Source organism: Sus scrofa, chromosome 6 (genome assembly GCF_054392235.1).
Source record: "Sus scrofa isolate SSC_HxYL_T2T_F1_AM1 chromosome 6, Sscrofa_HxYL_maternal_Yorkshire_Landrace_v2.0, whole genome shotgun sequence".
Lineage (NCBI taxonomy): Eukaryota > Metazoa > Chordata > Mammalia > Artiodactyla > Suidae > Sus > Sus scrofa.
In genome coordinates, this window is record NC_139388.1 from 47,948,825 (window position 1) to 48,234,657 (window position 285,833).

The following is a 285,833-nucleotide window of genomic DNA, read 5'->3' on the forward strand; positions in this document are numbered from 1 at the left end:
ATTAAAGAGATGACATGGGAGTTTCCTGGTGGCACAGTGGGTTGGGGATTGGACATTGTCACCAGCTGTGGCTCAGGTAACTGCTGTGGCATGGGTTTGAGCCCAGGAACGTCCACATGCCATGGATGCAGCCCCCTGCCCCCACAAAAAAAAAGAGAGAGAGAGATGACATGAAGTTAACAAATGTCTCAAACCTGTGTAATGGAGACTTGGGTGTTTTTTCTCTTCTCCATATGTATGTGTGTTGGATGATAAAAATAAACAGTTCAGACCTCTAGGAGGTGGGCATGATAGTTAGAGATGCCATCACAAAACAGACTTGATAGGAGTTCCTGTCATAGCACAGTGGTTAACGAATCCGACTAGGAACCATGGGGTTTCAGGTTCGATCCCTGGCCTTGCTCAGTGGGTTAAGAATCCGGTGTTGCCGTGAGCTGTGGTGTAGGTCGCAGACACGGCTTGGATCTGGCATTGCTGTGGCTGTGGTGTAGGCCGGTGGCTACAGCTCCGATTCAACCCCTAGCCTGGGAACCTCCATATGCCGCGGGAAGCGGCCCTAGAAATGGCAAAAAGACAAAAAAAAAAAAAAAAAACCCACCAAACTTGATATATCCACAATATAAATTATCCTCAGGGACGCTTGAAGGATCCAAGACAGCCTGGCGCTCAGGGCACCAGAGAGGCCACCAACAGGGCCCCAAGTTTGGTAGTGTCCATATTGAGTTCCAATAAGAACTACATGCATGGCTGAATGGGACTCGGGAAACTTCTGGCCCTGGATTGAAATCTGTAGAAGGGGCTCAGATGGTGCCAAGCACATCATTCTGGGACCATGAGGTCTGGAGTGAAGTGAGCAATGGTGGTTGGGCAAGTGGGTAGGAGCCTGCCAGGGGGCCTCTTTAAAGCCATCCAGGGAGTTCCCATTGTGGCGCAGCGGAAACTAATCTGACTAGTATCCACGAGGATGCAGGTTCAATCCCTGGCTTCAGTCAGTGGGTCAAAGATCTGGCGTTGCCCTGAGCTGTGGTGTAGGTCACAGACTCGGCTTGAATGTGGTGTTACTGTGGCTGTGAGGCAGGCTGGCTGCTGTAGCTCTGAATCAACCCCTAGCCTGGGAACCTCCATATGCCGCAGATGCGGCCCTTAAAAAAAAAAGAAAGAAAGCAATAAATAAATAAATAAATAAAGCCCCATCCTGTGTTTACCAGGTCCCTCTAGGCATGGCTACTGGAGGCTTTGGGGGCCTGTAGAAGGAACTAAGAGAACCTCGGAATAAGAGATGGGCTTGGAGTGCCCTGGTGGCTCAGTGGGTTAAGGACTTGGCATTGTTACTGCTGTGGCTCGAGTCATTGCTGTGGCAAGGGTTTGATCCCCAGCCTGGGAATTTCCATATGCTGAGGGCGCAGACAAAAAGAGAGAAGAGATAGGCTTGTCCTGAGACTGCAGGAGCCACAGTTGGCCCGCTCAGAAGCCGAGCACCATCATCTCTGGTCCATTTTCCAGCCTACATAGGTAAGATGACACCAGTACCTAGGGACACTTCCTCCAACCCAGCTGTCCTCTTCCATGTCACATCTCTTCTCCAGCAGCTTGGGTTCCACAGCCCATTATATCAGTAACACTCACCCCTCTCTCTGTTATTCAACCTGCAGGTGAATCCTTGCTCCATCTTCTTCACTTTTAGCTGAAAGCTGCTGCAGCAAGTTGCTTAATAGGAAAGACGTGTCTATCAACTTTCTGAAGTAGATCCTCAAGACGATCTGGAAATTCTACCATATTCTCCTCCCTGCTTTCAGGTATTTTTCACTCTTCTCATGCCTCTGTGGCTAAGCTCCCCTCACTCTTTACTGCAGCCTGCGGTATATCTGTTGCTAAGCATTTCAGACCTCCTCCAGCCCTTTCAGAACCTCACGAGCTGAGCCACATCACCTTCCACTTGTATATTCAGCCTCTTGCAACCGGATCATCCTTTCTGCCACTGAAATATACTTAAATCTCTTCTATCTTAAAAAACCAACCACCTCAAGTTCATGTCGCGGTGCAGTGGAAACAAATCTGACTTGTATCCATGAGGAGGTGGGTTCGATCCCTGGCCTCACTCAGTGGGTTGGAGATCCGGCGTTGCTGTGAGCTGTGGTGTAGGTGGTAGACGCAGCTAGGATCTGGTGTTGCTATGGCTGTGGAGTAGGCCAGCAACTATGGCTCCAATTAAACCCCTAGCCTGGGGAGTTCCCGTCGTGGCTCAGTGGTTAACGAATCCGACTAGAACAATGAGGTTGCGGGTTTGATCCCTGGCCTTGCTCAGTGGGTTGAGGATCCAGCGTTGCCGTGAGCTGTGGTGTAGGCTGCAGGCGCGGCTCGGATCCTGTGTTGCTGTGGCTCTGGTGTAGGCCAGTGGCTACAGCTCTGATTAGACCCCTAGCCTGGGAACCTCCATATGCCTCGGGTGTGGCCCTAAAAAGACAAAATAAAGTAAAATAAAAGAAAACTCTCTTTATGTATGTTTCATACTGTGAATCATATAGACATAATTGTAGTGCCTACATATATAGTGTAGTGCATACATATAATTTATAGGTAAAATGAATCTGGACGATATTCAAACTTTTTTTCTGATAAATGTTCAAGAACAAAAAAGTTTGGAGGTCCTGGTCTAAATCAGGATCACCTTTGCTTGGACAGCTGAAATGGCCTCCTAACTAATCTCTACATCTGTCTATAGATAATGTAAAGTATACATAAAATTTACCATTTTAACCATTTTTTTTTTCTTTTTTGGCTGCACGCTAGGCCTATGGAAGTTCCTGGGCCAGGGATCAAATCTGAACTGGAGCTTTGACCTATGCCACACCTGCAGGCATCACCGGATCCTTAGCCTACCAGCACCTCCTCAGAGACAAGCTGGATCATTAACCCACCGCACCACAGTGGGGACTCCCCATTTTAACCGTTTTTAAATGTATAGTTTTGTGACATTAACTACATTCCCCCTGATGTGCAACCAACACCATATCCATCTCCAGGAATTTTTCATCTTCCCAACCTGAAACTTTAGTACCCATTAATTACAAACTTCCCATAGTCTGGTCCTTGAGGCCCCTGGCAATTACCATCTACTTTCTGTCCCTGGGAACTTGACTACTCTCCGTACCTTATATCAGTGGAATTAGGGAATATTCATCCTTTTGTTACTGGCCTACTTCACTCAGCATAACCTCCACACTTCACCCTTCATCCATCTATAGCATGTGTCAGAATTCCCTTCCTCCCCCCCCCTTTTTCTTTTTAGGACCTCACCTGTGGCACATAGAAGTTCCCCAGGTTAGGGGTCAAATTGGAGCTGTAGCTGCCAGCCACAGCCAAGCCTCATTGGAGCCAAGCTGTGTCTGCAGCCTACACTATAGCTCATACCAACGCCAGATCCTTTAACCCACTGAGTGGGGCCAGGGATCGAACGCACATCCTCATGAATGTTAGTTCGGTTCTTGACCTGCTGAGCCACAATGGGAACTCCAGAATTCCCTTCTTTTTAAGGCTGAATAATAGTCCATTGTATGGATAGACCACATTTTGTTTATCTGTTCATACATCAGTGAGCACGAGTTGCTTCACCCTTTTGATTTTTATGAATATTGTTGCTATTGAACAAAGGCATACGAATTTCCATCTTCTTTCTAGTCCTTGCCCACATTGCAGCCCAAGTAAACCCACAGCTTTGGTAAAATCATCCCTTGCTCTCAGTTAAGACTTTCTCACCACCTTAGTTTCTTGAACACAAAGCCACTAAAGACACTTGATGTTATTTTGCCATAATGTCCCTTCACTCCCTGCTTCTTCAAGTTGTTCGTTTTGGTTTTTTGTTTGTTTGTTTGTTTGTTTTTGTCTTTTTGGGGCCACATTCGAGGCATGTGGAAGTTCCCAGGCTAGGGGTTGAATCAGAGCTGCAGTTGCAGGCCTATGCCACAGCCCCCCCAACTGCCAGATCCAATTGGCGGCTGCAACCTACATCGAAGCTCAACACAATGCTGGATCCTTACCCACAGAGGGAGGCCAGGGATTGATCCCACGTCCCCATGGATATTAGTCAGATTCTTAACCCCCTGAGCCACAAAGGAAAGTCCAAGTTAGTTTTTTTTTTTGTTTTTTTTTTTTTCCCTTCTTCTTCTTCTTCTCCCTTTTAGGACCTGCTCTCTTCTGCTCTTTTCCTGAGGGAAGCATTCCCTGAACACCCTCGTTCACTAGGTCAGGGGACTCTCTCCCTCCCTCTTTCACTTTCCCCTCCTACCACTTGTCGCAATTGGCACTATATCATCAAGCGTAGCTATAACAATTTTATTGTGTTTCCACCCCTAGAGGATAAACGTATGAGGGTGAGGGCATTATCTGGTTCCTACAGTGCCTGTCGAGACCTGGCATCTAGCAAGCGCTCAATTTTTCAGTAATCAGTTTCGACAATAAATCTGTGAGAACGCAGCTGATCCCTTCCGCCCAGAGGCCAAGCCGTACTGGAGGACGAGGGTGGCCCTGCAGGCTCTGGCCGCGCGTCCTCAACCCCCACCCTGGCTGTCCCACTTGGAGGTCTTCGGTCCCTAGGGTAGAAGGTGCAGGGCCGCCCCCGCCCCGCTCGCGCAGTGGGTGGGGGAGAGTCGGCTGCCAGCCGCTCAGTGCACAGCCATTCGGCGTCCGCCTGGGGCGGGGGCGGGGCCGGCACAGAGACGTCACTTCCGGTGTACACAGCCGGTCCGGGCGGTGCGCTAGGGGCCGGGGCGCGTCGCAGGTGAGGAGCGGGCGCGAGCGGGCGCTGCCTGGTGCAGGCAGGCGGGCGGGCGGGCTCGGGGTTGGGGGCGGAGGGCGGGTAGGCGGTGGGCCGCAGGTGGGGCTGGCGACTGGACGAGCTCTCGGGGCGCCACTCCGCTCGGGGCCGCAGGGCTGTCGGCTCCCGCCCCTTGCCCGTCCGATGTGGAGGACGCCGGGCTCTGGGGGCGCTGGCCGGGCGGACGGAAGCCTGGAGGGCCCTCCCGGGTCGTGCCTGGGATCGGGGGCGCGGCGGGGAGCCAGCGGACGCGGGGCAGGGGGGCGCTCCCTCGGGCCACCAGGGCCAGGGAGGTCCGGCCAGCGCCGGACCCACTCCCGGAAGCCCGCCGAGCAGTCCAAGGAGAGACGGCGGCCTGTGAGTCCCGGGGTCCGCCGGGACTGCCTGGGGACGCGGCCCTCACGCCGCCCCGCGGCTGTCGGCCAGCTGCGCTCACCTTCCCCGCCGCGCTGGTCCAGGCCGGGCCCCGAGGAACACGATTTTTCCGGCCCTTGTGAGCCCGCTGGCGCAGTCGGGCCGCGGGCGGTTCGGCGGGGACCCTGGGAGGGCCGGGGCTGAGGTTGAAGGACCCACACCCTGGGGGCGAGCGCAGGGTCAGGGGTGTGTCTTCCTGCTCTGCGCGGTGCGAGGAAAGAAGCATGCCTGGTTGGCATGATAAGAATTTTGTTTATACACCGTACAAATTTTGCCAGATAAGTACTCAGCTTTGGGGGGACACCCACTTTGAAAATAGCTTGTTTCCGCCCCTCACCCCCATTATAAAAGCATTCTCCTTCACATTCAAGACAGCATAAAAAGTACAACACTTTTTAAAGTGACAGTCATCCTCCAACCTACCACTCAGTGACAGTAACATTTTGGTGTATCAGTATATACAGAGATATATTATCGCTTTTATGGACTTCATAGTATACCATCGTATTTCAGTTCAACCAAGCCCTACTGATGAACATGTAGATTGTTTCCAGTTCGTCACAAGGTAGACAGTTCTGCCAAAAGGATTTGCCTGATTGTTGTTTTAGGATAAATGTACAAATGAGGTCAGAGGTAACATTCATTTAAAAAATATGTAGTATTATTTTTTCTTTTGTTGCAGTTTCAAAAATTATTCTCCAGCCCAATTATTTGTAACATCCGTCCATATTTGCTTCTCATTTCATGGTTTTATTTGTTTTAACTACTTAATTAAAATTTGCTTTGGGTTTAAGATGTGAAATATTTTCCACATGGGTTAGTTTTCCTAATTTTGATTGAACAAGCTATAACTGCCATTGTATCACATTTTAGACCTGAAGTTCTAAGTATCTGTTTGTGAGGGACTGCTTACACATTTGATACTTAGCTTTTATGTATGCTGTTTTAAAATTCCACTCAGTATTTTTTTTTTTTGAAATCATTTTCCTTTACAAGTCCAGAAGTATTTCATTTCTAAGATTTGCTTTTTGTTTTTTAAAGTAAAAAAGTTTAGTTATTGCTGTTTCATTTGCTTTCTTGCTGACAAGATAACATACTCCATATGAAGAGTTCAGGTTTGTTGTGGCAACTTTTCAGTCTGGCATTTGAGATTCTAATCTTCCTCTATTTTTGCACACGAATACGTAGGTTAGCATTGGAGACCAAGATAGAAAAGTTCTCAGATTCCCTTGGCAAGCCTAGATTTTCAATCTAAAATTATCTCTGGATTTTTGGAAGACGGCATGTTTTAAGCATCCTCTATAAAAATTTTTCAACAAGTTGCACATGATTCTGCTGAAAATTTTACTAAATATTTATTTCCTTGAAAATGCGAAGCCTAATACATCAGAAGGTTTTTATCAAGTGGGTCTAACAAGTTTGTAGGAAAATTATTGTATCTGAGAACTAGTGGATTGGGGCATCACATGAGTTGGGTGTCCACTCTCTCCTTTTCACTCCTGTGACTTTGTACTGAGTGGAAAATGATGACCTTCTAAGGTGGACAGAGAATGTCGCTTTGAATAAGGAATTGCTTTTTTGGAGTAACAGAAAAAGCAGGATGCCATTTACTCTGTAAGTTCACCGAGAGCCTGACTGTGTTTGTCGGGGGTTGTACTTCACATGTCTTTATCTACACTGAAAAGGTCCTCCTGAGGGTCCCCTATTTGATAGATGCAGTAGCCGCTGCTTGCTCATTTCCCTTGACCTTGACCATAAATATTTGGCATGGTGAGCCACACTTTCTTATTGTTGCAAATTTCTTTGTTGGCCCATTTGACTTTTTGTGGTCATTGACGTTTTGACCATGATTGTGGTCATTGTGTTAACTTTATAATTGTGCTGTAGTTTTCTTGTGTGGGTTAAGGACCTAGTGTCACTTACAGTGGCTCAGGTTTCTGCTGTGGTTTGGGTTCCATCCTTGGTCTGGGAATTTTCACATGCTTTGGGCCTGGCCAAAAAAAAGAAAAAAAAAAAGAAAGAAAGATTGTGCCTTTTCACTTGTCTTTGCTGCTTTTCTTCTTCCACCTCTGCCTGGGAGCATCTTCCAATGCTGCTCCTAATACCGCTTCCTCTTTTCCCGTTCATGCTCCTTTCCATTCATCCATTATGTGACTTCTAGGTAGAGATCCATCTCACCCCCAACCCTGTTTCCACTCAGTGACTCCAACCCAGACTTGGCTGCAAGTCATTTCTTTCTCTCCTTTTAACTGATCCCTGGACATGTTCCTGAGGCCCTACTTTCTCCAGGTGATGGAGCCCCTCATTGCTTCCCAAAGTGGCCTTTCCTCCATGACTCTAAAGTTCTTACCTGCTGAGGTATCACTTCTCTTCTTCCTTCTTGATTTGGGTTGTATTTGCTGTTTGCTTTCTATCCCTGCAATTTGATTTAAACTTGTACCTTTGCCTTCAGGAACTTGAGACATAATATGCTTCCACCCTGGATGAGGAATTTAGCTACCTCACATTTATGGAGCAGTTACAGTATAGGCCAGTTACTGTGCTGGAAGATTGGAATACTAAGCTTCAACACACAGCCTAGGGAAGATAACCACATAAGCAATTGCCATCAAGTACTGTATGTGCCTAGAAGCAGGAGACACATAATAAGCACCACCAGGTTTTAGAGATCTTACCTGTTCTTCACTGCTGCTATCTCCAGGAACACAGTGTTCTGGGAACAATTAGGTATTTGTTGACTGAATCACTTCAATGATCATCTGAGAATGGAATCCGAATAAATGTTAAATCAGCTACCTATAGAAAAGATATAAGCCAAGAGACATTTTGTAAATGTAGTTTTGAGAATTTGAGGGAAAACTTTTAAGTTCAACCAAAATGACCCAGCTATAACCTCTGGAAGGCATGATTGGAATGTGTTTGTAGCCAAATGCTTAAACTTCATTTTTTTTATCCTCAGAAGAAAGTCTGATTCTAGAAGGAGAAAGTTGGGATGATGTCTGTAGAAATTGGGGTGGTGGGTCCAAAAGAGGAATTGGTGATATGTCTGTAGCACTGTCTGGAGGACCAAGCCAGAGGAACTGTGTTCAGTCCCCTATGGAGCCTTTGTACTACCAGACAGATGGGTGCATCTCTGTTGATGCCTCTAGTGGGAAGAATTTTCCCTTTGCTTTGCCTTCGTGGTCTTAATATCTTTTGATGAGAACATGGCTTCACAAGGAGATTTCCTGCCAGGAAAATGGGAGTTGAGAGTGGTGTGCTTCCTGACTGCTGGATCAGATCCTGGTCTTGGGTGCTGGCTAACGTCTCTGTTTCCCCATCTGTAGAATGGGGATAATGGTAGCATCTTCCTCTTTGCTGCCTGGCCCCTGGTAAGTGCTCAGTAGGTATTAGCTCTCCCCAGTACTTATAAGCTTAGTAACTGGCCTTCTGGTTACTACATCAGCCATTTTTGAGCTTAGATAGCCTGAGTCAGTCCCCCTGAACGTGCTTGCTCCTGGGTGCACTGACAGAGCTGAGGCCCAGAAGGTGGGCAGTTAGGACAGACAGGCTCTTCCCAAACTGCTTGTTCAGAGACTAGCTGCAGTTGTCAGGGAAGTCTCCCCGGTGAAGGCTGTGCTCGAGCTGAGTGCTGTGGGGAAGAGTGAGTCCAGCATCACAGGAAGGGGAGAGGACTTTTAGGCAGGGCCATGGTGGCTACAAAGGTGTGGAGGTGAACAAAGCTGAGGTATGTGTGTGGCAGGAGATTTAGGGTGAAGGGTGGATAGATATGAATAGGGAATAGAAAAATGAGATTGAGCAGTTAGTGGGGCCAGCTTTTGCAGAAATCATTAATAACAGTCTCTAACTTACTGGGCACTAACAATGTGTCAGGTGCTGTCCATCCCTTAGACCCACTGTGCTAGCCAGGTTTGGAGCGAAGTGCTGTGTGTATGTTACCTTGTTCGGTCCTCATAACAACCCTCTGATGTAGATATTTACTATTTCAGGAGAAGTGACATGTCAATGTCACCTGCTAGGTCTCTGCCTCTGATTCATTTTGCACATTGGCATAAGGCTGACTAAACTTTGATATCTTTTGTACATGTAAAAGCCTTTTGTGACTCTTGTTTCCTGATGACGTCCAAGCCCACCAAGATTCTCTGACTTCATGAAATCATCTTGTGTTAAAGTGTGAAAATATATGTTTTAGAATTGAATAAAACCGGGGCAGGTGCAGATATGCATCGAGCTCAGAGAAATTCATTCAGTGAAAAAGGCAAATTCAGGACAATGTGTGTATGTGTCCATTTGTGTAAAAAAAGAGAGAGAGAGGCATATACACGAAATAGGTTTCTTTCTTTCTTTCATCTTTTTAGGCACCCTCAGCATATGGAGGTTCCCAGGCTAGGGGTCATATCAGAGCTATAGCTGCCGGCCTACACCACAGCCACAGTAACACCAGATCTGAGCCACATCTGCAACGTACACCACAGCTTATGGCAATGCTGGATCCTTAACCCACTGAGTGAGGCCAGGGATCAAACCTGTGTCCTCATGGATGCTAGTCAGATTTGTTTCCGCTGAGCCACGATGGAAACTCCTGAAATAGGTTTCTAAGTGTAGAAATATAATGCTGGAATGATAGAAAAGAAACAGTGATTGCCTTTGGGATGAGGTCCTGGAAATCTAGGTTGTTAGACCTAGCTTTTTCGTGCATATTCTTTTGTATGATACGAATTTTTTCCACTGTATATATGTATTATATTTTCAATTAAAAATTAAAATGTCTGGGCATCCCTGCTGTGGTACAGTGGGTTAAGGATCCAGCATTGGTGCTGCAGTAGCTCAGGTCGCTGCTGAGGCATGGGTTCGATCCCCAGTTAGGTGTAGTGGATTAAGGATGCGGCATTACCGCAGCTGTGGCATAGGTTCCCGTTGTGGCTCGGATTTGACCCAGGAACTTCCATATGCCACCGGTGTGGCCGAAACAGGGGAAAAAAAGTCTGCTATGAACAAATGCAGGGTAGAGGTTAAGAGCAAGGATTCTATCCAGACTGCCTGGGTTCACGTCCTGCCTCTAACTTAACTGTTCCCTAACCTCTAAGTCCTATAACTTCTCTTTACCTCGGTTTACCCTGTCTGAAGATAAGGGACGAAACAGGGCCGACCTCCTGTGGTTATAGCAAATCTTAAAGGAGTTAATATTTGTGAAGTCCTTAGAACAGTTCCTGACAGGTGTGGGTTGTATTGATGGTGATGCCGTCATGGGCCTGTGTTGTGCACCGCAGTGAATGTAAAGACGCGGCCAGCCTCTGTGTCCTTACAGTTCATCTGCAAAGGGAAGACACACAGAGCCAGTGATGGGCAATGGCAGTGGAGGCTAGAGGAGCTCAGAAAAGGCTCCTTGCGAACTGAAAGGGCAATAAGATGGTTTCATTGAAACGAGTAACTTCTTGAAAAAGTAAAAGGAGAGAAAAGCGCACAAAGAGGCATGTTGCAAAGGTGATGTGTGTCCCAGACGGCAGAGGAATGAGACAGGAAAGAGCCTTGAGGGAGCCTGAAACTGGGGTATGTCCTGCGTTGGCAGGTCATCATTAGATGGCAGTTTTTCTTAGCATATATAAAATAATGATAGGATTTATAATGATGACAGCTTAGGCTTGATGGAATGTGGTAGCTTAACCTTGATCTTTCATATGGTTGTGAGATGCTCCTATGTGATTTTTTAAATGAACCCCTTAATGCGGGGCATGTGGATAACTTCCAGGTTGGTGCTTGTAATCAGCATTGCCTGGGCATCCTGGATGCAGGCCTCTACATTTACTGAGTTGGTTTCTAGGATTCGTTCCTAGATGGGTTTTTTTTTGTTGTTGTTTTAAACCATTTTGACTGTATTCCTTATGTTTAGGCCACTGTCAGATAATGTGCTTTTTCAAATTGGTAGTTGCAAAGAATCACCGTGTGAGTTTTTGAATGTGAAATTAGAGCTAGATATTAATTGACAAAAAATTCCAATTTTCTTATTGGGAATGATTTGGGGATTAGGTGCTAGCGAGATGGTGGTCGTGACTGGGGAACCTGGGAATACCTGAGTTTCCGGGTCCCAGAGGTAGACGTGTGTGCCTGAGAACAGAGGCAGAGGACAGCGGGCTTAGCTCCCAGACTTGAGTGCTGCAGGCTGGTAACCTAGGCAGGGAGAGGTGAAAGTGGGCCCTCTCACAAGCTCACAAGGACCTGCCTTTTCTCTGGGTCTCAGGCTAGGAGGGAATGCATCACATTCTTGGCTTAAGTCACTTTGTAGTGTACTTCGTAGTGTGAGGTGATCCCTTCCTTAGCAGTGTCCATGTTCTGCTGGTTTGGGGCTGAAAGAGGAGGGAGCGGTGGGCAGGAAAATGGGAGGGGCCGTGACCTCTTCCGCTTTGGAGAACACAGGCAGCACTCCTTTCAGTTTGTTGCCAGGACTTGAGGCGCTGGGGCCAGAGCTGCAAGAAGGTAAGATTTTTGAGAGTTGTAACTGCGAGGTGTTGGGGGTGGGGTAGAGTCCGTATTTTTACTAATAGGCCCGAATGAAGAATTTCAAAAGACATGAAATACCTGCCTCTTTCAGAGCAGTAGCTGCCATTTACTGAGTGAGACTCGGGATGTGCCACGTGCCATCCCTTATGGATTTAATCCTCACCACAGCGCTGAAGAAACTGAGGCGCAAGCGTTCAAGTAACTCACCTAAGGTCAAAGAATTAGTAAGTGCCATTCATTCAGCTGATAACTACTGAGAGAGCAGGATTTCTTATCTAGGTCAGTCTGTCTCTCAAATCCATATCCATAGCTGCTGCACTTAGACAGTAGCTGTTTCCCTGAAGTAGCTGTTTCTCTTAGTGTTGGAGCATCTTACCTATAAGGTAAGAACATGATGGAGTTCCCATCATGGTTTAGCTATAATGAACCTGAACCGGTATCATGAGGATGCCGGTTCAGTCCCTGGCCTTGCCCAGTGGGTTAAGGATCCAGCCTTGCCGTGAGCTGTGGTGTAGGTTGCAGACGTGGCTTGGATCTGGCATTGCTGCAGCTGTGGTGTAGGCTGGCAGCTGTAGCTCCAATTCCACCTGTAGCCTGGGAGCTTCCATATGCTGCACCTGTAGCCGTAAAAAGACAAGAAAGAAAAGAACCCAAGTCATTCCTGGCCTGCTCTCTAGAGCTTTCTTCCCTGCCTCGGGAAGGGATGCGGGGGATGGGGTTGGGATGGAGAGGAGGCTCCTTGGATGACCTCATCACTAAATGCTTGACCTGCTGGAATGTTTATGGAGAAGAATGGGCTCCCTAGCTGTAACTCTGATTTGCTGTTCTCTTTGAGAGATGGGAAGGCTGGCCGGGTGTGCATGATTGGAGTCAGTGTTCCCGGCCTGGAGGAGAGAGCTTCTATAATATCCATTGATAACATTTTTCATGGTTATGGGAGTTCCCATTGTGGCTCAGCGGGTCTCCATGAGGATGTGTGTTCGATCCTCGGTCTCGCTCAGTAGGCTAAGGATCTAGCATTGCCACAAGCTGCAGCATAGGCCACAGATGCAGCTCAGATCTGGCATTGCTGTGGCATTGGCCAGCAGCTGCAGCTCTGATTCAACCCCTAGCCCAGGAACATCCATATGCTGCAGGTGCAGATGTAAAAAGGAAAAAAAATTTTTTTTTCATCGTTGTGAATCAACTGTACAGTAATTTAAAAAAAATTTTTTTGTAGATACCTAAAGTTTTCAGAATGGTCCTAAGTCTGAAGTGCATTTATCTAAAATTTATATAATTCCTCTGGGTAGTAAGAGAAATAATTTCCACATTAAAGTTTGATTTACCCATTTATATGTAAGCTTCTTGATAAATACTCATTTTCCTCTATTTGAGGTTAATTTTGGATAGGTTCCACAGTGCAGGTTGTTAAGAATGAGCAGCACTATAGAATTTTAAGTTTTCTTTCTTTCTTTTTTTTTTTTTTTTTTTTTTTTTTTGTCTTTTTGCCATTTCTTGGGCCGCTCCAGCGGCATATGGAGGTTCCCAGGCTAGGGGTCGAATTGGAGCTGTAGCCGCCGGCCTACGCCAGAGCCACAGCAACGCAAGATCCGAGCCGTGTCTGCAACCTACACCACAGCTCACGGCAACGCCGGATCATTAACCCACTGAGCAAAGGCAGGGATCGAACCCGCAACCTCATGATTCCTAGTCGGATTTGTTAATCACTGCGCCACGACGGGAACTCCTAGAATTTTAAGTTTTCTTTAAATAACTTTCTAATGGATACATTAGTTTTTACTAGTTCAACTTGCTTTTACAAGTTTAGAAACTTTTTGGATAACTGAGCTGAAACTAGAATGAGTCAGAGCTGAGCAGATCAAGGCCTTTCATGCTGTAGTTCACGGGGACCAAAATAAACTGCAGGTTTTTAGTAGGTGTAGATTAAAAAAAAATTCTGGCAAATTGGATTTGAAAAATTGCTTCAACATTTTGTGATTTTTAAAAATGACATACTTTTTTGGAGTTCCCTTCATGACTCATCGGTTAAAAGAACCTGACTAGGATCCATGAGGTCTCGGGTTTGATCCCTGGCCTCGCTCAGTAGGTTAAGAATCTGGTGTTGCTGTGAGCTGTGGTGTAGGTTGCGGACGTGGCTCGGTTCCCGTGTTGTTGTGGCTGTGGTGTAGGCTAGCAGCTGTAGCTCCAATTCAACCCTTACCCTGGGAATTTCCATGTGCCACAGGTACGGCCCTAAAAAGCAGAATAAATAATAATGACTTTATTTATTTATTTAGTCTTTTGTCTTTTTAGGGCCGCACCTGAGACATATGGAGGTTCCCAGGCTAGGGGTCTAATCAGAGCTGTTGCTGCCAGCCTACGCCAGATCCGAGCCACATCTGCGACCTATGCCGCAGCTCACTGCAGCACTGGATCCTTAACCCACTGAGCGAGGCCAGGGATCGAACCTGCAACCTCATGGTTCCTAGTTGGATTTGTTTCCACTGCACCATGATGGAAGCCCTAAAAATGACTTATTTTAATAGTAAATCAACTATAATAAAAATTTAAGGAGTTCGCATCATGGCTTGGTGGTTAACAAATCCGACTAGGAACCATGAGGTTGTGGGTTCGATCCCTGCCCTTGCTCAGTGGGTTAAGGATCCGGCATTGCCGAGAGCTGTGGTGTAGATTGCAGATGTAGCTCAGATCCCACGTTACTATGGCTCTGGCGTAGGCCAGCAGCTACAACTCTGATTAGACCCCTAGCCTGGGAATCTCCATATGCTTTGGGAACGGCCCTAGAAAAGGCAAAAAGACAACAAAAATAAATAAATAAAAATTTTTAGTCGTTCCCTTTGTGGCTCAGTAGTAATGAACCCAATTAGTATCCATGAGAACATGGGTTCGATCCCTGGCCTCACTCAGTGGATTGAGGATCCAGCATTGCTGTGAGCTTTGGTGCAGGTTGCAGATGCAGCTTGTATCTGGCATTGCTGTGGCTGTAGACTGGCAGCTGCAGCTCTGATTGGACCCCTAGCCTGGGAACTTCCATATGCTGTGGGTGCAGCCCTAAGAAGACCAAAAACAAAAATTTTAGTAATTAGTTACTTTAAATTATTCTCACTCCTTGATTTATACTTGAATTTCCATCAGCAGCACAATTTGTTGTCAAGAATGTTTTTGTAGTGCTTGGGCACATTTTGATGTGCAAATTTTTACTGATCCAAAACTATTTCAATTTATGCATAAAAACTTTGTTTTGAAGTTCCCTGGTGGCCTAGTCATTAACAACTTGGTGTTGTCACTGCCGTGGTTCAGGTTCAGTCCCTGGCCCAGGAACTTTGGCATACTGTGGGCACGACCAAAACAAAAACAAAATCAAAACTTTGTTTCACCTAAGCAGACTTTTTCAGACTTTTAGAAGCCACTTTGTTCACCCTTTGTTGATGTGTGGTAGTTGTTTATAGATAAATCTTTTCTTGGCAAGGCTTTGCCCTCGCCCACCCTTTTCCCCCTTCTTTTGAAGATTTCTGTTTAGCCAAGATTTTTTGGCTCAGAGTGTTCCTCTAATAAAATTCTTTCAAAAGTTCTAATATTTAATTTGTTTTAATGGCAGCAAATTTTGAGTCTTTGACTTCATAAAAAGACTACACATAAGTCTTAGAATACAGCAAGTTGATTTCCCAGAAAATCAAACAGGTCTGTCCTCAGCATGACCAAGTAATAATTGATTTTTTTCATTAAATATGCACCATTTTTTTGGTATGGAATTAAATATATGGTGATTATCATCCATTTAACTTACTTTTTTCCATATTTATGCAGTGACTATTAAAAAATAAACTAGCCTTTCATTTTCTTCTTTTTCCTCCCAAAATGCCCTCAATTGAAACATAATTAAAACTGTCTTTCATCTGTATGACTGTTTAGCACATTTGGCTTATTTTGTTTTTAACCTTGTTATTTTGAAACTAAATTTCAACTCTGTTGACTTTGTGGTTAGAATTTTTTTTTTTTTTCTGGTTGCCCCCACGGCATGTGGAAGTTCCCAGACCAGGGATTGAACCCATGCCACAGCTGCGGCAACACCTGATCCTTAACCTGCTGCACCACAGGGGAACTTCCAGAATATTTTTTTCTTCTGCTTAACTGAAATTATCAGTTGTGTGTAGATTACTAAACATAAAAACTCTTCAGACCTACCACTAACAACTTGCTTTGTTTTATTTTTAATTTTGGGGGGGCTGCCCTGGACATATGGAGTTCCTGGGCCACAGATCAGATCCCAGTCACAGTTGCAACCTATGCTGTAGCTGCAGCAATGCCAGATCCTTAACTCACTGTTTCAGGCCAGGGATTGAACCTGTAACCCAGCATTCTGGAGATGCCACCCATCCCGTTGTGCCACAGCAGGAACTCCTGGTTTTATTTTATTTTTAAAATTTTTAATTATTTTCTTTTTTTCTATCTCCTTTTTTTCATCTTTTTAGGGCTGCACCCACAGCATACGGAAGTTCCCAGGCTAGGGGTCAAATTGGAGCTGTAGCTGCCGGCCTACACCACAGACACAGCAACACCAGATCCAAGCTGTGCCTGTGACCTCTGCTGCAGCTCACGGTGGATCCTTAACCCACTGAGCGAGGCCAGTATAGAACCCACATTCCATGGATGATAATTGGGTTCATTACCACTGAGCCACAGTGGGAACTCCTATTTTTTTCTTTTTTGGCCACCCCATGGCATATGGATATTTCTGGGCCGGGGATCAAATCTGAGTCAGAGCTGCGACCTCTGCCACAGCTGCAGCAGTGCCAGATCCTTAACCCACTGAGCTGGGCAGGGGATCGAACCTGTGTCCCTGCTGCTGCATAGACACTATCGATTCTGTTGTGCCACAGTGGGAACTCCCTTGCTTTGGTTTAGAGGAATGTCATATTTTATGATGATAAATTGTTTTTAGAGCACGTGTCAGTACAAGGGGCAGTCAGGCGTTACCCCGTGGAGGCAGTTTGTAGTCCCACTTAGTACAGAAGCTCCTTGACACCAGCATGGGTAACCTCTGCATCCTGGGTGCCTGGAGCATTCAGGCACAACTTACAGAGTAGAGCCGTGTTGGTGGGCACAGGCGTGGAAGCATCTTTATTTTAACTGTGGTTAATGATAGAGTCTAACTATGATTAGATTTTTAAAGAATTCTATGATTAGAATTTTGTTTAGTAGGGTTTTTTCCTATCTATTTGAGTTTTCATAGTTCAGTATAGCAAAGCATGGCGTTCAGATTTTTAAAAAAAATTTTTTTTGGTTGTGTACACTACATGTGGAAATTCCCGGGCCAAGGATCTATGTGTGCCACAGCAGCTGCTCAAGCCACTGCAGTGACAATGCCGGATACTTAACCCTCTCTGAGCCACGAGGGAACCCCAGATATTGTTAACCAATCAGTTGTTTTGTAACTTTTTTTTGGCACCCCCCTTGCAGCATGTGGAAGTTCCTGAGCCAGGGGTTAAACCTGTGCCACAGCAGTTGCCTGAGCCACAGCAGGGACAACACAGGATCCTTAATCACTAGGTAACCAGGGAACTCCTAGTAACTTTTTGGTTTTTATTATTATTATTATTATTATGGTTGGTTGTTCTTTTTAGCCACAGCATGCAACAGCTCAATGTGGGACCTCAGTTCCCACACCAGGGATTGATCCTGGGCCACAGAGATGAAAGCACCGAATCCTAACCACTGAACTACCCGGGAACTCTCAGTAGCCACATCTTGACTAGGAAAAATATGGTTGAATTACGGCCTCCTTAAAGTTTTTTCCTTGACATTTTTTTACTGTTAGGACTTTAATGTTTCGGAAATTGTTGCATGAGTCTTTAAATTTAACATGGATTAATATTATATTAACTCCCTGGAAACTTTCTATATATACCAGTGTCCAGATTTCCACGTATTTTTCTTTAGGGACATCCTCTCGGGCACACAAATAGTCTAGGCTTGGTGGACCCAGAGGTGCTGCTTCCTTTCCTCTGGCTGTGGCTCTCCCTTTCTCCCTTTCCATTTGGATGTTTTAATGGCACCCTCCCTGCTCAGTGATTTGTGTTCAGGAAGCTAGGCAGTGATTACTTTTGTTTCTGCTCTGTGAACTTCCCCTCCACTTCCTTTTTTTTTTTAACGGAGCAACTACAGGAAGTAAGGCAGCTCTTGGCTGGCTGCTGCTAAGCCCTGATTTTAGGTGGCAGAGGAGAAGGCTTTAGGGCCCAGCCATTTAAAGCATTTTCCACCTTTGTCTTTGCACTACCCCCTTCCTGCAGAAATCGTAGGAACACACTTTTGTGATCTAGTGTGATTGGGGTGAGATGACAGCAGGTCCTCCTGGGCCCGGGAATGGCAGAAGTTGGGTGCTGCCCAGCTGGAGGGCAGAGCTTTGGTGAAGTAGGTGAGGGGTTTTTCCAGTGGCACCAGTAGGATGTAGTGACCCTGTGGCGAAGCTGCTCTTCTGGATGGACAGTGTGGCAGGAGCAGAGGGTGGGTTGAAGGGACCTCTGGGGAGGTGGAGTCTGGATTTGCGTGGGGGCTTTGATGGGCAGGCCTGGAGGGAAGTGAGGAGTCCTGTCTACTCTCTGAGATCTTGGACGAGGCCTCAGCCTCTGTGCTTCCCTCCTTCCAGCTCATGGCATTTGTTTTCTAAGTCAGGTATTTAGCATTTACCTGCCTCTTGTCCAGTGATACCTCCAGTGGACCTGTTGTAGCTTAACTTATAGGAGAAGTTTGTATCATCTTCCCAGAAAGAAGTACCTTTTTATACATTAGGTACTGGAACATGGAAGGAATTTGTTTAGCTGCGAGTTGCTCAATAGTGGTGCTGTCGACCTTTGGGGTGGATAATTCTTTGACTTCAGGTGGACAGAGGGCTGGTCCTGTGCGTCGCAGGATATTTAGCAGTATTTTTGGCCTTATCCACTGACACACTCCAAGTTGTGACATACAGAAAATGCTTCCAGTCATTGCTAAATGTCTCCTGGGTGGTGGGGGCGTGTGTGTGTGTGTGTGTGTGTGTGTGTGTGTGTGTGTGTAGCTCATCTTTTCCACTTTTTGAGAACCGCTGTGTTAAAAGATTGAGTGCTAACTTACTAATATTGTGAAATGGAATAAAATAGAATGTTTGGTTCCTTGGAGATTGGAGCTTTTTGTTAGTTTCTCTTCCAGCATCTGACATTCTTACATATTTTTAGTTTGCTACTTAGAGTTTGCTGTTGTCTCTCTGTTGTGCTTTGATTGAAAGAGCTGGAGCCTGAGCATCTGGAGGCTTGATTTCTGGTCCTCATAGAAAGTGTTCTCTTTCAGCCTTCAATGCTTGTTCCTGAAAGCTGGTTCTTTGGAAGCTGAACGGTGCTGGTGTAAAGGAGAGAGTGAGAAGCATTTAGGATGTAGCAGTAACAACAGCTAACGCTCATGGAGCAGTCGTGGTAGACCAGGTGAACAGGATGGAAATTTGAACTGTGGTGAGCAGGACTGGCAGGATTGAATGTAAGGGACTGCAGGGAAAGGGAACAGGACAGGGACCATCTGGGCCAACACCTTAGGTTTAGGTGCACAGTTCATAGTGCTTTTAACTGACGCAGTAAATATAGCAGGATGAGCAGAGAATGGAAGGATGACTAGGTAAAATTTAAAGGACCTGAGGAGATATGAGTCTAGTCCCAGGAGAGAGGGGTCTTCCCTGGAGAGCTGAATTTGGGTCATCAGCAGGGACATGGCTGTCTTTGCCTACAGAGAGATTCCTTTCTTTTCATTGCTCTACCTCAACTTCCTGCCAATTCGAAGAGGACTGCGGCTTGAAACCATCTCCTAAGGGTGATAAACAGAATGTCCTGGTCTAGGTAGTTGACAGAGATGGTGTAACACAGTGATGGATAGCTCTGCTCCTGGGGGCCAACTCCCAGGCCCCAAGCTCTGTTGGTGACTACTACCTCAGCCATGTGCCCGGAACTTGAAGAACTCACTCAGCCTCCTTACACGCCTCACCTACCTCAGAGAGCCCTTGGAAGCATTAAATTAGGTAACAAACAAATACAAAATGTATAGCTCAGTGCCTGGCACTTAGTACCCCTTCAGTTAACATTAGCTGTTTTTCTTTTACAGTTCTAGTGAGCATTAAATGGGATTATGTTTCTAAAGGTATAATGCTTGACACATTGCAGTCACTGAATGTTCAGTTTTGTTGAGGAGGACTTTCGAGCATGGTATGTTGTCAGCTTTTTATTATTATTTTGTCTCTCTTTTTTTTTTTTTAGGGCCACACCCTTGGCATATAGAGGTTCCCAGGCTAGGGGTTGAATCGGAGCTGTAGCCACCGGCCTACACCACAGCCACAGCAATGCGAGATCTGAGCCGTGTCTGCGACCTACACCACAGCTCACAACAGTGCTGGAGCCTTAACCCACTGAGCGAGGCTAGGGATCCAGCCTGTGTCCTCATGGATACTTGTCAGATTCATTTCTGCTGAGCCATGACGGTAATTCCTTGTCAGCTTTTAAAAAAAATTTTTAAGCAGAACCTTTTACCTAGCACTTAGCTACTGCCTCTGGATAGCAAGACTGACAGCATGAATGCTCTATGGAAATAACCATTAGGAGTTCCCACTGTGGCACAGTGGGTTAAAGATATGGTGTTGCCCCAGGTGTAGTATAGGTTGCAGCTGTGGCTCACATTCAGTCCTTGGCCTGGGAACTTCCGTATGTTGAAAGTGCAGCCATTTAAAAAAAAAGAATCATTAAATAAATACTGAGGATGAACTAATCATTCAGCAAATATCTGTTGAATGTTTTACAATGTGCTTATCACTCTTTTTTTTTTTTTTTTTTTTTTTCTTTGCTTTTTAAGGGCCACACTTGCAGCATATGGGAGTTCCCAGGGTAGGGGTCAAATCAGAGCTATGGCTGCCAGCCTACTCATGGCAACACCGGACCCTTAACCCACTGAGCAAGGCCAGGGATCAAACCCGTGTCTTCATGTATATTTGTCAGATTCATTTCTGCTGAGCCATAATGGGAATTCCATAGCACTCTCGAATATCTGCAGTGAGCTTGGTGATCTTGGCGTTTGGAAGTGACAGGGAAACCCGGGAAGCTGACAGTTGTGATGCAGTACATTACAATACAGTAAAGATAATGCTAAGACTGGCTACAAACAGGATGTTATGTTTATATACAGAGGCACTCCTACCTCAGTCTTCGTCAGGGTGGCTTCGCAGAGGAGGTGACGTCTAGGTTAGACATCCGGGAGGAGTGAGAGGAAGCCAGGAGAACTTTCCAGGCAGAGGGAGCTAAATGTGTAGATGGTGAGAGGAAGGATGGCACAAGCAAGAACTAGGCAGAAATGGGGCGGGGTATGGCGGGAGAAAGTTGGGAAGGAGAGTGGCATGGTTGATCACTCAGCAACCAGAGGGGAGCAGTCCAGGCATTTGGAAGATCACTCAGGGGTCCTTTGTAATTCAAGCAGGATGTAAAGATGGTTTGAACTTTGAATTGGCAGTGAGGATAGAAGGGAAAAGACTTGCGGGATGTTAAGGAAGCAGAAAGGATATGCGTAAGTGATTAATTGGATATAAAGGAGAGTGAGGAGTAGAGGGTTACTCCAGGTTTTTGGCTCCTTCAGGTAGGTAAATGGTGATACCGTTCACCAAGGCAGGGAAGGACTATGGAAAAGACTGAGGAACGTTGGTTTTGAGCATTTGTTTGACTTGGGGACCTATCCAATAGATGGTTGACTCTTTGGAGTCTGGAGCACGGGAGAAAGATCTGGGTTAGAGAGATGGATTTGGGGATCCTCCCACTGAGAATATGTTGATCTTGGAAATAGAATTTAGGGCATGGCATAGGAACCACAGCACTTCAGGTCTGTCAGGGGAGTGGCTCAAAGTGACAACTAAGGGGCAGGAGGAAAGCAAGGAGAACTTTTTCCTATTGTTCTTTTTCTTTTTTTTTTTTTTTCCTGTTTTTCTTTTTTTGGCCACCTGGAGGCATATGGAGTTCCCTGGCCATGGATCAGGTCCAAGCTTTAGCTGCAACCTAAGCCACAGCTGTGGCAACACTGGATCCTTAACCCACTGTGCCTGGCCAGGGATTGAACATGCGTTCCAGGGTTCCCAAGATATCCCCAATCCCGTTGTGCCACAGTGAGAACTCCACTATCACTCTTTTTAATGTGGTAACTTATAAGGAGAGCCAAAAAAGGTAGTCCTAAGTAGAGAGAGAACTAAGAACTGAATCTTTCAGGCATTTTCTCGTGTCTGGATGGATATTTTAAATTCGTGAATGTTGAGAATAAAATTCTTCAAAGCATTTTTCTGGAGTGCATTTCTAAATATGGCCTGTGTCATTCTGAACTAACCCCCAAAAAAAAAAAAAAAAAAAAACCCTATGGAAATAGTTGGGCTTTGAACTCCATGGATAATAACTTCACTAATCTCTCTAATTTCCTGCAGTGCCTCCACATTATCAAGGGTGGATATTTAGATTTACATCGTTGTGGACTGGGGAGGACAGAGAATGTTCTGTATTTTTTTCTCTGAAGAGGGAATTGTTTGTGGAGTGGCTCATCTTTATTTTTTTTTTTAAATAACAGTTTTATTAAAATATAACTCATTTGAAGCATATAGTTCAATGGTTTTTAGTGTATCCACAGTTGTGCAACTACCGCCGCAATTTCGGGACATTTTCATCACTCCAAAAAGAAACCCTGTACCCATTAGCAGTCATTTCTCATTCTTCCCATTCACCCCGGTCCTAGGCAGCCATTAATCTACTTTCTGGATATTACATGCTAATGGAATCCTACAATCTGTGACCTTTTATGCCTGGCTTCTTTCACTTAGTATGATGTTTTCAAGGCTCATCTGCATTGTGGTATGTATCAGTGCTTCATTCCTTTTATGCCTGAAGAATGGTATTCCATTGTATGGCTATACCACTGAGTTGTTAGATATTTGTATTGCTTTAAACTTTCATATGCAGGTTTTTGTGTAGACGTATGTTTTTCATTTTTCTTGTGTATATACGTAGTTGTGGGATTGCTTGGTTGTATGGTGATTCTATGTTTAACCTTTGAGGTGCTGCTAAACTGTTTTCCTAAGTATCTGCACCATTTTTACATTCCCAGGAATTCCAGTTTCTCTTCATCTTTGCCAACACCTGTTATTGTGTGTCTTTTTTATTATAGTCATCCTGGTGGTAGCGAAGTGGTATATCATGGTTTTGATTTGCAGTTCCCTGATAGTGAATGTTGCGGAGCATCTGTTCATGTGCTTATTGACCATTTGTATATCATCTTCAAAGGGTTCATCTATATTTGATCATTAGTTTGGGCAATGTGGATTAAGTGCAAAACTAATACTGCAAAAGAACAGATGGGGAGTTCCTGTTGTGGCTCAGCGGGTTAAGAACCTGACTAGTATTCATGAGGATGCAGGTTTGATCCCTGGCTTCCCTCAGTGGGTTAAGGATCCAGCATTGCCACGAGTTGTGGTGTAGGTCACAGACTCAGCTCGGATCTGGTGTCGCTGTGGCTGTGGTGTAGGCCAGCAGCTGCGGTTCTTATTAGACCCCTAACCCGGGAACTTCTATATGCCACAGGTACAGCCCTAAAAAGAAAGAAATAAATAAGAGCAGATGAACATGTTTGACTAGAGAAATGAGGGAAAGTTGTGGGAGAGGGGTGGTGTGTGAAAGATGCTATGAACAGATGGTAAAAGGTAAAGAACAGACTCCCCAGAGAAATAGTCAGTGCTCCTCACCCATATCAGGCCTGAGCTTGAGAACCAGGGTGCTTGATGATCCTGTTGTTCAACTGTGATTTTTGGAAGTCGAGACGACGTCTCTGCCTTCTTTCCCACAGCACCTGTCTTAAGGCCACATGTGTTGCAACCTCTGCCAGGTTTCTGTAGACCCGTGGCCTGGCAAGTGGAGAGGTAGCTTGCCACATGGATGAACATAGGTTTATCTATACTGAAGCATGTATCAGAATTTCCTTCCTTTTTAGGCTGAGTAATATTCTATTAAATGGTTATACCACATTTTGTTATTTGACTCCTGAATCATGTGGTAATTAATGATATGATTTTTTGAGGAATTGCCATGCTATTTTCCATAGCAACTATGTCATTTTACATTTCCACCAGAAATGAACAGGGTTCCATTTCTCCACATTCTTGCCAACATGTTGTTTTCTGTGTTTTTTTTTTATAATAGTAATTCTAATATATATGAAATGGTATCTCATTGTGGTTTTCCTTTGCATTTCCCTAAGGATCGGTGATGTTGAGCGTTATCTTATGTGCTTACTGGCCATTTGTCTCTTTGGATAAATGTCTATTCAACTCCTTTGCCCATTTGACAATTGAATTGTTTGGTTTTATGTTTTTGAGTTATATGAGTTCTTTTTAGTTTTTTGGGGTTTTTTTTTTTTGTCTTTTTGCCATTTCTTGGGCTGCTCCCGTGGCATATGGAGGTTCCCAGGCTAGGGGTCCAAGCGGAGCTGTAGCCACCAGCCTACACCAGAGCCACAGCAACGCAGGATCCGAGCCGCATCTGCAACCTACACCACAGCTCACGGCAACGCCGGATCGTTAACCCACTGAGCAAGGCCATGGATCAAACCCACAACCTCATGGTTTCTAGTCGGATTTGTTAACCACTGAGCCACTACGGGAACTCCTGTGAGTTCTTTTTATTTTAATTTTCTTTATTTTATTTTATGGCTGCATCTGTGGCATATGGAAGTTCCTGGGCCAGGGATTGAATCCAAGCCACAGGTATGACCTACGCCACAGCTTTTGGCAACAGAGGATCCTTTAACCCATTGCGCCAGGCTGGGGATCGAACCCTCACCTCCACAGCCAGCTCAGTCACTGCAGTCAGATTCTTAACCAATTGTGCTGTGGCAGGAACTCCTATGTGAGTTCTTTATATATTCTGGATGTTAATTCCTCTTCAGGTATATGATTTAAAAATACTTTCTGCCATTCTTTTTTTTTCCTTTTTAGGGCCGAACCTGTGGCATATGGAAGTTCCCAGGTGAGAGGTCAAATCAGAGCTGCAGCTGCCAGCCTACACCACAGCCACAGCAACACCAGATCTGAGCTGCGTCTGTAACCTACACCATGCTTCACAGCAACACTGGATCCTTAACCCACTGAGTGAGGCCAGGGATAGAACCTGCATCCTCATGGGTACTGGTCGGGTTCGTAACCTGCTGAACCACAATGGGAACTCCAGTTTTCTCCCTTTCTTTAGGTTGTCATTTCACTCTTATCAGTTGTGTCCTATGATGTACAGAAGTTTTACATTTTTATTTTCCTATTGCATCTGGCTTATTTTTTTTAAGTTTTATTGAAGTATAGTTAATTTACAATGTTGTGAAAATTTCCACTGTGCCCACAAAGTGGCTTAGTCACACATACGCACACCCATTTTTTTTCAGATTCCCTTCCCACAAAGACTATCAAAGAATATTGGGCAAAGCTCCCTGTGCTATACAGCAAATCCCTTTTAACCAGTCATTTCATATACCACAGTGTGCATATGCCAATCCCAAACCCCCAGTCCATGCTGCCCCCATCTGTCCCCTTTGGTAACCATAAATTTGTTTTCAAAGTCTATGAGTCTTTCTTTCTTTCTTTCTTTGTTTTTTTGTCTTTTGTCTTTTTGGGGCCACACCTGAGGCACATGGAGGTTCCCAGGCTAGGGGTCTAATCAGAGCTGTTGCTGCCAGCCTACGCCACAGCCACCGCAACGCCAGATCCGAGCCACATCTGCGACCTACACCACAGCTCACGGCAACACTGGATCCTTAACCCACTGAGCAAGGCCAGGGATCAAACCCACAACCTCCTGGTTCCTAGTCGGATTCGTTTCCGCTGCGCCACGATGGGAACTTCTATGAGTCTTTCTATTCTGCAAATAAGTTCATTTGTATCCTTTTTTTATTTTTATTTTTATTACTCAAAGGAATTTATCCCATCTGTAGTTGTATAATGATCATAACAATCCAATTTCACAGGATTTCCATCCCACAGCCCAGGCACATCCCCCCACCCCCCAAACTGTCTCCTCTGGAGACCATTAAGTTTTTCAGTGTCTGTGAGTCAGCATCTGTTCTGTCCTTTTTTCAGATTCCACATGTCAGTGAAAGCATTTGATGTTGATGTCTTATTGTATGGCCGACTTCACTTAGCATGATAATTTCTAGGTCCATCCATGTTGCAAAAATTGCTGGTATTTCACTCTTTTTAATGGCTCCGTAATATTCCATTGTGTATATGTACCACATCTCTGGATCCACTCCTCTGTCAATGGGCATTTAGGTTGTTTCCATGTCTTGGCCATTGTAAATAGTGCTGCAATGAACATTGGAGTACATGTGTCTTTGCGAAAAAATATGGAATGCTTCACGAATTTGCATGTCATCCTTGTGCAGGGACCATGCTAATCTTCTCTGTATCGTTCCAATTTTAGTATATGTGCTGCCGAAGCGAGCACTGTATCCTTTTTTTAGATTCCACATGTAAGCGATATTATATGATGTTTGTCTTTCTCTGACTTACTTCACTTAGTATGATAATCTCTGGGTCCGTGTTGCTGCACATGGAATTATTTCATTCTTTTTTATGGCTAAGTAATACTCCATTGCATATATGTACCATATCTTTATCCATTCCTCTGTTGATGGACATTTAGGTTGCTTCCATGTCTTTGCTATTGTGAATAAGGCTGCAGTGAACATGGGGATGCATATATCTTTTTTAATCGTGGTTTTCTCTGGATAGACACCCAGGAGTGCAATTGCTGGATCGTATAGTAGTTCTATTTTTAGTTTTCTGAGGAACTTCCATACTGTTTTCCATAGTGGTTATACCAATTTACATTCCCACCAACAGTATAAGAGGGTTCCCTTTTCTCTGCACCCTCTCCAGCATTTATTTATGTATAGACTTTTTTCTTTTGCTTTTTAGGGCTGCACTCAGAGCATATGGAAGTTTATGGATCCTTAACCAACTGAGTAAGGCCAGGGATCAAACCCAAAACCTGATGGTTCCTAGTCAGATTCGTTAACCACTGTGCCACGATGGGAACTCCTGCGTTTCTTTAATAGTTAGCAATGTTGAGCGTCTTTTCTTCTGTTTTTTGGCCTTCTGTTGGTCTCTGGAGAAATATCTATTTAGATCTTCTGCCCATTTTTTGATTGGGTTTTTTTTTTTTGATACTGAGCTGCGTGAGTTGTTTGTATATTTTGGAGATTAATCCCTTGTCGTCACTTCATTTGCAAATATTTTCTCCCACTCTTGTGTGTTGGCTTTTCATCTTATTTATGGTTTCCTTTGCTGTGCCAAAAGTTTTAATTTTGATGAAATGAAATTTGTCCTTTTTTGTTATTGTTGCCTGTGCTTTTGGTGTCATATGGAAGAAATCATCACCAAGTCCAAACGCATTAATTTATATATTTAATGGATTTTGCTCCAGAAGAGTTATTCTTTTGATGCTTAAATTCTCTTATTGTTGGCCTATAAATAGAGCTTGTTCTTTAGCTTAAGTCTGGGTCCTTTGATATGGGCTGAGTAGTATTAGATGGGTTCCCTGATTTCTGGCCTGATAAGAGTTCCTGGGGTTGGAGTTCCCTGTTGGCTCATCAGGTTAAGAATCTGGTATTGTCACTGCTGTGGCTCTAGTGCAGGTTCAGCCCCTGGCCTGGGAACTTCCTCTGCATACCACAGGAGCAGCCAAAAAAAAAAAAAAAAAAGAATTCCAGGGATTTTTTTGTTTGTTTCTGACCCCAGAGCTAGAATCAGCCATTTCTCTAAGGAGTTCTCATTCTATTTGGTGGGAGGAAATAGTATTAAAGGCATTAATTGCAACTAGGATGTGAATTTAGATCTTTTCAGTGAAGTAAGTATGTGCTTTTTAGAAAGAAAAAGATAATTACATAAAATATTTCCAAGGTTCTAAAGATAAAACTATTTAAAGCAAGGTAGATTGAGAGATGTAGGCCTTCCTTCCTTGCCTCTGTTCTTCTCTGTACTGCATAGGTAAGCATTTTTATTGGTTTTTGCTTTATTCTTTCATTGCTTATTTTAAAAAATATAAGCAACTGGTGTGTGTGTGTGTGTGTGTGTGTGTGTGTGTGTGTGTGTCCCCTCCTACAGCTACTCTACTCCGATTTTACTTCTTCCCTTATTTTTTGTCTTATTTCTGATTTCCAAGGCTTTGATTTCTGCTTTCTTTATGATTTGCTTGTTTTTATTTTAAGGATGTATTATCTTCTCAAATGTATCTGAGAATACCATTTAGAATTTCTTTTCAGGTGTTTTTCTGGGACCTAAAATACATGTTTCTTCTGGGGTCTGATCTGCTTTTCATCTTAGTTTTCCTTTTTGTCCTCTTGGTTTTCTTTCACTATCTGGTGATCCTTATCAGTGAAGAACCAGGTTGATTATCTAGGTTATTGACGAGAGGTTCCTATTTTTCAGAAAGTCCTCTCATCTTCATAGGAGTTGGCTGATTGAGTGACCAAGAGTGAGAAGTGTGGAGGAGATCAGGTAGATGAATCTAATTCCCACTCCTGATTTCTGTACCTGCTGACTCAGAGCTGGGCATCTCTGCAGCTCCTCCAGGAAAAGAGGCTCTGCTTCTCCACTCATCTCTGGCTTTACTGGTTCTGAGAAGTGTCTAGCTCCACTCTGATCTGTCTGGTAATACAATTTCCTCTGCTTCCTCTCTCTGTTCTAGAACGTGGCCAGCACTTAAATAGATTATATCTCTCAGCTCTTCTCATTACTGTTATGTTGTGATTCCCTTGTGAATATCTTTACTGTTATATCTTTGGGGTTTGGGGATGATGGGGAGGTAAGTCCATGTGCCTGTCATCTTGGAATGAAGCTACTTGGTGCCATACCATTTGTGACAACAGGACTGCTTTGCACTCCTTCTCTGTAGCTTAATGACTGAAATGGATTTAAAGTTGTTCTCTGTGTTCACAAATAACTATCATATCACTGAAACATGGGGCACTGACCACCCTAGAATACATAGATTTCAACTCAGTTCAGGGATTGGCTTACTTGAAAAGACCTTTCTTGTTTTTAAGTAACTTTTTTCCAGACAAGCGAGATAGTAAGGCCGCTTACTTTTGCGTATTAATAACAAATTTGGAGTTCCTATCATGGCTCAGTGGAAACAAATCTAACGTCTAGCATCTATGACAATGCAAATTCGATCCCTGGCCTCACTCGGTGGGTTAAGGATCTGCTGTTGTCATGAGCTGTAGTGTGGGTTGCAGACAAGGCTCAGATCTGACATTTCTGTGGCTGTGGCGTAGGCTAGTGGCTACAGCTCCGATTTGACCCTTAGCCTGGAAACTTTCGCATACCACAGGTGTGGTCCTTAAAAGACAAAAAAAAAAAAAAAAAAAAAAAAAAAAATCACCATTTAGTGCTTAATATGTGCCAGGCATTATTCTTCATGCTTTATTATCCCTATTTTACAGACGATGAAACTGAGGCACAGAGAGGTTAAAGAACTTGCCCAAAGTCACATAGCTGGTAAGTGGCAGAGCCAGGATCTTACCCAGTTAGTTGGTCCCCAGGGCCACTCTTTTCCACTGCACTGTCTAAAGGGAAGCTCTTCAAATTTTCTCAAGATGTCCACATTTTTTTTTCCTTCTTTTACGGCTGCACCTGCTGCATATGGAAGCTCCTGGGCCAGGGGTTGAATCAGAGCTATAGCTGTGACCTGTGCCACAGCCACAGCAACACCAGATCCAAGTTGCCTCTGTGACCTTCACTGGAGCTTGCGGCAACACTGGATCCTTAACCCACTGAGTGAGGCCAGGGATTGAACCAGCATGCTCAGAGTTGGGTCCTTAACCCACTGAGCTACAATGGAACTGCAGGATGTCCATTAAAAAAAAAAAACAAAAAAAAAAACTTATCAGTTATGGGTATAAAAAAAAACCTTTTATACTTAACTTTGGCCTAGTTTCAAGCATGTTCTTTGTAATTTAAAATACAAATTGCTGATTGACATTGGTTGATGAGAGGGATATTTTAAATGATACCAAGTCTGAGTTCAGTTTTAATCTATTAAGAACTTTTGTGAATTATTGAATAGATGACATCTGTTCAAATATCCTTTTCTGCTATGTGTTTGAGAATCTTAGGCAGTATTAAAACTTATGAATATAGTTCTTAAATAGTACCAGTCTGGGCCACAACTAACTTCTGAGGTCTTTCACAATGCATATTTGTTTCCATGTAGCATGAATAGTGAATTCATAAATGGTGAATATTTTTCCCAGTGAAAATTCTTTTTAAGAAAATACAGAAGAGAAATGTCCTTAAATGGATAGAACATATTTTAGCCCTTCAGGGAGATGCATATGGGGGGAAAGCTTTAAAAAAATACAGTAAGACAAGCATTGAGAAGAATTTTATTTAAAAAAATTAAAAGGACATATCCAGGTGCTTATATACATGTGTGTGCACATTTTAAACCTTTTATTACAGAAATTTTCAATCATATATGCAACAGTAGAGTGAATAATATGATGAGCCTCTGGCCAAAAAAAGAAAAACAATTTTCAAAGGGAGTTCCCTGGTGTCCTAGTGATTAGGACTCAGTGCTTTCACCACTGTGGCCTGGTTTCAGTCCCTGGTCTGGGAACTGAGATCCCACATTAAGTTGCCGCACTCAGTGCCCCCCTCCAAAAAAAAAAAAAAAAAAAAAAAGCATCAAAACAATATGAGGTGCTTCATGTGTACCCATCACCAAGCTTCCAACAGTATTTTGTCAGAGGATATTGTCACTGCCATGAAGCTGCCTCCTTAGATGGATGTCACCACCTTCTCTGCATATTGTTTCTGGGCAGAATCCCATTTGAAAATAATAGAACTTGAATGGTGTTTCAATTCCATGATATTTCCTTGAATTCAACACTGTCTAGTTTTGATTACAACAAAGATCAGCACAGGGGCACCAGATGTATTTAGAATAAGTAAAAACCAAGTATTATTTTCCTAAGGGGCTTGTTTGTTCATTCTGCCTGGAGAAGAACCCAAGGCTTGACTTTGGACTTAAGTGGTCTTGTTAGAAGCAATTATGATACAAATAGAAGTTTTCATTGAATTGTCCAACCAGCCCCTTTGTTCTAAGAAATAGAGTCATTTATCACATTGTAGGTGGAGGTCCCTTTCTGGATTCTTAAATAAATAAGAATATTGATGAAATACTTTAGTTGCCTTTAAGTGATATTTGTATGGTTAGCATCTTCAGATGTCCTTGCTCAAGTGTTCTCATCCTTGTGACTTTCAGGAGGTTTTCAGCTGACCAGTTTGGTTCTCAAATTGTAGCACACATTTGGAGTTACCTGAGGATCTTATAAAAACACATGTTCTCTGCTCCTACTCTGAAGATTGATTCATTAGTTTTGGATTGTACCCCAGGAATCAGCATTTAATAGTCATTCCATTGAGAGGGTTGTTCTGATTCTAATGTCAGAGAAGGAAGTCCTTAAGCTGTGATTGGCTGTTACTTCCTTTTCACCCTAGTGTGACAAGGTTAAATGTTAATATGGTATCTCATTTTTAAAAACTGCCTAAAAAGTTTTCATTCTTGGAAATTCCCTTGTGGCACAGTGGGTTAAGAATCCAGTCTTGTCACTGCCACAGCTCAGGTCGTTGCTGTGGTGTGGGTTCGATCCCTGGCCTGGGAACTTCTGCATGCCCTGGGTGTGGCCAAAAAAAGTTTTCATTCTTAATAACATGTTCACTGGGTGTTATGACTACTTGTTCACTGATATGACCTATAGACAGATTTATCCTAATACAGGTGCACCTTTGGTCTTGGGCAATTCAATTCTTTTTTTTTTTTTTTTTTCCTGTCTTTTTGCCTTTTCTAAGGCTGCTCCCATGGCATATGGAGGTTCCCAGGTTAGGGGTCTAATCAGAGCTACAGCTGCCAGCCTACACCACAGCCACAACAACATGGGATCCGAGCCACGTCTTCGACCTACACCACAGCTTACGGCAATGCTGGATCCTTAACCCACTGAGCAAGGCCAGGGATCAAACCCGCAACCTACGGTTCCTAGTTGGATTCGTTAACCACTGAGCCAAGACGCGAACTCCTAGAATATTTTTTTCATCAGTTTTTCAAAGGAATCTGTGACCTTTCCCTCCCCACCTCTTTCAACTCCCCCACTCTACATACATACAAAGAACCATGTCCTAGAGCAGCATAAGTGAGAGTCATCTGGCCTCTGAAAAGCAACTGTAGGGACTCTGAATTACAAAACAACCTCTCCTGTGTGGAGTTAGAAGTGCTTTCACCATCTGTTATAAACTATGCAACCCACAGCTGGGCTGGGTGGACAGCTATGGTCAACTGTATTTCTTACCTAATAGTCCATATGTCCTCATGCATCTCCCAGTTTATCTTGTAGTTACATTAGCATATGTGACTAATTTTGGCCAAAGGGCTGTGATGGGAGATAATTGTGTCACTTACAGTGGGAAGCAGTGAAGAGTAGGTATGAGTTTCTTTTTTTGTGCTAAGGTGACTCTAGAAAACACAAGTTCTAATGATGTCCCTACAGGTTGAAAGGCTACCAGACCTTCATTGAACTTTACGAGAGCAAGAAATAAATCTTCTGGAGTTACTGTAATGGCTCAGTGGTAAGGAACCTGACTAGTATCCATGAGGACACAGGTTCGATCCCTGACCTTGCCAGAGGGTTAAGAATCCGGCGTTGCCATGAGCTGTGGTATAGGTCGAAGAGGCGGCGCCTTGGATCCCGCCTTGCTGTGGTTGTGACATAGGCTAGCAGCTACAGCTCTGATTTGACGCCTGGGAACTTCCATATGCTGTGGTTTCGGCCCTAAAAAGATGAAAAGAAAGAAAGAAATCTTCTCAGGTTAGGCCATTCCTTTCAGTATTTGTTACTGTAGCAGATTTGTTACTGTAATCTCTCAGCCTGGCTAGTTCTGAACAGACTTTTATATATGGTTTTAGAGTCAAGATACTGGCACTGTGCAGTCTAGTGCAAGATACTTAGTATCCTGGGATTTTTTTTTTTCCCCTTCATTTGTAAATTGAAGGGCTTAAATTAGATGATCTTTAAGGGCCTTTCTGGCACTCACGTTCCCAGATTTGAAATAACAGCATTTAAATCCAGATTTCTAATTGAAGTGTGAAAAGGAAGCTAAGTCTGGCGTTAAAGGTATCCTTGTAAAACTTACTTTTTATTATGTACCTTTTGCAGTTAAACGAGTTACATAAAGAAAATGGCAAGGAGAGATGAAATATTTTTTAAAATAACAGCTTTGTCGAGATATAATTCACATACCATATATGTTTTAGTATATTCAGAGTTATGCAGCAGTCACCACTATCTAACTTCAGAATCTTGTCATCACCCTGTACCCATTAGCAATGACTCTCTATTCCACAAATCTACTTCCTGTTTCTGTTTGCCTCTTCTGGGCATTTCTTATCAATGGGATCATATAATTTGTAGCTTCTTGTGTCTGGCTTCTTTCACACTTAGCACAGTATTTTCAAAGTTCATCCATGTTTTATTTTTTATTTTATTTTATTTTATTTCATTTTATTTTTTTGGTCTTTTGTCTTTTTAGGGTCACACCTGTGGCATATGGAGGTTCCCAGGCCAGGGGTCTAATCGGAGCTGTTGCTGCTGGCGTACACCAGAGCCACAGCAACACAGGATCCAAGCTGCATCTGTGACCTACACCACAGCTCATGGCAATGCTGGATCCCCAACCCACTGAGTAAGGCCAGGAATCAAACCCGCAACCTCATGGTTCCTAGTCAGAATCGTCTCCGCTGTGTCACCACGGGAACTCCCATCCATGTTTTAGATTATGTCAGTATTTCATTCTTCTGTGTATATAATGTGTATGTATATACAGTTTCATTGTATAACTATACCACATTTTGTTTATTCATTCATCAAATGATAGACATTTATGCTGTTTCTATTTTTTTTACTATTATAAATAATTCTGCTATGAACATTGATGCACAGGTTTTAGTGTGGGTATATATTTTTCATTTCTCTTATATATATATATATATATATACATATATATATATATATATATATTGGAGTGGAATCCTGAGTCATATGGTAACCCATAGAGCTAGGCCAGGGATTGAACTCAAAACCTCATGGTTCCTAGTCAGATTCGTTTCTGCTGTGCCACGATGGGAACTCCTATTTTTTATTTTTAAAATAAATCATTCTTGGAGTTCCCGTCGTGGCACAGCAGAAATGAATCTGACTAAGAACCATGAGGTCTCGGTTTTGATCCCTGGCCTCGCTCAGTGGGTTAAGGATTCCAGCATTGCCACGAGCTGTGGTGTGGGTTGCAGACATGGTTCAGATCTGGCATTACTGTGGCTCTGGTGTAGGCTGGCAGCAACAGCTCTGATTGGACCCCTGGCCTGGGAACCTCCATAGGCCAAGAGTGCTGCCCTCAAAAGACAAAAAAATAAAATAAAATAAATCATTCTTGAAAGAGAAGAAAGGATTAAGTAATTCACTAGACGTAATTGTTCTCTTACGGCATAAATTTTTCTTTATAAATTATATACTTCTAAATTGTCATAGATTGTACCTTAAATATATTGGCTTAAGCCTTTAAAAAAGTTGTAATGAAATCCTGAAAGGTTGTGCATAATGAAATTGTTGAATTGTTATATTAAATATACCCTGAGTTCACTACTTAAAGGAACCTGTCTATCTTTTAAGATGGTCAGTAGCCCTATGATAATTTGTTTCATAGGTTGATGTTTTTGTATATTTTATACACACACACACACACACACACACACACACACATATATATTTTGTCTTTTATCTTTTTAGAGCTGCACCCGAGGCATATGGAAGTTCCCAGGCCAGGTGTCGAATCTGGGCTGTTGCCGCTGGCCTATGCCAGAGCCACAGCAGTGCCAGATCTGAGCCATGTCTGTGACCCACACCATAGCTCATGGCAGTGCTGGATCCTTAACCCACTGAGCGAGGCCAGGGATCGAACCCACAACCTCATGGTTCCTAGTTGGATTAGTTTCCGCTGCACCACAATGGGAACTCCAGTATATTATATTTTGAAGAAGAGGAGTACCCCATTGTGTTGGGAATTCAAGTATTTTAAGTAGTGTTATATATAGTTGATCCTCATGATTCTCAGATTCTGCATTTGCAGGCAGTCTTACTGGCTAAAATTTATTTGCAATACAAATCAGTACTTGTGGAGCCCTTGTGGTTAGTTGTAGACATGTGCAGAGTGGCAAAATTTTCAGTTGCCCAACATGCATACCCCCAGCTGAGGTCGAACAAGGTGATTCTCTGCCTTCTTGTTTCAGCTCTCAGACTATAAACAAGTATTCTTTTCATAGTCTACTTAGTGCCACGTTTTTTGAAATTTTAAATGCTTTTTGTTGGCAGATTCACTGTTTAAAATGGCCCTAAGTACATTGCTGAAGTGCTGTCTGGTTTTCCTAAGCCCAAGAAGGCTGTGATGTACCTAACAGAGAAAATCCATGTGTTAGATGAGCTTCATTCAGGCATGAGTTATGTAAAGTGCTACTGGTTGTGAGTTCATTGTTAATGATTTAACAACTTATGCATATACACACACATAAATATATGTGTGGTGTGTGTATATATTAAGAGTTCCCATTGTTGCTCAGCGGGTTATGAACATTACTAGTATCCATGAGGAGGCAGGTTCAATCCCTGGCCTTGCTCAATGGGTTAAGGATCCGGCATTGCCTTGAGCTGTGATGAAGGTCGGAGATGCAGCCCAGATCCCACGTTGCTGTGGCTATGGTGTAGGCTGGCAGCTGCAGCTCGAATTCAACCCCTAGCCTGGGAATTTTCATTGTGGCCCTAAAGATAAAAATTTAATATATATATATATATTAAATAAGGTATCTTGAACCCGAAACACTCATAAAATAATGTTATATATTGACTGGTTTGTGAAAATGTTTTGACCAGAGGCTCATATCCTAACTCTGCCTGTCTTCTAGGGGTACTGATTCAGTATTTGCTAATTCAGTGTTCATGGCAACTTTATATACTACCTGTAAATATTAAGAATCAACTGTACATGATAAGTTTCTTTTCTCTTGTTTGTTTTGAGATTCTCTCTTTGGCTTTGGCTTTAGGCAGTTTGATTATAGTGCGTCTAGTTTGATTTCTTTGTGTTTATCCTACTTGGAGTTTGTTGAGCTTCATGGATGTGTAGATTCATGTGCTTTTCATCAAATATGAGAAATTTAGGGACTTTATTTCTTCAATTTTTTTTTTTTTTCCTGTGTCTTTCCTCTCCTTCTGAGGATCCCATTATGTGATGCTGGAATGCTTGATGCTATCCTTCAGATCTCTAAGAATCTTTTCTTTTTTCTTCCTATTCCTTGAACTGGATTATCTCAATAGATTAATCTTCAGTTTGCTGATTCCTGTTCAAATCCACTGTTGAGCCCTTAGTGTATTTTTTGGCATTTTTTTGGTCATTTTCTTTTCTTTCTTTTTTTTCTTTTTTGGCCACACCCTTGGCATATGGAAGTTCTCAGGCCAGGGGTCGAATCCAAGACATAGCTGCAACCTGTCCCACAGCTGCAGCAACACTGGATCCTTAACCCACTGCACCACAGCAGGAACTCCAGTTATTATATTTTCAACTTCAGAATTTCTGTTTGGTTCTATTTTTGAAATATAATTTCTTTTATTAGTATTCTGGATTTGCTGAGATTCTAGTCTTACATTTTTCTTCAGTTCTTTTTAATGATTTCACTTTTTAAAATTGAAGTAAACTGACCTCCTTTAGTTCTTCGAACATACTGAAAATAGCTGATTTTTGTCTTATTTTCCTATGTGCGGCCCATACTTTTATTGCTTTGCATGACTTGTAACTTTTAATTGGAAACTGAACATTTGTATGATATAATATGTTAACTTGAAATCAGATTCTCTTCCCTCTCCAAGTAGTTCCACGTCAGATCAAATAGAGACCTTTGCAAATGGGATCTTCCAGGGAACTACCAGATAGATCAGATAATGATAATTTCTTGGAAATGAAACTCTGAAGGAGTTTTAGCCCAGTTCTGCTCCCTCCGATGATTGCCTGCCTTCTTGTTTTTATTGCAAATGTGGCTATTTTCAAGGTTACCATAGAGTTAGAGAGCAAGGAATGAAACTTAAGTTAAAATGCTACAGAGCTGACTACAGTAGTCCCCCCCTTATTCATAGATTCACTCTCAGCAGTTTTAGTTACCTGCTGTTAAGCAATATCTGAAAACATTAAATGGGAAATTCCAGAAATAAGTTTTAAATTGCATGCCATTCTAAGTTGCATGTTGAAATCTCATGCTGTCTTGCTCCATCCCACCTGACACGTGAATCATCCCTTTGTCCCACATATTCATGCTGTATATGCTACCTACCCATTAGTGCAGGAAAAAAATCTAGTATATATAAGGTTTGGTACTATCCTAGCTTTCAGGTATCCACTGGAGTCTTGGAATATACCCCCCTAATAAGGGGGAACTACTGTATTCTCAGGGATTCAGCCATTTTTCCTGAGTAAGTGCTTCCCAGTTTGGTACAAAGCCCATTAATTTCAAGCATTTTTTTAAAAAGTTGATTCTGACCATTTTGGCTAGTTTTTGCTTTTTTATCATTTTTTTTTATAGAGGAGATAATTTTTTTTAATGATTTTTATTTTTTATTTTTATTTTTTTAAATTTGATGTTTTTTGTATTACATTTTTGCAACCTGCTTTCTTTTCCTTGAAAATATATCATGGACAGCCCTATGAATCGCCTCAGATTTACTCATTCATACACACATATACGGTTTCACATGACAGAGATCATGGCAAGTGTACTAGGTTTTGTTTGTTTGTTTTGCTTTTTTAAGGTCTGCACCCACAGCATATGGAGGTTCCCAGGCTAGGGGTCTAATCGGAGCTATAGCTGCCGGCCTACACCACAGCCTCAGCAACGCCAGATCTGAGCTGCGTCTGCAGCCTATACCATGGCTCACAGCAATGCTGGATCCTTAAACCACTGAGTGAGGCCAGGGACTGAACCTGCAACTTCACAGTTCCTAGTCGGATTCATTTCTGCTGCACCATGACGGGATCTTCGATTTCGATTTTTTTTTTTTTTTTTTTTTTGTCTTTTTGCTATTTCTTTGGGCCGCTCCCACAGCATATGGAGGTTCCCAGGCTAGGGGTCGAATCGGAGTTGTAGCCGCCAGCCTACGCCAGAGCCACAGCAACTTGGGATCCGAGCTGCGTCTGCAGCCTACACCACAGCTCATGGCAACGCCGGATCGTTAACCCACTGAGCAAGGGCAAGGATCAAACCCGCAACCTCATGGTTCCTAGTCGGCTTCATTAACCACTGTGCCACAACGGGAACTCCCCGATTTTTATTTTTTTACATTATAGCTGGTTTATGGAGGAGAGAATTTTTGAAGGTCCTTACTCTGCCGTATTTTTATGACATCACTTCCCTCCCCTTTCTTTTTAGGTTTTTATTTTCATGACTCTGCTGTTCTCTTCTTAATAGTGAAATTGTAGTTTGGATTAGATCTGAATCTTGAAGTTTGCCAAGGCTTTTTCTTCTGAGATTTTTTCTTAGACTCAAGTTAGTCATGTAAGCACATTTCAGAGTAGTGGGGTACACGTATTCTTGGCCCACTGGTTTGTTGTAAAGGAGAAAGGAGATTTGACTGAAACCAGCTATTTGGTAGTCTCTGGGATACTCCCTTCTAGGTTTCCCCTCTCATGCTGTTCTACTTGCAATGAAAGTATCTTTACTCAAACTTCCCCGATTTCTGTGCTAGTTAACCTTTTGTTATCCTTAAACTTCTATTGAAAAATAACACATAGAGGAGTTCCCGTCGTGGCTCAGTGGTTAACGAATCCGACTAGGAACCATGAGGTTTCAGGTTCGATCCCTGGCCTTGCTCAGTGGGTTAAGGATCCAGCGTTGCTGTGAGCTATTGTGTAGGTTGCAGACACATCTCGGATCCCGAGTTGCTGTGGCTGTGGTGTAGGCTGGTGGCTACAGCTCTGATTCGACCCCTAGCTTGGGAACCTCCATGTGCCATGGGAGCGACATAAGAAATGGCAAAAAGACCAAAAAAACAAAAAACAAAAACAAAAAAAAACATATATATATATATTTTTATATATATATAGGGAAGTGCACAAATTATAGTAACAATGCTTGATATATTATCTCCAAGTAAACACCTAGATAATCACCACTATGGTTAGTGGATAGCCACCCATAGAGCTGACCATCTACCTAATAAATCATTTTATCAGATACAGCTTATGAGACCTTCTTAATAGACATCTATTCTTTTTTGTTTTGTTTTTGTCTTTTTAGAGCCTCACCTGTGGCATATGGAGGTTCCCAGGCTAGGGGTCAAATTGGAGCTGTAGCTGCTGGCCTACGCCACAGCCACAGCAACACAGGATCCGAGCTGCGTCTGTGTCCCACACCACAGCTCACAGCAGCACCAGATCCATAACCCACTGATCGAGGCCAGGAGTCGAACCTGCGTCCTCATGGATGCTAGTAAATAGACATCTATTCTAAATAGGCATTTCTGGAGGCCAGTAGTATATCTTTTTCCCCATTTCTCTGTTATTTATTTATTATTTATTTTTTAATTATTTTTTAGGGCTGTACCCTCAGCATACGGAGGTTTCCAGGCTAGGGGTTGAATCAGGGCTGTAGCCGCTGGCCTACGCCACAGCAACACCAGATCCGAGCCACATCTCAACCTAAACCACAGCTCACAGCAATGCTGGATCCTTAACCCACTGAGTGAGGCCAGGGATTGTACCTGCGTCCTCATACTAGTCAGATTCATTTTCACTGAGCCACGACGGGAACTCCCCACTTTTCTCTTTTTAAATTGATATATTATTCTCATACCATAAAATTCACCATTTTAAATTGTGAAATTCGGAGTTGCCATTGTGGCGCAGTGGTAACAAACCCGACTAGCATCCATGAGGATGCAGGTTCGATCCCTGGCCCTACTCAGTAGGGTAAGGATCTGGCATTGATGTGAGCTTCGGTGTAGGTCAAAGACATGGCTTGTATCTGGCGTGGCTGTGGCATAGATTGGCAACAGCAGCTCTGATCTGGCCCCTACCCTGGGACTTCCATATGCTGTAGGTGCAGCCTTAAAAAGATAAAATAAGATGTGAAATTCAGTGGGTTTTAGTATATAACAAAATTATACAATTATTATTATTGTCTAATTCCAGAACATCTTCATTATCTCAAAAAGAAACTCTATTAATTGTCACTTCCCATTCCCTTCCTCTCTTCAATTCCTGGCAACCACTAATCTACTTTTTTTTGTCTTTATGGATTTGCCTTATCTGGATATTTCATATCAGTGGAATCTCACAGTATATGACCTCTGTTTTTGGCTTCTTTCTCATATACCACAGTGTTTTCAAGGTCCAGGCATGCTGTAGTATTTATCAATACTTCATTCTTTTTTGGCTGTGCCCACGGCATGTGGAGGTTCCTGGGCCAGGGATTGAACTTGCACTCACAGCAGTGACGCCAGATCCTTAACCAGTGGGCCACCAGGGAACTCCACTACATTCTTTTTTTTTTCTTTTTATGACTGCATCTGTGGCATGTGGAAGTTCCTGAGCTAAGGGTCAAATAGGAGCTGCAGCTGCCTGCTTTGCTACAGCCACAGCAATGCCAGATCCTTAATCCACTGGAGGAAGGCCAAAGATTGAACCTGCATCCTCACGGACACTATGTCTGATTCTTAACCCGCTGAGCCACAGTGGGTACCCCACACTTCATTCTTTTTGATAGGTGAATAATATTCTTTTTATGGTATGCCGTTTTGTTTATTCATCAGTTGATTGTCCTGAGTTGTTCCACTTTGGGGCTATTATGAATAATGATACTATGGACATTCATGTGCACGTTTTTATATAAACTTTTGTTTTCAGTCTTCTGAAAACTGAAGTTAAGAGACTTAAGAAGAAATTGCTTGGTCTGTGGCACCTCTTTGTTTAACATTTTGAGGAACTGCCAAACTGCCTTTCACAGTAGCATCATCATTTCACATTCTCACCAGCAATTTGTGAGGGTTCCAGTTTCTCCACATTCTCACCCACACTTGTTTTCTGTTTTGTTTTGTGTTTGTTTTTCCTGTAGTCATGCTAGCATGTGTGAAATGGTAACTTACTGTGATTTATTTGTATTTCCCTAGTGACTATCCATGTTGGGCCTCATTTCATTTGCTTGTTGGCCAGTTGTATATCTTTTGAGAAATGTTTGTATCATTTGCCTGTCTTTTAATAGGTTATTTGTCATTTTGTTGTTGACTTTTAAGAGTAATTTTATATTCTAGATACTAGACCCTTAATAGCTATATGAATTTTCAGTATTTCTGCCCAGACTGTGGGTTGTCCCTCCACCTTGATAGTGACCTTTGATGCACAAATGTTTTTAATTTTGATGAAGTCCAGTTTATCTCTTTTTTCTTTTGTTTTTTTGTGCTTTAAAATTTCATGTCTAAGGTGATCACAAAGATTTACATTTTCTTCTATGAGCTTTATAGTTATATATATATTTAAAACTATATGTATGTCAGTACTCTACTGTCCTTATTACTTTATTTCTTTGGTCATCTTGGGTCCCTTTCATCTCCACTTGCATTTTAGGATCAGCTTGTCTCTTTCTATAAATAAAGGTAGTTCAAATTTCGATAGAGACTGCACTGAATTTGTAGACGAATTTGGTAAAGTAGCATATTTTTAGGCATTACAAGTTTAACGTTTATGACTTTTTTTTTTTAATATGTAAGTGTATGAGTCTTGCTTCACCTTCTAGAATCATCTGGTAAAGGAATGGGGGTGGCCTTTCAGAACCAGAGATACTAGTGTGCAACACAGAACAAAGAAAGTTGCCTCTCAGGGCTGCTCAAGACCCTCACTGCGGCCACCTGCAGGTGATGGTTTTCCTTTACAGACACACAGCGTCTCTGTGAGCAGCCTTCCATCCTGCAGCCCTCCTGTCGAGGCCGTCTTTGCTACACTGGAATTTGTACAGTCACATTGGTTATAATGAAACATTTTAGATGTGATTGCCTTATTGTAATGACTTTGAGAAAGGAAGATTTGGTAGATTTCTTACACATAGCTGTTTGATATCTTAATTTCTTTTTTATTGTTGTTTTTTTTGTTTGTTTGTTTGTTTTGTCTTTTTGCCAATTCTTCGGCCACTCCCGTGGCACATGGAGGTTCCCAGGCTAGGGGTCGAATCGGAGCTATAGCTGCCGGCCTACGTCAGAGCCACAGCAACACAGGATCCGAGCCACGTCTGTGACCCATACCACAGCTCATGGCAACGCCGGATCCTTAACCCACTGAGCAAGGCCAGGGATCGAACCCGCAACCTCATGGTTCCTAGTCGGATTCGTTAACCACTGCGCCACAACGGGAACTCCAATATCTTATTTCTTAAGAAGCTTATTAGAGTTTTTTTTGAGTCAAGATTCTCTTGAACCCAGAGTTACAAATTGTGGCCAGTGAGTTGGATTTATATACTAGCTGGGTTAGGGTTGCTGCAGTTTTATCAGAGTATGTGTTTGTATCCACACTCTTCTCATCTCTTGTTCTTGTAACCTGCTTACCCTCCTGGGTTCCTTATGCAATTGTAGAACCTTAAAGGAGGCATGGTAGTTGACTGTGAAGAGTGACAAGGTATGACTTGTATTTATTTTTATCTACCGAAAAAAAGGAAAATGGAAAGAAAGAAAGCCTAGGAGTTCCCGTCGTGGCTCAGTGGTTAATGAATCCGACTAGGAACCATGAGGTTGCGGGTTCGATCCCTGGCCTTGCTCAGTGGGTTAAGGATCTGATGTTGCCATGGGCTGTGGTGTAGGTCACAGATGCAGCTCAGATCCTGTGTTGCTGTGGCTCTGGCGTAAGCCGGCAGCAACAGTTCTGACTAGACCCCTAGCCTAGGAACCTCCATAAGCCATGGGAATGGCCCTAGAAAAGGCATAAAGACCAAAAAAAAGTAAGCCTACCAATAAATAGACCAAACTATATACAGACATTGTATAGATTTTTTTTTTTTTTTTTTTTTTGTCTTTTTGGCATTTCTTGGGCCGCTCCCACGGCATATGGAGGTTCCCAGGCTAGGGGTCCAATCAGAGCTGCAGCCACCAGCCTATGCCAGAGCCACAGCAACGCAGGATCCGAGCCGTGTCTGCAACCTACACCACAGCTCACGGCAACACCGGATCGTTAACCCACTGAGCAAGGGCAGGAATCGAGCCCGCAACCTCATGGTTCCTAGTTGGATTCGTTAACCACTGCGCCACGACGGGAACTCCTGACATTGTATAGATTGAAGTTTAATATAGCCTGCATGTAACACACAATAAAAGATACTTGAACTCTTGTTATGTTTGGGAACACAGATAGTTCAGGCAAATGTAAACCTGATGTTACCTATGTGGGAAGAATCACAGTACTCCACTGTTGTAGGAATGACAACCAGAGATGTCCAGACCTTGCTGTTTGCAGCTATCCAGAGCCAGGGGTTCTATAGAAGCCACCCCAGGGTATAAGAACCAGCACACCCTGCCAGGCTACCCTTCGAACATCTGGAGGGCAATTTGACATAGAAGAATCCTATCAGCAATCTGACCAGCCACTTACTCTGTCTTTCTGTATGCTGCCCTTCAGCCCAGCTGGGTATCCTGAATAGAACATAAACTATCCTGCTTCAGGGCCTTTGCTGTGGTGGTCCTTTCACGTGGTGAGCTCCAGCCATCCCTTTTGCACCTGTCAAAACCTGCCTACCTCAGAGTAACATTTTCTTCATAACAGTCTTCCTGGTTTCTCTCAGTCTGGACTCATGACTCCGCTTTCCAGTCCCCCTTAAGGTTTTGTGAGTGCTCTGCTTGTCAACAGCCCTCCCCTGATCTGGGTACTCTTCCCGTCCTCTTAGAGGCTTGTGAATTCTTTGAGGAGGAAACAAGGGAATGCGAAACACGAATATGAGTCCAGGCCCCGCTTGATGTCAGCCTTAGCTTTGGAGTGGTTAGTGTGGAATCAGACTTTTCTTTTGCATTATTTTTATACAAAAACTTGAGGAGTTTTCTAGCAGTCATCATATCATAGTTCCACTCTCACTGTTGGACCTGCTTTTATAAGGTTTTTGTATCGCTTATTTAGTTGGAGCCCACCTTTGTGGATAATGGCGTTTCAGGAGTTAATGTTCCAGAATTACTCACTGTCCTGTAACTTTCCTAACTCTGTCTTATTTTTCCCCCTTACAGGAAATGACTTAGAAGCCTTACAAATATATCTGTGCATTCTTGCTTCAGACTTTACAGTTGAGGGCCAACCCAGCCTGGAAGCACCTCTTATTAATGTTACAAGGAAACCGCTACCTCAGCAAACAAAAGGAAAGAAGGAGAAGACGTATAGTAACAAATGCCATTTTTAAAAGAAAACAAAACTTGTTTTCAGAAAATACTAAAGGAAATTTGGAAATCTTTCACATAGGGAAGAATGGTAAATGGATTTGGCAGGCAGGCTCTGTCAAAATTCTGCAGAGATTTGATCTTCCTTCCTAAGGACTTAGTGTGAAGTAATTCTGTACTGCTTTTTAAATTGCTGTTGATCAGCTTGTGGGTTTGGGGGTTCTAACTTTTCTGGTATATTGAAGATACATTATATTACATTTTTTAAAGTTAAGTTATTTTTCTGCCATTGTAAATACAAGTATCAAAGTATTCTTGCAAAGGTAAACATTTTTCTCAGCAAGCATATCTTTTTATTAAGAGAGTGGAATGCTAACAGTTCTTATATAGCATTTTGGACACACTTTTATTTTTTGTCAGAGGTCCTGCCTAAACTGAAAATATTAATGATATAAACCTGTTGTCCTTTTCTCATCTGCGTTGGATCACATGGTCACCTGCCTCATGGAAATGCCTTTTTTAAAACTTCTATTTGCAGAACTCCACTATTTTTATACCTAGCTACAGTTTTAGGGGAGAAAGAAAGGAATCAGAACACTGACCCTCTCACGGTCGCCAGGACAGTTCCCCTTCCCGCATGTATTGCTGCAGTGCCCAGGACAGTAAAATGGACTACAAGCGGCGCTTCCTGCTTGGCGGGTCCAAGCAGAAGGTGCAGCAGCACCAGCAGTACCCGATGCCCGAGCTGGGCCGAGCATTGAGTGCTCCTCTGGCATCTGCTGCCACCACCACCTCCCTGGGCAGTCTGACTGCTGCAGGCAGCTGCCACCATGCCATGCCCCACTCCACCCCCATCGCTGACATCCAGCAGGGCATCTCCAAGTACCTGGACGCCCTCAACGTCTTCTGCCGTGCCAGTACTTTCCTCACAGATCTCTTCAGCACTGTGTTCAGGAACTCTCACTACTCCAAGGCAGCCATGCAACTCAAAGATGTGCAGGAGCACGTCATGGAAGCAGCCAGTCGGCTGACCTCGGCTATAAAGCCGGAGATCGCCAAGATGCTGATGGAGCTGAGTGCCGGGGCTGCAAACTTCACAGATCAGAAGGAATTCAGTCTCCAGGACATTGAGGTAGAGTATCTTCCGTGTGTCATACTTGGGTAGGAAAATGTACTCCAGAGGCAAGTGAGAATGTTGTCTTAGTTCTTTCCCAAATCACTGAAATGATGGTCTTCGCCCTCTTTCTACTGATACTCTGTCCTTGTAGGGGGAAAAAAAAAAATTGCATGCCAGGTTCAGAACTACTTTAATTTCAAATAAAGTAGGATAAAAGATGATTAAACAAACAAATCAGCCTATAGTTTATGCTCTTTAAATTTTTAAGTTGAAACTTAATTTCTAAATAACCTATTGTTAAAGTACATAGTAGGGGCTGAGAAGTCTAAATGTGATTTTTTTTTTTTTTTTGGTCAATTGTCATTATATAGGACCATTGATTTAATGTAGAATGTTCTACACATGTTTACAGGATAAACTATATTTCCAGATTTACAGCTGTTCACATTTGGTTGCATTTGATTCTTAGTTAATGCATTTCTTAGGGTCTTTGATACTCAAAATGAAATGTTCTTCCTTTTTCAGGGCTCTTGATTAGAGGTGTGAGATTGGAATACAAATTTAATTCAGAATAAAGACACTTTCCCTTCCTTCATTTAGGAAATCATTTAATAATCTGTCATCTGTTAAATTAGCATCACTGCTAGATTATTTAAATTATTTTTAGCTGCTCAGAGAGTTCTTCTGAGTTTGATTTTTCTGTGTGTCCTTGTCCATTTTAGCAGCACATCAGAGGTTGGGTTTCTGGATGCTAAAAGGGAGAAAATTCCTTTCCCATCCTGGGTTATGTTTGATTTTAGGAAATCACCAACCTTCTGAGCCAAATCTGATGATTGAGGTGGCTGAATAAGCTAAACTTATATTGTTGTGGGTTTAGGGAGAAAAAAAAATGTTAGACTGTTAAGTATTATGATTCATTTTTATTGTGTTTAAAAGTGATTTGGGGAGTTCCCATTGTGGCTCAGCGGGTTACTAACCCAGCTGGTATCCATGAGGACACAGGTTCCATCCCTGGCCTTGCTCAGCTGGTTTAGGATCCAGTGTTGCCATGAGCTATATTATAGGTCACAGACACGGTTCAGATCCTGTGGCGGTGGCGCAGGCTGGCAGCTGTAGCTCTGATTCTACCCCTAGCCTGGGCATTTCCATACACTGCAGGTATAGCCCTTAAAAAAAAAAATAAAAACAAAAACAAAAACCCTGATTTTTGAAGGCATTTCCAAGAGGCAGTTGAAACTATTTTTGATAAGACACAGTAGTCTTGGTGTAAATCAGGCTTCATCAGACTTTTTCTATAGAGGGCAAATAGTAAGTAAATTTTCAGCTTCATGGGCCACAAGTGCCTCTGTCACATATTCTTTGTTTTTTTGTTTGTTTGTTTGTTTTTTTTTTTTTGGCTGCACCAGCAGCATGTGGAAGTTCCCAGACCAGGGATCGAACCTGTGCCACTGCAGTGAACAGAGCCTAGCGGTGACAGTGCCAGATCCTTAACCCACTGAGCCACAAGGGAACTCTACTTTGTTTTTTTTTTTAATAACCTTTTCAGAATTTGAGAACCAGTTTTGCCTTGTAGACCTGTCTGTTCGTCTGTATTTGGCCTGTGGGCTATAGTTTGCTGAATCTGCTGTGTTAATATTTAATATCTTCCTTGTGTCATTCTGTTTTTTTTTTTTTTGTTTTTTTGTGGGGGTTTTTTTTGTCTTTTTGCTATTTCTTTGGGCCACTCCCGTGGCATATGGAGGTTCCCAGGCTAGGGGTCGAATTGGAGCTGTAGCCACTGGCCTATGCCAGAGCCACAGCAATGCGGGATCCGAGCCGCGTCTGCAACCTACACCACAGCTCACGGCAACGCCGGATCGTTAACCCACTGAGCAAGGGCAGGAATCGAGCCCGCAACCTCATGGTTCCTAGTTGGATTCTTAACCACTGCGCCACAACGGGAACTCCTGTTTTAAACTTATACAAGTATATTTTAATTTCTATGATCATATTATATATTCAGAGAAATTATGATTTTGAAGTGTTTTTAAAATGGCTTGTCACAATTTAAAGTATTTTTTAAATTACACATGTAGGAGTTCCTGTCATGGCTCAGTGGAAACGAATCTGACTCGCATCCACGGGGACACAGGTTCAATCCCTGGCCTTGCTCAGTGGGTTAAGGATCCGGAGTTGCCATAAGTTGTGGTGTAGATTGCAGACACAGCTTGGATCCGGAGTTGCTATAGCTGTGGTGTAGGCCATCAGCTACAGCTCCAATTCGACCTGGGAACCTCCATATGCCATGGGTGGAGCCCTAAAAAGACACACACACACAAAATTACGCATGTAAATCGTACTTAGAGCATATTTTTTTTTAAATGTACTTCTCAAAAGAAATTCATGCAATGAAACTTTAAGCAACTGCTCTACTCTCCCATCTCATTCCTTTTCCCAGAAAAGACCACTGTTAACTGGTTGGTGTGTGCTGTTCCAGGCTACTGTGTGTACATGCACAGCTGCGTATTCGTGTATGTGTAGATGTACAACTTTGGCTTTTGTTTGTTACATAAAGAACCATGTTGTTCAGCCCCCAGTGTGCCTGGTTTCTGCTTTGCAGAGATGTGGCAAGAGAGCGGTTAGGGACTCTGACCTCTCAGAAAGTGTTGACCAGTATTAGACCCGGACTGTTACAGCTCTCACCGTATAATGACACAGGACTTTTAACTTTATTTAGAATTTCAGGCAAGAGTCGTTTGAAAAATGAGGCCAAAGCCTTTTTACCTGAACATTATTGAGCTTTTCTTCAGGCCATGCCACCAGGTGCTGGAGGAGGCAGAGCTAGGCCTCCAAGGGCATTTGCTCTCCCACCACACAGGTCACGTGCCCTTGCTCCCCAATTGAGGACAGCTGGAGAAGGCTGAACCAGCCCTGAGGAGTTGGGGACCTACCTTGTCCCTTCTGCTTTCCTGGGACCAGCACGGACCACTTGAGCTGAGAAGGAGAAATACTTCTTATTGTCGTGGTCTGGAATTTTGGCTTGACTCTCTTTCCCTGTGAAATGTGATTAGGATAGCTGGAATACAACCAGATTTTTGTTCATAATGGGCTAAACAGACTTTCAGAGGCTAGATTGGAAATTAAGTACTGTTGATGGGTTTTAGAATCTATGCACATATTCTACATTTCAAACTGCTGACTTATAAGTAAATCCCAAGATGTGACCACCAAATGTAGGCCTGCAGACTTAACATGTTGGTCTTTCCACAAAGCAGTATTTATTGTTTCTGGAATTTATGTACTACTGCCATGGTCCAAAAAGGGTTGCTCTCCCAAGATAGTCATCAACTCAGATGGAATGGCTAGGCATTTGGGGTCTTTTTCCTGTTGGTCTTTTAAAGGTTTTATCAACAAGGCCCAGAGAGGCTCTTTAACATTCATTCTTGGGAAGGGAGTTCTCATCGTGGCGTAGCGGAATCGAATCCGACTAGTATCCATGAGGATGCGAGTTTGATCCCTGGCCTTGCTCAGTGGGTCGGGGATCCCATGTTGCTGTGGCTGTGGGGCAGGCCGGCAGCTGTAGCTCTGATTTGACCCCTAGCCTGAGAACTTCCTTATGCCACAGGTGCAGCCCTAAATAAATAAATAAATAAATAAATAAATAAATAAATAAATAAATTCCTGGGGAAAGAAATCTCTTGGCCTAACATTGCTGAACTTGACTGGCTAGGCAAGGACCTTTGCTCAGGCACTTAGCCCAGGACTAAGGAAAGCCCTGAATTCAGTATTCAAAGGCTTGGACACTTTTAATCTATGACAGAGCACCCATTCCACTGCCCTAGCCCTGAAGATGGTCAAAACATGCTTCTAATGCTCCCTTACGTACTGCCAGGTTGGGGATATGCTCGTTGATGCTGGTGCCTCTATCTAGGAGCGGCAATTGCTGACTGTGTGCTCTTGGGCAAGCAGGGTATACATGAGTCCTGTCCAGTCTGTACTCATCAGTAACTCTGCCCCTTACCCAGGTTTCACCCTCGTAATCTCACTGTTAAGAGAAATAAATTGTGACTGTGGTGCTTCATTAGTTAACGAGTGCTTGTGACACTGTTTATTATGGGGCACGGAGTCAGAACATGTGGGTTTAGAAAATGACTCTGCTTCTTACTGTCTGTATGGCCTTGAGCAAATCATCTGACATCTCTACGCTTCAGTTTGCCATCTATAAAATGGAATTACCACCCGCCTCCCAGAGTTCTTTTGAGGATCAGAAGCGATTCATGTGTGTGAACCACTGTACCCAGTTAATTGTCATCATCACTCTTATTATTATTGCTTCCACCTGGCTTGAAAGGTGCCATTAGCCCTTCTCTGAAGTACAGAGCACAATTATATACAAAACCAATACCTGAGAGAAATGTACAGCAGACTGTTCTTCTCACTGGAACCCTTTTAGGTGGAAAAAGTTGCCACTCCTGAAACATTTGCTCTGCTCATTTCTTTCCTGGTTCTTGAGGTAGACACCTCCCTCTCTTCTCTGTTGTCTCCTCTTGCGGTGTTACAGGGTGACTGCAGTATGACCTTGCCTGATGTAGAAACTGCCAGGACCTTTTCAGCATAGAAGCCCTGTGGGACCTCTTCTGCTAACAGTCGCTGCTCTGTTTGCCTTGCACTTGGAGTGGGGGTACATAGGGAGCAAGTGCAGGAGGAGGTGGGGACATCTTGGAATATACTTGCAGCAGCTAGGAACCTTTGAACAAGCCAGTCGACAGTTTAGGTAGGATTTTTCCACCTCTAGACTTATAGACAGTGTACACTTTACACTGTATATGAACTGAAATGTTGTCTAAAATAAGAAATATGATCTTAATCAAGTGCTTCATGGGGCTTCCTTTGTCTAAGTCTCAAACTATCCATCCAGCCAAAAGGTGAACTTGGGAAAAATATGGTTTCCCATGTTGAATTTGTTCTTTGTACAAAGCTTTGACATCCCAGAGCATTTTTGAGACTGCACAGGTCTCTAGCTCTCTCTTTGAGGCATCTCCACTGGGTGGTTTTTATGACTGGTTGATTCCAGTGTTCCTGTAAAATGCCAGCCTGCATGAGTTGAGTAGCTGTGAGTTCTCTTGGACTTTATCTACCTCAGTCTCCTTTGTCCTAGGAACCTCTTATCCCAACTGAAGATCATTTGCAAATAAAACATGTACTTCACATTAAAGAAGTATAGACAACCCCATAACTTGGTTTTTTTGTTAGAAAGTTGCACATGTCAACTTTTTACAAACGTCTATCACTTGTCTTAAACAAAATTACTTTTTCAGTGCAAATATAAATAAAAGAAACAAATTGACTTGTGGTTCGTGCATTCATTCCACAAATACTTATTGGACACTTTGTACCAGGGACTGTTCCAGATACAGAGGGCACAGCTGTGAACAAGAAGAAATTCCTCCCTTTACATAGATAGTTGAGGTCTGTGATCTTATTAGAGAAGGCAGTTAGAAAGGACATCACTGAGGAGTTCCCACTGTGGCTCAGCAGTAACAAACCCGACTGGTATCCATGAGGACTCAGGTTCAATCCCTGGCCCTGCTAAGTGGGTTAAAGATCTGGTGTTGCTGTGAGCTGTGGTGTAGGTCAAAGATGCGGCTCGGATCCCCAGTGTTGCTGTGACTGTGTAGGCTGGCAGCTACAGCTCCAATTCGACCCCTAGCCTGGGAAGTTCCATATGCCTCAGGTGTGGCTTTAAAAAAAAAAAGAAGAGGAGTTCCCGTCGTGGCGCAGTGGTTGACGAATCCGACTAGGAACCATGAGGTTGCGGGTTCAGTCCCTGCCCTTGCTCAGTGGGTTAGCGATCCGGCGTTGCCGTGAGCTGTGGTGTAGGTTGCAGATGCGGCTCGGATCCTGTGTTGCTGTGGCTCTGGCATAGGCCAGTGGCTACAGCTCCAATTCGACCCCTAGCCTGGGAACCTCCATATGCCGCGGGAGCGGCCCAAGAAATAGCAAAAAGACAAAATAAAAAATTTAAAAAATTAAAAAATAAAAATAAAAATAAATAAATAAATAAATAAATAAATAAAAGAAGAGAGAAAAGGCATCACTCAGAATGTGATATTTGAGTAAAGAACCGAAGGTGAAGGAGTGAGCCCCAATGATAACCAGGAAAGGGGATTCCAGGCAGAGGGAACAGCAAGTGCAGAGTTCCTGAGGCAGGAGCAAACTTGAATGTTTGAAGAGCAGTGAGGGCCTGTTGTGGCTGAAACATTGAGCAAAAGGGAGACACTAGGGGTGAGGTCAGAAAGGTAAAGAGGTCAGCCTCTGGAGGGAAGGCGAAAGGAGGACAGAAAGACAAAGTGATGCCATTTGGCCCTTGACTGCGCTGGGGCTCTGGTTTCAACTTGGAGCCTCAGTGTTGATACAGGGTTCTCAGGAGTTGTATGTTTTTCAAGGGACTGTGTTTTATATCTTCCAGCATTTTTAGTGACTTCAAGTACAGTCGTCCCTTAATGTCCACTGGGGGTACCAAAATCTGAAGGTTCTCAAGTCCTTTATGTAAAATATCATAGTCTTTGCATATAACCCACGCACATCCTCCAGTATACTTTAAATCATCTCTGGGTTACTTATAATACCTAATACAGTATAAATGCTATGTAAATAGTTGTAAATACAATGTAAATGCTATGTAAATAGTTGTAAATACAATGAAAATGCTATGTAAATAGTTGCCTGTGTGCCAACTTCAAGTTTTGCTTTTTGGAACTTTCTGGAATATTTTTCCCTCAAATATTTCTGATCTGCAGTTGGTTGCACATGCAGATGTGGGACTTGTTCATACAGAGGGCCACTCTATCACCGCTTTGTAAATAGGCAGACATACTTTAAATTAAGTCTTTATGTAACTGAACCTTGGCTTTCAGTTTGGTGCACTGACAAACATCTTTGATGTACTATGTACCTGTGAATCTGAAATAATTTGTCAGCACTGACTGCCTTCGAAGGGCTTAAATTCAAGCATATTAACATTTATTTTGGATAGATATAAGCCAAAAAATACTACAGCGCAACAGTAATGGAAAATATAAGAAGCTAGTTTCAAAATGTGATTTTCATTAACCCTAATGGAATTAAATTTACATACTTTTTTTTTCTTTGCCTAAAGGTAAAATCCAATGTTATTTACTTCCTTCTTGTTTTGGCTAGTTAATCTTCCATAATGGATTATGGAGTAAATATTTCCTAACTATATGTGCGAGATGATGATCCAAACTGCTGCTATTAATCAGAAACTGAAGTTCACTTCATAAAAAAACTTGTATAAATCCAACTTTCAGGCTGTTGTCAATTTCTAGTCACTCTTTTTGGCTTTTCTGTTTTCGAGGTGAATCTTTTTATCTAAATTGTCTTCATATTTTACTTTTAGAGGAAGCTACAATTAATTAGGCAGTTGGATTCTGCAAAACTTCATTGGGAACAATAAATAAGATTTATTGGAGTTCCTGTTGTGGCTCAGTGGTTAATGAACCAGACTAGCATCCATGAGGATGCAGGTTCGATTCCTGGCCTCACTCAGTGGGTTAAGGATATGGTGTTGCTATGAGCTGTGGTGTAGGTCACAGATACGGCTCAGATCCCGAGTTGCTGTGGCTGTTGTTTAGGCTGGCAACTGTAGCTCCAATTGAACCCCTAGCCTGGGAACCTCCATGTGCCGTGAATGCAGCCCTAAAAAGACAAAAGACAAAATAATAACAAGATTTACTGTCTGCCTAGCCTGTTCTGTGTAGGTGGAAGCCACTGGGGCCAGAGGGCATCAGCCACTCTGGAGAGACTGGACTCTTTGATTTGTTAGGCAATGCTGTGCACCCAACTCATTCTGAAAATTGTCAATTTTTAATAATAAAAGGAGAAAAATGAGAAATTAAGCACATTTCCTACTTCTCCAGTACAGGTTTTTTTCAGGGCAACCAAATAGCCCTACTGAATGAGGAAGGGTTCTTTTATTTGGAAGAATCTCAGTATTCTTCTGTGTACAAAGGAGGATATGATTATAAAAAAAAAAAATCACTGTTTTGCAGACCATAATGAACTGACTGACTCACATGGGGATCAGTAATGGAGGATAAAATCATTTGGTGAAAGGCTGTTGGGGAACTTCAGAAAAAAGGAATCAGGTCTTCCTACCCAAATCCATTTGTCAGCCTCAGCATCAGTGAATATGAGACAACTATATGATCATGTCTCCTGATAAGAACTACACAGCACTGGGAGTTCCCATCATGACTCAGTGGAAATGAATCCAACCAGGAGCCATGAGGTTGTGGGTTCGATCCCTGGCCTGGCTTAGTGGGTAAAGGAGCTGGCGTTACCATGAGCTGTGGTACAGGTCGAAGATGCGGCTTGCATCCGATGTTGCTGTGGCAGTGGTATAGGCCGGCCCCTGTAGCTCTCATTAGACCCCTAGCCTGGGAATCTCCATATGCTGCTGGTGCGGCCCTAAAAAAAAAACCAAAAAACAAAAAAAAAGGAACTACACAGCACTCGCATCATGTATTCTTGCACTTATCCCTCTCCCTCCATACCCTGGGGTGGGGGTTGGGGTGGAGGAGACCCTAAAATAACCTGATCAAGCCTCTAGAACAAATTCCCAATCTACAAGAAATATGGAGTATGGTAGGACAAGTTATAAAGCACCATGAGGAAATAATCCAGAATGTGGCATAAGCAGTTGATCCAATTTGTTCAACAACTCTAGCAGCATGAAGAAAAGTTAGGTAGAATGTTAAGAGGTATAAATTAAAAGAGAGCTGAAAGGTAAAAGAACCAAGTAAGATGAGCTTTTTGGGAGTCCTGTCGTGGCTCAGTAGTTAGCAAACATGACTAGTATCCATGAGGACTTGCATTCCATCCCTGGCCTCGCTCAGTGGATTAAAGATCAGGCTTTGCCTTGAGCTTCGGTGTATGTCATAGACAAGGCTTGGATCTAGCGTTGCTGTGGCTCTGGCATAGGCTGGCAGCTACAGCTCCGATTCGACCCCTAGCTTGGGAACTTCCATATGCCATGGGTGTGGCCCTAAGAAGACACAAACACACAGAAAAAATGAGCGTTTTGGAGTTGAGAGTCAAACAAAAAAAAGAGACATTTTAAAAGATAATTTGGGAACTTTGAACATGTACTGGGTCCTAGTTGATTGGGGTTTGCTTCAAAACATTCCAGCAAGAAAAAGTGGAGTTGGGGGGAAGGATGAAAAATACATGACAAAATGTTGTTGGTTATTGAAGTTTTTTGGTAGGTACACAGGGATTTTGTTACACTCTGTTGTTGTGTTTGGACATTGTCCAAGTCTAAAAAAGAGAGAGAAAATTAGGACCACACGATAGGAGTAATGTGTCAGGGACACCCAACAAATGATTCCCTTTCGTGGAATGATTTGTGCACGTGAAGTGGTCTTCTAACAGAAAGGCGAATATTTAGGAAAACTCTTCTGTTTTCTGTCTACTCACAGAACACTGTGGTTCACTTCTGGCACTCTGGTTATAAGTTGTCGGCACAGGGTTTCCCACATGAAGCAATTCTGGATCACTCCCGACACTCTTCACCTGGAGGTAGCATCCATCTCACTGTTAAGGGCTTAGTCCCACAAGACTGCCCCCCTCCTTTTTCAACACCAGTTACAAGTCCAGTGTTACCCATGTTTCTGACTATATACTAGCTACGGATGAGAGGTTCTCCTTACCCCCTCCCCCTCCACAGGTTCGATAAATTTGCTAGAGCAGCACACAGAACTCAGAAAAACATTTTACTTACTAAATTATAGAAGGATATGACTCAGGAACAGCCAGATGAGGCAAGGTATGTGGGAAGTGCCGTGAGCGTCCATGCCCTCTCCAGGCGTGCCACCCTCTCAGCACCTCCACGTTCTGTAACCCAGAAGCTTTCTTCTTCCTTTTTTTTTTTTTTTTTTTTTTTTTTGCTTTCTAGGGCCACACCCACAGCATGTGGAGGTTCCCAGGCTAGGGGTCCAACTGGAACTACAGCTGCCAGCCTACACCACAGCCACAGCAATGCCAAATCCTTAACCCACTGAGCGAGGCCAGGGATTGAACCTGTAACCTCATGGTACCTAGTCGGATTCATTTCTGCTGAGCCACAATGGGAACTCCAACCCAGAAGCTTTCTGAAACCCATCCTTTGGGCTCTTTCCAAGCCTTCATTACACAGGTGTGGCTGGTTAAATTCGTTGGCCGTTGGTGATCAAGGCTCTCTCCAGCCTCTTCCCCTCCCCAGGGGGGTGGTTAAGCTGAAAGTTTCAAATTTGGTTCCCCTGGCAACTGATCCCATCCCTAGGGACTTTCCAAAAGCCACCTCATTAACATAAACTCAGATATTGTTGAAAGAGGCTTGTTATGAGTAGCAAAACATACTTTATCTCTCTTATCACTTAGAAAATTCCAAGGCTTGTAGGAGCTATGTGCCAGGAACTTTGGTAGAAGGCCAAAATATATATTTCTTAAAAATCACAGGTATCACGGGGAGTATTATTGAGTAAGGTATAGCAATGAGAAGAAAGGCAGGTGCTTTTCTGAAAAATGAAGAAAGTAAAAGTGAATCAGGGAAGAAAATGAGAACAGAAAAGTCACCTCTGGAGTTCCCGTCGTGGCGCAGTGGTTAACGAATCCGACTAGGAACCATGAGGTTGCGGGTTCAGTCCCTGCCCTTGCTCAGTGGGTTAGTGATCCGGCGTTGCCGTGAGCTGTGGTGTAGGTTGCAGACGCGGCTCGGATCCCGCGTTGCTGTGGCTCTGGCGTAGGCCGGTGGCTACAGCTCCGATTGGACCCCTAGCCTGGGAACCTCCATATGCCGCGGGCGTGGCCCAAGAAATAGCAAAAAAAAAAAAGAAAAGACACCTCTGAAGGCAGGACCCCGGCAGCAGGTAGGAGTCAAGGAAGGAATGCTGTGCTCATCACTTTGGTGACTAAAACAGCAACGTTGCTGTCTTTCAGGAGAATATGATTTAACATTTCATAGTTGCAAAAAGTCTTGAGTGAACGTAAGAGAAAAATGAGGTGAGATGGGCAAGTTAGAAAGAACAGACATAAAAACAGTTCATGGACTGTAATTTTACATAAGAACTAGCTCTCCTGAATCACAATCTGTTCTAAATGCTCACGACTGCTGGTCAGCTTCTGAGGTTTCACAGAATTGGAGAATAGCCTGTTGTGACAGCCTTCATCATCTTTACAGATCCGGAATCTGATTGTGTAAAGATGACCCCTTGCCTAATCCATCAGGGCCAGCATGTACAGGGCTTATGTCCTGTACCTCTCCAGTGCCTCAGGCCAGTGCTGTCTTCATGTGGAGGGACTTGTTTGCAGTGCCCATCCCTCCATGAGACAAGCTTTCTGACCTGGTTAATGCTGCAGTGTCCAGGCACGGGAAAGTAAAGGAACCCCTGTGAGTCCTTGCTCACTCCTGACCCCTCCTGAGGCCCTGCTAGCTGCTGGAGGAGGCCCCAGTCACCTGGCCTGCTTTCTTCTTCACCTAGCTGCTGCCATCCACCCTCCAAGATAAAATACAGATGAGCTGGCTGCTAGCTGGCAGAGATGAGTGAGAACTATCAGTTGTGCTCCAGGCCTGATGGGCAAGACAGATAAATAAGCAGACTGTGACAGGAGGAGTGAGGAGTTCAGTGATGCAGGTGGAAAATAGCCTCAAGCCTGCTTCTGGATTGGTCAGCATCCCCACCCAGCTCACTGATAAGGGGACCCAGCCTCCAGATCAGAACCTCCTGCCTCACCTGGGAGAGAATGTTGTAGGCCCTGGTAACAGTTTAGATTTTATACAAAATGAGATAGGATTTATTTATTTATCTATTTATTTATTTTTCTTTTTGGCCTCGCCTGTGGCATTCAGAAGTTCCCCGGGCCAAAGTTCGAACCTGCACCACAATGATGACCTGAGCCATGGTGGTGACAACACAGGATCCTTGACCTGCTGCACCACCAGGGAACTCCAAGATGGAATTTTCTCTTTTAATTTTTAAATTTTTTTATGGTACACCCACGGCATATGGAAGTTGCCGGGCCAGGGATAGAATCCAACCACAGCTGTGACCTACGCTGCAGCTGCAGTCATGCCGAATCCTTTAACTCACTGCACCGGGTTGGGGCTCAAATCCGTGCCTCCACAGCAACCTGAGCCACTGTGGTTGGATTCTTAACCCACTGCACTACAGCAGGAACTCCTGAGATAGGATTTTTAAAAGGGGGGTTTTGAGCAAGAGACTGATTTGAATTGCTTTTTTTGTTTGTTTTTGTCTTTTTAGGGCCACACCCGTGGCATATGGAGGTTCCCAGGCTAGGGGCCCAGTCGGAGCTGTTCCTCCCAGCCTACGCCAGGGCCACTGCAACGCCAGATACAAGCCGCATCTGCGACCTACACCACAGCTCACGGCAATGCTGGATCCTTAACCCACTGAGCAAGGGCAGGGACCGAACCCGCAACCTCATGGTTCCTAGTCAGATTCATTTCCATTGCGCCATGACGGGAACTCCCTGAATTGCTTTTTAAAAAATGCTATGGCTGCAAGTAACAGAAACCAAACTCAAAATAGCTTAAATAACAAAACAAAAAGAAGCTAAGAGTTATATAGTACTTACTTATGCCATGTGCCGTTCTGAGACCTTAACTCACTGAATTCTGTTAATAACCTTGTGAGTTAGGTGCTATTCATATTCTCATTTTACTGATGATGAGACAGGTGTGGAGAGGTTTAACAATTTGTCAGAAGTTTCATGGCAAAAAATTAAAATCTTAAATAATAATTAAAAAAAAAAAAAAGTCTCTTGGCAGATGCAGACTTGAGACCCAGGCAGTCTGATCCTATAGAGTACAAATTCTTGGCTGTAGCACTGTACTGCCTCTCAACAAAACAATATATTGACTCCATGAAACTGAAGAAAGTTCGTTCTCTGGGCATGGCTGGATCCAGGGGCTCACACATTGCTGAACAGACCCCGACTGTCTCCATGCCAGAGTCTCCAACAACCCAGCAGAAAGAGCACCTCTTTCTCTCAGGCTCATTGGTTTGGCTTGGACCACTCACTCGCCTGTCCTTGGACCCTGTGGTCAGAAAGGTTAAACTCACGCACCTTCTGGTCAGGCCTGTCTTGTGTGCCTACTCCTGGGGCTGAGGTGCAGACAGAGTTCCCCCTCACCCGTGCCACATGACTGAGCGTGCAGGGCGAGTGGCTCCCTGGGGGCTGCTGCTTCCAGTGTGGGGAGGCCTCACTGCAGACGCCAGCTGCGGCGGGCAGAGGATGTGAAGGGGAGCATGTTTATGACCCTGGATACACCTGCTAAATTGTTTTGTCTTCCGGATTTTAGCAGTTTATTATGTCTTCTGTGAAGCCTTCTGTTATGTCTCTTAGTAAAGTTCCATAATTTCCTTTCTAGTGGCTGTGGATAGTCTTTAAATTCTTAAGGAATTTTTATTTTAGTTGCTATCATGAGTAAGATAATATTTAAAAGTTTTTTCTTCTATAACATAGAAGTACCATTGCTGTTTATATTTTTGTCTTATCTCCTGCCATGTGACTAAACTCAATAATGCTAATGACTCAATTGATTGATTTGGGTTTTTTGTATATGTGGTCATGTCTTCTACATGTGTCTCCTTGCTTCCAGTAGTTATATATCTTGTTGCATTGACCAGAGGTTTTTAATGTATAAAACCATCAGCTTTAGAGTTCCCGTTGTGGCTCAGCAGAAATGAATCTGACTAGCATCCATGAGGATGCAGGTTCAGTCCCTAACGTCGCTCAGTGAGTTAAGGATCCCGCATTGCTGTGAGCTGTGGTATAGGTCCCAGACATGACTCAGATCCTGTGTTGCTGTGGCTGTGGCGTAGGCCAGAGGCTACAGCTCCGATCTGACACCTAGCCTGGGAACCTCCCTATGCCACAAGTGAGCCCTAAAAAGATTTAAAAAAAAAAAAAAAAAAAAAGCTTTAAGAATGAGCATCTTTGGAGTTCCCGTCGTGGCGCAGTGGTTAACGAATCCGACTAGGAACCATGAGGTTGCGGGTTCGGTCCCTGCCCTTGCTCAGTGGGTTAACAATCCGGCGTTGCCGTGAGCTGTGGTGTAGGTTGCAGACGCGGCTCGGATCCCGCGTTGCTGTGGCTCTGGCGTAGGCCGGTGGCTACAGCTCCGATTCAACCCCTAGCCTGGGAACCTCCATATGCCGCGGAGCGGCCCAAGAAATAGCAACAACAACAACAACAAAAGACAAAAAAAAAAAAAAAAGAATGAGCATCTTTGTTTTGGTCCTAATTTTAATGGAATTGCTTTGGATGTGATACCACTGATTATTAATTTATCAAGCTAGTTTTTCTTATATATGATGCATGCTTATGGTAAAAAATACAAACATTTCTGAATGATGTAAGTCCCCTTCTCTGAAATGCTTCTCTCTTCCAGTTCCATCCCAGTCCCAGATAGAAGTACTATCAATTGTTTTATGTATCTGTGCAGATAGCAGCACAAACATATACGGAAGATACATCTTTTTATTCCCTTATACATACCCTTTATTCCCTGAACAGCATACCACTAATTATAATTCTCAGTTTGAAAGAATAAATTCTCAGAGGTTCCTATTGTGGCTCAGCAGGTTAAGGACCCGAGTAGTATCCATGAGGATGTGGATTCCATCCCTGGCCTTGCTCAGTGGGTTAAGGATCCAGCATTGCCGCAACCTGCAGCATAGGTTGCAGGTGCAGCTCAGATCTGGTGTTGCTGTGGCTGTGGTATAGACTGGTAGCTGCAGCTCCAATTCAACTCCTAGCCCAGGAACTTCCATGTGCCACAGGTGCAGCCCTGAAAAAAAAAGAAAAGAAAGAATAATTCTCAGTTTGAAAGGATAGCATATAATTCCAAGGCATAACCACCTGACTCTTCATTCATGGACAAGTGTGTCATGTGAAGGAAACACTTGCATGGTTTATGCCTTTCTTTCTCCAGAAGAGTGGTGATCTCCCCTGTGCCTGTTGGTGATGTCACCCTCAGCGTAAGCTCTAGGTTGTCATTGGTCTCTGTGGGCTGGCTGCAGAAGAGCTGTGCAGGGAAGGAAAATAGGAAGAGTTCTGGGGGTAGTGATTTCATGTAAGATGCCATTATCATGATATCCCGCCCACAGCTATACAGTCGCTATACTGCTCTTGGCCTAGTTTGGTGCTGTTATATGGAGAAGAGAATAGCAACTGCTTTCTTTTCTTCTTTCAACCAGGATTGTTTGGAAGGATTGTCTAAGTTGTTCCAGGCAATGAGAAGGCAACAGAGAGTGAAACCAAAACCCTGTCCACATCCAGCTCAACTCCTAGTTTGGGAAATAGACAAAAAAATAAATGGCACATAATGTCAGGTAGTGAGAGGTGCTGTGAGGAGAAATAAAGAAGGATGAGTTAGGAGAGGGAGAGGAAAGGTCTCTCTGAGGACGGGACATTTGAGCAGTGCCTGTCAGAACATCAGCATGTTGCTCTAGAAAGGGTAGTGGTTCATTTGCAAATGGGGTTGGGGAGCCCTCCCCCAGAGGACACACTCGGCAATGTCTAGAAGTATTTTTGTTTCTCACAAAAATGACATTCCCCTCCCCGCCTTTTTTCATCCTAGGGCTAAAGCAAGAGGAATCTTACTCATTTAGAAGAGCTTGACTCTTACACTAGAGAACCCAGAATGGTTTGAAGGAAGAGGAACAATAGAGTGAATCATACTGGACTTGCATGTTAGGGCATCCGAAATTCACTGACTCACTGTGTATTTCAGGGACAATTTTTTGTCATCTTTTAGTATCTCAGTTTCTCTTTCTTCCTGTGACCAATATCCTATCCCCCGACCCGACGCATAAACACCCATGACCGGATGATGTTAATGCATGAAGTATGGCACATTGGGTGACCACACTTAGGCCCCAGATCATGAAAGGCAGAAGTTTGCAGGAGCGCAAAGCTCTTAGATTTCTGATTTTTTAATTCAGATTTATTTGGGGAAAGTAGGGTCTTCATATATCTCTTTCTTGTGTGGCCTTTTAGGTTATGTTTTAGTACTGCAGCAAAACAGATGCCTGGATACTCAAACGCTCCCCTCTGCTGCCTCATTTGAGCTCTGTCGCAGCTATCAGCATCTTAGATGTCACCCTAGGAGGACCGGGTTTCTCTCTGTTGTTTATTCCTTTTAACAGTAAGGATTTGAGGAGTTCCCGTCATGGCTCAGTGGTTAACGAATCCAACTAGGAACCATGAGGTTGCGGGTTCGATCCCTGGCCTTGCTCAGTGGGTTAAGGATCCGGCATTGCCATAAGCTGTGCTGTAGGTTGCAGATGCGGCTCAGATCTGGTGTGGCTGTGGCTGTGGCTGTGGCCGGCAGCAACAGTTCCAACTAGACCCCTAGCCTGGAAACCTTCACATGCCATTGGCAGGGCCCTCAAAAGCCAAAAGACAAAAAAATAAATAAATAAAACAGGATTTGAAAATTTATTCAAAACAGTATGATCTGAGGGGTTGTGGTGGCTGCATCTCCCAGCCAGTGCTGCTGGTATCTGGTGAGTAGAGGCTTGGGATGCTGCTAACATCCCACACTGCGTAGGACGGTCCCCTACAACAGAGAAGTCTCTGGCCCCAACATCAGTGGTGATGATGTTGAAAAACCGGGAGCTAGTGGGAACTGGCTTGTGCAAAACATGAGACAGGAGCTGTGCTCGACATTTTTGAGGAGCTAGGAGTTCTTGTTGTGGCTCAGCAGGTTAAAATCCAACCTCTCAGTGAGGATATGGGTTCAATCCCTGGCCTCACTCAGTGGGGTAAGGATCCGGAGTTGCCACAAGTTGTGGCGTAGGTCACAGGTTCAGCTTGGATCTGGTGTTGCTGTGGCTGTGGTGTAGGCTGGCACCTGCAGCTCTGATTCGACCCCTAGCCTGGGAACTTCCATATGCCACAGGTGTGGCCCTAAAAAGAAAAAAAAAAAAAAAAGTTTTTTGAAGAGCAAAAAGAAGGCCGGAATAGTAAGAGCAGAGAAATGTGGGATAGGAAATAATAAGTTCAGAGACTAGTCAGGGGCAAGATCCTGTAGGGTATTGTAGGACAGAATGAGGAGTTTGGATTTTCTCCTGATTGTAATGGCAAGCCATTGGAAGACTTTGCGCAGGGGAGTGAAATAATCCGACATTGGTTTTATAAGGTGTCCTGTGTGGAAAGTAGCCTCTAGGAGAGAGAGGAGACTCTGCTGGTTGCCTCCCAATATCCAGTCTCCCCTTCTTTAACAGCAAAGTTCTGGGGAGTTGTTTGTTTGCTTCCCCCCCCCCCAGGAATATTGTAGCTAAGGAAGGCTGGAACAAGGACTATACTTTGCAGCCTCCCCTGGCTAGCTCAGAATAGTCACTTGAATAAGTTCTCTGGTTCATGGAAATGGAACTAGAGGTTTTGGATGAGAGTACTAGGAAGTTTCCTTAGAGAAAAAAAGGGTACTCCTCCCCCCAATTTTTTACTATTTTGAATGCAGACAGAATAGCTGAAGATCAACTAACCGTTTAGAACTATGAGGTAACTTAAGTATGTAAGCCTTGTGTGAGGATGAAGAGCAGAAAGATGGGAACTGGATTTCTTGTGATACCCAAGAGCCTCCATCCCAGCTCTGGACTGCCTAATTCTAGATTTATTTTTACATTAGGAAGAAGTGAACATTGCTTTCATTTAAGCCCCTGCATTTGTTGTTTTGTGTAGATAAAACTAATCCTAATTGAAAAGAAGCAGGAAGGGAGTTCCCGTTGTGGCGCAGTGGTTAACGAATCCGACTAGGAACCATGAGGTTGCGGGTTCGATCCCTGGCCTTGCTCAGTGGGTTAGCGATCCAGCGTTGCCGTGAGCTGTGGTGTAGGTCGCAGACGTGGCTCGGATCCTGCGTTGCTGTGGCTCTGGTGTAGGCTGGCGGCTACAGCTCCGATTAGACCCCTAGACCGGGAACCTCCATATGCCGCAGGAGTGGTTCAAGAAATGGCAAAAAGACAAAAACAAAAACAAAAAAAAAAAGAAAAGAAGCAGGAAGATCTATTAAGAGGCTAGTACAGTAATCAGGCAAGAGATGATCATAGCTTGGAATGGAAGGATAGAAAAGGTGATTAGAAGCAACTGTCCTTTTTTTTTTTTTTTTGGATTGAGGCAAATTACGCACAACATAAATTTTGCCATCTTAACAGTTTTTAAGTATACAATCCAGTGGCATTTTTGTGCATCCATTACTACTGTCCATCTCCAGAACTTTTTCATCTTCCCAAACTGAAACCCTGCACCCACCGAACAAGTAATTCCCATTCCTTTTTCCCTCCAGTCCCTGGAAACCACCCTTCCACCTTCTATCTCTGTGAATTTGACTCTTCTCAGTACCTCATATAAATGGAATCCTAATATTTGTCTTCCTGTAACTGGTCATTTCACTGGACATAATGTCTTTAAGGCTCATCCATGTTCTAGCATGTATCAGAATTTCCCTCCTTTTTAAGGCTGATTAATATTCCAGCAGTTATATCTTGAATACACTGTGGGGAGCGTGGCAGAGGAGGAAAGAAGGAGGGGGTGGGGGAGAAGGGGAGAGGGAGAGGTCAAAGTTGACTCCAGCGTTTCTAACATGAGAAAGTAGTAGTGCTACTTACTGAGATGGGGAGCAGTGGGGGAAGAATATGCCAGAATAATTGGTCTGCAGTGGCTATTAGACATCTAAGGAGCAATATCAAATAGATAGAAAATGGAGTTCCTACTGTGGCCCGACAGGATTGGTGGTTCCAGGAGACAGGTTCGATCCCTGGCCTGGCACAGTGGAGCACAGTGGGTTAACGGATCCATTGTTGCCACAGCTGCCACATAGGTTGCAACTGCTGCTCAGATCTACTCCCTGGCCCAGGAACTCCATATGCTTTGGGGCAGCCAAAAAAGAAAAAAAAAAAAAGGTAGAAGGATAAACATATTTGGAGTTCAGGGCCGAGATCTAGAAGGGCGATGTGAATTTCGGAACCATCAGTCAGTAGATGGTATTTAAGCTTACAGACTGGACAAGGTCATCAAGGAAGTGAACGTCGCTAGAGAACCAAAGGGGGAAATCCAAGGACGAGTGAGCCCTGGGGCAGTGACCAAGGAGCACACCAAAGGAGCAGCCAGAGAGTGAGGAAGAAAATGGAGCAGGTGCAGTGTCCTGGAGGCCAAGGGAAGCAGGTGTTTCAAGGAGCGGGGAGGGGCCCACCACCTCATTACTACCCAGAGGAGAGACCCCCTTCCCCACCTCAGCCAAGACTTGCCACAGAGATCACTGGTTGGACTCCCATGTGAATCAAGGCGGCAGGAAGTACCCCTGTCCATCACACGGGGTTGGCGATCCCTATCTCTGTGAGGTAACACCTGTAAGGCAGCTAGTGCCCTATCACCCAGGACACAGAGGGACTCTCCCTAAGTGATGTGTGATGAAGATAAAGTCAGGGAGACGGAATTTCCACTGGTGAGTTCCTTTTGCCTTTTTTTTTTTTTTTTTATCAGTTTATCAGTTTATCAGTTGAGATAGTTTGGTATTTCCTTCCTCTACTTTTTTTTTTTTTTTTTTTTTTTTTTTTGGCCCATGCTGCAGCTTGATGTGGGATCACAGGTCCCAGACCAGGGATTGAATCCAGGCTGTAGCAGTGAAAGTGCCAAATCCTAACCACTAGACCACCAAAGAACTCCTAGTATTTGCTTCTTGATTGAAATGGCAACTTTTAGGGAGTTCCCATCATGGCTCAGAGGTTAACAAACCCAGCTAGGATCCATGAGAACGCGAGTTCGATCCCTTGCCCTGCTCAGTGGGTTAAGGATCCGGTGTTGCCATGAGCTGTGGTACAGGCCGCAGACGAGGCTTGGATCCTGCATTGCTGTGGTGTAGGCCAGCAGCTATAGCTCTGATTCTACCCCTAGCCTGGGAACTCCCATATGCTGTGGGTGCGGCCCTAAAAAGCAAAAAAAGAAAAAGAAACAAAAACAAAAACAAAGTGACAACTTTTAATAAAAAATACACTCAAATCAACAAAAAGAATTTATTGAACTCTACTAGGTTTCTAGGCCACATGCTATGTGGGTGACTGAAATATATTTTTATCTCTGCCCGTTGTAAACCCACAATATTAATTTGCTTGTTTATGAGAAAACTTGCTTTTTTTTTCTTTTTTAGGGCCAAACCTATGGCATATGGAGGTTCCTAGGCTGGGGGTCCAGTTGGAGCTGTAGCTGCTGGCCTACGCCACAGCCACAGCAACATTGGATCCTTAACCCACTGAGTGAGGCCAGGGATCGAACCTGCGTCCTCATGGATACTAGTTGGGTTCATTACCCCTGAGCCACAACAGGAACTCCGGAAACTTGAATTTTGAATGGGGAAGATTAAGAACAGGGTCCTTTGTCTACCATAATTAACGTGAACTGACTTACCCTCAGTGGCCTTTCACTTTTTCATCTCCTGGATGATTGTTTATGATTATGCTTGTTAGTTATGTTAAGCTGTATAGCAATGTAGCTGAAATGCAAAACTTTCTGTGTTTGTCACTTGGTAATAAACTCTTGGTATATTTTATTTTGGAAAAAAGGCTGTAAAACAATATACAACATGATCTAGTTTTTGCAAAAAAAGAATCTACAAATATTAGACAGTATAGGAAACATGTAATCAGTGGTTAAGTTTGTTTAGTAATATTTGATATTATTTCTTTGTTTAGCTGATCTTTTTTCCCCCAGTTTATTTTCAGTGAACATGTATTACTGAGGTAAAAGGTTTTGTGTGTACACCTCAGTGCTTAGCCCGTGAGGGAGGAGTTCAGAAGCTGCCTCTGTTGATATATATTGTCTTTTGAGGGCCACACCCACGGCATATGGAAGTTCCCAGGCTAGGGGCCAAATCAGAGCTGTAGCTGCTGGCGCACACCACAGGTACATGGGATCTGAGCCATGTCTGCGACCTACACCACAGCTCACAGCAACGCTGGATCCTTAACCCACTGAGCAAGGCCAGGGATTGAACTCATGTCCTCGTGGGTGCTAGTCGGGTTCGTTACCGCTGAGCAACAACAGGAACTTCTGTTGATATTTTTACCAGCAGTAAAGCAGCATATCCAGAGACAGAATACAACCCTGTCTGAATAATTAGCATTTGGTGTTGGCTCATCCACCCTTGGGCATGTGTTCGCTTTCTTTCCTTCACTAGTTCTTTCTTCTTTGTGCTCTAGGTTCATACTGAGTGCAAAGAGATTTTTGTTGTTTTGTTAGTTGCTTTTCAATTTTTAAATATTTAAACACTCACTGTTATCAGCTTTTAGGTCAGACTATATATGTTAGTTTCAGTGAGCTTGATTTTTACATTTTTGTACTATAGTTTAATCTCCATAATGCATTTTCCATAGCCCAGGCATGATCTACTGAATTCTCCATTTCTCTGGAGACATATTTAGGTCTTTATGTCACATTCTGGTCATTATGTAATAACTCTGGAATTGTCATGAGAACAAAAGAGCAAGATTGAGAACACTTGGAGCCAACTGTAATGTTTAAGGTATAAGTAAGTATTGAAAAGAAAGAAATGATTGAATGGCCTTGGAATTTCTGATACAAGCCAATCTGGATCAACTTCATTTCATTCACTCTAGACTTTTAAACTGATCAGAAATAAATGCTAGAGCCCTGGCAGTGTTTAACAGCCATGGTATATGTGACAGTTTGACTTATTTTCCAATCTGTAGGCATGTGAGAAAGATGAATTGTTCGGTGAGGTTGAGCAGAAGATGAATTTAGTGAGACCCTGTGTATATTGATGTGAAAATCACAAGGTGTGTGGGAGATGGGTTGGACTTGGGCCCCACATAATTTCAACACGTGCAGGTATAGTAAGGGCTGAGTCAAGCCCTGGCCCTAGAAGAGGAATAACTAAAGTTTTGAAAATATTTGAGGAAGGTAAAGTTGACTATGGTGGTAGAAAGGGTGGCATTTGGGGGCTCAAAATAGGATGACCTTCAACTAAAATCTGTCTTGATTAGTAAAATATTAAAAAAAAATCACTGCGAAGAAAAGGTTTCCTGGTTATATCCATGAACATAACATCCTTAAGAGCGCGTGTACATTTACAGGGGAATGGGAAAATGAACATGTACCCTTTTCTTCTACTGGGGCAAAGCCAGGGATTCCCAGAAAACAAGGTTTCACTTCACCACTGTTATAATCCAGAATGCTTTGTAGACATTTGGAGGCAGAAGTGGTTCCCAGGCTAGGGGTTGAATCAGAGCTATAGCCACTGGCCTACACCACAGCCACAGCAACTCGGGATCTGAACCGTGTCTGTGACTACACCACAACTCACGGCAACGCTGGATCCTTAACCCACTGAGCAAGGCCAGGGATCGAACCCACATCCTCATAGATACCAGTCAGATTCATTTCCACTGAGCCATGATGGGAACTCCCAGAAAATTTCTCTTAATGCAAAAGTCTGATAACAGCCTCATATTGCCCCAGACTCCATCAACTTGAGATGCCTCGGGGTGAATGGATTTTTTTTTAATACAAATGCTAAGGGTAAAAGAAAGAAATGATTGAATTAAATCTGATTGCTTTCTTCATAATTCTTAAATGAGATTGATGTGCTTAAGGCCAGAACAGATGTTTGGGGGGTTGTAATTCCTCAAGATGTAAGAGAAGCTGCTCCTTTTCCCGGGCCCCGTGTGCCCTCTCCCAGGTTATCATTGCTGGCTGCAGCCGTCCTCAGCAGCTGCTCTCTGCTGTGCAGATCCTAAGCTTTGAGGCTCATGCCACACTGAAGTGCCTCAGGCTGCTGCACGCACTGCTCTTGTCCCAGTCTCTTTTCCTGCTGTCAGAGACAACTGAGCCATGCCTCTCGGTCTCCGTTCCCACCCCAGGACCTGACTGTATGGGTACCTGCACAGGGCTCCTCTCTCCTTCTCGGTATCCTTGGTCACCACTGTGACTACGTCCTGGATCTCGTCACGTGAAGATAGAGCAGCCTGGTGGTTAGAACAGTTTCTGGAGTCAAACAGACTTGGCACCAGATCTCTACCGCATCACTTATTACCTGCTTGACGTTGGAGCAAGTGTCTTTCTCTCTCTAGGCCTCAGTGTTGTCATCTGTAAAATGGATGAATTGCTCTCACCCCAGAGTCACTTCATGTAAAGTGTGTAGTATGGGTCCAGCACTCAATAAATGGTAGCTGTTGGTGGGCCTGGAAATGTAAGCTCCATTGATTTTTTTTTTTTTTTTTTTTGGTCTTTTTAGGGCCGCACCTGTGGCATATGGAGGTTCCCAGGCTAGGGGTTGAATCGGAGCTGTAGCCACCGGCCTACGCCAGAGCCACAGCAACGTGAGATCCGAGCCGCGTCTGCAACCTACACCACAGCTCATGGCAACGCCGGATCGTTAACCCACTGAGCAAGGGCAGGGATCGAACCCGCAACCTCATGGTTCCTAGTCGGATTCGTTAACCACTGCGCCACGACGGGAACTCCAAGATTGACTTTTGAGGAGTCATTTACAGCACATATTTTGTCAGGACCATCATTCGTGCCCTGTACATCATGGGTGGGAGGAGGGAGATGCTGAGATCTTGTTCTCATGTCTTGTGTATAGGGAAGAAGTTTAGATTAAATAACTCATCCAAGGTCAAGCACGTAATAAGTGGTGGGAAAAAAACCTTCCAGATGTCCACCTTCTCTCCCCCATTTATTCCTGCAGCAGCAGCAGCACCCTTCCCGTTCTGTCTCTCAACAACGAGAGGACCCTCCCAACCCCCAGCCTACTGCCCACCAGCATCATCCGAGAATGCCCTGTTCTAGGTCCAGAACCCTTCAGAGGCCTTTCCCAGAATTGTCCTTTAGAAGGGGGAGGCTTTGCTCCCTCTGTTCCCTTGGTCTTTTGCTCAAAGAGCCTTTTCCTTCTCACGTTGCCCCTTAGTGCTCCTTCTCCAGTAGCCTCTGATTCTGCATGTCTGCTCACTGGTTTGTTCCCCACCAGCAGAAGGTAACCCTCATGAGACAGTGAGTTGCTCACTTCTTATTTGTAGTATCAGGCATTTTTTTTGTGCTTTGTATGTATCAGGCATTCACACATTACACATTTATTGAAGGAATGAATGACTCAGTTGTATCTGACAGAAGCTGTAAGAATGTGAGCCCAGAGCAAATGGTGTGTGGTAGCTCTTCTCCCTTATCCTCCCTCTTTGCCAAGCCTGCCAAGAGGCTCAAGGAGAAAGAGAAAGAGTTTGTGTGCCTAGGGATCCCGCTTCACTCCTCCTGGGTCTGCACTGCGCGGAGCCTCGGGACACCACACCATTCTGGCCTAAGCCAGTGAAGGTTGAGTTTCTGCCATGCACCTGGTCTCAGTGCTGCAGGCCACAGCTGTCTCTGGGTGTGTAGAGCCTCTTGAAGGCAGTGGGGCACACTGGCTAAGGGCGTAGACCCTTGAGTCAGGTGACCACTTGGCCACCTTCCGTTTGTATCCCTTTGACAAAGTTTCATCACCTTTCTGTGCCGCAGTGTTACTGTTTGTGAAATGAGAGTGACATCATACGGTTGTTCCCAGGGTTAAATGAGATAATCCATGTGAAATGTTTAGACAGGTGATGTAACATGCTTAGCGTTTCATCATGTCAGGCTGTTCTTGTGTACTAGTGCTAAATAAATACTGTTTTTTCTATTCATGTCACAAGTCTCTAGGTTGCTAGGTTGCTTCCTCTTTGTGGCTCACTCTGCCCCATCTGGCCCAGATCATTGATGGGGAGGAGCTTTGCCAACGGTGTAAGTGGAAACTCAGGAGGTTTGTAGGGGGCGGGGTGGGGGGTGGTCAGCATGTAATTCTGATTGTTCACTCTAGAGAGAGGATGCTTTGTTATGAGATTTGTGTGAGTTTGTTTGTTTTAGTTTTGTCCTGGTGATTTCCACAGGGGAAAATAAATGAGAGAGTGCATGTCACCGCTGGGAACTTGCCTGACTCTCTGTCTCCAGGAAGAAGAGCTCTGCTCAGTGTGGGCGGAAAAGGGTGGCATCTGCAGTGTGTGCTGGGGGGTGTGAGGTCCAAGGTGGAGTCTTACTTTTGGCTGCTACAAAGGACTGGATTGTGCCAGAGTGTGGGCACTGGGGTCCGACTTTAGTTCCTTATAAAAGGCTGGGGAAACCTTTACCACCTCCCCAAGGCAGTGCACTGCGGGCGCTCTTAGCTGTGCTCCTACCCGTTGGATAAATTACAAACTCAATAAATAATTTTTTGTGAATAAGTCATCCACTGTGTAAGCCAATGAAATATGAAACACCTTCCACTGAAATTTTTTGAATGTTATGGAACATGATAAAAGAGTTACAAAAAGGTTTTGTTACTATTGTCAGATTTGGTATGGACACAACAACTGTAAAAGATTAGGGGAAAATAAATAATCTGAAAGGTCTCTGCTCAAGTTACTTTGCAAGTGGCAAATTCTCCCTCTCCTTTAAAGAAAAAAGAACTAGGAGGAGTTCCTGTCGTGGCTCAGTGGTTAACAAATCCGACTAGGAACCATGAGATTGCGGGTTCGATCCCTGGCCTCGCTCAGTGGGTTAAAGATCTGGCATTGCCTTGAGCTGTGGTGTAGGTCGCAGACGCGGCTCGGATCTGGTGTTGCTGTGGCTCTGGTGTAGGCCGGCAGCTGAAGCTCTGATTCAGCCCCTGGCCTGGGAATCTCCATATGCCGCAAGAGCGGCCGTAGAAAAGGCAAAAAGACCAAAATAAATAAATAAATAAAAGAACTAGGAAAGCATAGAGAACACCCTGTAGCTGGAATTAACACAAGAAAGTGAAAGGGAAACAACAATGTCAGAGAACAGCTTTAGCCAATGCCAGGTAAAGGCGTGTTTGTATCCTAAAATGTTTATGGTAAGTGGTATTTTTCAGTGTATATCTATTATTACATTACATGTTAATAGCATATATTGACAGTGTTACTAGGTATATAGTAATTTTTTAAATGAATTTTCTACTTTAATAGACTATTGTATCAACCAGCCAGCTAATAGGTATCAGGTGAATAGGTTTCTACTGTTCTGACAAATAGGCTTATCCAGTATGTCTGTTGACTCCTAGAAGACAGGTCTGTCAGCTTTGTTTTGTAAGGTTGGAAACAGAACATATAGCTATGTTAATAACTGTGTTAATAACACTGTTACCAAAATAACCTGTATGTTTGGATTCTATTTCCAATGCAATGTCTTTTTATAGTCAGATTGACCTTCCAGATTTTTAATCATGTGGCTTTTACCCTGCCTTCTGAATGCTGTGTGGACATAATTGGAATCGCGAGTTGCACTGGTTCAACAGGAGCTCAAAGACAGGGCTCACCCGGGGTTGGTGTGGGCCAGAGTCCAGATGAAGGAAGTGGAGAACAGACTAGGGGAGGCCAGAGAGGCTAGGTGGAAGTGGGGAGGACCCACTGGAACCTTGAGGCTTGCTATTCAGTTGAAACCTTTTTTGACTTGTAGCCACTCAGATCCAAACATGAGAACAAAGATCCTTCTAATGCTTGGTGACTTTTTCACTTCACACGATTTCAGATTTCCAGTTAATTTGTTAGCTCTACTCAAAAATTTTTTTTATTGAAGTGTAGCTGATTTACGGTGTTGTGTTAGTTTCAGGTATACCGCACAGTACACCTTTTATTTTTTTTTTGGTCTTTTTATGGCCACACCCGCAGCATATGGAAGTTCCCAGGCTAGGCATTGAAGCGGAGCTACAGCTGCCGGCCTACACCACAGCCACAGCCATGCAGGATCCATGCCGCATCTGCAACCTACACCACAGCTCACAGGAATGGTGATTCCCAACCCACTGAGCAAGGCCAGGGATCAAACCTGCATCCTCATGGATGCTAGTCAGATTTGTTTCCACTGAGCCATGACAGTAACTCCCCCTCTATTCAGACTGATTGTTGAGAATTTATTACACTAAGGTAGTAGCAACCCTCAACCTAAAAATCCATGGCTCTCTTGTTTTCACAGGTGTTGGGGCGATGTTTCTTGACAGTGGTGCAGGTCCACTTCCAGTTCTTAACCCAGGCGTTACAGAAGGTCCAGCCGGTGGCTCACACTTGCTTTGCCGAGGTTGTCGTGCCAGAAAAAAAGAACAGCAGCAGTGGCGGCGGTGGCAGCAGCAGCTTATCTGGCATGGGCCACACACCAGAACTAGAGGAAGCTGTGCGTTCCTGGCGGGGAGCTGCCGAGGTAACCCTGACTTGGGAGAGATTGATGCCCTTTGTTCAAATAGGAGAGGTTCCAAGTGGCCTTTGCCCTTTGGTTCTTAAAAGAGCCAGATTTTTTTAGAAGTGTGAATTTTAAACTGCTATCATCAGCTTGTTCATTCATTTAACAGTGAATGTCTCTGCAAATGTCTGTTTTGTGACAGGCACAAGCCAGGCACTGGGGTGACAGCCTCTGCTCACAGCCTCCTAGGAGAAAAGGCTTACAAAAACAGGGTTGAGGGGTTGTAATGAAGGTGTGCAGGAGCCCGGGGGAAGGGCCCTGCCTCCAATGTAGAGAGGACAGCAAAGCTTCTAGGAAGAGGGGCCAGGGAGAAGAGGCTGGAGCCTGTCTGGAGAGCCAGGCTGCGGAGGGTAAATGGTCAGCCAGGCAGCCAGAGGGAGGTGTGGTTGGTGACGACACATTTATTGTTGGCATTTTAATACTCCTTTGTTTCCAAGGGCGAGGAGAAAAGCCTTTCAAGTCAAGACTTTAACTAGGATTTACTGTTCCATTTTACAGAGTAAAAAAGAATTATAGTTAAGGAGTAGTATATTGATTTATTATAGTAAGTTTAGTTTGAAGCATTCCTTAATTAAATTGGCAAACTGTTTCATTTTGTCTTAGAAATCTCTTTTCATCAATTCTTGGGGGGCTGCGCCCACGGCATACAGATGTTCCCAAGCCAGGACTCGAGCTTGTGCCATGTCAGTGACCCCAGCCACAGCAGCCACAATGCCAGATCCATAACCCACTGCCCCTCTCCAGGGAACTCTCTTTAATCAGATTTTTAAACATGTTTTTTCAATATTTTAACATTATACCTTTTCTCATTTTCTTATTTCAATTTTACGCTGTTCTACCGCATTGTTGTTATTTCTTTTGAATTTCTTTTTCCTGTTTGCTTGTTTGTTTCCATCTCTTTCCAGTGTTTATCACCGCAGCCCTGAAAGGCTAATTGGGGGTTGAGTGCGGGATTGGGACCTGTTGACTTCACAGCAGGTGGCTGCGCAGCGGGGCTCACCTTTATCTTCTCATGAAGAAGATCTACAGTCCTGCTGCCTTCCTGACTGCCGGGCCGCAGGCTCCCGATCACACAGCTCACATTCATACCCTTCCTACGTGACTCAGGGTCTTCTCCACGCCCCCTCTCGGCGTCATTCATGCTGAGAATCCAGCTCAAGTGAGGCCTCCTGCCCTCCCTTGACCTCCGCACCTTGACCTTTTCCTTCACCCACTGCTGTCTGCCTGGCCCTTCCTGCCTTCCTTACTTTGCTTCTCACCTGTGACCCTTCTCCCCACTCACTGTGGAAAGAGACCCCACTGGCAGCAGCCCTGCTTCACATCCTCCAGAACGACAGCCCTCCCCCATTCAGACCTTGTGCTCTTCCTTTCAGCACAGGAAGTCCCCTCTCCTCCTGTGCGGGGTCTGCGCTGCCCCCACCCTGCCCCCACCCTCAGGGCTTCTGGTAGGACTCTGCTTCCTCTCCCTCCTCCTCAGTGTGCTCCCACCAGTACATAGATGAGCTTACAGACAAAAATCCGCCCTGCCCTGCCCTGCCCTGCTTCTGTGCTCTTTTCATAGCCCACTTCTAGAAAGACTTGCTCGGGGCACCTTTGATTCACTCTGAAGGAGATTATTATTATTATGAAACATTACAAGCATATAGGAAATGTAATACATACCCTCTGTCTTCCTTTTAGCTTTGTCAAATGAATCTTCCCTTTTTGCTGCATGTGCTTCATACCTGTTTATTTTTAACAGAAAAACATTATTACAAATGCAGTTGAATTCCTTTTGTACCTCTCTACTATCTTATTCCTTTCTCTCCAGAGATAACCTCTTTTCGATTTTGGAGTTTGTGATTCCTATGCATGTTTATATATTTTTATTCTCTATGCATATATCCATAAATAATGTATTATTTTGCATAACATGAGAGTTTATGTAAATGGCATCCTTCAGCTCATTAAAATATGGCTTCCACTCCTACACAAGAACATGCCTTCTCTTGTCAAGGTCACTGGTGCTTTCCATGTTGCCAAAAAATTTGGCAGAAGTCCAAGGAGCCAGCACCTCGCAGCATTGCGGGTCCTGGAAACCCTCTCTCCTTGTGGAGGATGCGGTTCTTACCCTCTTACCTCTTAGGCTCTCCTCTTCATCCACTTTGCTGGCTTCTCTTCAGTACAACTTATGAATGTCCATTTCTCAAGGCTCAGTCCTAGGTGCCCTTTTCCCTTGGGCATCTCCGTCTAGTCTTGGAACTTTATGTATTTATTTGGCCCCACCCATGGCATGCGGGAGTTCCTGGGCCAGGGATCAAACCCACACCACACCAGTAACCAGAGCCACTGCAGTGACAATGCTGGATCCTTAACCCACTGCACCATGAGGGAACTCCTAGTCTTGGAACTTTAAAAACTGCTTGTGTGCTGGGGACATCAAATGTGTGTGCCGAGTCCACTTCCCCTGTGGGCTCAGGCCGCAGTGTTCAGCTGCTGCCCTCCTCACTTCTTCAGGTGGCTCAGCCCTTAGCTTTTCCACATAGACCCGTCCCTCCCCAGATCGTCCCCGGGGCTAGCGAGTGGTGCCATCCCACACTGGGTCCCTCATGTAAGAAACCCGAAATTTATCCTCCAGTCTTTTTGTCACGTCTACATCCAATCCATAAGAAAGCCCTGCAGGTCCCACCTCCAGATATTGCAAGTCTGTCCCTTTCTTTCTGTGTCCACTGTCACTACCCTGGTTCAGGGAATCATTCCTCTCCCCTGACTGCAGTAGTTGGACTTGCTTCTCTCCTTCCTGTCTTGCCATCCTTTATCCCTCCATTTCCTCTAGGGTAAACTGTGGACCTGTCCCCATGCCCTGCCTCGTCCCACATAGGCTCCTGCCTCCTCACCGGCCTCATCTGTGGCCACTCTCCTCCACTCAGTGGGTTCTGATTCATTTGTCAACATCTTTGCTTTTCCTACCTCCACCCCAACCCTGCACTTCCATTGCCTGCCTCCTCCTCTTCCTTAAACTCTCAGCCTAAATGATGATTTCTTAGTGCTTTGGGTGCTCTCTGTTACAGTTCTCTACTTCCCTTGGGGTAATTTTTTTCCATTTTTAACTTTTCAACTGTTTCATTTGTTTGCCTTTTCTTTTTTTGCTTTTTACGGCCGCACCTGCAGCATATGGAAGTTCCCAGGCCCAGGGGTTGAATCCTAGCTGCAGCTGTCGGCCTACAATGGCAGATCTGAGTCATGTCTTCGACCTACACCACAGCTCACAGCAATGCCAGATCTTTAACCCACTGAGCAAGGCCAAGGATCGAACCCACATCCTCATGGATACTTTTCAGGTTTGTTACCACTGAGCCACAATGGGAACTCTGTGTTTGCCTTTTAGCTCATGAGGCTGTCAGCTCCAAGATGATAGGGACCAGGATTTATGCTCCACTGTCTATCCAGTGACACCTAACATAAGACCTTGTGGCCTAAGTATTGAACTAAATGGAGGATTCTTAGAAAGAGAGCCAAATGGTTTTAAACTGTGAGATGATAGGGTTCAGGAAATGGTTGGTATTTGTGAAGCTTTGGAAATGTATAGCATCATAGCTGCAAATTACTTTCCTGTTAGTCCTGCAATTTTGGTAAATTAAAAAATGTTATTTATGGAGTTCCCACTGTGGTACAGTGGGTTAAAGATCCGGCATTGCTGCAAGCTGCAGCACTGGTTGCAGATTCGGCTCAGATCCCATGTTGCTGGTGGCTGTGGTTAGACTGCAGCTATTGGACCCATAGCCCAGGAACTTCCATATGCCACAGGTGCATAAAAAAGAAAAAAAGGAAAAAACAAAGACAGTTCATCCTGAATCCCTCTTTCCTTCTAAGAAATATCTATTTTTGGAGTTCCCGTCGTGGCACAGTGGTTAACAAATCCGACTAGGAACCATGAGGTTTCGGGTTCGGTCCCTGCCCTTGCTCAGTGGGTTAACGATCCGGCGTTGCCGTGAGCTGTGGTGTAGGTTGCAGACGCGGCTCGGATCCCGCGTTGCTGTGGCTCTGGCTTAGGCCAATGGCTACAGCTCTTGATTCAACCCCTAGCCTGGGAACCTCCATATGCCGCGGGAGCGGCCCAAGAAATAGCAAACAACAACAACAAAAACAACAACAAAAAAAGACAAAAAGACAAAAAAAAAAAAGAAATATCTATTTTTCTATATTCTCTAGTCCTGACCGTATATATAACTTGCATTTCGTCGCAACAAGACATAGTTTCTTCTTGTTTTTCTGTCTTAGGTGTTCTTCGTAAGCACACATTTATTGACTAAACGATAAGTATTTTGTTTCTCTGTGCGGATCTCAAAAGCTCTGTTTTTCCTTTAATGCTCCAACGTATGTTTTTTTTTCCTATTCTGTCTCTATTGGTGAGGTTTTTCACTTTGATATATAGGATCACCCAGCCATATATGTATTTTTTTAACTCTGGAAACTCTTGAGTGCCAATATTCTAGGGTATCTGTCTTTTTAAAGCAGAGAAATTTTAAAATGTGAATGTTTTATATACATGTATTTAAGTACTTTTCCCAGAGTTTCTTAAATAAGGTAGCGCTGTGTCAGGTTTGCTTTCTCTTCAGTGCTTGATTTAATCTTTCAGAATTTCTGGCCACTCGCTTTGTTGTACAAACAATCCAGGATGTCTGGTTTATATATAATGGTTAGTCTCTTGCTTTAGTTTAGCTGGGGTTTTTTGTTTGTTTCTTTCTTTTTTAGTTCTGCTAGTATCTGTAACATCTTCTTTTACCTACCAGTCACTATTTCTGTTGCAGGCAACATCTAGACTAAGAGAAAGAGGCTGTGATGGCCGCCTGGCAGGAATTGAAGTTCAACAGCTCTTCTGTTCTCAAAGTGCCACGATTCCTGAGCACCAGCTAAAAGAACTGAACTTAAAAATTGACAGCGCTTTGCAAGTGAGTTTTTCAGAATCGGCACATTAGTATCTGAGGTTGATGTTGAACCAGTTGGAAGGAATAATAAGATAGTAGTTGAGCTCATGTCTCTGAATAACTATAGACATTGTAAATTTCTATTTCCATTGCACCTTGTCAGTTTATAATCTGCTCTATGATCTTGATTCTTGAAAACAATTTCTTTGCAGGCATATAAAATAGCTCTAGAAAGCTTAGGTCACTGTGAATACGCGATGAAAGCTGGTTTCCACCTGAATCCAAAGGCGATTGAAGCCAGTTTGCAGGTACGATTTTCTTTCTGGTGGCTCCTGGGAGCTAGGGTGTGGCAGTTATGCCATAGCGCGTGAGCCAGGTGTCTAAAGAGACGAGCTGTGGGTCACCTGCCCTCTTCCCAACCCTTTTCCAGGGCTGCTGCAGTGAGGCAGAAGCGCAGCAGACAGGGCGGAGGCAGACCCCCCCGCAGCCCATGCAGTGCGAGCTTCCCACCGTCCCCGTGCAGATTGGATCCAGCTTCCTGAAGGGCGTCTCCTTCAACGAGTCCGCCGCCGACAATCTGAAACTTAAGACGGTAGCTTTCCATGGGGTTCCAACAACCTGGGTGTGAACCTGAATATAGGGTTTTTAAGGAAACCTGAGAGCTTGTAAAGAATCTGGATTAAAAAGCAAAACTAAAGTGAAGGCAGGAGGCGTTGACCTTCCTCAGTAAACTGGCGTCTAAAAGCAGATTAGAGTGACTTTTTTAATGAGACATTTGCCAAGTTAATTTTGTTTATAATTTTGTTCAAAATATTTAACATAAAGAGTTTTGAAAGTACACTATAAAATCTGTGTATGGTTAGTATTTTCAGTGGGCTTTCATAGATTAAGTAAGAGAAGTGTGGTCCTAATTCTGTATTATGACCATTTGTGGAGCATCATGTGAGCCAGGCATTATATCGAATGCTTCCCATGCAGTGTCTCAGTTAATGCTCCCCCACGAGGTGGGTGCTGCCCTTTTCTCCACTTGACAGAGAGAGGAACTGAGTCCTAGGTCACACGGCTAGAAAGCTGTGGACTAGATAGAGTCTGAGCGTGTGCAATCTGTTTTCAGACCCTGCATACCTGACCACTTGGTCATCCAAAATAAAGATGAGATTTTCAGTGGTATTTGCTTTTACCAGAGGATTTTGTTTCCTTATTCAGAGGGGTTCAGAATTTCAAAATTCCTCATCCAGTTTGCAGCAGCAGATTGCTAAATAATGTCGTATCTTGTGCTGGTATAGATATTACTTATGTGTGTTAATGCACATGTATCCACAGCTAGTCCTTCACTCTTCAGGGCTGAGAAAATCCTTGAAGGTATCTGATAATAATTACTTAAGAAATTAAAATGACATGATGTGGGAGTGCATACAATGCTTTTCTCTTGAGGACCGTATAACTGTAAGTGCATGTCGACGAATTGCAGACCCTTGTATGGCTTTATTTTGAGGTGTGAACTCTCTTTTTTCCATCTGTAGCATACGATGTTACAGCTGATCAAGGAGGCAGGCTGCTATAATGGAATCACACCCAGGGAGGACTTTCCGGTGACTGAAGTCCTGAACCAGGTGTGCCCGTCCACATGGCGGGGCGCCTGCAAGACGGCCGTGCAGCTGCTGTTTGGTCAAGCTGGCCTGGTGCGTGAACACGTGTGGTGGGTGGGAGAGAGAGGAGAGAGGAACGTGAGGATGTGGTGTGGGCACATATGTGAAAATGTTGGATAATTTTAAAAATACTTTAGTTGCTACAGAGTTTGGACCAGATAGAAAAGGTAAATAAAGGAAGCATTTAAAGTCTTTTTTTTCCCTTCAATAGATTAATAATATGTTTTTGCAGGAAACCCAGTTGCAAAATGATGTCTCAGGCTTTCCTGATTTTTTTTGGCCGCACTGGTGGCACATGGACGTTCCCAAGCCAGGGATCAAACCAGCGCCACTGCAGTGACAATGCCAGATCCTTAACCCACTGTGCCAAAAGGGAACTCAAAACTTTCCTAATTTTAAGGAAACCATTACAGAAATAATGATTTGATAGGGCCCCTTCACCTGGCCTGACTACTCTGGAGCTACAGTGAATGTCTTCACTGTCTGACACACCAAGCTTCGTCCTGTCTCAGGCTTTTGCCCATGATGCTCCTCTTACTGGAGAATACTCTCGTCCTTTGAGCTCCTCGTTTTCCCGATGTCAGGCCGTGGTATCACCAGATATCATGATATAAGTAATGCTCCCATCTAATCACTTTGTGGCCCAGCTCTCTGTATATCTCCTTTTATGCAATAAAATAACAATATCAACTCAGAAGTAGGTTTTTTTTTTTTTTTTTTTTTTTTGCCTTTTGTGAGAGGAATAACTTTTGCCAAAGTTGAGTGGGGTCAGGAAATCAACATCTAGCTTTTTGATCTGTGTAACCTTATGTACTTGATCCCACTTTTGAGATTAAATGACTGCTTTTTGAAAAGTTGTAGCATTTTTGAGATTATGGGAAGCTAATCAGAGATTAAGAAAACTGAAGAACTGCTTCTTTAATTCCTGCTTTATTCATAAAGGGAGCTTTTGGGAGGATGCTGTCCTTTTGTTTGGTATGAGGAAGGGCTCAGGTGATGCAGCTCAGGGTGGTGCTGCCTTCTAGAGGGCCAGGTGGGGGCCTGGCCACAGTGGTGACTTACCCTTGATCTGTCCCTTAGTATAGGAACCCCTAAGAAAAAGGGTAAACTGGAGACCCCCTCCTGAAATGTGGAGGCACCCACTGCCTTGAGGAGACTGATCCATCTTCCCGAAGACCATTTTAGCTGAAACCAGGAGAATCATGGCAAATATATTCTCCAGAAAGGAGTGGTAAAATGAAGCAGGAGGACCCAAAGGCCGTTTCGAGAAAACATCCGTTTTTTAAAACAGTCGCATGTTATTCAGAGAGCAGAAACCTCTTCCCAGTTCCCTACCCCTTGTTCCCGGGGCACCTTTGTGTGTGACTGACGGAGAACCTTTAGATGATTGTTCTGAGGGTGGGAGGAGAGAGGAAACACCTGCCTGTCCCAACAATGGCGATTACTTGGACAGGAAGTCTTTTCCAAAGGACATTTCGGACCAGCTGTGGGAACTCTCTTTACAGCCAGGGAAATCAGCTCCATTAGAGCCTGAATTTGCAGTCGTAATAAACAGCTCTGCACGGCTTTGTCTCTGATGAAATGTTGCAGATTTTGGTTTTTAAAGTTGTTTTTTTGTTTTTCTTTTTCAGCTGCACACGTGGCATATGGAAGTTCCTGGGCCAGGGATCGAATCTGAGCCACATCTGTGACCACGGCATGGCTGTAGCAACGCTGGATCCTCAACCCTCTGTGCTGGGCCAGGGATCAAACCAGCAATGCCACAGGGACCACATGGATCATTAACCCACTGTGCCACTGCAGGAACTCCTAAAGTGTTTTATGATTATTTTCTTAAAACTTTTTTTTAGTTATTTAGTGACTTCCCATTGTGGCTCAGCAGGTTACGAACCTGATTAGGATCCATAAGGATGTGGATTTAATCCCTGACCTTGCTCAGTGGGTTAAGGATCCAGCGTTGCTGTGAGCCGTGGAGTAGATTGGCAGCTGCAGCTCCAATTCATCCCCTAGCCTGAAAACTTCCATATGCCGCAGGTGCGGCCCTAAAATAGCAAAAAAAAAAAAAAAAATTTAGTTATTTAAAATATATTCATCGTTTTGTCAAACTTTTTATTTAAATTACAGATCTTTTTATATCATCTGTGTAGTATTAAAGACTCCCCTAGTTAAGAAATCATTGAGAAAAGGGTTGTTTCTTCATTTTTCCTGAAGTCGTTATCTTTTTATTGATGGTTGAGGATAAAATAATCTTTAGGAAAAGCTTCATCCACTTATGGCTTGTATCTCACTCAGTACAGATAGATTTTTCCAAAGTATTGGTTTGATTTTTTTTTCTTTCTTTTCTTTTTTTTTTTTTTTTTTTTTTGGCTGTGCCTGCAGCATATAGAAGTTCCCAGGCCAGGGATCAAACCAGAGACATAGCAGCCACATGAGCCACTGCACTGACAACACCAGATCCTTAACCTACTGCACCACCAGGAAACTCCAGCATTGGTTTGATTTTTTTTTTTTTTTTTTTTTGTCTTTCCTAGGGCCGCACCCACAGCATATGGAGGTTCCCAGGCTAAGAGTCTAATGGGAGCGGTAGCCACCGGACTGCACCACAGCCACAGCAACTTGAGTCCTAGCCGCGTCTGCGACCTACACCACAGCTCACGGCAACACTGGATCCTTAACCCACTGAGCTAGGCCAGGGATCGAACCCACAACCTCATGGTTCCTAGTCGGATTTGTTAACCACTGAGCCACTGACAGGAACTCCTGGTGATTTTTAATGATATTTTAACTTCTTTCAAGTGCATAAAGTTAAAAAAAAAATACTAAGGAGTTCCCTCGTGGCTCAGTGGGTTAAAGATCCGATGTTGCCACTACACAGCTTGGGTCACTGCTGTGGTGTGGCCCAGGAACTTCCACATGCTGCAGGCACAGCCAAAAAAAATATATAGAGATACTAAGATAAGGAGAACAAAGCAATTCCTGATGAACCTATTTCCAGTTTGGAAGAAGTACTGACAATGAGTGCCAAGTTCAGTACCTCCTGCACCTTGAATTTGGTTTCTGTGCATTGACGTATTACTGATTTCAGTTATCTTTCTTACTTGCTGTTGTCCCCATGGGGGTCCCGACCGGCCTCTGTATAACCACCTTGCTGGGGGACTAGTTCTTAACCAGAGTCACTCAGCATTGATAGGCTCGAGGATTGGATTTGTTCATGATCCATTTTCCTTCTCTGAAAGCCAATTGTTGTTTTTGTTTCTCTCTTAGGTGGTAGTTGACACGGCACAAATTGAAAATAAAGAAGCCTATGCCCCCCAGATCAGTTTAGAAGGCTCCAGAATCGTGGTTCAAGTCCCGTCCACATGGTAACGTGAAGTCTTATGTTAACACAAGCCTAAGCTCTGACTGAGGTTTGCACATCTTTGAAAGGATTGTATTGTTTTGGACTAGCGCCACACTAGTGCCATGGCAGGTCTTACTACCTCTGCAGTTTTATGGTCGGTGGTGGTATGTCAGTGCCATGTGTCATGATTGTCAGTACAGAGTAAGAGAAGCCAAGATGTCTGAAGAAATAGTCTTATTGACCAATAATGTATTTAAAATGTTATATACTCATGGGTCATATTATCTTTTTATGCTTTTTAGGGCTGCACCTGCAGCATATGGAAATTCCCGGGCTAGGGGTTGAATTGGAGCTTCAGCTGCTGTCCTACACCACAGCCTTAGCAACTCAGAATCTGAGCCACATCTTCGACCGACACTACAGCTCACGGCAAAGCCAGATCCTTAACTCACTGATCAGGGCCAGAGATCGAACCTGCATCCTCATGAGTACTAGTCAGGTTCGTAACCTGCTGAGCCACAGTGGGAACTCCCATATTATCTTCTTTTGTTACCAAGTCTACAGCTTTTGACAGGTTGTATCATTTTCTCTAAGTCCCCAGCATTTCTCTAAAGCTGAGCACAGAACATAGAATTCCTTCTTTCCTTTTGTCCAACAGCAACCCTGACCCGGAGCTCATATTACCACATAGCCAGTGTCATTTCGAATCTGGAGGCAGACTGAGCCATTTCTGTTTTTAATTATTTGATTATATTTATAAACTTAGTGTTTTTCTTATTTATTAAAAAAAAAAAGCTGCTCTTACAAATCAATAAGAAATGGGCGGAGTTCCCATCGTGGCTCAGTGGTTAACGAATCCGACTAGGAACCATGAGGTTGCGGGTTCGGTCCCTGCCCTTGCTCAGTGGGTTAAGGATCCGGCGTTGCCGTGAGCTGTGGTGTAGGTTGCAGACGCGGCTCGGATCCTGCGTTGCTGTGGCTCTGGCGTAGGCTGGTGGCTACAGCTCCGATTGGACCCCTAGCCTGGGAACCTCCATATGCCGCGGGAGCGGCCCAAGAAATAGCAACAACAACAACAACAACAACAACAACAAAAAGACAAAAGACAAAAAAAAAAAAAAAAAAAAAAAAAAGAAATGGGCAAGGTACATGACAGGAAAACCAGAAGAGACATGGTCAACAAAGAGATGAAGAACACGTGTGACCTCCCCTAATGAAAAAAGGCAGGCGAAGTAGGAGAACAACACAGGAGTTCCCATTTGGGCACAGCAGAACCAAATCCGACCAGTATCCATGAAGATATGGGTTCAATCCTTGGCCTCGCTCAGTGGGTCGGGAATCCAGCATTGCCGTGAACTGTGGTGTAGATCACAGACGTGGCTCAGATCCCGCGTCGCTGTAGCTGTGGCATAGGCCGGCAGCTATAGCTCCGAATTGACCCCTAGCCTGGGAACTTCCATGTGCCACAGGCGCAGCCCTAAAAAGAAAAAAAAAATGTCATTTTGCTCATCATGTTGTTAAATTGTTATAGAATAACAGTACTAGGTTTGGGCCAGACTGTACAAAAACAGGCACAGACGCTGTTGAATAAATCACACAGCCTTTCTGGAGGGCAGTTTCATTTGTCAGAAGCCTAAAATAAGGGCTCTGACCTCAGCAGTTCCACCCCTAGGGATTTATGCTTGTGATGTGCACACAGACTCAGCTGAAGGATCAGCAGCGCAGCTTTATGAGTAAACAGCAAAAATTAAGCATTTATTGGAAGACTTTCGTGGTTAAAATTATGAACAGAGTGAATATTTAACTATATAGAAAAGGTTTAAAGCATTGAGTAGGAAGAGATAGAGATAGTAACTAAAGTGGTAGCTAGGTAATACATTCCAATTTTGAGGGACTGGAGGGGTTTTTTGTTTTTTTGGTGGGGGGAGGTTGGCCGCACCTGAGGCACATGGCAGTTCTTGGGCCAGGGATCAAATCCATGCCAGAGCAGTGATCTGAGCCACCGCAGTGACAACACCAGGTCCTTAATCCACTGAACCACAAGGAAACTCCTCAAATTGTGTTTAAACCACTTCTTTTTGAAAGGTGATGGTCCAATGGAGAGTCTGCCAAAACTGTTAGAATTTGTTGATATATCAAGTAAAGGTCAGTAGTTCACGTCCCAAGATCTCCCTTCTATGAGTTTCCTCCACAAATTTTTTGGATTATTGGTGTGGTACAATGTTAATTTATATACATATCTTCATTCCTATCAAACAGTAGATTAAAAGCTTTCTTTTTTTGGTAAGACTTTTGTGTTACTGAATTCTGTTTTTATTTTTATTTTTTTATTTTTTTAGGGCCGCTCCTGAGATATATGGAGGTTCCCAGGCTAGGGGTCCAATCAGAGCTACAGCTGCCAGTCTATACACCACAGCCACAGCAACGTGGGATCCGAGCCGCATCTGTGACCTACACCACAGCTCACGGCAACACCGGATCCTTAACCCACTGATCCAGGCCAAGGATTGAACCCACATCCTCATGGATACTATCTGGGGTTGTTACCACTGAACCACAATGGGAACTCCGTGTTCCTCAGTTCTTCATTTGTTTTCTAATTCAGGTTCTTATTGAAAAGTATTCAACTTAACCAGGATTCTCATTTTAAAGATGATATTTTGAACTCTTGGATAACTGAGTGACTATAAACAGCTAGTTCTAAACGGTTAACACTGCAGACTTCCGAAACTCTCCCTATGTGATTGATTTCCTTTGTCATTTCTTGCACCTCCTTGAAAAGACTTCATAGACTGTGATTACTTGGAGTGGCTCCCTCTGCTGGCTACTTTTGATAAAAAATACAAAGTTTTCATGTTTTATGTTTCACATTACAAAATATGTGCTTATTGAGAAGAACTCAAAAAGAAATGATTGCTTTACTCCATTTTGGAAAAAATGAAATTATTAGCAAAGCTAGTCAAGAATTTATTATATGCTTTGCTTTTAATAAAATGAAGTGACTAGCTGCCAGATGTTTTTTGTTTTTTGGTTTCTTTTTTGGCCACACTCATGGCATGCAGAAGTTCCTGGACCAGGGATTGAACCTGCACCACAGCCACAGCTGTAACCAGAACCTGCGCCACAGCCACAGCTGTAACCAGAGCCACAGCAGTGATAATGCCAGATCCTTAACCCACTGAGCCATGAAGGAATTCCCAGATGTTTTATTTTTTTCCCCAAAGAGAGTAATACTTTATCTAGATTTTTTTTTTTTTTTTTTTACCTGTCGTATTTAAGCTGTTTACCCATTCTTTCTTTCAGCAAATATTTACTGAGTACCTACTATGTGGCAGGCACAGTTCTAGGCTCTGGGAATTTAACCATGAGTAGGACAGACAGGGTCCCTGTCCCTAACAGAGCTGGCTTCACAATGGCATGGGGGTCGGGGAGGGGACAGCTGATAAGCTATATGAGTTAAGTTCAAACACTGGCAAGCGGCTGAGGGGAGTGAGAGTAGAATGACATCATGTGATAGAGAATAACTGGGGTAGAGCTGGCAGGAGGAGGCTATTTTGGATGAGGAGGTCAGTCACGAAGGGTCTCTTTGACGATGTGACATTTGAGAGGAGCCAGCCATGCAGAGAGCAGGTGCTTTCCCCAAAGCATTCCAGGTAGAAGGAACAGCAAATGCAAAGGCCTGCGGAGTAAAGCCGCATGGCTGGAGATACACTAGGTGGTGGTGGAGACTGAAAGAGAAGCTGGGACTTGCAGTGTCCCTGAGGGACTTGGCTTTTATCTAAGAAAGGATAAAGGCTTTCAAACCAGTCCCGGCGATTTGTCAAAAGAAGGGATTTAGTCTCTTAAGGGGATTTTATTGATCAACTCTCAAGACTGATGAATAAAATAAAAATGCCGATTTGTTGATTTTTAGAAAGAAAAATGATTGCCAGGAATTATAGTACTCCTTTCTGCATGACCAGAAGATGCTCTCCTAGTGGGCAAACCTGTAACCAGCCAGATCACAAACAGAAGTTGAGTTGGGAACATATAGCAAGTGTGTCCAGGTGACCGTTGATTCCAGGTTGAGAGAATTGGGTGCATGAACCTCGGCCAGGTCCGCTGGCCAGGAGTCCCTCACAGGTGACCAGGGTCTGGTTGGGCACTGGCAGAGCTTACCTTGTTTGTTTGTTTGTTTTTAAATAAATTTCATTTGAGTATAGTTGACTTAGAAAATTGTGTTAGTTTCAGGTGTACAGCAAAGTAAATCATTCTTTTTCAGATTCTTTTCCCACATGGGTTATCATCCAGTATTGAGTAGATTACCCTGTGCTATATAGTAGGTTCTGGTTACCCATATGTTTTGTTTGTTTGTTTGTTTGGTTGGTTTTTATAAGCAAGCTTTTTTTTTTATTAGAGTAAGTTGACTTATAGTGTTGTGACAATTTCTGCTGTACAGCATAGTGACCCAGTCATACATATATATACATTGTTTTTCCCATCCTGTCTTCCATCATGTTCTGCCCCAAGAGATTGGCTATAGTTCCCTGTGTTATGCAGTAGGACCTCACTGCTTATCCATGCTAAGTGTAATAGTTTGCATCTACCAACCCCACACTCCCTGTCCTTCCCACTTCCTCCAGAGCTTGCCTTGTTGCTCACTTTTTCCAGTGTTTCTGAGGTTGGCCACCTCACATTCTCATGGCTCTCTTTCTTCACCAGCCAAAATCATGTTGCGAGGGCTTGCTGCCTCCTTAGGAAGGCTTTACAAGTATCAGTTTCACCATTTAACTCTCTGCCAGGTTCCCCCTCTCAGAAAAGGCCTCTTGGTGGAGGTGCCCTGGATGGGCAGTGGAGACCCGAATGGTAGGAAGCAGCTCAGTGGGGAGTAGTCTGGGCAAAGGTGACGAGAGCTAAGGTCCTGAGATGTGGGTGGGCCCAACATATTCAGCACGTGTGAGAAGGCCTCGAAGCTGGAATAAGGTGACGGCACAGAGAGGTGTGACCAGAGAACAGGAGGGCCAGGCCACAAAGAGCCTTTAAGGGCTGTGGTGAGGGGTTTTATTTCAGTCGCGACAGGATGCCACTTGAGGCATTTTATTTTTGTTTTCGGCCATGCCTGCAGCATATGGAAGTTCCCAGGCCAGGGATTGAACCCATACCCAAGCAGTGACAATGCCAGATCCTTAACCTGCTGAGCCACCAGGGAACTCTTTTTTTTGGCTTTTCTTTTTCTTTCTTTCTTTCTTTTCTTTTTTTTTTTTTTTTTTTTTGCCACTGGAGAATTTTGGACAGGGGAGTGGTGTGTTCTGATTTGTGCTACAGAAGGCTCACTCTGCTGATATGTGGAGGATGGGCCTTGGAGGGATAGGAGTGAAAAAAGGGAGACTGAATGGAGCCAGTCCTGAGACCCATGTGCTGGTGGTGTTTTAGAGTAGAACAGTAATGAGAGAGGTAGTGGAGGTGCCTGGATTCAGATTGTTTTAGAGGAAGAGCTATCAGGATTTGCTGATAGATTGGATGTAGAAAGTTAGGGAGCTAGAGATGACTCGTGTTGTTTACTTGCAGAGGAGGGCATAGGAATTGGAGTGGGTTTTGCAGTAAGAGAGGGATCAAAAATTGTGCTGACCAGGCTCTCTCTCTCTCTCTCTCTCTTTTTTTTTTTTTTTTTTTTTTCTTTGCTTTTTAGGGCTGCACCCGAAGCATGTGGAAGTTCCCAGGCTAGGGGTTGATTTGGAGCTACAGCTGCCAGCCTACACCACATAGCAATGCCAGATCTGAGCCGTCTGCGACCTACACCGCAGCTCACGGCAATGCTGGATCCTTAACCCACTGAACAAGGCAAGGGATTGAACCCGCATCCTCACGGATCCTAGTCGGGTTCATTAGCCACTGAGCCACGAAGGGAACTCCTTGACCAGGCTGTCTTTGAGCTGCCTGGTAGGTGTGTAAGGACTGTCAAGCACGCAGTGGGATGAGGGTGGAAAAGTGGAGGAAGGTCTACACTGATGAAGACGTTTGAGAGTCTTCAGCGCAGGCAGGGTCTGTAAGCCCCGGGAAGTCCTCCAGGAAGAGAGGACGAAGCCTGGAATGCACCACCATGCAGAGGTAGGGGAAGGAGAAGCAGGAGGACACCAAGAAGGAGCTGCCAGCCAGGTAGGAAGAAAATTGAGCAGATTTGGAGTCACCAAGACTGCAGAAGGCTGTAATCGAGAAGGAAAGAGATATTGCTCAATACTGCTGAGAGACTGAGTAAAGTGGGGACGGGTAACTGACCCATGACTTTGGCATGGTCTAAGTTGTCTAATAAAAGCTATTTTAGTGGAGTTATGGGGATGAATGCTCAGTCAGAATGGGATGAGGGGAGAATAGGAGGTAAGGAAGAGGAGACTGTGTTTTTGTTAAAATGGGGAACAGAGGAGTTCCCTTGTGGCTCAGCATGTTAAGGATCCAGCACTGCCACTGCTGTGTGTCTGGTTACAGCTGTGGCTCAAGTTCAGTCTCCGGCCCAGGAACTTTTGCATGCCACAGCATGGCCAAAAAAAAAAAAAAAAAAAGGTGGGGGAGGAGCTCCCCCTGTGGCTCAGTGGGCTAAGAATCCGACTGCAGCAGCTCAGGTCACCATGGAGGGCACAGGTTCAATCCCCAACCTGGTGCAGTGGATTAAAGGATCTGGCGTTGCCACATCTGCAGCACAGTTTGCAGCTGCTGGCTCAGATTCAATCTCTGGCTCAGGAATTTTGCTGTGTTGTAGGTGCAAACATAAAAAAAAAAAAAAAAAAAAAAAGAGCAGAGAAGTAGGGTAGTATCTGGAGTCGAATGTGGGGTTAGGAGGTCTTTGGTGAGACTGCTTTATTTGCCAGAGGGAATATCCCGGGGGGAATAGGATGATTACTTGAGTGAGATCCTTGGGAAAGCAAGAGGGTACGTGGCATGCAGTGCTCAGGTGGAGGGTCAGCCCATGGCAAGAGCAGGGTATGACTCTGGCTCTGACAGCAGGGCCAGGCAGGTTGTGTGCACAGACACTGGCCACCTGGGGGGGATTTGTGGTCAGGGTAGTTGAAACAGATCTCATCTGTGTCTGTGTTTTCTCAGTTAAGAGTTGAGAGAGGAAAGAAGGGGAGATGGTAGGCATAGCAGAGCTTTGCAGGGGCAGGGTGTGTGTGAAATAGTCATCCTGGAAAGGGAAGAATTTAATTTACAGAAAGACCATGTTTGTTACTTACCTGAAATTTGTAGTGAGTCCTGGTTGGCAGGCTGAGATTTTTTTTTTTTTTTTTTCCTTCCACTGACCTTTGGTTTCTCAGGTACCAGTATGAAATGCTGTAGAGGAAGGGAGGGGTGGGGCGTTAGGGGAAAAGTTTGCAAAGAAGGAGGTGCTATGCCAGGCCACGGAGTCTCAGCAGGGTAGAGGGGAATGTCAGGGTGGAAGCTGGTGTTGGGCCGTGAGAGGGCACTAGGGCCCCTGGAAGGCACCCTCTGCCCTGAACTTCTTTCCTCCCAAGCAGACTCCAGACAGTTAGAAATCCATGGAGACCCCAGATGCTATTGCTTCTTCTGGGTTTTGCAGAGCCACAATTACTGAATTTTTCTTTGGTGCCAAAGTACGTAAAAGTTGAGGCCTTCTTTGTAAGACCTGCTCGAAACCCCTTTGCAGAGAAGTGCAGCCCAGACTCACAAGGCCCGGTTCATGCCTAGGTGCCTGAAAGAAGACCCTGCTACTATGTCCCTGCTGCAGAGAAGCCTTGATCCCGAGAAGACCCTGGGCCTGGTGGACGTGCTCTACACAGCTGTGCTGGACCTCACCCGCTGGAGGGCAGGGAGGTTGGTGTCCCCGCCTGTCGCTTGAATTAGTTTATGTTCAGTTCCTCCCCTAGGGACAGTGTGACCAACACAGGGTCCTATGAGCTCGTGTCACTGATAGTACGTGAATATACAAGGTACGAAAGGGAGCTTTTTTGGCAGTCTTTCATTTTGGAATAATTTCACACTTAACAGAAAAATTACAGGAATGATACAAAGAATCGCTTTCTGCCCTTTATGCAGATCCCCCAGTTTGTTTTATCATTTCAGAGTTAAGTCTGTCAAGAGGATTTTAACCCAACTCACATTCTCCTTATGAAGTAAAAGAAGGAAAATGTTTTTAAAATGAACTTATACCTTGCATGAACTTTATTTATATCTGAAAATAGTTGACAGCTGTCAGATTACTTCTTTGTGAATTAACTTTCGAACTAGTAGGGACCATAACTATCTAGCCATGGGCCCTCCACAGATCCCTCATGAGCACACAGAGGCCCAGACATGCCCTTTCTATCTCTAGGGCCTTCTTTCAGTGCTGGAAAGAAGTATTCGGAAAACTTTGGAAGTAAAAACCACCTCTTTTTGACACTGTCTGTAAATTACTTCCAAGGATGACAGTGCTGCATAGTATCCCTGAGGCCTGGCCGCTCACCCCTCTCTGCTGTGTGGGTTTGTCCATTGACCCTCTGCTGTATCTGCCAGGCCCCCAGTCCCATCGTCCAGGTGCAGAGGTGGCCTACTGCCTCTCCCACTCTAGCCATGATCTACTCTCCTGTGCTACAGTCAGAAGGTTTTATTCAAACTCCTTAGGCCAGAATCCTAATGTAATTTAGGTGTTAGACATGGTAAAAATAAAATAATAATAAATGTAGATAGTAAGTGCTTAAATTATGTACTCTTTAAAACTCTTGGGTGTTTTTTTATTTATCTATAAAAATAAATGAACCTGATACCAAACAGAGAGGTCTTTTTATTCTTAAAGTCTTTCTTAAATACCAAGGAGATCCATTTAGTTGTATAATTTGTATATTTGTCTTTTTTTTTCTTTAATGCATTTCTTTTTAAATAGGGAACAAGCTTTACCCTGCATACAAATCCAGCTTCAAAGGGAGATCTGTGATTTTGGAAATCAGACTGACTTGCCTTCTGGAAATGGAAACAAATCTTCAGGTGGCCTGCAGAAGACGTTCTCCAAACTGACATCCCGGTTCACCAAGAAAGCTTCATGTACCAGCTCTAGCAGCAGCACAAATTATTCCATTCCAAATACTCCTTCCAAAAATATCTTCATAGCTGGGTGTTCAGAAGAGAAGGCCAAAATGCCCAGTAATATTGATTCAAGGTTACAAAGCATCTTGAACATTGGTAATTTCCCTAGGACTGCAGACCCTTCACAGTCAGCTCATAATTCTGGTAATCAAATGGCCAATGGTTTTCTCATGGAGAGACGTGACAGCTTCCTGCAAGGGGATGATGGCAAGGACGAGAAGGGTATGAACTTACCAACCGATCAGGAAATGCAGGAAGTGATAGATTTTCTCTCGGGTTTTAACATGGGCCAGTCACATCAGGGCTCCCCATTGGTGACAAGACGTAACTCTGCTGCCACAGCCATGGTGACTGAGCAGAAGGCAGGAGCCATGCAGCCACAGCAGCCATCACTGCCGGTGCCCGCTCCATCACGGCCACCCCAGGCTGGGGCACACACACCTCTGACACCCCAGCCGGGCCTGGCACCTCAGCAGCAGTCCCCAAAGCAACAACAACCCCAGGTCCTGTACTATCAACACCTGCTCCAGCCCGTGGGACCGCAGCAGCCCCCACCCCAGTCTCGGGCCCCTGGAAAATGGGTGCACGGCTCAGCCCAGCAGCCAGCACAGCCTGTTGGAGCAGGTCTGTCTCCCCTTGGCCAGTGGCCTGGCATAACTGATCTCAGTTCCGACTTGTACAGTTTGGGTCTAGTGAGCAGCTATATGGATAATGTGATGTCAGAAGTTTTGGGGCAGAAGCCACAGGGACCTAGAAATAACACCTGGCCAAACCGTGACCAAAGCGACGGAGTCTTTGGGATGTTGGGAGAGATTCTGCCTTTTGATCCAGCAGGTATGTGAGCCCCACCTCCCTACCTTGGGGTTTTAATATAAATATTCGCACTGAGGACCTCATAGGGCCCTCTGCTGTAGCAGGGTAAGTCACTGGGAGGCCTTGACTTAATCCGCCTTTAGAGATCCTTTCTCACTCTCTGTTGGCAAGTATGGGGCAGCTCCACAGAGGAAGGAAACAGTAGTGAGAGTGAGTCTGAGAAGGTAAGTGGAACTAATTTTCTCACTCTACAGAGGATAGGATTGAGGCTGAGAGAAGCTGACTGGCTCAAAGTCCCATTGTTCAAGAGGGCTCCAATCTAGGCCCTCCCAGTGTTGGAAGCCCTTTGTACGCTGCTATTTTCCTGCTTACGTAACCTGTTCTATGATTCTTTTTTGCCTAAACTCTAGAACCTGTGAAAGTGGTAAGTCACCCTCCTGCCTTCAGGAATATACCTTCTCCTGGCCTACAGACTATGAAAATACACCAGAGTCATCTTAGGAAATTAGAAAAATGTAGAAACAAAACAAAAATAAACTAGGAGGGGCAATTAAGAACGAGTTGTTGTACACCTGAAACTAACATAATATTTTAAATCAACTACAGTTTTTTTAAATGATGAAATTAATTAAATGTAAAACTATAGTAGACATTACAATGTCTACTGTAAGTCTCAATAAAGAAGTCTGAAAGAAGGGTCTTTAGAAGACCAATAAAATAGAGAAACCAATGTATCGTGATCCTGATTAAAAGAGAGCAAAGAGAAACAAGATTAGGAAAGAGAAGACATAACTACAGGTATAGGAAAGATTAAATATTTTAAAGTTAGATAGTACCACATATTATGTGATGACAGCATATTTGAAGACTGAATGAAAAATGGATTCTTTGGTGTTCCTGGTGTGGCTCAGTGCGTTAAGAACCTGACATGGTATCTGTGAGGATGCCGGTTTGATCCCTGGCCCTGCTAAGTAGGTTAAGGATCCCACGTTGCTCTGGCTGTGGTGTAGGCTGGCAGCTATGGCTCTGATTCAACCCCTAGCCTGGGAACTGCTATATGCCACAGGTGCGACCCTAAAAAGAAAAAGGAAGAAAGAAAAAAAAAAAAAAACCTTTAAAAAAAGAGAGAAAATGTGGATTCTTTTCTAATAAAGCATACATTACCAAAATTGCATCAAGACTTGGAAAACCTGCCCAGATATATTCTAGGAGAAGAGATTGGAAAGGGAATTATGAAGACAATGTGATTTTACCATGAAAACTTTTTATGAGTGTTGATAGATGCGAGAAAACAGCAGTGTATAGAAGGAGTTGGATCTCGTTCATTACTTCAGTAGTGTAAGGTAGTTCGGCATAAGGAGCTCTGCTACTGTATAGTAATCTGTCATTTCACCAATAAGTGAGGACAAGTCCTACAGCAATAGATGTTATAAAGACAGTTGGTAAAAGACATCAGCAATTCTTAAGTAAACCCCTCAAAGTAAAACACTAGTAGAAAGAAATGTCTTTTTTTTTTTTTTTTTTTTTTTTTTTTTTTGTCTTTTTGTCTTTTCTGGGGCCGCACCCGCAGCACATGGAGGTTCCCAGGCTAGGGGTCTAATTGGAGCGGTAGCTGCCGGCCTACACCAGAGCCACAGCAACGCAGGATCCAAGCCTCATCTGCAACCTACACCACAGCTCACAGCAATGGCAACGCCAGATCCTTAACCCACTGAGCAAGGCCAGGGATCGAACCCGAAACCTCATGGTTCCTAGTCAGATTTGTTAACCACTGAGCCACAATGGGAACTCCAGAAAGAAATGTCTTGAATTTCAAAAAAAAAAAAAAAAATTCTTATCTACCAAAAGCCAATAGCAAAGTCATTCCAGTTAAAATCAAGACCCAGGCAGTGTGGCAGTTGCTACTACCAATAGCATGTAACATTGTCTTGAACATACCAGCAAGTGCAACAAGACAAAAACAAAGGAAAAAATAAAATAAGGAGTTCCCGTTATGGCGCAGTGGAAATGAATCCGACTAGGAACCCTGAGGTTGTAGGTTCAATCCCTGGCCTCGCTTAGTGAGTTAAGAATCTGGCATTATTGTGAGCTGCGGTGTGGGTAGCAGATGCAGCTCAGATCCCACGTTGCTGTGGCTGTGGTGTAGGCTGGCAACTGTACCTCCAATTTGACTCCTAGCCTGGGAACTTCCATATGCCTCAGGTGTGGCCCTAAAAAAGCAATAAAAAAAAAAATCTAGAATTAGTAAGGGAACCTCATAGGTGGTAGAAATGGATTACCTTTTTCCTTCTAATTTAGCAAATGATATACATAAGTGGGAAATATGTTTCATTCACAAGGGCTGTGAAATATTGGAAATAAATATAGCAAATATTTCTATAAATAACCACCAGAAGAGGAAATTCTCTACTAAATGAACAAGCATTAACTATTAAAGGAAAGAAGTGGTTTTGTATGTCTTCTCAGAATTCCTCATACATGCTCCCTTGTTCTTGCTCTCCTTGCGGGGCGTGGTGTGGGGACCCCTGGTGATGTGGGGAAGGCAAACAGTTTCACCCGGCGGTGGAAGAGCAAGCCCACCTGGCCGACACCAGCTGAGGTGGACGCGGCACATTTTCTCAATTGCTAGTAAACAGTCTCTACACTTTCCGACAGTCCTGAAATTAAATCCAGAGTATAAATGGTGTTTGGAAGAATTTTATCATCTTTGATCTCTATCAAGGCCCAAATAGCCTTTATGTAGGAGTTTATGTAGTGTTTCTTTCTGGATATTGCTTTCTGACCTTCGAGGCCTTAATGTAGCTTTCTGCAGATGTCACCCCAAGGGCATAAGGTGTACATAGCCCTTTTTGCAAATTAAGGTAGGGCATTTCAGACGGGTGAACTCCAGAAGGCACCCTCTCAGGCAGGGCCGGCCCGCAGAGGGCCCCCTCTGGACGGGCACACAGCCCGTGCTCTCCCCCATGTGGACGTCTTTGTGCAGTGCACAAACGGCTCAGTCTCACGCAGCGCAGCTCTCTGGAGGCAGTGCCCGGGAGAACAAGCCAAGAGTGGGATTGAGCCCTGTTATCTTCCCCAACGTAAAGCTGAAAAGCATAACTGCTGGGTCATATTCAGCTTGTGACCTGTAGATATTTTCTTTCCACTCTTTTTGTTCCACTCTTTCTCGAAATGCCTCCTGAGTTGTTTTTTTCTCCTACTTGTACTGCCCTGCCTGTCCTTACTTCGTTCTATCCAGCATGTGTCCATCCCCTTTGTAATGCATTTTGGGGCGGCGACGGAGCAGGGCGGTGGGGGGCATGACTGAGGCATGTAGAAGTTCCCAGGCCAGGGATCAAACCCACACCACACCAATGACAACACCAGATCCTTAACCTACTGAGCCACCCGGGAACTCCTCCTTAATGCATTCTTAAATTTCATCTTATTCATTACAGTCTTACTATCTTCAAATTGAATGAGCAAGTCTGCCATCGGTAACCAGGAAAATACTGGATCAGAACTGAGCCCCAGGGGGAAGAGCGTGTATTCTCTATATGGCTGACCTTGATGCTTTCATAACTTCCAGGTTATCACTTGGAAAATCATCTGGTTTTCTAAGTTATTAAGTATGTAGCACCAGACATTGGAAAATTTTAAAGTAACTGGTCTTTAAAATGCTGTGTTTTGGAGTTCCCACTGTGGCTCAGCAGGTTAAGAATATGACAAGTGGGGAGTTCCCTTCAGCAGTTAACAAACCCAGCTAGGATCCATGAGTATGCAGGTTCGCTCCCTGGCCTTGCTTATTGAGTTAAGGATCCTGCGTTGCTGTGAGCTGTGGTGTAGGTCGCAGACATGGCTCGGATCCCACATTGCTGTGGCTGTGGTGTAGGCTGGCAGCTATAGCTCCAATTCACCCCCCAGCCTGGGAACCTCCAAATGCCACGGGTATTGCCCTAAAAAGCAAAAAAAAAAAAAAAAAAAGTGTGGCTGTGGCGTACAGAACCCTGTGCCGAAAGCCCCATCTCACCACATACAGCTGCTGAGTAAACCCCGTGGCCCACTCTGGGCCACAAGCTTGGCACACCCTTTCCTTCCTTCCTTTCTTTCTTTCTTTCTGGCCACACCTGAAGCATACAGAAGTTCCCAGGCCAGGGATCAAACCCACGCCACACAGTGACAATCTGTGGATCCTAACTGTTCGACCACCAGGGAACTCACCTCTTTTCATTGTGTGTGTCACCAGCACATCCTCAGAAAGTAGGGAAAGAAACAAGAAGCCAGTCTGGCTCTAAACCCTCCTTATACCTTTGTCTTAACACAGTGGGTTCAGACCCTGAATTTGCACGCTATGTGGCAGGAGTGAGCCAGGCAATGCAGCAGAAGCGACAAGTTCAACACGGTCGTCGCCCAGGCAACCCCCGGGGCCACTGGCCACCCATGGATGATACCCATCGGACCTGGCCTTTCCCAGAGTTCTTCGCAGAAGGGTGAGTGCTGAGTGTGGGAGGGAGGCTGAGTTTGGGACCCAGGTGTTCCCAAAGGGGCCTTTGTGCACTGTCATCAGGCAGTTCATTTCTAAGCCCCCATGTGAGAAGGGGGCACACGGTCAGATCTTCAGGGAGTCAGTTTTGTAACTGACTGTAGGGTGCCGAGTGGCATGTTGTGTCCTTGTGAACACAGCACTGGTATAAATTGAAGACTTCTGAGACAGACTGTTCTACCCTAGTAGACAGGATCTTATTTGAGGCTGTTTATAAAGTAATCACATGATGAACGCGGTCTTTATGTTGAAATGAGCATGGCTATGAAACCTGTATGACTTAGGAAATGTGATCATTTCGTATTGAAGCAAAGGTATATACTTCAGATCCCAGGGTACTGAGAGCGCTGTGCATTTTCATCATAACGGAAGCTGGGGAGTGCTTCTTTTATATCCCCTATTGCTCCCTAGCGAATAAACCCAGACAGCTCTAGAATGAATGTAGGGACTTCCTGCTGTGGCTCCATGGGTTGAGAATCTGACTGCAGCCGCATGGGTCGCTGCAGAGGTTCGGGTTCGATCTCCAGCCCAGGTGGTGGGTTGAAGGATCCAGCGTTGCCACAGCTGCAGCATAGGTCACAACGATTGCTCAGAATCAGTCCCTGGCCCGGGAACCATATACCATGGGTGCAGCCATTAAAAAATAAAGAAGTAAAGAAAAGAATTTCACATATAAACCACAGGCTTATGAGGAGTTTTTAGAGGAAAGAGAGGGACGGGAGACCACTGCTGGGTCATGAGACGAGTGCAGGGTAAAGACAGCTCTTTTAGCGTTAGCATGGGGGTGGGGGCTGGCCTTGGGCTGTCCAGCCAGTGTTCAGGCAGGGGGCCCGAGACCAGCGCCTCTCTTTGGCTTTCAGGGATGGCCTGCACAGCGGCTGGTCGGGTGCCCAGGGAGACTCCGCCAGCTCAAGTGACGAGACGTCCTCCGCCAACGGAGATAGCCTGTTCTCCATGTTTTCAGGGCCTGACCTCGTTGCTGCTGTGAAGCAGAGAAGGTATGAAGACATTTTTTAACCAAAGGACAGAGGGGCACATGAATGTGATCCATAGCTTATTCCCCTGAAAGCTCAGGAGCCCCGTCGCTCCCGGTCAAGCGTGTACGAGACAGGCAGCAGGCCTCTTCCACCACTGTCATCTAGTCTGCGTCTGTTGAGTAAATTAACAAAAGGCCAGAGCTGGTGGACTCAGAGAACAGCTGGAACAACCAGCTCCTCGCCTCATGCCCGCCACCCTCACCCTGGGGTTCCATGGCGACCGCCTTAGCTGCCTTCACGCAGCAGACCCAAGGCCTCCCCACCTAGAATCAGTGCCTGGAGACACTGAGGCAGGCGGCTAGCATGTCCCCTGGAGGGAAGCTAGGCAGGAACCCAGGCAGCCACTGCCCTGAGCTCTTGTTCTTTCAGGAAGCACAGCAGTGGAGAGCAGGAGACCAGCACGCTGCCCTCACCGCCCCTTCTGACCACAGTGGAGGATGTGAACCAGGTATTGCAGGCCCTGCTCTGACCTCGGGGGCTGGCTTTACGGACCATGAGCAAGGTTCCAAAGCTTAACTTTTAAGAGGGCCTGGGAGTTCCTATTGTGGCCCAGTGGTAATGAACCTGACTAGCATAAATGAGGACACAGGTTCAATCCCTGGCCTCGCTCAGTGGGTTAAGGATCTGGTGTTGCCGTGAGCTGTGGTGAAGGTCACAGACATGGCTCAGATCCCGCCTTGCTGTGGCTGTGGCCTAGGCCAGCAGCTGCAGCTCCAATGCAACCCCTAGCCTGGGAACCTCCATATGCTGAGAGTGTGGCCCTAAAAAGACGAAAAAAAAGAGGGCCTCAAAGCAATGAGGGGTTTTTTTGTAGTGAACAACTTTTTTCCTATGATTTTGTCTGAATGATTAGCCATCTCAGCTGACTCAAAGCCACATGTAGAGGAAGCTCAGGGGCTGTGCTGTCCAATAGGACAACCATTTGCCACTTGTAGCTACTTAACTTGAAATTAATTAAGTGGAAATAAAGTTTGAGGTCCTCAGTTGCACTAGCCACACACAGCGAGTGGCAGCTGCACTGGGCAGGGCAGCTAGAGAACATTTCCATCCCTGCAAATTCTATTGGCTGGAGCAGCTCCAAGACTGTGGAGAGGACTGGGGCTCTCACCCTGTTTCCTCAGTGGGAATAAGGACCAGAGACCCGAGGAGGTGGGAAAAGATGGTACATTGTCATAAATGCCACTAAGAACCCTCTTCTGTCTCTCAGGATAACAAAACCAAAACGTGGCCACCCAAAGCCCCCTGGCAACACCCTTCCCCGCTGCCAAGCACCCTGCCTGGCCCAAGCGCACCACTCTATGGGGTCGCCAGCCCTGGCAGCCAGTGGAACGACACCATGCAGATGCTGCAGTCCCCAGTGTGGGCCGCCACCAGCGACTGCAGCGCCGCCTCCTTCACCTACGTGCAGACCCCGCCGCAGCCCCCGCCCCCACCAGCACACAAGGCAGCACCCAAGGGCTTCAAGGCCTTCCCCGGGAAGGCTGAGCGCAGGCCGGCCTACTTGCCCCAGTACTAACCCAGGCTGGCCGGCCCACTTGCCCAGAGCTGTTGAGGCCAACGTCCCCACCTTAGGGCTGACTAGCTGGCACCAGCCCCCCAGAGGACCAGTGCACCCCTGTCCAAGGGATCCTTGGGATGGAGGTGCTTGGCAGCTCCAAGCCTTTAAGGCCTGGCCTCTCAAAACTGCAGAGGCATCAGATCCCTGGAGGGCCTGCTGAAGACAGCGTTTTCTGATCCTCCTCAGGAAGATGCTGGGGGATCTTCAAGCTTCATAAGCACCTCCAGTGATTCCGATGCAAGTGGGTCGCAGGCCACACTTTGAGAAACACAGCTCTCAAGTTTGTAGTCCCACTGTGTGTGGGAAAGGCATCAGGCCTGAAGGCTGAGAGCAAAACTGACCATTCTTCAGAAACCTTCCCCTGACCCCTCCTTAACATGTTGAGTGATGACCACACCAATCACTGTATCTTACAGATATTTTTCATATAGGTTTTTAGTTAAAACATCTCCTGCCTAAAATGCATTGAATATTTTAAGATAACAAATATAGCAGCTGGAGGTTTGTTCAACACTATTTTTATTTAAGCTTATACAAACTGAGCGAAGAATAGATTATTTGTGATCAGATGCAGTCACCTGGGTTTTCTGTGGGTGGACAGCCCCTCACCACCCCAGCAGCACCCAAGGGGTGCAGCCTTTACTGGATTTACAAAAGCAGGATGATAAAACTGATGTTGGAGCATAATCCTGATGGTGTGTGGAGATGAGCCAGCTGGCTGCTGTCCGTGTGCAGGATAAAGCTATACCTTCCACCCTCAGATCCTTCCGCCCATGGCCAGAGGCTTCGACAGTCTTGAAGCATGAGGGTGTGGTAAGGGGCTGCAAAGAGACACCTGCACTTGAAATTGCAGTAACTTTGTGAGCTGGCTCCAGACAAACCAATTAAGATGTAGATAGGGATTAATTTAAAAGTTTGTTCTTTAAAAACAAAAACGAGAAACCACCTCATTTTCAGTTTAACATGTGCTATTAAATAGATAACATCCTGTGGATTTAGGGATATTTTCCAGCCAGAATGGATCCAGAAGAATTGAATGGTGCTTAAATTGAGAAATAATAAATATATCTATATAGACTAGACATATCCCCACTGTATATTAATTGAGGTTACAGAAGTTCTTTATATAAAACTTATTTAAATTTTTCATATTTCATCTTTGAAAAAAGTCTAATTGAGAAAAATCCATAATATTTTCTGGTATGAAAGTTTGACAGTATTAATATTTTTTTTATATTTTCTTAAATCATTAAACCATTTTAATATATGTTAAGTACTAATAAATGGTTTATTCTTTCTAACTCCATGTAAGCTTTTCCAGCAAAGATTGTAATAACAGTTATGTTCTCATTTTTCTATGGATATAAGTAAATTTATATTTAAAATACCAAAAAGAATATATATATGTGTGTGTGTGTGTGTGTGTGTATATATATATACACACACACACATATATATGTATATGTATGTATGTATACACACTAATTCTAGAGGCCCCCTCGGGTGTCTGAGCCCAGCCATCAGAGTTTTTAGTACTGTGTTGCCAGGCTGTCGCCAGGCCTCGGGCGTTGTCTTTTGTGCTGTGTGGGGACGCCAGTGCTGCCTGTATTCATGATCCTCTCACCGTGGGTTCTGAACATTCACCTCACCATGTTTACAGAGAACTATTTTGTACATAGACTTCTTCAGGCACGTGCTTTGCACCAACCCTGCGTGGCTCTCGTCTGTGTTAGCTGTCACAGTGTGTGCACTAATCTCTGTTGACGTTGCCCGTGGCTGTTTTACTTGTAAGATGGTTTTTCTATTTCCTTCAGTAATGTGTCTACAGTACGCCGTATTTCGAGTTCTGTTATACTGAAGTACTCTTGTTTTAATAGTGCCTCCCTAAAGACCTCATCCCGGACAGAGGTCAGTCCTTGATGCTCCAGCGCAGGTGACATCGACATTGCTAGCCGTCACTTCCCAGTCTGTTTTTCTCGATAAGGAAAGACATTTTATAATGGCATTTCCATGGGCTGTGAGACCGTGTGCAGCTGTTTGTGTGGGCTCCTTGTAGGTGCTGTGTTCTCAGCACCGCCTTGCTCTGAACACTGGTAATTCCAGGTGCTGCGCTCGGCAGAGGGGTCTCGCCAAAGCGCATGTGTGTGCGTGTGTGAGTGTGTGTGTCCTTTGCGTAGCTGGGCGTGGCTGCCTTGCTCGGGCATCAGCAGGACATCGTGTGATTAGTTACAACGCTTCCAAACTGGAACGCTACATTTTGTATCTTACTTTTAAAGCTCCTATAAGTAAAATAACTATTGGCTTTATTAAAAATATACATTTAATACTTATTTGTATCTCTGTTTAAAATGAACAACAGTAGATGCCATATCAGAAGCCCTGTCTGATTCATTACTTTGAAGAGCTGCATCCAAGTTGGTTTTCAGGTCAGCCTGTTCTGAGTCTGAGCCCTTGCAAGGGTAGTGGCACTGGGGGTATTAGGATGAGCTGAGGTGGGTGGGCAGAAAGCAGGACAACTACCGTACCTCTCCTGTTGGCTTCCCTAAGGCCACAACGAGAGGAGGCCTCTGTGGACAGAGCTGATGTCATGGTGAAGGAGGCTGCCTGGAAGGAGGAAAGCTCTCTCCCTGGGTTGTGGTCTGCCAGTGTGCACAGCCCACCAAGCCCGGGTGCTTGTGCCCAGCCAGCCCTTCCCAGGAGCAGACCCAGGGATGTGGTTTCCCCCATCTCTGCCAGGGACCCAGTCTCAGGGACAAGAAGGACTAGTCTCACTAGGTGATGCCGTCCTACTATGGAGAAGGAAAGATTGTAACATAGGACCCACAAGGCGGGGTGGGTTGCAGGAGTTTTTCACCATATTTTCATTTACAGCAAGAAGCATTGGATTGAAACTTTTTTCATGAACTTAGGCAAATGGAGTAAGGAGGCATTAATATATAACCTACCAGTATAAGTACCACGCAGGCTTCTTTCTGCTGAGATGCCCAGAAGCCGACTATAAGGACTAAGTCCCAGAGCCTTCTTAGTACACCTCAGGACAAGGCTGCTTAGTAAAGCCGTGTTGCATGAGTATGCTAAGGAATACGCTGGAAGTTCATATTAAAATGCTCACAGAGGAGTTTCCAGGTGGCACAGTTGGTTAAGGATCCCGCAATGTCACTGCTGTGGCACTGGTTCAGTCCTTGTCCTGGAAACTTCCACATGCTGCAGGTGCGGCCAAAAAAAGATTTTTTAAATAAAAACTAACATTCTAGACAGAAAAATACATTTTATTCAAACTATTTAAAACTAGTACCTTAAAAAAAAAAAAAAAAGGAGTTCCCGTCGTGGCGCAGTGGTTAACGAATCCGACTAGGAATCATGAGGTTGCAGGTTCGGTCCCTGCCTTTGCTCAGTGGGTTAACGATCCGGCGTTGCCGTGAGCTGTGGTGTAGGTTGCAGACGCGGCTCGGATCCCATGTTGCTGTGGCTCTGGGGTAGGCCGGCGGCTACAGCCCCGATTCGACCCCTAGCCTAGGAACCTCCATGTGCCGCGGGAGCGGCCCAAGAAATGGCAAAAAGACAAAAACAAATAAAAAAAACTAGTACATGATGGTTCTTCACCAATTTCTGATTCACCACAGTGGTGGGGACAGAAGAGAAGTCCCATAGCCTCAGCTCCATGCCAGGTGGGTGGGGATGGAAGCAGGACAGATGTTCACCTGAACCTCAGGAGAGTCCTTGGGGGCTTTGGCTTAGCTGAGAAATAAAGCAGAACACACAGGCAGGGGAGGTCCTTATTAAGCCGCTGACCTTACTTTTCCACCTGGGGGATCCTGGGACAGTGGGGTTTCCAGCTCTCGGACTAGCTGAAACACTGCATCCCAACCGTGGTGCTGTGAAAGGATGGCCCTCTGTGAACTGTGTGACCCCTCTTGTGATCTACTTCCTGATCTGGAGACAAAGAAGAAACATACCCTTCCAAAGGCCAGCTCCTCGACTGCCAAAAAGCCATGTATGTGAACAATGTGACTTGTCAGGCTCCCATTTGTTTGAGCAGACAAATACTACGACGCAGTACGCGCTGCGAGCCTCCAGGGGGCGCTCGCTTCCTCGTCCCCGGTGCTCCTCGCCCGCGCACGCGCAGACCGCCCCACCCGGACTATGCGCACATGCGCGCACACGTCCATCCCAGACGTGCGGGTAAAGGCGTCTGCTAGTCTCCGGTCAGCTGCCCTCGCCCCTCCCGGCGCGGAGACATGCGCATACGTGCGCCCTTGGACGTGCAAGCCCGCACGCACACGCGTGCGCACCCCCTTCCCCCCACTACCTGTTAGGATCCCGCCTTCCCTGCGTAGACACGTGCGCGCCGCCCCTCGGGAGAGCAGGGGACAGCGCCGGAAGATCCGCGGAGTTCTCGCGAACCGCGATTCTTCGCGCTTTCCTGGTAACTCTGACTCAGCACCCTCTGTGGGTGCGCCTCCCTGGAACAGCTCGCGAAAATCCGTCAGCGTGTATCGCCCCACACATAACCTCCTTCAAATTTGGGCCTCAGAACTTCTGCCGCCCTGTCCCTGAACCTCCTTTGCCCTTGTCCCGGTGTTATCCCTTAGTCTCCAGGTCCTGCCTAACCCCTGTCCAGCCGCCCCGATTTAAGCCCTGACTTAAGTTTACCCTTCGATCCATTTCTCTCTCCCAGGTGATGCCATCTTAATGAGGCACTTGAAGGTGCCTGCCACTGGAGCAGTCTCTTGAATTTTCTGAGCCAGATTTATTTTTGATTGTGGTTGTCAGCCTCTTGAAGCCTCCAAGCTTCCCTTCCCTCGGATTATGACCCCTAAAATGTGCGGTTTGCACGCAGGGCTTGATATAGCATATGGTGCTGAGTATGGTGATGGTGGTAGAAATACAGGTGTAGCTTTTGTCAGAATATAAAATTACCTTAATATTTTTCCAAACCACAGACCCCACACACACCCCATACTCCAATGTCCGATCACACTGCCACCAGTGCACCTTTCCTGGTGGCTTCCTCCCCACTGCCCTACATAGATCCTTAGATCTAGTCAAGGACGCCAGTGTTAATCCCGTGGTTGAATTCTCCTGCCTCTGCCTTTGCCCTTGCTGCTGTCCTGTTAGAGGTGCCATTCTTGGCCAATTCCACTTGTAAAATTCTACCCAAACATCAGATGCAATATCATTAAGGCCCAATTGATGTTAAAACAGGGCTGGGATGGTGGGGAGGGAAAGGAGGGACTGCCCACACTTTGCTGCACATTTTTCCTAAAGCTGAAGAGTCAGAAAGTGGCAGGCAGGACAGGGTTGTGATTAAGAACAAGGCTCAAGGGAGTTCCTGTTGTGGTTCGGCGGTAACACACCCGACTAGTATCCATGAGGACTCGGGTTCAATCCTGGCCCCCACTCAGTGGTTAAGGATCAGGTGTTGCCCGGTCACAGATATAGCTTGGATCTGATGTGGCAATGGCAATGGCTGTGGCATAGGCCAGCAGCTCTGATTTGACCCCTAGCCTGGGAATTTACATGTGTCGCAGGTTCACCGACACCCCCCCCCCCCAAATCCAAAATCCAAATCCAACTGCAGTGGCTGGGGTCGCTGCGGAGTGGGTTCGATCCCCAGCCCCGGTGCTGTGAGTTAAAGGATCCAGTATTGCCGCAGCCTCAGCTTAAATTCGATCCCTGGGCCAGGAACACCCCCATGCGGCCATTAAAAAGAAAAATCCTCAGGTGATTCTCTACTTAGTAGCAAAGTGGCTATTTTCGGATTTCTTAACCTGTCTGTCAAATGGGGAGGACAAGAGGATGTCCCTCCCGGGGCTGCTAGGAGGGTTGTGAGGGAGAGAATTTAGCATAAGGCTCTACACACAGTCATTTGGCAGGAGTAATGGTGTTAAAGTAATGGTTACTTTCTTAGTAGTTGGATGATGAATGGCTTTCAATTAATAACAGTCCTTCTTTGTGCTACCCCTTCTTGCATTTTCTCTCCATAGCTACTGTGAGTTGTGGCCCTCCAGAGAGGAATCTAGTTTTCTGCTAATATGAAAAAATCCAGGAGTTCCCATCCTGGCTCCGCAGAAACAAATCTGACTAGCATCCATGAGGACACTGGTTCGATCCATGGCCTCTCTCAGGGGGGTCAAGGATCCAGCGTTTCTGCGAGCTGTGGTGTGGGTCACAGACACGGCTCGGATCTCACGTTGCTGTGGCTGTGGTGTAGGCTGGCAGCTGCAGCTCCGATTTGACCCCCTAGCCTGGGAGCCTCCATGTGCCACGGGTATGGCCCTCAAAAGACCAAAAAAAAAAAAAAAAAATCCACGTAACTTTGGAGTTTCAAAATACAATGTTAAACTTAAAATATTGGGGCGATCTGGGATTATCGGGGAAAATCTGGAGTAACTGAATCTGCTGCGAATCACAGAGGTCAAACCACTGGAGGTGTACTTTTTAACTGAATGTTAAAAAGAAGATGAAACCCTCATGGGGTTCCCTTCATGGCTCAGCGATAACGAACCCGACTAGGATCCATGAGGACCAGGGTTCAATCCCTGGCCTCGCTCAGTGGCTTAAAGGATCTGAGTTTTTCCTGCTGGCATCAGGTCCCAGGAAAGGACTTCATTTGGCTGGCTTAGGTCATGTGTTCATCTCTGATGCAATCATAGAAGCAGAGGAGGAAAGCCAAGACTGGGAGGCACTGGTTTTGGACAAAGACAACAGACAAAGAGACATCCCTGCGGTAACCAAAAAGAGCCTGCTAGAAAAAGGGAGATAGTGGCTACTCTTGGGCTAGAGTCATGGGAGGACTCATGGGGCAAGTGGATGATGGGACAGTGGCTGCTCAGACTGGCTTCCTTATTGGATGAAGTTTGTTCTGAAACACAGGATTGAGGGTGTGAGAATGCTGTTCTGGGCAGACAGGTAACTTGCTTGGATGGGAGACTCTGGTTGGAGTGCTTCCCAGGAACTCTAGTAAGAACAGATGCTGTTTAGCACAAGTCATGATTGTGCCAGGTCTGGGAAACCCAGTTAAATCTCAGAGGTGAAGAGGATCAAAGCTCTGGGTAAATAAGGGCCATGTGGACAGGACTGTTCCCTGCAAAATCCTGTAACCATTCATTTCTTCAGTCTTTGGCCCCTCTTTTTTTCCCTTCTTCTTTTTAAAATTATTGTATTTGGAGTTCTCTTTGTGGCACAGCGGAAATGAATCCAACTAGGAACCATGAGGTTGCAGGTTCGATTCCCGGCCTCACTTAGTGTGTGAAGGATCTGGCATTGTGTGAGCTGTGGTGTAGGCCGGCAGCTGTAGCTCCAATTAGACCCCTAGCCTGGGAACCTCCATATGCCAAGGGTGCAGCCCTAAAAAAAAAAAAGAAGAAGAAGAATAAAAAATTATTTTATTTTTTTTATTTTTAGGGCCGTACCCTTGGCATATGGAAGTTCCCGGTCTAGGGGTCAAATCGGAGCTACAGCTGCCGGCCTACACCACAGCCACAGCAACTGGGGATCTGAGCCGCATCTGCAACCTACACCACACTGAGCAAGGCCAGGGATCAAACCCGAATCCTAGTGGATACTAGTCAGATTCGTTTCCGCTGTGCCTTGACAGGAACTCTTTTTTTTTTTTTTTTTTTTTAATTGCCGCACCCACAGCATGCAGAAATTCCAGAGCCAAGGATCAAACCTGCACCACAGCAGTGACCCAGGCCACAGCAGTGACAATGCTGGATACTTAACCCACTGAACCACCATGGAACTCCTCCTTCTTTATCTTTAAAAACTCAAATAATTCTGGGCAGAGAGAGAATAGGCACTTGCAGAGGCCAGAGGTGGCAGTGACTGTGTGGAGCTGGGAGATGGGCCAGAGGAAGCCCTGGGGAGGCCTGGGACTGCAGAGGAGGGAGCACACTCCTGAATGCATATGGATGGCCTTCCTGGGGGAACTGGGTGATGGAGAATCTCAGTTTGAGTGCCCAGTTCTTGGACCTCTTCTCTCTGACTGTATTTACTCCCTCTCACCCAGACTTCCATCTAGGCTTTTAAGTTCAAATGCTATCTTTTGGAGTTCCCGTCATGGCTCAGTGGTTAACGAGTGCAACTAGGAACCATGAGGTTGCGGGTCCAATCCCTGGCCTTGCTCAGTGGGTTAAGGATCCAGTGTTGCCATGAGCTGTGGTGTAGGTTGCAGACTCGGCTCGGATCCTGCGTTGCTGTGTCTGTGGTGTAGGCCAGCAGCTACAGCTCCTACTGGACCCCTAGCCTGGGAACCGCCATAGGCCGTGGGAGCGGCCCAAAGAAATAGGCAAAAAGGCAAAAGGCAAAAAACAAAAAACAAAAAAAAAAAAAACGCAAATTCTATCTATTCACCATGACTCCCAAGTTTTTCCTCCTGCTTGAACCATCTCTCTTCATACTCCAGTTGTAAACACCCAGCTCAACACCTCCACTAAGATGTCTAATATGTTTTGAAAACTTAACATGTCAAAAAAGCAAGATCATGGGAGTTCCCATCATGGCACTACAGAAATGAATCCAAATAGGAACCATGAGGTTTAGGGTTCAATCCCTGGCCTCGCTCAGTGGGTTAAGGATCTGGTGTTGCCACAGCTGTGGAGTAGGTGGCAGAATTCAGCTTAGATTCAAACCCTGGCCAAAAGGGGAAACAAACAAACAAAAAAAAAAACCTTGATCTTTCCCCTAAAACTTGCATTTCTCCAAGATGCAATGGTGATTCCATTTTCCCAGGAACTCGGGTAAAAAACTGGATGTCGGTTATTGACTGTTCTTTTTCTTTCTCTTATTCTTCACTCAATATATCTAGGTCACCACACCCAACTTCTCCTACCCTGACACCTTCATTCCTGGGTTAAATTATTGTTTCACTGTCCCATCTGTTGTCCGTACTTCCATGTCTACTGAATTGTGGATCTGATCCTTTGTAAAACATGTCAGATGATGTCCCGCCTTTCCTTAAACCCTTCAATGGCTTCCCATCTCTCTTAGAATAAAAACCAAAGTTCTCACAATGACTTGTTGCCTTCCTTCCCTCTCTGACCTCATCTTCTATTGCTTGCCCTTCATTCACTCCAGCCACACTTGCCTCCTTCTGTGGCTGAGCCATCTAAGCATGCTCTCTGTGGGAATTTTGCAGTTGCTCTTCCCATTGTCTGAATACTTCTCCCCCAGTTAGCCAGCTGGCTTGCCTCCTCACCTTCTTTAGGCTTTGGCTCAAATGCCACTTTTTTTTTTTTTTTTTTTGTCTTTTGGGTTTGTTTTTCCTTTGTTTGTTTGTTTGTTTTGTTTTGTTTTTTTGTCTTTGCCATTTCTTGGGCTGCTCCCGTGGCACATGGAGGTTCCCAGGCTAGGGGTCGAATTGGAGCTGTAGCCACCGGCCTACGCCAGAGCCACAGCAACAAGGGATCCGAGCCGCGTCTGTGACCCACACCACAGCTCACGGCAACACCGGATCCTTAACCCACTGAGCAAGGCCAGGGATCGAACCCCAAACGTCATGGTTCCTAGCCGGATTCGTTTCCGCTGCGGGACGACGGGAACTCCCTCAAATGCCACTTCACTAGTGAATTTTCCATTGACCATTCTATTCAATATTGCAACCTCTATTCCCAGCTTTCCTTTTCTCAGTAGCACTTACCAGCATCTGACATGCCATACGTCTTACTTGTCACACATGTATCTGCAACACCTATAACACTGCCTGGAACATGGAAGGTGTTGCGTGAGTGAATGAATGAACTAATGAAGCAGGCCGGGGCCAAGGGGGCTCGGCCTCTGTTCCCCAGTCACTTCCAGGCAGAGGTCGGCAGAGAGGCAGCGCAAGTGGCCGCCTGGTGTCAAGAAGGACGAGACGTCCCGAGCCACTGCTGCTGACCAAGTCTTCCCCGCGCCGGCGCCGACAGAAGGGCAGAGGGCCGGGCCGGGGCGGGGCCGGGGCGGGGCCGGGCGCCTGCGCCATAAAGTCCGCTGGGCGCCTCCCGCCTCCGCCTGCAGCGCGCCGCCCGCCCCGCTTCCTCGTTCGCGTCCGCAGGGGTCCGTGTTTCCAGCCGCTTTCGCCATGGCTGCACTCACCCAGAACCCGCAGTTCAAGAAGCTGCAGACCTGGTACCACGAGCACCGCTCTGACCTCAACTTGCGCCGCCTTTTCGAAGGGGACAAGGACCGCTTCAACCACTTCAGGTGCGCGCTCGCGGCCAGGGGCGGGATGCGGCTCGCGGGGTCCCGCTGTGCAGGACCAGGGCCGGGTTGGCGGGGTGGCGGTCCCCGGGGGGCCCCCCGGCGACGAATCCCGGTCCAGGCCCAGGCCGCACTTCGTCCTTGACGCCTCCTTGAAGCAGGTTTCCGGGTGCTCGCCGGAGGTCTCGGGCCCGGCTGCTTAGTCATGAGGAGTGGGCCCCTGCGCCGCTTCCCCTCCTCTGTGGCATCTTTCTCCCGTTCTCCCCTCACCCCATCCCCCGCCAGTCCCTCTAGGCCATTGAAGCAGGCCATCCTTCCCCGTCGTGAGCAAGGGCCCTCGCTGACGCAGCACGGGCGGAAGGGCTGCCCACTTCCACCCGGTCCTGGACTGGGAACCATCTGCGGGGTGCACAGGGTGGGGCGGGGGGAGGTTGTGGGGAGCCGCGGTGGAAGGGTGGAGAGGCGGGGGGGGTGATTCCTGTCCATGAGGCTAGGGTCAGATGCCCACGAAGGACCCAGGAAAGGAAGAAATCTTGAGGGGCAGGAATGGTCACTGGTGCAGGTGTTGGGGGAGGGGAGGTCTGTGGCTCCAGGCTGGAAGTCCCTGATGGCCAGCCCTGTTATCTAGGTCCTTCGCTGAGTAAGCTCAGTTGCAGAGTGGAAGCTCTGGGAGGGAATGGTCACTCCCTGGCCTAGGCAGGGGGGCACACGCAGCTCTGCCTTCCCATCCCCCAGCTCAGTTTTAGCAGAGGGAAGGTGCCTCGGGGGTCTGCATCTTGTTCTGTGGGGCTGGCCCCTTGCAGTGTGCTGCTGCTGCAGCAGGTCAGCTTGGTGGGTGTGCAGGTGACAGTTGACACCACTTGCGCTGGCCAGCTGAGGCATGTTTGGATTTGGCACAGGGAGGATGTTTTTTTTGGAAGCATCTCTGGTCAGGGAGCAGGCTGGGGTGGTGTCAGCAGCTTCTGCCATCTTTCTGCAGCTTGAACCTCAACACCAACCATGGCCGTATTCTGTTGGATTACTCCAAGAATCTTGTGACGGAGGCTGTGATGCAGATGCTGGTGGACCTGGTAATATTCGGCTGATGGAGGCTTGACCTGCGAGCCACAGTGTGGTGGGCTCCTGGAGCCCCCAGGTCCTTGAGCATGTTTACGTCTTTCTCAGTGGACCTCAGCAATTGCCTCTGTGCCCCTCCCCCGGCTCAGGTTCTGACCAGCAGGGGACCTAGTGCCTGATGTCTGAGCAGACTCTTCCCAGGCAGGGGTGGAGGTGGGGGTGGGGGGAAGACACCCAGACTGTAGCCATCTGTCAGCCCCACTGGGGGCTGCACCAAGCCTTGCACTTGGGGGCTTGGACTCTCGGGGGCCAGCGTGGGTGGGACCAGGCCTCAGTGTCTTCTCTTCTCAGGCCAAGTCCAGGGGTGTGGAGGCTGCCCGGGAGCGCATGTTCAATGGTGAGAAGATCAACTTCACCGAGGTAAGTAGGCTGATAGACGGCAGACGCTGCATACCCTCTATAGCCTCTTCCGTCCCTTTGGGGTTCATCTGACTGTTAGCAACATCACCCTGTGTCTACACCCCTCCTCTTAGGCAATACTTTTGCTTAATGAGAGGCCCCAAAGGCCTGTTTCCTCAAGTGAGTTGCAGGGCCTTGGTGAGCATGGGATAGCTCTCGGTGTGGGCTGGGAACAGCAGTTCTCAAGCCTGCAGGGAGAGGGCTTCTCAAGGCATGCTCAGAGAAGTTAACTGGATCTGTCCCTTTTTTAAATTTTATTTCAGAGTATACTTGATTTAAAACGTTAGTCTCAGGTGTACAGCAAAGTGATTCAGTTATACATTTACATATATCCATTCTTTTTCAGATTCTTTACCCATGTTGGTATTACAGAATATTGATTAGCGTTCCCTGTGCTATACAGTAGCTCCTCGTTGATCATCTGTTTTAGTAGCATATAGTAGCATGTATATGCTAATCCTAAAGTCCTAATTTATCCCACGCCCCATGTTTCCCCTTCGTAACCATAAGTTTGTTATCAACTCTGTTTTGTCCTTGTTGCAAGTTTTATAAATGAAAAGAAGGTCTGTATTAAAAGATCAGCCTCCTCAGTGAGAAGAGTCAACAGGAAGCTACCGCAGGGCTGGGCCTTGGCCACCCTGTGCTGTGAAAGCCTGGAGGCATAAGAATCACTGAGCTCTCAGTGTCAGCCTCATGAGGTTTTTAATCCTCCTTATACACAGGAGGAACCTGAGACTCAGAGGTCAAGTCACTTATCCAGTGTCATTCTGTAAGTGGCAGGGCCACAATTCAAACACACCCTGTCTTTCATTGCTGGGCTAGGCTGAGGGAGGCAATCAAGGAGGGCTTCCTGGAGGGGTACATTTGCTATGGACTGTGGCACAGGAGTGAGGTCGGGCAGTGAGCAGCGAGCCTCTCCCTGGATTGGAGTCCCAAGAGCATCTCTTCCTATCCACCTGGAGTGCCAGACCTGTTTCTTTCAAGGACTCCTCTGCTGCCTCCAATTGGATGGGACCATTGTTGCACTCTCATGACAAGGCCAGCTGCCTGGCACCTGTCACAGACTTCGGGTTTGTTTTTTGATGGTGGGTGGGATGGGACCCTTGGTGAGGGAAGCTTGAGTTGCCTGCTTTGCTCCCCTCCCAAGGGGTGAGGACACATTTCAAAAGGTGCCAACAAGCATGCACCTTCAGCAGGAAGGTGAGACTGGGGTTTGTGAGCCTGGGTCCTCTAGCCATTTATCGCTTGTCTCTGACCTGTGTGGTCACCATTCTGCCTTGTCTCACTCTGCTCAGCTTTCCTTGACTTTTCCCACCATGCACATCTGTGGGTCCTTGACCTCTCTCTGTGGGACATGAGGGGACAGCACATGCCTTGCCTCCGCCTCAGTCCTGGGATGGTCGCTCCTTCCATGAGCACACGATGGGTTCTCAGTCTGAAACCATGGTACTGACAGAGACCTTAGGACCTGCGTGTCCGGCGGCGAAGGGACAGAGCTGACCTTTGGGGCCACACAGCATCATGCCCAGCTGGGAGCACAGCTGCCCGGGGGTGGAAGGGCCTTTCACACGCTGACTCTCGCCCCCAGGATCGGGCAGTGTTGCACGTGGCCCTGAGGAACCGGTCAAACACACCCATTCTAGTGGACGGCAAGGATGTGATGCCAGAGGTCAACAGGGTCCTGGAGAAGATGAAGTCTTTCTGCAAGGTACGCAGCTGTGGGCTGGGCTTCCCCTGGGCCGTGTGTGTGCTTGTATTTTGGAATCCGGGCCCCTGATGGGCCGCCACGCCACTCTCCTTGGCGAGAGGACTCAAGCCGTAGCTGCAGCCTGACAGGGGGGCGGTCCGTGTGATTGCTGGTCGTGGGGGCTCTGCCGAGGCATGGGTTTCCCTAGGGAATCCACCACTGGCAGCAGTGGAGCAGCCTCCTTCCTGACCTGTAATGCCCGTGGGCTCCTGGTGACCTTCTGGCGAGCTCAGAGATCTGAACAGAAAAGTGAGGCCCCTGAGGGGGTGGGATTGTGGGGAAGGGTCTTGCTTTTTCTGACCTCTTTAAGTCATGTGCCCATATTGCCTAGTCTAGAACTAGACAAAATTTAAAACTTAAAACATTGTCTTTTTTTTCTTTTTTAATTTTTCTTTTTTTTTTTTTTTTTTTTTTTTTGTCTTTTTTTGCTATTTCTTTGGGCCGCTCCCGCGGCATATGGAGGTTCCCAGGCTGGGGGTCGAATCGGAGCGGGATCCGAGCCGCGTCTGCAACCTACACCACAGCTCACGGCAACGCCGGATCGTTAACCCACTGAGCAAGGGCAGGGACCTCATGGTTCCTAGTCGGATTCGTTAACCACTGCGCCACGACGGGAACTCCTCTTTTTTAATTTTTCTAACAAGGATTCCTGGGCCCTGCTCTGGAGATTCTGATTTGTAGGAATGAAGTGGGGCTCAGGAATCTTTTGTTTTTGGCCATGCCAGGGATTGAACCCGTGCCACAGCATTGACAGGGCTGATTCTTAACCCAATGAACCACCAGGGAACTCCTAAATCTTAAAATTTTCTTGACTGCACCCCAGCCAATTCTCCAGAAGCAGTCTTTATAATATTTACTTAAAATAGTCCAGAAGTTACCTGTGCGGGTACCAGCATATATGTACATCTGTATATATCTGTTGTCTTTTCTTTGAAACACAAAGCACACGTATGTACACACACATACACATACAGGTTCATTTTCACTAACTCTTCTGCAGCTTTTCCCTGTGTCAGTGTTAATGCACATAACTATGCCTCCTTTCCCTGCACGGGGGTGGAGGGGTTACCTCAGACAGCTAGAGATTTCCCCACATCAACCACTGTTGCCTCAGTGTCTACCTCAGGAGCAGTTCTGCAAGAGTCGGTTGATGTCTTCTAGCCTGGACTGCAAGGGTGACATCTGCGGGCTGGCCTGGGTGTGTGGGCGTGGGTGTGCCTATATTCGTGGGCTATGCGTGCTCTGGGAGTGATCATTTAGGCGCTGGTTCGTTTTTCCCAGAGAGCAGTGGCCGCCACACGTGGCTGGTCAAAGTCCGATTGCTTTGGTTGAGAGCCATGTTCAGACCTGAAATGCCAGGAGGTGATCAGGGCAGCTGGCAGCTGAGTCAGTGGGCCTTCCCAGGGTGAGGAAGGCTTGGGATCCTGATGGGATGCTGGATTCCCTCATGTCCTTGAACCGCGGTTGGTGCGTGTGATGGGCTTTGGGTAGAGGGAAGGAAGGAGCATTTCCAGCTGTTTGCTGTGAGCGGCAGAGCTGATGTGCCTCAGAGGCCTGGTGCTCTTGTGGTCCACCCCGGTGTGCCCAGGCCTGCCATGTGCAGTGTGTGTGGCACTGGCCTTCTGGGGAGCCGATTTCATGAAAGCCTTCCCTTGTGGCTGGCTGCTGGAGTACCTGACTCAGACCCATGGGGTATTTATAGTTCAAAAAAGCTGCTGAATAGCCGAAATTCCTTGGTAAGCAACTCTCTCCGTGGCTGTGCTCTCAAAAGTTCACCAGGATTGGATGAGGATGTTCATGGGGACATCGATTGTGGTGGCAAAAACTGAAAACAGCCTGAGCTCTTTATCAGAGGACTGCTCAGTGAAATCCATGTGTGTTCATCTGCTGTATCCTGGGCACTGTTAGGAATTAAGGAGCTGCAATTGCATTGACCTGCTCTGCTGTTCAGGATATACTATGAAGCTGAAAAAGGAAGTTGCAGAACTAGTGTGTGTCACAAGACCCTATGTGGTCAAATAAAGGGTGTGTGCAGTTATAATAGAGAGAAACAAAATTTCCCCTCTAGGATGCTTTATAACAAAATCAGTGGTGAGATTGAGGCTTGAGAAGCTGAGCAACTTTTTTCTCTGTATTGACAGAAAATTACTCATGGCAATTGATTACTTTTTTTTTTTTTAGTCTTTTTGGCTGCACCTGAGGCATGTGGAAGTTCCCAGGCCAGGGATGGAACCCACACCACAGCAGCGAATGGAGCCACAGCAGTGACAATGCCAGGTCCTTAACCTGCTGAGCCACAGGGGAACTCAGCGATTGATTACTTTATTATTGAAAGAAATAAAAGTTACTGGGTGTTGTTAGTTTGAGCAAAGCCATGTTTACTAGTTTTCTATTGATGTGTAACAAATTACTCAAAAATTTAGCAGCCAAGGAGTTCCCGTTTTGTCTTAGTGATTAACAAATCTGACTAGGAACCATGGGGTTGCGGGTTCGATCCCTGGCCTCATTCAATGGGTTAAGGATCCGGCGTTGCCATGAGCTGTGGTGCAGATTGCAGATACGGCTAGGATCCTGCATTTCTGTGGCCCTGGCGTAGGCCGGCAGCTACAGCTCCGATTCGACCCCTAGCCTGGGAACCTCCATATGCCGGGGGAGCGGCCCTAGAAAAGGCAAAAAGACAAAAAAAAGAAAGAAAAGAGGAGTTCCCGTCGTGGCGCAGTGGTTAACGAATCTGACTAGGAACCATGAGGTTGCGGGTTCGGTCCCTGCCCTTGCTCAGTGGGTTAACGATCCGGCGTTGCCGTGAGCTGTGGTGTAGGTTGCAGACACGGCTCGGATCCCTCGTTGCTGTGGCTCTGGCATAGGCCGGTGGCTACAGCTCCGATTCGGCCCCTAGCCTGGGAACCTCCATATGCCGCGGGTGCGGCCCAAGAAATAGCAACAACAACAACAACAACAAAAAAGACAAAAAGAAAAAAAGAAAAAAAAGAAAAAAGAAAAGAAAAGAAAAATTAGCAGCTGGAAACAGCAGCCATCATTTCTATTGACAGGTTGTGGTACAGGTTTCATGATGTATTCATCTGAAGGCTTGATGGGGGCTGGAGGATCTGTTTTCAGGAGAGCTCACTAGAAATTAGTGCTGACTTTGGGGAGGCTTTAGTCCCTCACCTTGTGGACCCCTCCACAGGTTATTTGAGTGTCCTCATGACAAGGTAGCTGATTTCTCCCAGAGCAATTAATCCAAGAGAAGGTAAGGCATGGTGCCTCAAAGTTTTTTATTACCTTGAACTAGCACGAAAAACTACTCTTTGTCTCTGTAATACCCTGTTGGTTGTACAGCTCAGCCCTGATCAGGGTGGGAAGGGACCACACAAGGACACGAAAGCAGTGCCAGGATGGGAGGTTCGTTGGGAACCCTCTTGGAAGTTGGTTATTGTAGTCTGCTTTCTGGCTCCCAGGGATTCATCATTTTCCATACATGTGCAAAACACCCCATACACCTTCTCTTAAGGCCATATCCTACAACATCAGCTAGAAGTCAAGAACCTCATAATCTAGGAGTTCCCCTAGTGGCGCAGTGGAAACAAATCCGACTAGGAACCATGAGGTTGCGGGTTCGATCCCTGGCCTCACTCAGCGGGTTAAGGATCCGGCATTGCTGTGAGCTGTGGTGTAGGTCGCAGACATGGCTCGAATCTGACTGTTGCTGTGGCTGTGGCATAGGCCAGCAACTGTAGCTCCAGTCAAACCCCTAGCCTGGGAACCTCCATATGATGTGGGTGTGGCCCTAAAAAGCAAAAAAAAGAAGAAGCTCATAATCTAAATTAGGTAGAGATGTATCTATTTTATTTTTCTTTTCTTTTCTTTTCTTTTTTTTTTTTTTTTTTTGTCTTTAGAGTCTGCAGCCTACGCCACAGCTCACAACGACGCCAAATCCTTAATCCACTGAGCAAGGCCAGGGATCAAATCTGCATCCTCATGGATGCTAGTTGGGTTCATTAACTGCTGAGCCATGACAGGAACTCCTATATTTTCTTTAGTACAACTCAAATACAGTTCCTTTTGATCTGAAGATCTGTGAATTAAGTAAACAAGTTAGTTACCCTGACACACCCACCATACAGTGGTGAGATAGGCATAGGATAACTGACGCAGAATAATTCCTTGTCACAAAAGGAGGAGAGCAGGTGGCTCACAGGAATCCTTGGTCCAAAGCAATTCCACAAACCAGCAGAACACATGTAGGCAGCTGCTTGTTTAGGACTCAAGGCCTAAGAATCATTCCTTGAGGCTTTTGGCTTTGCCTTTATTTATCCTTTTTTTTTTGTTTGTTTTTTTTAGGGCTGCTCCCAAGGTATATGGAGGTTCCCAGGCTAGGGATTGAATTGGAGCTACAGCTGCCGGCCTACACCACAGCCATAGCAGTACGGGATCTGAGCCAGCTCTGCGACCTACACCACAGCTCATGGCAGCTTCAGATCCTTGACCCACTGAGTGAGGCCAGAGAGCGAACCCGAAACCTCATGGTTCCTAGTCGGGTTTGTTTCCACTGTGCCACATCAGGAACTCCTTATTTATACTTTTTGCATAAAATGTTGTCTGTATTTGCAACTGCATAGCTTTTTCAGCCTGCTTACTGCCTGTAGAAATGTGGGTTTTTAAAGTCCTCTTTTCCTTCTCTACTTTCTCTGTCCCTTTCAGTCTCAGCTGGTAGTGTTTCTGACAATTCAGGTTTCTTAGAAACTGTGTGGGTCTCTCATGAAGCTTTCTTGGGGGAAGGGGTTCACTGCAGTAGACAAAAGCCATACCCACAAATTTCTTCAAGATAAGTCCCTGTCTACCATTGTTTTCTGAGACCACAGAGATAGTATTCTCAAGCTTTTCAGAAGCCTTATCTTTGGCCAAAATGTTCTCTATCTTGGTGTTTTTTTTTTTTTCCTTTTTGGCTGCTCCGTGGCACATGGAGTTCCTGGGCCAGGGATCAGATCTAAGGTACAGCCAGATCCTTTAACCCAATGTGCTGGGCTGGGGATTGAACCTGCACCCTCGCGCTGCAGAGATGCCACCAATCCCATTGCACCACAGCAGGAATTCCATTACCTTAGTTCATTCTGGAGTCTCAACAAAGGGTTTTAGAGCTACACGTTTTACCTTTTGAAACTTTTTTTTTTTTTTTTTTTTTTGTCTTTTTGCTATTTCTTGGGCCACACCTGCGGCATATGGAGGTTCCCAGGCTAGGGGTCCAATAGGAGCTGTAGCCACCGGCCTACGCCAGAGCCACAGCAACGTGGGATCCGAGCCACTTCTGCAACCTATACCACAGCTCACAGCAACGCCGGATCGTTAACCCACTGAGCAAGGGCAGGGACCGAACCCACAACCTCATGGTTCCTATTCGGACTCATTAATTACTGCGCCACAACGGGAACTCCCCTTTTGAAACTTTTCTTGGCCCTGGATTTGAACTTGACCAAGGATCCACCTCTTAATTTTAGCTTCAGTTGTTGCCTGGAGTGTCTGGGAATTCTGAATTCCTGGCTTCTTTTTGTTTAAAAGTTCTTCCTTAAGCTTATTTCCCTCCTCCTACATTTTTATTGTAACCACTAAGAAGCCAAGCAGTTCTTATAACACAGCCTGAAAAATCTCTGTAGATCATCCAGATCATGATTAGATACGTCTTTTACTTTCCCCAGGAATTCCAGGCAACTGTATTATTAAACTGGGCCATCACTACATAACAAGAATTCTCTTTGCTACAGTTCCCAGTAATGCTTTCCTCCTGTTTCTTTAAATCCGCACCAGCAGCCCCCTCAAGGACTATTACACTTCTGCTAACAGTCTCTTCCAATGTTTTTCAGGCTTTCACTAACTCTCTCAAGGTCCTTTGAGTTTATACCCACATTTTTAGCTTTTTGTTAGGGTAATACCCTACTTCTTATACCAAAATCTGTACTAGGTATTTATTGTTCTATAACAAATTTCGCCAAAACTTAAATAGCAGTTAAATTTTCTGTCTTGAAGAGTTTCTGTGGGTCAGAAATTCAGGCTTAACTGGTTGGTCTTGGTGTGGGGGCGGGGGGGAGGGCTCTCTTAAGGTTGTACTCAAGATGTTGGCCAGGGTTGGGAGTTCCCCTTACAGTTCAGTGGGTTAAGAACCCAGCTAGCATCCATGAGGATGCGGGGTCGATCCCTGTTCCCGCTCAGTGGGCTAAGGATCCAGCGTTACTGAGAGCTGTGGTGTAGGTTACAGACGCAGCTTAGATCCCGCATTGCTGTGGCTGTGGTGTAGGCCTGCAGTTGCAGCTCCAATTCGACCCCTAGCCTGGAAACTTCCATAGGCCTCAGGTGTGGCCCTAAAAAGACACACACACACACACACACACAAAGTTGGCCAGGGTTGTAGTAATCTGAAGGTCTGATGGATTCTGGAAGATTCCCTTCCAAGATGGTTCCTATTCATGGATGGTGAGTTGGAAGAAGGCAACCACACAGGCTTGTTCATATGACTAAGTCTCCTCACAACACAGCAGATGACTTCCCCCAAAGTGAGCAATCCAAGAGAGCCAGGTGGAAGCAGCGTGGTCTTTTACAACCAGCTTCTGAAGTCACACTCCCTGGTTTTCACAGTATCCTAGTGGATGCACACGTCAGCCCTCTACAGCGTGGGGGACTCGACAGTGGTGAGAACACCAGGAGGCAAGAATCCCTGGGGTCCATGTGGAGGTTGGCTGTATGTCTGGCATGCTTGTCTCTGGTACAGAGCAGTCACGGTGGTTGGCATTTCACATCTCTGGGCCTCTGTCATGTTAGGTTCTGGTGAAAGATCACTCTTGTTTTACACATTCTGGCAGTGTTGCTGTGAGGGGGGGCTGTCCCTCCCACCTTCTAATGATGAAAAAGGGGAGTTCCCACGACTCCGTAAATCAACTATGATTTTAAATAGATAAATAAATAAATAAATAAAATCCATTTAAAAAAAGAAAAAGGGGCAGTTGGAGTTCCCGTTGTGGCTCAGTGGAAAGGAACCTGACTAGTATCCGTGAGGATGTGAGTTCGATCCCTGGCCTCTCTCAGTGGGTTAAGGATCCGGCATTGCCATGAGCTGTGGTTTAGGTTGCAGATGTGGCTCAGGTCCCGCGTTGCTGTGGCTCTGGTGTAGGCCAGCAGCTGCAGCTCCGATTCAACCCCTAGGCTGGGAACTTCCATATGCCATGGGTGTGGCCCTAAAAAAACCAAAAAAAAAAAAAAAGGAAGAAGAAAGTAAAAGGGGAGTTTCCTGGTGGTCTAGTGGTTAGGACCTGGCACTTTCACTGCTGCAGCCCAGGTTCAATCCCTGATCTGGGAACTGAGATCCCACAGGAAGCCTCTGTTCGTTGTGGGGAAAGGAAGAAAGGAGGAAAGGGAGGAAGGGAGAGACAGAGAGAGAGAGGAACTCATTGGGGCTGAGAATGGCAGGGATCTAACTGACACCAGGGTCTCAGTAGGCCCCTGCCAGGGCCCGGAAATTGGGCCTGGGGCATAAGGATAGGGAAGTGAGATGTTCGTGAGCAGCACTTTATACTCGGGGGTTTGGGCTGATCACATGTCCCTGCTCTGTGCCAGCGTGTCCGGAGTGGCGAATGGAAAGGGTACTCGGGCAAGTCCATCACGGACGTCATCAACATCGGCATCGGCGGCTCTGACCTGGTAAGGAGAGGGCTGCCTTGGCGCGGGGGCGGGGGCAGGCCATCCAGAGCCTTGTTTCTCCATGGATGGCCCCTGGCTGTCCTTGCCTCTTGTGGGCTCTGGGATCTTATTTCCTGATGCTTCATCTCCCTCCCCACAGGGACCCCTCATGGTGACGGAAGCCCTCAAGCCGTACTCTGCAGAAGGCCCCCGGGTCTGGTTCGTCTCCAACATTGATGGGACCCACATTGCCAAAACGCTGGCCACCCTGAACCCCGAGTCGTCCCTGTTCATCATTGCCTCCAAGGTATGGGCCTCAGACCCAGCCTGGCTCCCTGTCCTGTGTGTGTTGGGGGGGTGGGGGCAGGGCGCATGGGTGCTTTGCCCCTGCCCTGAGCCAGCCGTGCTTTTTGGATGAGGTCAGCACAGCTGCCCTCAGACTGTTCCTTATCTGGTGGCAGACAGTTTCCCTAGTGACAGTTCAAACTGGTCCATACGAGCCTTCATCTTGAGCTCTATTCACTCACTTTGTTGAATCTGTGCTCCCTCTGGGACCATTCCCGTCTTTCCCAGAGATCTGTGCCTAATATCTGCTCCTTTCTGATCCCAGAGCCGTGTCCAGATAGTGTAAGCATTTTGGTTTTTGTCCTTTACGCCTCATTCACTCATATCCGTGTGTATCCAATATTAAGAACTCCGTCAATTCCCATTGTGTCTCAGTGGAAATAAATCTGACTAGTATCCATGAGGATGTAGGGTCAATCCCTGGCCTTGCTCAGTGGGTAAAGGATCTGGCATTGCTGTGGCTGTGGTGTAGGCCAGAGGCTACAGCTCCGATTCATCCTCTAGCCTGGGAACCTCCATGTGCCACAGGTGCGGCCCCAAGAAGAAAAAGAAAAAAATTATTCCATCAATTCTGAGATACAGCCTAGTCTGGGCTGAAGAGAGCCCAGGCATGGCCGCAGCCCCTCTCCTGAAAGAGGCTCTGGCCTTTGACCACTAGCAGGTTTGCTGGGGGCAGGTGGGGTTATGGCTCTTACTAGCCTTCCCCTTCCTCTGTGTGTGAAGTCCTGGAATCACAGAGCAGAGTGACACTGTTACTTCCAGGCCCCTGCCCCAGACACAGCCACTGGGTGAGTCTTTGTGGACACGTGAGGGGACGTCGTGTGGGGATGTAACACTGACCTGAACGTACAGCTCCGTGTGATAACTGGTCACCCACTCAGCCTCCATGGCTGAGCTCAGGCTCAAGGACACAGCGACCTTGGCGAGGGACCAACTGCTGTGCTTTCTGCCTGCAGACCTTCACCACCCAGGAGACCATCACAAATGCAGAGACGGCGAAGGAGTGGTTTCTTCAGTCAGCCAAGGATGTGAGTCCTGGGTGGGCAGTGCCCGGACTGGGAGGGGCAGGGTGGGTCTGCCCATCCCCTTTCGAGGCCACGCCTAGCCCTGTAGCCCTCTTTCTCCTGAAGTTGGCACCAAGAGGTAGCCCTTCTGGTTAAGATATTTGGCTTTGGAGTTCCCGTCCGCGAAGCAGCAGAAATGAATCCAACTATGATCCATGTGGTTGCTGGTTCAATCCCTGGCCTCATTCAGTGGGTTAAGGATCCAGCGTTGCCGTGAGCTATGGTGTAGGTTAGACTTGGCTCGGATCTGGCGTGGCTGTGGCTGTGGCATAGGCCGGCAGCTGTAGCTCCAATTGGACCCCTAGACTGGGAACCTCCATATCCTGCAAGTGCAACCGTAAAAAGAAAAAAATAAAAAGGTACTTGGCTTTGCCAGCCCAGACAAGCCAAATGTGGCAGACCCTGCTCGCACTACTGAGGACCCTTTCTTTAGGGCCACCGGTCCTGTGGGATCCTCTCCACCCCTGGCCACATCAGCTTTACAGGGGAGGCACGTGGGTAGGATGGGCTGGCCGGCCTCTGACCACCCCTGTCCTCTCTGCCTTGACACGGGGCTCCTCTAGCAGCCTCGGAAACGAGGACTAGGCGCAGTGGGGTCATCCCCCACCTCAGGACCTTGGTTTCTCCAGAGGCAGGAGGGTCACTACGCTTGGGGGGCCCGCAGGATGGCTGTGGTGTAACTCATCTCCTCTCTTGCAGCCCTCTGCAGTCGCAAAGCACTTTGTCGCCCTGTCTACCAACACTGTAAGTGCCATGGGGGTTCCCGTACTGCTCCCTGGGAGGCCCCAGGCCAGGTCAGGGTCATGGCCTTCCAAAATCCACAAGCTGAGATGCACTTCACAGGTGCAGGATCTTGGCTCAGCTGATGGGGTAGAAGGGTTGGGTGCCTCTGGAGGATGTGAGCTGCAAAGCATCCTTGCCTTTTCTGTGAGGCAGACAAATCTCTGCCGCTACAAGGGACTTGGCGTTGGTGAGATCACGTTATCCTCTCCCTTCTCCCAGGCCTGGCTGATACCCAGAACATTCCACGCACGGGACTCCCTTGTGCTCGGCCTCCCTGCCGCTGGCCTCTCCTCACATGGGATTTGCTGAGCCATGGGGGGCTGCATCCCATTTCTCACTTGAGGGTGTTAGTTAAGCCCCACTGAAGGGGGATGACTTTGCCCAGTGATTGCGTGAGTCAGTGATGCCAGGATTAGAACATGGGATTAGAACGTGGTTACCCATCTGCCAGTTCCTCCTGGCCCAGCTTGTGCCTGGTAGGGTGGAGTGCAGGGCAGGCAGGGGCTGCATTCCATGAGTCACAAGGAAGGCAGACCTTGCTGAGAGCTTACTGTGTGATGGGCTTTGTGCTGGAACCACACTCAGGTCCTCCCGACGCCCACCCCTTCCGTGCCACCCTCCCCTACCCCCACCCATGCCTCCATTGCTCACCTGCCTGGGGAGGACACACGAGGACGCCTTAAGGGTGGCCAGCCACAGACCACTGTCTGCCTCCTGCAGGTAGAGCTCAGCCTGGCCGGTACCATGTCTCCTTGGGGCCTAGGGAGGGGTTGCTGACTCTGTCTGCCCAGGGATGGAACAGGACCGGTCATCCCCTGAAGGCTTCCTGGGCTGGAGACGCCATCCCAGTACTGGAAGGGCTGGGCCGGGCTCCGGGCTGTGTGTTTCCTGTCCTGGGAGGCAGCCCCTGCCCACACTAGGGTTCCAGCTCTAGGATCTCGGTTTCCCAGAAGTCTTGGGGGGGTCGCACCCAGAAGGCGGCTCTTGCAGTGCAGCGTATGGGCCAGGTCCTTGCGCTGGGTGAGCAGCCCCCCTTCAATGAGAGGGCCCCACGGGTGCCACAGGTGCGCCAGAGGCGAGCTGGCCTGGTATCCAGCTCCGGGGGTGGGCAGGTCCCGGTCCCGCCCTGGACTCCCAGGTCAACCAGCCCAGCCCAGTGGGGGCTCTGTGGAAGGTGGGGATGCTGCTGCGGCGGCTCGCGCGATGCGCCTTCTCGTTCCCCAGAACTCCCTAACCCAGGCTTCCTTCCCCCTCTCTCCCTTTGCCCTTTTTTAGACCAAAGTGAAGGAATTTGGAATTGATCCTCAAAACATGTTCGAGTTCTGGGATGTAAGTAAAAGCACTTCCCTGTGGTGGGTGAATTACATGTCCTTTGCCAAGGCAAGCTGCAGAGGAGGGGCTGTGAGGTCAGGTCAGCGTGTAATTGAGCACCTGCTGCATGCCTGGTCTTGGGAGAAGCCAGGAGGTCCTCAGAGAGGCTTGTGGGGCAGAAGCAGCTCAGAAGCAGGATCAGGCTTCCACTCCCTCCAAGGGAAGGGCCAAGCTTGCCAGGCCAGGTGACACTCCCCTGGGTGCCTGCCGGCAGCCCCCACCATGGAGTAACCAGAGCCACCCTGTCCCCCTCGCTAAGCTGAGGTTTTGAGTTATTCTCAGTGATGACCTTTCCCTGAACAGCAGCCGCAGTCATTAAAGGCCAAGGGGCAGGGTGAGGCCGGAGGTGTGACTGGGCAGGCCTGGAAAGGAGCTGCAGGAGCAGCTGGAGGGCTGCGGAGACGAGGTGCCAGGCCCCAGGGAGAGGTCCTGCGGGGCAGCTTGCAGAGCAAATATTGCCTGAGTGGCAGCACTGCAGGCTACTCCAGTGACAGGCGTCACAGGGACTCAGGTCTGCTAGAGCCAGAGCCAGTGCCAAGCAGTGTGCAGGTGCTTTCCTTGCAGCTTGCTTGAGTGCGGCCGAGGGGTGAGAAGGGCTCCAGCTGCAGGGTGCAGGGAAGGCTTGGGGGTGCAGAGAGGCAGTGCAGGGTGTGGCGTGGGTGCTGTGAATGCAATGAGTGTGGCTCTAACACGTGACCGCGGCAGGTGTACCTAAGAGAGCATCATCCACTTGGGATTTCCCCACTGGGGCTGTTGCCAGGGCTTTATACTGGAAGCTCTGTGCTGGGCGGCAGCATCTGGAGCTGTCCTCTCTTTTGAATGTCCCAAAGGCCTTGGAGCCTGGAAGAGAATTCAGCCCTGAAGCTCTAAGGCATCTGTTGTGTGTAATGAGTTACCTTCTTTCTAGAATGGGCCTAGTTAATGTACCATCCTTGGAAGGATTGAGAAGAGTCACTCAGATCCTTTTCTGCATCCTGTGGCTCAGATGAGGAACCCCGGTCAAGAGAGACTGTGCAGAGTCTAACAAATGTTGCATGCCTGACACAGGAGGGGAGGCGCCTTCCACCTCCTCCCCAGGATCTGGAGCCTGAGCAGGCGGTGGTCAGGGATGTGGGGGTGCTCCCGCGAGCCAAGGAGCCCAGCACAGCAGGGCTGTGTCCCAGCCTGGGTTTTCATTGCCTGTAACCACCCAGCCTGCAGAGCTGAGTTGGGGGTGTGGCTTAGGGAGAGACCTGAGTCTCCCAGGTAAGACCTAGGAATGCGAATTGGGCACAGGAACGTGGGGCAGGGGCTGGCCAGTGAGGCCCAAGTGGCCAGGGTAGGCGCACTGGAGGCCTCCTGGGCCAGGCCAGACATGGAGGAACTTGCCCAGGTCACTAAGGGTGTATATTGCTAAATTGAGAAAGTGACATCTGAAGATCCAGGGATAGGTGAAATTTCTGGATCTAGGGCCTCTCAGGTGAGATAGAGGAGTCAGGATAGACTTAAGGATATTGTGCTGGCTCTGAGGTACCATCAGAAGAGTCTGGTCTGGCATAGGTACATGTAAGTGGTGAGGCCCCATCAGCTGGGCTCAGTCATGGGGCAGCCTCGTGCGTCGGGATCAGGCAGAGGTGTGGTAAACTGTGGGGTCCTTCAGGGCCCAGCCCGAGTCAGCACATGTTGGAGAGCTCATTTGGGCTGCTGAGGTCTGAAGAGGAGCCAGGACAGGCACAGGTGAGTTCTGAGGAGGCACCAGTACAGGTAAAGGTACAGGTGGGGTCTGTGAATTCTGGAGGAATTCAGATATTTGGAGATGGTTCTCTCGAGTGGAGTGTGAGGAGCCAAAGTCATGTACAGGTACTTAAACCCAGATCCATGAATCTGATTTAAGATGTATTCGCTGGAGTCTCTCTGGTTCTGAAAAGAGAGCTTCAGGCCGTGGGTGGCTCATCCCTCAAGTGAGGTGATTAGAACTCAGGCTTAGGCAAACATAGGTAAGTCCCCTCCACCAGGTCAACCACCAGGTTTTCAGCATCCTGACCAGGTGTGATGGGCAGAGCTCAGAGTATTGTAGGGGCCTCTGAGGATCCATAGCCAGCATGAGGCATGCTAGGTGGCATTGGGGTCTGACTGGATGGCGTTTGAGGAACCAGATGACGGGGAGGTCAGGATGCACCTGCTTCTAAAAGGTGAGGACTAGGGAGTTGGGGCAGGTGAAGAACAGACCGGTGAGCTGACTGAGGAGCCATGTCGGTAAGACTCAGAATAAGAGGCTCGTGTTAGATAACTATCCAGAGACTCTGTCTCTAGAAGGGTCGGAGGCCCATGTCACTCAGACACTGGCACCCGTGGGCTCTTCTGAGGTTTCCCCCAGGCCGAGGTAAGCAGCTGGGAATCTGTCAGTTCCCAGGGAAGAGTCTTTTCAGGTTAGGTTTGCACAGTGGAGTCTGCCAGGGGTCATCTCTAGACCATGTCTGTCGGAGGTCTCAGGAGCTGGAATCAGACAGGTGTGTTTAACTAGGGGAGGCCTAGAAGCCAGATTAGGTCCATCCAGGCAGAAATGGGTAAGGATGCGGGAGCCGAAGGTAAGCACAGACTCAGTAAGAGCTGAGTATGACAGATGGAAACTGGAAATCCACTATCAGGTCCAGGTCAGACTGTGTCCTCAGGTGTTGTTTGAGGAGCTCTGGTGATGCTCAGGTTGATGGTTCTGGAGATGGTCCTCGGTTCCCTGGGGAAAAGACTGAAAAACCAGAGTCAGGCAAAGAGGTGGAGCACTGCATCCATCCACCTGGAAGGTTCACGAATTCTGGGTCTGTCTCAGGTACACAAAACAGGTCTGTTGGGTGAGGTTTGAGGTTTGTGAGATCCAGGTATGTCCGTTTGGTTCTTAAAACAGGTAAGGTCAGAGCTGCTGAGGTCAGTCCCTGGTTTGCATTCCAAATCTGCGGAGCTAGGGTCCACCACAGGGGAATAGAACTGATTGTTTTAGGGAACATCTATAAAACCAAGAGCAAGCCAGAGGTAGGTTGAAAAGCTGTGTTAGGTTCATTAAAGTCCATCCCACAGTTGAAGTCAGGCACAGGTAGGTAGAGCAGATCTGTCAGGTGAGGCCTGAGGAGCAAGCCAGGGTTAGGCTCATCTCGAAAGAACTGGACCTCTTAGGTGACCTTTGAGGATCTGGAGTGAATACAGGTGGATAGAGGTAGGTATCTCAGGTGAGATCTGAGGAGCTGGCAGTGGGCATGGTTGAGACTGTCTGGATCTCCCAGGTAAGGTCGAGGTAGGTAGGTGGAACTGCATCCCTATCTGTCTTGTAGAGGTTTCTTGAGGATTTGCAGCCAGGCACAGGTATGTGCAGTTGAATTTCTCAGGTAAGGTCTATGGATCAGCATCTTGCACAAGTTTTATCCATGGGTCTGTCAGTTTGAGTTAAGCACAGGTGGGTAGAGTAGGGTTTGTCTGTGGAGTCAGGATTAGGGCAAGTTCACAAAACTAGGTCTGTCCAGTGCAATCTCAGAGTCACAGCCAAGTCCAGGTAAGAAGAACCAAATGTCTTCGATGAGCTGTGACCTGCCGTGATGAGGTAAAGGTAGTCAGAGCTAGCCTGCCAGGGGCAGCCTCAGGAGCCGAGAGCAAGCACAGGTAGGTAGAACTGACCTGCCAGGTGTGGCCCAAGGAGCCAGAGTCAAGCACACAGGTAGGCAGAGCTGGTTTGTTAGATACAATGTAAGGAGCCAAGGTCATCAATAGGTAGGTAGCACTGGTCTGCTGGGTATGGTCTGAGGAGTGAGGGTCAAGCACAGGTAGGCAGAGCTGGTCTACTAGGTATGGTCTGAAGAGCCAGGGTCAAGATGCAGGTAGGCCCATCAGGTATTGTTGGAGGAGCCCAGGTCAGACAGGTAGGTAGAACTGGTCCAATAAGCCTGCTCTGAGGATCCAAGATTATGTACAGGTAGGTAGAGCTGGTCTACTAAGTACAGCCTAAGGAGTCAGAATCACTCCTGTACAGGTAGACAGAGCTGGTCTACTGGTACAGCATTAGGACCCAGGATTCTGTACAGGTAGGCAGACCTGACCATGAGATATGGCTGGAGGGGCCAGGGTCAGAGACAGGTAGGCAGACTTGGTCCATTAAGTATGGTCTAAAGAGCCAGGGTCAAGCCATTCAGGTAGGTGGAGTTGGCCCATCAGCTCTGGCTGGAGGAGCCAGTGTCAAGAGAGAGGTAGGTAGAGCTAGTCTCCTTTGAATGAGCTGAGGACTCAGCGTCATGGACAGGTATACAGAGTTGGTCTGCCAGCTGTGGTCTGAGGACCCAGGGTCATGTACAGGTAGGCAGACCTGACCATCAGGTATGTGGAAGGAACCAGAGTTAGATACAGGTAGGTAGAGATGGTTCACTAGGTACAGCATGAGGACCCAGGGTTGTGAACAGGTAAGCAAGCTGGTTCACTAAGTATGGTCTGAAGAGCCATGGTCAAGCCATACAGGTAGGTAGAGCTAGCCCATCAAGAACAGCTGGAGGAACCAGGGTTAGAGACAGGTAGGTGGAACTGGTCTGCTTTGTATGCTCCAAGGACCCAGGGTCATGTACAGGTAGGCAGAGCTGGTCTGAGGACCCAGGGTCTTGTACAGGTAGGCAGAGCTGGTCTGAGGACCCAGGGTCATGTACAGGTAGGCAGAGCTGGTCTGAGGACCCAGGGTCTTGTACAGGTAGGCAGAGCTGGTCTGAGGACCCAGGGTCTTGTACAGGTAGGCAGAGCTGGTCTGAGGACCCAGGGTCATGTACAGGTAGGCAGAGCTGGTCTGAGGACCCAGGGTCTTGTACAGGTAGGCAGAGCTGGTCTGAGGACCCAGGGTCTTGTACAGGTAGGCAGAGCTGGTCTGAGGACCCAGGGTCATGTACAGGTAGGCAGAGCTGGTCTGAGGACCCAGGGTCATGTACAGGTAGGCAGAGCTGGTCTGAGGACCCAGGGTCTTGTACAGGTAGGCAGAGCTGGTCTGAGGACCCAGGGTCTTGTACAGGTAGGCAGAGCTGGTCTGAGGACCCAGGGTCTTGTACAGGTAGGCAGAGCTGGTCTGAGGACCCAGGGTCTTGTACAGGTAGGCAGAGCTGGTCTGAGGACCCAGGGTCTTGTACAGGTAGGCAGAGCTGGTCTGAGGACCCAGGGTCGTGTACAGGTTGGTAGAGTTCTCCCATCAGGTGTGGTCTGAAGACCCAGGGTCAAGCCACACAGGTAGGTAGGGTTGGCCCCTGAGGTATGGTTGGAGGAGCCAGGGTCAGAGACAGGTAGGCAGAGCTGGTCTGCTAGGAATGGTCTGAAGAGCCAAGGGTCATGTACAGGTAGGTGGAGCTGCTCTACCAGGTATGGTCTGAGGACCCAGGATCATGTACAGGTAGGCAGAGCTTGTTTTCTAATTATGGTCTGATCTCCCAGGGTCATGTACAGGTAGGTAAGAGTGGGCCTATCAGGGATGGTCTGAAGAGCCAGGGTCAAGCCACGCAGGTAGGTGGGCTTGGCCCATCAGGTATGGTTGGAGGAGCCAGGGTCAGAGATAGGTAGGTAGAGCTGGTCTGCTTTGTATGATCCGAGTACCCAGGATCTTGTCCAGGTAGATAGAGCTGGTCTGCCAGGTATGGTCTGAAGAGCCAAGGGTCATGTACAGGTAGGCAGAGCTGGTCCTCTAAGTATGGTCTGAAGAGCCAGGGTCAAGTCATATGGGTAGGTAGAGTTGGCCCATCAGCTATGGTCTGAAGAGCCAAGGGTCATGTACAGGTAGGTGGAGCTGGTCTATCAGGTACGGTCTGAGGACCCAGGATCACGTACAGGTAGGCAGAGCTTGTTTTCTAATTATGGTCTGATCTCCCAAGGTCATGTACAGGTAGGTAGAGTTGGCCCATCAGCTATGGTCTGAAGAGCCAAGGGTCATGTACAGGTAGGTAGAACTGGTCTCCTGGGTATGGTCTGAGGACCCAAGGTCAAGTTCAGGTAGGCAGAGCTTGTTTTCTAATTACGGTCTGAGGACCCAGGGTCATGTATAGGTAGGTAGAGTTGGCCCATCAGGTATGGTCTGAAGAGCCAGGCTCAGAGACAGGTAGGCAGAGCTGATCCACTAGGTGCAGTCTGAGGACCCAGGGTCATATACAGACTGGTCCTCTAGGTATGGTCTGAAGAGCCAGGGTCAAGTCACACAGGTAGGTAGAATTGGTCCATCGGGCCAAGCCTGTCTGCCAGGTGTAGTCTTTTTTTTTTTTTTTTTGTCTTTTTGCCATTTCTTGGGCCACTCCTACAGCATATAGAGGTTCCCAGGCTAGGGGTCGAATCGGAGCTGTAGTCACCGGCCTACGCCAGAGCCACAGCAACGCAGGATCCGAGCCACGTTTGCAACTACACCACAGCTCACGGCAACACTGGATCCTTAACCCGCAACCTCATGGTTCCTAGTCGGATTCGTTAACCACTAAGCTACAACGGGAACTCCTGCCAAGTGTAGTCTTGAGGAGGCCTAAGGCGTAAGGGTTGAATGCAGGTGGGTAGAGTTGGCTCTTTCAGGTGTTGGATTCAGGCAGAGGTATGTACCCCTGGTCTTTTTGTGAGGCCTGAAGAACCATAGTAAAGCCCTGGTGGGTAGAGCAGCCCCAGTTCAGGCCTGTGCCATGGGGTCTTCTGTAGGTAGGCAGAATACTGGGCTTATAGGAGATCTGGGGGCCCTAAGTTAGCTGGGGTCGGTAGATGCGGCTGTCAAGGAAATACTTTGAGGCCAGACCTATGTACACTTGAGTCTTACAGACGAAGTCCTTGGAGCATGGATCTGACTCGGGTGTTGACCCAGGTCCTAGAGGTTAGGCCTGGGGGGCATGGGTTAGTCACAGGTAGTAGAACCACATCTCTCAGGTGGGGTCTGCTGAGCACAGATATGCAGAGATACTTGTGTCTGATGAGGTCTGAGGCTCCTTGGTGAGGTGTTGGTGCCGCGGTTAAGCAGAGGTTGGTAGTTTAGGTTCTGTTTGCGAGACATGAAAAGCCGAGTCCAACATAGACGATAGACCTGGGTCTTTCATGTTAGGCCTGGAGCAGAAATCAGGCCCATGGAGACAGAGCCAGATCTCTCAGGAAGATGGGAGGAGTCTTGAGTTGGGCTCAGGGAGGTGGACTTGGGTCTGTTGGTTGAGATGTGAGGAGTCAGGGTTAAGCACAGAAAGGTAAGTGAAGCCTGGCTTATTAGCTGAGCTGTCTGGAGCCTGCCTCTGACAGGTGTGGAACCCTGTAGTGTGAGGTACCGGAGTGGGAGCCTGCCTCCCAGGTGAAGCCACTGCGTCTGTACCCAGTGCTGCGATGTTGACCTGGCTTTGTCACTGAGTTTCTGGATCGAGGTCACATGGACAGCAGTTCCCATCGTGGCTCAGCAGTAACAAACCCAACTAGCATCCATGAGGACATGGGTTCGACCCCTGGCCTCACTCAGTGGGTTAAGGACCCAGCGTTGCCATGAGCTGTGGTGTAGGCCGGCAACTGCAGCTCTGATTCGACCCCTTTGCCTGGGAACTTCCATATGCCTCGGGTGCAGCCATAAAAAGCAAAAAAAAAAAAAAAAAAAAAAAAAAAGAAGAAGAAAAATAAATTCATAATCATTGTGGCTGGTAAGGCCTGAAGAGGTAGGTCAGGTGCAGGGGCGGCCCTTGGTGGTCAGGATCAGGCACAGTTAGGTGAGTAGCATGGACTCTAATCGAGGGAAGGCTGGGGTCATCACAGGTATGTACATCTGGGACTGCCTGGGGAGGTCTTGTGTTCAGGTAGGAGAGGTAGAATGCACTGAGCCAGTCAGCCACCTGTTCTTAGCACCCCACTCAGGTGTGATGGGCAGAGCTTAGGGTGTTGCAGAGGCCTGAGGACTTGAAACCAGTCCAAGGAGCGGTCTGTTGCATTGGAGTCTGGTTGGCAGGATCTGGATTAACCAAGTGAGGAAAAAGGTTAGATTATACCTGGTGAGACAGGGTGAGGTCTGAGGCTCTGGAGCAGGTGAGGCATAGAATATAGAACTGACCGAGGAGGTCCATGGATAAGGTGTGGTCTGAGAGACTGACTGCAGGTAAGAGGGAGGTCTAGAGATCCCTGGTGCTGATTTGAGGTCTCAGAGGCTCAAATCAGACGCCCGCTTTGCTGGGCTCTGCAGGGCTTTGGGCTCTCCCAAAACAAAAGTGAAGTCGGAGAACCTGAACGTAGCAGCCTGGAATCTCTCAGTCTGAGGGCTGGCCATCCGTTCAGTCCATTTTCTGGAATTGAGTGTGTTAGGTGAGATCTGAGAGCCTGTGTCAGGCATGGTATGGTCTGTGGGACTATGACTGTCAGGTAAGGTTCCTCCAAACCCAGACCCCTTCCAGGTAAAGAGCCCCGTCATTCATTACCCAAGACAGAACCTCTGGGCCACACTTGATCCTCTCATTCTTCCAGTTCATCCTATTGAGTTGAACGTCCTGAATCAGCATTCTGCACCCCTCTATTCAGGGTAGCATCATTTTTCGAATGACCACTGGGGCTCCTATGTGGTGTCCTGCTTCCATTCTCATCTCACCCACAGACTTTTTTGTTCTCCAGCCTTGCCTCTCAGCTTCTACCCTCCAGTTCTCACTCCTTCCTTCACCTTCCAGATTGTACCATGCTTCTTCCTGCCCAGCCTATCTCAGTGGGCTCTCAGAAGAGAATTAAGCACTAATGGGGAGTTCCTGTTGTGGCTCGGTGGTAACTAGTATCCATGAGGACATGGGTTCAATCCCTCACCCAGTGGGTTGGGGATCTGGCATTGCCGTGAGCTGTGGTGTAGGTCAAAGACTCGGCTCGGATCCCTTGTTGCTGTGGCTCTGGCGCAGGCTGGTGGCTACAGCTCTGATTGGACTCCTAGCCTGGAAACCTCCATATGCTGTGGGAGCGGCCCTAAAAATAAAAAAATAAAAAAATAAAAAATTTAAGCACTAGTGCACCAAGGCACCCATTGGATACAATGAATTAGCATCTCTCCTTTGCATCTGGAAACTAACCTTGGACCAACCTTGGGAGTATCGTAAATAAAGCCACTCAAAGTATTGTCTGTGGGGCTTAATTCTCTCACTCTTGAGAAAGCCTGCTCTTGCCACAGCACCTTCACATGTGCTGTTCTGGCTTCTGGAATGCTTCTCCTCCCTCAGTGCTTCTCTGGGTAATGCTTGTTCTTGCTTCAGCTCTAGGCTCATGCACCCGCAGGGTCCTTTATAATTGGTTTCAGTACTGTATTTCCTTTCTCCCAAGCACTTGTATCTCAGTTTCACATTTATTGGCATGATTGTTTCATTTGTAACTCCCCCCCACCCCGTGGATTGTTTCCATTGCCTATGCTGGGCACATAGTCGGTGCCCCTCAATAGTTTTCAGGAAGATGTGAATGGAGTTCTTAGGACTCTGACGATACAAAGTAGAGTCTGCACTGTGGCAGAAGCTGGCACAGTGTCAGTGGTCAACCTCAGTGTGTCTCCGGCTAAGGCTGAAGATCAGTCAAGCCAGGTATGAGCCCTTAGGCCTGTAAGTGTCCTGGGAGGCAGGGCTGCATCTGTCAATACAGCCTGAGGAGTCGGGAATGAGCACAGGTATGAGGCTCGGGATCCGTCATCAGAAGAGGCAATTCCAGGCCCAGGTATGAGGCATTGGGTCTGTCGGTATCGGAGGAGGTGGGGGCCAAGGCCGGGCAGGAGATCTTTGGTTGTTCAAAGGGAGTGTGTGTAGGCACAGGTATGAGGCGCTGGGTCTGTTAGGGTTTGACACAGGCATGGGTCCTGAGGTCTCTTGGTGTCCTAGGAGGCACGGCCAGACGCAGGTATGGGATTCAGATTTGTTACTGTCCAAGGAGGTGGGTCCAAGGAGGTGGGTCTGTCGGTGTCCGAAGAGGCCGGAGGTGGCCCAGGAATGAGGCGCTGGTTCTGTCAGTGTCTGAGGAGGCTGGACTTGGCTCAGGTATGAGGCGCTGGGTCTGTTGGTGTCTGAGGAGGCCGGATCTGGCTGCTCAGGTATGAGGTGCTGTGGGGTCTGTCGGTGGCTGAGGTGGCCCGATCTGGCTCAGGTATGAGGCGCTGGGTCTGTCGGTGGCTGAGGAGGTGGGGCCTGCCACGGTAAGGTCTTGGGTTGAGTCTTGTGGTTCTGGTCAGTCCCATGTGTAGTCTGCCCTGTCGGTCAGCTCAGCGCCAGCGCCTGGCCTGCTGTCTTGCTTCCCAAAGGTGGGTTGGGCCCAGGCCCTCCAAGCTGCACCTCAAGCGTGGCTCTCAGGGGACAGGTTTCACGGCAGGAGGGAGGGGGGGCGGGGTGCGCCAACCCTTCCTCAGCACCTTTTCCTGTCTCTCCTAGTGGGTGGGAGGCCGCTACTCGCTCTGGTCAGCCATCGGACTCTCCATTGCCCTGCACGTGGGTGAGTGTGTGTGCTCCTGTCTTGGGAGACAGTGCCGCAGTCTAAGGTCAGGGTGGGGGCTTGTGTCCCTGAACACCTCCCAGTCCCCACAAAATGCTGGCCACTCTGCCTTGGGCTGGCACCATTCTTCCGGGTCAGGGGGGCAGGGCCGAGTTTTCTTTCAGGTTTGCAGGCTGGCCTGTCTCCCTGCCCCTCACAGCCGTGGTCCTGTTCATTCCCATGCCAGGTGGCGTTAGAGCCGCCTGTGTGCACAGAGCTGACTGATTAGAGAGGCTTTCTGCCGGCCCAGGTTCTCCCGGATCCTGTTTCTTCTGGCTCCACCGCCAGACTCTCCCTGATTCCAGAAGAAGCTGCGTCTGTGGCCAGGAGGCATAGGGCATGGCCATTTCTGTTGACGCTGCTTTTGTGTCATAGGGTTTGACAACTTCGAGCAGCTGCTCTCGGGGGCTCACTGGATGGTAAGTGACGAGAGGTGTGTCCTCTGCCAGGCACTGGCCGGAGGCACACGGCTGGTCCAGCTCGCCCCACCTCACCCCGCCTCCGTCCCTCTGGGGCAGCTCCTTGGCGCCCCTCAGTGCCCTGGCCCCCTTCTCATTTCAGGACCAGCACTTCCGCACGACACCCCTGGAGAAGAACGCCCCCGTCCTGCTGGCTCTGCTGGGTATCTGGTACATCAACTTCTTTGGGTGTGAGACGCACGCCATGCTGCCATATGACCAGTACCTGCACCGCTTTGCTGCCTACTTCCAGCAGGTATCAGCTGCCAGGCCAGGCCAGGCCCCGGGTCAGGGGGCCCAGGTTCTGGAGCTCCTCCAAGGGCCGTTTTCCCGATACCCCTGGCCATGTCCAAAGCCCACCTGTGCTCCCCATCTCGTGGTGAATCTTTGTCAGGCGAGTTTGGCTCCCAGAAGAGGGCATGACCAGTTATCATGGGCCCTGACCAGTCAGGCCGTGGCTTGGCTCAGGGCATGAGCCTCAGCTGGGCCACTTCCTTCTTGGAGTCCCCCAGTAGGGACCTGGGACCCCTACGGGTCCCTCCAGAAAAGCGGATTTGCACCCAGTCTGTGGTGCATCTTTGGCCCTCACAGCCCTCTGCCCCTGGCATCTCCCTGCTGGAGCAGCCCCTCTCCTGGGCCAGATTCAGCTGTGGACAGCCCATCCGTGTCTGTCTCTGCTTTTGTTGAGCACAGTCCTGTCCCTGCTCTGCAGCCCTTGGGTAGAAACAGCAGACTCACCAACACTGGAAGGTGGGTCCTGGGGTGGGAGGAGGGGCCAAGGCCCCCCAGGCCCAGAGTCTAGTTGAGGTGACGATCCTCAAAGGCTGTAGCCTCTGGACCCCAGCCTGCCTCTCCCTTAAGTTAGCTGAAGATTTTGTGACCAATTTCTACTCTGAGGGAGGGTCTCCCTGGACCTCCGTACCCACCTTCTCCTGCTCATGGGTCCTTCAGAGCAGCCTACACCAGCAAGCTTGTGGGCTGTGCGCTCACAGATGAGGGGGATACCAGGATGGTGCCCGTGGACATCTCGCAGGGGCAGGGCAGGGCAGGGCAGGTGAGCCCGGTGCATCCAGACAGGCGTGGGGTGTGGGGCACAAAGGAGCAAGACTTGCAGATCGAGGGCTGGGTTTCTGGCCCCGTTCCAGGGTGACATGGAGTCCAACGGGAAGTACATCACCAAGTCCGGCACCCGTGTGGACCACCAGACGGGCCCCATTGTGTGGGGGGAGCCAGGGACCAATGGCCAGCATGCCTTCTACCAGCTCATCCACCAAGGTAGGGCCCATCTGGCCTGGGCAGGAGTACCGCTGGGCAGCAGAGACTCCTCCGTGAGGTCAGCGTTCTCCCGTAGGCCAGAGGGGTGGCTCCTGTGGGTGGAGGTAGATGCCTGAGTGACCATGGTGCCCTTCACAGGTACCAAGATGATACCCTGTGACTTCCTTATCCCGGTCCAGACACAGCACCCGATACGGAAGGGTTTGCATCACAAGGTAAGAGCCCTCATTTGGACTGTCTTCATGTTGGCTTAGGATCACATCACACCCAGACCTTTTTTTTTTTTTTTTTTTGTCTTTTTTTTTGCTATTTCCTGGGCCGCTCCCGCAGCATATGGAGGTTCCCAGGCTAGGGGTCCAACTGGAGCAGTAGCCACTGGCCTACACCTCAGCCACAGCAACGCGAGATCCGAGCCACGTCTGCCACCTACACCACAGCTCACAGCAACACCAGATCCTTAATCCACTGAGCAAGGCCGGGGATCCAAACCCGCAACCTTATGGTTCCTAGTCAGATTCGTTAACCACTGAGCCACAACGGGAACTCCACCCAGACTTCTTAATATTCATATGTTAATCAGCAGTTATACTAATTTTCTGTCCCTGCCACCGCAAGCTTGGTGGCTTAAAAACCACACCCATTTATTATCTCGGTTTTTGTGGGTCTGAAGTCCGGCAGGCTCTGCTGGGTCTCTGCTCAGGTTCTTACAGGCTCAAGTCGAGGTACCGCCAGGACGTGTCCTTTCTGGAGACTCTGGACGGGGGCAGGGAATCTTTTTCCTTGTTCATCGAGATTGTCGGCAGGATACAGTTCCATATGGTTGCAGGACCAACGTCTGGTTTCTTTGCTGGCAGCTGGGGGTCATTCTCACCTTCTAGAGGTCCCCTTGGCTGTTAATCTCAGAACCAATGAGGGCAGGTTGCCTCTCCTCTGCCTCTTCTTCTGTTGCATCTCTCTGGCTGACTCACTTGCCTTCTGCTTGTGTTACTTTTTTTTTTTTTTTTCCTTTTTAGGACCACACCCGCGGCACATGGAGGTTCCCAGGCTATGGGTACAATTGGAGCTACAGCTGCCAGCCTACGTCACAGCTACAGCAATGCCAGATCCAAGCCGCAACACCACAGCTCACAGCAACACCATATCCTTAACCCACTGAGCGAGGCCAGGGATTGAACCCGCAATCTCATGGTTCTAGTCAGATTCGTTTCCACTGCACCATGATGGGAACTCCCTATCTTCTGTTACTTTTAAGGGCCATATGATTACAATGGGCCGCCTGGATAACTCCTATCTTAAGGTCTGTAACCTTAGCACCTTCTGCACAATCCAATCTGCCTGGCCATGCCATGGAATATACACAAGCATTAACAGCAGGGGGGTGGGGGGTGAGGTGAAGCTCTTGGAGCCAAGATCTTGCCTACCACAGCAGCAAAGGGGAACCCGCCCAACTCCTGACCTGACAAAGTCCTCAAAAAGGACTGATCATGCCTTATCTCGGGTGTGCAGAGTAGCATGGGTTACTGTGGGCACAGGCTTTGGACTCAGAGTCCCAGGTTTGAATTCTGATTCTTCTGTCCAGAAGGACAGAGGTTTTGGTGCTGTCGACCTGAGGAAACTGAGGCTCAGCTAGAAGAGAGATGATGCCCTCTCCCCCTCAGGATCTGAAAGGTAGCTCTTGGTAAATTTCTTAACAGGGCCCTTGGCAAGCAGTACATAGTCATTAAAGGGTAGTTCTTTTTTTTTTTTTTTTGCCTTTTTAGGGCCACACCCACAGCATATGGAGGTTCCTAGGCTGGTCCAACTGGAGCTACAGCTGCTGGCCTACAATGCCACCACAGCCAGGCCTGATCCGAGCCACGAGTGCAACCTACACCACAGCTCACAGCAACGCCAGATCCCTACCCCACTGAGGGAGGCCAGGGATCAAACCCGCAACCTCGTGGTTCCTAGTCGGATTCATTTCTGCTGCGCCACGACAGGAACTCCATTAAAGGGTAGTTCTGGTTGTTACCTGCTCTCCGGTGTCATCAGATGTGCTGCCATTCCACCCCTCGCTCCAAATAAGCTCTAGAGTAGGGGTGAGCAGCCTGACCCAGACTGAGACTAACCCTGACTAGATAGTGCCAGATGATCTTGTTCCTCTGCCTGAAGCTCAGATAGTACTTCTGAAGGGTACTGGAGACATTCCCTCATGGTACAATGGGTTAAGAACCCAGCATTGTCAATGGTGTGGTGCAGTTTGCAGCCATGGTGCAGGTTCAGTCCCTGACCCAGGAACTTCCTCATATCATGGGCATGGCCAAAAAAATTTTTTTAAATATATTCAGGAGTTCCCGTTGTGGCACAGTGGAAACAAATCCGATTAGGGACCATGAGGTTGCGGGTTCGATCCCTGGCCTCGCTCAGTGGGTTAAGGAACCGGCATTGCCGTGAGCTGTGGTGTAGATCGCAGATACGGCTCAGGTCCTGCGTTGCTGTGGCTGTGGTGTAGTAGGCTGGTAACTGCAGCTCCGATTGGACCCCTAGCCTGGGAACCTCCATATGCCGCAGGTATGGCCCTACAACACACAAAAAATAATAATAAAAAATAAATAAATAAAATAATCGTACTAGAGGAGTTCCCATTGTGGCTCAGTGGGTTAAGAACCTGACTAGCATCCATGAGGATGCGGGTTCAATTCCTGGCCTCACTCAGTAGGTTAAGGATCCAGTGTTGCTGTGGCTGTGGTGTAGTAGGCTGGTAACTGCAGCTCCGATTGGACCCCTAGCCTGGGAACCTCCATATGCCGCAGGTATGGCCCTACAACACACAAAAAATAATAATAATAAATAAATAAATAAAATAATCATACTAGAGGAGTTCCCATTGTGGCTCAGTGGGTTAAGAACCTGACTAGCATCCATGAGGATGCGGGTTCAATTCCTGGCCTCACTCAGTAGGTTAAGGATCCAGTGTTGCTGTGAGCTGTGGTGTAGTCACACTTGCAGTTGGAATCTGGCGTGGCTGTGGCTGTGGTGTAGGCCGGCAGCTGCAGCTCTAATTCGACTCCTAGCCTGGGAACTTCCATATGCTGCAGAGGCGGCCCTAAAAAGAAAAAAAAAATCATTTTAAAAATTTAAAAAGATGGTACTTGATGTCTCTCTTGTCAGATCCTCCTGGCGAACTTCTTGGCCCAGACTGAGGCCCTAATGAAGGGGAAGTCGACGGAAGAGGCCCGGAAGGAGCTGCAGGCCGCTGGGAAGAGTCCAGAGGACTTTGAGAAACTGCTGCCCCACAAGGTCAGCACTTCTCTTCAAGTGGGCTTTGGGGGCGCACGCTGGCATTGGATGGATAACGTCATGTCGCCAGGCCAGGGGCTGGGGGTGGCTTGTCCCACACGGTAAGCGGGACTGTCCTCACAGACCTGCCTGCCCCAGCCTCTGGGGCAGGGTGTGCTTCCCTTCCGAGGATTTGGAGATCATGACTAACTGGGGGACATTCCTGGGTGTTTTCTGAAGGTCTTTGAAGGAAATCGCCCCACCAACTCTATTGTGTTCACCAAGCTCACGCCGTTCATCCTTGGAGCCTTGATTGGTGAGTGAGCGGGGAAGGTCCTGGCTTGGGGGAGGTCAGACTGGACTGCTAGAGCCCCAACCTGTGCCCTCTGCCGCCTCTGCAGCCATGTACGAGCACAAGATCTTCGTCCAGGGCGTCATCTGGGACATCAACAGCTTTGACCAGTGGGGGTGAGTTGCTGACTCAAGGGGAGGGTGGGAAAGGCCTGCACGTTGGCGGGTAGATTTGACGAGCAGTGCCGGAAGCTTGCTCATACCATTCCCCTCTCCCTGGCAGAGTGGAGCTGGGAAAGCAGCTGGCTAAGAAAATTGAACCGGAGCTTGATGGCAGCAGCCCAGTGACTTCTCATGATTCTTCCACCAATGGGCTGATCAACTTCATCAAGCAGGAGCGTGAGGCCAGAAGCCAATAAACTGGTGCCCCACTGCAGTCCCCACTGTGACTGGTCCTTCTTGTCCCTTCTGCCCAGAGTCTGCACTGCATGGTCCTGCCCTCTGGTTTTGGGTTTGGACCATAAGACCTTTGGGGGAAGCTGGTCTGGAATTGCCACCCCTGCCCTCTCCATGTTCATGCCCCCTCTGTTTTAAAGTTGGCTGAAGTGTTTCGGTGCAGCTGAATTTTCTGACCCATGTTCACTGTTCATATACCAGGTAGAAAAATAAAGATGCCATAAAGGAGGATGTAGGCTTAGCTGCTTCTTTGTCCTGAGGTGGGGTTCTCTGCAGGAGTCAGAGTGCTCAGTAGGAGCAGTGGTTGCCTTGATTGAGGCTTGACTGTAATTGGTGAGCAGATCCAGAATGGAGGATGGTCCCTTTCAAAGAGAGAGGTGGGGCAGGGCACGGTCAAATCGGGAGGGCACCGTGGCCTCTGCAAGATCTTTTCTCCATCCACACTTCTCACCCCTGGGACTTTGGAGGGTTGTACATTTTTGTTTGCTGGATGGTTTTTATTTATTTATTTATTTTTTGTCTTTTTGCTATTTCCTGGGCCGCTCCCACGGCATATGGAGGTTCCCAGGCTAGAGGTCGAATCGGAGCTGTAGCCACCGGCCTACGCCAGAGCCACAGTAACACGGGATCCAAGCCGAGTCTGCGACCTACACCGCAGCTCACGGCAACGCCGGATCATTAACCCACTGAGCAAGGGCAGGGATCGAACCCGCAACCTCATGGTTCCTAGTTGGATTCGTTAACCACTGCGCCACGACGGGAACTCCCCTGCTGGATGGTTTTTAAAAGGCATGCTGGAGTTCCCGTCATGGCTCAGTGGTTAACAAACCTGACTAGGATCTGTGGGGAGGCAGGTTCAATCCCAGTGTGTTAAGGATCCGGTGTTGCCATGAGCTGTTGTGTAGGTCACAGATGAGGCTCAGATCCGATGTAGCTGTGGCTGTGATTTGACCCCTAGCCTGGGCACTTCCATATTCCACGAGTGTGCCCCTGAAAAGCAAAAAAAAAAAGAAAAGAAAAAAAGAAAAGGCAGGTTGAGGTTTTGTCTTTGGGTGAATTCCTAACCCAGATCAAGGGTGATTACTAACTCCTGGTCAAAGGCTTGGGTAATTCTTTTATAAGGTAGATACCGAAAAACAGGATTTTTGAACAAACTACCTTTGTATCTTCTACTTAAAGTAGTTCCATTGAAGATATTTATTTCTGGAGTTCCCATCATGGCACAGCAGAAACGAATCCAACTAGGAACCATGGGGTTGCGGGTTCTATACCTGGCCTCACTCAGTGGGTCAGGGATCTGGCATTGCCGTGAGCTGTGGTGTAGGTCGCAAACGTGGCTCGGATCAGGCGTTGTTGTGGCTGTGGTGTAGGCTGGTGGCTACAGCTCCGATTGGACCCCTAGCCTGGGAACCTCCATGTGCCATGGGTGCGGCCCTAAAAAGACCAAAAAAAAAAAAAAAAGGAGTTGATGTGCAGAATTGATGCACATGGTGGTAGCTGAGCTTTCTAGACCTATGTCCTATTCTATGACAGAATGATCTGGGCCAGGAACCTGCTGCCCCTTTCACAAGGCCCTGCTCCTCTCAATGCTGTCCTCAGTTTTGGCCCCATCTCCTGGGCTGTCTACATGGAGTTGTCCTCTGGCTTGGTCACATGCTTTCCTTAAGACAGGGAAGCCAGGACCTGTGTGTATTTTCTGCTCCTGTAAAGAGAAGGCAAACTGCACACATGAATGCTCAAAGGCATACTCTAATTGTAGAAAGTGACCATACAGGTGCAAATGGCCCCTTAAAATAGATAATACTCAGAAATTGTCGGCACGTCTTATCTTCCTGCTGGTGAAGTGCTTTGTTTTTTGTTTTAATTCCAAAAGTGAATGCCCACTTCTCCCCACTTTTGTAGCAGTGATGGAAAGATGCTCTAACAGTCAAACCTGTTGAAGCCCCTGTTGACCCACCCCCTTTCTTCACATAGCTGATGAAAAGTGAAGGCCTTTTCTCATCAGAAGCACCTTCTCTATTACAAGGGAGCAAGCACACAAAAAAGTCTCTAGTGGAGTTCTCCTGTGGCCTATTGGTTAAGGACTTGGCATTGTCACTGCTGTGGCACAGGTTCAATCCCTGGCCTGGGGACTTCTGCATGCCCTGGGTGAGGCCAAAAAAAAAGTCTGTAGAGAGGAAAATTCTAGATGGTGAACCCTCTCAGGCTAACTTGGCTTCACACAAAAGATCTCGTAGCAACAGGACCAGAGTTCCTCTAGGCCAGCTTCCAAGTCTCATATCTTCACTTAGGCAGGAGGAATTAGCACATGCCAACTGGCCACATGTCCCTGGTCCCTGTCTTGTTCCTCTCAGCACCACTGCTGTTGTCACTTGCAGCTTCCACTTATCCTACAGCTGCTGGTTGTTGTCTTTTTTTTTTTTTTTTTTTTTGCTTTTTAGGGCCACACCCAAGGCATATGGAAGTTCTCAGGGTAGGGGTTCCCAGCTGCTGGCCTACACCACAGCCACAGCAACACAGGATCCGAGCCACATCTGCAAGGCCAGGGGTCAAACCTGCATCCTCATGGATGCTAGTCAGATTCGTTTCCGCTGTGCCACAACAGGAACTCTCTGTTAAGTCTTGAATGGTGTATTAGACTTCTCCAGAGGAGCAGAGACAATAGGATGTGTTTGTATGTCTCTATATGGACACATCAGGAGATTTATTATTGAGAACTAGCTCATGAGATTAAGGAAGCTGAGAAATCCCACAATGTTTCCCACAATCCCCTGCTGTCTACAAACTGGAGACCCAGGGAAGCCAGGGGTGTAAGCCAGTTTGAGTCTGAAGACCTGAAAACTAGGAGGCCACTGGTGTCAGTCCCACATTCTGAAGGCCTGAGCTCCAAGAGCTCCAGTGTCCTAAGACAGGAGAAGATCCATGTCCCAGCAGAAGAGAATTTGCCCTTTCTCCACCTTGTCCTCTTCTGGCCTTCAACAGATTGGACCATACCTGCCCACATTGCTGAGGGCAGATTTTTACTCAGTCTACTGATTCAAATGCTATTCTCATCTGGAAACACCATCACAGGCAATGCCAGAAAAAATATTTTACCAGGAGTTCCCACTGTGGCACAGAGGGTTAAGAATCTGACTGCAGCACCTTGGGTCACTGTGGAGATGCAGGTTCCATCCCCTGCAGTGGGTTACAGGATCTGGCATGACTGCATTGGTGGCACAGGTCAAAGCTGTGGCTCAGAGTCAATCCCTGACCTGGGAACTTCCATATATCATGGTTGCAGCCATAAAATTAAAAAACAGGAGTTCCCATCGTGGCGCAGTGGTTAACGAATCCGACTAGGAACCATGAGGTTGCGGGTTCGGTCCCTGCCCTTGCTCAGTGGGTTAACGATCCGGCGTTGCCGTGAGCTGTGGTGTAGGTTGCAGACGTGGCTCGGATCCCGAGTGGCTGTGGCTCTGACGTAGGCCGGCGGCTATAGCTCCGATTCGACCCCTAGCCTGGGAACCTCCATATGCCGTGGGAGCGGCCCAAGAAATAGCAACAACAACAACAACAAAAAGACAAAAACAAAACAAAACAAAAACAAAAACAAAAAAACATGTTTTACCAGCCCTCTGGGCATCCCTTAGCCCAGTTAAGTTGACACATAAAGTTAACCATCACAAATAGTTCTTCAGGAGTTCCCTCATGGCTCAGCAGTTAATGAGGATATGGGTTCGATCCCTGACCTTGCTCAGTGGGCTAAGGATCTGGGGTTGCTGTGAGCTGTGGTGTAGGTAGCAGACACGGCTCAGATCTGACTGGGCTCTGGCATAGGCCAGCAGCTGTAGCTTCCATTCAACCCCTAGCCTGGGAACTCCCGTATGCCTGGAGTGCAGCCCAGAAAACAAAAACAAACAAAAAAATTGGTTTAGAGCTTCTTGTGGCTCAGTGGTCACTGCAGTGACTTGGGTTGCTGCTGTGTCGTAGGTTCGATCCCTGACCCAGGAACTTCTGCATGTGCTGGGTGGGGACATAAATAAAAATTTTAAAAAATAGGGAGTTCCCATTGTGACTCAACGGGTTACGAATCCGGCTAATATCCATGAGAATATAGGTTTGATCCCTGACCTCACTCAGTGGGTTAAGGATCCTGCATTGCCATAAACTGTGTTGTAGGTTGCAGTCTCTGCTGGGATCCTGCATTCCTGTGACTTGTAGTGTAGCTTTGATTCCACCTGGGTACTTCCATACGCCTCAGGTGCAGCCCTAAAAGGCAAAAAAAAAAAAAAAAAAAAAAAAAAGTAAAATACCAATAATGGACCACTCTGTGCCTAACACCAAATTTGAACAATCATCAACCCAGGGCCCATCTTAATTCATCTATGCCCCCTCCCATCACATAGCAAATCTCAGATATACCATTTCATCTATAGGCATTTTGATGTGTCTTCTCTAAAAATTTAGGATTGGAGTTCCCATCATGGAGCAAGGGAAACGAATCCGACTAAGAACCATGAGGTTGTGGGTTCGATCCCTGGCCTCGCTCAATGAGTTAATGCTCTGGCGTTGCCATGATCTGTGGCATAGGTGCCGGCCGCGGCTCAGCTCTGTCATTGCTGTGGCTGTGGCGAAGGCTGGGAGCTGTTGCTCCGATTGGACCCTAGCCTGGGAACCTCCATATGCCGAGGATGCGGCCCTAAAAAGCAAAATAAATACATAAAGTAAGTTTAAAAAAATAAAAATTTAGGACTTTCTTGCCGGCTTCTCTGGGAGTAGGGTGGGGTGGTAGTTGTTAATAATAGCACTATTATCCCACGTGTTTCAGATAAAACTTTTTGGCAGGACGACTTTGCAGTAGATGGTGCGTTCCTCCTCTCTCCGCGCACCACGAGGTACAGAACCTTTGTCGCTCGCGAATTTTGACCTTCAGGCCCAGAACAGCATCCCCCGGAGCCAACGTGAAGGGGGCGGGGCCGTGTAGCGGCCGAGGCGGTGCGCGTGCGCAGAGAGCTGCACCATCTCGGCCGCCGTAGTTCGCCTCTGCACCTGAGCGCCGCCCGTCATGGCGGCCTGTCGGAAGCCGGTTCTTCTGGGACTTCGAGATGCTGCTGTGCAGGGCCACCCGACGGGGCCGGGGGCCTGGACTGCAAGCAAGCTAGGCGGCGTTCCGGTGAGGTGGGGTGCCGGAGCCGGTATCGGGGGGTGCTGGTGAGGGCTACCGGGTGAGGGAGTGGGCGAGGTCCCGGGACAGAGTCAGGGTCTGAGCGCCTCCCTTGCCCTCAGGACTCCCTGCCGGCCGTGGCAGCGCCGAGGCCAGTGTGTGAAGTGTGCGGACAGCCGCTTGCCCTGGTCGTGCAGGTGTACTGCCCGCTGGAAGGCTCCCCGTTTCATCGGCTCCTGCACGTGTTCGCTTGTTCCCTCCCTGAGTGCCGTAGAGGCGGGGCGCGCAGGTAGGCGGGGAAGCTGCCCACGGGATTTTATACCGAGTGGGCGGGAGTGGAGGGCCGCTAAGGGGCACACCTGTAGGGGACTGGCCAGCCGGCTGGCAGTCGGCGATGGAACTCTCACCGAAATTTTTCTTTACTTTGAAGTTGGAAGGTGTTCCGCTCCCAGTGCCTGCAGAAGCGAGAGGAAGAGCCACAGGACATTCAGGTAAAGCGGTTGTGACTGTCTTATAATTTGCTGTAATTTTACAGTATTTTCCAGAATGTCCGTTAAGACAGACTTTAAGCCATGGTCTTTGGAGTAGGTTGGAATGGTTTTTGCTCGTTTTTGAACCATAAAATACTATCTCCTTAAGATTTTGTTAGTTGTTTTAATGATACATTGAAGACATGGAGGCACACAGCTTACTGATTTTTCTATTTGGGGAAAAAGTATCTGTATATATATATGTGATTGTCGCATATGGTTGTTTATAGTAAGCACATTGACTGAAATAGGGGTATGTGTATATAACAAGCATACTTAATAAGACAAAACTTGATCTGAGCCACGTCTTCAACCTACACCACAGCTTACAGCAATGCGGGATCCTTAACCCACTGAGGCCAGGGATTGAACCCTCATCCTCATGGATAGTAGTCGGCGTTTGTAACCTGCTGAGCCACAATCGGAACTTCTTGAATTTCTTGCAGGCAGATTGGTAGCTGCAGAACAAAATGCAACTTCCCTCTGCCTGTACATGTCACTTTATATATGCACTGACTTTTTTTTTTTTTTTTTTTTGTCTTTTTGTCTTTTTGCCTTTTCTGGGGCTGCTCCATCAGCACATGGAGGTTCCCGGGCTAGAGGTCTAATCAGAGCTGTAGCTGCTGGCCTTCGCCACAGCCACAGCAACTCAGGATCCGAGCTGCATCTGCAATCTACACCACAGCTCATGGCGATGCCGGATCCTTAACCCACTGAGCAAGGTCAGGGATCGAACCAAAACCTCATAATTCCTAGTCAGATTCGTTAACCACTGAGCCTCGATGGGAACTCCTGCACTGTCTTCTTAATGTGTGCCAAGGATAGTACTGGGAATAAAAACATGGGTATCTGCCTGTATTTATCAGGGTTCAGTTGCAGATAATAGAAAACACTTTGAGTTTTTAATTACTTTAAAAAGAATTTAGTTATTTATTTTTAGGGCCACACTGGCATGTAGAAGTTCCTGGGCTAAGGATTAAATCAGAGCTTGCAGCTATTTGGCCTGCACCACAGCCACAGCAATGCCAGATCCGTGCTGCATCTGCATCCTACGCCTCACCTTTAGGCAACGCAGGATCCTTAACACACTGAGCAAGCCAGGGATCAAACCCGAATCCTCATGGATTCTGGTTGCGTTTTTAACCGTCTGAGCCACAATGGAAACTGCCACTTTGACATTTTCAAGCTGAGACAGGTTTAAAATAGGGCTTTTACCAACTTACTGGATAGGCTGGAGGAGGTGCCTGCAGGAATGACCTCCAGAACCACATCTCAGAACCGATCTGTCAAGGAGCTGCTCGGCTACATCTCTTACAGTCAGGATACTGAGATGTGTTCTGGTAAAGTGAAGCTGCCCTTGTCAGAAGCGCCAACTCCAAAGCCTTGTTCCTGTCTCCATCTACAGACTGACTACCTTTTGCTTCATGGCCGCTCTTTCCACGTCACTCCATCTCACGTTTGTTTCTAGTGGACCTGATTAGCAGGCTCCCTGATCATACCTGCAGCTGTAGCTGCTTAGGAGACTGGGAAATGTAATTCTTTCCTATCAGCTTCTGCAAAGAGGTGTTGAAGAAATCGCTGTTTCACATCTGCCACAGTGCCCCTGAAAAGGAAACACAGTATGTTTCACCTTCACCATGCTTTTGAGTACATGGGGTCCAGGAAGTTGAATCTGAATGTGCCACACAGGGAGGCTGGTGTTAGGGCTCCCGCAGAAAGCTGAAGGGATGGGTAGCTGAAGCCAAGGGAATAGGTGAGATCATCCAGGTGTGCTTGAACCTCATTCACTGGGTGTTTTTCCAGAAACAGGAAAACGGCCTCACAGCTGAGGATTGGTGTGAAGGTGCAGATGACTGGGGAAGTGACGGTGAGGGGACACCTTCGCCACAGCTTACCTCGGGTTTTGGAAATGATTCCAACATTGCCAGAGACAAAGACTGGACCGCCCAGCTCCAAGACCTCTGCCTGCAGGACTCTGTCCCGGGTGCTGTGCCTCCTGCGCCTTCGGGGGAAGGGCTGGCCTTGCCTCCTGTGGTGCCGCAGTTCCTGCCCTACTACATCTGTGTTGTAGATGAGGACGATTACAGGGACGTTGTCAGTCTAGATCATGCTCAGAGCCTTCTGAGGGAGTATCAGCAGAGAGAAGGCGTGGATATGCAACAGTTGCTTTCCCAGAGGTGAGCGTGTGTGCTGCGGAGGTTGAGTGGTGATTTGATCAGGACGCTGCCACAGAAGGTACCCTTTGGTTTTACCTACATATCTCGGGAAACTTTTTCAGGCATAGCTTGTGTGTGTAGGACCTTTCTGCTTCACTCTTCATGGATGAGAAAGGAAGACAGAGACAAGGAGATCTTATCAGCCACCCCAGGGGTTAGCTTGAAAACACTTTTTTCTCTTATAAGGATTCTCCAGAGAACGAACTGACACAAGTTGGGGATAGCAAGTATTTATAGAAGATGTGTTTACTATCACTCAGACTTTTCTGTCTTTAAATGTGGAGTAGAGCAGTTCCTGTCATGGTACAGTGGGTTAAGGATCCGGTGTTGCTGCAGCTGCAGCTTCCGTCTTGACTGTGGCTTGGAACTGATCCTTGGCCTGGGAACTTATATGCTATGGGGCAGCCAAAAAAGAAAAAAATAAAAAGAATTCGACTGCAGTGGCTTGGGTCTCTGCAAGGTGTAGGTTCAACCCTCCGCCAGCATTGCCACAACTCCCTGGCCCAGGAACTTCCATAGGCCATGAATGTGGCCGCAAAATTTTAAAAATTAAAAGAAAAATGTATAGTAAAGGAGTTCCCACTGTGGCACAAATGGGATCAGTGGCATCTCTGCAGTGCCAGGATGTAGGTTCGATCCCCAGCCTGGCACAGTGGGTTAGAGAATCTATCACGCGGCTCAGATCTGATCCCTAGCTTGGGAACTCCATATGCCAAAAAAAGAAAAGAAAAAAAAAGTATATTAGAGGCAGGCAAGTTAAAAAAATGCCATTTGTTTATTGACTCTTGACTGTGGCTCACAAACTGGCCTAGGACCTCAGAGACCCTCCCAGGGCCTCAGTTCTCCCCTGTAAAATGGGAGTGATTCTGATATCTGGTATGTATCTCTTTTGATGGATTTTGGAGTTAAATGAGTGAATGGGTCTTGAAAGGCATTATAAATCAAAGCCCTCAAGAGAAGCAAGAAAAGAGAGTTAAGTAGCTTATCACGTTAAGTAGCCAACTAGTATCCATGAGTGGGTTAAGGATCTAGCATTGATGCAGCTGTGGTGTAGGTTGCAGACATGGCTTGGATCCCGAGTTGCTGTGGCTGTGGTGTAGGCCAGCAGCTATGGCTCCAGTGGACCCTTAGCCTGGGAACCTCCATATGCCCCAGGTGCAGCCCTAGAAAAGACCTAAATAAATAAAAATAAATAAATAAAGTGGAGAGGTGAGAATAATCCCTTTGCTATTACAGCAGAATTACAACAGGATATTTGGAGAGATGTTGACCTGGTTTTTGACCAGAGCTGCCTCATTTATAAATGTTTTCAGAAGAGTGTTGGAGTGTATGAAGACGTAATGGTATTTGAAAATAATCCATAGTGGAGAAAGAAGTGGAGAACGTCAATGGGCATAATGACTTTTTAAATGGCAAATAATTGTCCAGAGTTGAATAGGAATCAGGGTGTGGCAGAAGGGTGGGCAGGGCATTACCGTTATTCATTATAAAGTCATAAATTTATGATCTTTAGATTATGTGCACATATTACTTTGGTAAAGCTTTAAAAAAACTGTCTTGTGTACTGTTCTAAATACTGTAATTCTCTGGATATAGACATGCCAAAGTTTTTCTGTTTCTCTTTTTTAGTCTTTCTAGTGATAGTGATGAAAAATATGAGAAGACTGTAATTAAAAGTGGAGATAAGATGTTTTACAAATTCATGAAGAGAATTGCTGCTTGTCAGGAGCAGATTTTGAGGTAAAGACACATTTTCTTTTATTGTTTTTCTTTTTTTTTTTTGTCTTTTGTCTTTTTAGGGCCACACCCAAGGCATATGGAGATTCCCAGGCTAGGGGTCAGATCAGAGTTACAGCTCCCGGCCTATGCCACAGCCACAGCAGGATCCAAGCCGCATCTGCGACCTACACCACAGCTCACAGCCACGCCAGATCCTTAACCCACTGAGCAAGGCCAGGAATTGAACCCACATCCTCATGAATCCTAGTTGGGTTCGTTAACTGCTGAGCCACGAAGGGAACTTAGTTTTTATGTGAACATTAGGATGCGCGTATGTAAGTAGGTATTGTGTATTTAAAAAGTAATAATTGGGGTCATGGAGTATTTATAATTTATCTCTTTTCAGTAAACAGTCATTGGTATTGAGGGTTTCCCTATGTATAAAAAATTCTTCAAAATGATTTTTTCTTTTTTTTAACTAAAATTTTCAGTAGTAATACATTTATAAGGGTCAAAAACATTAAAAAATATAAACACACACACACACACACACATATATATATAAATATAATGAAATAATTCTTTCCCTACCATTCAAACCTACTGAGGTGATCACTGTTGATAGTTTCCTTAGTGTGCTTATACAGTTTCTTTATGTAGGTCAAAGCAAATATGATTACACATTACTTCCCTTTTTCTTTTTTTAAACACAAGGAAGCATTCTAGAAACATTTTGTGTCCTTTTTTTTTTGGTCTTTTTGCCTTTTCTAGGGCCGCTTCCCATGGCATTTGGAGGTTCCCAGGCTAGGGGTCCAATCGGAGCTGTAGCTGCCGACCTACACCAGAGCCACAGCAACACGGGATCCAAGCCGATGTGTGACCTACACCACAGCTCATCGCGGTGCCAGATCCTTAACCACTGAGTGAGGCCAGGGATCAAACCTGCAACCTCATGGCTCCTAGTCGGATTCATTAACCATTGCACCACGACTGTGTCCTGCTTTTTAAACTACACTCTATCTAGTGGTAATGTATCTTTTTAGTACATTGAGAACTAAAAAAAAAAAAAAAGCTTTATAATGCTGTAATCCATTTTACTTATTGATGGATATTTAGTATTGTTTCCAAACTTTTGCTGTTACAGATTATACTAACCAGCAGTCTTATACCTGTGTCAGTTTGCATTCATACAGATTTATCTGTAGGATACAGATTGTCTCCCATTGGACTTTAATTTCTGCTGGCAGTATATGGTCTTTTTTGTCTTTTTAGGGCCTCACCCACAGCATATGGATGTCTCCCAGGCTAGGGGTCGAATCGGAGCTGTAGCTGTTAACATACATCACAGCCACAGCAATGCGGGATCCAAGCCACGTCTGCAACCTACACCGAAGCTCATGGCAATGCTGGATCCTTAACCCACTGAGCGAGGCCAGGGATCAAACCTGCCTGCTCCCCAATGCTAGTCAGATTCATTTCCACTGAGCCACAACGGGAACTCCTGGAATGTTTGTTTTTTGATTTTGCTTGCGGCTCTGTTGTTGAGTATTTAATTGCTTCCATTTGGTTTCTTTTAGTTTTGCACAGTTGTAGTGCTGCAGTACATATCTCCTTCACAAATCTTCACTGTTTTAGTGATTTCCCCTTAATCTAGTTCTAGGAGTGAAGTTCAGAATTGGAAGGTTTGAGGTTTAAAGTTTCTTGATGTGTGTTGTTTGACTGTGTTTTTTTTGTTTGTTTTGTTTTTTTGCCTTTTCTAGGGCTACACTCATGGCATATGTAGGTTCCCAGGCTAGGGGTCTAATTGGAGCTGTAGACGCTGGCCTACACCACACCAAAGCAACACGGGATCCGAGCCGCATTTGCAACCCACACCACAACTCACTGCAGCGCCGGATCCTTAACCCACTGAATAAGGCCAGGGATCGAACTGCAACCTCATGGGTCGTAGTCAGATTCATTAACCACTGAACCACAACGGGAACTCCCTGACTGTTGTTTTTACTCCTTAGTACAAAGTCAGACTTTACTCTTTATTTCTGCATCGAGATTTTATTGATGAAAACAATTTATCTTGTTTCTCCTTGTTTTAATTAGGCATGGCAACTAGAGATGCCGTCATGAAAACATGCCCAGATTATGATACCTTCAACAGAATTTTTCACATCGAACACGTATATTTAAGCATGTGGTCCCTCAGTGGTGGCAGTGACTCTCAGCTAGAGACCATCCCTTGGGAGGGCTCTTCACCAGTGAGACTCATGGCTCACGGTGACCCCCTGCTACTACAAGCGTGGTGGGCAATGGCACAGGGAGTTAGGAATGGCCTATTACATGCAAAAGTGCCTGGGTTCCATGATGGGTTACAGTAATGATAGGGAAGTCAAGGCCATTTCTCCTCGGTTAGAGTGACATCTCTCCCATCATGTAAGATGTTTTTCACTATCTCAAAAGTAGAAGTACAAGCAAAAAGAACTTTTCAGATAGTGACTTTTGACTGTCTCAAAAGTAAAGGATATCTTTTACTTTTCTCAAAAGAAAAAGATAGTGACATTTTTCACCATCTCAAAAGTTCTAGTGTGGAGTTCCCATCGTGGCACAGCGGAAACAAATCCGACTGGAACCATGAGGTTGCAGGTCGATCCCATTGTTGCCGTGAGCTGTGGTGTAGGCCAGCAGCTGCAGCTCTCATTCGCTCCCTAGCCTGGGCACTTCCACATGCCACAGTTTGGCCCTTAAAAAAATGGCAAAGTTTGTAAACTAAGTTTATTAAGTTTATGGCATGGTGAGTGTTTCCTGTTCATGAAGTGGAAGTGGGTCATCGTAAAGGTTTTCGTCCTCATCATCTGCATGTCGGGTGGGCTGAGGGGAGGAAGTGGAGGGGTTTTTCTGGCTGCATCTGGGTGGCAGAGGCAGAAGAGGTGGAGGAGGTGGGAGGGGAGCAGGCAAGGCAGGCACTTGGTGTACCTTTACAGAAACACATCATAATTTCTCTGACTTTTTTGCTTTTTCATTTCTCTATAAATGTTTACATATGGTACCAATTCTCCTTCCACTGTTTGTTTTAGTTTCACTGCCCCTATCATAGAAGGGTCCATGTCGTAAAAAAGTTAAAAGCAGCCTCAAATCATTAGAAGCCTTCTGCCAGATTGTGTAGTGTCGGTTTGTTTTCTGGCACTGCTTCTTCTGCATCTTCTTCATTGTTTGGCACTGCCACTGGCTCTCGAGTTTCTCCATGATCCGTACCTTAAAACCCTTCACCCCCCACCTTTTTTACCTTTCCCACAATCTCTTTCATGATTTCCTTGATTGGCTCTGTTGTAAATCCTGTGAAGTCAGCTCAACATCTGGACGCAGTTTTCTCCAGCAGGAATTTATTATTTCGAGCTTAATGGCTTTTACGGCTTTTTCTCTAACAACGGCATCGTCAACGGTCTGATCTTTCCAGACTTTCACAGCGCTCTGTCTGGGTTCTCTTCCAGAACATTAACAGTCCTTTCCATGGAGAACTGCGTATAATGAGCATTAAAGGTGCTTATGACCCCCTGGTTTAGAGGCTGAATTAGAGATGTTGTATTTGGGGGCACGTAGACCATTTTGACACCTTTGGTGTTGAATTCGTGGGGTTCTGGGTGGCCCGGGGCATTGTCTGGTGCCAAAAGAACTTTAAAAGACAGTCCCTTTTTGACAAAGTACTTCTGACTTCAAGGACAAAGCGTTGATGGAACCAGTCCATAAAAAGTGTTCTTGTTGTCCAGGCCTCCTTGTATAACCAAGAGACTGGCAGCTGGCATTTATCTTTTCTCTTCAAGGCTTGGGGGTTAACAGCTTTATAGACTAGGGTTGTCCTTACCATAAACCAGCCACATTTCCACAAAACCGTAGTTAGCCTGGTCCTTTCCGCTTTACATCCTGATGTTTGCTTCTCTTCCTCACTGATGAATGTCCTTTGTGTCATTTTTTTCACCAGAGTAGGGTACTTTAATCTGCATCAAAGCCCTGTTCAGGCAGATATCCTTTCTGCACAGTGACTTTTTTCTTCTTTCTCTGTTTTTGTTTTTGTTTTGTTTTGTTTTTTTTGGCTGCACCGAGGCATGTAGAAGTTCCTGGGCTAGGAACTGTGTGACCTGTGCCTCAGCTGCCCCAATGCCAGATCCTTAACCCACTGTGCCAGGCTGGGGATCGAACCTGAGCCACTGCAGAGACAACATAGGATACTTTACCCACTGTGCCACAGTGGGAACTCCATCTTGACTTTTTTATTCCTTTTTACAAGCCACACCTGTGGCATATGAAAGTCCCCAGGCTAGGGGTCAAATTGGAGCTGCAGCTGCCAGCCTACACCACAGCACAGCAACGGCAGATCTAAGCTGTGTCTGTGACCTCTGCCACAATTTGCAGAAGCACCATATCTTTTTTTTTTTTTTTTTTTTTTTTTTTTTTGTCTTTTGTCTTTTTGTTGTTGTTGTTGTTGCTATTTCTTGGTTCTTGGGCCGCTCCCGCGGCATATGGAGGTTCCCAGGCTAGGGGTTGAATCAGAGCTGTAGCCACCGGCCTACGCCAGAGCCACAGCAACGCGGGATCCGAGCCGCGTCTGCAACCTACACCACAGCTCACGGCAACGCCGGATCGTTAACCCACTGAGCAAGGGCAGGGACCGAACCCGCAACCTCATGGTTCCTGGTCGGATTCATTAACCACTGCGCCACGACGGGAACTCCCCAGAAGCACCATATCTTTAACCCACTGAGCAAGGCCAGATATCTAACCCGCATCTTCACAGACACTGTGTCAAGTTCTTAACCTGCTGAGCTACAATAGGAATCCCATCTTGACATTTTTAAAGCCAGACCTCTTTCTAAAATTATCAAACCACCCTTTACTAGCTTTAAATTTTCCAGCTTTAGACATTCCTTTAGCTTTAAGTCATATAATGACTTTGCTTTTTCTTTTTTCTTTTTTTTTTTTTTTTCTTTGTCTTTTTAGGGCCACACCTGTAGCACATGGAGGTTCCCAGGCTGGGGTCCAATCAGAGCTGTAGCTGCTGACCTATACCACAGCCACAGCAACACTGGATCCTTAACCTGCTGAGCAAGGCCAGGGATCGAACCTGTGTCCTCATGGATGCTAGTCAGATTTATTTCCACTGAGCCACAACAGGAACCCCTATATTCCTTTTTACATTCTTTTCCATTAGGATTTATCTCAGGATATTGAATACAGTTCTCTGTGCTATACAGTAGGACCTTGTTGTTTATAGATGTAGTTCTTATTATTCTGTTTATGCTGTATGTGTGTATGTATATATGTATTTAATTGTAATATACTTTAGCATGTGTGTTTTAATTTATCCTGCTTGGGATGTGCTTAGCTTTTTAGATTTGTGGGTTGGTATCTTCTTGTCAGTTAAAAAAAAATTTGGCCATATCTCTTTAAAATTTCTTCTGTCTTCTTTCCTTCTTCTAGAACTCCAGTTACTTTATGTTAAACCATTTGAAATCCCATGGTTTTAAAAATGTTCTGTTTCTTTTTTTAAATTTTTCATGTTTTGTTTCACTTTGGTATTTGTTTTCCTTAAATTCATAGCTTTTTCTTTGTTATTTCCAGCTGCTGTTAACTTTTGTCTTTTTTAGGGTTGCCCCCGCGGCACATGGAGGTTCCCAGGCTAGGGGTTGAATTGGAGCTGTAGCCGCCAGCCTGTGCCACAAGTTGCTGTTAATTTTTATTGAATGGAGTTCTTTTATTTCAGAAATAGGGCTTTTCCTTTCCATCATTTCTGTCTTGATCTCTTTTAGTTTCCACATCTCTGCTAAATTCGTCATATGTTTATGCATGTCTACCTTTTCCACATGATTCTTTTTTAAAAATTTTAATGGGGTATAGTTGATTTACAGTGTTGTGTTTAGCTTCAAGTTTATAGCAAAGTGAACCAGGTAAACATACACGTGTCCATTCTTTTTTCTCATGTAGGTTATTAAGAACATTGAGTAGACCTCCTTGTGCTGTACAGTAGGTCCTTGTTAGTTATCTATTTTATATGTAATAGTGCCTATGTGTTCATCCCATCCTCCCAATTTATCCCTCGCCCCATCCAAGTGATTCTTTTACATGGGTTTTTTTTGTTTTTTTTTGTTTTTGGTATTTTATATTTTATTTTGTTGTGTTGTGTTGTTGTTATCGTTGAGTTTTCTTGGCTGTGCTCAAGGCATGCGGAAGTTCAGGGCTCAGGGTTGAACCTGTGCCATACCAGTGACCAGAGCCACAGCAGTGACACAGTTAGATACTTAACCACTAGGCCAGCAAGGAACTTCTGTTATTGGTATTTTAAAGGTCTGTCTGATAATTCCTTCACCTTAGCTATGGGTTTCCTTGTATTCACTTTCCTTATATGTCAGTGTTTTTTCCTGCTTCTTTGCACATCTCATAGCCTAAAATAATTACTTACTGGAAATTGTATGTTAGTCTTCTTCTATAAGGCTAATACTGTGAAGGGCTGAGTCTTTTTAATCTGCAGTTGAGCTGAGTCTGGGCTTTGTTGCAGTTTTAGTTAGATTCAATTCAGCACTGACTTTAGTACCTTCATCTAGACTTTAAATCAAGCACTGATAAAAATTCAGAGATCTAGCTATGATTTACATCCTTGCGTCTCATTTTCTGGGCCTTTGGATTTTCTTTGCTCTCTGGTTTTGCTCTCTGGTTTTGCTCTGGTTTTGCAAGAAAGAAGCAAAATTTGCCAAGTGTGGTATTGGATGTTGGAATGTGACTTGTATGTGGCTCTGATTCAGGGTTCTTTGTTTCCTTGCCCTAGGTATTCCTGGAGTGGAGAACCACTTTTTTTGACTTGTCCTACATCAGAAGTCACTGAGATCCCAGCCTGTAGCCACTGTGGTGTTCGAAGGATATTTGAGTTTCAGCTTATGCCAGCGCTGGTCAGCATGCTCAGAAGTGCTAATTTAGGTAATAAGCCCTTTATTTATTAGAGCTTGCGGTTTTCTGGCATGAATTTGGAATTATTTTATTTTATTTTAGCTATGCCTGTAGCGTGCAGAAGTCCCCAGGCCAGCGGTAACCATAGCCACAATAGTGACAATGCCAAATCCTTTATCTCCTGAGCTACTAGGGAACTCTCTGGAATAATTTATTTTATTTTTTTTTTATGGCCACTCTTGCGGCATATGGAAGATCCTGGACTAGGAATTGAATCTGAGCTACAGCTGCAATGCAGGAGGATCCTTTAACCCACTGCTCCAAGCCAGGGATCGAACCCATGCCTCAGCAGTGACCCAGGCCACTGTAGTCAGATCCTTAGCCCATTGTTCCACAATGGGAATCTTTTTTTTTTTTTTTTTTTTTAGGGCCACACCCATAGCATATGGAAGTTCCCAGGTAAGGATCAAAATTGGAGCTACAGCTGCTGGCTTACACCATAGCCACAGCAATGTGGGATCTAAGCCAGGTCTGCGACCTATACTAGAGATCACAGCAACATGGGGTCCCCAACTCACTGAGCAAGGCCAGGGATCAAACCCCCCCTCATGGATACTATTCACATTCGTTTCTGCTGCACTAAAATGGCCTTAAAAAAATTGGAGTTCTTATTGTGGCTCAGTGGCTAACGAATCCGACTAGGAACCATGAGGTTGAGGTTCGATCCCTGGCTTTGCTCAGTGGGTTAAGGAACTGGCTTTGCCGTGAGCTGTGGTGTAGGTTGCCAGTGCAGCTCAGATCCTGAGTTGCTGTGGCTGTGGTGTAGGCCAGCAGCTGTAGCTCTGACTGGACCCCTAGTCTAGGAACCTACATGTACTGCAGGTGCAGCCCTAAAAGAAGCAAAAAAATAAAGTAAAATAAAATGAAAACCTATCATTTTGGATTTGTTTACTTATAAAATAGAAGCATATTATTGGAAATTTGGGATAGTAAAATTATTTTAAGGATATTTATAATACAATGTATTTAATACATACAGGATACTTTTGGTTGATTGAAGACCAGTCTATTTTCTGCCTTAAAATTATTTTCATCACATTATCATATAATCAAAATGTATTCTTTAACAAATGACTATTACTATTACAATTTTATACTATTTATTTTTAGAATTTTTGAAAGAAAAATTCAGCGTTCTTACAATAAAAATAATGCATGTCGTGGTGCAAAATTCAAGAAGTACAGAAGTATATGCAATAAGAAGTGAAGGCCTTTCAGAGTTCTCTCATGGCACAACAGGTTAATGATCTGGTATAGTCACTGAAGCAGTTTGGGTCGCTTCTATGGCATGGGTTCAGTCCCTGACCCAGGAACTTCCATATGCTCTGGGCATCTCCAAAAAAAAAAAAAGAAAAGCCTTTCTAATTTCAGTTACTAGAGGAAATTTTTTTTTTTGTCTTTTTTAGGGCCACACCCTCAGCATTTGAAGGTTCCCAGGCTAGGGGTCCAATTGGAGCTACAGCTGCTGGCCTACACCACAACCACAGCAACTTGAGATCTGAGCCACATCTGTGACCTACACCACAGCTCATGGCAACACCAGATCCTCAGCCCACTGAGCAAGGCTAGGAATTGAACCTACATCTTCATGGATGCTAGTCATACTCGTTTCTGCTGAGCCACAACGGGAACTCCTCTAGACGGAACTTTTCATGGTGAGTTTATTTTTCTGTACTTCGCTCTAACATACTCTATGCAAACACACACACACACACACACACACACACACACACACACGAATATACTTGTAAAAATTTTTTTTGGATAAAAATATGCATAGTTTTATACTCTTTCTTATATTGGGGAATTTTTCTTATGGTAATATATTAGAATTTTTTGCGGATAGCTTTACGGAGATGTAATTAACATAAGAACTATGTATATTTAAAATGTACACTCTCATAAGTACTGACATATGAATACACATGAAATAATCACCAAAGTAATGAATATGTCTCTCACTCTCAGAAGTTTCCTCAAGTCCCTTTGTGTTCGATTTTCCCCCTTCTACTAACCCCAGATCTAATTTGTCATTATAGATTAGTTTTCACAGAGTTAACATATAACACTTGTTATATGTTCTGTGAACATGAGTTTTCTGGAAGTTTTATAAATACTTCTGTTTGCTTTTTTCATTAGTAATTATTTAGAGATACACCCATGTCCTTAGTATCAATAGTTCATATCTTATTATTGCTGAACATTATTGCATCACTTTTATCGCTGGACATTTTGGTGGACATTATGTGTCATTTCCATTAAGGGCTATTATAAATACAGTTTGCCCTGAATATTTGTGTTCAAGTCTGGACATAGGCTTTTATTACTCTTGGGTAAACATCTAGGAGAAAAAATTGTTGAATCATAAAGTAGATATGTGTTTAACTTTTTTTTTTTTTTTCCTTTTTTGACCACCCTGCATCATATGGAGTTCCCAGGCCAGGGAATAGGTTGGAGCCGCAATTACAACCTAAGCCACAGATCCTTAACCCACTGTGCTGGACTGGGGTTCCAGCCTGAGTCTCAGCACTCCCAAGATTCTGCCTATCACATTGTGCCACAGCAGGAACTTCTTAAGACACTGCCAAATTGTTTTCAAAAAGGTTGTGTCACTCACCCTTCAATACTTGGTATGCTCTGTCGTGTTCATTTTAGCTAGTTGTATAGGTGTGTAGTGATGTCTCATGGTTTTAATGTGCATTTTTCTAATGACTAATGATTTTGAGCATCTTTTTCTTTTTCTTTTTTTCTTTTTTGGTCTTTTTAGGGCCACACCCTCGGCATATGGAGGTTCTCAGACTAGGGGTCGAATCAGAGCTGTAGCCACCAGCCTACGCCACAGCAACGACAGGTCTGAACCGTGTCTTCGACCTACACCACAGCTCACGGCAACGCGGGATCCTTAACCCACTGAGCAAGGCCAGGGGACGAACCCATGTCCTCATGGATGCTAGTCAGATTCCTTCTTGCTGTGCCACAACAGGAACTCTGAGTCTTCTTTTTTTTCTTAGTCTTTCTAGCAAAAGAGTTGTCAATTTTGTTGAGTACAAACTTTTGGCTTTGTAGAGTTTTCTCTATTGTTTTTGTATTCTCCCTTTTAAAAATCTTCACTGTAGCCTTTATTTCTTCCTTTCTTCTGCCAGCTTTGATTGATTAGTCTTTTTCTAGTTCCTTGAGGTATACAGTTAAGGTCATTGATTTGAGTTCTTCGTTTTTAATATATGAGTTTATATATGTCAATTTTCCTCTTAGCACTGCTTTCACTGCATCTCATAAGGTTTGGTATGTTGTGTTTTTGTTCTCATTTGTCTCAAGGAATTGTAAAATTTCCCTTGTGATTTCTTTTTTGTGTTTTGTTTAATTCCACGTATTCGTGAATTTTCTAGTTTTACTTCTGTTACTGATATTTGTGTTTTGTTTAATTTCCACGTATTCGTGAATTTTCTAGTTTTACTTCTGTTACTGATATTTTTCTTTCTGTCTGTCTGTCTTTCTTTGGTCTTTTTAGGGCCGCACCTGTGGCATATGGAAGTTCCTAAGCCAGTGGTCAAATCGGAGCTACAGCTGCCAACTTATGCCACAGCAACTTGAGATCCACAACTCACCTGCCACACAGATCTTTGACCCACTGAGCGAGGCCAGGGATTAAACCCACGTCCTCATGGATACTAGTTGCATTCGTTACCGCTGAGCCAAGATGAGAACTCCCCCATAACTGATTTCTAATTTCATTTCATTGTGATCAGAAAAGATACTTTGCATGAGTTCAGTCTTTTTCAATTTATTGAAACTTACCTTTTTTTTTGTCTTTTTAGGGCCACACCCGTGACATATGCAGGTTCCCACGCCAGGGGTCTAATTGGAGCTATAGCCGCCAGCCTATTTCACAGATATGGCAGATCTGAGCCGTATCTGCCGCCTACACCACAGCTTCTGGCAATGCCGGATCCTTTACCCACTGATGGAGGCCAGGGATCAAACCTGCATCCTCATGGATGCCAGTCAGATTCGTTTCTGCTGCTCCACAACAGGAGCTCCTGTTGAAACTTACTTGTTTCTTACTGTATGGTATACCTGAGAGATGTTCCATGTGTACTTGAAAAAAACGTGTGTACTCCTGTTGATAAGTGGAGTGTTCCATATGTGTCTGTAAGTTCTAATTGATTAATAGCATTGTCAAATCCTCTGTTTCCTTATTGATCTTCTGTCCGGTTGTTTTAATTATTACTGTAAATGAGTTATTGAAGTCAGCTATTATTGTTGCATTGTCTGTTTCTCCCTTTAAATCCGTCAGTTTTTGCTTCATATATTTTGGGTCTCTGTAGATAAAGGCTTCGATGTTTATAATTATTTTATCTTCTTATTAAACCTTTTGACAACATACTATATATCCCTCTTTGTCTCTTACAACTATTTTTCGATTTAAGTTTTTTGGTCTGACAATAAGATAGTAACTCCAATTCTGTTTTGGTTACTGTTTTCCTATAATATCTTTTCTGTTTTTTTGTTTTAATCCTCTTTGTGTTCCTATATCTAAAGAGAATTTCTAATATATATAGATGGATCTAGTTTTATTTTATTATTTTGTTTTTGCCTGCACCTGCAGTGTTCGGAAGTTCCTGGGCCAGGAATCAAACCCACACCACAGCAGCAATCTGAGCCACTGCAGTTTGACAGCTTGAAATCTTTAATCCATTGTGCCACCAGGGAACTCGTGTTTTATATTTTTTAATATCCAATCTGCCAATGCTTGTTTTTAAATGGAGAATTTAGGGAATTCCATTGTGGCTCAGCGGTAATGAACCTGACTAGTATCGACGAGGACGCCAGTTTGATCCCTGGCCTCTATCAGTGGGTTAAGGATCTGGCATTGCCACGAGCTACAGACACAACTCGAATTTGGCATTGCTGTGGCTGTGGTGTAGGCCTGCAGCTACCACTCTGATTTGACCCCTAGCCTGGGGACTTCCATGTACTGCAGGTTTGCCCCTAAAAAGACAAAAAATAATAAAGTAGGAGAATTTAATCATTTTACATTTAATGTCATTACTGATAAAGGATTTACTTCTGCCATTTTGCTATTTTCTGTATGCCTTATAATGTTTTTGTTTCTCAATTCCTTCATTATTGCCCCTTTTTTGTATTTAGATAGTTTTTTGTAATATACCCGTTTAGATTCTCTTCTTTCATTTTCTGTATATTTTTTTGTTTAAAAAATTTTTTGAAAGTTTTATTGAAGTATAGTTGATTTATAAGGTTGCAGTAATTTCTCCTGACCAACAAAGTGATTCATATCCATTCTCTTTCACATTCTTTTCCCACATAGATTATCACAGAATGTTGGGTAGAGTTCTCTTAATTATTTACTTAGTTGTTTCTTTGTGAATTACAGTTGGCAATTTAACATTTTAGCAGTATAGTTTGAATAATACCAACTTTCCTTTGCTAGTAAACCAAATACTTCTGCTATGTACATCTCTGTTCTTTTCCTTGTGTGTGTGTGTGTGTGTGTACAGTGTCCGCTGAGCCAAGACGGGAGCTCCTTCCTTTATATTGTTATTGTCACAAATTATATTTCTATACTTGGTACATCTGTTAACGTAGATTCACAGTTTTTATGCATTCACTTTTTCAGTCATATAGGAGAAAGAAGTTAAAAACTGGAGTTCCCGTCATGGCTCAGTGGTAATGAACCCTACTAGTATCCATGAGGACACAGATTCCATCCCTGGCCTGGCTCAGTGGGTTAAGGTTCTGGTGTTGCCATGAGCTGTGGATGTAGGTTACAGACATGCCTCGGATCCCACGTTGCTGTGGCTGTGGTGTAGGCCAGGCAGCTACAGCTCCAATTGGACCCCTATCCTGGGAACTTCCATATGCCGCTGGTATGGCCCTAAAAAGCAGAAGAAAAAAAAAGTTAAAAACTAAACCGAAAAGTTCAATAAAGCTGTCTTTTGTGAAATTACCTTCAATAATATTTTGTGAAATTACCTTCAATAATATTTCTTATTTGCTTGTCTTTGAGTTACTGTCTAATGTCCTTTAGTTTCAATGTCAAGAACTCCTTTTTCTGGACTTGCTGTTGGCCTCTCTGTTAAGGATTCGGCGTTGTCACTGCTGTGGTGCAGGTTCAACCCCTGGCCCATGAACTTACACATGTTCTCGTGCAGCCAAAAAAAGAACTCCTTTTACTATTTCTTGTAGGACTGCTCTACTGGTAGTAAACTCCCTCACCTTTTTTTTTTTTTTTTTTGGCCATGCCCACGGCATTTGGAATTTCCTGGGCCAGGAATCAAACCCAGGGCCACAACAGTGACCCAGGTTGCTGCAGTGACAACATCAGGTCCTAATCCACTGCACCACAAGGGAATTCCAAAATCTCTCATCTTTAAAAAAAAAAATCTGATAATATCTTAATTCTCATTCAGTTTCAAAAGACGGTTTTGTCAGATATACAGTTCTTAGTTATAGTCTTTTCAGGACTTTAAATGTATCATCTCACTGCCCACTGCTTTCATGGTTTCTGAGAAATCAGCTGTTAAATCTTATTGAGGATGTCTTGTATGTAACTAGTTCCTTCTGTTTTGCTGCTTGAAAGTTACCTTTTGTCTTTGAGTTTTAACTGTGTCCATTTAACATTTGACTATACTATGTCTGGTGTGGATGCCTTTGAGTTTTTCCTGCCTGAAGTTTATTGAGCTTCTTGGATGAGGAGTGGGAGCTAGTTGCTTAATGAAACAAGGAAAATCTCTGAATATATATGTGTATATATATTTTTTTTAATTAAAAAAATTTTTTTTTTTTTTGCCACACTTACAGCATATGGAAGTTCCTGGGCCAGGGATCGAATACAAACCACAGCTATGACCTGTGCCTCAGCTGAGATAACTCCAGATCCTTAGCCCAGTGCACCAGGCCGGGGATTGAACCCGTGCCTGGGCAGCATCTCAAGCCACTGCAGAGACAATGCTGGACCCTTAAACTGCTGTGCTACAGCAGGAACTTTGAATCTCTAAAATTTACCAGTATCTTAATCAAGCTATTACCTAGATGATGAAGTATTTGAATAAACTCCAGGGGTCCAAAATAGATAGTTTTCAGATAGTTCTGCCAGCTCAGTGTTTGCTTTAGTGGATGGTCAGAGTAGGAGCTTCTTACTCTGCCATCTTCCTTGGCATTATGGCCAGTTGACTTTTGTGTACTGATCTGTGCCCTGCAACTGTTCTATTTACTGTTTTGTTGATTATATCAGATTTTGAACATAGACAATCATGTCATGATGATAGTTTTATATTTCTTCTTTCCTTAGCTAGCCATCTTTTTTTTTTTCCTTAATTGGAGTTCTCATCAAGGCTTAGCAGTAATGAACCCTGTTAGTATCCATGAGGACTCGGGTTCAATCCCTGTTCTTGCTCAGTGGGTTAAAGATCTGGCATTACTGTGAGCTGTAGCATAGGTCGCAGATGCTGCTTGGATCTGGTGTTGCTGTGGCTGTGGTGTAGGCTGACAGCTGTTGCTCCGATCTGACCCCTAGCCTGGAAACTTCCATATGCCACGGGTCTGGCCCTAAAAAGCAAAAGATTAAAAGAGTGTTCCATTTTTGAAGTTTTCACTTCTTACTTGCCTTGTCTATTTCTTGTGGTTCATCTTTTTTTCTCTGCTTATTTTGATTCCTGAATTTTCTCTTTCTTTTTTTTTTTTTAATTGAGTTTAGCTGACTGGCAATTTTTTTTTTTTTTTTTTTGGTCTTTTTGCCATTTTCTTGGGCCACTCTCCCGGCACATGGAGGTTCCCAGGCTAGGGGTCGAATCGGAGCTGTAGCCACCAGCCTACGCCAGAGCCACAGCAACGCGGGATCCGAGCCACATCTGCAACCTACACCACACACAGCTCACGGCAATGCTGAATCCTTAACCCACTGAGCAAGGCCAGGGATCAAACCCGCAACCTCATGGTTCCTAGTCGGGTTCGTTAACCACTGCGCCACAACGGGAACTCCTGACTGGCAATATTTTATTCATTTCTGGTGTGCAGGAAAGTGACGCAGACATACATACACACACACACACACACACACACACACACACACACATGTTCTTTTTTGGTCTCTTTTCCATCATAGGTTATTATAAGGTTTGCATATAGTTCCCTGTACTGTACAGTAGGCCTTTGTTGTTTATCTACTTTATATATAGTAGTGTGCATCTATTAATCCCATGCTCCTGATTTATGCCTCTCCCCTACTATAAGGCTTTTTTTTTCTATGTCTGTGAGTCTGTGTTTTGTAAATGAAATTCATTTGTATCATTTTTGTAGATTCCACATCTGAGTGATACCATATGATATCTTTCTCTGATCCTTGAATTTTATGTTGGAGATTTTCTGTAAATATCTAGCAAACCTTGGAAATCACCATTACTAACACATTAGTAAGGATCATTCCAGTCTTCATTCTTTTTTTTTTTTAATTCTTTAATTTTTTTTTTTTTTGTCTTTTTAGGGCTGCACCCGTAGCATATGGAGGTTCCCAGGCTAGAGGCTGAATTGGAGCTGTAGCTGCTGGCCTATGCCACAAGCTCAGCAATGCCACGTCTGAGCGGAGCCACAGCTCACGGCAACTCGGGATCCTTAGCCCACTCAGTGAGACCAGGGATCGAACCTGCATGCTCATGGATGCTAATCAGATTTGTTTCCCCTGAACCACTGTGGGAACCCCCCAGTCTTCATTCTTAGCATAAATACAGATAGAAAGTTACATAGATAGATGAATGGCTAGAAGAAAATTTTTTGAAAATGGGAAAAATTTAGTAATACTAATTTAAAATGTTAGAATAAATTTATGCATATTTAACGTAAAAAAATTAAGTGTAAGCAGAGCAGTTGCTGGACTGAGATAATGGGTTCTTCACTCACAAGGCCCTCGTTTCTAAAAGGTCCTCTGTTTGGGGTATTTTTTTCATTTGTTTGTTTTCTCATGGCCATATTTGCAGCATATGGAAAATCCTGGGCCAGGGACTGAATCTGAGCCACAGCTATGACCTGTGTCACTCCGCTGGCTGGGTGTCAACCCTGAGCCTCTACAGCAACCCAAGCTGTTGCAGTCGGATTCTTTTTTTTCTTTCTAGGGCCTCACCTGCGTCATGTGGAAGTTCAAAGGCTAGGAGTCAAATCAGAGCTACAGCTGCCAATCTGCACCATAGCCACAGCAACACCAGATCTGAGCTGCCCCTGCAACCTATTGCAGCTTACGGCAGCGCCGGATCCCTTAACCCCCTGAGTGAGACCAGGGATTGAACCCGAGTCCCCATGAACACTAGTTGGGTTCGTTACCACTGAGTCATGAGGGGAACTCCCCTGCCTACATTTTTAAAAAAGTATTTTTCCTTTGTTGCTCCAAACCAGCTGTCCAGATCATCCTGTTGACTCCTATTTTCTGATCATGATTTCAGCAGGAGTTCTTGCTGTTCATGTTTTTGTAGTGCCTTTCTTCATGACATTATCCACTGATAAATTTCTGTAAATTCTTTGGATTTATTTTCTCCTTTTTGCCTTCACCCTGTCTTGAACGTCTTGTGTTCTATTAGTGTGACATATTTTATTTTATTTATTTATTTGCTTTTTAGGGCCACACTGGCGGCATATAGAAGTTCCCAGGCTAGGGGTAGAATCAGAGCTACAGCTCCACAGCCACAGCAACACAGGATCTGAGCCACGTCTGTGACCTACACCACAGCTTTTGGCAACGCCAGATCTTTAACCCACTGAGCAAGGCCAGGGATCAAACCCTCAACCTCACGGTTCCTAATCAGATTTGTTTCCCCTGTGCCAGAATGGGAACTTCGAGATTTTTGTTTATTTTTAAAGTATAATTCCTGGAGTTCCCGTCATGGCTCAGTGGTTAATGAATCTGACTAGGAACCATGAGGTTGTGGGTTCAGTCCCTGGCCTTGCTCAGTGGGTTAAGGATCCGGCGTTGCCATGAGCTGTGGTGTAGGTTGCAGATGTGGCTCGGATCCTGTGTTGCTGTGGCTCTGGCGGAGGCTGGCGGCTGCAGCTCCGATTCGACCCCTAGCCTGGGAACCTCCATATGCCATGGGTGCGGTCCTAGAAAAGTCAAAAAGACAAAATAAATAAATATAGTTCCTAGTAAGTTTGTTTTTGGCTGTCAATGTTCACTTTGTAGGAAATACTATGACTGTGTTGTGACTATAAACTACTGAATGAGCACTGTTTTGGCGGTGGGGGGGTTATTATTATTTTTTTACCTTTTTGCTTTTTAGGGCTGCACCTGTGGCATATAGAGTTTCCCAGGCTAGGGGTTGAATCAGAGCTACAGCTGCTGGCCTACACCACAGCTCACAGCAACGCCAGGTCCTTGATCCACTGAGTGAGGCCAGGGATCGAACCTGAATCCTCATGGATCCTAGTTGGATTCGTTTCCATTGTGCCACAACGGGAATTCCCGAGTGAGCACTGTTGTTTTTGTTTTTTTTGTTTGTGGCTTTTGGGTTTTTTTTTGTCTTTTTGCCTTTTCTAGGGCCGCCTCCGCAGCACATGGAGGTTCCCAGGCTAGGGGTCTAATCGGAGCTGTAGCCTCTGGCCTACACCACAGCCACAGCAACGCCAGATCCAAGCCGTGTCTGCGACCTACACCAGAGCTCACAGCAACACCAGATCCTTAACCCACTGAGCGAGGCCAGGGATGGAACCCTCAACCTCATGGTTCCTAGTCAGATTCGTTAACCACTGATCCACGACGGGAACTCCCCAAGTGAGCACTGTTTTGCTTTATGTAGTTATTTTTTTCAGCTTGTAACATAAAATCATTCTGCGTAGCAACACCAGTTATCCTGGTGTTGAGTCATCTTTCTCCTTCCGGAATTTCTATTATCTTCTAACTGCTTAACTTTCTGTTTCACAGTGAACATCTTAAGATATGCCAGGCTCTGTTCTAAGCCTCTTACCTATATCAGCTCATTTACTCTCCTTACAACAATCTTAGCATCGTGATAAATACAGTCATTATTACATAGAAGTGAAATTGCTTGCTCGAGGTGATTAGAGCCAGGTTTGGAATTCACGCAGTCTTTTTCCAGTCTGCTCTCTATCCGCTAAGCAAACTTTAGATATTGGTGTATATCTCTTAATACTTTCTCTTTGCTGTAATCCCGAATGTATTGTATTTTTCAGGTCTTTCTGTGGAATTTGGAACCATTCTAATTTACACATGTGAGAAGAGTTGCTGGCCTCAAAACCATCAGACTCCCATGGAAGAATTTTGTATTATACAAGAAGACCCAGATGAATTATTATTTAAGTAGTGCATTTTCTTTTATTTATATAAATTAAAACAAATTTTAATGTTCAAATTGTGTTTTTACCTCATTTTGACTCACAGCTTATTAGCTCTTGTTTTTAAGTGTGGCCCTTTTTGCTTTTGGCACCCATAATGGGACTAGAGCCAGGACTTAGAACCTCCTGGCTGGGGACTGGTTTACCCTTGCAGGGTCAGTGGCCAGTCTCCACAGTGGCAGTTCGGAATGTCCCTCCACTGTAGCCCAGAGGGCAGGTGATCCCATGTATGCAGCCTGGAGGACATTCTAGAAGGGAGGGCATCTAAAGAGCCATGAGCAGCAGCCAGCCATGTTGCCTTGGCACTTCACTGCACTTTTGCTGTCCCTGGATGCTGACACAGCAAACTCCTGGACCTGCTCCAGCTGCTTGAGGCTCCTGCCCTGTGACGTGAGCTGTTCAGGCATGCCCCATGTTCCCCCACCCCAGGCTCCCGCCCTCACTCGCTTGAACCTTCTGCCTCTGAAGCATCACAGGAAGGGGACTCATTCTCTGTTCTGGATTGTCCCTCCATACCTGTAAACGTGTCCAGTCTCCCCTTTCTGTATTTAGTTTTTATGTTACCAGCTGCTTCCTTTCCACTGCCCCTTGACAGCAGCATGAAAACACCCACCCACTGCGTACAGACCTGCGTAGATGAGGACACTGAGTAGTAATATAAACAACCTGGGGCGTTCCCATCGGGGCTGTGGAAACAAATCCTATTAGGAACCATGAGGTCGTGGGTTCGATTCCTGGCCTCACCCATTGGGTTGAGGCTCTGGCGTTGCTGTGAGCTGTGGTGTCATTTGCACACGTAGCTTGGATCTGATGTGACTGTGGCTGTGGGTGTGGTGTAGGCTGGCAGCTGCAGCTCTGATTCGACCCCTAGCTTGGGAACCTCCATATGCTGCAGGTGCAGCCCTAAAAAGACCAAAAAAACCCCATTAACAGGTAAATAACACACATGGCCCATGTTATTCTGAGAGGTGGTTCTCCTGGGCAGTGTGTGGCTCGTGAGAATTCTGTGTGATGCTTCCCTGCCCCCTCCCCTCTTCCCGGACGGTGCAAGGCACCTGAGGGAAAAAGGCTGGCTGTGTAGGAGGGAGTGAAGGGGTCGATCAGTGATATTTCAGGAACACTGGATTTGCAGGGCTGAGGATGAGCATGGACCTCAGAGAGAGTTTGGTTCCCTCTTCTCTCTGTCATGCTGGAGAAGTGACCAGTTTCCCTGTGGCACTTCTGTTGTGGGTGGAGCATTCACCAATCAGACCACTCACTCCAGCTAGAGCAGAAAACAGACTGCTTAGGAGTTCTCGTCCTGGCTCAGCAGAAATGAACCTGACTAGTATCCATGAAGATGTAGGTTCAATCCCTGGTCTTGCTCAGTGGGTTAAGGATCCAGCATTGCCGTGAGCTGTGGTGTAGGTCACAGTCGTGGCTTGGATCTGGCATTTCTGTGACTGTGGCATAGGACAGCGGCTACAGCTCCAATTTGACCCCCAGCCTGGGAACCTCCATATGCCATGGGCGAGGCCCTAAAAAGACCAAAAAGAAAGAAACAAAAAACAGACTGCTCAGATTTGCAGGTACACATCACTTTCGATATATTTAAATGGCCAGAACATCTTCTCCTTTGATGAGAGGATGAGGTAGAACCATTGCTTTAAACTGTTGATAGATTTTCAGATATCTGAACTGAGTGTAGGTTTCTGACTTTTAGGTGGAGACAACTTCCTGTGCTTCCAATCAAACACCTAGTTATACCTGTTTATATCGGGTCTTGCCTAAATAGAGTACAGATTAGCAGGCGCATGGCCGTGATCCAATAGAAATATGTTTGTAGAGACATATTGTTAAGGAAGCAAGATAGGAGAAAAGTCCAGTGTGAACCCATTTAACTGTAAAACTGCACAGTGTTGTGTGAAAGAGCTAGATCTGGAAATAGAAACACCCGCAAGGCCTTGCATTGCATTAAATGTGCACTGTGGGTGGGACCTTTCAGGTTTTATTTCCTGCATTTGTGTCCTATTTGAATTTGTTAAGGTGGGCAAGCAATTTACCCTTTATACACACTGTTAAAAGATAAACTGAGGCATAAGAGTTCGAGTGAAAATCAACTGGAACCAGGCAGCACCCAATCTAGCAGAGAGAAAGGAGTTCCAAGGAGCTGAAGAAAATGACTTTTATAGGCAGAAAGGGGCAGAGACAAGAAAGTTATACTAAAGCAAAAAAAGGGGGTTGTTTATTGCACAGTTACTTTCCTGTAGCGGTGACAGGGGTCTGTCAGGCAGATGACCTAACTAGTGCTGATCAGACGATTCCTGATTGATAGTTTAAGATTCCATTTCTGGGAAAGCTGAAACTGTAATGGTCTCAGTTTGGTGATGTGGAGCTTAGCACAAGCGACTCCATTTTGAGCTTGTGTCTTATTTTTTAACACGTACCCACAAAGAAAAGCAAAGTCTCAGGGTCAGGTGCCTAGTCCAACCCAGGCAAAGTGAAGAGGAAGGAGGCAGGAGAGAAGCAAAGGAAGGTAGCTCTATTCACTGAGTGTCTAGAGGGAAGAGGAAGGCTGCCACTCTGTGGAGAGCCTCTGTTAGCTTTAGCTGGTGAATGGAGCCTTTGTGAGAGCTGAGCCAAGAGTAAAGAAGCAACATCAGCACCCTATTATGTTAAGGGTGTCCCCCACCCCCCATATGATTGGGTACTCTGACCCTTTCACTTCACCACCTCAAGGATCAGGGCAACAGCCTGAGTACGCCTCACAGACAAGGCTTGGTGTGTGGGTGGTGAGCCAAGCAATGGATGAGAAAGACCACAGAAGTCAAAGCATTTTCCTGTTTTCCACTGTCAACCAAAACAACAAGGCTGCAAATAAGAGTGTATATGGGAGGAGTTCCCGTCAAGGCGCAGCAAAAATGAATCCGACGAGGAACCATGAGGTTGTGGGTTCGATCCCTGGCCTCAGTGGGTTAAAGATCTGGTGTTGCTGTGAGGTATAGTGTAGGTCACAGACGCTGTTCAGATCTGACATTGCTGTGGCTGTGGCATAGGCCGGCAGCTGTAGCTCCAATTACACTCCTAGCCTGGGAACCTCCACATGCTGCGGGTGCAGCCTTAAAAAGACAAAAAGACAAAAAGGCAAAAAAAAAAAAAAAGTGTATATGGGGACTTGAATTGCAATTCTGGAGACATGGATTTGAGTAAAACAGAGCGTTATAGGGAAGAGAAAGGGGCTTACAAAGGCAAACACCATGAGGCCGTATTTTGACACAAGAAAGGAAATATGTGTCCTTAAGGAATGGTTGTAATGAATTGTTTTAGGGTAAGGGTGTGATAAATAGGCTATCATGAGTTATATTAGGATAAATGCAATAAGTATCTTGAATTTCTGGCAAATATCTGGATACCTTCATTAGACAAGTAAGCAGTTAAAAGCTCAGATTTCATCCCCCACAAAATCAAGTCCCCTTATGGAGTTTATGATCAATCTCTCTGTCCGAAACTTTATTCCCTTTCTTATCTCCTCTGACCTCAATCCTGTGCTCACTAAACGCTAATCAATCACAGCTGGATGATTAAAATTGCTGTTGTTGATAATACCATTAATGTCCTAAAATTGCTATTATATATATAATCAACATACAAACTCATGTGGTTTCTTGGGGGCAAGATGAACTAATAGACCCCTGAACCATGGACCACCAGGCAAAAGAATTGTAAGCTATACCTACTCCCAAAACTATGATTAAGAAATGTTAGAAATGGAGTTCCCGTCGTGGCGCAGTGGTTAACGAATCCGACTAGGAACCATGAGGTTGCGGGTTCGGTCCCTGCCCTTGCTCAGTGGGTTATCGATCCGGCGTTGCCGTGAGCTGTGGTGTAGGTTGCAGACGCGGCTCGGATCCCGTGTTGCTGTGGCTCTGGCATAGGCCGGTGGCTACAGCTCCGATTTGACCCCTAGCCTGGGAACCTCCATATGCCGCAGGAGCGGCCCAAGAAATAGCAACAACAACAACAACAAAAAAAAGACACTCAGACAAAAAAAAAAAAAAAAAAAAGAAAAAAAAAGAAATGTTAGAAATGGGGAGTTCCCAACCTGGCTCAGCAGAAATGAATCCAACTAGCATCAATGAGGATGCAGGTTCAATCCCTGGCCTTGCTCAGTGGGTTAAGGATCTGGCATTGCCGTGAGAGGTGGTGTAGGTCACAGATGTGGCTTGGATCCCGAGTTGCTGTGTCTGCGGCATAGGCAAGCAGCTGTAGCTCTGATTCAACACTTAGTCTGGGAACTTCCATATGCCCAGAGTGCAGCCCTAAAAAGACAGGAGTTCCCGTCGTGGCTCAGCAGTTAACAAACCTGACCAGTATCCATGAGGATGCTGGTTTGATCCCTGGCCTTGCTCAGTGGGTTAAGGATCTGGCATTGCCATGAGCTGTGGTGTAGGTTGCAGATGTGGCTCGGATCCCACGTTGTTGTGGCTGTGGTGTAGGCTGGCGGCTACAGCTCTGATTTGACCTCTAGCCTGGGAACCTCCATATATCTCAGGAAAAAAGAAAAAAAGAAAAAAAAAAAAAGCTACACACAGAGTTCCCTTGTGGTGCAGTGGATTAAGGCTCTGGCAGTTGTCACTGCAGCAGCTCTGGCTGCTTCTGTGGCCTGGGAACTTTCAAATGCTGCAGGTGCAGCAAAAAAAAAGCTATGCACAATTTTAGGTTTTTTTTTTGTCTTTTGTCTTTTAAGGGCCACACCCATGACATATGGAGGTTCCCAGGCTAGGGGTCTAATTGGTGCTACAGCTGCTGGCCACAGCCACAGCCACACCAATGCAGGATCCAAGCTATGTCTTCGACCTACACCACAGCTCACAGCAACGCTAGATCCTTAACCCACTGAGCGAGGCCAGGGATCAAAACCACAATTTCATGGTTTCTAGTCAGATTCATTTCTGCTGCGCCAGGATGGGAACTCCTTGTTTGTTTGTTTTTTATGGATGCACCCACAGCATGTGGAAGTTCCTGGGCCAGGGATTGAATCTGAGCCTTTGCAGTTGTATTCTTAACCTAGTATACCACATTGAGAATTCCAACCCTCCTTCTCCCACTTTTGGCTACAATGTGCAGGGGCTTCATGTGGGATTTCAATTCCCAAACCAGGGACCGAACCTAGGTCACAGGGGTGAAAGTGCAGAGTCCTAACCATTATACCACCAGGGAACTCCTACTTGGGTTTTTGTAATCGTACTGCTGCTTTAGTCTCTAGGAAGCTTTGCTTTAGTATTCTTATCTGCAGTGCTCAAAAACAGTGTTATAAATTTTCTTTTTGCCAGTTTAATAGGTGAAAAGAATTTGAATACTATTTTGCATGTCTTTGATGAAATTTTTTTCTTTTTTGTCTTTTTACGGCTGCACTGTTGGCATATGGAAGATGCCAGCCTAGGGGTCTAATAGGAGCTGCAGCATGGCCTACACCACAGCTCACAGTGGGTCCTTAATCCACTGAGCAAGACCAGGGATGGAAACCGAGTCCTCATGGATACTAGTCAGGTTTGTTACTGCTGAGCCAGGATAGGTACTCCTTGATTAAATTTCAATATTGAGCATATCATCCATTGTCTGAGTGCTTTTTCCCATCCTTTGCCTATATATTTTATCTAGGTGACATCTGTTTTCTTTTTTCTTTCTTCCCTTTTTTTTTTGGCCACACCCGCAGCATGTGGAAGTTCTGGGCCTGGGATCAAACCAAGCCACAGCAGTGACAACACGGGATCCTTAACCTGCTGAGCCACCAGGAACTCCGACATTTGTCATCTTGTTAATATGTAAGAGCTCTTTACATAGAAGGACCTCTGTTTTCTAACCTGTAACAAGCCTTGGCTGGGAGTCCAAACCTCAGGCTACAGGACGACCCTTAGGCGTCTTAAGCCGGAAGCCGGATAGAGGAGTACACACGTCCCTGAAAGGCTCCCAGTCTCTAGCACGCCCAGAGGTGTGAACACTCCGCTTAAACTGAAGCCTGAGCTGGAGCCACCAGCCCAGGGACTCCCAAGGCCCCGCCCACTCGGCGCCCACTGGCGGCCGCAGTGCGCAGGAACGGAAGCTGAGGCGCCCCTCCCCCACCTGCTTCCGGCCGCGGCTCATTTCTCCCGCCTCCGCCTCCGCCGCGGCTCGTGGTCCTCCCGCCATGGCACTGTCGCGGGGGCTGCCCCGGGAGCTGGCCGAGGCCGTGGCCGGCGGCCGGGTCCTGGTGGTGGGCGCGGGAGGCATCGGCTGCGAGCTCCTTAAAAACCTTGTGCTCACCGGCTTCTCACACATCGACCTGGTGAGGGCCAGGCGTGCGCGCGGGCTGAATGGCGGGCCGTGGAGACGGGGCCGGGGGTTCGTGGCCCGGGGGTCGGGACCGGAGTTGGGGCGCGGGGCTGGGCCAAGAGGCCCCGGGGTCGTGGCTGCCTGCGTAGAGGAAGCTCTTCGACGGGGACGGGGCCGGCCTCGCCGCATCCCGGGCCGGCTCCGCACGCCGAGGAGGCCGAGGGGGCTGAGGGCCCGGGTCTTCCGGGCGTCCCGCGGCGGGCCGCCCCCCGCTTCCCGGGAAGCGCCAATTTGTGGCGGCTATAGGGTGTGGAAGCGGACTGGTGTCCCCGCTTCAGAACAGTTCCCCAGCTTTAACCCGAGGCAGAAGGTGATTGTCTTGTGTCCCTTATGGATGTTGAGAATGTTCAATTCGGAAGTCCCCCATAACTCAGAAATAATGATCCAGAGCAGAGTATGGCGGTAATAGCAACCTGGACCTACTGAGCGCTTGTCTGGAGCCCCCGTGCTGCCCTGAGTGGTTTACTCGCCTTAACGCATTTACTCTTCACTACTCTCATAGGCTTGTAAACGCTGCTTTCATTCCAGTTTATTTTCAACAGATAAGAGGAAAAAGGAGATGCAGTGGAGTTTAGTAACTTACCTTGGATCGCTAAGCAAGTTGTAGAACTCCTTTGGCACTCGCGCTCCTCTGTTCTGGGGGCACATAATCTGCGTTACAATCATTGTTGTCACCTTAGATCGTATGCTCGCTTATTTCGTTAAAGATGGATGTTTAGGATTTTAACTTTTGCAATGACAGGAAGTTACTGTAGTTAGAATCAAGTTATTTCTATTACTGTGAACTTTGTAATTGGAGTTGTAACCTGGAGTTTGGATGTGAGTTTACAGTGTCTTAAGGCGTAGTGAAGACATGGAATTTAAAAAAAAAAAAAAAAAAAAGTGGCTGACTGAACTAATAAATGAGTGACTAGGGGAAAAGACTATGCATTTTTGTTTGGTTCTTATAGAGTTAGTCTTTCCATTCAGTTCTGTATCACATATCCCAAATATGATTGTTGCATTGCTAATAACTCCTGGTACTTCTTTAAAAGGACCATTTTGTAATAGACAAGACAGTGAATTTGGGCACCTGAAAAATGAATGCTGATCCTTTTTTATTTGGTTTAATTTCAATATAAACTTAGGAAGTACAAATAAAAAATGTTAGGTGAGTATATGTTTTGGTGATTTCACAAATATTTCATTTCTCATATTTTATTGAGATGGAATGAAAGTGGTATTAGTTATTATTATATCTTATATTTCCATATAAATATATATATATATATTTTTTTTTTTTTTTTTTGGTTGGAGGTGGGGCAGGCAATGCCCTTGGCATGTGGGAGTTCCTGGGCTAGGGATCGTACCTTCAACACAACAGTGACCTGAGCCACTGTAGTGACAACCTGTTGCTCCACAAGAGAACTCTCTGCTTATATTGACTTTTAAGCAGCAATTAGTTAAGACTTAAAACCTGACACTTTTTCTTCTTCCTTGCTTTTTCTTTTTTGGTCATCCTTTGGCATATGGAGTTCGTGGGCCAGGGATCAGATCCAGGCTGCAGTCGCAACCTATGTTGCACCACCCATCCTCTTGTGCCACAGTGGGAACTCCAAAGTGTAACACTTTTAACCTTGTGTAGAATTTTACTTCTATAGCCCTCAGGTAATAATTGTAAATGAAATTATGTCATAGGTAAAGACTTTTGAATTAAAGCAGCAAAAATTCAGTAATCTGTTTGCCAGGTGTCATGTGAGAAAAAAAACAGGGCACAGTTAAATCTATTATGTTTTATTTGAGAGAGTAACTAGATTGATGAAGAAATGATGGCAGTATAACACATTTTCAACTAATTTTATGGCATATAAGGGCATAGAAGGAATTTCCAGAGTTCTGGTCATGGCTCAGTGGTTAAGAAACCCAACTAGGAACGATGAGGTTGCAGGTTCGATCCCTGGCCTCACTTAGTGGGTTAAGGATCTGGTGTTGCCATGAGCTGTGGTGTAGGTTGCATATATGGCTCAGATCCCACGTTGCTGTGGCCATGGTGTAGGCCAGCAGCTACAGCTCCTATTCGACCCCTAGCCTGAGAATCTCCGTATGCCATGGGTGTAGCCCAAAAAAAAAAAAAAGGAATTTCTTAATTTTTTTGTCAGGATGATTAAAGAGCAAAATGTATCCTAAAATATTTTTGATTCCACAGAAAAGAGACTCATAGAATTTGGGAACAGACTTGTGGTTGCCAAGGGGAAGGGGGTGGGATGGACTGGGAGTCTGGGGTTAATGGGTGCAAACTATTTCATTTGGAGTAGAGAAACAAATGAGATCCTGCTGTATAGATGTAGGGGACTATATCTAGTCACTTGTGATGGAACATGATGGAGGATAATGTGAGAAAAAGAGTGTGTGTGTATGACTGGGTCACTTTGCTGTACAGTAGAAATTGACAAAACACTAAATCAACTATAATGGAAAAAATGAAAATCACAAAATAAATAACATTTTTGAAAAAGTTATCTCTGAAATTAAATCCTGGGTTTTTCTTAAAAAACATACATTAAATTATTTACTTATTTATACATGCATCATACTGTGCCTGTGGCATATGGAAGTTGCCAGATCGGGGATTGAGCCTGAGCCACAGCAGCAACTCAAAAGCCACTGCAGTGGCAACACCAGAGTCTTAACCTCCTGTGCCACAAGAGAACGCCTGCATGAAATTATTTTTATCAACTTAGCAACTTTGGTATTACTGGTTGAAAAGCATTTTCTCCACTAATGTAGAAAATATCAGAAGTTCTGGGTTATGGATGCTGAGGTAGTGATACTTATTGTTCAGACATAGAGGAAATTTGTGATTTATTTGGAGTTTATGCATTTGTAGATTGATCTGGATACTATTGATGTCAGCAACCTCAACAGACAGTTTTTGTTTCAAAAGAAACATGTTGGAAGATCAAAGGCTCAGGTAACTTTGTATTTCTCCTATCGTTTTCTGTTTAGCCGTTTATATTTCTGCCCTTTGGTGGCTCTTCTATTTATGGACTCTGGTATGAGGGAGATCATGGGGAAGCCATCTCCTTGTACCTGAGGGATTGTGACAAGTAAGATCTGTCCAGTAAAGGACTGAAGACTGTCCTCATTTTTCGGTCTGCAGGGGAAATAAAAGTACTCTACCCAAACCTGTAAATGGTGTCCCTCTCTTACTTAAATTTCTGATTATTTACTTGGCACGAGCTTTGTGTTCCTATATTCCCTGGAGGTTGGTTGGCTGCTCCTGTACTTGGGAGCTTGAGAAGCTACACCCTGTGCTGTTGTTCTCTTTAAAAGACAGTCTCCCCGACTTATCTTTAGTTCCTTGAATGTCCATCTTGATTCAGGTTTTTAAACATTTTTTCCCTTTTCTTCTCTTCTAGGCTTTTGGGCAAACTTCCACTCTTCTTTACACATTTCAAATTTTCTCTAGGAGTGCTTTCCTAAACCTCTTAGACTGAGTCAGATCTTTCTCTCATAACTACCTCTACTTTTATTTTTTGTCTTTTTAGGGCCACACCAGCGGCATATGGGGGCTCCCAGGCTAGGGGTCCAATTGGAGCTACAGCTCCCAGCCTACACCACAGCCACAGAAACAACAGATCCGAGCCACATCTGTGACCTACACCACAGCTCACTGGCAATGCCAGATCTTTAGCCCACTGATCGGGGCTAGGGATCGAACCTGTGTCCTCATGGATACTAGTCAGATTGGTTTCCATTGAGCCATGACAGGAACTCCAACAACTTCTACTTTTTCTGTGTATCATTTATCATAGTTTGTAATTAAATTTATCTAGGTGATTATTTGATTAATGTCACTTTTGCTCACCAAGTGCCTTATGCAGATTCTCTTATATGGAAGATGCTTAGTAGATATTCTTTGGGTAAATGACTACTTGGTTACTGCATTTGATACTTTTGCTGAAGCTTGCCATTCATGAACAGGTGTGTATGAGAGGGGCAGCTCTCTGGTTATTTTCTAAGTATGTGTAATAGCTTAATCTTAATAAAATTTTCTGTTAACATTTTTATATTTCTTTAGGTTTTAATAAGGTAGTGTTATGTAAGTAGGTGAAACAACTGTTGTGCACCATAAATATATTTCACATACAGAGAGAAATGTTGTAGTAACTTAGTAAATTAGTAATTTAGTGTTGTTTGTTTTTCCAGGTTGCCAAAGAAAGTGTACTGCAGTTTTACCCGAAAGCTAATATCATAGCCTACCATGACAGCATCATGAAGTATGCTCTGATTATTATGTTGCAAAATTATGTTTGCTGTGAATTTTTAATTAAACCTTTGGAAGATATTTTTATTAGCTAAATGTATGAACTCAAAAGTCATTCTGCTTTTTAAGATTTTTTTTTTTGGGGGGGGGGATAATTTGTGTGATAGGTTGTGCCCACATAAGTGGCATTCATTTAAGTTTATACATATTTTTATATATTTATATGATTTGAATGATTTAGGTAAGAGGTGAGTTACTTTAATACTTTCAATAAATAAGTTACTTGGAAACCTAAAAGGAACTTATAGTCTTATTTTAAATAAAAAGATATTCTAAACTATGAGAAATTATATGTGGTGATTTGGGCTTTTTAAATATATCGCTCTCGTTCTGTTGGATTTTAGCTGTGCCCTTTTTCAGTTTAAAAGATTCTCTCCCGAAATAATTTACTGGGATTGTCACTTCTGTAATATAACAGTGAGAATTGTGATGGGGCAGTAGTTTGGATGGTACTTAAATATGCTCTGATCTCAGTAAAGATAGAGTGGATATATAGCTTTGGAGGTGTTGGGTCAAAGGAACTCTGGGTCTAAAATATCCTTTATCTGTCGTTGTTCTCCAGCTGACAAGTAAATGGTGTTAAAAATAATATGTTCTTGTTTGAGGCCTGGAATTAGAAAAAGTCTTATGCTTTTTCAGGGAGTTTGTGCCTATATCTTCCTTTTTATTCTCTGCTAGTTTGCTCTATAAGATTGCCTATAGCCCTACAACCTGCTTAGCCTGTGTTGCTTTCCCAGTGCTGCTAAAAGCAGGGACCCTAGGGGCCTGACCCCTGCCTGATCCTGACCATGTGAGGTGAAGCCAGAGGCCAGGCTGATCCTGGGAATGTATTCTTTGCATGTTCCCAGGCACTTGCTGCCCCAAGAAGGCCTGGTGGGACTAGTAGAAGTCATGCCAGTTTGAGATTCTACTCTTGTGCCTGAGGTAACTGGCCAAAAAGGATATGTAATCACTCATAGGAATTAGGGGGAAATAATTTCTTTTAAATTTTTTATGGTGTTTGGAAAAAGGCAAACCTTTCTATATGGTTGAGACCCCTAATATCTGTTATTTTTGCACTCTTATTACTTTAATATGCTTTTTAGGACCCTGTATTGTATTATGAAGCTCATGTGTAAGGCCAGTTATTTTGGTGACCATTTTTTCTTTTTCTTTTCTTTTTTTTTTTCTTTTTCTTTTCTTTTTTTTTACTTTGTAGCCCTGACTATAATGTGGAATTTTTTCGACAATTTATATTGGTTATGAATGCTTTAGATAACAGAGGTGAGATTATTTTAATATTTTTAAGTATTTTCCCCTTCCTCCATAACAAGGTTATTTACACATTTAGTATTAACAAAAATATTTCCTTATGAGTTAGACCCTCAAAGACCTAAAGGGAAGTAAGATCAGATTTAAAGCTAACCGGTTGATTATAATTTTAACTAGAACTAATGTGAATGTAGGGGAAGTTAAAATCGTTGAAGAGCATGACTGCATAGGGCTGCATGCATGTGTATGTTTCATATTATCCCAGCACTTAAACACAGTGTGACATCCTTCATTTATGTGGAGATCTAAGAAATATCAGTGCCCATTTTTTTTTACCCAAGACTAATTAAATTAGACTCTGGATGGGATGTAAAGATCATATTTTTTCACAGTTCCCCAAATGATCTAAAGGGTAATTAGGGCCAAAAACTACTATTTTGACAATAAGGCAACAGGATGCCAAAGTTAGCGTTGGAGTCATGGCTCTTGAATTATTTTCAGTATATCTGGTGCTGTAAGGTATCAGATGGGATCCTATGGCATGCACACATTGTAGATTATTTAAATTTTACACAGTAGTGGTGATGTTTCATATAATCAATATTGTATAGCCAGTTATTTTTATAAAATCTGTATGTCTGGAATGTGGAGTAAAAATACTTAATAACACTCTTTTTCTATAATTATTTCCACATGTAAAATACATCTGTCAAATAATATATGAGTTTCTAACAATTTTTGGGCCAGAAATAATCAAGTGAGAAAACAGACAAATTAGCATGAGAGTCAGGATAACACTTAACTAGACTCATCTTTTTTCCCCTAACCTTAAACTGCCTTAATATTTCCAAGTTGATATTCCACATTCTCCATTCACGTATGTATATTAGCTGATAATGATAGCAGAATAAGAGCAAGTTCAGGACTTGGAGAACATTGAAACATTGTTTTAGCCAAGGTTAATAGAAGTAGGCACAGCAGTAGAAGAGGCAGATCACACTTTGGAATTTAAAAATAATATGTATGCAGTGCTTTTCCTGGAGTAAATTTGTGATCTGAATTTCTTAAGTTTAAAATTTTGCTGGTAAATAACTTTTTTTGGTAAATATCTTAGATATACGTAACATCTGTATTACTTTGGTCATAGCTATAAGGAAATCGTATATGAAGTAAACATGAAAAAAATTTAGTTTGGGTGAATTTCATCCTACTTAAAGGTAACTGTAACTTTTTTCTTTGTTTTTTTCCTGTAAACTGTTAATTAGTATCTTTCTTCCAGCTGCCCGCAACCATGTTAATAGAATGTGTCTAGCAGCTGATGTCCCTCTTATTGAGAGTGGAACTGCTGGTTATCTTGGGCAAGTAACCACTATCAAAAAGGTAAAGAACTTTTTTTTTCTTTATTTGGGACCTTAAGGAGGGAAAAAGTAAACTTTGGATATATGTGATATGGTAGGATGCTATAAAGGTACCCCAAAAGAGTACAGGCAGAGGTGTTTGAGCTCTTTGCTACTTTGTGTCATGTAGCTTGTGATTAAAATCCTTAGGTTGGCAATCATAATAAGCTTGCCTTTTAAAATTCTTAGTAGACATGTCATGCTGTAGTTGATATATGGTAAACCAGTCTGGTAAAAAGTTACTTTAAAAAAGTATGGATATAGGAGTTCCCGTCTTGGCGCAGTAGTTAATGAATCCGACTAGAAACCATGAGGTTGCGGGTTCGATCCCTGGCCTTGCTCAGTGGGTTACGGATCCCGAGTTACTCTGAGCTGTGGTGTAGGCCAGAGGCTACAGGTCCGATTCGACCCCCTAGCCTGGGAACCTCCATATGCCGCGGGAGCCGCCCTAGAAAAGGCAAAAAGACAAAAAAAAAAAAAAAAAAAAGTATGGATATATAGATGTGAAGAGTACTATGAAAACAATTTTCGATGAGGTTGTGAAATGGTTCAAATATTTAGATAGAACTAGAGAGTGAGTATACCTGTGTGTTCATAACCCTGTTTGTACAGTCTCAGCATTTGGGTTTTTTTTGTTTGTTTGTTTTTTGTCTTTTTGCTATTTCTTGGGCTGCTCCCCTGGCATATGGAGGTACCCAGGCTAGGGGTCGAATCGGAGCTGTAGCTGCCAGCCTACGCCAGAGCCACAGCAACTCAGGACCCAAGCCACGTCTGCAACCTACACCACAGCTCACAGCAGCGCTGGATCCTTAACCCACTGAGCAAGGGCAGGGACCGAACCTGCAAGCTCATGGTTCCTAGTCGGATTCGTTAACCACTGTGCCATGATGGGAACTCCAGTCTCAGCATTGTTATTCATTCACTGCTCAGATCTTTTTTCTTGTAAGAAATTAAACATAGATACATTTGAAGAATCATTTTGCAGATTTTGAAACTAAACAGAATTAAATCCTACTTTAAATTTGTGGGGTTTTTTGTTTTTGTTTTTTTTGGTCTGCTTTTTGGTGGTTTACCCATGTTAAAAATTCTGGCTCTGCTTCAGTTGTTTCTACTGTTTAATATTACTCTTTGGAAGCTTATATCATTCAACAAAGTCATGTAAATATCAGTGTAAGAGGGATGACTGCTTGCCATATGGCTGCCCCAAGAGAGCATATTGGAAGGACACCAGAAATGGCATCATGGAGAAAACCCTGGATCTGCTGCAGTGTATATTAAAACAAGATTGCAGGTTTGGGGTCTTTAAGCATTGTTAGAAAGACGTTGCTCATTAGCATGATTCTGAGACACTAGTATGTATTAAGACTGAGATTGAGGATGTTTCCTGGTGGCTCCAGTGGTTTAAGGGCCTGGCATTGTCACTGGTGTGGCTTGTGTTCAGTTTGGCGTTACCATGAGCTGTGGTGTTGGTCGCAGACTCGGCTTGGATCCTGAGTTGCTGTGGCTCTGGTTTCGGCCGGTGGCTACAGTTCCGATTGGACCCCTAGCCTGGGAACTTCCATATGCCATGGGAAGCGGCCCTAGAAAAGTCAAAAAGACAAAAAAAAAAAAAAAGAAAAAAAGAAAAGAAAATCGTCTCAGGTGCTGTAAGGTTCTTTCTGGGATTCCTTAAAGTGTAGCTTTAGAAATAACCCTTTATGAGAACTATATCCAGTCACTTGTGATGGAACATGATGAAGGATAACGTGAGAAAAGGATAACTGGGTCATTTTGCTGTACGGTAGAAATTGACAGAACACTGTAAATCAACTAAAATGGAAGAAAGTAAAACCCAGTTTAAAAAAAGAAAGAGAAAAAGAAAAAACCCTTTAGCAACAAAACGAAGAGTATTTGGTTAACAATACGCAGGATTTTTCCATGTATCTGGATAGCTCTAGAAATTTTTTTTAAATGGAGGTATAGTTGATTTACAATGTTGTGTTAGTTTCAAGTGTACAGCACAGTGATTCAGTTTATACTATAAATCTATCTTTTTTTTTTTTTTTTTTTTTTTTTTTTTGTCTTTTGTCTTTTTTGTTGTTGTTGTTGTTGCTGCTATTTCTTGGGCCGCTCCCGCGGCATATGGAGGTTCCCAGGCAAGGGGTTGAATCGGAGCTGTAGCCACTGGCCTACGCCAGAGCCACAGCAACACAGGATCCGAGCCACGTCTGCAACCTACACCACAGCTCACGGCAACGCCGGATCGTCAACCCACTGAGCGAGGGCAAGGACCGAACCTGCAACCTCATGGTTCCTAGTCGGATTCGTTAACCACTGCGCCACGACGGGAACTCCTATCTATTTTATTTTATATATAGTAGTGTGTATATGTTAATCCTAACCTTCCAGTTTATTCTACTCCTGCTCCTAAATTAATGCTGTTTTTGTTGTTCTTGTTGTTAGTTTTTTGTGGATGTTGTTGTTTTTTCTGTTTTTTTTCTAGGGCTGCACTTAGAGCATATGGAAGTTCCCAGGTTAGGGGTCGAATCAGAGCTTCAGCTGCTGACCTAAGCCACAGCCACAGCAACACCAGATCTGAGTCGTGTCTGTGACCTGCACCACAGGTTACAGCAATGCTGGATCCTTAACCCACTGAGTGAGGCCAGGGATCGAACCTGTGGACTCACAGATACTAATCAGGTTTGTTACTGCTGAGCCACAACAGGAACTCCCTCCAAATTAATACTTTTTAAGTTCACTTAATCTTTAGGAACTTAGAAGGATAAAGCTATACAAAATATTTAAATAATTGGGTTTCACAACTTTGAGAGGTAATTGGTTGGAAAACTTATTTGTCTTTCTAATCTGTTGGTGTGATCAAGGTAAACTTGTGCTTAATATTCAGGTACAGTAATTTTTTTTTTAGGGCTACACCTACAGCATATGGAAGTTCCTAGGCTAGGGGTCAAATAGGAGCTACAGCTACAGCCTATGCCACAGTCACAGCAATGCCAAATCTGAATGGTTATCTGCAACGTATACCACAGTTCACAACAACACCGGATCCTTAACCCACTGAGCAGGGCCAAGGATTGAACCTTCGTCCTCATGGATACTAGTAGGGTTTATTACTGCCAAGCCACAATGGGAACTCCTCAGGTGTAGTAATTTTTATTTGGCTTATTGTAATGGTGTTCACAGGGCCAGTAGTCAGAGTAGTCCTGGCTGAACCTTAGCTGTGACTATGACAATTATAGTTCCTTATCTACAGAGTAAGGATTTTGGAGTCACTATATTTTTAAATTTTCTTGACAGTTGGTATGTAGATGAATGAATAAAATGTTTATGATTATATTACCTTACAATATTAGGTACCATCATGGGATAAATGTTTTTCTCATATCCTGACTTTGCAGGGTGTGACTGAGTGTTACGAATGTCATCCCAAACCAACCCAGAGAACTTTTCCCGGCTGTACAATTCGTAACACACCTTCAGAACCTATTCATTGCATCGTTTGGGCGAAATATTTGTTCAAGTAAGAGTATATATATATTTATGGGCATACTTTTAAGACTGATGATGGACAGTGGGATCATTTTTATTTTAATACCTTGGGGAAATTGTAATTGTGATGAAGCTTAGTCTGATTAGACAGGCATGTAACTAATGAATACAAATCTGTATTTGGAAATATAAAAGCACACTTAGGAATTCCTGTTGTGGCTCAGCGGAAACGAATCTGAGTAGTATCCATGAGGATGTGGGTTCGACCTCTGGCCTCACTCAGTGGGTCAGGGGTCCCTCCTTTCCATGAGCTGTGGTATAGGTCACAGATGCGGCTCAAATCCCAAGTTGCTGTGGCGTAGGCTGGCAGCTGTAGCTCTCTGATTTGACCCTTAGCCTGGCAACTTCCATGTGCTGAGGGTGCGGCCCTAAAAAGCAAAATAAAGCAAAGCATGCTTAGAAGTAATTCATTGGAGTTTTTCTTGTGGCACAGCCAGTTAAGAACCCAGTAAGAGAAGCAACTCATTGTTTAAAAAAAATGGAAGTTAAAAGTACTTTTGAGTTTCTGGTAGCTTAATGGTTTAGGACTTGGCATCATTACTGCTGTTTCAGTCCCTGGCCCAGGAACTTCGATGTCACAGGTGTGACCAAAAAAAACTCCACAAAACTTTGTAATGATACTGAAAATACCACGTGTGGAACTTGTAGGATACATTGAATGTGGTAGTTGGAAGAAAAGTGAGAGGCTTACACACATGAAGAAAGGTGAACATTAATAGAGAGCAAAGGTTTCAACTTATGTTAGAAAAAGAACAACGTCGTAAGCAAAAAAATTAGAAAGAAGGTGTAATAGAGTTATGAGCAAAAAATAAAAATTGGCAGGTTGAGAGGAAAGATAGATAACTAAGTGGGGAGTGTAATCTCAGCATAGATTACAATGATAATAAGGAAAAGAATGGATGATAATAAGAGAAGATTATGCCAGGATATTTAAAAATTTAATGATTGGATAAACTCATTTAAAATACTTCAAAATTTCCTGACTTTAAAGGAAATAAAAACCTGAAATCGTACTGTCCCTTGGGGAAACTTAATCAGTGGTTTAAATTCTTCTGAATAATGTGCCAAATCTACGTGAGTTTACAGGTGATTTCCAGTAAATTTGCTAGGAATTTATCATTCTAATGTTACATGAATTCAGTGTTTTTTTTCTTTTCTTTTCTTTGCTTTTTTTTGCTTTTTAGGGCCACACCTACAGCATATGGAGGTTCCCAGGCTAGGGGTCGAATCAGAGCTGTAGCTGCTGGCCTACACCACAGCCGTAGCAACGCAGGATCCAAGTTGCGTCTTCGACCTACGCCACAGTTCATGGCAACAATCCACGGAGCAAGGCCAGGGATTGAACCTGCGTCCTCATGGATGCTAGTCGGATTCGTTAACTGCTGAGCCATGACAGGAACTCCAAAATTCACATAATTTCTTTTAAAAGGAATATATCATGTTATGGGGTTATCATGTCTTTGACAGCAAATTCAGTTAAGGCCATTCATTATGAGATAAAAGGAAAATTGTGAGACATTCTTACTCATAAATGTTGATGAAAAAATCCTATACAAAACATTAGCATATGAATCTAAAATGGTATAAAACAAAAAGTATATCATGACCAAGGTGCATTTATTCCAGGAATGCAAGTATGGTTTAACAATAAAAAAATTTATAGGAGTTCCCGTCATGGTGCAGCGGAAATGAATCCCACTAAGGTTGCAGGTTCCATTCCTGGCCTTGCTCAGTGGGTTTAGAATCCGGCATTGCTTTGAGCTGTGGTATACGTTGCAGATGCAGCTCAGATCCCTTGTTGCTGTGGCTGTGGCTTAGGCCAGCAGCTGTAGCTCGGATTCGACCCCTAGCCTGGAAACCTCCATATGTTGTGGGTGTGGCCCTAAAAAGCAAAAAATAAAATTTATAAATTTTATTTACTTCATTAGAAAATTAAAGGGAAACTAAATAATCTTCATAGATGTAGAAAAAGCATTTGGTAAAATTTAGTGAACACCCTTTCATGACAAAAATTCTCAGTAAATTAGGAAGAGACCTTTATCAACCTGATACCTTCTAGAAATCTATAGCAGACCTTGGCTTTCTTTATTTTTTGACTAAGGTATGATATACTCACTTAGAAAAGTACATATAGAATGGTATAATGACAGAATTTCACAAGAGATAAACTTACAAGCTTTATTTCCTGGCAGGCATTTTTTTCCTGTTTAATAGACTTGACTTTTTAGAACAATTGAAGATTTACAGAACAATTAGAAGGTAGCGCAGGGATCCCAGTGCTCAGTTTCTTCTGTTGTAACCATATTATGTTACCATGATACACACACAACAATTAAGGAACCAATGTTGATACATTATTTACATATTTACCCAGTGTCTTTTTTTTTGTTGTTGTTATTTCTTGGGCCGCTCCCACGGCATATGGAGGTTCCCAGGCTAGGGGTCTAATCGGAGCTGTAGCCACCGGCCTACACCAGGGCCACAGCAACGCGGGATCCGAGCCATGTCTGCAGCCTACACCACAGCTCACGACAACGCCTGATCCTTAACCCACTGAGCAAGGGCAGGGACGGAACCTGCAACCTTATGGTTCCTAGTCGGATTCATTAACCACTGTGCTACGACGGGAACTCCCCCAGTGTCTTTTATAATTAGTTATCATGTCTCTTTTAGGCCCTCTTTTAAGAGGGCCGTGACAGTTTCTCAGTCTTATTTTTTTCTTGTTTTTCTCTCTCCTTTTTTGGCCACACCTGCAGCATATGGAACTTTGCCATGCCAGGGATCAAACCAGCACTGCCACAGAGCCAAGCTGGATCATTAACCCACTGTGCTGCAATGGGAACTTGACTCGTTTTTGATGAGTACTGACCAGGCATTTTATAGGATGTCCCGCTAATGGAATCTGATGTTTTTCTCATGATAATACAGTGGTGTTACGGGTTATTGAGAGGAAGACCACAGAGGTAGTGTGCCATTTTCATCATATCATATGATGGGTACATGTTATCAACATGATTTATGACTATTAATGTAGGCCTTGGTCACTCAAGGTGTTTGGTTTCTCCAGCTGTGATTATTCCCTCTTCCTCTCTGTATATTGTCCTGTCTCTTCTCACCCATTTGCTGTTATCAGTGTGGACTCGTTGATACTGAATTTTTTCCTTTTTTGACCATGCACACAGCATGTGAATCAAACCCATGTCACAGCAGTGACCTGAGCTGCTGCAGTGACAACAGCGGGTCCTCAGCCCACTTTGCCACAAGGGAACTCCCTGTATATATTTTATAGCTTGGGTTATAATCTAATGCTACTTTATTTTTTCCAGCTTGGGCCATTGGGAGCTCTCCAGTTGCCTTTGCGCTCTTTAATATGTTACCGTTGATGTGTAATTTTGGGGGGAAGCAGTTGTTTATTTTCTGGTACTTCAGGATACTCCAGGCTCATCTTGTATATTTCCTGCTCTAGCACTACAATTAGACATCTCTCCAAGCAGCCCTGGTTCTGTTTATTGAAGAGTGATATTAGGAACCAAGATATGAATGCTTAGGCATGTTACTGTGGTGCCCTCATAGCTGACGGAGCAAAAAGTATATTTATACTAATTTGTGTATATTCAGTATAATATGATTCAGTGCAATTCTAATTAAAACTGGGAATCTTATTGGAACTTTTTCAGCTGATTCTAAAATTTATATGGAAGAATAAAGACTAAGTGGAACCAAAACATTCCTGGAAAAAAGTTGAGGTGACTTGCTCTAACAGATGTCAAGATTTAATATCAGCTGCAAGTAATTCAGTGAATTACCAGTGCAGAGATAAACAGACCATGGCTGAGGTTACATAATAGATGCCTGATGAAAGAATGGACTAAATAAAAGAGAAGGCGGTTCATTATCAATGTGAAAAAAATTATATTCTCTAGTTCAAACAATGTGTAAATAAACAATAGAAATTAAGTCCAAGTGGATTAATTAGATGTGAAAGGCAAAACTTCAAATTGTTCTCAATTAGAAAATCTTTATCCTCGAGGTTAAGGAATAGTTTCTCAAGATACAAAAAAATGCTAACCGTGGAGTCTTCTTGTGGCACAGTGGGTTAAGGACCTTCTTCGGTTTGATGTCTGGCCTGGGAACTTCCACATGCCTGTGGGTTTGGCCAAAAAAAAGTGCTAATCATAAAAGAAAGGATTTATACATTCAAATTCGCCAAATATTTTGTCATTAAGAGACATTACAAATAATGTACAGATAATAAACTATTATATGGCACAAAATATCTGCAACATAAGCAACTAAAATTATGATCTTGAATGTATTTCTGTAATCAGTAAGAAAAAGACAACCTGACAAAATAATACATTTTTTCCCTTAAAGGGAAACCTAATTAGGCAATAAACAAATGAATATAATGTTTAACTTAATGATTAACCTGAAAGATTAAGAATAAAACCACAGTAACATACTTTTTTTTTCTTTTTAAGGCTGAACCTGTGGCATATGGAAGTTCCCAGGTTATGGGTTGAATCAGAGCTGCAGCTGCTGCCCTACACCACAGCTCATGGCAACACCAGATCTTTAACCCACTCAGTGAGGCTAGGGATCGAACCCACATTCTCATGGATACTAGTTGAGTTTGTTACTGCTGAGCCACAGTGGGAGCTCCACATACAATTTTATACTCGCTAGTTTGGCAAAACATTAAATCTAGAGAGTAAATAAATCAATAGGAACTCTTATAGGCCTATAGTGTATTGGGGTATATAATCAGTATGAGAAATAAATTGCCATTTTCTTGAAAGGTGTATCAGGATCTTTGAGATTTTAAATGTACAAAGGATTTCTTCAAGATAGTTTTATTATAAGTCATGTATTTTGAAAGTTATTAAACAGTTTTTAGGATAACTTGATTAACAAAAGGGAATTTCAGCTTAATACTTTTCTATGATTTTGTGAGACTCTACGTACTACTATGAAAAAAGTGTCTTTTTTTTTCCACTGCTGAGTTTCCTGCACCCAGTGTGGTGCCCGACACATAATAGGTATGTCAATATTTGTTTAACAGCTAGCTGCAGGTATACTTCACAAGCACTGTACTGGCAGCAAAATGTTATCCACATTGGAATGTAAAACTGCTCACCTCTTTCTTTTGGGGGGGTGGCTTTTGAGGGCTTCGCACCCACAGCATATGGAGGTTCTTGGCGGGCTAGGGGTCTCCTCGGAGCTTGTAGTTGCTGGCCTACACCACAGCCACAGCAGCTTGGGGTGCAAGCCTCATCTTCGACCTACACCAAAGCTCACGGCAACACCAAATCCTTAACCCACTGAGCAAGGCCAGGGATTGAACCTGCAACCTCAACCTCATGGTTCCTAGTCGGATTCGTTAACCACTGCGCCACAACGGGAACTCTTCACTTGCCTCTTAATCAAAGATTTTAAATAGGAATTTGCAGAGCCTAGCTGACAGAAATGAATTTATGCCTACTAAAAGTTAACCTGGCCTGTGATGTGGTTGAAATGAGGATATGAACTTTTTTTTTTTTTTGTCTTTTTAGGGCTGCAGCCATGGCATATGGAGGTTCCCAGGCTGGGGGTCAAATCAGAGCTGTTGTTGCCGGCCACAGCCACAGCAGTGCGGGATCCAAGCTGCGTCTGTGACCTACACCACAGCTCACGGCAACGCCAGGTCCTTAACCTACTGAGCGAGGCCAGGGATTGAACCTGCATCCTCATGGATACTAGTCAGGTTCCTTTCTGCTGAGCCATGATAGGAAGTCCCAACAAGCTGTTTTAAACAGATTGCTTTAATACTTTTAGGGTTATAGAGTGTAATTTATGAATTGTTTATTTTACATCCTTATTCCAGATTTGAGATGTTCTGAATTAGTTGTTTTCGAGGAAAATAGGAAAAGTTAACATTTGTTTAGAATATTTTGTTGTATATAAATATTTATTACTCTTAAATTATAGCCAGTTGTTTGGGGAAGAAGATGCTGATCAAGAAGTATCTCCTGACAGAGCTGACCCTGAAGCTTCCTGTGAGTACAGTATTTGGGATATATTTTCTTATTTGTATGTACTGTCTTTATCTTGCTAGTTTAATAAGATAGTTTGAGAGGGAAAATAATTGTTAAATGCTAAATAATATATTATGTGCTTAAGATGTATTATATCATGTTTAAGACAATGTTTTATTTTTATTTATTTATTGTAAAATTTTATTTATTTTGAAGTTCCTGTCGTGGGCTCAGTAGTAACGAATCCAGTTAGTATACATGAGGACGAAGGTTCGATCCCTGGCCTTGAGCAGTGGGTTAAGGATCTGGCATTGCCTTGAGCTGTGGTGTAGGTCACAGTTATGGCTCAGATCCCTCAGAGCTATGGCTGTGGTGTATACTGGCAGCTACAGCTTCGATTGGACTCCTAGCCTGGGAATTTCCATGTGCTTTGGATGTGGCCTTAAAAAGACTAAATTAAATAAAATTAAATTTTTAAAAAATTATTTATTTATTTTCTACTTTTTGTCGCCACATCTATGGCATATGGAAGTTCCTGGGCTAGGGGTTGGATCACAGTTACACACAGTTAAGCCTAGGCCACAGCTTACAGCAATGCTGCATCTTTAACCTACTGAGCAAGACCAGGGATCAAACCCACATGCTCACGGACACTATATTGTGTCCCTAACCTGCTGAGCCATGATGGGAACTTCACAGAAATGTGGGGTGTTTTTGTTGTTGTTGTTTTTTGTTTGTTTGTTTGTTTTTTGTTTTTGCTTTTTAGGGCCACACCCACAGCATATGGCGGAGGTTCCCAGGCTAGGGGTCCAATCAGAGCTACAGCTGCTGGCCTACGCCACAGCCACAGCAGCACAGGATCTGAGCTGCATCTGCAACCTACACCACAGCTCATGGCAACACCAGATCCTTAACCCGCTGAGTGAGGCCAGGGATCGAACCCGCAACCTCGTGGTTCCTAGTCAGATGCGTTTCTGCTGCGCCACAACGGGAACTCCAAGAAAATGTTTTTAAAAATGGGCAGTGCTGTTTTACTTGTGAGGAAACAAGGTGCAGAGAAATTGCACAAATCTCGTAAATAGAGCCGGGGGTTGTTCCCAGATCTGAGTATAGATCTATACTGGGAACTGTTCTACATATTGCCTTTAGAAACAGGTAGAGGGAGTTCCCGTCGTGGCTCAGTGGAAACGAATCCAATTAGTATCCATGAGGATGCGAGTTTGATTCCTGGCCTCATTCAGTGGGTTAAGGATCCAGCATTGCCGTGAGCTGTGGTGTAGGCCGGCAGCTATAGCTCTGATTCTGCCCTTAGCCTGGGAACCCCCATTTGCCATGGGTGTGGCCCTAAAAAGCAAAAAAAAAAAAAAAACAAAAACAAAAACAAAAAAACAGGTAGAAAAAGATGTTGATAAACATGTTACAACTTCTTTGTCTTTGAACTCTGAATGGATCACATGCGGGTGACTTCCATGAGTGACTCTTTTCGTCCCTCACAGGTAGATGAGAGTTTATAACTTGAGTTAAATAGAATGGTATTTATTTTATAGGGGAACCGATGGAAGCTGAAGCCAGAGCCAGAGCATCTAATGAAGATGGTGACATTAAACGTATTTCCACTAAGGAATGGGCTAAATCAACTGGATATGATCCAGTTAAACTTTTTACCAAGGTTAGATTTACTTTCTTTATAATTGTGGTTAGATACTTTGTTACTCGGTTTTAAAGTAGTACATGGTTGAATCACACTTATTTTATGTCTTATGTGTCTTAGTAAATAAATTCACTGATGGAGTTGGGATAAACAGATTTTTAAATGGTAGCATCATTACGAATCAGTATAGAATCTTTGCAGAAGGTAAAATATAGAAGCTCAATTATATACTCCTGGTTGTCTATCTTTCCCTCACTTTCAACAGTTCCTGTTGCTTCTTATCTTACATCCCTTCCCTGCTCACATCTTGTGTTGACAGTTTGATTGACATGTTCTCAATTGCTCTTGAATTCCTAAGCCTCTGTTCTTGGCTGGATCCCTCTTCATTTTGTGTATTATTTGCTTATATATTTGTTTTTTGTCCATGCCCATCGTGTGCAAACATTCCCGGGCTGGGGATTGAACCCAGGCCACAGGGGTAACCCATGTCATAGCAGTGGCAATGCCGCGTCCTTAATTGCTAGGCTGCCAGGGAACTCTTTATTTGCTCAATATTTTTAGAGAAGTATATTATAAGATTAATTACATCTACCTAATTACAGCTCAGCTAGTTCTTCAGGTCTGTATTTTAGAAGTCTTTTTTTTTTCTGCTTTTGTTCCTTACAAGTTTATCATAATAGGTACTTGAAGCTTTCTCAACTCAGCTTTTATTTTTAAATTAAAGTATAGATGATTTAAAATCTAATCATCTTAAATTGCCTGATATACTCTTGCCACCCTCACTTAGCAGATGGTTTTAAAGATGTATTAACGGTTTGAAGCCAGTAAATGTAATTGACCTGTTCAGAGGATGTCCCCCTTCATTACAAACTCTTTTTCTTCTGTGTGAGTAAAGACTAACACTTCCACCTGCTGTTTTTCCTTCTTGTAGCTTTTTCTTCAAATAGTATTTTCACTCTGCCTTACGTCTGCTTTCTGACATGCATAGGTCTGGTTGTCCTAAGCAAACGGCCTGTTGCTTCCTCCAGCTTCTGTTTCATCTTTCCTCGGTGGCAACAGATGTCACAGATTGACTTTCTTAAACCTACTACATTTATTTCTTCATGACAGCCTTTTCCTTGGAAAGTGTTTTTTGTTTTGATCATACTTAAAATGCCATTAACTCCGATATGGATGTTAATATTTTCTAAAGCAGTGTAATGTATCTGTTTCCATTCCAGTCTGAACAACAGTTGAATCCCAGCATAATCTGAAGTATATCTCCAGTCTGTTGTTAAGCATCTGCTATGTGACAGACACCACATTAATTACAGAAGATTTGGTGATGAAAGAGGCAGAAAATAGGGTCCCAGCTCTTGTAGGGAACTCAGTAGTCTAGAGAGGAAGTCAAACATTGAACAAGGAATTTCAAGTTCAGGATGTTACGACATTAAGTTCTGATGCTTTAGAACCCTCTAACAATAAGTAGATGGTCCCATTTATTGTTATTATTATTTTTTTTTTGGTTTTATTTTTTGTCTTTTTGCCATTTCTTGGGCCGCTCCCGCGGCATATGGAGGTTCCCAGGCTAAGGGTCGAATTGGAGCTGTAGCCGCTGGCTTACACCAGAGCCACAGCAACGCGGGATCCAAGCCATGTCTGGGACCCACAGCACAGCTCACGGCAACGCCAGATCCTTAATCCACTGAGGGAGTCCAGGAATCGAACCCGCAACCTCGTGGTTCCTAGTCGGATTCGTTAACCACTGAGCCACGACGGGAACTCCACTCCCATTTTTTATTAAACATTATTATTATTAGACTTGGTATGAGGATTCAGAAGAGGCTGTCCAGAGGAAGTTGACATTTCAACACAAGACATTAAAGAATAAGTGGGGATGACAATGCAGCATAAAAAAGAAAGTGTCAGGTTGAAGAACTGGAATATTGCCATTAAAGGGGAGAGTGGAAAGAGGACTAGAAGGATAAGATGAAGCTTGATTGGAAAGGGCTCTCTAGGTCATGGTAAAGATGTTATACCAAGACAGTGGGAATCCATTAAAGGGTAGTCTATAAGATCACTGTAAGGTATAGAGAGTATGCAGTGCTTGTAGGGCCTGCTTTTCCTCTTGTAACTGATATGGGACCATACCTTCTGGAGTTGCGCAGTGCCAGAGTAATCTAAAGTACAACTCATCTGCATTCCCAGTGGAGTGTGGAGGAAAAGTAGACTCACTCAGTAGGACTATATGTTTTGAGTGAGGAGCCAAGACTAATACTTGGTTTCTTGCTGAGCAGCAGGTGAGCAGAGCCATTCTCAGAGAGAGCAGGGGGGAACAGATGTGGGCATAAAGTTTGGGGAGTAGAGGGAGGTGATAGAATTAATTTTGAGATTCCTCTACGAAATAGTAGATAACAAGTGAATCTATAGGTAAGTAGAATAGTTTAAATTAGAGCTGTGGTTGAGATTCATAGGTTTATAGAAAGAAGAGTATGAAGATGGTTCAGTACATAACTCCGAGGGACTCCTGGTATTTAATCATTGAATAAAGAAGGCCATGGTACTTTGCTGTACAGCAGAAATTGGCACAACATTGTAAATGAATTTAATGAAAAATTTTAAAAATTTTAAAAAAGAAGGCCGTGGAGCTGTTCTTTGGAGAACCATGTTAATTCTCCATCACTTGGCAGGCATTTTAGCCAATGCTGAAGATCCTCTGTAAAATGTCCTTAGCTACATTTGTTATCCAGATTATACAGGACACCTCATTTACTTGCCTGTGTACCCATTTCAGATGTTACCAATTCTCTTCCTATTCCTTAGAAAAAAGTAAGTCATAGTACTCAGAGCTGTATGATTTTTCTCACTAAATAGTATTCTAATTTAGAACTGTGCAGACTATCTTGAGATAGTCTGTAAGTCTGCACATGGTAATGTTTTTACTTTTGAAATAGTTATTTTGTGTGTTTGAGATTATTTAGGAGGGGAGCACATTTCAAAGATGTCACAGATGGTTAAGAAATTGTTTTTTTGAGCACTTTTAAAATGTGTATGCTTGGGAGTTGCCATGTGGCTCAGCAGGTTAAGGATCCAGCAGTGTGACTGTGGCTCAGGTTCCTGCTGTGGCACAAGTTCAGCTCCTGGCCTGGGAACTTCTGCATTCCACAGGCATGGCCAAAAAAAATTTTTGATTTTTTAAAACTAAAATGTGTATGATTTACTGGTATGTACTGGTATGTACCCACAGACTTGGAGACACTGCTCTCTGGTACTTCTAGGCTCAATGATTGTATTCAGTTCTTGTGGAGTTGGTGTGTGTGTTTATTTAGTCCTTTGATGTGACTGTGTATCAGACTGATCTGAGGAGCTTTGCGGTGGCGGTGGGTGGTGGGGGACGACAACTAGGGAGGGGTGACAGGCTTGGCCAGCACAGTTCAGATTTCTCTTACTCTGCTTTCCTCAGCCTCTCTCATTTGAACTGTTTGAAATCTAAGGGTCGTGTGTAAAATTTCCTTTTACACTAAGATTTAAGCTTTTTTGTTGTTTTGTTTTGTTTTTGGCCATACCTGCTGCGTGCAGAAGTTCCTGGGCCAGGGATCAAACCCACACCAGAACCACAGGGATGACAACACCAAATCCTTAACTGCTAGGCCACCAGGGAATCTCTAGTTTAAGCTTTTCACCACACTCCCCTTTAAATCAGATTTTATGGTGTAATGTTTAAAATCAACAGTGAAATTTTGTTTTATCAGCATAGGTATATAAAGTTCATGGAATTTTTTTTTTTTTTTTAAGCTTTTTAAAGATGATATCAGGTATCTGTTGACAATGGACAAACTATGGAGGAAAAGGAAACCTCCGGTTCCTTTGGACTGGGCTGAAGTGCAAAGTCAAGGTAAAGAATATATTTTCATCTTTGGGATACCTAAATTGGAAATTCTCTCACTTAAAGCCTTTTAAATACCCCTGTGGTTTCCTGACAGTGGTAAGAAACTCAGTTCAGAAAAGTATGATGCAGGAAGGTCACTGGAAATCTCATCACCTAGAGAAATAATTACTTTTAACATTGTAGGGAATGTCTTGGTGATAACTCCATGCACGTAGGCAGTGTGTATGCACTTTACGTAGATGGAATCATACTATTTATATTCTCTGACTTGTTCTTTTCAGTCAGTATTATTTAACTAGTCCTTTATCAGGTAATACTTAGTTGTTGTATATTTTCCTTGACATAAAGTACTGAATGTATATGTATCTTTGTAGGATTATATCTTTAAGATATAACCTAGGAACATACTTAGATATATGTAATTTTTTTTAAGGCTGCACCTGTGGCATATGGAGTTTCCCAGGCTAGGGGTCGAATCAGCTGTAGCCGCCAGCCTGCGCCAAGGCCACAGCAACACTGGATCCGAGCCACATCTGTGACGTACACCACAGATCAGGGCAACACGGAATCCTCAACCCACTGAGTGAGGCCAGGAATCAGACCCGTGTCCTTATGGATGTTAGTTGGGTTCATTAACCACTGAGCCACGACGGGAACTCCAGTAATATATTTATAATTTTTAAGTGCAAGTAAAACTGTTGTAATAGTGACTGCTTCCTTACCCTACTCTCTTTTCAATACTTTGTGTGTCGACTTTTTTTGCACAGCAGTGGTCAACATATTGGACCCTAAAAGGTCCCAGGAGACTTAGGATGTCTGTATGAAATGTTTTTTTTTGTTTGTTTCTGTTTTGCTTTTTAGGGCCGGATGTGTGGTGTATGGAGTTCCCAGAATAGAGGTTGAATCAGAGCTGCAGCTGCCAGCGTACGCCACAGCCACAGCAGCAGAGGGTCGGAGCCACATATTTGACCTACACCACAGCTCATGACAACACTGGATTCTTAACCCACTGAGCCAGGCCAGGGATCAAACTTGCATCTTCATGGATACTAGTCAGGTTTGTTGCCGCTGAGCCACAATAGGAATTCCAATATGGAGCAGTTTTCTATAGTAACAGATGCTTTGCGGATCAGTTCAAGTCTTGGTTTAAAAGCTTACACTTACTGAATACTAACTCTCTTCTGGGCATAATGCTTCTTATCTTTTCCATATTATGTATTTATTTTTTTTGGCGGGGAGGGGGGTCTTTTGATTTTCAGGGCCACACCGATGGCAGATGGAGATTCCCAGGCTAGGGGTCTAATTGGAGCTAAAGCTGCCAGCCTGCACCACAGCAACGCGGGAACCACAACCTCATGGTTCCTAGTCAGATTCGTTTCAATTGCACCATATTTTTGAATCCTTTAGTAAATCCTTTAGTAAACTATGAGGTTCTGAGATGGTCTCACACCTTCCCCATGTCAATTTTGGTGATTTTCTTGTGCACATGATTATCTTTGTGATAATTAATGGAATTTGTTTCAGGTTATTTGATTTTCTTTCTTTTTTTTTTTTTTTTTTCTTTTTCTTTTTTTGCCATAGCAGTGATCTGAGTCACTGCAGAGATAATGCTGGATCGTTAACCTGCTGTGACAAGAGAACTCCTGTTTCATTTTCTTATTGTCATTAAATAGAGTAGAGGAATGATGTTAATGGTGAAATTTCTAATATTTTTTTCTTTAGGAGAAGAAACCAATGCATCAGATCAACAAAACGAACCCCAGTTAGGTCTGAAAGACCAGCAGGTTCTAGATGTAAAGAGCTATGCACGTCTTTTTTCAAAGAGCATTGAGACTTTGAGAGTTCATTTAGCAGAAAAGGGGGATGGAGCTGAGCTCATATGGGACAAGGTTTGTTTTGAAAATGTGTAGCAGTTACTTATATATCAACTGTATATTATTCTACCAGATTTTTTTTGTTTTCGTTTTCTTTGATTTTAGAGCCACACCCGAGGCATATGGAAGTTTCCAGGCTGGAGGTACAATCGAGGCTGCAGCTGCTAGCCTACACCACAGCCACAGCAATACTAAATCCTTAACCCATTGAGTGAGGCCAGGGATCGAACCTGCATCCTCATGGACACTTTGTCAGGTTTTTAACCTCCTGAGTCACAACAGGAACTCTGAGGATGTGTTGATTTTGTTTGGATATTTGTATCTCTAATTAGTACATTGAACTATGAATTTTGTATGTGTGAATTCAGGCAGTATCATAAGACATTTTATTTAATTACTTTTTTTTTTTATGGCCACACCTGAGGCACACCTGTGACCTGTGCTGGCAACAAAGGACCCTTTAACCCATTACACCACAGCGGGAACTCCATAAAACCTCATTTTAAATTCTAGTAATGTGTTCATCGTTTATAACTTGATAAGAGAAATAACGTGACTTTTTTTAATAATGTGATTTTATTGGAGTAAAATATTTCTCTGACTAAAGTAAAGTCTTAAGAAAACTTCTTATGTAATAGAAATTTGTTACCAGAAGTCAAAATATCCTTTTGGAGCCAACAGCTCATTGGCCTACTTTGGCCTTGAAAGTAATAATAATTTGGCCTTTCTAATGAAATATAACTCTTAGAAGTCTGAGAGACCTCTCAATACAAAAATGGGATGTAATTATTCTTATAAGTTAAAACAGTATTTAGTAGTATTTTGTAGTTTATAAAATATATTTTGAGGTTCGTTGACTTAATTTTACTTATTTTACTTGTAGTCAGTATTTTCTATGGCTGTAAGTGATTTATCTGATAAAGCTTGTTCACGTGCTTGTAAAGATTTGCCATACGTCTTAAAGTAAGGTGGAAAGTTTGAGTTTTAGAAAACTAAGATTTATGTGTGCAAATTTTGGAACTGGGGTTAAATCAGACATCTACAATGAAGCTGGTAAATTTTGATTTTTGAGGGGTCTTGTAAACAGTCTTTAGAGTTTGTGTGCTGTAACTTAAACATTTTCTTTTTCATTTTTATTGTCATAATAGTGGTTTGGGAGGCTTTCATCTGTATACAGGGTCTAAATAACAAAACCTGGAACTGGGAATCATTATCCCCTGTGGGTAAAATTTATACCTAATGAGTGTGATGAGCCAGTTTGCCTGGGAGAAGTACCCCGTGGACACTGTTGGATACCTCTCAGTAGTCTTACTTAATCCCCACCACCACCTTACCTGTTTAACAGATTAAGGAATTTGGGGTCCGGGAAGTTGATTTGCCTCTGGTTACACAGTCAGCCAAATAATTATGTAAAGAACTCACATGCTGTCAGTGCTTTTTCTTTAATTTTTTTATCTTTTTATTTTTTTGTCTTTTGTCTTTTTAGAGCCACACCCTTGGCACATGGAGGTTCCCAGGCTAGGGGTCCAACCCCAGCTGCAGCTGCCAGCCTACGCCACAGCACAGCAACACAGGATCTGAGCCACATCTGCGACCTATACCACAGCGCACAGCAACGCTGGATCCTTAACCCGCTGAGTGAGGCCAGGGGTCAAACCCGCGTCCTCATAGAGCCACAACAGGAACTCCTGCTTTTTCTTTTAAACTTTGGTGTTTCTGATTTATGGGCTTAGGGTAATTTCTTCTCAGTTCAGAGCTGGAAACCTTGCTGAAATTTGATTAGAAAGTCTAGGGTATAGGCTCAGGAAGAATGTGAATGGTAAAGGGAAAGCTTACTGTCCTGCCACATTTGAGGGAAAAAAAAAAAAAAAAACCAGCAAATATAGGAGTGTAGGTGTGTGAAGGGAATTTGGAGAAGGAAAGCCAAAAGGAATCAACCAAGTGTTTCTGAGCCTTTAATGATTGATACATTTCTCAAAACAGCCTTAGTTTCCTTCCCTGGGTTCTTTGCTTGTCAACCAGCCTTCTGATTGTTGACTGGCGGGGCCCAGGGAAGGATTGCCATCATCAATGAATGAAACTGGTGGTATAGTTTGTACTCAGTTTCCAGTGCATTCATTCGGGCAGAAGTGAATTCCTGGTGACTCTTGGTCAGAGCACATACCGGGATCCCAAGAGCTGTTGATGAGCCCCTGCCTGCTTCTCATCCAGACTGGCCTGTCCCTCAAGGCCATCTCTTGTTCTGGTTGACTTGTTATAAACGTGAGAAAGTGCTATTCTGAAAGCAGTACTAGCCAAATTAGAAAATTTGTGAGAAGACTTGTTAAATTGTTTAAATTATTGGCAGGATGATCCTTCTGCAATGGATTTTGTCACCTCTGCTGCAAATCTCAGGATGCATATTTTCAGTATGAATATGAAGAGCAGATTTGATATCAAATGTAAGTTGTTTTGTACTATAATTGTATCATCTAAAATTCTAAGGTTTTTTTTTTTTTAACAGCTAAACTTTTTTCTTTTTTTTTTTTTCCAGCAATGGCAGGGAACATTATTCCTGCTATCGCTACTACTAATGCAGTGATTGCTGGGTTGATAGTATTGGAAGGATTGAAGATTTTATCAGGAAAAATAGACCAGTGTAGAACAGTGAGTGTTTCTATTTGTAATTTTATAATTAAAACAAAATTGGTTTAAAGCAGTGGAAAAGTAATTGTTCATGTTACCTTGTGACTTACATGTTTAAATAAGCTTCCTGGGAATGACAATAGACAAGAAAACATAATTTGCTTCTCTTATTTTTGTCTAAGGTGGAAGCTAGCTAGCTTCTAACATTTCTAGTTTTACTGAATTCTTGGAAGAACTTATTGTGTGAGTCTTTATATTAACTTTTTGCAATTGTTTTTCACTTTTTTTTTTTTTTTTTTTTTTGTCTTTTTGCTATTTCTTGGGCCGCTCCCGCGGCATGTGGAGATTCCCAGGCTAGGGGTCCAATCAGAGCTGTAGCTGCCAGCCTACGCCAGAGCCACAGCAACGCTGGAACCGAACTGTGTCTGCAACCTACACCACAGCTCACGGCAACGCCAGATCGTCAACCCACTGAGCGAGGGCAGGGACTGAACCCGCAACCTCATGGTTCCTAGTCAGATTCGTTAACCACTGTGCCACGACGGGAACTCCTAGAGGATGAGAATTTTTGTATCGGCTTCCAGTGTTCTCCTGACATTTGTAACCTCAGTGCCATTTTTTTTTTTATTTGCCTTTGTTTGTATAGTGCCAGACATACATTATTTTTTTCCTTTAGTACATAAACGTTAATGTCATAATCATGGAAAACTTGAAAAGAAAGGCAGCTCATTTGTTCCATACATCTGTGAAAACATTGTCATTAATTAGAAAAATTAGTGTATCGGTCTTGTTAGAAGTTGGCTTAAAATTAATAACTGCTGGGAAAGCACTCAAACACTGATTTAATGAGGAGACCAGAGATGAGTATGGTTAGGCCCTTATTCATGCTGAGTTAGTTTGTAGAATTGTCTAGAGTCTTCAGTATAAGGAGATTCCTTTTCAGTAAGCTCGGTCTTATTTACATGGTACCTCATTTGAGAAGAGGGTTGGCAAATCAGTCTCTCAAGAAGGTCATGACTACCCTTACCTGATTCTGCCGCCTGGAAGGCCTTTTTTTTTTTTTTTTTTTTTTTTTTTTTGGCTTTTTTTGCTATTTCTTGGGCCGCTCCCGCGGCATATGGAGGTTCCCAGGCTAGGGGTTGAATCGGAGCTGCAACCACAGCCTATGCCAGAGCCACAGCAACACAGGATCTGAACCGCGTCTGTGACCTACACCACAGCTCACGGCAACGCCGGATCGTTAACCCACTGAGCAAGGGCAGGGACCGAACCCGCAGCCTCATGGTTCCTAGTCGGATTCCTTAACCACTGTGCCACGACGGGAACTCCGGAAGGCCATATTTAAGTGCATGCCATGTGGTGTATAAAATCCTAACTTGAGTTTTTAATTTCTGCATGTTTTTTTTTTTTTTCTCAAAGATTTTTTTGAATAAACAACCAAACCCAAAAAAGAAGCTCCTTGTGCCTTGTGCACTGGATCCTCCCAATCCCAACTGTTACGTATGTGCCAGCAAGCCAGAGGTGACCGTGCGGCTGAACGTCCACAAAGTGACCGTTCTCACGTTGCAGGATAAGGTAAGTGCAGGCCTGGTTCCCTCCCACAGGCTGCTCATTTTCCTTTTTATAGGAAAAAAACAAGTTCCCATTTGCCTTTTACGGTGTTACTATGGTAACAAACTATAAGCAGTTAATTACTCTGATTACTGAGGTGTGTTGCTCTGATATCCTGGGTTGCTCCACTTTCTGGGTCCTGCTGGCTTTTTTCTCTGGTTCCAGAATAAGTGTTTCATATCCCAAAAAGGAATAGGTGTATCTAGTTAGAATATGGACTACAGGTGGTTCGTAAGTGGCATAGTATCTTAGCAAGCAAATTCTTCTTTCTCAGATAGTATATAAATTCTGTATTTTTGTCCAATAAGAGGTATCCTTAAATGGTCAAGTGATGGTTCTGATTCTGGTGTGTTAAGTTAGTTCCTGAGGATGTGTGTCATTTGCACACCTGGATTCACTTTAGAGCTCTGGAGTGAGGGAGGTAGAGGGTTAGGATATGGTCTGATCCTATAGCCTGGTCCTTCAGTTCCTCCTAGCTGTTTAAATTAGGGCACATTTTAAAAATGGCCCATATGGGTGCCACTCCCCACCTTGGGTATCACTTCACTTAGTTCTTCTGACTATGTCTGTCTTTTTTTGTTTTGCTTGTTTTGCTGAACCCGAGGCATATGGAGGTTCCTAGGCCAGGGGTTCCAGTCGGAGCTACAGCTGCCAGTCTACACCACAGCCACAGCCACATGCACTTGGGATCCAAGCCGCTTCTGTGACCTACACCATGGCTCACGGCAATGTCGGATCCTTAACCCACTGAGCCAGGCCAGGGATTGAACCCACAACCTCATGGTTCCTAGTCAGATTCATTTCAGCTGCGCCATGAGGAGAACTCCCTGATTATGTTGGTCTTGATGTTACATATTCACATACCTCCTGGTGTGGGGGTGTAGACCTTTGTGGCTCTAAAGGCCACTTAGGAATGAATGGCTTTTCTCCTAGGACTGGTTACACAGGGCGAGTTTACTGGAGCTTATGTTTAGATGGAGAAGCAGCAAGACTTGATATATTGGCCATCAAAGGGTAGTTGCCCCATCTTCTTTCTTAGGAAAGAAATGATTATAGTTGGTATCTACTCATTCTTGAGCTAAAGGTAGGGTAATTGGACTGTCATAGGATAATTGAACCTTTAGAGAGTTTCTCCAGTGTGTGTGTTTAAGACCAGGTAGGATTTAACAGTATCATCATTCCTGATCTGTCTTGGAATTTAAAGATGGAACTTGGGGAGTTCCTGTGGTGGCGCAGTGGTTAACGAATCTGACTAGGAGCCGTGAGGTTGCGGATTCGATCCCTGGCCTTGCTCAGTGGGTTAAGGATCCGGCGTTGCCGTGAGCTGTAGTGTAGGTTGCAGATGCAGCTTGGATCCCACGTTGCTGTGGCTCTGGTGTGGCCAGCAGCTGCAGCTCTGATTCGACCCCTAGCTTGGGAACCTCCATATGTCGTGGGAGTGGCCCAAGAAAAGGCAAAAAGACAAAATAAAAAATACAAAAATAAAGACGGAACTTCGGAGTTGAAAGACTATGTAACATAGGATCAGATTGATGAGAATTCCATCTGTAAAACATCTGCCAGTGCGGGGTTGGTATAGACACTGAGATAAAATCTGTCAGATGTCTAGCTCAGAGTCTAATCTGCTGGGAAAGACAAAATACCAAGAGCCTTTCAAGCCTTTCAGTCCCCTTTTGAAGGAAGTTTTACCTGATCTTTATCATTGGTCAAACATGGGGATGGAATGTGAGCGTGAGATAATTGGGTGAATTCCTTCTGCTTTCCTGCTTGCCCTTAGGTACCTTAAAGAACAACGTGGTCCCTTTCCGGTGGAAAGGGAAAGTAAAGATCCTTTATGAAAAATAGTCTAGGTTTTTTTATGATCTTTAATTCCATATGTTAATGTTTTGAAACTTTTTTTCTTGTAGATAGTGAAGGAAAAGTTTGCTATGGTAGCACCAGATGTCCAAATTGAAGATGGAAAAGGAACAATCCTTATATCTTCAGAAGAGGGAGAGACAGAAGGTATTATACGTTGCCTTTGTTCACTCCTTTCCTTTGGGCGGAGACCACTAGGTTGAGGAAGTGCATGTTAGTTTATCCATTCATTGTATACGTTTCTTAGTATCTCACTGAGACAAGTGATACTGGTCGTGGAGGTGCTGTCCCAAGGTGGCATTGCCTTGATGGGGTCACCACAGTTGCAGATTTGGGAACTTGATATTGTCAGAGTATCTTGGGACTATTTCTCCATAACCCAGTGCATAGTTGCTATCTACAGCAACCACAGTGCTCTTGTGCCTTTCCAAGGAACTGCCTTACCTGTATCAAGGATCCTGGGAGCTAAATTAGTAACAGGAGGATGGCTCTGAGTCATAGATCAGAGTGGAGAGGGTGATCTAAGGCTATTAGGTGTTTTGACCAAGTGGGGAAGCCTTGACATCTGCTCTAGTGATAGAGCAGAAAGTATTGCTGAAAATCTGGGGCCGGTTTTGGCTTTCTTGGCTTTCCTGGCTTTCCTTTTCAGAAGCTCAAGAGGTCATCCCCCCGCCCACACACACCCTTTTTTTTTTTTTTTTTTTTTTTTCTTTTTTTTCTTTTTGGGCCACACCCATGGCATATGGAAGTTCCCAGGCTAGGGATCAAATTGGAGCTGCAGCTGCTGGCCTAGGCCACAGCCACAGCCATGTCTGTGACCTAAATAACAGCTCACAGCAACCCTGGATCCTTAACCCACTGAGCAAGGCCAGGGATTGAACCTGTGTCCTCATGGATACTAGTCAGGTTTGTTTACAGCTGAGCCACAACGGGAACTCCACTTCTGTTAATGCATTTGTTATTAAGGTACAAAATGCATTAGATTCTATTAAAGCTTTCTAAGTGAGAACTGTGTTTTGGTTATGCCTCTGTCAGACCACAGTGGTCATGAGGAAGAGTAGCATTTTTAGCCTTGGGCGGGATTGTTGCTAAGATTCTAGCTTCAGAAATGATGCTAATTTATCAGGATAGAATGCTCAGTAACTGATTCTCTTTAAACATGTTGGGTTTGAGAAGTTTTAGTGAGTGTAAAAGGGCTTGGGGATGTAAGTCTGGAGAGGAACTATTGTTCTCCAGAGACAGTCCGGGTAGATTAAGAAGGTAAAATAAGAAATAACTAAAAGAAAATGAGGAGTTCCCTCTGTGGTGCAGCAGGTTAAGGTCTGGCGTTGTCTCTGTGGCAGCCTGGGTTCTATCCTTGGCCTGGTGCAGTGAGTTAAGGATCTGCCATTGATGGCATAGGTCACCGCTGCAGCTTGGATTCAGCTCCTGGTCCAGCAACTTATATATGCTCTGGGTATGGCCAAGAAAAAAAAAAAAAAAGATTGTTAGAATATGTAGAAAATCACTTAAATTTAAGCATGATATGAGTTCCCTGGTAGTCCAGCAGTTAAGGATCTCGCATTGTCACTACTGTGGTATGGGTGTGGCTGAGAAAAAAAACAAAACAAGAAAAACCATAAAAACCATACTAAGTAGAACTTAAAATATAATCCACCTGCTGTACGCCAGACTCTGTGGGTATAGGTCAACAGGTTCTAAACAGTCTATAGACACAGAGCAGATACTCAGTAAATCGGACTGAGTGTTGTGGAGCTCACGAAGAAACAGTTTTTTAAGTAGAACTTGAGTGCTTTTACAGGTCAGGAGAGGGGAGCATTTGAATGTGCAGGAGAGAAAGGATAGGTAAGGCAGGAAGGCCCTAGAGTAGGTAGGAGGAGGTGATGACACCACGTTTGGTTGGAGGGATTGTTCTTTATAATCCACGTAGCAAAGTGCTAGTAGATACCAGGCATGGTACACGACATACTGGGGACATTCAGACGAAGCAGAACTGGGTGGGAGTGATTAGTTTTTAGAGATCCCACTAAGCTCTTCATTGAGAAATAATGGAAATTTATGTTGAAAATTTTATTGAAATAAACGATTTGCTCATATTTCTGACTTGTGAAGTTTGATGAAAGCAGGTTTTTTGGTTTTTTTTTTTTCTCTTTTTAGGGCTGCATCTACAGCATGTGGAAGTTCCCAGGCTAGCTGTTGAATCTAAGCTGCAGCTGCGGCCTGCACCACAGCCACATCAATACCAAGTCCTTAACCCACTGAATGAGGCCAGGGATTGAACCTGCACCCTCATGGATACTAGTTAGGTTCTTAACCTACTGAGCCACAACTGGAACTCCCTGAAAGTAGTTCGTTGACATTGTTTTGGATAATCTCTTTGCACATAGAATATATTTTGAACAATTCTAAAAGTTGTCATTGACTCCTCTGAGATTCCAGATTAATTTGGTTTGAAGGAGAGAAGGTTTTCAAAACTTTGTAATTTGGTTGTCTTGATGTAGTTTTGGTAGTTGAGTTTTCAGGGCCAAGTTCCTAAGTGCCCAAGTTGGTGCCATACTTGAATACACAGAAAAAGTGATTACACATTTATTTTCTCCTAGTCCTGGAGGCTAGAAATCTTAAGATCAAAGTGGGGGGGGGGGATTGTTGACAGGTTTGGTTTCTCCTGAGGCCTCTCCCCTGGCTTCTTCTGAGGATACCAGTTAGATGGGCTTAGAGTCCAACCCAGCAGCCTCATTTGAACATAATCACCTCTTTTAAAAGTACTGTCTTAAAGTCCAGTCATGTTCTGAGGCACTGATGTTATGACTTCAACTTAAGAATTTTGGGGAGTTGTAATTCCGCTTATAGCAGGGGTTTTACCTTTTCAAAACTAAGGTGACTGCTCCATGGAGGTAAAACTAAGTAAAGCATCTAAATTTCTTTCAAATTTCCTAGCTAATAATCACAAGAAGTTAGCAGAATTTGGAATTAGAAATGGGAGCCGACTTCAAGCAGATGACTTCCTTCAGGACTACACTTTATTGATCAACATCCTTCATAGGTAGGCACTATTAATATTTTAAGTGTAAGAAATAATTTAATTATACACACTTAAAGTGGAGAGAAAACATTTTCTTGCCCTTAATGCCTACTCTTCATTTGAAGTTGCACAGTATGTATACTCACGTTGGCCACTAAATTCCCTGAGGTCTGACCTACAAAAAAATTGGAGAATCTAGAAATAAAAGAAGCAAGAAATGTTTGGAGTTTCCTCATGGCTCAGTGGGTTAAAGATCTGGCGTCGTCACTGCTGTGACGCAAGTTCTGTCCCTGGCCTGGGAACTTCTGCATGCCAATGGTGTGGCCAAAAAAGGGGTGGGGGGGTGTTTGTTTAATTTTTTTATTATAGTTGATTTACATTGTTCTGTCAATTTCTGCTGTACTGTAAAGTGACCCAGTCATACATATATATATATATATACATTTTTTTCCACATATTATTTTCTGTCATGTTATATCACAAGTGATTGGATAGAGTTCCCTGGGCCATAGAGTGGGACCTCATTGCTTATCCTTTCAGAATTTAATGGTTTGCATCTCTTAACCCCAAGAAAAGTAACTCGTCAGTGGTGGCTCATCAGAAAGACAGGATAGAAATCCAGATGTTTGAAAAGTTATAGTCAGGAATGTGTTCATTTTGATAAAAATATTTCTCTCATAAAAGATACTTCATTGTGATCTGTAACAATAACAATAACAGAATTAAAAATTATCCTGGAGTTCCCGTCGTGGCGCAGTGGTTAAGGAATCCGATTAGGAACCGTGAGGTTGCGGGTTTGGTCCCTGCCCTTGCTCAGTGGGTTGACGATCCGGCGTTGCCGTGAGCTGTGGTGTAGGTTGCAGACGAGGCTTGGATCCCGTGTTGCTGTGGCTCTGGTGAAGGCCGGTGGCTACAGCTCCCATTCGACCCCTTGCCTGGGAAACTCCGTATGTCACAGGAGCGGCCCAAGAAATGGCAAAAAAGACAAAAAAAAAAAAAAAAAAAAAATTATCCTATATAGATTCCTGAATCATGTATTTTTTTCTTTTTATTTGATTTTACATCCTGCCCACTTTACAAAAAGCATCCAAAGTGCCTATGATACAAGATATTTGCGTAACAATTAAAGTACGGGTGGTCCTCCACTTCGGTGTGTTTATCTGTTGAACAAGGCGCATCTTGGTACTCGCTCATTGATACCCCTAAACTGTGCCCTGACTCATGACTCATGATTTTAGTTGTTTGGAGAATTATTATGTTGTATATACTCATGATCTGAGTAGAGGGTATAGAATCATCTCATATAGTAGCTGAAGAAATAATGCCTAAAGGTTACATTGGGCCTCACTGTTTTGGACTCAAGTTTTCTGCTTTAGCAATTAAAGTTATTTAACATTTTTAAAAAAACCCTCTCCCTGGAGTTCCTGTCATAGCTCAGCAGAAACGAATCCGACTAGCATCCATGAGGATGTGGGTTCAATCCCTGGCCTCGCAGAGGGTTAAGGATCCGGCATTGCTGTGAGCTGTGGTGTAGGTTGTGGACTCAGCTCGGATCTGGTGTGGCTGTGGCTGTGGTGTAGGCCAGCAGCTATAGCTCTGATTGGACCCTAGCCTGGGAACTGCCATGGGTAACGCCCTAAAAAGACAAAACCAAACCCTCTCCCTGAATTGAATTTGCAGTGGTATTGACCATTTGAATTAGTTTTGAATTACCATAAAAAATCCGTTATGTACAGTTTCTTTAACTCTTTGAAAATCAGAATCCAAATATTTGGTGTGTGCGCAGTATACTTTTCTTGAGCTTTGAGGACAGTTTCTCTCCGGTACACCTTTGCTTTTTTGTGAGTAGTTTATAGGTAGTCGTAGGTGTGGTCCAGTTTTATAGTGCATTCTTCTCTTACAGCGAAGACCTAGGAAAGGATGTTGAATTTGAAGTTGTTGGTGATGCCCCAGAAAAAGTGGGGCCCAAACAAACTGAAGATGCTGCCAAAAGCATAACCAATGGCAGTGATGACGGAGCTCAGCCTTCCACATCCACAGGTGAGTCACAGCCCCAGCCAGCAGGTTGTTAATTACCCACCAAGCCGGACTGTTTAGAAACAAGCTGATCATTTTATCAACATTAACCATAAAATAGAAATCCACAGGACTACTAAAAGGGTGTGTTGATTAGGCATTATTGTTTTAATGGAACTTTGAATGTATAAACCATGGAGACTTAAGACTGGGTAAAATTTTTATGGAAAATAGACAGGTTTTTGTTGTTGTTGTTCATTTTTACAGCTAGAAATGTCAGCTTCCCTAGTATGTAAAGATAGTTCATTCTTAGTAGTAGTAGTAGCTTTGGATTTTATATGCCTGCTTATAAAGGGGCAGTGAATCAATGCATCTGTTTGGAGTGAGCAGATTCTTGGTAGGTAAGTATAGCCTTTTAGCATTTCACAGTTTTCTCAGAACTAATATGACTTTGCTGAGGTGCATCAGAAGCCCTGGGTTTTCAGTGTTGGTGCTCTATCATGCTCTCATGTGAATGTGTACTACCAGCCACCCTCACCCCAAACCCAAACACACGCATACCTCTACATTGTTTAATATCCAGAAACTAAAAGCAGTTTTTTACTTCTCTGTTTTTATTTTTTGACCCTGTGTTTGGTGTTCTTTGGAATGTGGTGTTTCTTTGGTTCAGATTTTCTCTGAGTTTTAAAGATAGACTTTGAGACTAGAGTGTGTGGGCCATGGGTTCATGATATTTTCTCCCCTCTGAAAATAGAAAATTTATCATTGTCCTTTGAGGAAAGGACTGGAAGATTTTCAAAAATCATAATTTGAGGAGTTCTGTCATGGCTCAGCAGAAATGAGGACACAGGTTCAATCCTTGGGCTCACTCAGTGGGTTAAGGATCCATTGTTGCCGTGAGCTGTGGTGTAGGTCTCAGACGTGGCACGGATCTGACATTACTGTGGCTGTGGTGTAGGCCAGGGGCTCTAGCTCCGATTCAACCCCTAGCCTGGGAACCTCCGTATGCTGCTGTGCGGCCCTAAAAAGACAAAAAAAAATCGTAATTTGAAATGTGCATTTATCAGGAGTTCCCATGTGGCTCAGTGGGTTAAGGATCTGGTGTTGTCACTGCTATGACTTGGGTCACTACTGTAGCAGGGGTTCGATTCCTGGCCTGGGAATGTCTGCGTGTCGCATGTGCAGCCGAAAACAAAAAATGTGCATTTATTGATCCACTGCTGTGGGTAGGATTGGAGACTATAGCAATGTGGAAGGTAGGTACTCTGCCTCTGATTTAGGGGAGTACGGGGGGGAGACCCAAAATGCAGCTGTAGTTTAATGTTAACAGCCTATACTGTAGAGCCCCACTCTGTGGGTTTGAATCCTGACCTATCTTCTACTGTGTGACCTTGGGCAAGTCTCTGTACCTCAGTTTCCTTTTCTGGAAAATGGATAATAATATTATCTTCTTTATAGGGTGGTTGTGATGATTAAATGAGTTGTTATATGCAAAGTGCTCAGAACAGTTCCTGGCACATTGTAAGTGCTATGTATATGTTGTTGTTATTGTTGTTTTTTATTTTTACTACCACTGCTACAAATATTAGGATACGCACCCACTCCTTTTTTGTTGGAGAAGTAGAAAGGAATTGTAATAATTCCTTTGAGTTACACGATGCTTGTTGCAATTTTTTGTTTTGATTAGAAAAGAAATAGGTGCCTGTTTAATGTAATACATAAAGCAAAGGCTCCCTAAGGGTAGCCATTCTAAAGTTTGATGTATTAGAAGAGTTAGCTTTTCACTTACATAAAAATCTTAGCTGCTGGTAACCTCCATACTTTTAACCATTTTTTTGTCTTTTTTTCTGAAATAAGCACAAGAGCAAGATGATGTGCTCATAGTTGATTCAGATGAAGAAGGTCCCTCAAATAATGCTGACATCAGTGAAGAAGAAAGAAGTCGCAAGAGGAAATTAGAGGAGAAAGAGAACGTCAGTGCAAAAAGGTCACGCATAGAACAGACAGAAGAACTCGACGACGTTATAGCATTAGATTGAACAGAAATGCCTCTGAACAGAACCCTTGTCCGCATTAGGCCTTCTGGGCAGAACCAGGTTCATTGTTATGTCCTTTGTTCCAAAGGGAAAAATTTGACACCAGTGACTTAAAGATGATTCTGCTCCCTTTGAAAGCATTCATTTTGCTAGAACTATTAGAAACATTGCAGTATGCTGTATTGAAAGTAGGAATATAGTTTTAAAACCCTTTGAACAAAGTGTGTGCATAACCAGTCATGAGATGAAACAACACAGTGCATGTTGCCTTTTTAATGTAAATACCTTTAGGTATCATTTAACAGTTTTAAAATATTGTGGTTTAGTAAAGTTGATACCTGGTTATAAATATTATGCCTTTATTTTTGGTTAGAAGAAGAATTATTTTTAGCCTAGATCTAACCATTTTCATACTCTTAACTGACTGAAACAAATTCAAAGAAGTATTAAGTGCTATGCATTGAAACTTGTTTTTAAATGTTAACTTGGCACTATGTATATTAATGTAAAACAATTGTTAATTTACTCAAGTTTTCAGCTTGTACTGCCTGGTATGTCTGTAAGAAGCCAATTTTGTGTATTGTTACAGTTTCAGGTTATTTATATTTGATGTTTTGTAAAACTCAAATACGATTATACTGTACTCCTGGACCAAATAAATGGCATCTGCATACTTGTTATACATGCCTGTACAGTTCGTGTTTCTGTTGCTTTACTAGGTTTGCACATTCTTTATACTGCAGGCATGCTAAATTCTTTCCTTTTAGAAAATTAACTGAGAAATGGATGTGACGGTTGAAAGATCTCCACTGCGGCCTTAGGAAAAAGACCTAAATAAATAAATTAAAATATATAAATTCAGCATGTAATCAAAGCCTTCAACAAATAATGCTGAGCAAGACTCAGCCCTCAGGAGTGTGCTGCTTGATGCCGCCAGGATGAACTGGCTCCCAGCCTTCTGATCCGCGACCACGAGCAAGCTAGATCCCCACACACAGCTTGAAGCCTGTGAGGTTCACTTTGCCTTTAGATTTTTCAGGTTTCATTTTCCTCTAGAAAAAATTTTCAAAATCACAGAACTGTGTAACAGATAAAAACGAACTCTCCTGGAATACCACCTCTCAGAAGTAAGTTTTGATTGACTGGTTGATCACTGATAGTCATCTGCTATTTTGAAATCTTGAATTCTTTTTTTTTTTTTTTTTTTTTTTTTTTGCATTTTAGGGTATATGGTGGTTCCCAGGCTAGGGGTCCATTCGGATCTACAACTGCTGGCCTATGCCACAGCTACAGCAACGCAGGATCTAAGCTGCATCTGCAGCCTGCACCACAGCTCACGGTAATGTCAGATCTTTAACCCACTGAGCGAGGCCAGGGATCGAACCCACAACCTCATGGTTCCTAGTCAGATTCATTTCTACTGTACCACAATGGGAACTTCTGAAATTTTGAATTCTGAAGAGATTTCCAGAAAATTTAAATTTTGAAAATCTCCCCATTCTTTAAAACCTCATCCTTTACCTGCCTTTTCTGACATAATTGTCAACAATGTGTTTCTGGCATGTGTATTTTTTTTTTTCTTTTGCATTTGAATGCATGGGTATTAAGTGCCAGTTTGATGTGCAGGAGTATGCTTTTGTCTTGGCAGACCAGTGGTTTTTATCTTGCAACAACTCTTACTACTTTTTCCAACAGTTTCTGTCCATCTTTTACCTATTTTGGAGTTCCCATCATGACTCAGAGGTAACGAACCTGACTGGTATCCATGAGCATATGGGTTCGATCCCTGGCCTTGCTCAGTGGGTTAAGGATCCAGTGTTGCCGTGAGCTGTGGTATAGGTCACAGACATGGCTTGGATCTGGGGTTGCTGTGACTGTAATGCAGGCTGGCAGCTACAGCTCCAATTCAACCTTTAGCCAGGGAATCTCCATATGCTGCAGGTGCAGCTCTAAAAAAACTAACTAAATAAATAAATAAATAATAAAACCATCTTTTATCTGTATTTATAAAATCTGGGTTTTAAAATCAACAAAGCAGTTCTTACCACAAGGGGTCTTCTTCAACCAGACTAAGATTCAAGCTGTCTCCTTGTCCCTGGAACATAGAGATGTTTTAGATCTGGTCTTGCATTCACCGTTTTCTCACATGAGTCTTCTCAAGGGGCAGGGTGATGGTGGTGGCTGGAAGCTGGGCTCTTCAAAGGTGTTTCCCCAGCAGCTCCAGCCTGAAATCTCGTCTGACAAACTACCAGTCTCATTGGGAACAGTCTGGCAACTGGAGTTTACCTGGAGAATCCAAAGATCAATCTTCATACTTGGCACGTACCTTGAAAGGATTCAGTGTTTTAACATAGAGCCTGAACCATTAACGAGTAACTGATCAGGCAGAGGTCATCAGTGGATGCCAAAACCTTTAGTAAAAGACTACCGAGGAACAGAGTCTTTGCTGAGGACTCCAATGTTGCTGTACAGAAAAACTTGCAAAAGAGAAAAACTCAATCTTGGCAATGGACTTAGCAGTCATCACTGTAATCAAGTGATCAATCCGAGCAACGCTAGTGGGACAGCCTGGTATGTGCTTCCTGATGAGATGACGATGTGAAGAATACTGCACCACTGCCCCCCTGCATTAAAAAAAAAAGTGAGCTTGAGTCTAACCTAGCATCTCGATTTCCACCTGACAAGAAGTAGAAGGGAGAGAGGAACAAGTTAAACATTAAGAAGAAATAATTGGACAAGTACAGAATGCATGACATTGTAGAACTCAAGTGTGAAAAAGTGACTATACAACAATGCCTGGAACAGTTGGAAATTTGGTAATGGAATAAATTAGACGATAATGGAGGAGTTCCCATTGTGACTCAGTGGTTAACGATTCCAACAAGGAACCATGAGGTTGTGGGTTCGTTCCCTGGTCTTGCTCAGTGGGTTAAGGATCCAGTGTTGCCGTGAGCTGTGGTGTAGGTTGCAGACACGGCTCAGATCCTGAGTTGCTGTGGCTCTGGAGTAGGCTGGTGGCTACAGCTCCGATTGGACCCCTACCCTTGCCTGGGAACCTCCATATGTCATGGGAAGGGCCCTAGAAATGGTAAAAAGACAAAAAAAAAAAAAAAAAAAAAAAAAGATAATGGTATTTTTCTTAGCTATGATGATGATCTTGTAGTTTTGTAGGCTATTGTCCTTATTCTTGGGATATAGAAGGGATGGAAGCTCAAAATACAACTTTTAAATGCCTCAGCAAGATAGAGGAAGAACAGAATTAACTGAATCTAGATGGAGCCTATATACATTATTCATTGTGCCATCTAATTATTCTCTGGAAACTTTCATAATAAAAGTGGATGTACAGGGAGTTCCTGTTGTGGCTCTGCTGTCATGAACCTGACTAGTATCCATGAAGAAGAGGGTTCAAACCCTGGCCTTGCTCAGTGGGTTAAGGGTCCAGCGTTGCTGTGAGCTCTGGTGTGGTGGCAGACACGGTTCAGATCCTAAGTTGCTGATGCTATGGCGTAGGCCAGTAGCTGCAGCTCTGATTCGCTCCCTAGCCTGGGAACTTCCATATGCCACAGGTGCAGCCATAAAAAGCAATGAAAAAAATAAAAGTGGAGATATATATATTCTCTATCTTCCTTTAGTGCCTATGTGAATTTTTCAAGTTTTGAGTATATCCTATGATTGGAATCAGGGAGTAAAAATTATGAAAACTATCCATTGGAATGAGAAAGTGTTACAGCAATTCCTGGGTCCAGCCTTGATGAAACCAGCTTTGCTCATCATTGCCTTTAGGCCGTGATTCAGGAAGAAGTTTCTTTCGTTTGAGCCTCCAGGCAACTTAGAAGAGGACCAGGTGGTTCCCAGTAGATTAATCGTCCACTTAGAAGCTACCAGAAGGCATTTGGTTCATAATCAACCTTCTGTTCCCGAAAATTGCCTGTTGGTGGCACACACATTTGAAGTGGATTTGCTGTATAGCCAAGGAACATGGGCAAAGTTAAGCCTTCTGTTAGCCCCTTGTAAAATACGGAAAGTAAAAACTATTTAAAAACCCAAAGAAGTCAGGGAAGAAAAAATGTTGGCAAATGTTTCTAGTCATTGTGGCTTGGAGATGTGGTGAAGATTTCCCATGTCCCTGCATCATAAAGTAATGTTCCTGAGGACCAAAACCCTTTTGACCGTTTTGCCAGGATATATTTAGCGACGTATTTTTATAGACACTTTCATACTGGGAATATGTTATTTGCATTCTGCCCACAGAGGAAGCATTTTTTTCCCCTGCATCTAATTTAAAATAAATTCTAGCCAAAATCTTATTTGAGAAAATTTTGAACTGCTCTCACACACACACAAAAAACAAACAAACAAAAAAACTGGGTTGAGCTATAGGGCTCTTGGTGCCATTGTGCAACTTGCTTATGTTTTGAAGACAATTATCTCCTGGTAACATTTTTTGGAAGGTTATTTGTTTTTTGGCTACACCTGAGGCATGCCGTTCCTGGGCCAGGAATCGAACCCGCACTGCAGCAGTGACAACACTAGGTCCTTAACCCGCTAGCCCAACAGGGAACTCCTTTATGTGTCTTTTTTTTTTTGGAAGTGTTGCTAAATGTCTCTTTATAATAGCTTTAAATTTTTTAAACCTTGCACCAAATGATACTTATTGCATAGGGAATGGCTGAGCAAAGAATTTCCTAGAGCACAAGAAAGTCCTCAGGCTTTTAGTTTAGAAATCTTTCAAAATTCACTTTCTTTTTCTTTTTCTCTCTCTCTTTTTTTAGGTCCACACTCGAGGCATATGGAAGTTCCCAGGCTAGGAGTTGAATTGGAGCTGTAGCTGCCGGTCTTCACCACAGCCACATGAGATCTGAGCCATGTCTGCAACCTACGCCATAGCTCATGCCATGCCGGATCCCTAGCCCACTGATGGAGGCCAGGGAAAGAACCTGCCTCCTCGTAGACACTAGTCAGGTTCATTACCACTGAGCTATAATGGAAACTCCTCAGAAGATCAGTCTTAGAAGAATGTAGGTGTTGTGCACACCGTCATTCACTCATTCTACAAACACAGGGCATCCCTTCTCTGCACTGTGCTGCACTTGGAAAACCTTGCCAAACTTCTCTGCCTGGTAGAATTTGAAAGCAATAAGACACTAAGGACTGGTATGCACAAAACCCCAATTTCTCATCTTATGGTAGGTGGAGGAATGGGGATCGCCAAGGTTCCCAGTTGGTCCCAGCAGCATCTTCCGGTAGCACTGAAAGCCATGAGTACCAACGTCATGTTCAAAATTGTGATTCTAAAAGCTAGGAATCTGGACATTCCCAAGATAGCTCCTCCCCATGGAGTTGCAGACTGGCTTGGGGCTTTTGCCATGTAAAGTTTGTGCACAAATTTCCATTCCTGAGTGTAGGGTAAGGGTTTAGGGCAGGAAAGTGAAGGTCCTTCTAAGATGGCACTTGCTCCCTGATGAAGGAAGCCAGCTGTAATTATCAGATCCTAATCTGAATTCTTTTTTTTTTATTTTTATTTTTTCTGTCTTTTTAGGCCGTACCTGCAGCACACGGAGGTTCCCAGGCTAGGGGGCTGATTGGAGTTATAGCTGCTGGTCTATGCCAGAGCCACAGCAATGCCAGATCTGAGCCGTGTCTGCAACCTACACCACAGCTCACGGCAACGCCGGATACCTAACCCACTGAGCATGGCCAGGGGTCGAACCCGCAACCTCATGGTTCCTAGTCAGGTTCGTTTCCGATGTGCCACAACGAGAACTCCCCTAACCCTAATTCCTAGATTGGGGAACCCAAAGCATCCATGGCTTTAGCTGTCCATGCTTTGAAATGAGAGGCCTAAGAGGTGACTAGGACCAGGGGAAGGTGGTGGACTCAATCTGCTAGAAAGAGCTGGGGCTCAGAAAAAGGGATGGAGGGAGTTCCCTGGTGGCCTAGCAGTTAAGGATCCAGTATTGTCACTGCTGTGGCTCACATCATTGCTGTGACACGGGTTTGTTTCCTGGCCCAGGAACTTCCCCACGCTTCAGGCAAGGCCAAAAAAACGAGAAAAAGAAAAGAGAATGGAAAAATCTTTTTGGGTATAACTTCCAGTGGATGAGGTGTAACATGAGCCTTGGGTGTTTCCTATAACTCAGGGCTCCCGATTTGTACAAATCTCCCCAAAGCGCTGGTTGTTGAATTGTTATGCACACCCCTAGACCTAGGAGCAAAAAGGCCAGAGAGGCCCCCATTGCGCTTTTCAGGCAGAAAGAGCCAGTAAACTGAGATCAAATACGACATTTAGGAGTTCCCGTTGTAGCTCAGAGGGCTAAGGACTCAACGTTGTATCCTTGAGGATGCGGGTTGATTCTTGGCCTCATTCAGTGGATCGAGGATCTAGTGTTGCTGTGGCTGTGGCCTGGGCCTCAACTGCAGCTCTGATTTTACCCCTGGCCCAGGAACTTCAATGTGCTATGGTGCAGCTGTAAAAAAAAACAAAACAAAACCAAACAAAAAAACACCCTTTAGTGAAGATACAAAAGAAAATGAGGTCTGGGACACGCTCAAGTAATATATAGGTGAGAGCACACACTTTCTTTCTTTGCTTTTTTTTAAGAGCTGTACCTGTGGCACATGAAAGTTCCCAGGCTAAGGGTTGAATCAGAGCTGCAGCCACTGGCCTACACCACAGCCACAGCAACGTGGGATCCAAATCACGTCTGCAACACACACCACAGCTCACAGCAATGCCAGATCCTTAACCCACTGAATGAGGCCAGGGATCTAACCTGCATCCTCATGGATACTAGTTGGGATCGTGACTGCTGAGCCACAACAGGCACACCCAGAGCCCACAGTTTCGAATAGTACATTGTATCCACTTAAGGGTATGAGGGTAGGATTCCCCACATCATTAAATATTTTATTTATTTCTTATTATGGTTGCTTTACAATGTTCTGTCAATTTCTGCTGGAAAGTCACCCAGTTATACATCTATGTATATAATATACATATACATGTATACATATATATATATGTTCTTTTTTCTCCCATTGTCCTCCATCAAGTTCCATCACAAGTGATTAGATATAATTCCCTGTGCTATACAGCAGGATCTCATTGCTTATCCTCCAAATGCTATAGTTTGCATCTGCTAACACCAAACACCCTGGCAACCACAAGTCTGTTCTCCGTGTCCATGAGTTTGTTTCTTTTCTGTAGATAGGTTACTTTGTGCCATACATTAGATTCCGGATATAAGTGGTATCATATGGTACTCGTCATTCTGACTTACTTCACTTAGCATGAGAGTCTCCAGTTCCATCCATGTTGCTCTAAATGGTATTATTTTGTTCTTTTTTGTGGCTGAGTAGTATTCATGAAATATTTTAAATGGATTTATAATTGCTTAATGTATTTCCCACTTCATGGAAGTACTTCAGTGTTGAATAGTGATCACTTAATTTAGTATTTGTTTATTTTTTTAATCTGGCTAATTTTATTACAAAAAAACTTTGTGTGATTGTCTTTTCACCAACCTGTTCTGGCATGCTCCTAAGGATATCAAAATCACTAAGATCAATGATAGCCAGTGTGTGTACTCTATAGCACCTCGATGTTACTGAATTACTGCCCAGTTCTATAGTATTGCCACTGAGGAGTTCCCTTCGAGGCAGAGAGGGAAGGAACCTGACTAGGATTCAAGAGGATTCAGGTTTGATCCCTGGCCTCGCTCAGTGGGTTAAGGATTTGGCGTTGCCCTGAGCTATGGTGTAGGTCACAGATACGGCTCCGATCTTGCGTTGGTATGGCTGTGGCGTAGACTGGCAGCTACATACCAGTTTTGGCCAGCAAAGCATAGTACTCTATTTCAGATTTCCTCAAGGCTAGGCAGATTTTGTTCTGCTTTGTCTGGTCATTTTCAGAGTTGGCTTGTACCCCCACAGTACTTTCCAGTTTTCATAATGATTAGAGGCCTAGAGTCCATCAACTCAACTCCAGCAACTTTTTCATCTTCTTTGCTGCCACTATCTTCCTGTCTTATGTGTGGGACGGCCCTAGCCAAGAACAGCCGCCAAGACAACTGGAGAGAGAGAGAGAGAGATATTTTAGGTTGTTTCTGAGTGTTTTTTTTTTCTTTCTATCTATCTATCATCTATCTATCTATCATTGGAATAAGTAATGCCTTTTATTGTTTCAGTCTTGAAAACTCTATGCCAGCAGGTGGGGATGGGACAGTGAGTTAAAAATGAATTACCTTTGAGGGCAGAGAGCTCCCTCTGAGCTCCTATTCAGATGGCTGGAGATCCTAAAGCTGTATGGATTACACAAATAATGTGATAGACACTTTTGTGCCTACGTTGTTGTCTGCATATGGGATTACTTCCGTGAGCATTACTGTTTTCAAGAGTGTTTTTGTTTGTTGATTGGTATTATTAATATCCTCACAAAGGATGTTGAGGATGTTAATAATACCAAATTGCTCTTCCTGACAGGATGTGCCAACTTACACTCATTACCGGTAAAATATACAAAAGTTTCACCACCATCTTGCCAATATTTCCATCTTTAAATTGTAGATAATGTGATCACTGAAATATGATACCTTATTGTTGATTTATATTCCTTTCTCAGAGAGTAAGATCAGTTTTCATCAGCTGCCTCCTCTGGATATTCGCTCCCTTCCAACTGCTTGCCCCTACTTGTGCCTCCCAGCGCCACCGCCTCCGCCACCCCCACCCCCTCCCGCCACCCAGCCTGGGGAGTAGAAGATTGGAATTCTTCTTGTAGCTCTGAGAGGTGCTAGGGAGGAGTAGCTGGGTCAGATACTGCTCCCCTGCCAGCTGAGGATGGGCCACAGCGAGCTCCTAAGCGATGTTGAGGCCAAATGCCCTGGTCAGTCTGCACCAGGACGAGTCCCCGTCCAGGCTCCCTGCTCCATGGGATGCCTTCCTGGAATTCTCTGAGGAAGGGGGTGGAATAAGAGAACTCTTTCACTCAAGGTTGTTTGCCGGGATCCACTAGGTCCTGACAGATAATACTTTGCTCTTCTTCCCTCACAAGCTGTTTGAAATATATAAGGGCTTTGTAGCCTGTGTTTTTGGAGACAAAGCCCTAGTCACCTCTTGTTCCTCTCCCTCACCACAGGGCCCCCAGACCCCATGCCGTCCTATGTCTGCGCAAATGCTTTCAGGAGCATTCCCTGGGCACCTCGCCCAAGACCCTGTGGGCAGGTGCTGGAGAAAGGAGTTCTCACATCTCTTGGTGAATGCCCGCGGCGGTCACAACTGAGGCTTCACTGCCCACTGGTATAGCCTGAGGCCTGCTTCCGGCCTCGCCTGGCCTTGGGCGCTTATGAGCCGAGACCGGGCATGGGGGACCAGTCCCCATCCAGCCCCATCTTCTGCTAGCACAAGGCGCCTTCCCCACCAGGCAGGTTGGGGCTGCAGAAACCAGTGCGCGGCCACATGGCCTCGGGACAGGCTGGGGTTTTAGGGTCACGCGAAGTGCTGGGGGCGCATCCGCCCGAGACGCACAGTGTTCTCCAGGGTCCTGGAGCGGGCGCAGCGCTTCTGCCCAAGGCCGAACTTGTCCGGCCCAGCTCCTGAAATCCTGGCGGCGCCGGGAAGTAAAATGGGGGAGGATGTGGGAAACGTTTGTCAACTGCTCATATTTCTACGGCCGGGATTACGGGAGCCGCCTCTAGCTCAGCCCGCGGGAATCTGGGATCTTTCAAGAGGCCCGACTGTCGGGGCGCGCAACGGAGCCCGGACCCTCTCCGCGGCGCCACGGCTGGCCGCTTTGCCATCCGTGGGCCAGCTCCAAGCCGCACGCCCCGGCGGCTCGGCCCAAGCTGCGCGCCCCTCCGAGCTCCCGGCTAAGCGCGGACACCACGGCTCCGCCGCCGCCACTCCCCCCACATTCCAGAGGCCGCAGCGCCGTCTCCTTCCTCGCATTCCTGCCCCCACAAAGGAGTCCCTCCGCCCCCCGCGCGGCCGCGGGGAGGAGGGGGCGCGGCCCGGCGCCTCCGAGCGCACATTCCTCCGCCGTGCGCGCCACCGAGCGGAGCGCCTCGGCCCCCGGCCCGCGCGTGGCCGGCGGAGCGACCCCGGCCCGGCTCCGGCCCCGCCCCGCCCCGCGCCCAGGGGTCCCGGGGCGGGCTCCGGGCTTCGGGCGGACGATGAGGCGGCGCGGCCGGAGCGGCGGCGGGAAGCGGAGGCGGAGGTGACGCGCCGGGGCCGGCGGGCCGGGCCATGCAGCGCTCCCGGGCGGCTGCGGACGAGGCGGCTCTGCTCCTGGCCGGGCTGGCCCTGCGGGAGCTGGAGCCGGGCGGCGACTCTCTGGGCCGGGGTCGGCGGGGACCGAGGCCCGGGCCGGGAGACGAGGCGGCGCAGGCGCTGGGCCGCAGAGGGCAGGGCGGCGGCGGCGGCCCCGAGGCCGGGGCGGACGGACTGAGCCGCGGGGAGCGAGGCCCGCGGCGCGCGGCGGTCCCCGAGCTCAGCGCGCAGCCGGCGGGCAGCCCGCGGGCCAGCCTGGCGGGCTCCGACGGCGGCGGCGGCGGCGGCGGCAGTGGCAGCGCCCGCTCCAGCGGCATCAGCCTGGGCTACGACCAACGCCACGGCAGCCCGCGCTCGGGCCGCTCGGACCCGCGCCCGGGCCCCGGGCCGCCGTCGGTGGGCAGCGCCCGCTCCAGCGTGTCCAGCCTCGGCTCTCGCGGCTCGGCCGGCGCCTACCCTGACCTGCTCTTGCCCGGCGCCTGTCCCGCGCCGGCTCGCTCCCCGGAGCCGGCCGGGCCGGCCCCCTTCGCTCTGCCTTCGCTCCAGCTGCCCCCGGGCCGGGAAGGCGGCCCGAGCGCGGCGGAGCGGCGGCTGGAGGCGCTGACCCGAGAGCTGGAGCGAGCGCTGGAGGCGCGCACGGCGCGGGATTACTTCGGTGAGCAAGCCTGTCCCTGCCGCCCGCGCGCCGGGGCCCCAAGCCTCCGTCGTCCTCGTCGGGGGTCGGGGACCGCCTCTGGATAGGCGGCGGGCTCAGTGGAGGGGAGCGAAGGGTGGGCCGAAGGCTGGGTGTTGGACCAGGGGCCGGGATGGGAAGAGCGTCTCTCTCTTTCGTGTGTCTTAAGTGTGTTCCACCGTCGGTGGGTATGTGCGAACCTCCAGGTCTGAGGTTTATTTAGCGGCTCAGACTCTGGGTCTCCAGCTGGGAGTTCTGGCCAAGTCAGTGGATGCGTTTTTCCTGATTTAGAGAAGAAGTCACGTTAATACGCAGAATAAGCTTTAATGTCTCCTTAACCGTTGGCACTTGCTTCAATTTGTCATACAGGCACAGTCAGCCGAAACCGTGTAGGGGCCTCGCGGTCCCGGTGTTTCCTTTCCCCAGCAGTACCGGGTGTGGACAGGGGCAGGGAGGTGGCGTGGTCCAGATGCCTCCAGACGCCGCCTGACCTGAGGCTTTGATAATGGTAGCTGCTGGATGTAAAGTCCATGAGGCAGGAGAGGCCACCCTGAGGGGGAGAGAACGGAGCTGGTCACACTGGGCTGTCCTCGCTCTGGACCCTGCAGTGGATATGGGATGTTTCCGAAGGGAATCCTGCTTCACATCCTTTGCAAAGAAAACCACCGGTCTCCAAGCCTCTCTTTCCCAGTCTGACCTTGGCCTTTTGATCCCTAGTTCTTTAGACAGGGCTTCAGACTCTTAGGCTTGAGAGGAGGCTGGGAGGGGCTCCCCCCCCCCCCCCGCCCCTTACTGATAAGCAGACACCCGGCTTTGGATGGTAGTTATCATGTCTGGGAGGGAGGCCGTCCTGGGGCTTGTCTTTTATGGTTCATTCCAGCTAGCAGCGCAGGACTGCCCTGAACTGGATCTTGAGAGAGAAGGAAGGTTGTAGGGGACAGGCCGGTGGGGGCATTCCAGGCAGAGGGAAGAATGAGGGGAGAAGGGAGCAACCAAGAGTGCGGGCTGTTCCACTAGGCTCCCAGGCAGCTCAGGAGAGGTCCAGGTGGTCAAGGGAGTGTGTAGGCCAAAGGGTCAACTTGCCTTTGGGAGGCGACTTGCTGCAGGCTTTCAGGCTCCCCTGGGAGCGTCAGTAGGGTGAGAACAGGTCCTGTGGCTGCTGTCAGACGGCGGCCTGGGAGCAGGGAGAGAGCAAGAAGCTGTTTCCTTTCTTGTCAGGCAGGTGTGAGGAGCTGAAGCTCAGGCTGTCTTATGATGAGAAGGACTTTGTTTCAGCACTCTCCCCATGGGAGACTGTCCCTTTTACTGCCTGGAGGGGTGGAGGTGGGGTGGGGCGGTTGTTCTCTGGGCCTCTGAGGCTGCTCAGGAATCTTCGAGTGAATCAGAGGTGGCGGACCTGGGCAGGTAGTGGGAAAAGTGAAGGGGCTGGAGGTACAAGGCCACACGGGCTGGTGGGTCATCCTTTCCAAGGGAACCTGCTGCTCCCACTGAAGCCACATGGGATGGGGAGGTGAGTGATGATAGATTTTTGTTTTTTGTTTTGTTTTTCTCTTTTGGCTGCACCCATGGCATATGGAAATTCCTGGGGCAGGGATTGAATCCGAGCATTGCAACACCAGATCCTTAACCCACTGCACCGGGCTGGGGATCGAATCTGCAGGAACTCCAGATGTCTGTGTGTGTGTGTGTGTGTGTGTATGTGTTTTAAGAGGAGCCAGATCTAGATAACATTTTTCCTGATTTTTTTTTTTTTTTCTTTTTTGGCCGACCCTTGGCACATAGAGTTCCTGGGCCAGGGATCAGATCTAGCGGCAGTTTCAACTTACACCGCAGCTGCAATTCCAGATCCTTAACCCACTGTGGGAAGGTGGGGATTGAATCTGTGTCCCAGTGCTGCAGAGATGCTGCTGATCATGTGCCACATCGGAAACTCTAAGCTGCCCAAATCTTTTATTTTTTTATTTTTTAATTTTTTAAATTTTTTTATTTTTTTTGTCTTTTTGCCATTTCTTGGGCCGCTCCCACGGCATATGGAGGTTCCCAGGCTAGGGGTTGAATCGGAGCTGTAGCCGCCGGCCTACACCAGAGCCACAGCAACTTGGGATCCGAGCCATGTCTGCAACCTACACCACAGCTCACGGCAACGCCGGATCCCTAACCCAGGGATTGAACCCGAAACCTCATGGTTCCTAGTCGGATTCGTTAACCACTGCGCCACGACGGGAACTCCTGCCCGTATCTTTTAAAAATCAGGAAAATGTTGGCATCCTCTCTGTGGCGCAACATGATTGGCAGCATCTTTGCAGCACTGGGACGTAGGTTCGATCCCAGCACAGTGGGTTAAAGTATCCAGTGCTATAGTGTAGACTGCAACTGCCGCTAGGATCTGATCCCTGGCCCAGGAGCTCCACATGCCTCGGGGTGGCCAAAAAAGAAAAAAACAAAAAACAAAACAAAAAACCCCCAGCTATTTGCTTGAACTGCAGCTACCTTATTGTTGATATTCCACCTTTTGAACTTATAAAAGTGGCAGTTTCATAGAGGTCAGCCTGAATAATACAGACTTTTACGGAAGGAAGTCTGCAGGTAGTACGAGCTCAAGTGATCTCTGATAAACCTCTTCCTCAGAGTGTGTTGCTTCCTCTCTGTCCACCTCTTCTTCTTGGCCCTGGTGCCTGCTCAACTCCTGGTCCCTCTGTTTCATGGGCATCCCCTCCCATCAAGTTCCAGTGCCGAGAGCCGGCCACCAGCCTCAGGCCTCCAGAACCCCATTACCTTTGGTGACCTCTCTGCCTTCTCTGCAGCCTCCCACTCCCAGGGGCACACCCTGGATTTGCCCCACTTCAGCAGTCCTCAGTTTTGACTGCAACCTGGCGTCTCACCAGCACCTCCGATTCCTCTAATCGCCTTCTGCCCTGTGGAACCCTGGCTCCAAGTCCGTTGCAGCCCCCTTTTCTGTTGCTGTAATAGGTGGCAGCATGATGGTCTTTAACCTCGGTGCTCTCCTGGGCAACAGCCGTCGTCACTCTAAGCCTTGGTCAGTTCCCTCTTTTAGTCCCTTAAGAGCTTGCCTCTCTCTTTGGCCCCTGCCCTTGCTTTCTACTTTGCTGACAACATTGGGTGAGCAGTTGCAGTCTTGGCCTCCTGTCCCTTTCCTGCAGGCTCTCAAGTCCATGTCCATTTCTAAGGATGAAGGTCCTTCCATCTCCAGCCTCTTCCTCCTCCCATCTTCTGCTTTCCTGTTTCCATAGGACCTTTTCTTTTGGTTATAAGGGTTTCTTTTGGTACAAGGTTTTTCATTCAACAACAACAAAAACAAGAAAAAACAATAAGCCCAGGAGTTCCCATCATGGTGCAGTGGAAACAATCTGACTAGGAACCATGAGGTTGTGGGTTCGATCCCTGGCCTCGCTCAGTGGGTTGGGGATCTGGCATAGCGGTGAGCTGTGGTGCAGGTTGCAGATGCGGCTAGGATCTGGTGTTGCTGTGGCTGTGGTATAGGCCTGCAGCTGTAGCTCCGATTCGAACCCTAGCCTGGGAACCTCCATGTGCCAAGGGTGCGGCCCTAAAAAGACAAAAGACAAAAAACAAACCAACCAACCAAACAAAAACAAACCTATATGGCCACAGGGTCTCAGCATTTCTTTTATCCCGTGTTCTCGTCCCAGTGTCTGGTTGGCGTTGTCTTTGCTTCACCTCCCATCTCCTCTTAGCCTTCTGCTGTCTCCTTCCGGTGGACTGACCCAGCTCTTATGCAGCACCCTGGTGACATCATAGCCCCCGAGGTGTTTGTCAGGTCTTGGTCTGGATCTCCCTGCTGCATCCCACAGGTGGAGTCAGCTGTGCTCTGAAACTTTCTATTCCCTGAATTTTGGTGTACTTCATGCTGCTGGTTGTCATTCTTCAGTGTGCTTTTATTAAAGTGGTACAAGCTCACATAGAGGGAAAAAAAATCAAGCAGAACCAAATAAGACAAATAACACCAGGTCATCATTTCCCCTCTTGCCCATCCTTCTGTTCTGCTTCCCTTACTTAGGCAGTTGACCTCTGTTCCTTTCACCGTGTTTTCTGATAACTTAGGCAATGAACAGTGTCAGGTTTTCAAAGTTGATGGACAAGAATGAAAGAATGGAGGTTGGTCACTCTCACTGGCTGCAATTTGGGGCATAGATTACGGGAGGCCCGGATGGGACGCTGTGAGAACGGTGTTGAAAGAGCAGGTGGCCTAAGAATTGATGACACTGACTCAGGCCCCTGGAAGTGAGGGGAGAGAATGAAGTCCAGATTAGTGCACGGAGCAGCCAAGATTCAGAGTTGGAGGTGAGAAAGAGAGGGTGGATGTGGGTGCTTCCTGAAACCTGGCTGCTTGAATCAAGTGCTGTGTCCTGAGCAGGAAGCTGGAGCTGTTCTGGGTCTGCCATGGTTGGGGGTCACCGGGGAGGTGGATCAGGAGAGGGACCGGGGCTGAGCAGAGTACCAGGAGCCCTCGGCGGTGGGGAGCAGCTGGGAGCAGGTGGGACTGCCTGGGGGGATGGGTTAAAGCCACTGGTGGAGACCTGCAGACAGAGGTGTTTGGTTTCTGAATTCTCAAAACATGGACGTTAGTAATTAATTTCAGCATGGAAAGATTTCATATACAAACCTAGATGTCTAGCCTTTGCATGAAAAATCCAAATCATTAGCTGTTCGGGCCCTGCATTCCCACAAGGTAGCCATCGGCGGAGCTGATGTGTGGCTGCGACCTCTGGCGGCCACAGCTCCCTTCTCCATTCAGCTGGGTCCCCACCAGCCACTTTTACCTTCCTGCCTGGTGCGAGGGCATCTGAATCAGCTCTCCCTCCCCCGGGGGAGACTGCGGCCTGGGAGGCCCAGGACTGAGCGAGGGGATCCCCGGGAAAGCTGGGAAGAGAGAAGACCCGGAAAGCCAGGTGCAGATTGTATCATGGACCCCCAGGAGGAGGAGGGGGTCCCCTCTAGAAGGTCAGAACAGAAAGTCCCTAGATCTGCACAGTTAGGAGATGACTGGAGGTGGACTAGGCTTTCTTTCTTGACTGAGGGGACAGGGAAAATGGGCTGACTGATGGGGCGGGAGGGTTTTATGGAGGGAGAGGCTCAACTGTGGCAAGTGTTAAGGAGAGAGAGGTGGGGGAGAGCAGGAGGGAGAGGAGGAGGGCAGCGTGTCCTGGAGCAGCCAGAAGAATCGGGGTCCAGGGGCAGGTGGGGCCCATCTTCAGGCCCTTTGTGGCATGGGAGACCTTGGGTGAGTCTGGGGAGGACTTTTTTTTTCCTTTCTTTTGAGGGCTGCACCCATGGCATATGAAAGTTCCCAGGCTAGGGGTTGAATAGGAGCTACAGCTGCCAGCTTACACCACAGCCACAGCAATGCAGGATCCGAGCCACATCTGCGACCTATACCACAGGTCACAGCAATGCCAGGTCTTTAACCCCCTGAACCAGGCCAGGGATCAAACCTGCATCCTCATGGATACTTGTCAGGTTTGTTACCACTGAGCCATGATGGGAACTCCTGGGGAGGACTTCTGATGTCTGGGTTTCCTGGAGGGCTTCCCTAAGCCTGGTGCTGGCCTTCACCCTGGCATTGGTGGTCACCCCTCTCCCTACCACCCCTCCCCTGCCTGCTGAGCCCCCGACCCTGTGCTGCCAGGAGTGGTCCCCACCTCTGCTCAGTTATCCCTGCCGAGTGATTTCCCTCTCTTATTTCCTTTAGGCTTTTGCTCAGATATCACCTTGTCCGTGGGGCCTTCTCTCGCCACCCTCTTTAAAAATCATACACTCAGATGTTATTCTTTTTTTTTTTTTTTTTTTCTTTTGAGGGCCTCACCTGCCCTAAAAAGTTATGGAAGTTCTCAGGCTAGTGGTCCAATCAGAGCTTCAGCTGCCTGCCCACAGCAACGTAGGATCCTCAGCAACGTAGGATCCGAGCCATGTCTGTGACCTACAACACAGCTCAGAGCAACACCAGATCCCTAACCCACTGAGCGAGGCCAGGAATCGAACCTGGATCCTCGGGGTTACTAGTTGGATTTCCACTGCACCACACGGGAGCTCCTCAAAAGTATTCTTAATCAGCCTTCTTTTCCTCCATAGCACTTGTTCCCACCTGAGCTGTGATTTACCTGTTGTCCACCCCCCTGCATTGGACACAGGCTCCCTGAGGGTGGGGATTTGTTTGGTGCATTGCACCCTCTCTGGCACCTAAACGCTGCAGGGCCTCAGTGTCAGTGTGCTGACTGAACAAGGGAATAATTTGACCTTATGGTTCAGAGGAGGGAGGTGGGGCTCCGAGGGTCAGTGACTCTGCCCTGGCGGTGCCTGTGAGGTCTTCATTCTTTTTGGTTCATAGACAGCTGCAAGGATTCCCCTTCAGTTGAAGGTGAAGGGGCTTAGGACAACTTTCTTTCTTTCCTTTTCTTTTCTTTTTTCTTTTTGCCTTTTTTTAGGGCCGATCCACGGCATATGGAGGTTCCCAGGCTAGGGGTCCAATTGGAGCTACAGCTGCTGGCCTACGTCAGAGCCACAGCAACGCCGGATCCGAGCCGCATCTGCGACCTACACCACAGCTCATGGCAATGCCGGATCCTTAACCTTCTGAGCGAGGCCAGGGGAATCGAACCCGCAACCTCATGGTTCCTAGTTGGATTCGTTAACCACTGAGCCACAATGGGAACTCCAGAACAACTTTCTAGGTGTAAACATGGCATCGTCATTTGGGTGGCGAGGACAGTGTCAATTATCTCTGACTTGTGAGGTGCTCTGCTAACTCCCAATCCTCAGACAGCAGCAGCCGACGCTAAGCAGTGGTGCCCTTATCGTTCCCACCTTAGCCGTTAGTAACGGAGCGATGGCAGCCTGCCTGAGACCAGGTGGGTCGGCAGCGTTAGGACTGGGCATCAGATGCATGTCCATTCAGCTCCACCGTCTTGGTGCTCATCACTGCTCTCCTGCCTCTCCTCCCATAGGCATTTGCATCAAGTGTGGGCTTGGCATCTACGGAGCAAGGCAGGCGTGCCAGGCAATGGGGAGCCTGTATCACACTGATTGCTTCACCTGCAACTCCTGTGGTAGGTAACCTCTCCCTTGTCCCCCTGGCACCATGGACCTCCCCCCGCTTGCACCTAGGTCCCAGGCAGAGACCCGGGACGAGGCTGGAGTGTGGAGGAGGATGTGTTGTGGCCCCATTCCCTCTGGTCTGCTCTGTTTTGAGAGACCCAGGCTGGGGGGAGATCTGCTGGGAGGGGCGGGGCCAGGGAGGAGACTTTTGCTGGCCACGGGGAAAGGCTGCCCCGCTAGCCCTTGGCTTTGGAGCCTCTGTCCTGCTCGGGGTACTGATGTCTTCTGGTTCTCCTGGCACATTGTGGAACCACCGATGTGCCTTCTGCCTGCCTGGATAGGGTGCTAATGTTTTTTTCCCTGCAATTTATTTTGGAGTTCCTGTCGTGGCTCAGTGGTTAACGAATTCGACTAGGAACCATGAGGTTGTGGGTTCGAACACTGGCCTTGCTCAGTGGGTTAAGGATCCGGCATTGCCGTGAGCTGTGGTGTAGGTTGCAGACGCGGCTTGGATCCCGCGTTGCTGTGGCTCTGGCGAAGGCCGGTGGCTGCAGCTCCGATTCAACCCCTAGCCTGGGAACCTCCACATGCTGCAGGTGCCGCCCTCAAAGAACAAAAAGACAAAAAAAAAAATTATTTTTGTTCTAATTTTACACATGGTATAAGCTATTTTTTAATGGTATAAACTATTAATGTTATAATTTAACCTAGACAAAGTCATGAAAAGAAAAAAATAACTATAACCCAATCAGCCTAATAATAAGTTTGCGCTCTTGTTTCCTACTGTTCTTTTAGGCTTTGTCCCTGAAGAGACGTCTTTTATTTCTTCACACAAAATATTTTAACATTTTATTTTATAAAAATATAATATATGCACAGTGTTAAATCAAATGGTCCTGAGAAGCTATTTTTTTTTTTTTTGTCTTTTGTCTTTTTGTCTTTTTTGACAACTCCCATGAGAAGCTATTTTTGAAAGAGCAGAAAACTGCTTATCTTTCTGTCTCTGGTCCCGTTCCCGGGGCTGCTGCTTGGTATTTTTTTTTGCAATTTCTTCTAGTAGACACCTCCGTGTTCACCACTGTTTCTTGTTGTATCAGTTTTAGAAATGATTTACGGAGTTCCCATCGTGGCGCAGTGGTTAACGAATTCGACTAGGAACCATGAGGTTGCGGGTTCAGTCCCTGCCCTTGCTCAGTGGGTTAACGATCCGGCGTTGCTGTGAGCTGTGGTGTAGGTTGCAGACGCGGCTTGGATCCAGCGTTGCTGTGGCTCTGGCGTAGGCCGGTGGCTACAGCTCCGATTAGACCCCTAGCCTGGGAACCTCCATATGCCGCAGGAGCGGCCCAAGAAATAGCAAAAAAAAAAAAAAAGAAATGATTTACGTACCTTTGCTGTGGCAAATGAGGAGCAGGTTCTTATACTCCCTCCTCTCCTTTCATCTTCTCAGTGTGGCCATTGTAAGCTGTGGTTTGGTCAATAAACCAGGTTTATATCACTATAATATATTATATGACTATGTAAATATGGGTCACCGCAGAGCTAAGAATTATGCTGTGATTGTATCTCCTTTTTTTCTATAGTTATTTACGTTTCCTCAAATTTTTTCCTTGTTCACTTTTTTCTCCCTTGCATTGTCTTTTTAATCATATCTTCAGTCTCCCACCCTCCACCCAGCCAGATACTCCATTCTAGCAGGCATTTTTTTTTTTTTTTTTTTTGCCACACCTGTGGCCATGCAGAAGTTCCTGGGCCAGGAATCGAACCTGTGCCATAGCAGTGACCCAAGCCACAGCAGTGACAACACTGAATTCTTAACCCACTGAGCCAGCAAGGAACTGCTAGCAGGCATTCATTTGCGTTCCCCCTTGGAGCCCTTGGCTTCTCCTTAGGCTGCGCTGGTTGCCCCCTGGAACCCTGTGGAGTGTTCGTTCTCTGCCTTGAGATGTATACCCCTTGTATTGAATCCGCTGTCTCCTAGAAGCTTGCAGCTGCAGGTAGCAGACAAGCTGCTATGGAGGCTTAAATTCTAAGAATATTTCTTGACTCCATGAATTGGGAGCCCAGAGATAGGGCTGGCTTCAAGTTCAGATTTATCTAGTGGCTTAGACCCTATGAATAGCTTGGGAGAGTTTCCCTTGGGTTTGGCTTTATCCTTAGGGCAGCTTCTCTGATGGTGGTGAAATGTTTGCGGTAGCTTGATTCTTCCACTGGCACATCACCAATCTGAAGGAAGAGGGGGTATCTCTTCTGGTCATGTTTTTGGGTTGGGGAAGCTTCTTTTCCAGAAAACACTTAGTTTTAGTAAAAATCTCCTATGTCATTGGCCAGATCGTTGGAAACATCTGTTTCTGAATCAATCCCTGTAGGGGGAGTTCTCTGATTTGATTGACTAACTTGCCCGAGTCTCCAAACCATTATCATAGTAAGGGAAGAATTACTATTATTATTTTTGTTTGTTTTTGCTTTTTTTTAGGGCCCACCCATGGCATATGGAAGTTCCAAAGCTAGGGGTTGAATTGGAGCTTCACCTGCTGGGCTACACCACAGCCACAGCAACGTGGGATCCGAGCAGCATCTGCAACCTACATTTCAGCTCACAGCAACACTGGGTCTTTAACCCACTGATCCAGGACAGGGATTAAACCTGCATCCTCATGGATGCTAGTCCAGTTCATTTACGCTGAGCCACAAAGGGAACTCCCTATTTTTTGTTTTTTCTTTTTTTGGCCATTTGGCAGCATATGGAGTTCCCTGGCCAGGGATCAGATCCGAGCCGCAGTTGTGACTTAAGCTACACCTGCAGCAACGCCGGATCCTTAACCCACTGTGCCAGGCCCAGGATTGAACCTACATCCTAACACTCCCAAGACGCTGTCAATCCTGTTGTGCCATGGTGGCAACTCCAAGAAGAACTATCTTTAGACTAATCAACCCTTTCATGGAAAAGGGGAGTGGATTCAGGTTTCCTTTAAAAATACCAGGCTGTCTGAGATAAGGTTGGATACTGAACACAACTTGAAGAAGTAGGGAGGAATCAAAGCTGTGAAACAAACAGAAGTGTCTCCAGCATTTTGCTTTAGTTATCTAAGAACGGGCATGTGGGAGGTAAATTTTCTGAATTCTGGTGTGTCTAAAATGCCTTTAAAAAAAAAAAAAAAAGAGTTCCCTGGTGGCTGAGCAGGTTAAGGATGCAGTGTTGTCACTGCTGTGGCTTGGGTCACTGTGGCATGGGTTCAGTCCCTGTCTCAGGAATTTCTGCATAACACGGGCATGGCCAAAAAAAAAAAAAAAAAAAAACCGAAAAGAAAAAGCGCCTTTATTCTACCCTCAGAATTTATAGTTTGACTGGGAATAGAGTTCCAAATTGGAAATAATTTTCACTAAGCATTTTGAAGTCCTAATTTTATTTTCCAGAAACCATGGTTGTTGCTAAATACTGATGCCATTCTGATTCTCATTTTTGCGTGTATGATCCGTGTTTTCCTTTTGGGAGCTCTCGGGGAGAGGGCAGTTCATTGCACTGTAATGGCCTCTGGAAAAGGCTGTGAACCGCATAGTTCCAGGAGGTGCCATTTACGTAGATGCAGCAGGAATGGTTCTTCTGAAATTGTGCAATGCAATAGCCTGGCTTCGGATACTTTGTTTATGTTTGGTGTAGGCATTGTGCCATTGGTTGTGCTGGGCACACACAGAGCTTTATTAGACTGGAGACTTGCCCTTCGATTCTGGGAATTTTTCTTGCACTGTTTCTTTATTCCATTCTTTTATCCACTGGAGCTGAATTCAGCAGTGTATGATCAAGATAATACATTATTACCAAATTGAGCTTATCTGAGGAATACTAGTGGATTCACAGTAGAAAATTCATTAATGTAATTTACTTCATTAACAATTAAAGAAGAACAACTATACAGTCATCTCAATAGGAGAAGACCAAGCAGTCAATAAAATTTAACTTTTATTCATTATGAAAATTTTTAGCAAACTAGAAGTAAAAGGGGACTTTCTTAACTTGATAAAAGTTGGTTATCAAAAATCTATGCAAACATCATACTCAGTGGTGAAATGTAAGAAAAATGGACCTTTTAGAAGAAGCAAGGACAATGAAGCCTGCAATCATGTCTTTTATTCAACATTGCATTGGAGGTCCTAGTCATTGCAGTAAGGCAAGAAAAATAAATATACCGTATTCACGGATATGTTCATGAATATACCCATGTTCAGTAACATGAACATGAGTATATTCAGTTGTGTAGAGATGGCAGTTTTTTCCAAATTGATCTGTAATGCATTGTAATTCCAATGAAGTAGGTTTCACGAATTTGACAAACTAATTCCAAAATTTAAATGGAAAAGTAAAAGGCTAGTAATAGCCAAGATGCTTTTGAAGAAAAGTTGGGGAAACTTCCACTACCATGTGTCAATATGTATTTTATAGTTACATTAGTTAATTTCATGTAGCAAGGATAGATAAATAGACCAATGGAACAGAGCGGAGTGTCCAGAAACAGACCCATTGCCCTGTGCAAACTTGATAGATGATAGAGATGACATCACAGATGGTTCTGGGAAAAATGGTTATCCATATAAAAAAAGTTGAAATCAAATCTAGGTGGACCAAAGACCTAAGGGTGTAAAGAAAAACTTGGACAATTTTAGGAATAAATAAAGAAGCATATCTTTACCAATCTTCTGGTTAAGAAAGTTTGTGTTTTTTTTTTCCCCACACAAAAAGTGCCAAACTTAAAAGAAGGATTGCCAGATTTGTCTACATTGGAATTAAAAGACTATTCATGGAGTTCCCACTGTGGCTCAGCGGTAGTGAACCTGAGTAGTAACCATGAGGATGCCGGTTTGGTCCCTGGCCTTGCTCAGTGGGTTAAGGATCTGTGAGCTGTGGTGTAGGTTGCTAGCTTGGATCTGGCATTGCTGTGGCTGTAGTGGAGGCCGGCAGCTATAGCTCCAATTCAACCCCTAGCCTAGGAATTTCCATGTGCTACATGGAAAACAAAACAACAAAAAACAACTCTATTCATAGGGAGACTCCATGAAGCATGTGAGAAAAGAAACTATATACTATGCCATAAACATAACTTCCAAGGATTATTTTCCAGGATATTTAAAATACTTACACGTATTACTTAGAAGAAAAGTACAGATAATTTAAGGTGTTCTTTTATAGTTTGATGTGTGTAGGTGTGGGTTTTCTCTTATTTGTCCTGCTTGGGGTTCGTATTGGCTCCTGAATTTGAAAATTGAAGTCTTTTATCAATTTGGGAAAAATCCTAGCTATTTTATTTTCAAAAATTTGCTTCTCAGCCATTATTTCTATTATTTATGTCTAGAATTCAAACTAGAAATATTAGGCCTTCTTGGGGGTTCCCACTCTGTCACAGCAAGAAACAAATCTGACTAGTGTCCATGAGGATGAGGGTTGGATCCCTGGCTTTGCTCAGCGGGTCGGGGCTCCAGTGTTGCCATGGCGTAGGTTGCAGACTTGCCTCAGATCCCGCATTACTGTGATTGTGGTGTAGGCTGGTAGCTGCAGCTCCAGTTTGACCCCTAGCCTGGGAACTTCCATATATCATGGGTGTGGCCCAGAAAAGCAAAAAAAAAAAAAAAAAAAGCAAAAAAAAAAAAAATTAGGCTTCTAATTCTATTCTGTTTGTGTCTTAGCCTCTCCTTCATATTATCCATTTTCTTGTCTCTCTTTGCTGCATTCTGTTGAATTTCTTCAGATCTGTCTTCCAGAAGCTGGAATCTAGATCACTGAATTTTCTCTTCAGCTGTGTTTAATTGTGCATTGAACACTTTCATCAAGTTTTTCATTTCAGTGATTGGATTTTAAAAAACATTTCTTTGTTTCTCTTTTCAGATCTACCTCAATTTTTTTTTTTCTTCCTTTTTTGGCCACCCCGCAGCATATGGAAATCCCAGACCAGGGATCTGATCTTTCATGGTGACCTACGCTGCTGCTGTGGGACCACTGGATCCTTTAACCCACCATGCCAGGCCAGGCCAGGGATTGAACTTGCATCCTGGCCCTGCAGAGATGTTGGTCAATCCCACTGTGCCATAGCAGAAACTCCATACCTCAATTTTTTTTTTTTTTCTTTTTAGGGCCGCTCCTGCAGCATATGGAGGGTCCCAGGCTAGGGGTCCAATCAGAGCTGTAGCCGCCAGCCTACACCACAGCCACAGCAACTTGGGATCCAAGCTGTGTCTGCAATCTACACCACAACTTACAGCAACACCAGATCCTTAACCCTCTGAGTGAGACCAGGGATCGAACTGGCAACCTCATGATTCCTAGTCAGATTCGTTTTTGCTGCACCACAGTGGGAACTCCTTTTTGAGCACCTCTTTACTCTGGCACAAGATGTATTCACTTTTTCTTTATTTGTTTTTAATTGAGTATAATTTACATGCAGTACAGCAGATAGATCTTAAGTATATAGTTAAAAGAGTTTGGATAAATGTGTATATTTATATAGCATGCTGAACAAGGATACAGAAAATTTTAACCCCCCTGAGAAATTCCTGTCTTGCCTTTTTTCAGTTGATCTTCATATGTTCCTCTATCATAGGCATCCACCCAGTGCTCTGATTTCTACCACCATAGATTAGTTTTGTCTATTCTAGAACTTCATATAAATGCAGTCATATAGTATGTACTATTTCTTTTTTAAAAAGTGGCTTTCTTGGGTGTTCCCGTCCTGGAGCGGAGGAAACGAATCCGACTAGGAATCATGAGGTTGCGGGTTCGATCCCTGGCCTTGCCCAGTGGGTTAAGGATCTGGTGTTGCTGTGAGTTGCTGTGGCTCTGGCGACTACAGCTCTGATTGGACCCCTAGCCTGGGAACCTCCATATGCCGCGGGTACAGCCCTAAAAAGACAAAAAAAAAAAGGTGGCTTTCTTTTCCTGCTAAGCATGTCTTTTTTTTTAAAATGTGTTGTTACATACATCAGTAGCTCACTCCTTTTTGTTGCTGAATAAGATATTCTGTTCTATGAATATACCACAGTTTGCTTATCCATTTAACTGTAGATAGATACTAGGTTGTGCTATGAACATTCTTGTACAGGTCATTTGTGGACAAATGTTTTCATTTCTCTTGGGTAAATTCCAAGGAATGGAATTTCTGGGTCATAGGCTAAGTGTATGTTTAACTTTATAAGACACTGCCAAACTATTTTCCAAAGGGGCTGGTATCATTTTATACTCTCACTAGAAATGTAAGAGAGTTGGTTTATTCTACATATTTGCCACCAATTGGTACTTTAATCTTAATTTTTTTTATTTTAGTTGATTAAGGTATTTTAGTCTTTTTTAATTTTATCCATTCTAATGGATGTGAAGTGGTGTCTCACAGTGGTTTTAATTTGCATTTCCCTGATGACTGATGAGGTTGAACATTTTTCTGTTTCTTGGCCATTTATATATCTTTTGTGAAGTTTGTTCAAGTTTTTTGTCCATTTTTATTTTTTTATTTTTTGTTATTTTTTTATTTTTTATTTTTTATTTTTTATTTTTTTTTTGTCTTTTTGCTATTTCTTGGGCTGCTCCTGCGGCATATGGAGGTTCCCAGGCTAGGGGTTGAATCGGAGCTGTAGCCACCGGCCTACGCCAGAGGCACAGCAACGCAGGATCCGAGCCGCGTCTGCGACCTACACCACAGCTCACGGCAACGCCGGATCGTTAACCCACTGAGCAAGGGCAGGGACCGAACCCGCAACCTCATGGTTCCTAGTCGGATTCGTTAACCACTGCGCCACAATGGGAACTCCCTTTTTGTCCATTTTTAAAATCAGAAGTTATTTATGTGTGTGTGTGTATGTATGCATGTGTTTCTTTCTTTTCTTCTTTTTTGGCTGCCCCTGGCCAGGGATTGAATTTGAGCTGGAGCTGCGACCTATGCCACAGCTTCAGCAATGTCAGATCATTAACCCACTGTGCCGGGCTGGGGATCAAACCCATGTCCCTGCTGTAGCAGAGACACTGTTGATCCCATTGCACCACAGTGGGAAAGCCTGTGTTTCTAACAAGGTCTTTTCAAATGTTTTGTGAATAGTCAGGGTTTTTGTTTTTGTTTTGTTTTTTTTCTTTTTAGGGTGACATCTGTGGTATATGGAAGTTCCCAGGCTAGGAGTCAAATCAGAGCTGTAGCCACCGGCCTACACCACAGCCACAGCAAGGCAGGATCCGAGCTTTCTCTGTGACCTACACCACAGCTCACGGCAATGCTGGATCTTTAACCCACTGAGCAAGGCCAGGGATCAAACCTACTTCCTCATGGATACTAGTTGGGTTCGTTAGAGCTGAGCCATGACAGGACTTCCTAGGTTTCTCATTTTGATGTTTAGGTCGATAGCCCATTTTATGTTAATTTTTGTGTATGGTATGAGATAATCATTAAATCTTATTTTTTTCCCCATATGAATATCTAGTTGTTCCAGCACCATGTGCTGAAAAGACTTTGCTTTACTACTTGTATGTTTGTTGAAGCATTTATGAGTCTATTTTTGGGCTCTGTTCCACTTACTTTTTGTCTCTCTTTACCATAGTATTATAGTCATGATTTCTGTAAGTCTTAAAATAAGTAGTGTAAGTCTTCTAGTTTTGTTGATCATTTTCAAGATCATTTTGGCCATTCTTGTTTCTTTTGTGTTTTTATATAAATTAAAAAATTGGCACACCAGTTTCCACACAAAAAATGGGTGCTGGGAACTTGATTGGGTGGCAGTAAATGTGTAGATCAGCTTGGGGAGAATTGATATGAGAACATTTGAAGCCATGAAGCTGGTTCTCAGGAACTGTACAAGGTTTAAGATTTTTCCCTACATGCACGCCGACAGGAGAGCCTGCCAGTGTTTCTCAGGTGCTGACTGAAGACATGATCATTGGAGTTCCCTGGTGGCTCAGTGAATTGAAGATCTGGCAGTTGTCACTGCAGCAGCCTAGTCTGCTGGGCCTGTGGTTTTGACAAGGATGCCTTTTTCTTTTTAAGTTTTTGTTCAATTTATTTAAAACTAAAAAACTCCCATATCACCCATTTTCCCATCCCTAACCCCCTGTGTCTTGCGACCATGAAACCATTCTCTGTATCTATGAACTTGTTTGTTTGTTTTGACTGCACCCATGGTATGTGGAAATTCTTGGGCTGGGGATCAAACCCACACTGCAGTTGCCACCTGTGCCACAGCAGTGACAAAGCTGGATCCTTAACCTGCCACAAGGGAACTCCTTTTTTTTGTTTTTAAAGTTTACACATATAAGAGAGATCATATGGTGTATTTGTTTCTTGGTCTGACTTATTTGACCTAGCATAATGCCTTTGAGGTCCATCCGTGTGGTTGCAAATGGCAAGATTTCGTGCACGCGCGCATGCTCTGTAGGGCTGCACCCTTGGCTTATGGGAGTTCCTAGGCTAGGGGTTAAATCAGAGCTGCAGTTGCCAGCCTACACCACAGCCACAGCAACTCGTGATCTGAGCTGCGTCTGCGACCTGTGCCACAGCTCATGGCAAAGCCAGATCCTTAACCCACTAGCAGGGCTGGGGGTTGAACCCACATCCTCATGGATACTAGTTGGGTTCATTACTGCTGAGCCACAACAGCAACTCCCACAAATCTTTGTGAAGTAGTGTTTTCATTTTCTTTAGAAAAATACCCAAAAGTGGAGTTACTGGATCATATACCAGTTCAGTTCTATTTTTTTGTTTTTTGTTTGGTCTTTTAGTCTTTTAGGGCCGCAATGGCTGCATGTGGAGGTTCCCAGGCTAGGGGTCGAATCGGAGCTACAGCTGCCAGCCCACACCACAGCCACAGCAGTGCGTGATCTGAGCCACGTCCGTGACCTACACCACAGCTCACGGCAACGCCAGATCCTTAACCCACTGAGCAAGGCCAGGGATCTAACCCACGACCTCATGGATTCTAGTCGGGTTTGTTAACCACTGAGCCAAGATGCGAGGTCTGCCAGTTCTATTTTTAATAAAAAGAGTTATTGGAATATAGTTGACTTATATTTATTTCAGAAGTACAGCAAAGTGAATAAGTGAATAAGTTATATATATATATATATATCCATTCTTTTTTTTCCCATGTAGATGATTTCAGAATTTTTTTTATCTTTTTAGGGCCGCACCCATGGCATGTAGAGGTTGCCAGGCTAGGGGTCAAATCAGAGCTACAGCTGCCGGTCTACACCACAGCCACAGCAGTGTGGGATCTGAGCCAAGTCTTAACCTACACCACAGCTCATGGCAACGCCAGATCCTTAACCCACTGAGGGAGGCCAGGGATTGAACCCAAGTCCTCGTGGATAGTAGTCAGGTTTGTTAACCGCTGAGCCACGAAGGGAACTCCTATTACAGCATATTGAGTAGATTTTCCTGTGCTCCATAGCAGGTCCTTGCCAGTTACCTGTTCTGTACATATTAGTGTGTATATGCCAATCCCATCCCCCCAGTTTATCCTTCCCTGCCAGTTTTTCCTTTGGTAACCAGAATCTTGATTTCAAAATACGTGTTTCTGTTTTGTAAATGAGTTCTTTTTTATCCTTTTTTATTAGATTCCACATAAAAGTGATATCATATGATATTTGTCTTTCCCTGACTGACTTAGTATGATAGTCTCTAGGTCCATCCAGGTTGCTGCAAATGGCATTTCATTCTTTTCTATTCCATCATATATATATATATGTGTGTGTGTGTGTGTATGTGTGTGTATGTGTGTGTATATATATGTGTATATGTATATATATGTGTGTGTGTATATATATATGTATATATATATATATATATATACATACACACACCACATCTTCCTTAGCCACTCTTCTGTCCATTGACATTTAGGTTACTTCCACCTCTTGGCTATTGTAAACAGTGCTGCAGTGAACACTGGGGTGCATGTATCTTTTTTTTTTTTTGCTTTTTTTTAGGGCCGTATCTGCGGCATATGGAGGTTCCCAGGCTAGGGGTCCAATTGGAGATACAGCTGCCAGCCTACACCGCAGCCATAGCAACACTAGATCCTTAACCCACTGAGTGAGGCCAGGGATCAAACCCTTGACCTCATGGTTCCTAGTCGGATTCATTTCTGCTGCGCCATGACAGGAACTCCACATGTACCTTTCTGAATTAAGGTTTTCTCTGGATAGATGCTAAGGAGTGGGATTGCTGGGTCGTATGGTAGTTCTACATTTACTTTTTAAAGGAACCTCCATACTGTTTGCCATAGTGGTTGCACCAATGCATGTTCCCACCAACAGTGTAGGAGGGTTCCCTTTTTTCCACACCTTCTCCAGCATTTATTGTTTGTAGACTTTTTGATGATGGCCATTCTGACTGGTTATTTTCAATTTTTTGAGGAAGCGCCATACCATTTTCCACAGTGGTTCGATTAATGTACATTCCCACCAACAGTGAATGAGGGTGCCCTTTTCTGTACATCCTTACCAACACTTGTGATTTCTTGCCTCATTCTGACAGGTGTGAGGTCCTTTGTTGTAAATTAATTGACCATGTATGTGTGGGTTTATATCTGGGTTTGCTATTCTGATCCATTGATCAATGTGTCTGTTTGTATGCCAACAGCATACTTTTTAATTACTATAGCTTTTGTAATACAGTTTGAAATCAGGGAGCATGATGCTTCCAGCTCTGTTCTTCTATGTCAAGAGTGCTTTGGCTGTTTGGGGTCTTTTGTGCTTCCATATAGATTTTAGGATTGTTCTATTTCTGTGTAAAATACCATTGGAATTATATATATATGTGTGTGTGTGTGTGTATGTATATATGTATATATGCATGTATTTTGTCTTTTTAGGGCTGCACCTGTGGCATATGGAGGTTCCCAGGCTAGGGATTGAATCGGAGCTGTAGCCACTGGCCTACACCACAGCCACAGCATCGCCAGATTTGAGCCACGTCTGTGGCCTACACTACAGCTCATGGCAGCGCCAGATCCTTAACCCACTGACTGAGGCCAGGGATTGAACCTCATGGATACTAGGCAGGTTCATTTCTGCTGAGCCTCGGCAGGAACTTCCCACTGGAATTTTTGATAGGAATTGCATTGCTTTGGGTAGTATGGACATTTTAACAATATTGATTCTTTTAATCCATGAGCATAGAATACCTTTCCATTTATTTGTATCATCCTCAAGTTCCCTTATTAATGTCTTAGAGTTTTCAATATAGAAGCCTTTTTACCTCCTTGGTTAAATTTATTCCTAGGTGTTTTATTCTTTTTGATGCAATTGTAAATGGAATGTTTTCTTATTTTCTTTTTTCTGATGGTTTAAAGAAATTAAATCAGATTTTTGTGTATTGATTTTGTATTCTGCAACTTTACTGAGCTCATTTATTAGTCCTAGCAGTTTTTGATGAAGTCTTTAGGGTTTTCTATATGTAATATGTCATCTGCAAATAGTGACAGTTTTACTTCTTCCTTTCCAATTTGGATGCCTTTTATTTCTTTTTCTTGCCTAATTTCTCTGGCTAGGACTTCCAATACTATGTTGAATAGAGGTGATGAGAGGAGTTCCCGTTGTGGCTCAGCAGTTAATGAACCTGACTAGCATCCATGAGGATGCAGGTTCAATCCCTGGCCTTGCTCAGTGGGTTAAGGAGCTAGCGTTGCTGTGAGCTGTGGTGTAGGTTGAAGATGCAGCTCAGATCCTGTGTTGCTGTGGCTGTGGTATAGGCTGGCAGCTATAAATCCGATTCAACCCCTAGCCTGGGAACCTCCAAATGCTGCTGGTGCGGCCCTAAAAAAAAAAAAAAAAAAAAAAAAAAAAGCTCATTTGCAAAGTCTATTCTGAATTCAACTGAACTAAAAGCAATTTTTAAAAAATTATTACAATTTCAATTTACATTCGAAAAGCAAGTCTTCATATATTTGCTCTGACAATCTCTTAACAACAGTTTTGACAACAACATATTCAGTTTAATTTTTTTTTTTTTTTAGGGCGGCATGCACGGCACATAGAAATTCCCAGGCTAGGGGTCAAATTGGAGCTGTAGCCACTGGCCTGAGCCACAGCCACAGCAATGCCAGATCTGCACTTCATCTGCAGCCTATACTATAGCACATGGCAACACCGGATCCCTAACCCACTGAGGGAGGCCCGGGATCGAACCTGGGTCCTCGTGGATTCCAGTCAGATTGGTTTCTGCTAAGCCACAACAGGAACTACAGGAACTCCAGGTTAATTTTTTAGAAATACTAGTTAGGGAGTTCCCGTCGTGGCTCAGTGGTTAACGAATCCAACTAGGAACCATGATGTTGCAGGTTTGATCCCTGGCCTCGCTCATTGGGTTAAGGATCCGGTGTTGCCGTGAGCTGTGGTGTAGGTTGCAGACGCGGTTTGGATCTGGCGTTGCTGTGGCTCTGGTGTAGGCTGGCAGCTACAGCTCCGATTCGACTCCTAGCCTGGGAACCTCCATATGCTGCAGGAGCGGCCCAAGAAATGGCAAAAAACCAAAAAAACAAAACAAAAAAAAAGAAAGAAAAAAAAGAAATATTGGTTAGTATAATGATAATAACATAACATTATAGGGGAATTAGAAAATTTGTCTGCTGGAGTTCCCACTGTGGCACAATGGGCTTGGTGGTGTCTTGGGAGTGCTGGGACAAAGGTTCGATCTCTGGCCTGCACAGTGGGTTAAGGATCCACCGTTGCTGCAGGTGTGGCTTAGGTTGCAACTACAGCTCAGATCTGATCCCTGGAACTCCATATGCCATGGGGCGGCCAAAAAAGAAAAGTTTGTCTAAAACTCATCTGTTGGAGGAGGGTGCCGAGAATGGCAGCAGGGGTGTCCTTCTTGGTTCCAGTGGTCCAGGAACCCCACTTCTCGACCCTCATCCTTGCAGGGAGACGGCTTCGCGGGAAGGCATTCTACAATGTGGGTGAGAAAGTGTACTGCCAGGAGGACTTCCTGGTGAGTCAAAGCTGTGCCCTGGCTGCTGCCATGGGTGGGAACAGGGGCGGGGACCCTCCTTCCGAATCACATGGAGATCCGAGGCCAGGAGGCAGCTGTTGGCTGGGCAGCAAGTGCCCTTTTGTCATGTAACACCCTGGATCCTGTGTCCCCTCCCAGTACTCCGGGTTCCAGCAAACGGCTGACAAGTGTAGCGTGTGTGGACACCTCATCATGGAGATGGTGAGACCCTCCCCCAGGCTCCGGGAGCCCCTCTGACATGGGTGGAGTCTGAACACCCCAACCTCTCACCTGTTGTCCACCTGCCAGAGGCTCAGAGCCAGAGTGTTTTCTGGGGGCAGTGCTGAGCCTTCCACCTGCACTGACACTTCAGTGCCTCGTACCCCCAGATCCTTCAGGCCCTTGGGAAGTCCTACCACCCAGGCTGCTTCCGGTGCTCTGTGTGCAACGAGTGCCTGGACGGGGTACCCTTCACTGTGGACGTGGAGAACAACATCTACTGTGTCCGAGATTACCACTCGTGAGTAGCTGGTGCCAGGGACGAGTGTGACTCCCGTGGGTCCTCTGCCTCCCTTGGGAGCATTTTCCTGGCCTGCCTCTGTGTGCTGTGCAGTCTTGGCCTGCTCACCTCTGGGCTCTGCTGGGTGCTCGGTGGTTGGGGTGAGGCATGGATCTCTGCCTGGAGCCCTCTCTCATGGTCCTCTTCCCCCCCTGCCTTTGCCAGGGCCCCCTCCTCCTGGTGGTGGGGACTCTTGGCTGTCCCACCCAGCATCTGTCCCTCTGCTCTAACGGCCAGGCCAGGACTCTTTCTGCCTGGGATGGGGACTTGGGGTCTCTGCAGAGTCTTTTGCTGCCCCAAGAAAGTGATCCATTTTCCTTTGCTGTGGCTCATCAGAGCTCTGGTCCTGTGCTGCCTTGCATGGGGCTGGTGCTGGATGTTGGTTTCTGGTACTTACTGTGGAGCCAGGCTTCATAGGGGTCTCAGCTAGGGGAGGCCCAAGCCTGGATGTTAGGGGGCAAGGACGTGCAGGAAGCATGAGGGAGAGGCCAGGGCAGAACCTGAAGCCATCCTGCAGGAGGTGATGGGGTGGAGGTGAATTGGGGAGCCACACAAAAGGCTAGCGCCAGGAAGGCATGGCAGAGGCTGCTCCTACCCCAGTGTGTCCACACAAGGAAAAGGGGCCTGATGCTCAGGCCACATCATGGGGCTCCTATGGATGGACCTGTCCTTGTGCCCTTGGCCTCTGGCCCTTCAGCTGGTCACTTCTGGTTTCCTTTATTCCTCCAGGGTTTTTGCACCAAAGTGTGCCTCCTGTGCCCGTCCTATCCTCCCTGCACAGGTAGGAACCACTCACCTGGAGATGATCAGGTGCCTGGCCCCACCCGGCCCTGCCGGTCCTGCCCGGGTTGGCCCCAGGTCTTGGGCCCCAGTGGGAGGGATGAGCAGGTGCTCCTGCCCCATGTCCCTCCCAGCTGAGGGACATGTTATGCCCAGTGCATACTGGGTGCAAGTGTCCCTGCATGAGTTAGAGGGTAGTGGTGGCCCCTGCTGCTGGGATGCCCCACATCCCCCTTAGCTCCATTGCCCATGGATGTCAGAACTGCCCCCTGGGCCTGTGAGCTCTGCAGCTGAGGTGATGGGGGAACAGGTGAGAAAGGGATGCTGTCTGTTCAGGAGACACCCTTGGGTGGCGCAGCTCTCTCCAGCGCTGGGTCTCCCACACACGCAGGCTCTATCCCAGCCTGCTGGGCCTGGGAAGCAGGGATGGCAGCGGTTTTCCCTGGCTCCACAGAACTGAAAAGAGCAAGTACACACTCACACCGACCCCCGCGTGATGCCCTGCGGCCATGGCAGGATGCCACATTCATTTGTGGCACCTGTGCCCGCCCAGTGGAAGTGCCCGGGTCAGTGCTCACATGGGTGTGAATGCACATCCCCGTGACAGGAGCACGTGGTATAGGTGTGTGCCCTCCCTCCCCCCCACAACTCGCCTCAAACCCTGTCTCTTTCTCCAGGGCTGTGAGACCACCATCCGTGTGGTGTCCATGGACAGAGACTACCATGTGGAATGCTATCACTGTGAGGTGAGCCTGCGCCCCCATGTGGCCGGGGCAGTCGCCCTCCCACACAGGTGCCCCTCTCCTTAGGTGTGCTGTGGGTTCTACCCCGTTCTGCCTGTCCTCCTCCAGTGAGAGCTCTCCCTTCCCCCGCAAGATATGATCGCTCTCGGCTCGTTTCTCATCCAATGAAATATTTCCTGAGGACTTACAGGGTGAGGGCATTGTGGATGTACAGAGGATAAAGACAGTCCCTGCCCTCATGGGAGAGACAAATACTCGGCAGTAGTTTTTTTTTTTTTAAATGGCTGCACCTGTGGCATATGGACGTTCTGGGGCCAGGGATTGAATCCCAGCCATAACTGAGACCTATGCTGCCACTGTGGCGACACTCAGGCCGTATTTATACAGGGTCAGGGTTATTAAAGTTATCGGGGGGAGTTTTCAGAGCACACCAAGGCCTTGGAAAATTAGGGAAGGCTTTCTGGAGGAAATGTTGGGGTCGTGGCCAGAAGCCGGAGTCCCATCTTGGGCACATAGATGGCCACTGAAGCCAGGGGAGCAAATGAGTCTTCCAGGGAGAGCTGTGGAGGGAGGAACCCAACGAGCTCCAACATTCAGGGGGCTGCACGGAGGCAAAGCAGCCACATGGAAGGCCTAGAATGAGAGACTGGAGAGGTAGGAGAGAAACCAAGGAAAGCATGTTGGGTTTCAGAGCCCCAGGGAAGAGCAGGCCTGTCAAGTGAGAAATCTTCAATAGGATTCAAGGGTCAGCTTGGAACCACGTGGCTTTATGGGGCAGGTGGCCCAGTAGGAACAGGAATCCTGCTGGGGACCAGGGAAGGAGGATGGGGGGCAGGCATGGGCTGCAGAGGGGCCACAGTTTCCCCAGCAACAGTAGGAGGGCATCCTGCTCTGATGTCCTGGGGACCGTGGTGTTTGTCCCCTTGGGCTTATGCTGAGTCCAAGAGCAGGTCAGGCTGCCCTGCGGATCACAGTTGGAGCCTTGGGGCTATGAGATGTGGTGCCACTGTCCCCAGGAAGACCCTTGGATGGGGACTGAGATCTCCAGGCCCCCACCCCCCAGGTGGTGGTTAGTAGCAGGCCAGGTCAGGGGGCTGTGGCTGGACAGGACATGGAGAACACCTGGGACCTGAGTTGCTTGGGACATGAGGCTCCATCGCAGCAGCAGCCCAGCTCCATCCCCTGTGTGGGGCGGGGCAGGGCAGGTGTTGGTCTCAGGGCCTTTGGGTAACAAGTGTTGAAGCTTCCAGGCTGGAGTTCAGCCCTGGATGCAGTGAGAGTGTGGCCAAAAGGGCCACCTTGGGTGGGGGCAGAAGGAAAGAAAATGTTGTCCACACCCTCTGTGGCTGCCCTTCACACTTTGTTATTTACAGAAGTCAAACTCCAGTCATATAACCTGTTAAACAAATTAGCCTATAAAATATCCTTCAGACATCGAATGTTTACTTGATGTCTTCAGTTCTTCTCTTCCATTGTCTCTTAAGGCCACTGAGCTCAAGCATTTGACCTCCCCCTCTTCCCAAGGTCACCAGTGATCCCCACTGGGGACTAGGAGATTGTTCTCAGTTGTCACTGTCCTAAGTCTGCAGCAACTTTCCAAGATGATACATTGTGCCCTTAGGGCAGGCTGATTTTAGTCTTCCTTTTATTTTCCCCTGATATCTTGGATAAAGTCCCACTCTTCTTTCCTCTCTTAAGGTTAGAGCTTCCACAGCTCAGATGCAGGTGCTCTTCTTTTTCTAGTTATCTGCCCCTCCCCCCACCGAGAGAGAAACTCTTGCTGTTCTGTTAAAAAACTATCACATTTTGGAGTTCTCATCCTGGCTCTGTGGAAATGAATCTGATTAGTATCCATGAGGACGAAGGTTTGATTCCTGGCCTCAGTGGGTTAAGGATCCGGCGTTGCCGTGAGCTGTGGTGTAGGTCACAGGTATGGCTGGGATCTGGCAGCTGTGGCTGTGACCTAGGCCAGTGGCTCCAGCTCTGATTCAACCCTGGCCTGGAAACTTCCATATATATGCTGCGGGTGCGGCCCTAAAAAGACAAAAACAAACAAACAGAAAAACCCCTATCACATTTTTTGCTGATACCCCAATTTACTGCCCAGCCCTCTCGGCCAGACTCCAGGCTCGTGTTCAACTGTCTCCCTCGTGGCTGGCTCCTTTGGATGTGTAGGAGGCTCTCCCACCCTCCAGTGTCCCACATTGGGCTCCTGACCCCCTCTGCCAAAGAATAAAGGCCGAAATCCTCCGGAAGGGGTGCAGGGTCCTAAATCTCTGATGTCCCCCTCCTTGCTTACTCCGGGGCCGGCCGGGGCTGTGTTCTTCCCTAGGACTGCGGGCTGCAGCTGAGCGGGGAGGATGGACGCCGCTGCTACCCCCTGGAGGGCCACCTGCTGTGCCGCCGCTGCCACCTGCGGCGCCTCCGACCCGGGCCACTTCCCTCACCTGCTGTGCACGTCACGGAGCTCTGAGCTGGAGCTCCGAGCTGGGGCGGGGAGCCAGACTCTGGGGCCGTCTGTGCGCGCAGGCGCCCGTGTTTGTGTGTGTGCGCAGGCGCGCGTGTTCTTGCGTGTGTGTTTTTGCGCGCGCGCGCGCGCGGCCGATGGCTGAAGCAGGTCAGTGTCGGGGCTTCGTGCCGGCGGGCGCGGCCGCTGGCTCCCCCCCGCCCCCTCCCCCCACTCGCCACCGAGCTGCTGTCCGAGGGGCTGGCCCCGCGGCGAAGCTACTAATATTTATTCACCGTTTGTGCCTCCTCAAGCCGCTTCTTCCTCCCGGGCTCTGCCTGCCTCCCGCCGCCACCCCATCACCAGCCTTCTGTTTCGGAACCCCGCCCTGTGCCCCATATCCTCGGGGGCAGGCTCCCAGACCCGCTGAGGGTCTCGGGGTAGAAGATGGCCATTACCGAGTGCAGGGGGCGGCCGCCGTCCTCCCACGGGCCCTGGGGCGGGAGCCAGTTTCCCTGTATAGGTGGGACCTGGGACTCCTTTCAAGAGTGCGCGGGGCGGGGCGGGGCAGTGTGTGGTCTGGCAGGCGGGGGTTTGCAAAGGGCACGCGTGTTTGTTTCATAAGCGTCTTGCCCATTGGTAGGTGGGGAGGGTGCCTTGTTTGGCTGGGGTCACTGGAGGAGGTGAGGAATGACACCCTTGGGGAGTGGAGCCAGCGAAGGAGCCTTGCCTTTGGCCGTTGTGGTCACTTCGGGGTTTGGCCCCCGGGGTTCTAACGGGTGTTTCTAACCCTAGTCCTGCCTGGGTCTTTCCCATCCCTGGCTCCTCCTTCCTCCTCCCCGGGAAAAGAACACCTCAGGCAGAATTCCAGCCTCAGGTCTCGGACAAGAGAGACCGCGAGGGGGCGCCCTGCCCACTTGTTGGCAGAAAAGCACTGTGTATTGGGCTCCACGACAAAAGCATATGATTTGACTTAAATTAAGTTTTTCCTTTGAGAATATTTTCATTTTCTTTAAAAGAATATAGTTTTCTTCTAAAAACTTGGTCCACGGTTGTTATTTCTTAGGAAAAGTACAAGAAACTCACAAGTGTCCTATTTGTATATCATATAGCTAATGTTCAAGTGGTAAAACATTGTAGTCTAACTATTTTTGTATAAATTCCTTTGAAATCTCAAAATATGTGTTTGCCTCTCAGACTTTAGAATAGCATGGGGTTTTGTTTGTGTTGGTGTCGTGAGAGCAGTGACCTAATGAAACGTGGTATGTGGAAATGTAGATTTTTTTACCCCCTCTGAAAGACACATCAAGATTGGGAAGCTTGGGCTTCTCACTGATGGCTTATGTTGGATTTGCACTTGCGGATGGCCCCGCCGCTGGAGACCTCGAATCACGACAGACCATCACAGTGGTTTTTAGTACACTTGTTCTTATGAGAACTGAACCACCGCTTCTTGGCTACTGCTGTTGCCCTCCTTTCTCCCCACTGTTAGATGTGGGGTCTTTTTACTTGTAGGTTCATTCATCTAAGGGAGCCGGACGGTAAGAACTAGAACACTATCGGGGGTGCGCATTGGGATGCGGAGGAGCGGAAGTGGCGGCCAGTGGTGTCCCGCTGGACTGAGGCCCGGAGCTTGGAGGCCCCCTAGTGGGCTTAGGAAGCAAGTACATTGTGAGTTTGGTGACGGTTAACCAAATATTTTGAGCAAAGGTTGTCCCGAGCTGCGGGAAGCGTGGATCAAGGTGCCTTCTTGGAGTAGGGGATTCCAATGGGGCAGAAGAGAGTAAATTCTAGGAACGGGAGGCTTTTTTTGGCTTTCTCTTCCTCTTGAGCTGCGCTGCTTTGCTTTCTGGCCAGTTATTTGCAAAGCTTTTTTTTCTTATTGCTTCCATTTGCCCTTGGTTTCTCCTTGTTGCAAATTCAGCTCTTCTCCTTTTTCTTTCTTTGTGTCTGCTGTGGAGGTGGTCCCTGATCTTCCTGTCATGGACACCATCATCGCCTTCCATACCTGCTCCATCCCGGTTGCCATGGTCTCCCACTGAGCTGGACTGAGTCATCATGGCATGGAGCCCCCTCTGTGTTCATGTGCCAAATGTTGTCAAAAGTTAGAGCCAAGGGAATACGTGACCCTCGGTGAGGGCAGCGGCCTCTGGCCACACTTTGCTCTTTCTCCATGGGCTCCATGGCTCCGTATTGCTTTTTCCCAGCTCTGGTGACCATCACCGTCCCTCTTACCCTAGAACCTTTGCACCTGCAGTTCACTCTGCCTGGATACACCCCCTACGCAGTGCTTTAATTCCTGGTCTCATCCTTCTGATCTCAGCTACACAATTAAGCCAAACTCCCAGTTAATACACTTTACCTAACACCCAGAATTTGGGGCCCTACTCTCTAAGCTCTTTTCTACAAGCAGCATCTTCCAGACCATTGTCAGGAATGGCGCTCATCTGTTGGTGGTTGAGACAGGAAGCAGCGTGAAAGCCAGACTCCAGGCCTGGTAGCTTACCCATTACCCTCCAATGCCGGGTGCCAAGCCCACCTACTCCTAGGGTATCTCCCCTGATGTTGACACCTGGTGACACCTCTAACTGTGCTTTTGTTAACTGCTGGACTTTTGTGTATTGAGAGAATAAAAGTACTTATTCTCTCTCTTTCTCTCTCTCTTTTTTTTTTTAAGGCTGCACCCGCAGCATATGGAGGTTCCCAGGCTAGGGGTCGAATTGGAGCTGTAGCCTCCAGCCTACGCCAGAACCACAGCAATGCCAGATCTGAGCCACATCTGCGACCTACACCACAGTTCGTGGCAACGCCGGATCCTTAACCCACTGAGCGAGGCCAGGGATTTAACCTGCGACCTCATGGTTCCTAGTCGGATTTGTTTCCACTGTGCCACGATGGGGACTCCTAAAAGGACTTATTCTCTTGATGTCCATCTCCTCACTAAAGGGTGGACTCTTCAGGTCAGGGTCTGTCTGGCTTGTTCACTCTTACCTCCCTCCACAATGCCTGCCCTGTGGTTGGTACTATAGCCCAAGCCAGACCCTGCCTTGGCCTTCAGAGTCCCAACTTAGAACACTCCTCCCTCATTGGTTTGTAAGTCCAGGTATGGCCTGAGTTGCCCAATGAAGGAGCCACAGGTGGAAGAGGGCCAAGAACAGGTTTACACAAATAGTAGTAACGTGCTGCACATCGAGTAGGTGCCCCAGGTAATACAAACTCAAGTGTGCTTTTGTGGAGACTGTTGAGTGCCGGGTCCACTCGTGTGTGTGTGTGTGTGTGTGTGTGTGTGTGTGTGAGTGAAACAGAGAGAGGTGAGAAAGAGGGAAAGAGGGGGGGATAGGAGAGGAAGTGATGGAGATTGGGAGGGAGACAAGAAGGGGCATGAGAGTGCGAGAGACACTGAGAGAACTGGATATTATGAGAGAGATTTTGAGAAAGACACTGTGTGTTAGAATGAATGGCTGACAGAGATGGTAAGGGCTTGATCAGGAGGTACTGGAAGAGGGAGATGGTGAAGAGGCAGAGATGGTGAGAGAGGCTGAGAGGGAGACTGAGTGAGAATAATGGAAAGATTGAGAAAGACACTGAGAGATGTGACACTGACCAGAGGGAGAGAGAGGAAGCTTGAATTAACTGAGTGAGGCCAAAAGAATTTAGGGTCCTTGCCCCACAAGGCAGGGGTCCACCAGGACCAGGTGATTTAGAAATGTTTGGATGGTCTTGGCCACAAACAGAAAAGGTTCACCTCCTGTAAGTGACAAAGATTGTGATATATGTGTGTGAGATGTTAGCCTGGGATGGTGGGCTCTTAGAGGTGGGTCTTGAACATGGAGTGCCTGTATGGTCTTAGGGCAAGAGGAGACGGTGCTGGTCCCTCTGGCCAGGAGACACAGATGAGAGCTTGCTGAACTGCAGGTAAACTTAAGTGCCTCCTGTGGGCTTTCTCTGGAGGGGGCTAGAAGGGGTGGGCAGTTGGGACTGTGATTTATGGTACCTGAAAGGGGTTGGGTACAGGAATCCACAGCAGCAGAGTTCCAGGGAGCAAGGTGGGTCAAGGAATGACTTGGGGTCAGGGGACCAGTGGTCAGGGGTTGAGCGTGGTCGTGTGTGGGGTTGTGCTTGCCACCATCTCCTTCCACCTCAACTCCCACCCCTGAGGCTGGTCTCCTAGTCAGCAGATGCCCCCTGGGAGGAGGGTGAAGGGGGAAGAACAGGCTCAGCCTGGAGGGGCTCCAGGAGGGCCTTGGGTTGGGATCTGAGGACAGGTCTGGGATTGGGGGTAGTGCTGACGTACCTGGTGACCAGCAGCCCTGGAGGACCTGCCCCTGCGTGGTGTGTGGGTATCAGATCTCTGTGCCCGGAGTGGGTGTGGTGGGTACCTGGCTGGGAGAGGGGTGTGTGTGCACATGCCCTGGGGACTCAGTGACTGTGGGGAGCAGGCCTGGGTTGGGGGGGCCATGTGAACTGGGACAGAGATGGGGAGGTTCCTCCTTAGTCATCCCAGGAGGAATTCTGTCTCCTGGGGTAACAACTACTCTGAGGCTATAAGCACTCACCAGGCCCCTGGTTCCTGAAGACACAGAGCCTGGGAAGTATCTGGGATCCAGGGGAACATGGAGAACTCAAGGGGACACAGCTGGAGTGGAGGGTGCCTTTTCCCTCCCATCTTCCTTCTCTGGTCCTGAGGATGCTGCTGGGCTTCCCTTCCTGAGTCTAGGGTGTCACAGGTAGGCCTCTTCTTGTCCTTCAAGGACAAGAAAATGTGAGAAAATGACACATAAGCTTTGCTGGGTCACCATGTGATGTCAGAAGCTTGAAATTTCAGGTCTCTCTTTTCTTTTTTTTTTTTTTTTTTTTGCTCTTTGCTTTTTTAGGGCCTCACCCTCGGCATATGGAGGCTCCCAGGCTAGGGGTCGAATTGGAGCTACAGCTGCCAGCCTACGCCACAGCCACAGCAACCACGATCCGAGCCACATCTTTGACCTACACCACAGCTCACAACACTGGATCCTTAACCCACTTAGTGAGGCCAAGGATGGAACCTGCAACCTCATGGTTCCTGACTAGATTCGTTTCTGCTGTGCCACAATGGGAACTCCTCACATGTCTCTCTTGACTCTAGTACTGAAGGCCCACTCTGTATTAGAGATGTGAAGTGGTGTTGGAAACTGTTTGAGACATTATGGAGAGATTTAATTATGTATAATAAAAGATCTGGTGCAGTCTGAAAAACAAAGGTGGATTATTCTTCTCACTTAGGTGAGCGATTCTCAAGTAAGACATTTCTACAGTTTGTAGGTGGTTCCCTGTGTGGGAGGGAGAGTGTCTGTGTCACTTCAGCAATGGTGTGTGTGACTTTCTATGCACACCTTGTAGCCGTGAGACCTGCCACTGAGTAGCTGGCTGGAGGACATGTGACTCAGACCAGGTATGGTGTGCGAGGTCCCTCAGGCTCTTGCTTTTGAGGTCCTAGTCTGGTTTTGAGGTCCCAGCCATGTCCTGGACTCAGGTCAGCTTCCTCCCGAGAAGGGGCCACGAAGCCAATGGAAGAGCCTCTGCACATTGTCCTCGCTGGAGGTGGATGTTCGGGGGCAGAGCCCTCTGGCAGGCCTCTCTGCAAGGCCCACCTGTGTCCCATTCTGCGTCTCTTCCCCTCCTCTGTCTGCTGCAGGGGCCTCATCCCACCTCTCGTGCTGCTCTGAACCTCCTTTGCCTGGTCCCGGAGGGGGGTCTCCCTTCCCGCGGGCCCTGGGCTCGGAGCTGGGCCGGAAGCCCATCAGGAGGACGTGAGGGCCCGTCTTCCGGTTGCAGCGGCTCCGCCAGGGGAGGCCGCGGCGCGCTGGGAGGGCCGCAGGCCGCCGGCACGGGCCCGCGGGGCGAGGCGTCGCCGAGTTCGCCGTGTCCGCAGCGACCTTTGGCGGGACAGGCCCGGAGCCGGGGCGGCGCGGGGCTCTGGGCGGGGCTCTCAGGGTGTCAGGGTGCGAGAGGCCTGGGCCGCCGCTGAGAAGCCACCACCGGGCCGCTCGACGACGACGCTCCCTCAGGGAGCCCCCGCCTCGGAGGCGACGGCAGCGGGGCTGCGGGAGACCGCGGGAGACCGCGGAGGATGAAGGAGTGGAAGGAGGAGGTGAGGCCGAGATCCAGATCCAGGAGCTCGGCCGGTAGAACGCGGGTTCTCCAGTGGGGCCCGCAGTGCCTGCCCTGGGCGGGAAGAGCAGCTGCGGACACCGCCCCCACGACTGCAGGAGGAGGAGGAGGAGGCGGAGGCGGCGGCGGCGGCGGCCATCCGGCAGCCAGAGCTCGAGCAGCACAAGCTGTGGCATCTTCCAGACCCCGGCCACCAGTGGCCTAGCTCTCCCAAATCCAAGTGTGTCGGTAGCCGAGACTGCCTGTGGCTCCCCTTCCAAAACGCAGCCATGGCTGCCACTCACCTCTCACAAAGAAAGTGTGGAGGAGCCTCTTGTGGCTCAAACCTGACTAGTATCCATGAGGACGTGTGTTCGATCCCTGGCCCCCTCAGTGGGCCTTGCCCTGTGAGCTGTGGTGTAGATGCTGCTGCTCCGAACTTACATATGCGGCGTGCAGCCCTAAAAAAAAATCAAATAGAAAGTGTGGATACCCTTCAGTGAGGTTTTTGTTTTTTTCTACACAGATGCACATAAAATTAGTTTATTAATGACTACATTTGAAGCCAGCCATTTTGATCTAGTGTTTAAATAACAAGCTGTTTAATATTAAAGCAGAAGATACTGCCACAATGTGGCAGAAATACAGCTTTATCCATAAACCCTTTACAGCATTATACATTAAACACTATTTTTATTTAAGCAAGGCACCCCTGCTTGTTCTAAAATATGGGATGTGCTACCCCTCTGAAAAAGCAGACGAGGAGACTTAGATTCTTTCCTATCTAGAGCTGGTTTAAATTCTAGTGAAGTCATTAATGTCCTTACCAGTCAGGTCTGTTAGGACATGTCACTTGACAGTTTTTGAGACTAAGCACCCACCGTAAAGTTTACCTAAAAAAAAAAAAAGGTGGTGCGGGGAGGGTGTTTGGACATCTTTTAAGCTGAGACTGTAATTTCCTCCTTCATTATACAGGCACTAATATTAAATGCCTTTAACACAAGGCTTAGAAAGGCAAAATATTTTTAAAGACAAAACTGCCAAGTTGTTGTCATTTACACTTGTCAGTGAAGTTTTTTTTTTTGTTTTGCTTTTTAGAGCCGCTCTCGTGGCATATGGAATTTCCCAGTCCAGGGGTAGAATCGGAGCTACAGCTGTGGACCTACGTCACAGCCTCAAGATCCAAGTGGCATCTGCAACCTACACGACGTTTCACGGCATTGCCAGATCCCAAACCTGCTGAGCGAGGCCAGGGATGGAACAATATATCTAGTTGATGTTACATATCAGAATCTTTTACAACATTGATTAGAATTTATTGGGTGGCTCTTCTATTGTACATGTTTCCTTACTCTTCTTCTTTTTCTTTTTTTTTTTCTTTTTTTTTTTTAGGGCTGTACCCGCTGTGGCATGTAGAGGTTCCCAGGCTAGGGGCTGAATCAGAGCTACAGCTGCCGGCCTATGCCACAGCCATAGCAACAGCAACACGGGATTCCAGCCGCGTCTGTGACCTACACCACAGCTCACAGCAATGCTGATCCTTAACCCACTGAGCGAGACCAGGGATCAAACCCACAACCTCATTGTCAGATTCATTAACCATTGAGCCATGACGGGAACTCCTTCTTACTCTTGTTGCAGGAAGGGGGACACCTTCCAGAGCCCCAGTGTGAATTCTTGTCTAATACTCAGAAATGACTTGTCCAAGGAGATACATGTCCTGACAAAGCAAAAGACTTTATTAGGAAGGGGCGCGCAGGCGGAAAGTAGCGGGATAAAGGAACCCAGAACTGTTCTGCCACAAGGCTCAAAGCCTCAGATTTTGTAGGAATGGGGTTAGTTTTCAGGTTGTCTCTGGCCAGTCATATTGCTCGGCCCATCTTTGGTCTGGATCAAGGTCCTTCATGGTGGCCCCACATCTCTCAGCCAAGATGGAGTCCAGGGCCAAGGATTCTGGGAGGTTGGTCGTCTCCTCCCTCTTTTTGGCCCCTCTGGAATTCTTCGGTTAATTTTCAGAACAGCACCATAATCCTTATTAGGGTCTCCTAATGTGAGACGACACTTATTATCATGCCAGGACAAGTTGGGCATTTTCAGTCAATGGTTCCCTGACATTCTGAGTCAAAGAGGAAGTCTTAAGAATTCTGTTGCATTTATTTTTTTGTTTTGTTTTGTTTTTTCTAGGGCCGCTTCCCACGCATGTGGAGGTTCCCAGGCTAAGGGTCCAGTTTGAGCCGTAGCTGTCGGCCTATGCCACAACCATAGCAACATGGGATCCGAGCCGCGTCTTCAACCTACACCACAGCTCACGCCACGCTGGATCCTTAACCCATTGAGTGAGGCCAGGGATCGAACCCACAACCCCCTGGTTCCTAGTCGGATTTGTTAACCACTGCGCCATGATGGGAACGCCTTCTCTTGCATTTGTAATTGCCTGGAGAGCCCTGGGAAGTGATAGTAACAGGCAAGAAAGGCAGGTAACAACTGTTGGGTCTCATGGGAACTCCCTTTGACACCTTAGGTTATTGAGTGTGCCTGTAGAGGGTGAGAGTTGATGACCCAAGAGGGAGTGGACAGATATAAGAATAATGACTTTCCTTATGTCTGTTGTCCCTTAAGTCCTTGCTTTGATAGTTGGGACTATCAGAGGACAGGTCCATCACCATCTCCCCAGGCCAGACCTGCCCTAAAAAGGCATTCTTGGCTGAGGAGTTTAAGTATTACTGGAGAAGCCTTAGGTATGTAGTCTTTAAGTCTGTTTTTGCTTGTTCTCTAATACAATACGCATTTCCAGATAGAACTGGGAGAGACACTTCTATAAGACATTAAATACTATTGCGAAAAATAAGACTTGGTTGAAGCCAAGATGAAAACATGAATTGAGCAAGGGACTAAGCAGATAGAAGTCATTAGTGAGTCTTGTTAAAAGTTAGCATTTCTCCTCTTGCCCCAAAAAGGAGTTCCCTGGTAGTTCAGCCAGTCAAGGATAGGGCATTGTCACTGCTGTGGTTCTGGTTACAATTGTGGCTATGTTTTGATATCTGGCTTGGGAACTTCTGCATGCCATAGGTGTGGCCAAAAAAAAAAAAAAAAAGAAATTTACATTTCTGGGCTATAGGAGAGGTCATGGAAAACAAAATAGCCTGGTAATAAAAACTGAGATATAGTCAGAGGGGTGGGGAGAAGGAAGTGTGGTCTCAGTTCCTCTTCCTCTTTCAACAGAAACTCATTGGCCTGCATCTGCCTTGGTCTCCCTGCCACAATCATGGGGAGAGTGGCTTTTAAGTATGTTCAAGCCGTCCTCATCCTAAAGATGATCCCTAGACCCAGAGCCCTGTCTTCTGTCATGCCCTCAGAGCTCAACTTGGAGTCATGGTTTTCCTTTTCTAAATTTTATATGGAGGAATTCCTGCTGCTGTGCAGTGGGTTAATGATCAGGCTTGTCTCTCTGGAGTTGCCAGTTCAATCCCCAGTCAGGCATAGTGGGTGAAGGATCCAGATTTGATCCCTGGCCCAGGGAACTTCCATATGTCGTGGGTGTGGCCAAAAATGGAAAAAAATTTAAAAAAAATTTTTTGGGGGCCGCACCTGTGGCATACGGAGGTTCCCAGGCTATTGATCAAATCAGAGTTGTAGCTGCCAGCCTATATCACAGACACACCAATGCTGGATCCAAGTTGCGTCTGCAACCTACACCACAGCTCACAGCAACACCGGATCCTTAACCCATTGAGTGAGGCCAGAGATTGAACGTATGTCCTCACAGATACTAGTCAGATTCATTTCTGCTGAGCCATGATGGGAACTCCCTGATTTTTTTTTTTTTTTAATGGCTGCATCTGTGGTGTATGGAAGATCCTGGGCCAGGGATTGAATCCCAGCCACAGCTGAAACCTATGCCACAGCTGTGGCAATGCCAGATCTTTAACCCACTGTGCCGGGCCAGGTTTCAAATTCTCGCTTCTGTAGTAAACCGAGTTGCTGCAGTCAGGTTCTTAACCCACTGTGCCACAACAGGAACTACTGCAACTGATTTTCGTATGTTGATTTTATATCTTGAAACTTTAGTGAATTGGTTAGTTTTAACAGTTTTTTTTTGGCGAAGTTTTTAGGATTTTCTATACATAATCATTTCACCTGCCAACAGAAACAATTTTACTTCTTTCTAACTTGAATGTATTTTATTTCTTTTTCTGGCCTCATTGCTCTGGCTAGGACTTCCAGTACTATAATGAATAGCAGTGTTAAGAGTGAACACTTTGTCTCATTCACTCTTAGTAGAAAATCTGTCATTTTTTTCACCATTGAATTGACGTTAGCTGTGGGCTTGTCACATATGACCTTTATTATGGGGAGGTACATTTTCTCTGTACTTAATTTGTTGAGAGTTTTAATCATGAAAGGATGATAAATTTCATCAAATGTTTTTTTTGCATCTATTGAGATGATCACATGACTTTTATCTTTCATTTTATTAATATGGGGAATCATATTTATCTATTTGCATTGTATTGAACCATCCTTGCATGCAAGGGATAAACCCCACTCGATCATGGTGTATGAATTTGGTTTGTTAATATCTTGAGAATTTTGCATCTCTGTTTGCCAGGGATATTGTCCTGTAGCTTTCTTTTCTTATGGTGTCCTTATTCTTATCAGAATAATGCTTGCTGTGTAAAATGATTTTGTAAGAGTTCCCTCCTCTTCAGTTTTTGGGAAGAATTTGAGAAGGATTAGTTTAATTCTTTAAATGTTTGGTAGAATTCACCAGTGAAGCCATCTGGCCCTTGATGTCTCTGTGTTGGAAAACTTTAGATTACTTATTCAATCTCCTTACTTGTTACCAGCCTGTTCATATTTTCTCTTTCTTCATGATTCAGTCTTGGTAGGTTTTATGCTACTAGTATTTTGTCCATTTCTTCTAGGTTATCCAATTTGTTGGCCTTCTTTTATTTTCCTTCTAGCAATTGAAATATATTATTCCATTCTCTCCTGGCTTGTAACGTATCTGCTGATTAGTTTGCTAATGGCCTTAAATGGGTTCCCTTGTAGGTGAGGATTCTAAATTCTCCTCATATGCCTAACAGGATTTTTCCTAGTTGTCACCTTACAAAGTTTGCCTTTGGTGGTTTACTTAAGCTGTTCCACTCACCTTTATTATTTATTTTTTATTTATTTTTGGCTGTGCCTGCAGCGTGTGGAAGTTCCAGGGTCAGGGATCAAACCCATGCCACAGCAGTGACTGGGACTGCTGTGGTGACAATGCCAGATCTTTAACCTGCTGCACCACAAGGGAACTCCCCATTCACCTTTAATATCTCCACAACTTAGGTGATAACTTTTATCCATCCAGTTAGTATGGTTGATGCTGAGGCATAATAGGATTTGTTGTGCTATATTATACATATATATTTTTTAGTCTTTTGTCTTTAGAGGGCCGCACCCACAGCATATGGAGTTTCCCAGGCTAGGGGTCTAATCGGAGCTGTTGCCCCCAGCCCACGCCACAGCCACAGCAATGCCAGATCCAAGCCACGTCTGCAACCTACACTACAGCTCACAGCAATGCCGGCTCCTTAATCCACTGAGCGAGGCCAGGGATGGAACTGGCAACCTCATGGTTCCTAGTCGGATTAATTTCTGCTCCACCATGACCGGAACTCTGTGTTATAATATTTTAAAACTTCATATTTTTCTGGTGCCTCAACATCCTCACAAACAGGGTGCAGTGTGATAAGGCTGGTCCCTTCCACAAGTTCCCTTTCTTGCCTTTCCATGACTGGTGATTTAGTGACATTCAAATGCATTAGTAAAATCTGCTCAGACCTTTTTTTTTTTTGCTTTTTTACCGCCACACCCACAGCATATGGAGGTTCCCAGGCTAGGGGTCTAATCAGAGCTACAGCTGCCGGCCTACACCACAGCCATAGCAACATAGGATCTGAGCCGCATCTGCGACCTACTCCACAGCTCATGGCAATGCTGGATCCTTAAGCCACTGAGCGAGGCCAGGGATTGAACTGCATCTTCATGGACCCTAGTCAGGTTTGTTAACCACCGAGCCACTAAGGGAACTCCCTGTTTTTTGTTGTTGTTGTTTTTATGGCTGCACCTGTGGCATATGGAAGATCCTGGGCCAGGGATTGAATCCCAGCCACAGCTGCAACCTATGCCACCACTGTGGCAATGCTGGATCTTTAACCCATTGTGCCAGACCAGGTATCAAATTCTCACTTCTGTAGCAACCTGAGCTGCTGCGGTCAGATTCTTTTGTTGTTGTTGTTGTCATTGTTTTTTTTTTTTTTGGTTTTTTTGTCTTTTGAGGGCCGCACCTGTGGCATATGGAGGTTCCCAGGCTAGGGGATCTAACTGGAGCTACAGCTGTCAGCCTACACCAGAGCCACAGCAACACAGGATCTGAGCTGCGTCTGTGACCCACAGCACAGCTCACGGCAATGCCGGATCCTTAACCCACTGAGTGAGGCCAGGGATCGAACCCACAACCTCATGGTTCCTAATTGGATTCGTTTCTGCTGCGCCACGATGGGAACTCCTGCTCAGACCTTTTGCTTGTGTACTCTTCCCTGACACCCAGTTCCAGTGGTTGCCCGTGGGTCCTCAGTCCTGCTTGGTGGAGGCTGTTCTCTTGGTGCTTCTCCCATATGGCCCCCTCACTCTAGGACCTAGAATCAAAGTCCTTTTATTTCATAGGTCTCTTTGAATATAATTTTTGCAGCCATGTTGAAATGATCCTTAAAGACCCCACAAGGGGATCTTATTCCCCTGTTTACAACACATCCAGCCCCTGTGGCAGTCTGTGAGAACAAATCAGCTGTTTTGTTCCTACCCCTCCTTGGAGCACTTTATCTTTTTTGAGTCCTGCTAAGCTCCCCCCTTTAATCTCTCCCTCCCTCTATTCTTCACCATTTTGTTGAAATCTCACATCCTATAATGAACCCCTTCGGAAGTATTGTCTTTGGTGTTGTGAGGTAATCAATTTTAATACTTCTTTATGCTCTGGTTTGGTCACTGGTGGGAGAAAATAATGAACGAAGGAGTTCGGCCCATCATCTCTGATTGGAAATCTACATAATTTTACTTTTAGTGGCGTGTTGACATGCTGCAGTGGCTTCCCTTGCATGGACATATTTCCATTTTTGACTGCCTTCCTGTTGGCTTGGTGTGGCCAGGATCCTGGAGTTGGATGCGGGATGGCTGACTCTGAGCTGTCGCCTGGCACTGCGGAGACAAGAAGCTCAGCCTGGGATGCAGTAAGTGATATCTGCCTCCCCTCCCTCCTCTACCAGACTTTCCAGAACTTGCAGTTCCTGGGGGTCCTGAATATCTGAACTGGCTAGGGGGGTATTTCCTGCCCCAGGACATACCTCAGCACTCCCAGTCGTGGGGTATTACCTAGAGAAATGCTTTTACAAAATCGACACTCCTGGCAGGGGTTCTCAAACTTCTTTCATGTAAGGACCTCGACATTCTTTTTAAGACAATTAAATAGGATTCTCACTTTAAAACCATCTTTCTACAAAGCAACATGTATCTATGGAGCCCATTAGGAAAATTTAAATAATTTACTTCTTGTAAAACATTGTCTACTTTCCTACTGGAATTTAAGACATTGTTTTGTAAATCAGTAGTGATAAATAATATGGTAGCTAAGATTTGTGTCTGGTCTTATTATTATTATTATTATTTTTACTTAGGATAAAGTCCTAAAAGTGGAAATGGTAGTTTGAACTGTTTTCAGATTTAAACTGCTTTTGATGCATGCTGCCACCTTACCCACCAGATCATTTGTGCCTACTGTCTTTCCCATCAACAATATGAAAATATTTTTTCTGACACCTTAACTCTCCCTGGGTATTGCCAGTTTAAAAAAGTCTGTTCTGTTTTGGTGAAAATGTTTTATCGTGCATTATCATGCATTGTTATTATTGTGTTTATTTTTTGATTATTTGTGAGAATGAACAACTTTTCTCTGTGATGGTCATATGCCTTTGTTTTTGTGATTTTCCTATTAATGCCTCTTTTTCCAGTTTTCTAATTTTGGGTTGGAATGTTCTTAAACATTTATTCATTGCAAAAGAGAAAAAAATATAAGAATTTGATGGGAAATGCTTTCAAATTTTGATTACTTTGGGCATAATTTTTTTTTTTTTGGCTTTTTAGGGCTACACACGTGGCATTTGGAGGTTCCCAGGCCAGGGGTCAAATCAGAGCTGTAGCTGCTGGCCTACACCACAGCTACGGCAACGCAGGATCTGAGCCACGTCTGCAACCTACACCACAGCCCACGGCAATGCCAGATCCTCAACCCACTGAACAAGGCCAGGAGTGGAACCTGCAACCTCATGGTTCCTAGTTGGATTCGTTTCCACTGAGCCACAACGGGAACTCCTACTTTGGGCATAATTGATCCCCTTTTAATATTGAGTAACCCTTTTTAGAATGCAGTACAGGTTTTCCATTTACGAAAGCTATTTCATGCTGTGCCTCACTTCTTTTTCTGGCTCTGTTTCATTGTTCAGAACTTCAGAGCAATGATAGACAATAGTGGGGGTGGCATGGTTTGCTTTTCTCCTGGCTTTAATGGGAAGACCAGGGAGGCAGGTTAAGTTCAGTTTTCTGTCTGGTTTTGACTGTTGATTTCATGATGAACCCAGGAGTTACACTTTGATAAAATAAGTAAGAAGAAATACTCCAAATTCAAGAATGTTTCCTGCATTGTGTTTAGCAGCTCTCTATATTCGAAAACAACCCTGTAAGTGTGTGAGAGGTAGAGTCCTGGCATGCATATGATTTCAGGACAACTTATAAAATATATGGGAAAACATTGCATTTGACTTAAATATGCTTTTTCTGAAATGTTAATTGTTGCGGAAATAGTATAGCAGCTTTAAAGAGAGGTGGGGACATCCTTGGTCCTGGGTGGCTCAGGGACCTGGGTCACAACCCTTGCTCTTATAGGGACAGGACTGCAAGGTTAGTGGTGTGCTGGTTCTGCCTAACTTCCTGTAGTCTCATCACTGTGGCCTTCTGTCCATTCCAGATGAAGATGGGGAGAGGAGGTGAAGGCAGGGAGCGAGGGTAGTGGGGTCGGGGGCAGCAGATTAGGCTGGTCCCCTCCCACCTTCCCTTCTAAGGTCAGTACTCAGCACTTCCCCCTTTAGCTAAAAAACACAAGCTCAGACTTGGTGAATGGCATGTCAAGTTTGTCAGGCAGCCTTGCCCTGACAGGTACAGGTCTTTGGGTGCAGACAGTGATTCACCGGGCCTGGCCCTGAATCAACCCAGTAGACAGGAGGGAGCAAGCAATATGCAGAGTAGTGGCTGGAGAAGGACTGGGGCCATCCAGGATCTGACACAGGCACTTACCAGTCTGGATAGGCAGCCTGGGCAGTGACTGGTGCCTCTAGTTGGGGCTTTGTGTCACAGTGCAGGCACCCTTTTCCCTGATGTGTTTCTGTGGGGAGAGGTGGGACGCCAAAGGAAGGGGTTTCCAGGAAGGAAAGGGAGAGAGATGGGCGTACCAGAATGGGACGGCTAAGGACGGCTAAGGATCCAGGCCTGAGGTCCAGCACCCCAGGATCACCATCCCAGGCAGTTGCCCACCTGCCTGGAGATTTCTTGATGAGAGATAGGTCGTTATTTGTGTTAAGTGGGTTTTCAGGGAAAATGACTTCTGCTTTGGAAGGAGATGAAGGGCAGTAAACAAGAGAGTGTGTGCGTGGCCCCAGACCCTGCTGCCCTCAGCCCCGGCTGCACCATGCGTGTGCTTATGGGTCTTTATGCTGCTGGCCACACAGTCCCTGAGCTGTGAGGCTGTGCTGACTTCCTGCTCTGTGGGTTGTTCTCATGAACCTGCTCCATGTAGGTGTAATTGCCCTCAGTGAGAAACTTGTTCTTGACGTCTACGAGGTGGCCAGGGTTTTAGATGGACTCTGAGGGGAGTCCAGGAGCACAGCAGCCAAGTGCGACCCCCTCCCTGGGACTGCAGGCAGGGGCAGTGGTGGTGGTGGGGTCCAGCCGACTCTGCTCAGTGTGTGTCTGAGAGGGAGAGACCTGCTGTGGGGGCCGGGGATGGGGTAGAGGGCTCTTCCTGGCGTGACAGGATCAGGGTGACTCTCCGGGGGAAAACGCATGGGAAGCAGACTGCTGGGGTAATTCACAAAGGTCTCGGGGAGGGCAGATCTGCAGGAAGGCAGAGCACTAATTTAGAGAGCTTTATCCTAGAGAGAGAGGTACGAGGATGATGTGGGGCCAGGGAGGACTGCAAAGGGGGGCGCCAGCTGCTGGACCTCTGCTCTTCCCCTTCCATCTCCCTTCCTTCTCTGGCCCTGAGAGCTCTGCTGGGCTGCCTTCCCCTAGCTGAATGGGTGGTGAGCTGAGGTGCCTCTGGAGAGTCCTCTAGAGGCAGGAGATTCATTCCACAGGGCAGAGGGCCAAGGGGTTCCCTGAGGACAGGAAGCCCCTCCGTGCTGCCCAGCTGGGGGGACTGTGGCTCTGACATACTCTGGCACCTTGGAAGGAAGTGCTCAGCGGGGGTGTTCATCTTCCTGTTGCACACTTACCTGTCTATGTCCAGCCACTCACCTGTCACTCCATCAGCCCACATCTAATATGTGTGCTTGTCCACAACTGCTGTGCAGGTGTTGTATCTCCCATGTCCCATGCCTGCCACATCATGTGACTGCCTCATGAACCCCACCTTAGCTGCCACACAGGTCACTTCACTTGCATGACACAGCCAGGTGATGCACTTTTCTGTGACAATGCCTGGGCCTTAGGAAGGTTTGTACCTGCATCCCTGATGACTCTGCAGGGTGGTAGTGGCTGGAGGCAAGGGAAGTCACCCTGCTTGAGACATCTACCTTACCTGCTTTTTATTCCATGGGACTTTTGATCTCCAAGTTGAGCCAAGAGAGTGGATAAGGATTTCCACACTGCCAGCCAGCTTCCTACCTCACCTACCCCAGTCTCATTCTTAGTCTGAGCCAGGATGTGGGGCCTGAGTGTTGGCCTTATTCTGAGCTGTGTGGGTCTTGGCCAGGGACTGTTATCCCTGAGGCCAGACCAGGGCGTGGAAATTCAGAAAAAAATCTCTCACCCCTCTGCTCAGAGGTTCCTCTCTGGGGGCCTGCTCTGTTCAGTCCTTGCCTACACTACCCCCTTCTTTGCCTGTTCTCTGGTCTTAGAGAGTCACGTTGACCTGGGGAGAAGGACTGCCTCAGCTGGGGAGAGATGGCGTGATTGAGGGTGTTGGGGCATCTTACTTTGGAACTGTGAGGCACAGGACTAACTCTGACTGAGAACAGTCTCAGTGACCTGAGAACAGAGGGGAATTCTGGCGCCCCTCCGGGGGTTCGTGTCAGGGCAATTACACTGACCTTGTTTCACTTCACAGCAAAACTCCCTGTAAGACGTGACGACTCCCGTTGTCTCCACATCCACATCTTCCACCTGGTCCTCAGGCTTTATCACTTGACTTTCATTCCCACATCTGCACTGAAGTAGTTCTCAGAGAGGTCACTGCTGGCTTCCAGTTACCAGATAGACATTGCCTTGTCCTCTTCTGGGGAGAGGTTTCTCCACCAAGGTCCAGGTGGGGTATACTGAGAGATGACAATAGGGACAAGATATTTAGACACAAATTTTATAGGAAATCTGGTGGATTTGATGTGAATGATGAGGGAAAGGGGGAAATGTAGGTTCTGGGTACCATTTGTGGAGATGGAGAAGACTTCCCTACGGTTAGGAGGATACAGGTCATTTGGGGGAAATTAGGGATTACACTTTGGATTTTGGCCCAAGCTAGATCAGAAATATCCAATAGGAGATTTCTTTTTTTGGCCACGCCTGCCGCATGTGGACGTTCTCGGGCCAGGGATTGAATTGGCACCACAGCAGTGACCCAAGCCACAGCAGTGACAGTGCCGGATCCTTAACCTGCTGAGTCATTAGGGAACTACCAGTGGGAAATTTCAAGTAGGCGGTTAGCTATGAGTTTGGAATTCAGAGATATAGACTGAAGATACACATTTGAGAATTAGTACGTAAAGAGGGTGTTTCAATTTAAACATATCCATGAGATGATGTGGGGAGAAAAAGAGGAAAGAGAAAAGGGTGGGTATTAAACATCTCTCATGTACAACTTTGAATCACGTCAGCCTTCCCTGTTACCCTGGCCACTGCTGAGACTACCAGTTCCATGAAAGTTTAAACCATCTCTAGATTGCTTGCCATCCGTGGTATTCCAACCACCATCCCTTCTGGCCAAGGACTCAGTTTACAACAAATGTCATCTGCCAGTTGTCTCATGCTCATTGAAGTTACTGGTCTTCCCAAGTTTCCCCTCAACCAGAAGCAGTTGGTTGATAATAGATTGCATGGCCTTTTGAAGACTCTCTCCATATGTGGTAGTAGATGGGTAGTGATACCTTGTGGGGCTGATGCAGTGTCCCCCAGGATGCCGTGTTTGTTCTAAGTCAGCAACAATGTGTAAATAACCAGCTTGCTGACTGGCGGAGGCACGTCGGTGCCTCTTGGGGTCTACGTGCAGGTATTTTCCCACACACCTGATTTAGGAGCCTGCCAGTTAAGGATTGGTTGCTCCCACTCTTACCCCTAGTTATCCAATAGCAGCATTTTTGCTTTTTGTCCCTGCAACTTCCAGATTTAGAAGTTTTAGTTCCTGAGAGGGATGCTTTCACTAGGGGGCATAGAACTGCTTCTAAGTGGAGACTGCTTGGGCACTTTGGTCTCCTAGCTCAGTGACCGGGTAAAAAGGAATTTATTGTGCTGACTGAGGTGATTGGTCTTGATTATAGAAGGGAAAGTAGGTTCCATAATGAGAGTAAGGAGAATGTCTGGAATCTCTTACGGTTCCCTTATGTGCTGTATATTATTGTGTTATACCTTATATATATATATATATATGTATGGTAAAATCAATGGAAAACCACAGCTCCTCACTAAAGACAGCACTGCTGATGGCCCAGACCCTCCGGGAATGAAAGCATGTGTCATTCCACTAGGGAAGCAAGGATGACCAGCTGAGATGTTTGCTGAGAATAAAAAGTTTATGAAAGGAGGAGTTCCTGTGGTGGCTCACAGTAATGAACCTGACTAGTATCCATGAGGACGTGGGTTCAATCCCTGGCTTCACTCAATGGGTTAGGATCTGTCATTGCCGTGAGCTATGGTGTAGGTTGCAGATGCTGCATTGCTGTGGCAGTGGCATAGGCCAGCAGCTGCAGCTCCAATTTGACCCCTAGCCCTGGGGAACTTAAATGTGCTGCAGGTGTAGCCCTGAAAAGACAAAAAAAAAAAAAAAAAGCTTATGGAATGGGAACGGGGTGATGGAAAGGCAGCTAGAAATGTAATTATATTTTTCCTTATTATTTATTTATTTTTTTTTTTGCTTTTTAGGGCCACACTCATTGCATATGGAGGTTCCCAGGCTAGGGGTCAAATTGGAGCTATAGCTGCTAGCCTACACCATAGCTCACAGCAGCGCTGGATCCCTGACCCACTGAATGAGGCCAGGGATCAAACCCGCATCCTCAAGGATACTAGTCAGATTCGTTTCTGCTGTACCACAGCGGGAGCTCCTAGAAACATAATTATAAATACTAGCTATGAGCATATGAGCAGTTGCAGAAATCAAGACTGTGATCGTAATAAGTATTTCTTCCTTGTTTTGATTATGAACATCTTTGTGTGAACCTACTTGTCCTAAAATAGGACAAGTTCGGTTATAACAAGAGAGTGAAGGGAATATTCTGAGAAGAGGTTAGAGGAGAGTTTGCTGATGGCGCTCTGAGTTCCACAGAAAGAGGAAATGGGCTTTGAGGGGGTTAGAAAGGGTAGGGTCAGACTGCCAATGAAAACTCGGGTGGGGACTGAGGTCAGGGGACTGAGCCACAGTGGGTCAGCCCTGAAAGTCTCTAGGATGAGTGAGGGCAACTAGGAATATGGTGATATGGGCTAGGAGAGGCTAGATGTGGCTCTCTGGAGCTAGGCAACAAGGTAAGTTTTCTTTGATGTTGTAACTCCCCGCAGCTTTCTCCAGGCTGAGTGTGTGGTAGGGAATGAGGATTCTGGGGATAGAAACAAAGCCTGGCCTTCCCTGTCCCACCATTGCTGATATCAGAGCTGAGATGGTAGGGGAAGGACAGTTAAGTTTCTGTTTCTCCCTGGGACCAGCAGCAAAGAGAGGTATCCAGAGCAGATCCAGGGCCAGTGGGGCAAGCTGTTCTATAACAAAGGTTGTGGACACCAAGTGAGATTGCTCAAGAGCTAGCGTGAACCGTTTTCTGTGGCAAATATCTGAACAGAATGTGGCCCTGAGTTCACCCAGCACCTGGTTGTGGTTAGAAATGTGTGTGCTGGGCTGCAAAGCGGGTTTGCTCCCTGGCCTGGGAACTTCCACATGCCAGGGGTATAACCAAAAAAAAAAAAAAAAAAAAAAAAAAAGGAGAGAGAGAGAGAGAAAAAGAAAAAGAATTGTGTGTTGTTCTGGGGATGGAAGGGAGGGGATGCATGGGGAGATGGCTCCCACTGTGGATTAATCTCAGAGTGGAAGTGATCATCAGTAGGTGGGCAGCAGCAGTGTGGACCAAGCAGGTTAAGCTGGGGAACAGAGGCATAGAGGAAACAGGCCTTTCCTGAGGGCTTAAGAAGGGGTCGGGAGCTTCTCAGATGAGGCCCCTAGAGGGATCTGGATGGGGAGTTTTCAGGAACAGTGACACACAACACAATATAATACAATAGGACATGACACAATGAAACACATCAGGGCAGCACATAGCAGAGCTCAACTGTAGCAGAGCAGAGAAGGGCTGCAGGCGCCAGAAGAAGTCATAGGCAGACTGACTGGAGATGGTTCCCTCAGCCATGCTCCCAGGTCCATGGCCTTGAGTCTCCCACTTCCCTGTGATTATTGCAGAACCCTAATCTCCTTGAGGCTGAGAGTAGGAGCTGGGGCTGGAGTCCAGGCTGAGGTCTGCCATTGACTTCCATGCCTTTAGGCCCAAGTTATTTTGGGAACTGGATGGTCTTCCAGCTGAGCCAATAATGCTGATGGGTATTTCTGGGCATCCTCAGCTAGGCTTCCTTCCTGCCTGGCCAAACTGGCTGCCACGTGAATTTGGTTTTAGGACCTAAATGCCCTCCGTTTACGGAGCTGTATGATTTTCAGCCAGGGGCTATTGGCTCTGTGGCCAGGCTGGGATGTGGGAAATAGAGCCATCTCCAAACAATGCCTTCCTTACATAGCTCACTTCTTTGCCTTTCTGTGGTCCAGGGTGTTGGGATTCAGATGGACTTTGAGGGACTTTAAGGATCTGGGGCAAGAGTTAGAAAGGGACTGTGAGACAGAGACCTCTATCTGAACCTGGAGCCGGCTGACCAGGGAGTGGTCACAGTAGCACAGGGGCCCCCCTGAAAGGGGTGGGATGGGTGGGGACCCTGGTGAAATCCAGAAGAGGCTGCCACTGTGGAGCAGTTCATTTTGAAGTTTGAGCCTCAGCAGACTTAACTGTACCTGCAGCTTCTGAAAGAAGCAGAATCGGCACTTTGTGGTTCCAGCTTCTTGCTTCAGCATAAGGAGTCAGGTGCGTAATCACACACACATTCAACATGCACAAAGCCCAGTAAATCTATTAGAAATATGGTGTACAGAGCTTTGACACACCTGACTCAAACCTTGGAGGCTTTGGAATTGCCCCGTGCTTCCTGGATGAGGGTGCCAGGCTGATGGTGGTCACTGAAGAATTCAGTGGCAGCAATTGAGAGAATGCATGGAGTATAAGATGACCAGGTACCTGTTAAAAGAGTGAGCTTCTTCCAGTCAGAATGGCCATCATTAATAAGTCCACAAATAACAAGTGCTAGAGGTGGTGTGGAGAAAAGGGAACCCTCCTGCACTGTTGGTGGGCATGTAAGCTGGGACAACCACTATGGAGAACAGTATGGAGGTACCTTAGAAAGCTATACATAGAACTACCACATGACCCAGCAATCCCATTCTTGGGCATATATCCAGACAAAATTTTCCTTGAAAAAGACACATGCTCCCACATGTTCATGGCAGCACTATTCACAATAGCCAAGACATGGAAACAACCCCAAATGTCCATCAACAGATGATTGGATTAGGAAGATGTGGTATATATACACAAGGGACTACCTCTCAGCCATAAAAAAGAATGACATAATGCCATTTGCAGCAACGGATGGAACTAGAGACTCTCATACTGAGTGAAATAAATCAGAAAGAGAAAGACAAATACCATATGATACCACTTATAACTGGAATCTAATATGCAGCACAAATGAACATTTCTACAGAAAAGAAAGTCATGGACTTGGAGAATAGACTTGTGGCTGCCCAGGGGGAGAGGGAGGGAGTGGGAGGGATTGGGAGCTTGGGGTTAATGGATGCAAACTATTGCTCTTGGAATGGATTTACAGTGAGATCCTGCTGTGTAGCATTGAGAACTATGTCTAGATACTTACATCGCAACACAACAATGGGAGGAAAAATATGTATACATATATGTGTAACTTGGTCCCCATGCTGTACAGCAGAAAAAAAAAAGAGTGAGCTTCTGCTTCTCTGTTCCTGAAAAGGAGTGATGACTGGGGCCAGCACCTTTGTTGTCTCTGGTGCACTTCATTGGTGCTCGTAAAATTGGCTGACCCAGGCTCCTGGTCCACTGCTTTCTTCATCTCTGTGGTTTGCTCCAGCTGTCACTTCCCCTAAACAGCTCTTTATCCTTCCTCAGCCCAGATTTTTTTTTCTTTTTTCGTCTTTTGTCTTTTTAGGGCCGCACCTGTGCCATGTGGAGGTTCCCAGGCTAGGGGTCGAGTCGGAGCTGTAGTTGCTGGCCTGTGCCAGAGCCATAGCAATGCCAGATCCAAGCTGCGTCTGCGACCTACACCACAGCTCACAGCAACGCTGGATCCCCAACCTACTGAGCAAGGCCAGGAATCAAAACCGCAACCTTATGGCTCCTAGTCAGATACGTTTCTGCTGCACCATGACAGGAACTCCCTTTTAGTCCTGTTAATATGAAAAATTACATCAAATGATTTTTTATTTTATCGCCACACCTGCGGTATGTGGAAGTTCCCAGGCCCAGGGGTTGAATTGAGCTGTAGCTGGGGCCCACACCACAGCCACAGCAATGCCAGATCCTTATCCCACTGAGCGAGGCCAGGGATAGAACCCACATCCTCAAAAAGACACCACTGGGTCCTTAACCTGCTGAGCCACAGTGAGAACTCCCCGTTGAATGATTTTAAACCTGCCTTACATTTCTGGTATAAATGCCCCTTAATCGACATATAGTAACTTTTTAATATATAATTTCATATACTTGCCAATATTTGCTTCAGAATTTTGATGTCATGATTACACTAACCTCCTTAAATCAACTGGAACATTTAGTGATCTTTTCCATTTGTTCCAACAGGCCTAGTTTCCCCCCTTCCCCAACCTGCTCTGTATCCGATACGGCCTTTTTTGGACTGCATCACTGGGTTACTTTGCCCTTTGTTTTTTGATGGGTTGGCAAGGGAGATATGGCCAGACATTGGAAGGCAAGAGGAGAGTGAGACTGGGTTATTTATTTTTCAGCCGCTTTCCTTCAGGGCCGCAGTTGGCAATAGCTGCATTCCTCTCCTGGAGGCCAAAGGGCCTCTTTTCCAACTACAGATCTCACTGGATTTTAGATCTCTTTAGGCATTTTGCTGTTGCTAGCCTGAGACCTTTTTTTTTTTTTTTTAATTAGTTTCCCTTGGCTCTGCTCATGTGACAGAAATAGGCCATTCATTAAACTCTGTTCATGTATCTTGTGCAAGTGTGTCATTTGTTTCCTGCATGGACACTGATTGATACCCTATTTGTCTATTCTTTGGAAGTATTTGTACGAGACGAGTATTTCCTCATGAGTGTTTGCTAGAACCTTTCAGAAGAACCATCTGCATCTGGGATTTTCTTGTGAGAATTTAAAGAAATGTAATTCAGTTTCATAATTAGAGGACTGCACAATCACCAGCAATGGTCTCAGATTCTGATTGGCAATAAAACTTATAGACACAATAGGCATTCATCTGACACTAAATTAACTTACATTTTTGAAAGGATAAAACATGCCCAGCATTTTCAGTGTTATTCAGGGGTCCAGCAGTAGTCTAAAATTCCATATCCCTACACAGGAGAATACCTATTTGGGAGCTGAAGCCAAAGTGCTTGTGATTCCCCTGAGCATATTGCAACAGTATCATGCTGAACCAGAACATCTCACTAAATACAGAGACAGCTCCTCTGTGCTTTCACTGCATGGGGTGCACTCACTTGTAAGATACATATTGTCCACTTTAGTTCAAGGAGGTCATTGCCTTGCTTTCTAATTGTCTTTTATATCATCCTAATCATGTATCATCCAGCATCTATATACCAGTCATGGCCCACCTAGTTCAGATACAGTCCCCAAAGAAGAGATTTCCCTTGGGAATTCTCTGGTGACTTAGCGGTTAAGAATATAGTGTTGTCACTGCTGTGGTTCAGGTCACTGCTTTGGTGCCAGTTTGATCCCTGGCCTGGGAACTTCCATGTGCCACGGGCATGGCAAAAAAAAAAAAAAAAAAAAAGATTTCCCAACAAACAGTATCTTTTTTTTTTAAAACCATATGATGATTTTTATTTTTTTTTCATTATAGCTGGTTTACAGTGTTCTGTCAATTTTCTACTGTACAGCATGCTGACCCAGTTACATATTCAAGTTACATTCTTTTTTCTCACATTATCAGGATCCATCATAAATGACTAGACATAGTTCCCAGTGCTACACAGCAGGATCTCATTGCTTTACCCATTCCAAAAGCAATAGTCTGCATCTATGAACCCCAAGTTCCCAATCCATCCCACTCCCTCCCCCTCCACCTTGGCAACCACAAGTCTATTCTCCATGGCCATGATTTTCTTTTCTGTGGAAAGGTTCATTTATGCTGCATATTAGATTCCCAATATAAGTGGTATCATATGGTATTTGTCTTTCTCTTTCTGACTTACCTCAGTCAGTATGAGAGTCTCTAGTTCCATCCATGTTGCTGCAAATGGCATTATGTCATTCTTTTTTATGGCTGAGAGGTAGTCCCTTGTGTATATATACCACATCTTCCTAATCCAATCATCTGTTGATGGACATTTGGGGTTGTTTCCATGTCTTGGCTATTGTGAATAGTGCTGCCATGAACATGTGGGAGCACGTGTCTTTTTCAAGGAAAATTTTGTCTGGATATATGCCCAAGAATGGGATTGCTGGGTCATGTGGTAGTTCTATGTATAGCTTTCTAAGGTACCTCCATACTGTTCTCCATAGTGGTTGTACCAGCTTACATGCCCACCAACAGTGCAGGAGGGTTCCCTTTTCTCCACACCACCTCTAGCACTTGTTATTTGTGGACTTATTAATGATGGCCATTCTGACTGGTGTGAGGTGGTACCTCATTGTAGTTTTAATTTGCATTTCTCTAATAGTGATGTTGAACATTTTTTCATGTGGATACTCTTTGAAGAAAGGTCTATTTAGGTCTTCTGCCCATTTTCCGATTGGGTTGTTTGTTTTTTTGTTGTGAAGTTGTATGTTTTGTTTGCATATTTTGGAGATTAAACTTTTGTTGATCAAATCATTTGCAAAGATTTTCTCCCATTCTGTGGGTTGTCTTTTCATTTTTTTAAAAAATGGTTTCCTTTGCTATGCAGAAGTTTTGAGTTTAATTAGGTCCATTGGTTTATTTTTGTTTTTATTGTCATTATTCTAGGAGGTGGATCAAACAGGATGGTGCTGGGGGAGTTCCCGTCGTGGCGCAGTGGTTAATGAATCTGACTAGGAACCATGAGGTTTCGGGTTTGATCCTTGGCCTTGTTCAGTGGGTTAAGGATCTGGTGTTGCTATGAGCTGTGGTGTAGGTCACAGACGCGGCTTGGATCCCATGTTGCTGTGGCTCTGGTGTAGGCTGGCGTCTACAGCTCTGATTAGATCCCTAGCCTGGGAACCTCCATATGCTGTGGAAAGTGGTCCTAGAAAAGGCAAAAAAACAAAACAAAACAAAACAAAACAAAACAAAAAAACCCCTCAGGGTGGTGCTGTGATTTTTGTCAAAGAGCATTCTGCCTGTGTTTTTCTCTAGGACTTTTATAGTATTTGACTTTACATTTAGGTCTTTAATCCACTTTGAGTTTATTTTTGTGTATGGTGTTAGAGAATGTTCTAATTTCATTATTTTACATGCAGCTGTCCAGTTTTCCCAGCACCATTTATTGAAAAGATTGCTTTTCTTCTACTGTGTGTTCTTTCCTCCTTTATCATAGATTAGTTGAACAGGGCTTTCTATCCTGTTCCATTGATCTATAATTCTGTTTTCGTGCCAAAACCATACTGTTTTGATGACTATAGCTTTGTAGTATAGTCTGAAGTCAGGGAGTCTGATTCCGCCAGTTCCATTTTTTCTCCCCCAATATTGTTTTGGCTACTTGAGGTCTTTTTGTGTTTCCATACAAATTTTAAAATATTTTGTTTTGGGAGTTCCCAGCATGGTGCAGTGGAAATGAATCTGACCAGGAACCATGAGGTTGCAGGTTTGATCCTTGGCCTCGCTCAGTGGGTTAAGGATCTGACATTGCCGTGAGCTGTGGTGTAAGTCACAGACGTGGCTCGGATCTGGCATTACTGTGGCTGTGGCATAGGCTGGCAGCAGTAACTCTGATTAGACCCTAGCCTGGGAACCTCCATATGCCATAAGTGTGGCTGTAAAAAAGCAAAAAAAAAAAAAAATTTCTTTTAGTTCTGTAAATAATGTCATTGTTAATTTGTTAATTTGATAGGGAGTGCATTGAATTTGTTAATTTGATAGGGAGTGCATTGAATTTGTAGATTGACTTAGGTAGTATTGTCATTTTGACTATATTGATTCTTCCAATCCAAGGGCATATATTTGTGTCAGCTTTGATTTCTTTCATCAGCATCTTATAGTTTTCAGAGTATAGGTCTTTTGTCTCTTTAGGTAGGTTTATTCCTAGGTATTTTATTCTTTTTGATGCAATGGTAAATGGGATGATTTCCCCAATTTCTCTTTCTGGTCTTTCATTTTTAGTATATAGAAATGCAATCAATTTCTGTGTATTAATTTTGTATCCTGCAACTTTACCAAATTCTTTGATGAGCTCTAATAGTTTATTAGCTCTAATAGTTTATAAAATTATGGTCTCAGATACTCTTCTCTTCTATGCCCTTACTCCTTAGATCAGTAATTCTCTCACTTTTCAAAGACCCTTTTATTCTCTTCAAAATTATTAAAAGACCCAAATAACTTTTATTTTGTGGATTATCTCTTTTGATCTATACCAAATTAGAAATTAAAACTAATAATGAAAAGTATTTATTTTTAATTTATTTAACAAAATCATTGGCAGTATAGTTGACTTAAAATGTTATGTTAGTTTCAGTTGTTCAGCAAAGTGAATCAGTTATACATATATGTATCTCCATTCTTTTTCAGATTCTTTTCCCATATAGGTTATTACAGAGTATTGAGTAGATTTCCCTGTGTGTACAGTAGGTCCTTATTTATCTATTTTATATATAGTAGTGTGTCTATGTTAATCCCAACCTCCTAATATATCTCCTCTCAACGTTTCCCCTTTGGGGAGGATTGATTTAGAAATCTTTGAATCTGTTTCTGTTTTGTACATAAGTTCATTTGTATCATTTTAAAATTAGATTCCACATATAAGTGATATCATATGATATTTGTTTTTCTCTGTCTGACCTAACTTCACTTATATGATATTCTCTAGGTCCATCTATGTTGCTGCCAATGGCATCATTCTTTTTTATGGCTGAGTAACTCCATTGTATATATGTATCATGTCTTCTTTAGCCATTCCTCTGTTCATGGATTAATTACTTTTTTTTTTTTTTGTCTTTTTGTTATTTCTTCATATGGAGGTTCCCAGGCTAGGGGTCTAATCGGAGCTGCAGCCACCGGCCTACGCCAGATCCACAGCAACGTGGGATCCGAGCTGCGTCTGCAACCTACACCACAGCTCGCGGCAACACCGGATCATCAACCCACTGAGCAAGGGCAGGGACTGAACCCGCAACCTCATGGTTCCTAGTCGGATTCGTTAACCACTGCACCACGACGGGAACTCCGGATTAATTACTTTAAATATAACAAATTATATTTGTCATAGATAACATATATTGTGAAAAACTTTAGTGTTAAAAAATTAGTGAGAAGAGTGACCCTGTCTATTTTGTGAGTCTCCTTAATGCCTGGCTTAGTAGAAAACAGTTGGATTCTCATATATGCTTCTTCATTCAATCTGTTGTCATTTACTGTTTTGGTTGAAGTATATGAGGATACCTGGCTTCATTCAGATGTGTAACTGGAGGGAGTTCCCTGGCGGAGTGGATTAAACGCCTGGCATCGTCATGGGTTGTAGCTGTAGAACAAGTTTGATCCCTGGTCCCAGAACTTCTGCGTACTGTAGGTGTGGCAAAAAAAGAAGTGTAACTGGAAAGAAGGTAGTATTTTTTTCTTTCTTTTTAGGGCTGTAACTGTGGCATATGGAAGTTCCCAGTCTAGGGGTAGAATTGAAGCTACAGCTGCCGGCCTACACCACAGCCACAGCAATGTGGGATCTGAGCTGCTTCTGCGACCTATACCACAGCTCAATGCCAGATCCCCGACCCACTGAAAGAGGCCAGGGATCAAACCTGCATCCTCATGGATACTAGTTGGATTCATTTCCACTGACCATGGTGGGAACTTCATATATTATTTTTATGTTATGTATATTTTGATTGAAGTATAGTTGATGTATAGTATGTTACATGTGTACAATTTTTAAAGGTAACACTTCATTTATAGTTATTATACAATTTTGGCTGTATTCTCCATGTTGTACAGTATATTGTTGTAGTAATTTTATTTTATTTATTTAATTAACTAATTTATGTTGGCTGTGCCTGCCAAAGTTCCCAGGCCAGGGTTTGAACCCACGCCCGCTGCAGCAGCCCAATTCACTGCAGTGACAACGCCAGTCCTTAAGCCACTTCCCACTGGAGGTCTCCCCTTGTGGCTTATTTTATACATAATAGTTTGTACCTCTTAACCTCCTACCCCTAATTTGCCCCTCCCCCTTCCCTCTCCTCACTGGAAACCACTAGTTTGTTCTCTGCATCTGTGAGTCTGCTTCAGTTTTGTTTCATTCACTAGTCTGTTGTATATTTCGGATTCCACATGTAAGTAATATCATACAGTATTTGTCTCTGTCTGAATTATTTCACTTAGCGTAATGTCTTCCAAGTCTGTGGATGTTGCGGCAAATGGAAAAATTTCATTCTTTTTTATGTGTGAGTAGTATTACATTGTGTATTGATTTATTTATTTGTCTTTTTGCCTTTTCTAGGGCTGTTCCTGCAGTATATGGAGGTTCCCAGGCTAGGAGTCAAATCGGAGCTGTAGACACTGGCCTACTCCAGAGCCACAGCAACTCGGGATCTGAGCCGCATCTGCAACCTACACCACAGCTCACGGCAACGCCGGATCGTTAACCCACTGAGTGAGGCCAGGGATTGAAACTGCAACCTCATGGTTCCTAGTCGGATTCATTAACCACTGCGCCACGATGGGAACTCCTACACTGTGTATTTATGTTATGTGTATTTACATATACTCACATCTTCTTCATCAATTCATCTGTTGATGGACGCTTAGGTTACTTCATTATCTTTGTAATTGTAAACGATGCTGCTGTTAACATTGGGGCAAATGTATCTTTTTGATTTAGTATTTTTGAGGTTTTTTTTCAATATATACTCAGGAGTGGAACTGCTTGGTCATATGGAAGTTTTAGTTTTTTAAGAAACCTCCACAGTGTTTTCCCCGGTGGCTGCACCAATTTCTATTCCCACCACAGTGAACAGGGTTTCCTTTTCTCCACATCCTTGTCAATGTTATTATTTTGTCTTTTTCTGGGGGGGGGGGGCTTTTTAGGGCCACACCCACGGCATATGGAGCTTCCCAGGTTAGGGGTCAAATTGGAGCTACAGCCACATCGCCCTATGCAACAGCCACAGCAATGCCAGATCCGAGCCGTGTCTGCGACCTACACCACAGCTCACGGTAATGCCAAATCTTTAACCCACTGAGTTAGGCCAGGGATCAAATTTGCAACCTCATGGTTCCTAGTCAGATTTGTTTCCACTGCACCACAGCAGGAACTCCTATTATTTTTGTCTTCTTTTTCATGATAGCCATTCCAATAGGTGTAAGGTAATATCTCGTTGTGGTTTTGATTTGCATTTACCTGATGATTAGTGATATTAAATATCTTTTCATGGGCCTGTTGAATATCTGTAGTCTTCTTTGGAGAAATGCCTGTTTAGGTCTTCTGCCTGTTTTTTTGGGTTTTTTTGGGGGGCCATGCCTGCAGCCTGTGGAAGTTCCTGAGCCAGGGATTGAAACTGTGCCACAGCAGTGACCTAAACCATAGCAGTGACAATGATGGATCCCTAACCACTAGGCTACCAGGGAACTCCTTCTTTCCATTTTTGATTGAGTTGTTTGTCTTTTGCTATTGAGCTTTATGAGCTGCTTATATATTTTGGATATTCATCCCTTGTTGGTCCCATTGTTTGCAAATATTTTCTACCATTCCATAGTCTGTCTTTTCATTTTGCTATGGTTTCCTTTGCTGTGCAAAAGCTTTTAAGTTTAATTAGGTCCCATTTGTTTATTTTTGCTTTTAATTATTCTGCCTTGAGAGCCTTATCCAAGAAAATATTAAATATTGCTGTGATTGTCAGATAATGTTTTGCCTATGTTCCCTTCTAGGATTTTTATGGTGTCTTATCTTACACTTAGGTTCTTAAAACCATTTTGAGTTTATTTTTGTATATGGTATGAGAGAGTACTTTGATTTCACTTATTAACATGTAACGCCTAACTTTCTCAACACTATTTGTTGAAGAGACTTTTCTCCCCTGTATATTCCTGCCTCCTTTGTTGTAAGTTAATTGACTGTAAGTTTGTGGGTTTATTTCTGGACTCTCTATTCTGTTCCATTCATCTATCTGTCTGTATTTGTGCCAATATCATGTTGTTTTGATTACTGTAGCTTTGTAATATAATCTTAGGTCTGGAAGGATTTTGCCTCTAGTTTTGTTCTTTTCTCTCAAAATTGCTTTGGCAATTTGGAGTCTTTTGTTGTTCCATGTGAAATTTAGGATTATTTGTTAGAGTTCTGTGAAAATGTTATGGGTATTTTGATAGGGATTGTATTAAATCTGCATATTGCTATGAGTAATATAGCCATTTTAATGATATTAATTCTCCAATCAAAGAGCATGGAATATTTTTCCATTTCTTTGAATCTTCTTCAGGTTCTTTTATCAATGTTTTATAGTTTTTTTTCTGTATATTTGTTTACTTATATGTTTTAAAGTATAGTCATTTACAATGTTGTGCCAGTATTTTATAGTTTCTGCATATAGGTCTTCCACATCTTTGGTTAAATTTATTCAGAGATATTTTTTGACGTGATTTTAAATGAGACTTTTTTTCTTTTTCTGATATTTCATTATTAGTATAAAGAAACAAATTTCTATATATTAATCTTGTATCCCGCTACCTTGCTGAATTAATTCATTTATTAATTCTAATAGTTTTTGTGTAGAGACTTCAGGCTTCTCTACATAGAGTATCATGTCATTTGCAAATAGTGGCAGTTTTACCTCTTCACACCAGTTTGGATACCTTTTATTTCTTTGTCTTATCTGATTATGGGGCTAGGACTTTCAGGACTATATTGAATAGAAGTGGTGAGAGTGGATATCCTTGTCTTGTTCAAGATTTTAATAGGAAGGCTTTCAGCTTTTCAATATTGCATATCATCCTGGCTGTGGGTTTGTTGTAAATGGCTTTTTATTATGTTGAGATGTGTTACCTTTTTTTTTTAAAGAAATAGTGATGCTTTTTATTTTTTCCATTATAGCTGATTTACAGTGTTGTGTCAATTTTCTATTGCACGGCAAGGTGACCCAGTTGAATGTGTTACCTTTATAACTACTTTGGCGAGAGTTTATTGTTATTATTATCATTATTATTATTATTATTTTTTCAGGGCCACACCCATGGTGTATGAAGGTTCCCAGGCTAGGGGTTGACCTTGAGCTGTAACTGCTGGCCTATGTCACAGCCACAACAATGGCAGATCCGAGCCACATATGCAACCTACACCACAGCTCAAGGCAACACTGGATACTTAACCCACTGAGCAAGGCCAGGGATCAAACCTACATCTTCATAGATACTAGTCAGATTTGTTTCTGCTGCACCATGACAGGAACTCCGAGAGTTATTTTTTTTTTAAATCATGAGTGGATGCTGAATTTTGTCATACTTCATCTAATGAGATGATCATGTAATTTTGTCTTTCCTTTTATTAATGTAGTGTGTCATATTGATTGATTTGCATATGCTGAACTATCTTTGGGACCCTGGAATGAATCCGACTTGATCATAGTGTATGATCCTCTTTATGTATTGTTAGATTTGGTTTGCTAATATTTTGTTGAGGATTTTTGAATCTATATTCATCAAAGATATTGGCCTATAATTTTCTTTTTCTGTAGTATCTTTTTCTGATTTTTGTGTTAGGATGATGGTGGCTTCATAGAATGAGTTTGGGAGTGTTCCCTCCTCTTCAGTTTTTTAGAGTGGTTCGAGAAGGATAGGTATAAATTCTTCTTTGTATGTTTGGTAGTGAAGCTGTCTGGTCCTGGACTTCTGTTTGCAGGGAGTTTTTTTTTCTTTTCTTTTTAGCTATAGATTCTATTTCACTTATAGTAATATATCTGTTCAAATTATCTGTTCCTTCTTGACTCAGTTTTGGAGAAAGTTTCATGTCTTCTACATTGTCTAATTTGTTGGCATATAGTATTCTCTTATGATTTTTTTGTATTTCTGTGATACTTGTTGTTATTTTTCTTCTTTCATCTCTTATTTGTGTATTTGAGTCCTCTCCCTTTTCTTGATGGGCCTGGCTAGAAGTTTGTCAATTTCATTTATCTTAAAAAAAAAAAAAAGCTCTGGTTTTATTGATCTTTTCTATTTTTTTTCTTCTACTTCTCTTTCTTTCTCCCTTCCTTTCTTGCTTGCTTGCCACATCTGCAGCATATGGGAGTTCCCAGGTTAGGGTCTAATCAGAGCTACAGCTGCCAGCCTACACACAGCCATAGCAACACCAGATCTGACCTGAGTCTGCAACCTACACCACAGATCACAGCAACACCAGATCCTTAACCCACTGAGCAAGGCCAGGATCATACTGGCATCCTCATGGATATTAGTCAGGCTCAACAAGACTTCCTCTGTTGTTTTTTTGATCTTTATTTTAATTAATTTATTTCTTTCCTCTCTTATCTTTATTAGTTCCTTCCTTGTGCTGACTTTGGATTATGTTTATTCTTATTTTTCTAATTATTTTTGGTAGTAGGTTAGGTTGTTGTTTTCTTATTTCTTGAGGAAGGTCTTTTTACTATGTGTTTTCCTCTTAGAACTGCTTTTGCTTCATCCCATACGCTTCTTTAAGCTTTTTTTTTTTTCCCCTGCACTTGCGGCATGTGGAAGTTGCTGGGCCAGGGATTGAACCTTTGCCACAATGGCAACCCAAGCTGCTTCAGTGATAATGCCAGCTCCTTAACCCACTGCAGCACAAGGGAACTCCAGTTGTGTTTTCATTTTAATTTGTTTTGAGGTATCTTTTGATTTCTTCTCTGATTTTATTGCTGACCCATTGGTTTTTTTAAGTAGCATGTTGTTTAGTCTCCATGTGATCTTTTTCCACATTTTTCTGTCTGTAGTTGATTTCTAGTTTCATAGCATTGTGGTCAGAAAAGATGCTTGAAGTAATTTCTACCCTTTTAAATTTGTAACCTGGTATGTGGTCTATCCTAGAGAATGTTCCATATGTATTTGAGAAGAATGTGATTCAGTTTTTTTTTTTTTGAATGTAGTGTCCTGTAGGTATCAATTAAGTCCAACTGAACTATTCTACCATTTAGGACCTCTTTTTTTTTTTTTTTTTTTGTCTTTTGAGGGCCGCACCCACGGCATATGGAGGTTTCCAGGCTAGGGGTCTAATCGGAGCTTTTTCTGCCGGTCTACACCAAAGCCACAGAAATGCCAGATCTGAGCTGTGTCTTTGACCTACACAACAGGTCACGGCAACGCCAGATCCTTAACCCACTGAGCAAGGCCAGGGATCAAACCCACAACCTCATGGTTCCTAGTTGGATTTGTTTCTGCTGCACCACGACAGGAACTCTAGGACCTCTGTTGTTTTATTTATTTTCTGGATGATTTGTCCATTGATGTCAGTAGGGTGTTAAAATCTAATATCATTCTATTATTAATCTTTGTTTCCATTAGTATTTGTTTTGTATATTTAGGTGCTCCTATATTGGGTACATATATGTTAGTGAGTGTAATATCCTCTTCTTGTATTGATCCCTTTATTATTGTATAATGTCCTTCTTTGACTTTCTTTATGGCCTTTGTTTTAAGGTCTATTTTGTCTGATAGAAATTTTGCTATCCCCACTTTCTTGTCATTTCCATTTGCATGAAATAACTTTTCATCCCCTTAATCTCAGTCTGTGTGTGTCTTTCCCATGAAGCAGGTCTCTTGTAGACAGAATATTACATGTTCCCTTTCTCTCTCTCTTTTAGGGCTACGTCTGCAGCATATGGAAGTTCCCAGGCTAGGGGGTCGAATCAGAGCTGCAGCTGCTGGCCTATGCCACAGCTATGGCAATACCAGATCTGAGCTGTATCTGTGACATATGCCACAGCTTGTGGTAACGCCGGATCCTTAACCCACTGAGTGAGGCCAGGGATCAAACCTGCATCCTCATGGATACTATTTGGGTTCTTAGCCTCTGAGCCACAATGGGAACTCTGTTTTTTTTTTTTTTTCCAAATCTGGTGTGATACTCTAGTCTTTTGATTGGAGCATTTAGTCTATTGACATTTAAGTGGTTATTGATAATTATGTACTTACTGCCATTTTAAACCTTGTCTTCCAATTGTTTCTATAGTTCTTTATTTATTCTTTCCTGTTTTTCCTTTTGTGATTTGATGATTTTCTTTTGCTTTCTTTTTTATTTTTGTGACTCTATTGTATGATTTTGGTTTGTGGTTACCATGGAATTCAAGTATGTTGACCCATAACTATATCTACTTGCTTTAAATTGATAGTCATTCAATTTCAAACACATTCTAAAAGATCTACACTTGCATTCCCTTGTGGCTCAGCAGATTAAGGATCCAGTGTTGTCACTGCTTTGCATGGGTTTGATTCCTAGCCTGGAAACTTTCACATGCTGTGGGTGCGGCCAAAAAAGAAAAAAATTTACACTTTTTATGCCCTCCTCTCCCATATTTTGTGATTTTGCTGTCTTATTTTATATATGCATGTTTATTGTAGATATAATCACTTTTATAAATTTTTTTGATTGCCTTTAATCCATGTGCTCCCTTAGGTAAGTGATCTTCAATCCTTTTATATATTTGCCTTTCCTATTGTGATTTTTCCCCTTCTTGTAGATTCATGCTTCTTTTCTACTTAGAGATGACCCTTCAGTATTTCTTCCAGTGTAAGTTTAATATTACTGTATTCTTAGTTTTTGCTTGTCTGAGAAATTTTCTCTTTTCTTCTATTCTAAATGATAATCTTGCAGGGTGAAGTATCTTAGGTTGCAGTTTTTTCCCTTTTAGAACTTTGAATGTATGATGGCATTCCCACATGGCCTGCAAAGTTTCTATAGAGAAGTCAGCTGACAGCCTTATGTGGGTTCCCTTGTAACTGACTCTTTGTTTTTCTCTTACTGCCTTTAGAATCCTCTCTTAGCCTTTGACTTTTGCCATTTTAATTGTCATATGTCTTGGTGTGTGTTTGTTTGGGTTCATCTTGTTTGCAACCCTCTGTATTTCCTGTACCTGGATATCTGTTTCCTTCTTTACATTTTGATATTTTTCAGCCATAATTTCTTCAATAAATCTTCAAATATATTTTGAATCCCCTTTTCTCTTTCTTTTTCTTCTGGCGTTCCCTATAATACATAGGTTGGCATGCTTTACATCACCCTATAGATCTTGTATGTTGCTTTTTTGGGGTGGGGGCATGGTGTGCAGCAGCTTGATATGGAATCTCATTTCCCAGACCAGGGATTGAACCTGGACCACAGCAATGAAAGTACCAATTCCTAACCACTAGACCACCATGGAACGCCCTCATTTTAAAAAATTTGTCTGCTGTTCTGATTGGGTGAATTCCATTATTCTGTCTTTTAGGTCACTCATTCACTTTCCTATGTCATTTAGTTGGCTATTCATTTTTTCTAGATAGGTCTTTAGTTTGGCAATTGAATTGTCTATTTTTGATTGATTCTTCTTTATAGTTTCTAGTTTCTCGCTATAGTGATCTGCATTTTTATGTACAGTCTTTCTCAATTCAGTTCACATTTTATTACCATTCTTTTGAACTTGGTGTCTAGTAGATTGGTGAGCTCTGTTTCATTACTTGTTCTTTCAGGGGATTTCCCTTGTTCTTTTATTTATTTTATTTTATTTTTATTTTTTGTCTTTTTAGGATTGCACCCACAGCATATGGAGGTTCCCAGGCTAAGGGTTGAATCAGAGCTATGGCTGCTGGCCTACACCACAGCCACAGTCACAGCAATGCCACATCCAAGCTGTGTCTGCAACCTATACCACAGCTCACGGCAATGCTGGATCCTTAACCCACTGAGCAAGGGCAGGGATTGAACCTGCATCCTCATAGATACTAGTCATATTTGTTTCTACTGAGCCATGATGTGAACTCCTCTCTTGTTCTTTTAGTTGGAGTAGTTCCTTTATCTTTTAATTTTACTTATCTTTCTCTGTCTCTATGAATTTAGAAGAAATAGTTATCTACTGTGGTCTTTTTTGTGGGTGTTTTTATGTGGGGGCATCCCACACATAGTGTAGACTGTGTGTCCAATATGTTTAGTGTCAGATATGGTTTTGGTGTGGATGCCAGCCCTGTCTTTCCTCAGGGTGTGCTGGTTGTTGTCCCTTTCATAAGGGGTGTATTTGGTGTTGTAATAACTACAGCCTGTTCTCGTTGTGAAACAGGGCTTCCTCTCTGCTCTGTGGCTGTCACTGCTCTGTCAGGGATGGGGTCTGCTCCATAAATGTTGAAGTCAAATCCCTGAGGGTTGGGTTTGCTCAGGGCTCTGTTGCCCTTAAGT

The 285,833-nt window shown here is 45.4% G+C and overlaps 5 protein-coding genes and 1 non-coding gene across 27 annotated transcripts; 5 read left to right on the plus strand and 1 right to left on the minus strand.

The window, feature by feature from the left end:
- Positions 1-4,744: 4,744 nt before the first annotated feature.
- Positions 4,745-101,929, plus strand: GARRE1 (granule associated Rac and RHOG effector 1). Of its 18 annotated transcripts, none has more exons than XR_014805984.1 (17): positions 4,745-4,777; positions 28,230-28,298; positions 29,246-29,300; positions 44,141-45,419; positions 72,462-72,683; positions 77,513-77,653; positions 77,842-77,937; positions 78,060-78,221; positions 79,153-79,311; positions 82,543-82,640; positions 90,296-90,421; positions 91,470-92,172; positions 92,294-92,503; positions 96,786-96,951; positions 97,865-98,002; positions 98,411-98,489; positions 99,249-101,929. XR_014805984.1 is itself a non-coding variant. In XM_084960359.1 (17 exons), exons 5-17 carry the CDS (start codon positions 44,925-44,927, stop codon positions 99,555-99,557), a joined length of 3,225 nt encoding a protein of 1,074 aa, XP_084816485.1. In that variant the 5' UTR covers positions 4,745-4,777; positions 28,230-28,298; positions 29,246-29,300; positions 32,351-32,429; positions 44,141-44,924; the 3' UTR covers positions 99,558-101,929. The 18 variants fall into 18 exon arrangements, 11 of the variants coding, with proteins under 11 accessions (XP_084816485.1, XP_084816483.1, XP_020949984.1 ...); XR_014805987.1 differs by lacking the exon at positions 28,230-28,298 and adding an exon at positions 32,351-32,429; XM_084960359.1 differs by adding an exon at positions 32,351-32,429 and having other exon boundaries at positions 91,470-92,503.
- Positions 26,138-26,244, minus strand: LOC146402330 (U6 spliceosomal RNA). Its single transcript, XR_014808700.1, has one exon. It is a non-coding gene; the product is annotated as a U6 spliceosomal RNA (small nuclear RNA).
- A 7,712-nt stretch (positions 101,930-109,641) lies between the features above and the next one.
- Positions 109,642-140,690, plus strand: GPI (glucose-6-phosphate isomerase; the record flags this gene model as incomplete). The annotated part of the gene is given in 18 exon segments (NM_214330.1): positions 109,642-109,784; positions 110,761-110,851; positions 111,189-111,257; positions 112,885-113,004; positions 120,646-120,729; positions 120,869-121,015; positions 122,010-122,081; positions 122,817-122,861; positions 124,176-124,229; positions 134,624-134,684; positions 135,099-135,142; positions 135,285-135,437; positions 136,327-136,456; positions 136,595-136,671; positions 139,607-139,735; positions 139,955-140,030; positions 140,116-140,182; positions 140,289-140,690. Coding segments are annotated over 18 exon segments (1,677 nt in total). The 3' UTR covers positions 140,425-140,690.
- A 4,768-nt stretch (positions 140,691-145,458) lies between these two features.
- Positions 145,459-168,428, plus strand: PDCD2L (programmed cell death 2 like). Of its 2 annotated transcripts, none has more exons than XR_014806022.1 (7): positions 145,459-145,616; positions 145,730-145,896; positions 146,038-146,098; positions 147,941-148,314; positions 149,983-150,093; positions 156,881-157,365; positions 157,834-157,932. XR_014806022.1 is itself a non-coding variant. In XM_005653277.4 (7 exons), exons 1-7 carry the CDS (start codon positions 145,509-145,511, stop codon positions 168,378-168,380), a joined length of 1,101 nt encoding a protein of 366 aa, XP_005653334.2. In that variant the 5' UTR covers positions 145,459-145,508; the 3' UTR covers positions 168,381-168,428. The 2 variants fall into 2 exon arrangements, 1 of the variants encoding a protein (XP_005653334.2); XM_005653277.4 differs by lacking the exon at positions 157,834-157,932 and adding an exon at positions 168,250-168,428 and having other exon boundaries at positions 156,881-157,029.
- Positions 168,429-174,535: 6,107 nt separating this feature from the next.
- UBA2 (ubiquitin like modifier activating enzyme 2) lies at positions 174,536-212,516 on the plus strand. 3 transcript variants are annotated; one of them, XM_084960427.1, is made up of 17 exons: positions 174,536-174,715; positions 177,629-177,712; positions 178,951-179,021; positions 180,267-180,331; positions 181,599-183,216; positions 183,871-185,233; positions 191,230-191,297; positions 192,824-192,945; positions 196,702-196,801; positions 198,518-198,684; positions 201,017-201,110; positions 201,203-201,315; positions 202,714-202,869; positions 204,813-204,909; positions 207,700-207,805; positions 209,688-209,824; positions 211,658-212,516. In XM_084960427.1, exons 8-17 carry the CDS (start codon positions 192,832-192,834, stop codon positions 211,837-211,839), a joined length of 1,266 nt encoding a protein of 421 aa, XP_084816553.1. In that variant the 5' UTR covers positions 174,536-174,715; positions 177,629-177,712; positions 178,951-179,021; positions 180,267-180,331; positions 181,599-183,216; positions 183,871-185,233; positions 191,230-191,297; positions 192,824-192,831; the 3' UTR covers positions 211,840-212,516. The 3 variants fall into 3 exon arrangements, with proteins under 3 accessions (XP_084816553.1, XP_084816552.1, XP_084816554.1); XM_084960426.1 differs by having other exon boundaries at positions 181,599-181,699; positions 185,112-185,233; XM_084960428.1 differs by lacking the exons at positions 174,536-174,715; positions 177,629-177,712; positions 178,951-179,021; positions 180,267-180,331 and having other exon boundaries at positions 181,599-182,458; positions 183,894-185,233.
- A 9,354-nt stretch (positions 212,517-221,870) lies between these two features.
- Positions 221,871-250,974, plus strand: WTIP (WT1 interacting protein). Of its 2 annotated transcripts, XM_021097104.2 has the most exons (8): positions 221,871-222,757; positions 229,756-229,857; positions 243,728-243,795; positions 243,955-244,017; positions 244,185-244,315; positions 245,084-245,135; positions 245,812-245,880; positions 248,210-250,974. In XM_021097104.2, exons 1-8 carry the CDS (start codon positions 222,079-222,081, stop codon positions 248,348-248,350), a joined length of 1,305 nt encoding a protein of 434 aa, XP_020952763.2. In that variant the 5' UTR covers positions 221,871-222,078; the 3' UTR covers positions 248,351-250,974. The 2 variants fall into 2 exon arrangements, with proteins under 2 accessions (XP_020952763.2, XP_020952764.2); XM_021097105.2 differs by lacking the exon at positions 245,084-245,135.
- The last annotated feature ends 34,859 nt before the right edge of the window (positions 250,975-285,833 follow it).

What these genes read in the sequence shown, in the direction of transcription:
- GARRE1 (XM_084960357.1), top strand. Translation starts at nt 44,925, where the DNA reads ATGTATTGCTGCAGTGCCCAGGACAGTAAAATGGACTACAAGCGGCGC. An exon ending in ACCCGCTGGAGGGCAGGGAG is followed by an intron (nt 90,422 to 91,469) that starts GTTGGTGTCCCC and finishes CTTTTTAAATAG; the next exon opens with GGAACAAGCTTTACCCTGCA. An exon ending in CAGTGGAGGATGTGAACCAG is followed by an intron (nt 98,490 to 99,248) that starts GTATTGCAGGCC and finishes TCTGTCTCTCAG; the next exon opens with GATAACAAAACCAAAACGTG.
- PDCD2L (XM_005653277.4), top strand. Translation starts at nt 145,509, where the DNA reads ATGGCGGCCTGTCGGAAGCCGGTTCTTCTGGGACTTCGAGATGCTGCT. An exon ending in CAACAGTTGCTTTCCCAGAG is followed by an intron (nt 148,315 to 149,982) that starts GTGAGCGTGTGT and finishes TCTCTTTTTTAG; the next exon opens with TCTTTCTAGTGATAGTGATG. An exon ending in TGTCAGGAGCAGATTTTGAG is followed by an intron (nt 150,094 to 156,880) that starts GTAAAGACACAT and finishes TCCTTGCCCTAG; the next exon opens with GTATTCCTGGAGTGGAGAAC.
- UBA2 (XM_084960426.1), top strand. Translation starts at nt 174,578, where the DNA reads ATGGCACTGTCGCGGGGGCTGCCCCGGGAGCTGGCCGAGGCCGTGGCC. An exon ending in GAGCAGATTTGATATCAAAT is followed by an intron (nt 201,111 to 201,202) that starts GTAAGTTGTTTT and finishes TTTTTTTTCCAG; the next exon opens with CAATGGCAGGGAACATTATT. An exon ending in AGAAGAGGGAGAGACAGAAG is followed by an intron (nt 204,910 to 207,699) that starts GTATTATACGTT and finishes CAAATTTCCTAG; the next exon opens with CTAATAATCACAAGAAGTTA.
- WTIP (XM_021097104.2), top strand. Translation starts at nt 222,079, where the DNA reads ATGCAGCGCTCCCGGGCGGCTGCGGACGAGGCGGCTCTGCTCCTGGCC. An exon ending in CACGGCGCGGGATTACTTCG is followed by an intron (nt 222,758 to 229,755) that starts GTGAGCAAGCCT and finishes CTCCTCCCATAG; the next exon opens with GCATTTGCATCAAGTGTGGG. An exon ending in CTTCACCTGCAACTCCTGTG is followed by an intron (nt 229,858 to 243,727) that starts GTAGGTAACCTC and finishes TCATCCTTGCAG; the next exon opens with GGAGACGGCTTCGCGGGAAG.